The sequence below is a fragment of the Lissotriton vulgaris genome, chromosome 2_2, assembly GCF_964263255.1.
Source record: "Lissotriton vulgaris chromosome 2_2, aLisVul1.2, whole genome shotgun sequence".
Classification (NCBI taxonomy): domain Eukaryota; kingdom Metazoa; phylum Chordata; class Amphibia; order Caudata; family Salamandridae; genus Lissotriton; species Lissotriton vulgaris.
Genome location: NC_141688.1, coordinates 288,601,272 through 288,889,629, shown reverse-complemented (window position 1 = coordinate 288,889,629; position 288,358 = coordinate 288,601,272). Strand labels below are relative to the sequence as shown.

The window sequence follows — 288,358 nt, the reverse complement described above, 5'->3', positions numbered from 1 at the left end:
GTGGTAAAGCGCCCAGAGTCCTAAAGCCAGCAAAAAAGGTCAGACAAAATAGGAGGAAGAAGGCAAAATGTTTAGGGATACCCTGCAAAAAAGGTTCAACAGTAGTGTAAGCATCCATCTCACACACGTTTATTTTTCTAACCTGCACCTGAAAATCAACAGGTACCTCTAACAACCTACCTTATCTTTTAGGGGCTCAGCGGGGCTGGCTGGCAGCTGATAACACTCCAGGCGCCTAGCGGTAGTGGCCGCCATCTTGGATCGGGCTGGCTCACCCAACCCCACCCACGCCACTCCCCCCACGCTGCTCCTCTACTTAGGAGTGATTCCTAGTCTCCCCAGCGATTGCGAGCAGCCCGGTGGCAGTGGGCTTGCTGGCAGGAGCTGAGGGCTGCGACTGAGTATTCTATTTTTAGCGCGTTGTCCCCCTGACCAAAAGCGGCGACACGCATTGATTTTTAAATTAAATTGCGTTTATTTTTCTAACCTGCACCTGAAAATCAACAGGTACCTCTAACAACCTACCTTATCTTCTAGGGGCTCAGCGGGGCTGGCTGGCAGCTGATAACACTCCAGGCGCCTAGCGGTAGTGGCCGCCATCTTGGATCGGGCTGGCTCGCCCAACCCCACCCACGCCACTCCCCCCACGCTGCTCCTCTACTTAAACGTCCCCCATGTGTCAGCGCAGCGGACGAGCGCAGCGGGCGCGCCGTAGGCTCGCCGGAGTCGCGCCAGAGTCCAGCCCGTCTGCGCCCGTCCGCGGCAGGCCGGGGCAAGGGGCACTCCCTTATGCCCATTCGTTGACCTACTCTACCCTTGAACTCCTATCCCACTGGACTCCAGGTACCATCAGCCCACACTTATCATGCCTGTTGCAAAACTTAAACCTTCTCTCCTCCCCTCCATCTATTGCTCCCACTGCCATTTTAAGCCCCACTCCTCCGCGCCGTACCACTTTCCCTGCTCTTCCCCCTCCTTCTGTCCCTCACAAACCGATTTTCAACACCACTGCAGCGCTTCTCAACACCAGATCAGCTGTCAGTCACCAGTACGAGCTATATGATTACCTTGACACCCACAACCCAGATCTTCTGTTTCTAACAGAGACCTGGCTCAAGGCTGACTCCCTATCTAACGTCTTAGCCGCACTCCCTCCCTCATATTCCATCGTTCGAGCAGATCGACCGGAGGGCAGAAGAGGCGGTGGGGTGGCCCTAATAGCTCACACTGATTTCCACTTTAAGACTCTTCCCTGCCCCCTCATTCCCGAAGTCGACTGTCTGATAGTTCGCGCTACCTCCCACGCGACCCCCCTAACTGTCGTTCTTGTTTACCGTCCCCCTCACCCCACACCCACTTTTGTTTCTGATTTTCAAGACATCCTCGCAACCCTGGTCGTTAATAACTCATCAGTGTTGGTCCTGGGCGACCTCAACTTCTGGCCTAACGATCCCGCTGAAAGTTCCCAATCTAAAGAGTTCACGGATCTCATGACCAGCCTCAATTTCACCCCCCATGTTCACAGCTCTACCCACGTGCACGGCCACTCACTTGACCAGGTCTGGACCCTGAACATCCCTACCTCCTCCCCTACCATTTCCCCTTGCCCTTGGTCGGACCACTTTCTAATTTCCTTTTCCCTTGCCTTAGCCCCAGTGGCCAAACTTCCCCTTCCCAAGAACACCTGGGTTAGAAAATGGGGTAAGGCAGATATGCCATCTTTCCACTCATCCCTAGCTAACTCCTGCCCTGATCTCTCTGGCCTCGCCGCCTCGGACCAGTTGGCCACTATCGATGGGTGGTTGACCCAGGCTGGCGAAGACTTCGCCCCCTTGAGGCGGATCACGGTTAAGCGAGCTCATGCCGCTAACCGCTGGTTCACTCCTGACCTCAAGGTAATGAAACTGGCTGCCCGTAGAGCAGAGCGTGCATGGAGAAGAGAATATTGCCCCTTAAAAAAAACTACTTATCTCTCCGTGCTCAAGACATACAAGCAAGGTATTCTTGATGCTAAGACCCTGTTCTACTCAAACAGGATAATGGCAGCGGATTCCCAAACTAAGGAGATCTTCGCCACAGTACATGAGCTTGCTTCGTCCAATAGAGCCGCGGCTTCAATTCCCCCTTCCAACCGCTTTGCGACTCACTCAACGATTTTTTCATTGACAAGGTCGCAAAGATCAAAGCTAATATTCCTCTTCCCTCCCCCACATTTTCCAACCCTCTCCCGCCTGCTGTCACGTCCAAACTTACTTCCATCCCTCCCTTAACTAAGGCCACGCTCTTCCCTCTGCTCCAAAAGGTAAAGTCAGGTTCTCCCCTTGACTTTGCCCCTGCCCACATCTTAAGAGATATCTTCCTAAACTGCCCTACTCCCTCCCTCACACTCTTGAACGACTCGCTCAGTAATGGAGCGGTCCCTGCTGCTCACAAATTTGCGGCTATCATTCCCATTCTCAAAAAACCCGGTGCTGACCCTTCCTCCCCTTCCAATTACCGTCCCATCTCCCTCCTGCCTTACCTGGGCAAGGTTCTGGAAACCCACGTGACCAGTACCTTGAGCACCTATGTGGAGACCAACCACTGCCTCTCTTCCAGGCAGGCCGGCTTCCGCCCTCTCCACTCCACTGAGAGGGTGGTGTCCTCAGTGATGGACAGCCTACGCGAGGGCATTGACACTAATTGTCCACAGGCCCTCATTCTTTTAGATCTGTCCGCCGCTTTTGACACGGTGGACCATTCCATCCTTCTCACCCGTGTCAAGGCGGCGGGCATCGAGGGCCTGGCCCTCGCCTGGCTTGAGTCCTTTCTGAGCGACAGGGCTCAGGCGGTTCATCTAGCTGGCTTCACCGCTGCCCCTCGTAAGGTTGTATGTGGAGTCCCCCAAGGTTCCTCACTTTCCCCACTTCTTTTTAATTTATACATCTACCCTCTCATTTTTATGTTACAGCAGCTCGAGGTCACGGTGTTTAATTACGCCGATGACCTCCAGCTAATTTTCAACCTTTCCCATTCCTCTTCCTCCTCCCAGAACGTCCAGTCCGTCATGCTGTTCATCCAGGACTGGATGAACTGCAACCACCTCAAACTCAATCCAGACAAGACTGAGTTAGTCTTGACTGGAGGTGGTTGCAGCCCCTGGTCCCCTTCCCACTAGCCCTCCTCACTTGGTGCTCCCCCGCTCCCAGTTCCCAAGGTCAAAACCCTTGGTATTTTTCTCCATTCCTCACTTTCTGTTCATTCACAGATCTCCTCGGTTGTTTCGTCCTGTTTCTTTTCCCTGAGAACCATCAGGAAGATTTCTCGTTTCTTCTCTCTGCCTGCATTAAAAATTATAGTGATGGCCATGGTGCTCTCGCGCCTTGACTATGGCAACATCATTTACAATGGCGCTCCAGCCTACGCTATTCACCGTTTGCAGCTAGTGCAGAATCAGGCAGCCCGCCTGATCCACGGCCTGCCCAAATTCCATTGGGTTACCCCCTTAATGCAGGCATTACACTGGCTGCCGGTGAAAGAGCGAGCCTTGTTTAAACTTGGCTGTACCACCTTCCAGGCCAAAATGGGCAATGCCCCGGAGTTTATTTACTCCGCCATCAAACCTTACATACCCGGCAGAGAGCTTCGATCCACCAACTTGGCCCTGCTAACTACCCCCCGTTTCCGAAAGAAAAAGGCCGGAGGAACGAAATTTGCAGTTCTCGCTCCTGCTTTCTGGAACTCCCTCCCGTCGGAACTCCGGATGACATCCTCCTACACTGAGTTCCGGAAGGGCCTCAAAACTCTGCTCTTTTCCCAAGCCTACAAGGTCTGATCCCCCCTGCTCCTGTCACTCCTCGCAGTCCAAAAGCGCCAAGAAACCGCTTGGTAGTAGAGCGCTATATAAACATTTTTAAATTCAAATTCAAATTCAATTTTTTTTTAAATTCAAATACACACAGACAGGTATGACAAACATCAGTAGTGAAAAATTCCATCTCACACATGGACCGGAATGACATGGGCATCAGAAGTGGAAGCTTCCATCTCACACACAGACATGTAGCACATGGGCATCGGTAGTGCAAGCTTCCATCTCACACACAGACGGGTGGGTCCAGCGCATGGGCATTAGTAGTGCAAGCTTCCATTGTATACATGAAAAAAGGACATCAGCTGAGTAAGCTTCTATCTCAGACAGACTGGTAGAACATGGGCATCAGAAGTGCACGGTTATCTCATTTATATAGACATGGACATTAGCAAAGTAAGCTCCATCACGTCTTCGGACAGGTAGGACATGGATATCTGTAGTGTAAGCTTTCCTTGTTATGTTATGTTAATTTCAATTTATATAGCGCCAAATCACCGACAGGTCTCTTAGCGCTTGCTTTGGGAACCCGTCCTGGCTTTCCCTGGGAGACAACCCCTACTGGGCATCCCCAAGGAGAAGACCAGGTATCCCATCGCGGTGGAGCCATAGTGGAGATTAAGCAAGCTATTGCCAAGAGTTGCAGAGTGTGAACCCGTGATTCGAGTAGTCACCGAGGCGAGAATTATCGAGTCCGTGGACATTTTGAGCTCGAAACCCTGCCGCGTCGGGAATTGAACCCTGGTCCCGGGTCTGACCTCTGCATCAGGGTCTGCCTCCTCTAACCAGTGAGCCACACTTCTCCACTGCTTCCTTCACAAAGCAGCAAGATAGGAGATGAGCATCATTCGTCTCCCTAGCACATAGGGCGCGCACTGGCATCTGCTGTACTAAAGCCCCTTGCACACACAGGGAGGGAGATCATGGACATCAGAAGTGCAAGCTTCCCTCACAAACAGGCAAGTACCATAGGGGCATCACTGATAAAAAAACCCTTGCCAAACGCAGACACGCATGGGCTATCATGAATTCGTACGGGCGTTTAGCTCCCGCAACCTACCTGTCATGCACCTACTCCCTGCATCTAAAACTTAGTTTTATGGCCATTAGACTCGGTGACTGGCAATTTTTAAAAGATCTGCCAGGCTGGCGTTGCACGTCAGATGTATTATGGTGCAGAGGGTGCGGCAGGACGGCTGAAACTATGGAGCACGTGGTCTGTCTTTGCCCAGCACTTATGTCACAGCGTAGACGCATATTGAAAGCGGAGTGGAACAGGGTGGGAATCCGGTCCTGCAGACAGGCAATCATCGCGGCTCTAAGCCCAGAAAATACAGCTTTAAATATAGGCCTCACAACCTACATACGCCTTGCATATCGCAATTTTTCACATGCAACCCCCCTGTCGGCAACAGCCTAAATTAAATTGCACCATTTTTAAGCTGCTAAAAAGTTCTCTTTTAATTTCTGTATTTTCCTATAATTCGCTGCTATTGAACTGTTGCTGCTATTTCTATCTGACCCCACTTTTAATTATTCATCAACGGTTGGTTAGTTTACAAGTCCAATACTGCTAATCATTGGTATAACGACCTCCTTACCTTTTAAAGTTAGTTTAATGCCATGTGGACTGTTTATAATGGGGAGTTGCAGAATGCCATGTGGAAAACTTGTACCTACCCACCGTTGGTTATTTGATGTCAGTTTTTAGCTTTCACAATGTGTACTGTTGCTGGTGCTCCTTTTAAGGATGTTATTTTATATTCAAATAAAGACGTGTTAATTGTCCCAAAAAAAAATAAGGGCATCAGTAGTGAAAGGCTCTCCAGCGATATAAAAAAAAAATACCACCTGAATATCCACGGAGAGTTAACTTATAGGCATGAGCAGGGCAAGTTTGCCCTTAGCAAGAGAACCAATCAATCAATCAGGGATTTATAGAGCACACTACTCAACTATGAGGGTCTCAAGACGCTGGGGGGAGGGGGTTCGGGCAGCTCTGCGGTCATCCGAAGAGCCAGGTCTTGAGGACTTTCTGACGATTTGCAGTGTAAGGCTACGTCTGATGCTTAGGGGGAGTTTGTTCCAGGTCTTGGCCTTGATTAACCCTGGGCGGTGAACTACGCTCTGCTCGCGGAGTCTGCGGAGTTTCCCGTACTCCGCGTCACGGGGAGCTCGTGGAGTTCCGTAAAAGTCTGCTTCGCTTTTTTCCCCGCTTGCACTCACCAACGTCAAGTTGGCACAGTCGCGAGCAAGGAAAATCCACCTCCCAGCGAGATTTCTCAACGCAGGTGGGTCAGGTTTCTCCTTGTGAGTAGTCGTGTATGCTCGTGACTGCTCGAGTTGAGAAACTGCCCTTTCGCATTGAGAAAGCTGCAGCTCGAGTAAAAATCTACTTGTGCGGCAGAAAAGGTATGCTTGCGCGCTGTGCATGGTGCTGTTCGCAATGAGTGCACTGTGAGGACAAGCATCCGGCACTGTGCAAACACCGCAAATGGCATTTTTCTACCGTACTCTGCTTCTTGCGGAGCTTCATGTAGTGCAACAGTGTTTTTTTTGCAACACGCGTAGTACAACTCCACGAACTCCGCCAAGGGTTAGCCTTGATGTAAGATAAGCGTGTGCCCCCCCCTCTTTCTGGCTCTGTGGGTGCGGAGGACCTCTGCAAGAGCTATGTCAGCGGAGCTGACTATTCTCTTGGGGGCGTGGATGGAGATTCTTACATTGAGATGTTGGGTTCCGGTGTTATGGAGGGCTTTGTAGGCATTTGTTAGCAGTTTGAAAGTTACTCTCTTTTTGACGGGGATCCAGTGGAGGTTGCGGAGGTGCTGGGTGATGTGGTCATGTCGTGGGATGCTCGAGACCTTTTTCTTGCCGCGGCGTTCGGCACGGTCTGGAGTTTGCGAAGGAGTGTTTTGTTGATTTCGGCATAAAGTGCGTTTCCGTAGTCCAGCCTGCTGGTGATGAGTGCGTGGGTGATGATCTTCCTGGAGTCAGGGGGGATCCCTATGTAGGTCTTGCGGAGTATACGCAGTGTGTTGAAGCATGTGGAGGACACAGTGTTGATCTGGCAATTCATGGAGAGTGTGAAGTCGAGTATGATGCCGAGGTTGCGGGCGTGGTCCGTGGTGGTGGGTGGGTTTCCAAGGATGAGGGTCCATCAAGTATCGCCCCCTGCAGAGGGGGTGGATCTGAGGATGAGGACTTCTGTTTTCTCCGAGTTGTGCTGCAGGCAGCTGCTGGGCATCCAGGATGCAACGTCCTTCATTCCTTCATGAAATCTGTGCCTGGAAGAGAACAGCTTCAGCAAGGACTCAGCTTTGCTTTATTAAAGAAAAGAAAAGTTAAATGTAGGTCTAAATGCAGGACTCCTGTGTTCATCATGTCTGTGTATTATTAGATGTTGCTCACCTACCAAGAAAGACATGGACATGCTAGATAGAAATAGCACTCACGTTACGCAGTTTTAAAAATTAGCCATCCCGCACTATAAGGTGTTATATAGAATTTGAATATTAAAGGTGAATGACTACTAATAACTCTTCCACCCGTCGTTCCGTCCAGTGTCACAATGTCAAATGATGACCCCCATACACACCCTCCCTAGAAGGTAATGAGGTGTCCGGACACTCTCCTATGTCACAGATATTCTTTGTCCCAAGTGTGAGTGGTTCCATCACTTTCAGAGTGTTTATGAACAGGGAACCCTTAAGTTAAGGGCCCTCGGTCAGCATCCATGATCTCTTGGGAGTTTTTAAATGTTCATGAAAGTGTGTATACCCCCAAAAAGAAGATACATTCAAATGCTGTTCACTGCATCACAGGTTCATAGCCACGGGGGGAACTTAAGGGCGAGACCAGCTCTTATTAAACTTTGGCCCTCCTATATGATCCAGACAACACAACATTCACTGATAAATTAGTTTATCTAAGCAAACTGAATTAACCATTAAATGCATAAACACTATCAAAAAACAAAAAAATGCCATCAAATTCATCACTTGTTAAAACTATGCAGATAATTTTATTTTATTTATATATTTATAAAGCGTGCGATTGCCCGGAGGCGTCTTTGCACCCAAATCATTTTACAACTGGATGGTCTGGAAGACCTCTATAATTTAAAACTAGATGACTACTTTCAGGCTATAAAAACAAGGATGATGAATAACCATCTAAAGCTCAATACCGCAAAGAAAGAGATTAAGACCTGTGGACAACGACATGAACACCAGCCTACACCATATGAACTAAGCGACATGAGGCCCCTCCAACAATTTCAAGAGAAGTTAGAAACCTTCCGGTAATTATGGATTCAGACAAATACTTGTTATCACATTTTCATAACATCATGCAGAGTACTTCTACACATTGAAAACACTATGTTGCGTAATCCCATACCTTGGATGCCAACAGCAACTCCAAGCCATGACCACACTCATTTTCTCCAAACTTAACTATGAAAACAGCACACACATTGCCACACTTGCAGTCATCATGTGCAAAATACAACTTAACCAAAATGCTGCCACAAGGCTTTTTTTCTGCCTTCAGCCAAAAGAACATATGACTCTAGTCTTGCGGTCACTCCACTGGCTACTGATAGCTAGAAGGGCGATGCTCAAGGCACTCTGCCTTGTTCACAGAGGCTCCCAGGGAAAAGGACTGCTATACCTACAAGTTGTAATCAAGCAACAGAAACACAACATAACATAGTGTACCAGGCTTGCCCCACTTATCACTATACCAACATACGATACGATAAGAATACCATAGGGGTGACTGCTTTTTTAGTACACACTCTGAACCTTACTACCGCCAGTCAACGCTAGAAGCTCCCAGGGGCATATGCACTTCTGAAGACAGTTAAAAATATGGCTATTTCCTAGATGACTGCATCACCCGCACACCAGCAACAGAGCCCAGAAACACTTGCACCCTCAAATACAAGCCTCAGCTTGCAACGCACAAGTTGGAAATGACCAGCAAGAAGGACTGGCCCATGGTTCGCTGTGGTGTTATAAAGTTATGTACTTGCATATAAACCGCTAGGGCCCACAATAATGCTAAGACCATAACATGCAGCAGTCAACAGCTGATTGTATCTTACGCCTCTTACATTCACATAAGACATCTCAACTGCAAGTGTTGTCCATCACCATTCCTGTCCTGTCCTTTTCTAGCACAGGTGTACTTTTTGCTGACTACCTCCGAGGCAGGTACCACTGCTTCGTGGTGCAAGTGTGCCTGCATTGTAGGCAGGATTTTTTTTTTTTTTTTTGCCAGGAAGCAACACCTTCCTACACAAAAACAATCCTCAGAGGCATTTTTCTCTTTCTACATGTGCTGCAGAATGCAGAAGACGTAGAAAGAGGAAATAATGAGGAGGAATAAAGATATTTCTACTCGTTACACCTTCCTTGGGGAGGAGTAGCATTTTGACACATTCCCGGGTCTACCAGTAATGGTGAATCTGGAAATGCGCCAAAATCCATGGGTGGATGCGTGAGTACACCCACACTCCACCCATCTAGCGCCTCCATGGGGCAGAGTAACGCAGGGCAGCGATTTGCAAAGCCTTGCGTTAATCTAGAATTATCAAGCCATTCAAGGACACATAAGGTGGCTGTGCGCGGCTTGGTACATCTCTTAGGTTTTACGTCACCCTTGCACTCTCTTTCGTGGCTTAAGAGCGATTCCTCTCCTAAAACCACATATTGTGGAAACCATAATCAGGGCATCTGACCATGAAAGTGAATGTATCATAATTGACCTCTCTAGACATCTCTGCACAACATCAACAAACTTTTTCTAATTTTTATGTATTGTAATCACAGCTCCATGGAGTATGAATCTGCTTTTTGAAAGTTATAGACTCTTTTTGAAATTCTGCTCTATATTTATTTAATGTATGGTCATATCGAATTAATTGATGTTATGGGAACCTGTGTCATTAATGTACTAAGGGCCAGTTGTACAAAGCATTTTTACCGTCGCAAATGACCTGATTTGTTACTGAATCACAATTTGCATTTGTTATTTGGAAGGGGCGTGTTTTGGGCCCCCCTACACAATAGTGTGGTATGTATTACTGTTTTGCAACCAAATTCCGATCGCAAAACAGTAATACTTTACCACCAATTTTTAAGTGGGGGTAACTCATTTGCAAATGGGAAGGTCTACATTTGGGCCCCTTCCCTTTCACAGCTAAATAATCCATGCAGCCTGATTTCCTGTCTAACAGGATGGCCACATTGTATTAACTTCTTTGTCACATAGTCATAAGGGACAACTCTAGCTCCAGAAGGCTCCTAGCAAGGTAAAAAAAACACAGTGGCAAAAGAAAGGTGTCAGCTGCTGCTCATAGCCAGGCGCAGGCAAGAGAATGGTTCAGTTGCCATACATGGTCTCTGGATAAGAGAGAATCAGAGAGCCTGAAAACTATTGAGAAGTACAAAGAAGATGGAGGGAAGAGGTTCTGGAGAAGGAGAGTAAGAAATGAGAGTAAATAGAAAAAGTAGGAGAGAAAGGAAGGGGCAGGTCGAACGATGCAGCGGCAGACAGAAAGGGGTAGCGACTAGCGGGAAAAGTATGAGAGAGGCAGCGGCAACAGAGATTAGGAGATGAGAAGAGAGAAAGTAAAATAGAGCCTGAGGGAGCAAAATGAGCTCTAGATACCCCTGGAGAAAAGGCAACTGGAGATTTAAAGCAGAATTTACAGCTGGTCAAAGATGACTTCAATGTACACTTTTACTCTTGTTTTCTAAAAAAGTATCCTAGTGTTGGATCAGAGGCCACTCTGCGAGGTAACTTTTTAAAGTCCTCTCAAGGTCTAACAATTGTTACTCAAGCCACATTACTTTTTACAAACTGGTTAATAATAATGGCATCTCATTATTTGTAAATTGAATAACAATGGCACCCCCTTGTTATTTATTTCAACACTATCATGGTGAGAAGTTCTGACACCTTCCGTTTTAGTGCAGATCACCCATGGCTAAATCCCCTGGTATAGCTGCGGAAATGTACAGCCTACTTGCTGAGAAGTCCAAGTTCTATTATGGTGATATGGTTTTCTAGTGTACATATGAACATGTCAGTCTCTTAACTATTACTTCACTCAAAGCTTGAATTTTATCTGCACCTGTCGTAATGTTGAACAATCCCTCTGCAAGTAAATATTTTCTATTTCTAGTGCACGTGGCAGGCTTCCATGCTTTCTACATTCACCACTCAGAAGAGTGCATGCTCATTCAAGCAATGCAGGCCGAACAGAGGGTGCCACCTTGAGGGTCCTATGCAAGGAGTCTATTGTATGTGAAAGAGTAGAGAATGGCCATGATTCCAGAAGTGGAGAGCTCGGTAGCATCAGAAGTGGAGGTAGCGTGCAAGCAGCATCAAAAGGAGATACTATCACAGAGCAGGAGTGTAGATGCAAATCGAGAACCCCCTCCCCCCACTCAAAGCCTTAGAGGCCGTGCTCCTGCCAGCCCATCGACAGCTCCTCTAACTGGAGATGGGACTACGGGTCTCGGCCGGGCCACGACCCTCACATGAACCCATCACCTATCCTTTACCATGCCTGCCTGTCTTGCTGGTCGATGTCTAACAAAGGTTTACTTTTAGACAGCACCTTTTGCAGAACCTGCCTGAACTGAGAGGACTGTTTACCAATGTCAGAGTCTGCTTCAAATCCATGCAGTTTTCACTGGTGCTTTTGATCAAATGTAATTAAAAGTATCCATATTTTTTCACAATCTCTTATTGTGAAATTCATTCTGGTACCTTCCCAAATTCCCCTGCAAAATACAATTTAAATTCTGTTCAGTTTTTCCCATTGTTGCAGCCCTCAAATGTTAACAAGCATTGGCAATGCCAGTAGGTCTCGCCTATGCAGCATCTGGTGGCATGCCAATGTGTTTTAGCCATGTTGTACACCAGCGTGGCTGCTGTTCAGCATGGCTAAAAGCTAGTGCTGTAGAGGAGAGTGGCGTGGAGTCTCGCGGTGGAATGGCAAAGAGTATAGTGAGTGGCACACAATGGTGTTGTGCAGCATGGTGCATAGTGGAGTGGTGTAGGGTTGAGTGCACTGGTGTATAGCGCTTTGGCTTAGAGTGTTGCAGAGTGCAGTGGCGTAGAGTACAGCAGCACAGAATTCAGTAGTGTGCAATGCAGGGTCGTAGAATGCAGTAGCATAGATTAGAGTATGACATAGTAGAGTGCAGTGGTGCAAAGTAGAGTGGCATAGAGTGAAGTGGTATAGAGTGGTGCAGAGCAGAATAGTGTAGAGTGGTACAAAGTAGAGTATGTGTGTGACAGATTAAAGTAGCATAGAGTTGACTGCTGGAGAGTAGAGTGGTGCTGAGTGCATTGCAAAGCATGCAGAGTTCAGTGACGTAGGGTGAAGTGTTGCAGAGTAGAGTGGTGTTTAGTGGTGTAGAGTGGCATAAAGTGCAATAGCGTAGAGTGGTGTAAAGTAGAGATCTGTAGAGTGGTGCAGTGTTGTAGAGTGGAATAGAGTCAAGTGACATGGCATAGAGTGGGTTACAGTGGAGTGGAGTGGAGTGGAGTGGACTGGGGTAGGGTGCACTAGCGTAGAGTGTTGCAGAGTATAGAGGCATAGAATTGAGCGGCGTAAAATGCAGCATTGTAGAATGCAGTGGGATAGATTAGAGTAGGGTATAGGAGAGTGCAGTGGCATAGAGTGCAGTGGTGCAGAGAAGAGTGGTGCAGTGTAGAGTAGCAAAGAATACAGTGACAGAGTGCAGTGTTGCAGAGTATAGTGTTGTAGAGTGCAGTGTGGCGTGAAGTGCAGCGTTGTGTAATATAGAGTGGTGCAGAGTGGAGTACGGGGTCAGAGTAGAGTGGCAGAGTAGAGTGGCAAAGTAGAGTGGTGTGGACTAGAGTGGAATGGCAGAGTGTGTTAGAGTGGTGTGGAGCAGAGTAGAGTAGACTGGTGTGGAGTGCATTGGCACAGAGTGTTACAGAGTGTAGAGGCGTAGAGTGCAGCAGCGGCATAGAATTCAGTGGCATACAATGCAGCATCATAGAATTCCGTGGCATAGATTAGTGTGGTATATAGTAGAGTGCAGTGGCATAGCGTGCAGTGATGCAGAGTAGAGTGGCAAATAATGCAGTGACAGTGGGCAGCAGGGTAGAGTAGAGTGTTGTAAAGGGGTGCAGTGTCACAGTAAAGTGACATAGTAGAGTGGGATGAGTACAATGGCATAGAGTGTGTGAGAGTCAGATGGCGCTGGGTAGTATGGGCTGGTGTAGAGTTCATTGCCGCAGCGTGTTACAGAGTACAGAGGCGAAATGTGCAGAAGTGGCATAGAATTCAGTAGCAAACAATGCAGCATCAGAGAATGCAGTGGCATAAATGAGAGTGGTGTATAGTAGTGGCATAGAGCATGGTGATGCAGAATAGAGTAGTGCAGAGTATAGGGGCAGATAATACAGTGACAGAGTGCAGTAGGGCAGAGTAGAGTGGCGCAGAGTAGCGTATAGTGGCATACATTGGAATAGCAAAGAGTACAGTGGCATTAAGTGGAGAGTCGCAAAGTGCACTGTTGTAGAGTGCAGTATTGCAGAGTAGAGCGGTGAAGAGTTCAGTGGTGGAGAGTGCACTGCTGGCAAGTAGAGTGTCATAAAAAATTTATGCAAAGAGTGCAGCGGCATAGAATTCAGCAGTGTACATTGCAGCGTCGTACAATGCAGTGGCAGAGATTAGAGTGGTGTACAGTAGAGTGCAGTGGCATAGATTGCAGAGGTGTGGAGTGAAGCAGAATGGAGAGCTGCAGTGTAGAGTGGCATAGAGTGCAGTAGTGTCGAATACAGTGACGTAGAGTGCAGAATAGAGTGGTGCAGAGCGGAGTGTCATAGAATGCAGTGGTGTAGAGTGCAATGATGTACATTGGTGCAAAGTAGAGTGACTTGCAGTTTAGTGTCCTAGAGTGGTGCAGAGCGGAGTATAGTGGCATACATTGGAATAGCAAAGAGTACAGTTGCATTAAGTGGAGAGTCGCAAAGTGCACTGTTGTAGAGTGCAGTATTGCAGAGTAGAGCGGTTAAGAGTTCAGTGGTGGGGAGTGCACTGCTGGCAAGTAGAGTGTCATAGAAAAATGTATACAAAGAGTACAGCGGCATAGAATTCAGCAGTGTACATTGCAGCGTCGTACAATGCAGTGGCATAGATTAGAGTGGTGTACACTAGAGTGCAGTGGCGTAGAGTGCAGAGGCGTGGAGTGAAGCAGAATGGAGAGCTGCAGTGTAGAGTGGCATAGAGTGCAGTAGTGTCGAATACAGTGACGGAGAGTGCAGAGTAGAGTGGTGTAGAGTGGAGTGGCATAGAGTGCAGTGGTGTAGAGTGCGATGATGTACATTGGTGCAGAGTAGAGTGACTTGCAGGTCAGTGTCCTAGAGTGGTGCAGAGCGGAGTATAGTGGCATAGAGTGCAGTGGCAATGAGTGGAGTGCTGCGAAGGGCAGTGGCATAGAGAGCAATAGAGTGGTATGAGTTCAGTGGCAGAGAGTGCTATGTTGGCGAGTAGAGTGGCGTAGAAAAATTTATAAAAGATGTTTCTCTAACAACTATGTATTTATTCTGGTTGTTTTCTGCCACCGAAAAAAGAACATCATTCGAATGCCCTATATTTAAGAAACCAGAACACAGACATTAGGTATTCGTTAAGTGGCGAGAACATTCGACCAACCAAATCTAGTATTTTTTTCTGGACATAACATAAGAAATCAGTGTACAGGAACGCATTGCAGGACAATACAAGCATTGTATGGGGGAGCCTGATATAATTTGAAAGGGGTCTATAGAAGTATGTAGTGTATACATTTTCCTTACATTAAGGTTTACTCTTTTGAACAGCTTGCTTCTGCAGAAATATACAGGTTATATTTTCCACTTAAGTCCTGCATATATTACGAAACTCTCAACTTGTGAAACTCGGACGCTATTTCTGGAACGTTGCTGCCACCTAATGGAAACTATGTGCAAGTTCTCTACCTGTAATACTTATCACCCTGGAGTTGTAGATAATTTTAAACTATTGTGCTGCAGCCAGTTTGAATACAATGATGATTTATTTAAATTAATTTTATTTCAAAATTGCAGTAAAATGCATTAATTTATTATGCCTCGACTGTTTGTATACGTTATTTTGTTATCTGTAATTAGCAATGAAATGCATCATCATCATTCGTGATACGCACGTGCCTAGAAATAAGACACTAAGGTAGCTCTCTATAAAAAACAAAATACAGAAACACAAAAACGAATAAACGCTAATAACTGAAAGGAACAAGAATAACTGGTGGGCGAAGATAGACGAACAAACAAAACATGAATCAAAGTGGAATTCGCGGAGGGAAGGGACACTAATTAAAACACATTAGGGAGAGGATGCAGCCTTCGGACTAGAGCGGTCACCGCGAAGCTGCGGAATTGGGTAAGAGTCTCGGCAACGACGCTCAACATCCTGTGATTCTGGGCTAATCACTTAAACGCCCTCTGCCTAACAAAAATGATTTTGTCCGACTGTAATGAAACTGGTGCTCATGTAAGGTGCTCCAGTACCCGATTTCTTGGGCCTAGTTCGATCTACAGAAAACTCTAAAAGAAAAAAAATCTGTCTGTGGTTAGTCCATGCACCCCCGATGACACCAGAATTGTTGTCTAGGCACATACTGGCCAAGTAGGAGACAGTGAAGAAGAGTGACACATGGACCAATGAATGCTAATCCCTGGGCTGAAGGCGAGCCCCTTACTGAACACAACAGCTTCCTGCATTCACTGGTGCATGCTGCTCACGCAGGCTCCACCCTAAAAACACACTGCTCGCCACTAATTCCCTAAAATGTCCCTGAGGGATATGCCCAAAGCTGTGTGAACACTATTTTAAATTGGTGGCAAGTTAAATTAAAAAATCACAAACAATTTGGGCAGTATTAGGAAAACTCCACTCTTTATGAGGCATATGACGTTTCTTAATTTTTCCTGAGGTGAGGTTTATCCCTTAGGGACTTCCGGATGTAATGATTTTCTGATGAAGAATGGGCCAGGTAGAACATCTTCCTGCAAACAGTGTGTGGGCTGGAAATCGACCACCTCAGGTAAGACGTGTGGGAGGGAGGGCTCGCAGCTGAGACAAGCTTCTATTTTTAAATAAAAACAATCAAACTTTGCACTTCACCGAGCTTGAACAGTTTACAAAAAATAAACAAAGTTGTGAGTCAGCTGATTTTACACTCCTTTACTTTAAATCCCAACAAATGAATTAGGTAGAGGGTTGGATTGTGAAAAATGTATTAAGTTTGCTGTAAAATGTACTTTAAAAAAATCATGTATTCCTTCACATGGAATCCTATGGTGTGCACCTGAATATCGAAATCAGAACATTGAAGGCACAGAATATTGAGGACAGAATATCGAATTCAAAATATCGGCAGGTAGGTATAGATTTTTTATATCGTACTCAAAAAATATGTACTTAGGCAATGTATATACCTTAACCTGTGAAGTGAAGAATAGAAAATCTAGACTTTCCTATATGCGCTTGTGATATTCTGTCTTCAATATTATATCACAATTTTCTGGGAATTGATAATTGATTGTACAAACAATCACACAAAAATTTTTAATACATAAAAGCATTGTGTGCTCTTATAACTTGCATACTTGTACATTTTCCCTATAAGTATCATTCTTTATAAGTATGTTTGATCATAGCAGAAGGCACATTCTTAGTGATTATAATATCACACTACTACTGAGTTCCTGAAGGCACTGACAGACACAGTGTGACAAGAATAGCGCCAATCAAAAGTTCTCAATATTTCAATATTTCAAGATACGTTTGTACAAAGAGTGCACAGAGATAACATATTGTGTACTTGGGTATGACGCCCTGGCACATGCACTTTGAACGGAAGGGCACATGATGGACAAGCCTGTGACCCTGCTGCGTGGCCTTTAGATTGTATTATCGGTTTACTATCTACGCCTTACTTAGCTTGGAAGGAGTACAGAAAAAGTGAAAACACATTTAGGACATATTTACAAGCCCCTTTGCAATGATCTTACACCACACAATGTAGTGCAGGAGCGACAGAAATTAAAATTATATTTATGAAGCCGTGCCTTACATGGCACTGAGCAGCTTCATAAATCTCACAATCTGCAATGCCGCACAAATCACTGGATTTCATTGCTCTGTCAGGCAGGCATTCCCATGAGGGGGGGTTCCCACGCAATAGCCATGGATTTTGACACATTCCCAGATCTACCATGAGTGGTAGACCCGTGAATCCAACCAAAAATGTACGCCTACCCAGGTAAGGCATAACGAGGAGAAATATTTTTTTTTATCTTCGTTTTTTCATCTTTTTATGTTTGCTACATATTGAAGGACACATAGAAAAAGGAAAAAGTCTCAGGGGGGTTTTGTTGTGCAGGAAGGTGCCCCTTCTTGCAGAAAAACAGTCCTGCTTATAATGCAGGCATCCTTGCACTCTGATGCAAGGGTGCGTGCTTTGACGCTGTGTTCTTTGTGTGATCTCTCCAAGGTAGAGTTGGATTGCTCGAACACCTTTATTACATCGGTTAAAGGGGGTGGGGCGATGAGGAGAATATGTTGATAAATATCCTGCCAAGTGTTGGCGTCCGAGGAGGCCATGCCTGAGCGACAGGTGGTAGAAGGGTGGGCTCTGTGAAAGATATCAGTCATTCCTTCTTGTACAGATCTAATTTAAAGCATTCCATGAAATGAAACTGAGAGGAGCAACCATTAATAGAGCTCTAACCCAACAAGACCCAAACTAGTTAAGGTATCAATTATAAAGACAATGTAATCAATAAAACCACACTGAATAAGTCAGTACCGACATTAGCACACCTTGAAGTCAGTCTCGCTATTGAAGCCTCTTCACTTTTGATGGATCCGTTAAAGACCACTCAAGAACAAGGTGCCCGTATTTCTGGTTGCAAAAAACTTTACTCTTCTGAACGTCGCCTCATGTGTTAGCACCCGAATTTAGTAAACCACAAACACCTCCTAGAAATACCGTCATTTTGAAAAATTAATGAATTACATACTTAATTACCTGTATGGTTGATGATTAGAAGCAATTATTACCCCAATCAATAATGAGAAGGAACCTTCAGAGAAGATTAGGATCATCAGAACCTAGATTCCTATATGTTGTGTTTATACAATGTTCTTCGAGCTGTGATTTAGTTGATGTTAAAACAGATAACTACTGAGAATATCTAAGAAATGCAAACTAAAGGATTAAACAGAATGTCTGATATGTAAAGAAATTTGATAAAGTGTGTCTAGCTATTGTTCCATTCAGTTTTAAAAACTATTAAAAATGTAATATATGTGAAATACAAACTATACAAACACAGTGAGTGATGTTGAAAAATACCTAAACCAATCCTTTGTGATGAAAGTTTGAGATTAGAGAGATAAAGTATGAATTAGAAGGATAAAGGTGTCAGCATTGTGAATGAAAACTGGGAATCAGAACATTTACAAAGAATATATACCATTAACGATGATCAAGTGTGTCCCAAAAAGAGTAAGAAGAACGACTTGCAAGTCGCAAAAACACACTCTATCCAGTTTGGCTCATTTTTTAGGCTTTTTTCTGTATCCTGGCGCTAGAGTCCTTTTGAAGGAATCCCGAGTATTCTATACTAAATATTTGGGTGCACACATCACTAATTCTACTCTGGCTGGGGTTCCTGTATCCACCCTATTTCCAAAGTCTAGGAGTTTCTTGTAAGATAGCAAGTGGCTTCCTCCAGTGTTGCTCCATTTCTCTCTATCCGATCCCACAAATCCCCAGAGGCACATCTTGGCTGGTTTATCCTTCAGGGTAAGAGTAGAGCTTCGAGGAATTTTACGATGAACATTTAATGTGTCTGCAGATTTTTAGGGCATGACTAATCCAAGATCAAACAAGGTTTATGACTTTCTCAATGATAAGGTGAGGATGTAGCCATTCCATGATATGGGACTCCTATAAGGCAGTGATTTGAGGGACCTGTATTTCGCAGTCTGCCGGGTTGAAGATGATTCACAAAGGGGTTTTCTAGGACTGTTTAACGAACACAGGAAACCCAAAATACCAGGTCAGGATACTTGACAGGAGGAGTCAGAGCTTAAAAGAGGAGAACATGCCTCTGCCAAAAATTATATTTCAAAGGGGGAAACAAGACAAATAAAGGCAGGAAAACTCAGGTTGCAAGATCAGGGGTGAAAGCAGTGTCGGATTCCAGGAGGAACGAGATGCGTTAGAGCCCCTCCATACACACTCAGTGGATGTATCCCAGGGATAAAGTAAACGTTTATGAGGTGAGAGAGTACATTAGAAGAGCAGGACTTGCCTCATTTACACAGATTGTTAAAAACAGGGGAAACCCAATAAACCCTTGTAGGCTTGGGCAATATGCGATTTAAGTCAGAAAATGCTACAAGGGATTTATTTCTGAACTCTTCTATTTAAATTGTGAGTTGTACCGCAGTGACAAACTCTGAAGTATCCACAGGATAACAATCTTAAATTGATTAGTGGAAGGAAACACAGAGCAAAGAGAAATATATTTTGAACAAAGTTTTTCACTTGAAAAACAAATTACGGGAGATAGATACAAACAAATCAATTATAGCATAGAGTCATAACCAAAGATAGGCCAAAATCATTCTATAGTTCATGACACAAAACATCAACTCCTAATTAATGAAGAAAAACAACCCAAATTAGTTAATAAAAAGTGGTTGTAGATTCGTGTTTGCAAAACAACATTAAAGGAGATGATGAACTGTCGACGTTTCGGTCTTGGTTGCAGGCGTCAAAAAGACCATCATCAGGACGATGTTTATTCAGATGCTGAAAAAAGACTCCCTATATAAAACAATAGATTCATATTATAAACAAAATATAATACTAAAATTGTTACATACAAATAAAAGCTCTGTGATTGGTTGAAAACACATCCAATATTTAATGGGCCATACCCCTTCCTGGTATTGCCCAATAAGAGATTTAAAAAAAACACCAATCAGTCAATATGACTTAATTCTATTTCAATGGGTATTGTGCATATTAGTAGCACAATACCAAAAGAAATACTGTTTAAAAAGTAAAAACAAATTTTATCTTATGAGAAACATTGTAAAAAACGAAATTCAATCATTTGTCAATGTATGATGACTTATCTGAATAAGCCCTTGGATCACAGAGAATAAAGAATGTATCTATTGTTACATTTAGTTTGCTGTAAGACTATTTAGCAAAAAAAAAACAAATTTCAAAAAAACAATCTCATATAATGACAATAGTTCTATGACATACGTTTTAAATAAAAGGAAAAGCCCAAATACATAACACTTAGTATGGTCGATTTATCATCATGAATAACCATTGGGAAAACCAAAGGGTATAGAACATTCAAGATGGCCCGGTGTTAAATGCCACCTATGAGCGACTGATGTATCTGCTTTTATCTATTCGTTAAACTTTGGGAGCTTAAACCACTGACAAAAGAATTCCTACCTTAGAGTATAAGAATATAGGCCAACTCCATAAGTCTGTAAGAGTTTGGTTGATAGCAATTGAAATACTATGGAAAAGAAACAGAGGGGGCACATTACTTGCAATGAATTTGGATACGATCTGTAACAGTGTCTCTCTGAGAGTTGTGCCTACCTTATTCAAGAAGAGCAAACTTCAGTTGGTCATAGTAGGGAAAAACAACTGTATGCTTGAATCGAGGGTGTAGAACGATTATTCTGTAAAAAAGTGATAAATTGCTTAGAATAACCGATGATTCAAAATTCAGCATTGTTTAGTGAAGAAGTCATCTTGTTACAGATTTATGATTTGCTTAACAGGGACTAATGGTGAAAGAATTACATTATACGAACAGTGAGGACGGCTAACGGCTCAACGTTATAATTAGCTTACTAAATTTGCATGGCTTTCAATATAAATGAGAATGACCCATTAGATTGACTGCGTCTTAATATCCCATAGTGGCATGAAGAACTAACGCCGCTTAGAATTGAAAGTTGAAATTAAATTAGCTTTGGTCCCTCGCTAGAGTAACTATATAGGTGAAAGTGCTAAAGGACATAGATCTTAAAGGCGGCTAGAAAATGAAGATGAATGCTGACTCGCCATATATATGAAGGTAACCTGGTGTATTTGGTTACATTTAAATACCATTAGGAACACGATAAGCAAAGGCGGCTTAGAGCTAAAAGTTGATATTAACATCAGTTACGTTGCTCTGGGACGTGAGTATTAAAGGCGGCTTGGAAATGATCGATTTGTCATCTGATTCTAGCCGCCTTTAACATCTATGTCCTTTAGCACTTTCACCTATATAGTTACTCTAGCGAGGGACCAAAGCTAATTTAATTTCAACTTTCAATTCTAAGCAGCGTTAGTTCTTCATGCCCCTATGGGATATTAAGACGCAGTCAATCTAATGGGTCATTCTGGAGACACCGACCTTCTCCCACGGACACGGATGTGTGCTGTACAATGCAGCACACATAGAAACAGCAAAAACAAGGAGAAAGAAAGCATTTCTCCTCGTTTTGCCTGTTTAAGACCTGGTTTTACCTAGTCTTCATTTTGGCGATGCCTCCTATTTACGCCACCATTGTAAATAGGGAGCAGTGTCAAAATCAATGAGTGCTGCAGCGAAAAACCCACCGCAACACCCATTTACTACCCCTTTCAAGCTAAGTATAGTGTGAAAGGGTGTCTTATTCACAAGGCGGTGTTAAAAAGCAGCCTTGTGAATAAGATGAAGCCCCTATCGCCACAGAAAAGTCGACAAGCGTGCCGTACTTGTGGTGATAGGGCCTTGTAAATATGCCCCTATATTTTTTTATTACCCATTTTCTGCTAATTCAAGCTTCTGGATACCAAATAATAAAGAATGATTTGTCTAAGGGTGAAAGAGAGAAATGGTTTTGAGAAATTTTTCCTAGGAGCCCTTTAGAAGGTAGGGCCCGTGAGCAAAACCCACTCCGCCCATGCCTTAAAACATATCTGTTTGCCACTGATATCTTGGTCTCCTTGTCAGAACCGACCTTAGCTTGATGAGCGCCGGCCTCATCTTGTTGACCGCCAGAGGTTCTCCTCTGTATCCGGCTTTAGGTTTCACACACATAAGTATGTAGCCTGAATATCTACATACATAGGTTTTGCCAATCAGCCAGTCAGGGTTGATCAGATATACTTAGCTGACCTGCAGCAGATTTGGCCGGCTTTTCTAGAGGAAGGGAAGAGACGGAGGGTAACAGCCAGACCTGGATACCAACCAGTTAAAAAGGCAAGATTGGGCACTGTCAATTTTACTTGGCACTACCAATCAGAACACCTCCTACATTTCCTTGAATCGACAAAAGCATAGATATAATGACATTGTTGTTTTATAAACCTCTCGGCAGGAGAAGGCCCTTGTTTGCGATCCCCTGGCTTTCCATGAATGGTCGACCTGACCTCTTAATATGACCAGATCTCATGCACATGGGCTCCGCAGAGAGTTTGGGACCAGGTACGAGTGAAACATCGATTGTCGATTTTGCATTTATGTTCTTCCTCCCATCCTATTGTAAAGCACTTGGATATCCCTCTGGATCTTGTTCGCGCTATACAAAACGTTATAAATAAATAAATGGATTTGCAAACTTCTCTCCACCCTATAATGCGCAGTTGAGCATTTGTGAACTTGGACGAGGCTCGTTTCGGAGCCCTTTACAAGCTGGCAGGAAGGGTGAGGTATGTGGCTAGCAGACCTCTTTGTGAAAAGATGAAGAGGTCTTTTGAACACCTCAGTTCAGACTATGGTTTCAGGGACCTGAAGGATAGGGACTTGCAAAAGAAAGACACGGGGCCACGACTTAAGAGTAGCAGAGGCCCGTCGACGGACTCTGTGTGAGATAAAGCCTTCAGAGATATCTAGCGAGAGACTCTTCCGATCCAGAATTGATAGAATATCACTCCAAGGTGGGCGGTATGAGGGGGAGTGTTTTGGGGAGAGTGGGTCTGGCACATCTGCAGGGACTTTTAGGGGCAGATGGCATGCCCTTTTTGGAAAATTAGTGGATATGGGGTTTTGTAATGTATATACGGGCATCACTAATGGCCAAGGGCTAGCGATGGCGAGCAACATTCGAAAGAAGAGGTTATCCACGTGCACTCTCAAAATGGCAACATTACCTTGACTCACTTTAAATCTGCTCTATTTCCTGAATCTTATTCCTCAGAAATATAGACAGCATTTTTAAGAAGATTGAACTTTCTACCCAATGTAAAGATAATAAATCACATGCCTTTCAAAAACTAAATAATGAGAATATTTCTAATAATTTAGGGCTACTTAAACATCAAATACCTATCTGAAAAATTGAGAATGCAATTATGTCAAGTCAAGTCAGAAAATTTATATAGCGCGCTACATACCCAGAGGGTCTCAAGGCGCTTGAAGAGGGGTGGGGAATTACTGGTCAAATATCCACGTTTTAAGTTCCTTTCTGAATGCTAGGTGGTTCTGAGTAAGGCGAAGGTGAGTGGGAAGTGAGTTCCAGGTTTTAGCTGCCAGGTAGGAAAAGGATCTACCTCCCATGGTGGTTTTGTTGATGCGAGGTACAGTGGCCAGGGCTTGGTTGGATGATCGTAGCTGGCGTGAGGGGGTGTAGAAGGACAGTCGTGTGTTGAGGCATTCTGGTCCGATTTCGTAGAGTGCTTTGTGTGCGTGGGTTAGGAGCCGGAAAGTGATCCTCTTATTGACGGGGAGCCAGTGGAGGTTTTTCAGGTGACCAGAGATGTGTTCTTTGCGCGGGATGTCTAATATGAGCCTGGCTGAAGCGTTCTGGATTCGTTGGAGTTTTTTCTGGAGTTTAGCGGTAGTACCGGCGTAGAGGGTGTTTCCGTAGTCCAGTCAGCTCGTGACCAGAGCGTGGGTGACCGTTTTCCTAGTTTCGGTGGGGATCCAACGGAATGTTTTTTTGAGCATGCGAAGAATGTTGAAGCAGGATGAAGAGACGGCGTTGACTTGTCTATTCATTGAAAGTGAGGGAATCCAGGATGACGCCCAGGTTCCGTGCGTGGTCCGTCGGGATGGGTGCTTTTCCAAGGGCTTCTGGCCACCAAGAGTCGTCCCAGGCAGAGGGGGAGGTGCCTAAGATAAGGACTTCTGTTTTATCTGAGTTCAGTTTCAGACGGCTGTGTTTCATCCATTGTTTAGTGTCATCCGCGTAGGAGATGATGTTGAGGTTGTGTTGGCGTGCGATGGCCGCGAGGGGGCTCATGTATACGTTGAAGAGGGTGGGACTGAGTGAGGATCCTTGGGGTACGCCGCAGATGACTTCAGTGGCCTCTGAGATGAATGGTGGGAGGCGGACTCTCTGGGTTCTTCCGGTGAGGAATGAGGTGATCCATTCCAATGCTTTTCCTTGTATTCCGATGTTTTTGAGGCGCTGTAGAAGGGTGCTATGGCAGACTGTGTCGAAGGCTGCGGAGAGGTCAAGGAGGATGAGGGCGACTGTGTCTCCATTGTCCAGGAGAGTACGGATGTCGTCTGTTGCTGCGATGAGGGCGGTTTCAGTGCTGTGTTTGGCTCGGAAGCCGGATTGTGAGGAGTCGAGGGATTTGTTAGTTTCAAGGAAGGCGGCGAGCTGGTTGTTGACCGCTTTCTCGATGACTTTGGCCGGGAATGGAAGGAGCGAGATGGGGCGGTAGTTTTTGAGTTCGGTGGGGTCAGCTGTGGGTTTCTTCAGGAGGGCGCTGAGTTCGGCATGTTTCCAGCTTTCCGGGAAGGTGGCGGAGTTGAAGGAGCAGTTGATGACATCTCGGAGGTGTGGTGCTATGATGGAGTTTGCTTTGTTGAAGATGTGGTGAGGGTATGGGTCAGTTGGGGATCCTGAGCGGATGGAGTTCATCAGGCGGATGGTGTCCTCAGTGGAGATTGGGTTCCAGTCGTTGAGGGTGTTCAAGGGAGGTGGGGGTCCTGCTAGGGGTTGGGTGGGTTGGTCTTCGGGTTGGTTGTCGAAGCTGTTGTGGATGTCTGCGATTTTGTTGTGGAAGAATGAGGCTAGGGAGTCGCAGAGGGCTTGGGAGGGGGTGATGTCGTTGGAGTTGGCCGTGGGATTGGTGAATTCCTTGACGATATTGAATAGTTCTTTGCTGTTGTGGGCGTTATCTAGTCGGTCCTTGAAAGCGGCTTTCTTGGCCTTTCGGATCAGTTGGTGGTGTAAGCGGGTGGCGTTTTTGAAGGCTTCCTTGGTGCTGGTGGTTGGATCTTTTTTCCAGGCCTTCTCAAGGGAGCGGCAGAGTTTCTTGGATTTCTTAAGATCATCGTTGAACCAGGAGGCCTTGTTGCTGCCGAGTTTGTTTTGTCGTTTTTTCAGTGGTGCTAGGATGTTGGCGCTGTTGGATAGCCATAGGGTGAGGTTGGTGGCGGCTTGGTCGGGATTTGAGGAGTGGGCTGGGGGGTTTAGAAGAAGCGATGAGGAGATCTAGTCGATGGTGATTTTGTTCCAGTTTCTTTGCAGAGTTGATTGGGCGTGGTTGTTGGGTTTGGGCTTGTTGTAGGTGAAGTGAACGCAGCTGTGGTCAGTCCAAAGGAGAGCCGTGGTGTGGCTGAAGGAGACATGATTGCTGGAGGTGAAGATAGGGTCGAGTGTGTGACCTGCGATGTGGGTAGGGGAAGTGACCAGTTGTTTAAGTCCGAGGTTGGCGAGGTTGTCCAAAAGGGTGGTGGAGTTGCGGTTGTTGTTCTTTTCAAGGTGAAAGTTGAGGTCTCCCAGAAGGATGTAATCTTTGGAGGGGAGCGCGTGTGGAGTGATGAAGTCCGTGATGTCTTCACTAAATTGTGCGCGGGGTCCTGGAGGTCTGTAAAGGAGGGTGCCTCTGAGTGTGGTCTTGGGGTCGATGTGGATCTGGAAGTGAAGGTGTTCAGAGTTGGCGAGATTGACGTCTGAGCTGGTTGAGATGCGGATGGATTTCTTATGGACGATAGCGATACCTCCTCCTGTGTGGCCGGTACGGTCCTTGCGTATGATCTTGTAGTCTTCTGAGATGGCAATGGTGATGTCTGGGGCAGAAGAGGCGTTCATCCATGTTTCTGTTAGGAAGGCGACGTCCGGAGAGATGGTGTCTAGTAGATTCCAGAGGTCAATGGCGTGCCTGTGGACCGATCGGGTGTTGAGAAGGATGCATTGTAGGTGGTTGGTGTCAGATATCTGGTTGGTGTTAGTGGATGAGGAGTTGTTCTTGGTGCCGTCGAACTTGCAGGAGTTGCAGGAAAAGGGTCCATGGGTGTGTCCAGGGGCGGCTTGGACGCAGTTGGGGGAACGGCCGGGGTTAAGGGCTAGGAGGGTGGAGGCATCGTAGGTAATGCGGGAGGGGTGGACAATACGAGAACCAGGGGCTCTGGCGCTGGGCGCGGTCCAGGCGCGGACGCACCTTCGGCGAGGACGTAGCGCGTGGACGCTGCGCGTGGGACCATCTGGCTTAAATGGATGGTGGAGGGGGCGGAGCGTGGGAGGGTCAGCTGGGAGGCGGGATCAGAGAGGCGGGTCAGGGGAGAGGAAAACACAAAATGTAGGGCAAAAATGAAAGTAAAAGCAGGACACAGCACAATGCTCGTCAACAGGCAGCCCAAGGCTCTCAACTCCTGCAGAATACCTCTACCAAAGCGCCACTAACAAAAGTACTAACGTTGCACACTACAGCAATGAAGTGCAACTAATAAATACACAGAGCGCCAATCAAAATTTTACAATCAGGTTTCAGAAAGCGCCAAGCGATAATCAGCTTCAAAGCGCTAATGCAGAAGCTGTGATAAACGCGGTTAGCTTCGCTGACAGTGAGGTACAAAGCGTGAAGCAGGCAATTCAGAGTGCAACAAGCACAAAACAATTAAGTGAAATAACGTTCTCACAGCGCAGCGCGAGCAAGAGCTTAAAAGCGCGATTAATCTTTCTATGTCAACGATACCAGGCGCGGTCAGGAATGGTCGGGTGCAAGGGCTTCAGCTGCGATGCAGGTGTAGTCAATCAGTGAATGTAGCAGGAGAGCGTGGGGGGAGCGACCGTTCAGGATGGGATATGCATTAGATACACATGGGATATGCATTAGATACACAGTTAAATCATTACGGATTTATGACTGCCGTAAATGTAACAAATAATCAGACTTTGATGATTATGGGATTAAAAAGTTGACAGTGGCATATACTTTATAACATGAATCATATGTTTTCAAGTGACAGAATTAGTTCATTGTGCCAAGTATATTTTTCATTTCTAGTGTTCACTAATTGAGGAAGTTATTTGCATATTTTCCATTTTACCTGATGAACTACAAATAGTATTGAACTATGAGTGCTTCCTGCAGATGTTTTTTTTGTTACCGTATTTATGTGCCCTTGAGACAGCTTTAAACGTCTAACCCGTCTCATGTTTTCATGAATTTTTCTAATAAAATACATATGTGCATATGATAAATAACGGGTAATATGCTCCAATATTACCATTGATTTGTTCCCGCAAAGTGGTTAATAAATGTTAACGGCACCACTGAGATGGCAGAGTAGGACCATATTATATGCTACCCCATTATGTATTAATTGTATTATAGGTTTATTTGAGGTTGTTAACTGCTTTCTTTAAAGTGCAATCAGCAACGGGCACTGATTGGGATTAGGATGTTTAAGGTTAGCTGTTTTCTTCATAGTACAATCAACAACGGGCACTGATTGGGATTAATATATTTAGGGTTAGCAGTTTTCTACAAAGTACAATCAACAACGGGCACTGATTGGGATTAGGATGTTTAGGGTTAGCTGTTTTCTTCAAAGTACAATCAACAACGGGCACTGATTGGGATTAATATGTTTAGGGTAAACTGTTTCCTACAAAGTACAATCAACAACGGGCACTGATTGGAATTAGGAAGTTTAGGGTTAGCAGTTTTCTTCAAAGTACAACCAACAAAGGGCACTGATTGGGATTTATATCTTTAGGGTTAGCTGTTTTCTTCACAGTACAATCAACAACGGGCACTGATTGGGATTAATATGTTTAGGGTTAGCAGTTTTCTTCAAAGTACAATCAACAACGGTCACTGATTGGGATTAATATGTTTAGGGTTAGCAGTTTTCTTCAAAGTACAACCAAAAAAGGGCACGGATTGGGATTAATATGTTTAGGGTTAGCAGTTTTCTTCAAAGTACAATCAACAACGGGCACTGATTGGAATTAGGATGTTTAGAGTTAGCAGTTTTCTTCAAAGTAAAACCAACAACGGGCACAGATTTGAATTCAGATGTTTAGGGTTAGCTGTTTTCTTCAAAGTACAATCAACAACGGGCACTGATTGGGATTAGGATGTTTAGGGTTAGATGTTTTCTTCAAAGTACAATCAACAACGGCCACTGATTGGGATTAATATGTTTAGGGTTAGCAGTTTTCTTCAAAGTACAATCAACAATGGGCACAGATTTGAATTCAGATGTTTAGGGTTAGCTGTTTTCTTCAAAGTACAATCAACAACGGGCACTGATTGGGATTAATATGTTTAGGGTTAGCAGTTTTTTTTCAAAGTACAATCAACAACGGGCAATCAAACAACGGGCACTGATTGGGATTAATATGTTTAGGGTTAGCTGTTTTCTTCAAAGTACAATCAACAACGGGCACTGATTGGGATTAATATGTTTAGGGTTAGCTGTTTTCTTCAAAGTACAATCAACAACGGCCACTGATTGGGATTAATATGTTTAGGGTTAGCAGTTTTCTTCAAAGTACAATCAACAACAGGTACTGATTTGGGCAACAAAATCTCCAAGGATAGCATGGAAGAAGTTGAGGAGAGGATTAAAATTAGGCGGCTTGGCTCTTCCAGATTTATTTTTCTACTGTTATGCCTTCCAGTTTAAAAAATTTCAGGCTTTTAGCCAATAAATTGGACTTTTCTTCTAATAGTTTACTCTTTCAGGCTATGTTGCAGGACCTTCCATATGATGCAGACTTTTTCCTTTTTAAGTTTGGAGATCAACATTTTTTTAAAAAGGTTAGACTGAAGGTTTTGAAGGCTGCTCTACATTACTGGCTACAGATTTGTAAGCTGCTACGTATTCATTATTATCACCAATATGCCCCGATTTGGGACTCCCCTGGTACCCCTGATTGTTTGATGGATCAACTAGCTCTCCCGTTAAAGAGAGCTGGTCTCTCTAGATAGGGGGACTTTTGTGATGCATCGAAAGTATTAAAATGGGAATTTTTGGTTGGTTTAACCGGGGGTACTCTTACGAGATTTAAGTTTTACCAACTGTCGGCTTGGTGGGGAAGCCAAACTTGGGATATAGAGGACGAGAACCCCCTGTTGGACTTAATCAGTAATTATAGAGGAAGGAAAGGGGAGACTGCTCAATGGTATAAAATACTATTAGACAATAAGGATAATCTGGAATCAGAGATCATTAAATTGTGGGATCCCTCTACGGTCCAGATTTCAGATAATTTAGTGAAACTGTGTACAGATTCTTTCTCTATGTCTCAAAAAATAATTAAACCTTCTAATTTAAGAAGAAATCATTTACATACTATGTACAGAGCTTATTGTACTCCTGGGAAGCTCTACAAAATGTCTGCAGTTCAATATTCCTGCCCCAGATGTAAGTTTCAGGATGCAAATGATATTCACATGTTTTTTGAATGTCCTAATATATGTAACTTCTGGGGACAAGTGTGTAAGTTTTTGGAGGATGTACTTGCACTTTCAATTATATGTACCCCCAGATTGGTTTTTTTTTGGTCTCCCATCTAATTATGTTCTTGATAGCAATTCATCACAGTTTATCTTCTATGTAATAGTGATCGCTAGAAGAGAGATCTGTAAAGTGTGGAAGTCGGTACTCCCTCCGACATTTGCAGACTGCCTTAAAAACATCATGGCGGTGAGTAAACTTGATAATTTATGTGGGGGAGAGAGGTCTGTTCATATATGGTCAGCCTTGAATGCCTGGAGTGAAAAATAAACTAATAGTCCAATGATTATGCCAGAGGTCTTGTGGTCCTGTCCTTCCTGTGTAGCAAGTACCATCACGAGAGGAAGTTGGACGGGTAACAACCCTACCTCTGGGCAATCTTCATTGGCTATCCACAAACACGAGGGTTGGAAATGAAGGTTTGTGTCTGTGGCCTGAAGAGGGCCTATTCAGAGTAATTACTTACTGGTGGCATATATGAGGACAAAAAAAAATTATAAAAAAAACAACAGGCACTGATTGGAATTCAGATGTTTAGGGTTAGCTGTTTTCTTCTACGTACAATCAACAACGGGCACTGATTGGGAGTAAGATGTTTAGTGTTAGCTGTTTTTCTATTCAATTAGCAGCCAACAATGGGCACTGATTGGAATATAAATGTTTCGGTGTTGTTTACTTTTCATGAATAAACTATTGATAAAACAATCAAATGCTGAAGGCCATTGGGTTTATGTGCTTCTGCGGCTGAAGCATTTAACACATTATTATAATTTACCGCGAATGCCACACAATTAGTAGAATTTGCACATTTCACAAACAAATCTTTCCATCTCAAATGGATGTCAATAATATTGTCAGAGACTACGGTGCGCAAGATGCATTTTTTCTCTATAATTTAGATAAACTTGTCACATAATTTGGTTCTGCAAGCTGCAAAGACGAGTTGTACTGGCTGTGATACAAAGCTATGCGGGGTGGGCTGAGGCTGTCAATATGAAGAGGACTTCCATATTTCAAATCGACACATGAAATAGTTTTCATATTAGTGACATTACATGCTTCGCTGTGACATATGAGATTTCTATTAATACTACTGCATTTGTGTTCAATAAAAGGAGTTAATAATTCAAACCATAAAACAATCAAATTCACCTGTTAGAGTTAGCTCCACAACCCATAACTAGCCCAGCAGCCTTGCAAACTGAAGCTCACTCCAAATGCAAACCCTAGAACCTCACAAAATGTATATCAAAAAGTAACACCTACATGAACAACATAATTAAACAATTCATAGTCAAACCTATAAAAACTAGATTTCTGATCGCTTCTTTGATAGTGTTGACGGAACTTTGCTATACAAACTTACCAGTAATGTTGCATATTTATGTCATTTTTAGTGACATCTGCCACATTGAGGATGAGGTCATGCGCTTTACATTTGATGTTTAAGTTCTGGTTTACTGGCTGCTGTGTGATTTATGGTTTGCAGAGCTGCCCATCACTGGGGAATTAAATGTTTCTTAATTCATACGCATACCTGCACTTTAATTATGTTTTCAAATGAATTTCGAAGGTTTCTTTCAAACATATTTTAAGGTTTTATAACGAAAACTAATCAGAACTTCAGTTTAACTGTTATTTCAGCAGTTATATATTATTTCATTCAGTATAACATGTCAAAAGTGATATCGCTACAGACATTGCATACTACCTTAACATCAACAATATTAATCACTCAATAATGGATTGTGTGTGCTGAAATTTAAATATTAGGTGTCAAGTCCTGCTTTTCGTTGAAAATTGGGTCCAGTCATATGCATTGTATTAAGTGTGTGAGCTATGGTTTGCATGGCAGCTGTGGTACCAAACCAGTTAGCAAATCACTTGCTAACAACCTGCAAACATGTCATACAGAACCATTACACAGAACCAACGTTATTAGCAAATAAACACTTTTGGTCCTTACCTCTCCGGATTCATATCAAACTCATAATATCCATGTCTCCTAACTCCGCGACCTGAAACAAAACTTTGTGCAGATGTATCAAATGGCGACAAAGATCTAAAGAGGACAACAGTGACCGCTTCAATGGAAGCCTAGTTTTAACAATACATCTTTGCCGTCTCCGGTATACTACACACACCGGACATTTGTGCATCCTTATTCATCCTTTGATCTATTCATGTGTCTTTATTATTCCCATTTTTCTTCTGCCAACCACAGCTCACAGTACAGAGCCGTGGATCAGACAACTTCTGTCATTGGCTCGTTTTAGAGTGAGTGACTCTGGGTTCTTGTGCACATCCGCATAAAAATAAATCCTCTACATTGCAACCGACGGTGGCATGGTTTATGATTTAATTTCCGTTTTCAGTCCATTATTATTAATTTTTATGTTCAATTATTTAAAAAAAAAAAAAACTTTGTACAATCAAATGCATACCAGCATTGCGTGGTGACATTTTTAGTATATGGTAGTAAAACAGAATTTTTAAAAGACCTTCTGGCTTTGGGAAAGTTAATTGATTTTTTTCCTTTTTTTGAGAAATTCAGTGCATTTCAGAGCTAAATCAATAAATTGCGGCATTTTCCATAGTTGTTTGTTCAATAAAACTCTGACCTACAGTGCATATCAGAGACATCAGTCCGCAGGCACAAGGGTTTTTTTTTGTTTTACTGTCAATCCACAATAAACTGAGGGTTTGTGACTTTGATTAAAGTCAGACCACACACAGACCCCAGCATACAATGCATGTTACCAAAACATACCACAGCTGACATAGGTCTTGTTAATCTGCCAGTCAGGGTTGATCAGAATTACTTAGCTGACCTGCAGCAGACTTGGCTGGCTTTTCTAGAAGAAGGGAAGACTCTGAGGGATACCAACCAGTTAAGAATGGAAGATTCAGCACTGCCAATTTTACTTAGGGTTAGCTGTTTCTTCAAAGTACTATCAACAACGGGCACTGATTGGGATTAAGGTGATTAGGGTTAGCTGTTTCTTGTAAGTGCAATCAACAACGGGCACTGATTGGGATTAGGATATTTAGGGTTAGCTGTTTCTTCAAAGTGCAATCAACAACGGGCACTGATTGGGATTAGGATGTTTAGGGTTAGCGGTTTCTTCAAAGTGAAATCAACAACGGGCACGGATTGGAATTAGGATGTTTAGGGTTAGCTGTTTCTTCAAAGTGCAATCAACAATGGGCACTGATTGGGATTAGGATGTTAGGGGTTAGCTATTTTCTTCAAAGTGCAACCCATAATGGTTACTAATTGGGATTAGGATGTTTAGGGTTAGCTGTTTCTTCAAAGTGCAATCAACAACGGGCACTGATTGGGATTAGGATGTTTAGGGTTAGCTGTTTCTTCAAAGTGCAATCAACAATGGGCACGGATTGGGATTAGGATGTTTAGGGTTAGCTGTTTCTTCAAAGTGCAATCAACAACGGGCAGTGATTGGGATTAGTATGTTTAGGGTTAGCGGTTTCTTCAAAGTGCAATCACCAACGGGCACGGATTGGAATTAGGATGTTTAGGGTTAGCTGTTTCTTCAAAGTGCAATCAACAACGGGCACTGATTGGGATTAGGATGTTAGGGGTTAGCTATTTTCTTCAAAGTGCAACCCATAATGGTTACTAATTGGGATTAGGATGTTTAGGGTTAGCTGTTTCTTCAAAGTGCAATCAACAACGGGTACTGATTGGGATTAGTATGTTTAGGGTTAGCTGTTTCTTCAAAGTGCAATCAACTTCGGGCACTGATTGGGATTAAGGTGTGTAGGGTTAGCTGTTTCTTCAAAGTGCAATCAACAACGGGCACTGATTGGGATAAGGATGTTTAGGGTTAACTGTTACTTCAAAGTGCAATCAACAACGGGCACTGATTGAGATTAAGATGTTTAGGGTTAGCTGTTTCTTCAAAGTGCAATCAACAACGGGCACTGATTGGGAATAGGATGTTTAGGGTTAGCTGTTTCTTCAAAGTGCAATCAACAACGGCCACTGATTGGGATTAGGATGTTTAGGGTTAGCTGTTTCTTCAAAGTGCAATCAACAACGGCCACTGATTGGGATTAGGATGTTTAGGGTTAGCTGTTTCTTCAAAGTGCAATCAACAACGGCCAATGATTGGGATTAGGATGCTTAGGGTTAGCTGTTTCTTCAAAGTGCAATCAACAACGGGCACTGATTGGGATTAGGGTGTTTAGGGTTAGCTGTTTCTTCAAAGTGCAATCAACAACGGGCACTGATTGGGATTAGGGTGTTTAGGGTTAGCTGTTTCTTCAAAGTGGAATCAACAACGGGCACCTTTTTGGGATTAGGGTGTTTAGGGTTAGCTGTTTCTTCAAAGTGCAATCAACAACGGGCACTGATTGGGATTAGGGTGTTTCGGGTTAGCTGTTTCTTCAAAGTGCAATCAACAACGGGCACTGATTGGGATAAGGATGTTTAGGGTTAACTGTTTCTTCAAAGTGCAATCAACAACGGGCACTGATTGGGATTCGTATGTATATGGTCAGCTGTTTCTTCAAAGTGCAATCAACAACGGGCACTGATTAGGATTAGGATGTTTAGGGTTAGCTGTTTCTTCAACGTGCAATCAACAATGGGCACTGATTAGGATTAGGGTATTTAGGGTTAGCTGTTTCTTCAAAGTGCAATCAACAATGGGCACTGATTGGGATTAGGGTGTTTAGGGTTAGCTGTTTCTTCAAAGTGCAATCAACAACGGGCACTGACTGGGATTAGGATGTTTAGGGTTAGCTGTTTCTTCAACGTGTAATCAAAAACGGGCACTGATTGGGATTAGGGTGTTTAGGGTTAGCTGTTTCTTCAAAGTGCAATCAACAACGGGCACTGATTGGGATTAGGATGTTTAGGGTTAGCTGTTTCTTGAAAGTGCAATCAACAACGGGCACTGATTGGGATTAGGATGTTTAGGGTTAGCTGTTTCTTCAAAGTGCAATCAACAACGGGCACTGATTGGGATTAGGATGTTTAGGGTTTGCTGTTTCTTCAATGTGCAAACAACAAAGGGCAATGATTGGGCTTAGGATGTTTAGGGTAAGCTGTTTCTTCAAAGTGCAATCAACAACGGGCACTGATTGGGATTAGCATGTTAAGAGTTAGCTGTTTCTTCAAAGTGCAATCAACAACGGGCACTGATTGGGATTAGGATGTTTAGGGTTAGTTGTTTCTTCAACGTGCAATCAACAACGGGCACTGATTGAGATTAAGGTGTTTAGGGTTTGCTGTTTCTTCAAAGTGAAATCAACAACTGGCACTGATTGGGATTAGGATTAGGATGTTAGGGGTTAGCTATTTTCTTCAAAGTGCAACCCACAACGGTTACTAATTGGGATTAGGATGTTTAGGGTTAGCTATTTCTTCAAAGTGCAATCAACAACGGGCACTGATTGGGATTAGCATGTTAAGAGTTAGCTGTTTCTTCAAAGTGCAATCAACAACGGGCACTGATTGGGATTAGGATGTTTAGGGTTAGTTGTTTCTTCAACGTGCAATCAACAACGGGCACTGATTGAGATTAAGGTGTTTAGGGTTAGCTGTTTCTTCAAAGTGCAATCAACAACGGGCACTGATTGGGATTAGGATGTTTAGGGTTAACTGTTTCTTCAAAGTGCAATCAACAACGGGCACTGATTGACATTAGGGTGTTTAGGGTTAGCTGTTTCTTCAAAGTGCAATCAACAACGGGCACTGATTGGGATTAGGATGTTTAGGGTTAGCTGTTTCTCAAAGTGCAATCAACAACGGGCACCGATTGTGATTAGGGTGTTTAGGGTTAGCTGTTTCTTCAAAGTGCAATCAACAACGGGCACTGATTGGGATTAGAGTGTTAAGGGTTAACTGTTTCTTCAAAGGTCAATTAATAACGGGCACTGATTGAGATCAGGATGTTTAGGGTTCGCTGTTTCTTCAAAGTGCAATCAGCAATGGGCACTGATTGAGATTAGGATGTTTAGGGTTTGCTGTTTCTTCAAAGTGCAATCAACAACTGGCACTGATTGGGATTAGGATTAGGATGTTAGGGGTTAGCTATTTTCTTCAAAGTGCAACCCACAACGGTTACTAATTGGGATTAGGATGTTTAGGGTTAGCTATTTCTTCAAAGTGCAATCAACAACGGGCACTGATTGGGATTAGCATGTTAAGAGTTAGCTGTTTCTTCAAAGTGCAATCAACAACGGGCACTGATTGGGATTAGGATGTTTAGGGTTAGTTGTTTCTTCAACGTGCAATCAACAACGGGCACTGATTGAGATTAAGGTGTTTAGGGTTAGCTGTTTCTTCAAAGTGCAATCAACAACGGGCACTGATTGGGATTAGGATGTTTAGGGTTAACTGTTTCTTCAAAGTGCAATCAACAACGGGCACTGATTGACATTAGGGTGTTTAGGGTTAGCTGTTTCTTCAAAGTGCAATCAACAACGGGCACTGATTGGGATTAGGATGTTTAGGGTTAGCTGTTTCTCAAAGTGCAATCAACAACGGGCACCGATTGTGATTAGGGTGTTTAGGGTTAGCTGTTTCTTCAAAGTGCAATCAACAACGGGCACTGATTGGGATTAGAGTGTTAAGGGTTAACTGTTTCTTCAAAGGTCAATTAATAACGGGCACTGATTGAGATCAGGATGTTTAGGGTTCGCTGTTTCTTCAAAGTGCAATCAGCAATGGGCACTGATTGAGATTAGGATGTTTAGGGTTAGCTGTTTCTTCAAAGTGCAATCAACAACGGGCACTGATTGGGATTAGGATGTTTAGGGTTAGCTGTTTTCTTCTAAGTACAATCAACAACGGGTACTGATTGGGATTAATATGTTTAGGGTTAGCTGTTTTCTTCTAGGTACAACAACAACGGGCACTGATTGGGATTAAGATGTTTAGGGTTAGCTGTTTTCTTCTAGGTACAACAACAACGGGCACTGATTGGGATTAAGATGTTTAGGGTTAGCTGTTTTCTTCAAAGTGCAATCAACAACGGGCTCTGATTGGGATTAAGATGTTTAGGGTTAGCTGTTTTCTTCTATGTACAATCAACAACGGGTACTGATTGGGATTAAGATGTTTAGGGTTAGCTGTTTTCTTCAAAGTGCAATCAACAACGGGCTCTGATTGGGATTAAGATGTTTAGGGTTAGCTGTTTTCTTCTATGTACAATCAACAACGGGTACTGATTGGGATTAATATGTTTAGGGTTAGCTGTTTTCTTCTATGTACAATCAACAACGGGTACTGATTGGGATTAATATGTTTAGGGTTAGCTGTTTTCTTCTAAGTACAATCAACAACGGGTACTGATTGGGATTAATATGTTTAGGGTTAGCTGTTTTCTTCTAGGTACAACAACAACGGGCACTGATTGGGATTAAGATGTTTAGGGTTAGCTGTTTTCTTCTAAGTACAATCAACAACGGGTACTGATTGGGATTAATATGTTTAGGGTTAGCTGTTTTCTTCTAGGTACAACAACAACGGGCACTGATTAGGATTAAGATGTTTAGGGTTAGCTGTTTTCTTCTAGGTACAACAACAACGGGCACTGATTGGGATTAAGATGTTTAGGGTTAGCTGTTTTCTTCAAAGTGCAATCAACAACGGGCTCTGATTGGGATTAAGATGTTTAGGGTTAGCTGTTTTCTTCTATGTACAATCAACAACGGGTACTGATTGGGATTAATATGTTTAGGGTTAGCTGTTTTCTTCTATGTACAATCAACAACGGGTACTGATTGGGATTAATATGTTTAGGGTTAGCTGTTTTCTTCTATGTACAATCAACAACAGGCACTGATTGGGATTAATATGTTTAGGGTTAGCTGTTTTCTTCTATGTACAATCAACAACGGGTACTGATTGGGATTAATATGTTTAGGGTTAGCTGTTTTCTTCTATGTACAATCAACAACGGGTACTGATTGGGATTAATATGTTTAGGGTTAGCTGTTTTCTTCTATGTACAATCAACAACGGGTACTGATTGGGATTAATATGTTTAGGGTTAGCTGTTTTCTTCTATGTACAATCAACAACGGGTACTGATTGGGATTAATATGTTTAGGGTTAGCTGTTTTCTTCTATGTACAATCAACAACGGGCTCTGATTGAGATTAAGATGTTTATTGTTAGCTGCTTTTCTTTTCAAATGGCAGCCAACGATGGGCACTGATTGGAATATAAATGTTTCGGTTTTGTTGACTTTTCATGAATAAACTATTGATAAAACAATCAATTGCTGAGGGCCAGTGGGTTTATGTGCTTCTGCGTCTGTAGCATTTAACACAGTATTATAATTTACCGCGGATGCCACACAATTAGTAGAAATTGCACATTTCACAAACAAATCTTTCCATCTCAAATGGATGTCAATAATATTGGCAGAGACTACGGTGCGAAAGATGCATTTTTTCTCTATAATTTAGATAAACTTGCCACATAATTTGGTTCTGCAAGCTGCAAAGACGAGTAGTCCTGGCTGTGATACAAAGCTATGCGGGGCGGGCTGGGGCTGTCAATATGAAGAGGACATCCATATTTCACAAAGAACCATGAAATAGTTTTCATATTAGTGATATTACATGCCTCGCTGTGAAATATGAGATTTCTATTAATACTACTGCATTTGTGTTCAATAAAAGGAGTTAATAATTCAAACCATAAAACAATCAAATTCACCTGTTAGAGTTAGCTCCACAACCCATAACTAGCCCAGCAGCCTTGCAAACTGAAGCTCATTCCAAATGCAAACCCTAGAACCTCACAAAATGTATATCAAAAAGTAACACCTACATGAACAACATAATTAAACAATTCATAGTCAAACCTATAAAAACTAGATTTCTGATAGCTTCTTTGATAGTGTTGACGGAACTTTGATATACAAACTTACCAGTAATATTGCACATTTATGTCATTTTTAGTGACATCTGCCACATTGAGGATGAGGTCATGCGCTTTACATTTGATGTTTAAGTTCTGGTTTAGTGGCTGCTGTGTGATTTATGGTTTGCAGATCTGCCCATCACTGGGGAATTACATTTTATTTTAATTCATACGCATACCTGTACTTTAATTATGTATTTAAGTGAATTTCGGAGGTTTCTTTCAAACATATGTTAAGGTTTTATAACCAAAGCTAACCAGACCTTCAGTTTAACTTATTTCAACAGTTATATATTATTTCATTCAGTATAACATGTCAAAAGGTATATGACTATGGACATAACATACTATCTTACAATTAACAATATTAATCACTCAACAATTTATTATGACTGATCTTGTGTGTGTGCTGAAATTTAAATATTAGGTGTGAAGTCCTGCTTTTTGTTAAAAATTGGGTCCAGTCATTAGCATTGTATTAAGTGTGTGAGCAATGGTTTCCATGGCAGCTGTGGTACCAAACCAGTTAGCAAATCAAAGATTTTTCATCCCCACATTATGTTTGTCACCCCTTTAAGGGATCTGATGGATGTTTAAAATGGCTGCACTGGGCAACTTTCTAAAAACCTGCAACCATGTCATACAGAACCAATCATTATACTGCACCAATGTTATTAGCTAATAAACACTTTTGGCCCTTACCTCTCCGGATGTATATCAAACTCATAATATCTAGGTCTCCCACCTCCGCGACCTGAAACAAAACTTTGTGCAGATGTATCAAATGGCGACAAAGAACTAAAGAGGACAACAGTGACCGCTTCAATGGAAACCTAGATTTAACAATCTTTGCCGTCTCCGGTATACAACACACACCGGGCATTTGTGTATCCTTATTCATCTTTTGATCTATTCATGTGTCTTTATTATTCCCAATTTTCTTCTGCCAACCACAGCTCATAGTACAGAGCAGTTGATCAGACAACTACTGCCATTGGCTCTTTTTAGAGTGAGTGACTCTGGGTTCTTGTGCACATCCGCATAAAAATGAGTCCTCTACATTGCAACGGACGGTGGCATGGTTTATGATTTAATTTCCATTTTCAGTCCATTATTATTCATTTTTATGATCAATAATTAAAAAAAACGTTATTCAATCGAAGGCATACCAGCATTGCGTGGTGACATTTTTTGTATATGTTAGTAAAACAGAATTTTTAAACATGTATGCTTCTCAAGGCCAGACCTGCTGGTTTTGGGAAAGTTTATTCAATTTTTTCCTTTTTTTGTGAAATTCAGTGCATTTCAGAGATAAATCAATAAATTGCGGCGTTTTTCACAGACGTTTATTTAATAAAACTCCGACCTACAGTGCATATCAGAGAAATCAGTCCGCAGGCACAAGGGCTTTTTTTGTTTTTTACTGTCAATCCACAAGAAACTGAGGGTTTGTGACTTTGATTAAAGAAATAATCAGACCACACACAGACCACAGCATAAAATGCATGCTAGCAAAAAATACCACGGGGGACACAGACTTAAGAAATGCGCATCACAAAATAAAACATTAAAATCTTACCTGTAATCGTCGGATTGCAGCCTGTTTGTCTTGGAGATTCTCATCCTGTGCCTTCTGCTGCCATCTAGTGTTGGGTACGGATTTTGCTTCTTGAGGGCTTCAGGCAGCACTTGAATGATGCATTCATATGTCTCTCTGAGGCCACCAGTGTAGTACAACACAAACTCCAACCTAGATCATTGTGTCCACATTGTACTGGACATGTATATTAGTAAGGTGTTATCACTGCCAGCGACAGGCCATCTGTCCGACCGGCGGATTAGGATGTCTTTTTCCGACTGTCTTTACATGGTGGTCCCACGCCACGGAAAGCAGCTGGAAAAGGACTTCAGGGGCCCCAAGCAGGGCTCCTATCCCCCGTGGGCCACTGCTAAGTAGCCAAGGGGGTACATGTGGTGTACCCCCACACATCCGTGCACTGTGTGACACTCACCCAATAATGCCTGGCACATGGTTCATGGATGTTTGTAAAGTGCCTTCTTCTACTGTGCCTTGGGCAGCGGTCCTTTTCTGGGCCATAGTAGAAAAAGTCATTTTACAGCCACTTGCCTTCAGTTGTATCGTAATAGGGTGGTCGGAACTGCTGACACATTGTCGGACGGTCACCTGCCCGCGATCCGCCATAGGAATGAGGCGCTTTGTGTGGCACTTCCCTGCAAGTATGGCTTATCTCCAGCCAACAACAATAGTTCACCGGATCTCCTGAATGAAATGATGGCAAACATGGATACTCTCTGTGGCTTCATGGTCCTGCATCCTGTTCATGAGTTTAGGTAACCATGACGGCTGGTGCCATATCACCGAGTTGGGATTGTGGTGTGGAAGGTGGTACCCGCCATTCATCCTGGGAAGGTTCTACAGTAGATGTAGCTTTCCTTATCCTTCCACTAACATCTCCATGAGATGAAAGAGCCGTGGTTGTCACATTCATGGCCATTGATATACCTTGCTCACTGAATACATTAAATGGTGAAATGCACAGTGCATCCCCCTGAGATTTGGCTGCGAGTACATGGAGGTGTATCTTTCCCTTGTTCCAAGGAGATCTATGCAGGAGTAAACAATGGTTTCACGTAAATCTATAGGAGTTCCTTGTTCATCCACATGTTTCTTTGGGATCACCACTTTTTCTACCTATGAAGTAGTTTTCGCTTTTTTGATGCATGTTCAGACCGGGGAGGTTTAAGATTACCAGATGTGAATCCTACTTTCTCAAGAGAGTGTTGCCCCCTTATTTTTGCAAGCACTGCATCTTTGTTCTCTGTTCAAGACTATTTTGAATATGAGGTATTTCAAGAATGCTGTGAGCATTAACTCCATTACCTATAATTCCCAGAAACTGATACCAAAACAAGGATAACACACTTCCACCTTAAACACCCTACACAGTGTAGCATGCTACCATATAGGCAAGAGCGTTAATGCCTTTATGGAGCAGTAGGCAAGAGCTACAGCGCCTTACAAGGGCAGTTAGCACTACATACAGATTGTAATACAGTACAATGTGCGAGTGGGCCTCGACTGAGGTCTATCTACGCTACAGTGAGATTGTTCCTTCAAGCGCCACACCCTGCCAAGGATGCATCCCTTGTAAGGGTCACCCGCAGGCAATGGTCATGAGCGCCGCATCTTTCAAGATACTGTACGAGTTCCACCACTCGTCTTTGTTCGCGACCTGTAGTGAAGTACATTTTAGCACAGTAGCACGTCATGGCATTCCTCGTCCACCTCTCATGGAATGTTGATGCTTAATCACCTAAGAATGTTCCAGAAAGTTTGATGCTGGTGCTGACTGGGCTTGCAGTGAGTAAATCCTGGTCATCATTTGACGTGAAGAGTCAACACTACACGCGCTTGCTGTTACCATCACTGGACCCTCGCTGGACTCACTCCTGTGCCTGCGAGCAGGGCCTGACATTAGTGACCAATAGAGTTATTGTCAAGCATGGTACCTACATCAGCTGTCCAGGGGTTTACTAAATACATATAGGGTGACTGCCCTGGACGTGACCGTGTTCTAGACGTTTTCTTCTCCCGACTTTAACATTTTTTTGAGCTTGGGCAGAAATTGATTGATCCACTGCGTGCAAGCCCTCTTCTGCCTCCTGGCTTCCATGGCCACATCATGGTGGTATCCACTTTACAAGGAGAGCTGTGGTCCAGTGGAGATGACACAAAGGGGTAAGAACACAAACTTTCTCGACTAGCAAAACTCACAAATACTGCATCTACATCATCATCCTCTCCCACATCTGACCAGCTGCCTGAGGGTCATCCCAAGTTTGAGAACAATGCCCGCGGGAGCATAGGAAGAACTGTGAATGATGGGGAGACTGGCATTGTGGGTACCTGGTCTGTTGTCTGTTTTAGTTCTGCTCGAAATGCTCGAAGCTCTAGTGAACTCGCTTATTCAAAGAACTGTTCGAAACCTAGGTCAGATTTCGGTTGTTGGAGCTAAATTGGAACTGCAGAATTGTAGCCTATGTTGGCATTTATGTGGGTGCTACAATGTATCACAACAAGTTGAGCCTAGCTTCATATAGGTTTAAAAACACAAGACAACGTATAGTAAAATACCTTTTACTTAGAAAATGTATAGTTTACATACCGTCAATTTTTTCAGTACATTTAAATATTAATATTCTTTATTGTACTGTAGGGTCATTAATCCTTAATTTAACTTCGTTGCTTTGCTTTCTCTCTAGAACAGTGTTTCCCAATCTGTGGCTCGCGGTCCGATTTTTGGTGAGTCAGAAAAGTCTGACCAATACATAAAGATGACGTCCAATTCTGCGTTTATCTTGTCACATTTGCTGCGCTACAACAACAGAGCAAATGTTAGGTTGTGTCTGCTGACAAGTTGCTGTTATTCTTTTAATCTGGGATTGGTGTTTACTATTCTTTCACTGACTGCAAAGTGAAGAGAAGGTCTTGAGGTGAATCATGTAACACTTCCAGGATGTACATTTTTTTAAACAAAAAAAAGTAAATACATTTTTTTAAACAAAAAAATGTAAATACATGCATTCACTGGTTATGAAAGAAAAAACAAGCAATTAAAACAAGCATTGGCATAGCCAATAGGTCTCGCTTTTGGGATCTTATGAGTATTTAGTTAAGCAGCACAATATCCTTGGTGCAACAACATCAACTGTTGCATGGCTAAACACTTATAAGGTCCCAAAGGCAAGACCTATTGGCTATGCCAATGCTTGTGGTAATGGGCTTTTACTAGTGTTTTTTTCATGGAGTCCGGGACATTGCTTCTTTAGCTGTTATTACCAATGTGGAGGCATTCCCACATTGGACCAAGGCTCTGGAATTCTCTACCTCTCGAGGTGAGATCACTCACCAGCCATCTGACTTTCCGAAAGATCTTAAAAACACACCTATTTTCCAGCAACTGATCTTTCCCTGATAAATTGCACCATCCTCTCTGACTAGGGACCATGTGGAGTTATGTTCTTACTGGCAAAGCGCGGAGATACCCCTTCGGGGGTCTATTCAGGCGCTATATAAGAATATAAAATAAATAAAATAAAATTCCACAGTGACAAAGACTTTTTTTTGTATTACATTGATGCTGGTATCGGTGCCTGATGCATTGCAGTGATGGCTGATGGACACTAATGTAATCTTGTCTGATATGCCACTATTCCAACTCTAATAATAGTAGCTTAGAATGATTTTAATTGAACACAAGTAGCTAGAGCTACCTACCGCAAGGGTCGGACACCCCTGCTCTAGAGACCATTTTCAAGGATCAGCCACATTAAAGTTACTGACTCAGATTGTTTTTGTCTACCTTGTAAATACAACTGAAACAAAGTTTGTTTGCGAAGTGTATTTTGCCGGGGCCAGTTAGTGAGAATGGTCTTGTTTACCGCGCCTTTACATGACATACCTTAATTCCCAGCACTACAAGTAAATGTAAGAAGTATTTTACCCTCATCTGTGGCTGTCATGTGTGCCAACATTGCAAAGTATCGCCAAAACTGCGGTTATCTCGTACAAAATAGGTGTTGATGAGACTTTTGTGCTTTCAAAATCCTGTGTTTAATTTTTTTTCTGAGCCTGTGGCACAAGCTGCACATTTTTATTTACATCTGTTGTGATTCTCATTTTTACTGTTTATCCAGGTTTATAAAATATAATTTAGTAAGCATTCAGACCACACACCATCTTTTTATACATCAATAGGCCTGATGTTCCGTGGGTGCTGTTCAAGACCTTTTGGGATGAATTGCAGTAGCCATTTGGGCTCCTCTTGGAGAGGTCTCTTGTATTCCTCTACCATCGTGTCCCATACGAGCCACCTATTTAGTAGATAGACCGGACTTCCAACTGTTCACGTCTGCGAGTGGACTTGCGGTAAAAGTTGAGTGAGTAAGTGACTTCCTTTCTGTGGCTAGAAGACACTGTTTTTCCACCTTCCTATTTATAACCTTGAAACTAATGCGGTCTCGTCTTCGGGACGGCACGATGGACGGTCTGCCGTCTGCGCATGCACAAGCTTGCCCTGCCCGCATGTCTGGGATGTGTCAGTCGTAAGCACTGCAGTCATGCCACAGGGCAGCTCTAGGCTGCCAACGGGCTTTCTGCACTTGCTCAGTTCATTTTCAGCGACATTCGTTCATTGTCTAAAAGGCCCTGCTGCGCTTGTTTATAGCTGCCTGTTGCGATAAAGAACAGGACAGGGTGTTATAGGTTGGTATGTGCACCTCTTGTGTTTGGTAAATAATAGTTAGCGATTTAAATTAAGCACAGATTATGAATAGTACAAAATGTTTGCGGAGGCAGCGGTTTCCCAAGAGCTTAGGTATGCGCGGAGTCTATTTTTAAGACGCTCTTTTGCAAGAAGCATATTTTCCTACGTAAGGACGGCGTGCTGACTGGCGGGGTTGTCCATGTGAACCATCCTTGGTGAGCCTGTGGTTGGCAACTGTGGGTACCTATGACTACGCTTTAGTTGCAGATGGCCAGCAGTAGCTTGGCACTGCTACGAGCAACGGTGGACTATATGCCACCACATCCTTATGGATTTACGGTCATTTCACCACGGGAGAAACGCGGACACACTCTAGACGCTGGTGCGTGCCACGCGGTGATTGCCGACAACTGCAGCGCGGCAGTGAGTGGGACTAAAATAAGCGCTTAAAGACAAGCGGGCCCCCACAGGAGCATGTACAGCATTTACCTTGCGGGAGCGAGCAACGGCAGGCACTATAATTTCAAACAAATGGCGCCGCTTCTCGCTCCCGCAAGGTAAATGCTGTACATGTACGAGGACTGATTGGAAACAGGGCAGAACAAGCCCGAGTTTCAACAAAAGCCCAGAGAGATTGCAAGAGGTCACTCCAAACAGTGCTGGTGCGCTGCGTTGGCGAGGCCTAAAAAATAATAATTCGGAGTTGTGCGGGAAACAGAGGTAAAATTGTCTCAAAACAAAGGCACTTTAATTGGTGAAGCACAAATGATAAATATTCACAGCAAGCCCATTTCTGCAGATAGTCATTTGAGAGCTGCATGCTACATAGTTTTATTATAAAACCTGTATGTCTGGGCACAGCTAGCGGCCATTTCAGTTAAAGATACGCTGTCTATAAATGGCAATGAGCTACAACACGATGCTGTAGTTACATTCAAATATCACCACTCCTCATGTCCATTAAAGGCAGGGGGCTCACAAACGTTTGATGTATTAAAAAGCGGGTCATGGTTCTAACAAGTTTGGAAACCACTGCTTTAGAGGGGGAATGGCCTGAACAAGGTGGGCGGAGTCACGCATGCCGTTCTCAGGTAAACGCTTGTCTTAACCACACATATGTGCGGTTAGGCATTTGCGAGGGCTAGATGCGAAGATGGGCAGACCCAGGATCAGGAGAGGATGCAGTGAGGTAAGTGTGGGTCGGGGTAGTTTTTAATGTTTGGGGGTAATTTTTAGGGTTCAACATTAAAGTTGGGGTTAATTTCAGGGCTGGGGCGGAGTTGTTTTTAGGGCCGGGGGACGGGCTTTTTGGTTGCTTTTAGGGCTTAGGGTCTGTGGTACCTTTTAGGTTTTGGGGGGTCAGGGTTTTACTTAGAACTCAGGGTGGGGTTGGGGTACTTTTTAGGGCTCAGGGGGTCGAGGTAGTTGTTAGGGCTTAGGTGGGGTCAGGGTAGTTTTTAGGGCTCGGTGTTGGAGAAGTTTTTAGGGCTCGGCAGTTGGTTGTGTTTGTTATTAGGGCTCAGAGTGGGATCTGGGTCCTTCTTAGGACTCAGGGGGTTGGGTTATTTAGGGATAGGGGAAAGTTGCATTGGCTGTGATCCTTGCTACACCTCCCTATACCAATCTTGCCTTTACCACAAAAATGTGTGGTAAAGGCATGCGTGGTAAATGAATGCGTGGGTCAGATGCATTCGCAGTTTGGGCTATGATGTGTACGCATGCATGGTTTAGCCTTTCGTGGCTCTATCATACAGCCCTTTAGAGACAAATCTGTTACCCGACCCTAAACTTCAATCCTAAACTTAGGCTACAAAATAATTCTCATCCAACATTTAGATATTTATTCTATTTATTTGCAGATTCATATAGAGCTTACTAGACTTATGGCTATTTGTGCACTTTACCAAACATTGTTAGGAGGATTTTTAATTATTCATGTGCACGTTGAGTGCTTAGTAGCTAGTATATCACGCCTCTACTACAACAAGAAGGAGGCAAATCAGACTATTTAAAAACCAGGGAATAAGAAGTGTATTTGCTAGCATTTCTCGATCAGTAAGAGATCCATGTTTTTTAGAGCATCACACTAGGGGTTTTGCACATCTTGGAGGGACCATATTCTGGTTGCAGGTACAGAGAAGGATCAAGAGATTTTTTTTTTTTTTTTATCTGTTTGGTTTTAGAAGTACAAATTCCGCACTACAAGGTAAATGATTATCCCAGATACAGGGAGTTTTTGAGCCAGGGTTTTTGGGAAAAGCACAGTCCAAGGGCCTGTGTGTGATGCATTTAACTTTGTATACGCCAGCAGAGCATGATAAGCACCGGAGTGAAGTGATGACGTATTTTTGCACCCTTTTGTAAAGCGCTCTGATATCCTTCGGGATCTAGTACGCACTATATAAAACTTTATAAATAAATAAATCTCACTCTGGAGATCAAACTCCCTGTAGCACGGACTTTTGTCTTCATCGGAGCCAGGTGTATTTCAGCGAGTCGCCCATGACCATAGTCAATTACAGAGACAGCAAGGGGTTGGACCAAAGTTTTTAAAATCCGATTCTAAAATAAAGGGTTTCATATTTCTGAGAAATCAGAGTTGGCGGTGCACACGACTTGTGGCATTGATGCGTCCTTGAAGATTCAGACTCCAGAGACTTCCATGATCTTTCTCAGACTGTTTTTCAAGCCATAATCCAAGCTCATACCTTCACAGTCACTTTGACAACCCCCTAACCTTACCCAGAAGCAAAATAACTCACCTGCTCCAAAACCATTATCTTCGCCTACTTACGACACCTTACTCCAAGCCTAGCATAGCCCATGACCTATTCCTTACCATAACCTTACTTGAAGGACTTTTCTTAGTTGTAATCCAAATTCTGACCCCAAAATGTATCCTTTGTTACTTAAGGCTGATCCTTTACTTTGTCTTTCTCAAACTATTCTTTTCCTATCATTGTTTTCTGGCATACTTTTCACCTGAGATGAATCACCTACCACATACCTTCTGGTCAGATCCTTCGACTCTGGATCAATTTTTGGTGCAATGACGGACAACTACGAGGCCAGACTTCTGATCGAAAGGGTTTGTAAGGCTCTCGAGAATGATAGCCTGAAATACGTAGTTGCTTCCAGTCCAAGGATGCTGTAGGACCTTTAGGTTTTAACCCCTTCACTGCGGCGGCTATTCCGCCGTAGTGCTAAGGGGGGAGGGCGGCCGAGGTGCGGGCGCATGCTGGTGACGGAACCGCTCCGTCACCAGCGTCGGTTGCTCTGTGCTCATGACGGAGCAGTTCCATCACGGCCTGCCCGCTCAATAGAACGCTCAGCGCAGGCGCGGATCACGCGCCGCACAGGCGTGCCGAGCGTGCCGTGATGGAACTGCTCCGTCATCAGCACAGCGCGACCGTGGCGGATGACGGAGCGGTTCCGTCATCAGCATCGGGAGGGGTTAATTGTATATGTGGCACCTACAGAGAGGGATTGTGTCTTTAGCCTGAGATGTTGTTCCAGTGTCCCACAGAGTAACCAAGTCATATCCAAGCCAGCATGCTGACCAACCGCAAGCCACCAGACGGCACGACTCCCAAAATACCAGCATTGACACCACAAAAAATAAAGCAACTTTAAATACATACATAAAAGATAATGCATGCTGTGTGATATAACACCCAACATAAAGATGTACTTTTAATCAGCCAGTGAACAACAAGAAAAGAGTATGGTTCAAAAGTTCATCCAGACACTAGATACGTCTCACTGTGAAAGAAAAATAGAAACTTTTTTTTTTAGAAAATCTTTTTTATTCGAAGATATTTTCACCAATACAATTTACAGAACTTATCTTTTCTATCAGTGTACACACAGTTCAGAAAAAAAGCTTGCTCATAACAGCACAAAAATAAAACTAACCACAAAAATAAAAATACATTTAAGTAGTATAGCTATGCTAAATGAGAAAAAATTAAAGACATTCTCACAGATAACATAGCAATTAATCGGATAGGAGCACAACTTACAAATGGCATCATTTAATTGAAAGAGATGCATACACAAATCTATACAACCTGTGAGGACGCTGTAAAAACACAATTACACATAAAATGTAAAAATGTATTCCCCTGTGTACTATTGTGGTGGGAAAAGAAAACAGGCACTTTGTGGGATACCCACTGACAGAAAAAATGGGGCATTAAGCGAAAATTAATTTACAAAGTTGGTTAAAATTCACACGAAAATTGAGAGTACCCCAGTAATGTGAAACCTAGTTTATGAATTCAGCATAATTTCATTTCTTTTTTTACTCTGTACGTGGTCACAAATTCATGTTCTTAGAACATTTAGTGATACAATTTTACATCCCATTTTTCGAGAACGTAAAATCAACTAAGACAATATTTAGATAAGCTTAAAAATTAAAAAAATATATATATATTTCTAATCGATGTGTAATCTCTGTGTACTGGTGAAATTCTAAACAATGCGGACACTAAAATTATGGGGCAAAAGTAACCGTTAGAAGGGGAGAGACCACAAGCAATTTTCTTAACATTGGATCTAGGAATCTTATAGCAGGATCACAACTTCTCATCTCCTGAATATATCCCACTGGTATCACATATCTTCTGATCCACTCAGCTTTCTCACCACCTCTCGCCTACTGATCTGAGAATGTCTCTTACAACCTTTCAACAGTCTCACATATCTTCTGATCCGCTCGGCTGTCTCACCATCTCTCGCCTACTGATTTGGGAATGTCTCTCACAGCCTTTCCCTACTGATCAGGGAATGACTCCACAACCTTCCAACTGTCTCACCACTTCGAACCTTCTGACTCGACTGTCTCCCTGGCTCTCCTCCCCTTACCTGGTGATGCCCCAACAGTCATGCTACCTGGGTCCATGCTGCTACCGCCGTCTCAAAGCGGATCACCTCCTGAAGAGTCAATATACGGAAGCGCTCACAGTCGGGCACTTTGTGACTCTAGGATTACACATCATTCTTAAAACTAAATAATCTAAGATAATTGTGGTCTCACAGACAATTACCTACAAATCTGTGATTACCGACAGGTCTCGTGATCAATTCCACATTCCCATCCCCAAACACCCTCTTCGTCCCTTCTGCCTCCCCAGGGGAAGCAGAATGGGCAGACAGTGTACCTTGACGTCTAGGAATGCAATACCTACAGGTCCAGGAAAGGAATTAATTCAAATATATCTATATATGTTCAGATCATGTCATGTCATAGGGTAGTAAGGGCTCTAGCACTAAGCGTGGTACCCTGCATTCACAGACTAGTATTCCCTATTCCCCACTCCCTGCAGCTATGTGATGGAAATAAGGCACCTGGGGCAATAGTACAGAATCTTTGCCCGGTGTCCAAAAAGGCTCATTCTTGCGCTCCTATGTTGCTGCTTGTGTAGGACACCAGGGCAAAACATGGAGCAAAGTGACCCCACACTATTTTTGATAAATTGACCTGCATTTTAGTCCACATATAAAATATATGAAAGACAGATGAAGTTTGAAGAAAAAAATCTATTCCTTTATGACATATGTAGCAATCAAACCCTACACATGTAGTGTTTAATCAGCTTCTTACATGTTTTAGACTATGCACTGCCTAGGATGTGTTAATATCACTATTGTACATATATAAATGATTTTTCAGTAATGAAAGTGATCTATGTGCACGCGTCTAGTGAAATATGGTCTGCGGTCACCAGTGTGGATTGTGGATGCGGAGAAGAGCTGGTGCGTGGAGTACGTTGGACGCCCCTTCCCAGACTCAATAGTAATATATTGCGATTTCTCAGAGGGTTTATGCCATGCAGTATGTTCAGGTGCAGTAGGTGTAAATAAAGGAATTTTAATGGCAGCAGAACGGAAACTGTTGATTCTGTAGAGTGAGAACAAATCTCATTAAATTACGAACAGCTCGGCTGTGTAAAAGGGAACCATTGAGGTTGTAAAAGTTTGTTCCTCAAGTTCGACTATGCGCATAGCACTGAGTTTTACCTTTGCGCTGTAGTACTGAATCCCTGCTCTAGCGGACCTCATTAATTTCTCCAGAAGGGACCCCACAATCTCCTTCCTACATTTCTGCCATTATATGGACTGGAAGGAAATCTTTTACTGCATTTGTCTTAACGCCGGCAGCAAAACAAAGCAAAATGGATTTACCACTTTATGCACCAGTGCAAGATTGTATGTCCGATGCCCTGCTGAGTTTTGGGTTGGGGTGGGGGAAGAGGGTGAATGAATTTGGGGTGGAAGGGAAGATCACATGAGCATATTTTCATCTGGCTCTATACCCCCACTGCCTTTGAGTGGAGTAGGTCTACCAGAAAATACACACATCTCTCCCCCTCCTGATTTCTTATCTCTTTCACAACTCTATAGGCCGCATAGTGGTATCAAAATGTTGGGTAAAACACCCAATTTTTCTTTAGGACTGTTCGCCTCAAAGTTCTGCTCCAGGTTTCATCATTTTCATTTGCTTTTCTGATTTTCTTTTAAGGGTTGTCTCTCTCTGACACAGTTTTGTTGCCCTGCTGGCCAAAAAAACAATCACTACAGCTGACCGTCACATCGGGTTTGATCTTTTCAACAGCTTGGCGTTCTCTTCTGCCACACCCACCTTTGACTTGCACTAGGGTAGCAAACCCAATGGTACCTCCTCCTACCTCTCCGAGTAGCTCATTTCAGCAGTGTGTCCGCTCCACAACACAACAGACGTATTTGCATATGAAAGCGGCCCTGCTACCCTCCCGCCCTGGAATCAATAAGAAAGGCTTAGCTCCCTGGTACCATCCATAGCAGTCCACAGTTCACTCCTCCCCACCCCAGAGAGTGGTCACCTGTATATTTTTGTGCAGGGTAAACCCACCACATGCTCTCAGGATCCCACCCTCTTCCTAGCCGACTCTAGTATAGGTACTTAGCAGTCTAGGAAGTCCCTACACTTGGGCAAGGCATTACTGCTAGCCGACATCTGCGGCAAGCTTTGGGCTCCTCCTGGACATGTTTTGTACACTTCCTGTGTCGACTGGAGCAGCAGGTTGTCCTGTAGACCTCTCTCTGCCTTCTTTCCCTGGATCAGAAGCACCTTTGGGCACAATGCAGAACTGCACCCTGAATGGGTGTCTCCGGTGGGGCATTATGGGCCACTCTGTGTGAAGAACCAGGTCCTCTTGGTGCAGCCCACCTCAGGGGACAAGATACACAGAGAGAAAGGCTGCTGAGATCCTTCCTCTGAGGTTTAGAGTCCAGGTCTCGGAGTGCATGACATGGAATTGAGCACAATCCATCAAAGATCACCCCCTTCAAACATGGTGGGACCCGTTATTTACATTAAATAAAATATTGGAAATAAAGTTGAACAATGCCAAGTCATTGCACAAACGTGAAGCAAGCTCCAGATTGTAGGGGTGACCAAGCACCTAGGGGTCATTAATCTGAGGCAGCAGACAAGGGGCGCCTGGGTTCGAAACAGGTCCGCTCGTGAGCCTCAGATCAATGATCCGTGATTGGATGTCCACAGAACCTTGTGTCCAATGGCAGGACAGTCCCATCATAAGTCATTGCAGACTAGCGAATCCAGTGTTGGTGGTGGTGCCACCAAGCCTGGTGAACCAGCTGTAGGTTAATCTAGTGTAAAGTGATAGAGGTCACACTCTGGGTTCCCTCAAAGGCTGTATGAATCTAGTCTCCGCGGTTAGCGATAGCGCAAGACATGCACGCAGTTGAACACTCAGCATATGATGTGGTTTACTACGACTGTCCCAGGGTGCAAACTCTACACAAACACAACAAAATATTTTGGGTAGCGTTAGCCTGTGAAGAAAGGCTTTGAATGAACAGCACATGTGCACGCACTCAGAGAACTGTGTGCCAGCGCGACATCGAGCCTTTGAAAAGGTACCTGTTTCATGGCCTTGACATGGTCATGATAATGAAAGTCAAAAGTTTATGAGGAACCCCTGCAAACAGGGGTCAGTTCTTATGCAGGAGGAAGCAGGACACAGCCCCATTAACGTTCCTTGCAAAAGCTCTATAAATCATATACAAAAAAAGACAAAGCACCCACATTAGTACAATCCATAAATTCAAGATCAATTGCCAGCAGGAATCATTAACAACGCGTGGTTCTTTTTACACATTCTATCCAAAAGGTGCAAATACAGGCTGTACGCGATTCACTCGCTTTGAGTGGGACGCATATTTTCAGGGGGAAGAGTAAGCTCACCCTCCCAGTCTATCATATGGGTCCAGTACCCTCATCCAGCTGGAATCGTGCCTGGTAGGCTGGCATGAGGTGTGCATGCTTGGCTGATTGGAATGCACACATTCAGTTAACAGTTCCGGGTTCGGGTGGGTGGCGTACGAAGTGTTGCCAATATACGTCAGTCACTGTCCATCACTCACAGTCGCTTGCTGATGTTCCTTTCGATGCAGAGTCCTGTCGGCGGTCATCTTTTCTCAGTATTTGGGGACCTTCGTGTAGTCTTCGTTGTGGACACTTCGGCACAGGCAGATGGAGAGAACCATGCCCATCAGCTGAAACGAGAGGGGGGTACACGGGTCGTGAGGCATGGGAATGTACAAGAGGAGGAGTTTTGAAAAAGTGAGGGAAGGTTTAGCGGGGACAAGACAGAGAGAAGGAACATATTGATAGTCCAGGAGAGGCACAGTATAAACACACATCTCTGGCCTTACCTGGCCTGGGGCTAGTAAGACATCACAGTCTCAATTTCCCACAGTGTAGAAATCTCTACTATAATCACAGTACACACTGAATACAAAAAGGTGCCTAGCCAATCCAAGGGCCTACTCTGCTCTATTAAAATATGGCTCACACTGCTAGTCTTTGCACGAGTATATAATCATTAATTCCATTTACATAAGGCAGCACTGGTGTTTCCAATCATAACACTGGGGATGGGTTGATGCAGAACTGTGTTGCTTTGGTCGGACTGGGCATTGTCATGGCCGGGCATTTTCCAAGCGGGTTGCTTTTAGAGGAGGCTGGGAAGCCGTGACCCAATCAATAAGGTTTGTTTCTCTCCATTCTGCTAGCAGCCTTCTGTAGGGTGGGCTAGTTTAATAATGTTGCCAAGTCACGTGTATTCGATTCATATGACTGCTCGGAATAATGTCTTCAGAACAATGTCTGTACGCGATAAGGGTTGATTGATTCTTTGAAGTGGTCTATTAGTAACTATTTAAACTGAATCTTCTGACCAGATTGATAAAGGATAATTTTGCAACTATTTAATCCATTTAATTTTCAATCTACAAATAATGTTATTTAATGTGAGAAGAACATGTAATCAGCTTCTGACCATTGGCATATTTTATGTAAACACTGTGAACAGCTTTAATCTTGGTGAACGAGAACCAAATAAACATTAAATTACATTGGCCTCCTTTGGTAAGAAAATCAAACAGCGGGGGGTTAGTACATACCCTTGTTAGGTTCAATGTTGGGATATGTAACAACACTAATTTACGTAGCTGAACATTGAGTCTTATCCATTCATACCTACGCGCTACTGGACCTCTGGCAAAATGGGAATATTTGACATATTAACAGTAATGTATCGGTTATATCACACGGCTGTGAAAGCAATTCCTATTATTCAAACTGGGACATATTTATTGCAAAAACAAAGGAATCTACTAGACTGAAATATTTGATTGTCTGTAGTAAAAAGAAGAGCAAAGTAAATATGTAGCTAAGAAGTTATTGGTTGAGATAGAACAGGGTTTACTCTGTAAGAAAGAACATTCTGTAGAGAGAATTTTGTAAAGCTTTGGCCAGCAAGGCAGAGCGAGCCCCAAACCTCATTACAATTACAATGTCTCGGTCTCGCTTAACTTTCATGAAGAGGTAGGTAATGAAACAATGGGCAGCACTGAATATGTCTGCATTGGTTTAGAGCGATCATTATCACAATACACTGTCATGCTTACTGAGACTAACTAGCCAAAGGGAAGAAAAGAAACCTGAATTTAAGCCTCCCATTGGATGAAATGTAATGCTAAAAGATCAAATCAAATCAATAGCACTTGTAAAGCGCACAGCTACTCTATACTACAACCACTGCTTACTTCCAGAGGAGCAGGTTAGAAGGCACAGTTAAATATCCAGGTCTGTAAACTGCGCTTCAAAGAACCACTTCCTCAGTGGCACGAAGATGCAAGAGCAGTGCATGCCAGACTGCAGCAGCCAGCGCAGAGAAGGATGCTCCGCGCCATCTCTTGCACCTGGTCTTAGGCCCCACCGCCAGCGCGTCATCAGCAGCACAAAAACTACCTGCTGGAGAATAGTGAGAGTCTCTTAGTAAAGTAGCTAGCACCGAGGACACAAGGATCCTGTTGGTACATGTTGTGTGGAAGCTTGGTCCGCAAACGCAAAGACGTAAGCGACTCCATAGGTCACGTGAACGCATTGCTCTAGCACTAATATCGATCAAGCTACAGCAACAAATAATTCAGATTGTTTTACAGAGCTCCGCTCCGGATGGCCTGGAAAGACTAGTGGGTGAGCTAGGAGGACCTCATTCTGGTATGGTCAAGAGCTTCTCAAAGGTTCATCTCCGGTGGGAAGAGCGCGCTGTTTAACGAATGTTATCAATGTACCAGGAAGCAGCTGTTACACGTATACTGAGTGCACATCTGTCTGTCTTGCCTGAGCACTGAAGGCTTCATTTCCATTGCTGTCTGAGGGTACAACTACTTGTGCTTAGAAGTCATTCAGCTGGATAGAGTTCACTCTCTAAGAACGGTCCTAATTATGAATTATATTTAAAGTCGCACTCTATAAATATTCATTAGGGTCGCATTTCACATGTAACCAGCATCTCCATGTGAAATAGTTTTTTTTATACAACTGCACCTCATGCAATAAAGGGAGCAGGCAGTATGTGTGCACGCGGACGCCCTGCAAATCAAGGACATTTTATTGATGGAAAATCCTTTATGAATCATTGCCTCACCTAATGTTGGATTACAGAAAAGCCTGTGACACTGGGTTGGTGCGTGTATAGGTTTTAAAGCAGCTCCAGAAATAACCCGGTGCTGCTGCGGACAATCCCGCTCAACCAACTTCTCCCTCACGCGGAATCCTGGTTTAGAGCTTTGTCATATTCGCAGAGCGAACAGTGTGTAGAAATTCAGAACTGTAATACCTTAAATCTTGATAGGCCAAGGAGCTAGGTAGGATTCTGAGCTCTAATGAGTTTCTAAGTATAATCAATAGAACAAGAGGATTAACTGGTTAGATCTGAAATGAGATGTGTGACTAGTCCCGCACCGGATTCGTACATTCTTGTACATAGTTTTAAGGTTTGTGGTTGTTGGTCTGCTCCATCCTCAAGCATTTAGAGTCCTTTTCAAGTATGGGTGGTTAGTTGTCTAGGTCCAGCCATGCCCAGCTCATGTCATGAGGCATACCATGTTACTGCAAAGGATTTAACTCCTAAATCAAATTTTTGGACAGTTCTTGTATTTGTAATGAACAGGTTGCATATGTGTTGTTGAACATCCGATAATTCACAACATTCGTGTCCAGTGGGGAGGCCAATTATTTTGCTCAGAGCTTTTTTAAACGCAGGTATTTTCTTAGAAGAAAGGAGATGTGGGAGCCTTGCAAACACCAGATCACCATGTACTGAAATCCCTGGGGGTAAGTAGAAAAGCTGGACCACCTGAGTCCAGCACAAAGGAAGCGTTGCCCATCATTAATCACCCCTCCCTTTGAAAAAGAAACACACACATGGAAGAGCCCATCTTCCTCTGCTCACGAGCCGACCAATATCAATCAAACGCCTACTTTTGAGGGGGGAAGAGGAATCTAGGAATGAAAATCCATAATCTGGTGATGCTGAAAAGCCTCCATTCTATCAGCACAGAAGGCACCACAAGCTTTGCCGTAGCACCTAGAACCCAAGTCAGTATCCAGGCTCTCAACGGAGCAGTACCCCAAGGAACCATGTACTCTCCAGAGTACCCCAAGTCTCTATACTGCTATTATACCTAGAACCCAAGTCAGTATCCAGGCTCTCAACGGAGCAGTACCCCAAGGCACCATCCACTCTGCACAGTATCGCATTAACGAACCATCTCTCAGAGTACCACAAAACTCTATCCTCCCATCCTGTAGAGTACCCAAAGGCACTAGCTTACCATTTCACACAGTAGCTCAAGGCGCTAGCTGAGCCCACAGAGTACCCCTACTGCTCAATCTCACCATCTTGCAGAGTACCCCAAGACTCTTTATTACCAGCCCGCATGGTAATCGCAGGCACTAGCACACCGCCTCTCAGACAACCACAAAGCTTTATCCTACCATCCAGCAGAGTACCCAAAGACACCATACTACTGTCCTGCAGAGTACGCCAAGGTGCTAGTCAACTTTTTCCACCCAGTACCCCAAAGCTCTATACTACAGCCTCACTTTGTACCCCAAAGCTCCATTCTACAGCCCCACTGTGAACCCCAAAGCTCCATCCTACAGCACCACTGTGAACCCCAAAGCTCTATCCTATCACCCCACTACAAACCTCAAAGCTCTATTCTACCGCCCCACTGCAAACCCCAAAGCTCTGTTCTACCATCCTACTGAGGACCCCAATGTGCCAGCCTGCCTTCCTGCAGAGTAACCTAAGTGCCAACCAGCCATCCAGCAGAGTACCCAAAGATGCCAGCCTGCAATCCCAGTGAATATCCTAAGGTGCCAGTGTACCATCCGGCTAAGTACCCTAGGGAAATGGCTTACCATCGCACAGAGGACCAAAGGCTCTACCCTACCATACTATGGGTACTTGGTACTATCCTAGCATCTTGTGGAGTATTCCAAGGCATGAGCCTACCAACGTACAGAGGTCACTTCTTCCCATCCTGCAGAGTACCCTAAGGCGCTGGTCTGCCATCTCTCAACGCATGCTGAAGCGCTAGCTTACCATCCTATAGAGTCCCTCGAGGCTCTACCCTACTACCTGTAGAGTATCACATGCCTCTATTTTACCATCCTGCAGAGTATCCCAAGGCTCGGTCTCATCTCCCAAAGAGCACAGCATCGCTGTGCCCTTTCCTACATTCACAGAGTATACGTTCGGACACGCAGCTCATCTCAATAATTGCCACTCCGATTCCTACTAGCAGGGCAGTGCCAGGGACCGCCGACACTACTCACCTCGATGACTGCCACTCCTACGCACACTCCCAAAATGATGCCAATGTTGTCCTGCAGCCAATTCTGCACCTGCTGCATGCAGCCCTGTACAGAGACAAGACACAGAGTAAGCATGAATTACAACACGTGGTACCACAGCAGCAAACCTTACATCCCAACACTCTTACCCTAAAGGAGGGGAAGGGAATGAACAGAAATGTCATCCTATGTACTGGGTCTACTTGACCTCAGAAGCAAGGATGGTCCAAGGTCATGTTCTATATGCTTTGTTGTCACCGGTAATGAGGTCTTCAATACCAAGCCCACCACACACACAAAATGGGTGAGAAGGCATCTTCTGAAGCAGTCAATCCAGGCTGTCTTTCATCCCACTCTTAGGCTGTCTCACTTGCCCTCTTATTTGTCACTGCATTTTACTCCGGTTCTGCCAAGAGGGCCATACGCCATATTATTTGTAGATGTACCTTGGCACGTACTGACTAAGTGTGGTTGTGCTAGAGCAGATAACCCTGCAATGCCCACCACACAGGACTCTCATGGTGGAATGGATTTGCTAGAGTGGTTCTCTTCGAGAAGATTCAAATGCTCCATCACAAAACTCTCACACTGGGGTGGACCAGCTTACTAGTGTCCCATGAGCCGAGCCCCACTACTTGTTCACAAGGCCCCCAAAACAGTGCAGACTTACATGGGTGTACACGGGCCAGGTACCATTGGTGCCAGCATTGCAGAATCCATGCTCTTCTACAATGTCAACAGAACTGCAGGAGCACGGGTACTTGGTCCCACTCGAGTTGGCAATCACATGGTTCTCCGTCCAGTTCTGAGAGCCCGTCCAGCCGCAGCATTTCAGCTGAAAGAGAAAGGGAACATTTAGACCTCTCACTGCATGTCTCTGTGCCCACCTGGTACCTTTTCATTGGAGAATCATTTGGTGGACATTATGATGGGTTCAAGGGGGCAAGCGTAATGTCCGGGGGTCCTCCAGATTCAACCTCTGGGTTTGAAGAGGGTTCGAACGGAGGGCAGTTAGAACTTTCAAGTGACTTTTACTACGGGGCAGGGTTCAAGTAATGGTTAGCGTCTGTGGAGACATGTAGCTCATTTAGCAAGAGGCCACAAGAGGAAGAGATGAAAAGATGTCTTTAAAAGCCAGATTTATGACAAACATCTGACAGCTTCCTGTGATGTCACTATGTAACGCCTAAGCTAACTAGTCCATCATCTTAAACATTTTGTACTTATGTCATGCTATAAAATCTCACTTTGGGAATAAAGCCCTTCATAACACAATTCTGACATTTCTGCTGTAAACAGCAAGAGTTGCTATTGCCTGGTTTAACCATAATACTTCATTCGCATTCACAGTGCCCTTAGAAGCGTGCAGACATTATTTTCCAATGATACGAACTAGTCCTCAGCACACAGGACCAGATTATAACACAAGACGGAGGGTGAATACCTGAAGCTGACAGACAGAAGGATGAGCTGCTGAGGTGCGTAGGTTCCTAGGGATAGTCTAAAATATTTAAGGTAACACTTATATAGTACTATTGGTCAGAGAGCTGAGGTCTTGAGTGTAGCTAAGAAAATTGGTAATTACTCTCTGAGCATCTGTTTGTAATGTGTAGTGCTGTAGATTTGCATGCCTTGTATACCACTGCCATCTAGTAATGGATACGCATGGGTAGTGACTCCAACCGTGAATTTTATTTTTGCACAGTAGGTGTAAGGTGAGTGGGCAGAAGAGAAAGTATATGTGCTCTGTGCATTGTAGGTAGAGAAATAAGGTATGCGGATTATAAAAAAATACATTGTGGAATCTCTGCCAGCTTCTGAGCAGGGAGAGGGTATGTGAATCTACAGCACTATACGCTAGGAACACCTGCTTACAGGGTAAGTAATATTTTCCATTCACAGTATGTGTGACTGCAGAGACACGAGCTCTGCATCAACTTTAAAGCAGTTTCCCTTCAGGTGTGGCTAGCGCACCTTATAGACATCAGTTAAGGGTATGTAGGCTAAGAATGCACGGAGGGCGTCTTTTTACGTGTAGAGTGTGCCCTAGGTGGTTTGGAGAGCACCATCTTAGCCTTAGAGTAACATTTTACAATCCACCTTGCAAATCCTACTTTGAAGATTGGCGACCCTTGTATGATTTTGCATAACAGAGTTGAGTAGTCTTACTGATAGGCTTTGTCTGATCGGTATAATACGTGAGTGCAAGTTTAGCATCTAATGTGTGCACGGCTCTCTCTGAACAGAATCAGCACTTGGGAAGAAAACTGGCAGCTCAATAGACTGATTCAAATGGAAAAGAGAGACTTTTGTATGCAAGAACCTGGGATTATTATGAATGATTACCCAATCCTTATGTACTTGAATGAATGAGTATTAAAGTGTGAGTGCCTGTAATGCACTATTACACCCTAGAGAAGTTACAACTACAAGACAAGTCACCTTCCATGAAAGGAACTGGAATAACGATAAATGGAGAGGTTCACAAGGTGGTTCCATCTCCCTGGAGATAACCACTTTCAAGTTTGAAACAGCTGCTGGTGGTGGTGCTCTAGGTTTGTGAACCTTTTCAGACCCTAAATTAAAGCTTTAACTGCAGGAATTTTAAAAAGAGCTGAGAAGTCCCTGTTTTCATATATATAGCTAGAGCTGGTAAGTGAAGACTTAAAAACGATATTCTAGCCCTGCCTTCTGCGGACATCAGAGGTAGGAGCAGATATGCTGCACATTCACATTAAAGGAATCCAACGATTTGGACAAAATGCTTTCACTTAGCAATGTAGCATGCTTGTGTGGTAGGTCCACAAGCTTCTCTCAATATAATCATACACTGCTATGGGAGGTTCAAGTATTCGTATTCTAGGACCTCAGATTGCTAGATTTAGCTGCCTGGAGTCGGGGTGTCTGATTATGCCCTGCTGTTGAGTGAGTAGGTTTTGCCCGATTGGGAACTTCATTTTCTAGCTGTGGCCTGGATTTGGGCCCCATTAGGTGCTATTAGAAGACCCCTCACACACCAACCTGGTTGGTGTCATGCTTCATCATCAGGGTCCCAACAAGGCGGTAGAGTGCCACATGGTTGTGCTACGACGCCCGATTACAGCGGAGCGGGTGTTGGTGCAACAGTGTGATATGAGTGAAATACATAAAAAAAATGTGTCCGTAAGTACGCCAACACTTTTTCCTTTTTTCTTTACCACACACCTTAGTGAGTGTGTAGGGAAAACACTGTTTTTTTCATGTGGCAACTATCACCCTGCACCACTCACTCTCCATCTCTTGGTCCTGTAGAAAGCCCCGTTAAACACTCAGAGGGGGCTGAAACATGTAGACCGCCACACATAAGCTAACTCTTATGAAAATTATTCCTTCAGTAGTTGCTCTACACATATTTTTAATCAATACCCTGGGCCGGCAACATTAAAATAGAAAGGTAAGCATCCCCAGAGGTATTTTTTACTGTATATCACTCACATCACACTGTTGCACCAACACCCGCTCCGCTGTAATCAGGCCGGTGGTAAGCTGCTTCTGTTTCCCCTTTTAAAATCGTTGAATTGGAATACTCGTAATTGGCATAGTTAACTTACCAATAATTCTCTAGTATATGGTAGAAAAATGTGCTCAAGGGCATGGAAGTTTAGTGCTACTAGTGCTTTTTTTTGTGCCATCCACTATAGTGGCAGTGCAAACATTACTTCAGGCCTACCAATGTTGTCTGACTATAACAGTACAAAAGTTGCACTAAACCCTTTTTTGATAGGTAAAACTTTCCTTTTAAAAATCAATAAGCCATCCTTAAGTAGGCGTTGTAACCCAGGAGGCAGGATGCATGGTATTTAAAAGAAAGACATGTAGAAATGTAATGTATTTACAGATACCCAAAAGTTATTTTTACTGTTGAAGGCCCAGATGCCCTACGTAGGAAGCTAGACTACAGATTCAAATACTAATACTCTATCTGAGAATGTGATGAAACCATTATTTTAATCGTTATTGAAAAAAAACCTCAATGGTGTAGTAGCATTTTAATAAATATCAAGGAAAGGTAACTTTTGTAGATAATACCTGAACTTGTCTGAACTTTAAAAATACTAATTAGCACAATCCTCTGCCAGTTTTCAGCCTGCTCTCAGTCTTAAATAGGTGTGAAATGCCTCCCAGGAGCAAACGGGCTGTTCTGAAAGGGCAGAGATGCGTCCTCTGAACTCCACAGAATATGCAGGGTGGGGTCTGTGGGACTCCTTTTGACAGCAGAAGTCTGTTGAGCTATATGTAATGCTGGGGGTACACTTTAAATGGAAAGAACAGGATGCTAACATTATTCAAGAGGATCCCCGGTCTGGTTGCTGCAGGTTCCTGCTTTTGTCCTACCAGACTTCTGTCTCTGGGTTACATACAACATTTGGAGGCACTTGAAAGGCAGAGAACCGGATGCCAAGACTATTACTGCGTATCCACTGTCTAGTTGCTGGAGGACACTGCTTTCATCTTACCAGACTTCTGTCTCTGGGTTTATAGTGGCTATAGTGCCTGCCTCAAACTAACTACATTTCAGTGTTCGATGTGGAAGCATACTAGGATTACTATAGTACATTGACTACACCCTAAGACGCCCCAGTTTAGTGCAACAGAAGATTTTTACCATCCTGACATGACATTTGTCATGACACATGGCGTCTGTCATGACACATGGCGTCTGTCATGACACATGGCATCTTGGACCTGTTTGCAGTAAGGCAAACAGGAACTACCGCAAATGTGGATAGGGTTTGCTACAATAACTTTTACCCCATTGGTTAGGGAGTGCCCAGAAGTCAACTCTATCCCCTAGCTAGTTTCAGGACATGAATATGGCACATCCAAGCACCCACTTCAGAACACTATGCAGATCTGCGGACACTCAGAAAAGGACTGGACCTGCTGTCTGTGACCTGCGATGAGTCCTAAAGGACTGTACCTGCTCCCTCTTATACTCAGGACAAAGACGTAGACACCAAGAGGCACGTGACTACCCTTCTGTGTGGGTCCAGGGAGACAACAAGATGCAGGAGGCTTTTTCCTGAAAGCATCCAGCTGACCAGTGGCAACTGTACCTTGACTGGACACTGCTGTTGGCATCTGGTAGATACCCTGTGAATCTCTAAGAGCTTCCCCTAACGTCCTGAGGGACTATAGAAGAGTACTCCTGTGGTAGATTGGGATTTAAAAGACTAAGTCAAAAGGTAATATCTATGACCCGGAGAAAACTAGTTGGTGTATCCGTACCTCGCTCCATCACGATCAACCTCAAATTGTTCCTAGGCCCCGGTCTACTGTAACTATTGACTATCATTTATGCTTTGTGGCACCATTTGTACTTCAAAACTTAAAGATTCATTTCTCTGGTTCCTCTTATTGGATTTTTGTAATTTTGTTGTCATTGTTTGTTTATTAAATGTTACTCTATTTTTTTTTTATTCAAATGGGGAATTTTATGGTTTTGCATTTTGACTTTATACAGTACCCACAACAGCAACCCTACCAATTGCCAAGCATTGCGGACTAAACTTGCGCATTTTAATGCCTATTCCTGCATCACCGCACTGGCATGTAATGTCACGCATTAGTTATGCCCTTAATTGGTCAAAGCGTTGCAACTCTTGTGCCCCAGCAGCGTTAGAGACCAACTCAATAGCTCTGGTGTGTGCGTCACAGGCAGCCGGAGCGTGAGCCAGGCCCAGTGTGGAAGAGAGGACTGTGGTTGTCTTGGATTTACCATAAATCCAGCTGGGCCCAGCTTGTTTATCTTGTTTGGCTCATAGCTTTCGCACAGGTCATATGGCGCATGACCCATTTTGCTGTAGTTAGACGGCACAGCGCAGTGTTTTTAATGCCTCTACAATTCCCTTCCTGTGGTGCCTAGAATAGGAGGTGGCGCCTGCTGGTTAAAATATGGACACGTGCCAAGATGCCCGGGTGCTTCCAGCTGCACTATTCCACCGCTGTCCTGTACTGTGAGATTTTTCGTTGTTTTTACTTCTTTTTCCATTCATTCCCATAGGTTGGCCTTTTTTTTTTGTTTTTTGTTTTTCACATGATTTGGGAGGAATGTTGTGTCCTGTTGGACACAGTTGAATGCTTTGCTGCCCACTCTCTTGAGGGCTGGCCCACACACTCACCTACACCAATACAACACAGGTGCTACCAATTAGGTGCCCCGCTTATAGAGGAGCCAGAGTGCAAGTACTTGTGGACATTAGCAGTAACTACGATTACGGTGTTGGTGTCTGTTCATTTCCTCAGCATGTGGGCCTAGAGCCCACGGATATCACAGCGCTGCTGGTCCCCATGCGGCTTCCAGGACAGGCACCAATTGCACGATACGACTGTCAGCCACATGAACCGGCATGGTCATGGGGATCGCGGAGATTCAGCTCTGCCTGGTTAAATGAGCTGTTATTCGTACAGGCGGGCGAGCCACTGTCAAATAAACATGGCGTCTGTCAGGGCTTTAAGTGGGATGAAAAAACTGTGGGGTCTCTCAAAGGGGCGTGGCCAGTGTAATTATGGGCGTGGCTTTAAATCACTTATGCTAAAAATCTGTGTTTAGCATAGTGTGCAGCCCCACTTGTATGTTGCTGTTTCTGTCATTACATCCATTCCAGATATGTGATACAACAAGTAACATCATACCTACAAGAAGTCAGGAATATTGGCTTTGTCAATGGTTATTAGTTGCATAAGATAAATAAGCTGCAACTATGGCTTGTTGCATAAAATATTGAAAAAGCTTCCAATTAAAGCCCTGGTGACCCTACCACAATGTTGCTGCTCTTGCGTTTCGGAAAGGGAAGGGAAATCCAGAGAGAAAATGACTCTTTAAAGGATTTCCCTTCCCACACAACGCTCACCTGGCATGATGTCCACTAGTGAGAAGTGAGTAGTGTGGGCAGCGCACATCGATGTGCCTGCTGTCACGAAACTGGTCTCAATCGGGCTGTTTTGCACCCTGGCACTTTTTTTTCCGGACTGCAGCGACAGCAAACTGGTGTCACTGCAGTCCGGAAAAAAAGGACCGCCTGTGCCAGGGCTCCAAACAGAGCCCGATAGAGACCCGTTTCGAGGCCCCTTTAAAAAAACTGCCGGTGCTCAGACTCCTTTAGACCCGGCCCACTTAAAGCCCTGGCGTCTGTATTAGTTATGAAGCGCTGTTTTTACCATAGGCAAGGTTCCGCTATTTAAACTGCGTAAAACGTACAAGGGTAATGTAGTCTGTGGCAGCGATGAAGCACCCTTTTATCCCAAGCTTTGCACTATAAAACTTCCAAACAGTGTGGATTCTTCCCATCACTTATGCACTAATTTAATTTCAAACGTCAATGATATTAAAGTGAAAGCTTTAAACTTTGATGTGAAATGATGTGAGAAGAGAAACTTTGATGTGAGATGCCCAGAGCGAAACAAGAAAACCTGGGATCATTCCCTGCTTTCCTGCTTGACCAAATTGTCTTATTTAACTAAGCCTCTGTTTTTTGTTCATTATCACGTATGAGAGCACCTTCAACTATGTGATTTTAGATGCATGCTGTGCAACATCCTCTCGTGTTTCATTTTATTTTATTTATTTACATCATTTATAAAGTGCCTGAATCACCCCGAATGGGGTATCTCTGCGCTGAGGACAGCTGTTGGGATGGGTAACAAAATTAAAAGAGTAGCGTTTTGAGTTTCTTTCTAAAGCCTAAGTAATTAGTAGTGAGACTAATCTCCACAGTTTGGGAGCTAGGTGCTGGAAGGATTTTCCTCCCAACCTGGCTTGCATTATGCGCAGGGCCACGAGCAGGGCCTTTCCTTCAGAACGTAGGGGGCGAGGTGGTATGTATTTCGTTAGTTTATCTGCCAGATAGGCAGGAGCCATCTGGTTTATGCATTTAAAAACAATTCAACAGATTTTAAAATGTATTCTTTTGCAAACAGGCAGCCAGTGAAGCATGCGCAGTAGGGGAAGTGACGGGGCCCGGTAGGGAGCACTAGTTACCAGCCGTGCGGCTGTATTCTGAACCACCTGAAGACATTGCAATGCGGATTCCTTGGCGGCGATCAGCAGAGCGTTGCTGAAGTCCAGGCGGCTGAGCACCAGAGCATGAACTAAGGTTTTGCGTGTGGGTGCAGGTAGGAAATAAAAAACCTTGCGAAGGAGGCTAAGTACATAGAAGCAGGCTCTTTTTGTTGCAGCTATGTTTTCATCCATGTTAAGATCTTTGTCAATTATCACCCCTAAGTTTTTGACAACTGTATTTGGCAGAGGCGATGGCCTTAAAAAAATCATGGAAATGTCACGCAAACATTCTGAAAATTAGACGGCTATGCAACAGTAATACATTATTTTATATTGCTCTATTTTAAACTGTCTGTTCTGTGCATAGCAAGCAGGCGGTCGAGGGCTCACGCTGACAAGGGTTGTGATTATTACATTAATTGGTCAGTCACCGGTCCCAAACAGTAATCCCATTTCTTACACGTGACTGGAAGCTCCTTTGAATGAAAACAACTTGTAATTTTCAAGCCCAACACCAGATGGCAGGAGTATGCAACACATGTATATTTACAGCCACATTTGCTAACACAATGTCATGGTGAAAGTAGGACAGGACCCATCAGATTTCTGAATTGCAGGTTGCATTCAGATGTCAGAGTGGTGGGTCACATGTGCATGTAAACACTGCAGTATTTATACAGTCCTCACTACCCCACGTGGGGCACTGAAGCACTTGCCTACATGGGTAGCGTGCTACACATTATAGGGTATGTGGTTGGAAATGTGTTTTAGATTTTTGATGCTAAGCAGGAAGTGTCTCCCTGTTGTGTGTGAAGACCCCCAAGGTAAGGTTATCGTTCTCTGGGACGTAGCACCTAGCGCTGTGCTGACAGAATGGTGTGAGATAAAAGTGCAACTGATGGTTTTAAGTAAGCTGGCTAATGTAAGCAGCTTTGCAGGCCCATTTACAATATTTTTAAGATCCTTGTCCACATAGCTGGTTACTGCACTTGGTTGTCCAACTTCATATTTTGTTTACATCTTTGGTCCACGTCAGCCGTAGTTGAAGAGAGAATCTTAAGATGATCCACTGAATTGTTTTTATATTGTAAAAGTCCCTTTGTATGTTTTAACCCAGATGATGTTTTTATGTAATGTTTTAATTGATTAACTCTGTGAGATGCTGCTTTGTGCTTTTATGGATACTTTATATCCAAATAAAGATTATTGATTGATTGATTGAAGAGAGAAGTGGCGGGGAGGTCTACTGGGACAGGCTTTGTTACTATCATTCAATATTTATTTATTATTTGGATTTTGAAGAACGCGCGGCCACTCAATGGGTGAACTAGCACGAAGGTCCAATGTCCACAGGTCACGTAAACGGATTATAGAAAAGCCAGATGAACAGCCACATGTTTAGGCTCCCTTTCAAAGCACTCATCTCTGGTGACTCGTAGTTCGAGAGGGAGGGCGTGTCAGCTCGAGGCTGGGAGGACTGAGAAGGAACAGCCACCACATTTCTTGCTCCTGGTTCTTGGCACTACAGCCAGCATCACATCAGAGGAGCGCAGCGTGCTTGTTGGTAGACAGTGCGTGAATCTGTTGGCCAGATAACGGGGACCTGCCTGGTAGAAGGCTCGGTGAGCCAAAAGCAACCCCTTGATGTGCGCTCGTTCACAAATGATCATTGTGAGATGTAGACAAGCTCGTGTGTAGCTAGGTGGTACCTGCAGTGGTGGACAGGATCAGAGTGCTCTGATTGGCCAGCAGTAAGTGGCCGATCACTGTAGTTACTTCATGCCTCGCAGAAGTTGTGCCTTATGTGAGTGTAAGAGGACCAAGCTACAATTGGCTGCCTACCATTGAGGGTGATCACATTCGTATGGGTCTGAAGGATTATATATGAATTAACATTACTACGTAATGATCAGGCTAGTCATAGGTCAGCCCTTCTCATCTTACCTGTATATATTGGGGCAAAGTCCTCTTAAGTACTTCATAGCACTTCCGTCAAGACCTATACAAGCACTTTAAGGCCTCCATCTATGCTTTAGGAGCGACTTGCGAGATGTTAGACACAATTAAAAATATGCGTCCCCTCACACAATAACTCATAAGAGTAGACATATCAACTACTTGGAGTTACTAGCCATTTACCGAGCACTTCAAGCTTATTTTTCACTCGTCTGTGGCAAGGCAGTCCCAACAAAACCGATGAGAATATGACCCCACATTTGGCTTTGGAACAGAGACTATTGTTTCAGTTTTTCGCACCCTATCTCGCTTGTTACCGAGTCAGGTTCCCTGTTTATATGCAACTCTAGGGATCCATACACAGCATGTGGTGTGAAGAGCACTTGACATCAGTGATGTTTAAAACCCATATTCAATTAACAGAATATTCGCACATGCAGACAGGCAGTGATAAGTGGGTTGGGAGGCTCCTCTGTCATTCTGGCCTGCCGGGGAGTAAAATTCATGGAAGAGGTAAGAAAATTCTTATGGCAAGCCGAGCAGGAGGAAAACAAAGGGGAATGTCCCCCCAGGCCTGGTCCCCATGGGCCAACTAAGCCACACGCGGACTGTATGTAAAACTGATTAAGAGCTCACTCAGGCGGCAGGACCACACAAGCTGGCCTAGATCCAAATTTAACTGTTTTATATATAATATTTTATATGGTAGACCTTTACATGGACCTAAGTTAAAAAACTAATGGGTAGTTTTAATGTTGCTTGGTATTAATTGTCTTTGTACAGTTATTTTTTATTTTTATGGGAAGATTGTAAAGATTTTAATTAATCATACAATAAACCTTTTGACATATGACACCAGTGATGTAAGCAGTCACTGTAGTAGAACAGGCGGGAGCAGACTGCCTCACATCCCAGCAGTCACTTTGCCCCAATGCATCATGGTAAATGCAGTGCATGATAACACTTACTTCAGCAGTAGTATTTAGTTTTTCACCTTTGTTGGTGCAGCCTGTGCACTGTAATTCTAGACACGAGTTTCTGGATTAATTATTTTATCAGTAGACGGTTAAAAGTCCTTTGAAGGTGCTGGAAATGCTGCCCAAAGTCTTCTCAGGTCTCTGTACCACTCACTGTGTGCAGGTACATCAACACAAGCCCATCAGCTCCATAGCTCAATCGAGCCCATTCATACAGAATTAAGTGCAATCATGCACTGCATTTACCATGAGGCATTGGGCCAAATTGAGTGCTGGGATGTGAGGCAGTGTGCGCTCGCCTGCCTTTGGTTTTCCTCCTGTTTGAAAAGGCTCCCTTGAGCTACTGAGCTGACGAGCTTGTGTTGATGCACCTCCGCTCAATGAGTGCTACACAGATCGCAGAAAACTTTGGGCAGCATTTTCCGCATCCCTAAATTAACCTGTTACTCTCTACGAAGGAATACATTCAGAAATACATGTATAGAGTTACATAGCACAAGCTGCAACAACAAGGGTGAAAATGTAAACACTACCACTAAAGTAAGTGTTTTCCTACACTGCATTTTCCAGGATGCATTGGGTCAAATTGAGTGCCGAGATGTGAGGCAGTATTCTCCCACCCTCCCGCTGCAGTAGTACAGCTCGTGGTGTGAACAGCACTGGACCTTGGGGTGAACGCGTTTCAATTTCTGTAATCGAGCAGCTGGGGGAAGGGGAGCGCGCAGCTCACGGTGTGAAGAGCACTGAACACTAGTGAGGTGCTTTAGTCTCAGTAACCACACAGCTGGAGGAACGGGATTGCACAGCATATGGTGTGCAGAGCTCTGGACACTAGTGATGGGTTTCAGTCCCTGGAGTTGGGGGAGAGCACCGCTCATGAGAAGAAGAGCCCTGAACATAAGTGAGCAGATCAGGTTCCATCAGTACAACAACAGTGGGTTCTTGATCCACACTCACGTGTACTTGGACCCCCACACTCACGTGCACTGGGACCCTCACACTCACCTGTTCCTTGGACCCCCACACTCGCATGCACTTGGACCCCCTCACTCGCGTGCACTTGGACCCCCACCCTCGCGTGCACTTGGACCCCCACACTCGCGTGCAACTTGACCCCACACTCGCGTGCAACTTGACCCCACACTCGCGTGAAACTTGACCCCACACTCGCGTGAAACTTGACCCCACACTCGCGTGAAACTTGACCCCACACTCGCGTGCAACTTGACCCCACACTCACGTGCACTTGGACCCCCACACTCGCGTGCACTTGGACCCCCACACTCGCGTGCAACTTGACCCCACACTCGCGTGCAACTTGACCCCACCCTCGCGTGCACTTGACCCAACACTTACGTTTCTTTGTATGTAGTCCCAGGCCTCTTCGGTGGCCGTGTTCTGCGCATCCTCATAGTTGTATGTGATAATCAGTTTGTTGATGACTCCGGACAGCTCCGTTTTCAGCTGTGGACACAAAAAAAACACGTTTGCCAAACAAGAAGAAAGACTCATACTAGAAGTCATCACCTAGGTGCAAAAGGTCAGAGGGCAGCCCACTTCTCATCCCAATAGTCTCTAGCTGTAGGACTGATGCATTCTATTTCGAGCCTTTTCTATTTCCCAAAGAGGTTACCAACCAAACACTGACTTTTTTTAATTACCTACACAACCATGGCTTTTTCAAAATCTACTGATTTCTTGTCCCACAGAAAACACTCGAAATAGTACCATTTTTGACTTCACTGGTGACATCACCTTCACCAGAATAGTCCTCACCACAATTTAAAATCCTGCAATTGAGCTGTACCGAAGTCTTCGGAAAATGCACACAGATACCACTCTCCACAACAAACGTGCTTGAGGGTTTATATGGAGAGGAATGGCTGGGGAGCCCCACTCACAAGTAATCCACGGGCATAGAGGCATTAAATACAGATGGAAGTCTGCAGTACCACTTTGAGGTGCTAGATGTCCTCGCAGAGTAATATCGCGAAGAAAACCTACTGCAGCTACAGTTGGAAGCAATCTATGGGAACTGAGGCATTAAATACAGATGGAAGTCTGCAGTACCACTGTGAGCCGCTAGATGTCCCCAGAGAGAAATATACATAAGAACAGTTACTGCAGTACCACTCACATGCTGTAGAAGTTACTGCTGAATAGTTATTTACAATTGTGGAGTATCTATGGGGTTTGTGCTCGTACCATAACTAAAACAACTCAATTGAGAATATTTCTGAGTATTTTTAACAGATTTTTTAGAACATTACCTGACCTTGGAAGACAGCCATAACATTCCTAAACATAAATATTTCCCAATTATTGTATTTGTATTTTAGCAATAACATACTGTATAAACTGCATAGAATTGTGCTACAGTCCTGCCCAGTGGGCACGGAGCCTGGGCTCTGGCAAAGTCCTTGGCCTAGAGCTGTGGCCTCTGTACAGCTGTTCAAGGCGTGCCACTCTGAGAGGCCGCACTGGGCACAAGGCATGGCCTTTATTTACATCCTGTGTACAGCACTCCAATCTCAAATCCCCTTCGGGCACTCTGGCCTCGGTCTTTGAATTCATACTCGAAGGCCAGGTCCCATGGTTGGTGGGTCCAGGGTGCGACTTTTGGTCACGCCCTTCCACCAATATTGCTATATCAACTGTAGACTGGACGACAACATTTTCCAGGCAATATTCTAATATGTCCACTCCCCATGAGATCAGTCAAAACACTGAATTATTGAAATTAAATTTTGGACACGTTTACTTTTCCAGTGCTTTCGTACAAACCATTAAACATGGGTTTATTTATCTTCAATAATCTAGTACAAGCAATTTTTCACATGTGTTTAAAGCCCTACTGTAAATCCTGGGAATCAAAATGCAGTTTTAAGTAGGAACAAGAAAACCAGCAGTTTTGGAACGGTTGACATGAATTTAGTATTTTCCAATTAAAACTGGCTAAAAACCTTTTGAAAACTTGAAATCAATTGAAGAGTGTTTGCATAATTTAGAAAAGTATAAATGGCTGTTAGAAAAATTCTAAATATTCTATATGATAATTTGATATTAGTAAAGAAGAATGGCAGTTAAGAGGTTTTGAAATGTAAATTAAATTTATAAAAAATTTTTAAGACATTACATTTTTTTAAGTTGGCATTTAATAAACGCATTGGTAATGTTGCATTTTTACATTGGAACTGTTGTTTAAAGAATTCTAAATTTGAGATTAGCAATAACTTCCAAAAGTATATTGTTCGTTTAAAGCATTAAAATGATTCCTGCAGTTAGGGGCTGATAGTGATTGTCTGTGGGGGAGACAGCAACCGCTTTCATTCCTCGGGCAGAGGCTAGAGAAGACTTCCTGAAGCATAAAGAAGTTATTCCTCTCCAACTCATACATTCATAGTGGGCATGGTGAAAGAGTAGTCTCTGACCTGCAAGGCTGGCAATTTGGATTTATAAACCTCTTTACACAGGTTTTAATCTACTGCCCAGCGTACAAAGCCAGTAGGATAGCTCAGTGGGGAATACAACCGCTGTACACATGTTTTTAGGTTTTGCCTACTAGACTGGGCATTTGCTGTCTGCTGCGAGACATTACAATGCAAGTTTTTTCTGTTTTTTCCTTCAATTGAGGAAAAGGGCTGTATTTCAAAAAAACAAAAAATTGCTTTATTGAAAAGCAAACACAGACATGGTGGTCTGCTGTAGCCCCCAGGTCACAGTCCCAGTTAATTTTGCGATACTAAATGTATCACAAACCGAGACCTACCTCATGAATATTAATAAGGTAGTTCCATTTGCGATCGACTGGGAATTGCAGAATGTGTCAAAGACACATTTGTACATGGGGTTTGCGTTTGCAAAAATGTGCTATTTGGTAATCGCAAATGATTACCTACATACATTCGAACGCATGTTTCTCTCTGTCATCCATTTGCTTCTCCCTGCCCTCCACAATGTTGCGCTCACCCTCGTGTATTTTATTAATTTATTTTATTTCGACGGTTTTATATAGCGCGAACAAGACCCTTGCGGGTATCAGAGCGCTTTACAGGGAAAATATAGGTGACAGAAATACACATAAACGTAATCTAGGTTAGACTAATACAAAAGTAGTAACTATCACAGACTAGCAAATATATACATGGTTGTATAAATAGTTCAAGTGAATTTGGCCAAAAGAATAAATTTCACTTCTTTTTAAAAAAAATGCTGTGGACGGGTTCTGGCTCGTTTCTGGGAGCAAGGCATTCCAAATCCTGGGAGCCATTCCTGAGAAGGTCCGGTTGTATGTTTTCTTCTTGGTAAATCGTTGTGGTTTTAATAGGAGATTATAGGAGCTCCTAGCGGTTCTGTTACCACCCGATAGTACCAATTTCTCAGCTAGGTATCTCAGGGTTTTGTGATGTAATGCCTTGTGCATCATACAGGCGATTGTCAAGTAGATTCTATCATCAAAAGATAGCCAGTTGAGGGCATGAAGGTCAAGGGAGATGTGACAGTTTCTTTTGGAGCCTGTGCTGAGTCTAGCAGCTGCGTTGATTGATGCTCTTACAGGGGCCGTCGTCGATTTAGGAAGGCCGCCAAGAGCGATACTCCCATACTCCACTCTGGGGATTACTAGAGCTTGAACTGTTTGTTTGAGGTCATTTGCGGGCAGGAAGGGTTTCAGTCTTCTCAGGGTGTTCATCTTAAAATGAGCTCCTTGAATCGAAGTGCTGATGTGTTTCTGCATATTTAGCTTATTGTCCAGTTATTCCCAGCGTTTTCGCAGAGTCGATACTGAGAGGTTGACCGTTGAGTGCTGTTAGGTGCTTCACCCACTCAAGGATGATGGTTGATTGGCTAGGGGGAGCGATTAGGAGGAATTCTGTTTTGAGGGTGTTAAGTTTATAGTGGTTTTTGGCCAGCCAGGTCTGCGTTTTTTGGAGCCTTGCATTGAGAGATTTGAGGTCCTCAAGTGAATGGATCTCTATGCAAACTTGTGTGTCGTCTGCGGAGCGGATAAGATCGGTGAGTGGTTCCATAAATAGGTTGAAAACTGTAGGGGAGAGGGATGATCTCTGTGGCAATCCTAAAGTGACTAGGGTGGGCTTAGATAAGGATGAATTGACCTTGAATCTTAGTTTTCAAATTTGGAGAAAGGAGGTGAACCAGTTTATGACCGATCCAGAGGTGTACCTCCTCCATTGCTTTCTAGCCAGTGTACTTCTCCTCCGCCCATTCAATGTTGCTTCAGCCCATTACTACTCCTTCTTGCCCTTTTCTCTCAATCATTACTTCTTCTCCCCAGCCCATACACCGTGCATGCTCACCGGTGTGCATCTCCCCTGATCACTCCATGTGGCTCGATCTGTTCTTTCTCCCCTCACATGCATCCTCCATGTTCCTTACAACCTGCAGACCCCTGTGTTGCTCCAACTCCCTTGTTGCTTTCCTGCCACTGACTCTCCATATAAAAAAATACATTTAACAAAACAGCTTTCGCACATTTTTAATAATTTAGTTACCAATAAACTAAGATTCGTAACAAAAGAGAGAAAAAAATGTGTCGGCATTATTTTATAGGTGAATGCCGTTATGAAATTATATCTGCAACCGCATCAAGGATGCTATGCAGCATGGCTGAAATCTATTGGCAAACCCAAAATGTACCAAAGGCGAGACCTATTGGCTTTACCAAACTTTAATATTCGAACCACCCACCCTAGGAAGCCAGCAAAGGCTGTTCAGTGGAATACACCAACCCCCTTACACAGGTTCCTTTGAATAAAAGTTAAGTGGGAAACACTCACCTCTTTACACAGGTTTTAATCTACCGCCATCCAAACAAAGGCACTACAGATGGTTGTGTAACATACACTGACCCCTTTACACAGGTTTTTTATCTACTGCCCTCCATATGAAGCCAGCAAAGACAGTTCACAGTTCTGAGAGATACACCAACCCCTTTACACAGGTTTTTAATCTACCGCCCTCCAGACAAAGCCAGGTCAGACGGTTCTGTGGGATATACCGACCTCTTTACACAGGTTTTTAATCTACCGCCCTCCAGACAAAGCCACGTCAGACGGTTCTGTGGGATACACCGACCCCTTTACACAGGTTTTTAATCTACCGCCCTCCAGACAAAGCCAGGTCAGACGGTTCTGTGGGATATACCGACCTCTTTACACAGGTTTTTAATCTACTGCCCTCCAGACAAAGCCATGTCAGACGGTTCTGTGGGATACACCGACCCCTTTACACAGGTTTTTAATCTACCGCCCTCCAGACAAAGCCATGTCAGACGGTTCTGTGGGATACACCAACCCCTTTACACAGGTTTTTAATGTACCGCCCTCACAATAAAACCACGTCAGACGGTTCTGTGGGATACACCGACCCCTTTACACAGGTTTTTAATCTACCACCCTCCAGACAAAGCCACATCAGACGGTTCTGTGGGATACACCGACCCCTTTACACAGGTTTTTAATCTACCGCCCTCCAGACAAAGCCACGTCAGACGGTTCTGTGGGATACACCGACCCCTTTACACAGGTTTTTAATCTACAGCCCGCCATACGAAGCCACAACACACAGTTCTGTGGGATACACCGGCCCCTTTACACAGGTTTTTAATCTCCCGCCCTGCATATGAAATCACTACAGACGATTTTGTGGGATACACAGACCCCTGATTCTGTGGGATACATCGACCCCTGTACACAGGTTTTCCATCTCCCGCCCTCCATACGAAACTAGCAAAGAGGGTTCTTGTTGGACCTTTGTTCCTGTTTTTAAGAGCAGAGCAGGGCCAATTAACATGAAGTTCCCTCGCTCTTTCTTGCTTTACATAAACATTTCAGTGGCTGATTAAACAAACTCGGGGTTGTGAGGTCATTGTCTGTTTGCATAATCCAGAGGCGCTCTGCCCTAGTGCCAACGTTTCCTGCAGCTGGGGACAGCCAAAAAAGGCCCAGAGCAGAGTAAAGAGCCGGGCATCCCCGGAGCTGGGCAGAACCAGGGCGGAACGGGCGTGCTGCACGGGCACTACCCAGGACAATGCTCAGCACGTGCACTACAGACAGTACGAGCCACCAAACAGAGGAAAAACACAACACTTGCTTTACAGACACCACATGGGGGAACCGAATACATGCTTTACAAACCTCACCCAGGGGGGAAACATAGCGCAGGCTTTACAGGCAACATCCAGGGGAAAACCTAACGCATGGACGACAGACACTACGTCACCACCAAGGGGAAAAAACACAACCCGTGCTTTACAGACACCACCTGATTCAGAGACAACCCGGGGGGCAATCCAACATGTGCTTAATAGACAAAACCAGGGTGCATTAGACACACAACAAAGGGGGCAATCCAACATGTGCTTAATAGACACAACCAGGGTGCATTAGACACACAACAAAGGGGGCAATCCAACATGTACTTAACAGACACAACCAGGGTGCATTAGACACACAACAAAGGGGGCAATCCAACATGTGCTTAATAGACACAGCCATGGTGCATTAGACAGGCTTTAGACACACAACAAAGGGGGCAATCCAGCATGTGCTTAATAGACACAACCAGGGTGCATTAAACATGCTTTAGACACACAACAAAGGGGGCAATCCAACATGTGCTTAATAGACACAACCAGGGTACATTAGACAGGCTTTAGACACAACAAAGGGGGCAAGCCAACATGTGCTTAATAGACACAACCAGGGTACATTAGACAGGCATTAGAAACACAACAAAGGGGGTAATCCAACATGTGCTTAATAGACACAACCAGGGTACATTAGACAGGCATTAGACACACAACAAAGGGGGCAATCCAACATGTGCTTAATAGACACAACCAGGAAGCATTAGACACACAACAAAGGGGGCAATCCAACATGTGCTTAACAGACACAACCAGGGTGCATTAGACACACAACAAAGGGGGCAATCCAACATGTGCTTAATAGACACAACCAGGAAGCATTAGACAGGCTTTAGACACACAACAAAGGGGGCAATCCAGCATGTGCTTAATAGACACAACCAGGTTGCATTTATCATGCTTTAGGCACACAACAAAGGGGGCAATCCAGCATGTGCTTAATAGACAAAACCAGGGGGCATTAGACACACAACAAAGGGGGCAATCCAACATCTGCTTAATAGACACATCCAGGGGGCATTAGACACACAACAAAGGGGGCAATCCAACATGTGCTTAATAGACACAACCAGGGGGTATTAGACACACAACAAAGGGGGCAATCCAACATGTGCTTAACAGACACAACCAGGGTGCATTAGACACACAACAAAGGGGGCAATCCAACATGTGCTTAATAGACACAACCAGGAAGCATTAGACACACAACAAAGGGGGCAATCCAACATGTGCTTAACAGACACAACCAGGGTGCATTAGACACACAACAAAGGGGGCAATCCAACATGTGCTTAATAGACACAACCAGGAAGCATTAGACAGGCTTTAGACACACAACAAAGGGGGCAAACCAACATGTGCTTAATAGACACAGCCATGGTGCATTAGACAGGCTTTAGACACACAACAAAGGGGGCAATCCAACATGTGCTTAACAGACACAACCAGGGTGCATTAGACACACAACAAAGGGGGCAATCCAACATGTGCTTAATAGACACAACCAGGAAGCATTAGACACACAACAAAGGGGGCAATCCAACATGTGCTTAACAGACACAACCAGGGTGCATTAGACACACAACAAAGGGGGCAATCCAACATGTGCTTAATAGACACAACCAGGAAGCATTAGACAGGCTTTAGACACACAACAAAGGGGGCAATCCAACATGTGCTTAATAGACACAGCCATGGTGCATTAGACAGGCTTTAGACACACAACAAAGGGGGCAATCCAACATGTGCTTAATAGACACAACCAGGGTGCATTAAACATGCTTTAGACACACAACAAAGGGGGCAATCCAACATGTGCTTAATAGACACAACCAGGGTACATTAGACAGGCATTAGAAACACAACAAAGGGGGTAATACAACATGTGCTTAATAGACACAACCAGGGGGCATTCGACAGGCTTTAGACACAACAAAGGGGGCAATCCAACATGTGCTTAATAGACACAACCAGGGTACATTAGACATGCTTTAGGCACACAACAAAGGGGGCAATCCAGCATGTGCTTAATAGACAAAACCAGGGGGCATTAGACACACAACAAAGGGGGCAATCCAACATCTGCTTAATAGACACATCCAGGGGGCATTAGACACACAACAAAGGGGGCAATCCAACATGTGCTTAATAGACACAACCAGGGGGTATTAGACACACAACAAAGGGGGCAATCCAACATGTGCTTAACAGACACAACCAGGGTGCATTAGACACACAACAAAGGGGGCAATCCAACATGTGCTTAACAGACACAACCAGGGTGCATTAGACACACATAAAAAAGGGGGCAATCCAACATGTGCTTAATAGACACAACCAGGAAGCATTAGACAGGCTTTAGACACACAACAAAGGGGGCAATCCAACATGTGCTTAATAGACACAACCAGGAAGCATTAGACAGGCTTTAGACCCACAACAAAGGGGGCAATCCAACATGTGCTTAATAGACACAACCAGGGTACATTAGACAGGCATTAGAAACACAACAAAGGGGGCAATCCAACATGTGCTTAATAGACACAACCAGGGGGCATTAGACAGGCTTTAGACACAACAAAGGGGGCAATCCAACATGTGCTTAATAGACACAACCATGGTGCATTAGACATGCTTTAGGCACACAACAAAGGGGGCAATCCAACATGTGCTTAATAGACACAACCATGGTGCATTAGACATGCTTTAGACACACAACAAAGGGGACAATCCATCATGTGCTTAATAGACACAACCAGGGGGCATTAGACATGCTTTAGACACACAACAAAGGGGGCAATCCAACATGTGCTTAATAGACGCAACCAGGGGGTATTAGACACGCTGTAGACACACCACAAAGAGGGCAATCCAACATGTGCTTAATAGACGCAACCAGGGAGCATTAGACATGCTTTAGACACACAACAAAGGGGGCAATCCAACATGTGCTTAATAGACGCAACCAGGGGGTATTAGACACGCTGTAGACACACCACAAAGAGGGCAATCCAGCATATATTTTTGGACAAAACCAGGGTGCCTTATACATGCTCTAGAGACACAACCTAGGGGTCAATCCAACATGTGTTTCTGGACACCACTGCCTTATACATGCTCTAGAGACACAACCTAGGGGTCAATCCAACATGTGTTTCTGGACACCACTTAGAGGCCATTGGACATGCTTTACAGAAAGCATCCGGGGGCTCAACCCAACATGTGGTTCATGACCACCCCCCAGGGGTCATTAGGCAGGGACCACCCAGGGAAGCAGCATTGAACTGCTCTAAAGGCATCACTGAGGAGAAACCTAGACCCATACTTCAAAAACATGTAAAAGGGATGAAAGAAATACAGGAGAATCATGAGATACAATCTTCAGGGTGCCCACCCGCCCTACCTTGGCAAAACGAGCAATCCGCTGCCTCACAGGGCGCTCACGTGGCACCTGGAGTGTAGCGGGCCATGGCAGAGCATGGTCAGATACACCTGGCCTCCATACATTCATCGTGTCCCCCGGTTCAGTAACATAGAAGAATGATGGGAGACCCATTAATACACGTCTCATTGCACTGATACCCACTACCCTACCCCCACAGCTGGGCACATGCTTACAGCCAGGGCTGTCCTGAGCCACTTTTAGATCATCACAAGCCAGAAATCCCTGTGCCACACTAGAAGAGGTGGACTGGCATGAATGGAGCTGGGGTGGGAACCCGAGCTAGACATGCCCCAGCCATACTGGCCTTTCTGTTCGTTTATGGGGCTTTGTATAGAACATGTCTCACTCGGGGGGAGGGGAGGGGGGTATCCTAGCACTGAAGCAGCAGCTGTATGGAGCGAGCCAGGCTCTGTGAAGAAAGAGGCATGTTGTTTCTTGCAGAATTCAAGAACTGAGAAGGCGGCTCTGATGTGCAGGGGTAAGTTGTTCCAGGCTTTAGAAGTGAGGTAGGAGAATGCACAACCCCGGTACTGATTCTGCTTATGCATGGGGTGTGACAGTAGGAGTTTATACATTTGTTGTGGTACGTGGGGCCAAAGATTCGTATTTGTGCGTGAGGAGCTTGAAGAGGACTGGTTTGTGGACTGGGAGCCAGTGGAGGTCTCTGAGGCGCTGGGAGATGCCAGTGTGGGGTGAGAGGTGAAGGAGAGCCTGGCTGCCGAGGTTCCTGGCTCTCACAAACCCCCCTGGACTCCCAATAGGTCGGTCCACCTCTGTATACAAAAGGTAACAACCTGGTCTATTTTTCTAGGAAATGAATTCAACGCCGGAGGGTGCTGCAAAACAATTTCGAACGGACTTAAAATGACCTCAGCTGCGTGGAATCTGGACTTGTAAATATTGTGAAGGACAGGTCACGAGCCAGACAGGAAAAGGCACTGAAGTTCTTGTTTATGGTCTGTTTCATGTCTCAAGAGTCAAAGAAAGTGCACTGTGGATCCAGGCTAACTTTAACCCTCTCATTGTTTATGGTCAGAGGCGCATCACAGGTTGATGGTGTCTCTAAAGTTACACAAAGTAATATTCTAGCACTTGCTTCAATTATGGGAATCGGACCCCCATTCCCCACACCGGGGCATGAGTGTGGGAGGAGGTGGGAGGGGGGGGGGGGGGGTAAGTCTCCTAGAAGCACCCTGCCTACCTCCATGCAACCCATCCTCCAATCCATGCACCACCTGAGGCGGCCATAATTAAGAGTTTTAAACCCCTTGTGATTACCCCATGACAATGCATACTTTAGAACTGGAGTTGGTGATAAAGCCACATCCACCTTCACTTCACCGTATGGCTAAGCATGGGCGAATTTTGTGAATTCGCAATCCGCAAATTTGTGATTTCGCAACCCGCAAAATTCGCAAATTTGCGCGAATTTGCGGATATTTTTATTTTTGCGAGTGTTCGCGGGAAACTTTGCATGTTCGCGGGTGTTCGCGAGGCGCTTTGCGTTTTTTGCAGGTTTTTTTTTGCCTGGTTAATCACTGCCACCCTCTCGTTTTTTATGCCAATCTGCCCTCTGTACCACTCGTTTCTGTGCCCTTCTGCCATCTGTCCCACTCATTTTTTGTCCCCTCTGCCCTCTGTCCCACTTTTGTGCCCTTCTGCCCTCAGCCCCACTTAGAATGGCGCCGGCAAGGTGCCAGCGCCATTCTAAAATAGCTGCAAATAGCTTCAACAGGAAGCACTAATAGATAAAGTAAAGCCGGTGCTCGAGTTGAAGGTCAAATTAAGTTATACAATCATTAATCACCCCAAGTTTAGCGTGATTAATGATTGTGTAACTGAATTTGAGCAGCACTTGCTTTACTTTATCTATTAGAGCTTCCTGTTGAAGCTGACTTTTGTAACTATTTTAGAATGGCTCTGGCAGCTTGCCCGCGCCATTCTAAAAGAGTTACACAAGTCAGCTTGAACTTTTGACCCAATCCGTTCCGCTGGCGGATTTTGCGGGAAATTCGTGAATCTCGCGGATTGCAAATTTACAGAAAATCCGCAAAATCCGCGAGCTTCTCCGCCCATGCTTACGTATGGTCTGTAGAGCGCCTGGTCGCTGCCATCCAGCCTCATGGCACTAGTCCTCTTGGATGTACAACTCAGGAACTGGCGGGAACTGTACATCTTTGGTACTCTACTTCTGTGATGTAGAAATGGACTATGTACTGTGGTCGGTTACAAGTATTGGTGATGGACTGCATCAGACAGGAGGTCTGCACCGCAAGGGGTCTGTGTGGGAGAACCTGACCAGCAGTTGTCACCTCCCCAAGGGTCCGAAGCACGGTTCCTGTCTCCCAAAGACACCCCACAACTCTTCCATATACTATTACATCATGTTCTTAGATATTACACAATTGCAACCCGCTTTCTCCATCGAGGTTTCCTCTTTTCTCAATCATTGCAAAGCCTGTTACAGTATACCTTTTATTGCACCAACGCTGCAGGCGTGGTGTGGGTTCTCACTACTGGAGGCGGAGAGGACAGAAACACCAGGATAAAAAACTGATTTTTGATGCCCCAACTTCACAAGGTGGAAAGATCTCTGCAGCTGCCATTCAAATAACTGCTGGTCTGGAAGCCAGACCCTTCCTCCTCCCCCCCCCCAAGCCCACATAGGCAATTAAGCGAGCCTTGATTAAGCAGGAGTCTTTCTACACAACAGCCCAACCAAACCGCATGAGGTCTTGTACCTCCAAAAGACAGGTGAAGACAGACAGGTAAACTTACGGTGTCACGCTGGAGGTAGATGAGGACTCCGGCAGCCACCTGGGCGATGAGGATCAGCAGGAGACCAGTGAAGTACTGCAAAGAAAGGAGACCGACACAATCAGATTAGTGCCAACGCGCGGCACACCAGGCTACTGCCAACGCGCGGCACACCAGGCTACTGCCAACGCGCGGCACACCAGGCTACTGCCAACGCGCGGCACACCAGGCTACTGCCAACGCGCGGCACACCAGGCTAGTGCTAACGCGTGGCACACCAGGCAAGTGCCAACGCGTGGCACACCAGGCAAGTGCCAACGCGCGGCACACCAGGCTACTGCCAACGCGCGGCACACCAGGCTAGTGCTAATGCGCAGCACTAGTGCGAACGCGCAGCACTAGTGCTAACGCGCAGCACACCAGGCTAGTGCTAACGCGTGGCACACCAGGCAAGTGCCAACGCGTGGCACACCAGGCAAGTGCCAACGCGTGGCACACCAGGCAAGTGCCAACGCGTGGCACACCAGGCAAGTGCCAACGCGTGGCACACCAGGCTAGTGCCAACGCGCGGCACACCAGGCTAGTGCCAACGCGCGGCACACCAGGCTAGTGCCAACGCGCGGCACACCAGGCTAGTGCCAACGCGCGGCACACCAGGCTAGTGCCAACGCGCGGCACACCAGGCTAGTGCCAACGCGCGGCACACCAGGCTAGTGCCAACGCGCGGCACACCAGGCTAGTGCCAACGCGCGGCACACCAGGCTAGTGCCAACGCGCGGCACACCAGGCTAGTGCTAACGCGCGGCACACCAGGCTAGTGCTAACGTGCGGCACACCAGGCTAGTGCTAACGTGCGGCACACCAGGCTAGTGCTAACGTGCGGCACACCAGGCTAGTGCTAACGTGCGGCACACCAGGCTAGTGCTAACGCGCGGCACACCAGGATAGTGCCAACATGCAGCAGACCAGGCAGTGCCAACACGCGGCAGACCAGGCTAGTGCCAACACACGGCAGACCAGGCTAGTGCCAACACACCGCAGACCAGGCTAGTGCCAACACACGGCAGACCAGGCTAGTGCCAACACAGCAGAGCAGCTAGTGCCAACATGCAGCAGACCAGGTCAGTGCCAACAGGCGGTAGACCAGTCTTGTGCCAACAGGCGCCAAACCAGGTCAGTGGCAGGGCCATCTGGTCACCCTCTGTTAAACAAAGCATGAAATCAAATCACACCCTCGCCTCGCCAGAAAGGAATGGAACACTCCAGCTCACCCATAAACCCTCAGGAGGAGAGATGGTGGGGGCTCACTTGTTTCTAGAGTACTCCATTCGAGTGGGAGGGGTGAAGGTAGAAGGTGGGCATGCTCACCATATGGGAGGTCGCTGCTGTTGCAACAAGAAGCTAACCAGCAACTATCTTGATGCTTAGTTAACCGGTCCGCACTGCATGAGGCAAAGTGTTTTGGGGGTGAAATCTGCTCAATTTTCTCTGAACCACAAAGGGCATCCTTGATTGGCTCACGATGTTCCGGCTCTGGAGTTCAACACCAAGCCTCATGTAAATTGTGTAAAGCACCACCATAGCTGTGTAGAACTGGTGAGATTATTCACAGATATCCCAGAGGTGACAAGTATTCCAAACCTCCATAAAATATAGAGAAGGACCTTAAACCTTTCAGGTATGAACGATCCAATGGAAGCCGTGTCGGCCAGTACTCACCATTCCCAGTAGGCAGCGGATTTCATTCACGGCCCCAATACAGCCGAGGAAGCCCATCACCATGGTCACAGAACCAACGGTGATGAGGATGTAGGAGCCGGTCTTCAGCGACTCCGACGACTCCTCTGTAAGGACAAAGCGTAGAGTTAATGTCAGACCTCACAAAGTGACACCAAATTGTCACAAACATGACTGTCTCCACCCTCCCCCCTCAAAATATTGTATTCCAACCTCCAGTCAAGGGTAATGTTCATCAACTAAACAGATTACCTCCTCTTGTGAAATTAACCCGCTTTCACAGGAGTGTTTTAGATGGGGAACATCCTTTACAACGCGGATGTTACCCCGCAGTGCTGTTACGACGCGTCTTTTACAACGCAAGCCGTTACTACGATTTGCTCTGGATGGCGCTGTGGGATCAGGAATCTTGTAATTTTATATTCCAACACCTACCCTACTGTTACGGGGACTGGTGTTGGAATATAAAATTATAAGATTCTGAAATCCGCACCCTCCAACGCAAGTCGTTGTAACGACTTGCGTTGTAAAATCTGCGTTGTAAAGTACCACGTTGAAAACAACCGTGTTGTACTGACATACATCAGTTTTAGAAAGAAGGCCAGAAATCTGGAAAGAGTGGAGAGTTTCAGAACCAAGGGTCTCCTTTTAGAAGAGATCAAGCCGATACCAAGAGAGATCAGAACCAGTCGACTCGTTTGGGAACTTATGGTAACATTCAATGATTGCCTGGAAAGACTTTCATCCCTAAGGCCAAATCCTGTGCACCGATCACTGGATCCGGTGCTTAATTTGTTTTTTTTAAAAAAAGAAAGTGCCATGGCTCTCGTGAGGAGGCCACTGCAGTTTGTACCACCCATTGCTTCTGCCATGTTGCCAATGACGGAGTGAGCTAAAGAATGATGATGGATTAAACCCAGATCCGTTGACTGGGGGTGAGTGCTTGCAATGTTCAACACTCCGTCCATGATCCCCATTGCTTCCGCCATGTTGCCAATGACAGCACCAGCACAAATACTGACCATCACACTCCTACCACTGTGACTATTCGGACTATTTCAGGCCTCCAAAGCTTTAATGATAGCAAGGGCGGCAGGTAATTGTTCTTTGTTTGGTATATTGAATTAATAATTAACTGGTGTTGTGTTCATCTCTAAATTAAACTGTCATAAGCGCCAGTGATGACAATTAAGTGCTTAGCACCAGAAACCACCGGCTCAAATTAAGCACTGACTTGATCCAAGTCCTCTGTGAGACTACTCTCTCAAAGGCTGGGAGTGTGAATATTACTTTTGAGCAGAAGACAATCTCTTGAGAATCTTGGCTCAGAAGAGCACAGCTTGCATGTCACTACATGGTAATACTTAACTGTTTCTACTCTCTCTTCAGCTGGCAGAGGGCAATTGCATGATTTATTTTATTTATGCGTAGAGAGCTATTTCCTCTGCTTAGGCTCTTCACAGAAGTTTATGCAGATGTTTTTGTTGTGTCAACTAAATGTTTTACCACTTTTGGTAGCAACTAATTGACTTTCTTTTCTGAAAGAGGTTTGGATGAAACTTTGGCACCACTAAAAAGGACAGTAGACTAGGACTGGGAACAAATTCTGAGAAGTACTGGTGACAACCAGAAGTGATTTGAAGCCGGTCCGGGCTTCAAGAACTGTCTAAAAATTGCACTGAAAGGGCAAGGGATGATAAAGGAGGACAGGACCACACCCTACACGCACCTCAGACTCCTGGTGTGAATTTAGGGAGTCTGAAAACTCCCTATGTACAGAGTCATAAGACATTCAATCAATCAATCAGTATGGGGAATTCTAAGCAAGCTACTCACCCATGAGAGACTCAAGGCACTTGGGGAGGTTGGGAGGGGGGGGTGGGGGTAAGCAGCTCCGTTCGGTCAAAAAGCCAAGTCTTGAGCGTCCTCCTGAAGATGCTCAGGGAGGTGGCGTGTCTGATGTCGATAGGGAGCTCGTTCCAGGTCTTGGCTGCGATGTAGGAGAAGGTTCTTTCTGGCTCTGCGAATGCGCAGGGTTTTGGCGAGGACATCGGATTGGAGGTTTCTTTTGGGTATGTGGAAGGAGATTCTCTCGTTGAGGAATTGGGGTATGGTGGTGTGGAAGCATTTGTAGGAGTGGGTGAGTATCGTGAAAGTGACAATCTTCTCAACGGGGAGCCAGTGGAGGTTCGGTAGGTGTTGGGTGGTGTGTTTGTATCAAGGAATGTCGAGGACAAGTCTGGCTGCGGTGTTCTGAATGGTCTGGAGCTTGCGGAGCAGAGACTTGTTACTCCCAGCTTAGAGAGTGTTTCCGTAGTCCAGTATGATGGTTATGAGCACGTAGATGACGGCCTATCTTTGTTTGGGGGGTTCTACTTGAAGGTTTCTCGGAAGATTAGGAGGGTGTTGAAAGAGCTGGAGGTGACGGCGTTGACCTGTCAGGTCATGGAGAGGGAGGACTCTAGTACGATGCCAAGGTTTCGGGTGTGGTACGTTGCTGTGGGGGGCTGCAGAGGGCGTTAAGAACAACTAAAGCTTCAAGGGTGAACAGAAATCGCCTCTGCTTAAGTTTAAGTTTCTTTCGTGGGTAAGATTAGACCCGGGCTGCAAATTTCATTCCTCTCAGAAATTTGGCAGAATTTCGGTGACTCTGCATTACTCTTATAATGCGGAGTTCCAGCAAAATTCTGAACATCGCTGCGTAGTGGAATCTTTTTGCCCACCAGGCTCCTGAAATGTGAGCTGGCAAACACAAATTGGTATCCCATAGCATGATTTCTAGTCGCTAAGACTTCTGGTGAGATTTTCTAACTTGGGCGGTCGCGGTCAGAATCAACTAGAATGCGCGATGTACATACTTTCTCTCATTAGAGGAACTCCAAATAATTTCACAGTTATTATGTAACACAGAATACTGTATAGTGAAATTCTGTGAGTTCCGCCCACACCTACGTAAGATTCATTAAACTAGGTGGTTGCCCATGCACCACGCTAAGTGGGGAGACACATTTGAGGAATAAAATTTAAACTAAAAGCAAATAATAAAAAATAAAAATAAAATAAATAAATACATTTAAAAAAAAAAAAAAATGCTGCTTGGTTTGCCTAGCACCTGGTTTGTGGTAGCTAGTTTAGAGATGCCTTGCTCACTACTCTTAGTCACTTTAGGAGTTTCTATAGATTCTGGGGTGGGATTATCTTCTATTACAATATGTTTCTCCTCAGGCATGTGCATGTCGCGATATCAGACTATACTTGAATGTAAGGTCATCGACAGGCTCGTGTGGTCAGCATACACACGTGTCCTAGTTCCATTTAGGGCAACTGTTGCCTTCAGTGGGCATCTGTTTTTACGACCCGTAGACCCCACTACTGCTGCCAGAGTAGGACCCACTGGGGATTACGCACACACAATGGCTCTCTTGTGAAGCAATGCAGACAGCTGCACAAGGCACCTCCGAACACATGTATCTGTGAACCCTGCACTACAGGAAAGAGAACAGAGCACCCAAGATGAAGGGGACACTCACAGGAATGCCTCTCTATGAACAGTCACTGTGTCAACAGACATGTCAGCCACATGCATATAGAGAACTACATTGATGCCTACAGAATGTGGGTGCACAACTGCAGTAAGCAAGAAACTTTGGGGCGCGCAACTGAAAACAATGTGGCCATAGCAGTGGAGAAAGATTGGAAGTGAGCCAGTAGGTGAAGATTGGCTTCACTGTGAGGGAGAGGCTTGACTTCACTCCTGTGGGTAACAGCGTGGCGACCCACCGCACAGACTACAGGAGGCGGGAGGCGGGAGTGACTGATGTCGCTCTCCAATGGTTTCGGTCCTTTCTGGCTGACCGTACTTTTAAAGTGGCTATACCACCTGGCCAATCCACCACTTACCCCCTGAAGATGGGGATTCCACAGGGATCTTCGTTGAGCCCTACAATATTTAACCTCTATGTGAAACCGTTGGCTGGTGTCGTCAAACAGTGGGGTCTTACGATGGCCTCATATGCGGACGACACACAGCTAGCGGTGACACTTAGCGGAGACCCCGAGGTAGCAGCTCCGAGATTCCGTGCGGGTCTCTTGGCAGTAGCCAGCTGGCTTCGCACCAACTGCCTCCAGTTGAATGCCACCAAAACGGAGGTATTGGTTCTAGGGAAGCACGCTGAGCTATGGGGTAACCAGTGGTGGCCGTCAGAGCTTGGTGTCACTCCTATTCCAGTGGCTGGAGTGAGAAATCTAGGAGTCTGGGTGGATTCTGCGCTCACCTTCAGGGACCACACCAAGAAGGTGGCTGCCACGTGCTACGGAATATTGCGTGGTATTAGGCCAGTCTTGAAGTACTTTGATCCCCCTACCAGACAGCTTGTAGTTCAGGCCTCAATACTATCTAGGCTGGACTACGGCAGTTCACTGTTGTTAGGGGTGAATCAAGCGGAGGCCTCTAGGCTCCAAAGAGTACAAAACGCCGCGGCACGAGCCATTGTGGGCCTTCCCAGACGCTGTTCAGTGTCTGGTACCATCACGGCCTTGCATTGGCTCCCGGTCAGACAGCGAATCATGTTCAAGGCGCTGTGTCTGGCCTTCAAAATTTTGAAAACTTCTTCGCCACCGGCACTTGTCACTCTACTCACGCCCTATGTGCCGTCGAGATCTTTAAGATCTGAGGGGCTTCATCTGGCTGTCTGTCCACGCTTTAGGTTGAGCAGGATGGGTGGCCGTTCTTTCAGGGTGCTAGCGGCAGGCCTATGGAACTCGCTCCCAGTTCACATTCGAGCTCTTGAGGATATGTTCGCCTTCAGGCAGGCGATTAAAACTTTCCTCTTTCCAGTTTCTAGCTAATTTCTTTTGTGTGTTATGTTACAGCATCTGTCAAAGCGCCAGGACGCCCCTTTGCTGGGGCAGCTGTGCGCTATAGAAATTTTAATAACATAACATAACATAACATAACATAACTACAGCGTGCCATCCCACCGCACAGACTACAGCCTGCCGTCCCACCGCACACACTACAGCCTGCCGTCCCACCGCACACACTACAGCCTGCCGTCCCACCGCACACACTACAGCCTGGCGTCCCACCGCACACACTACAGCGTGGCGTCCCACCGCACACACTACAGCGTGGCGTCCCACCGCACACACTACAGCGTGGCGTCCCACCGCACACACTACAGCGTGGCGTCCCACCGCACACACTACAGCGTGGCGTGCCACCGCACAGACTACTGTATGCTACATAAAAACTGCCAATGCTGCCCGTACAAATCAAAGTCTCTATTTATGTCACCATATGTCTTATGGTTCGAAATTTCGAACCATAAGAAAAACAAAATGATACCTGTATTAGAATGATTTATTTCACAAATTATATTCTATGGTTCTTGTAGAAATTGTATATAAAGTGTACATAAAAAATATTTTTGCTACTAGAATATTAGAGTGTGAATGTGTGTAGTGTGAGAGTTAAAGATCTTTAGAGATAGTGTGTATGAATGATACAAAGGGGTATAATATTGATTAGGTACATGTATGTTGAATCTATGTTTGTTTGAAATGTTCTCCTTCTTTTGAAATGTGTAAAATCCGCTAAAACAAATAAAAAAATGACAACCTAAATGAAAAATCAAATCAAAAAGATGGACTCATGAAAAGTAGATCTTGCCCTCATAGTGTTTAATTCGTATGGTGGTGACATAAATAGAGACTTTGATTTGTACTGGCAGCATTGGCAGTTTTTTTGTCGCATACATTAGGCAGGGTTTGGCCTTGCTGCTTGGGAGCCCATACCCAGTGACGTGTAATCACCGCACAGACGACAGCGTGCCGTCCCACCGCACAGACTACAGCGTGCCGTCCCACCGTACAGACTACAGCGTGCCGTCCCACCGCACAGACTACAGCGTGCCGTCCCACCGCACAGACTACAGCGTGCCGTCCCACCGCACAGACTACAGCGTGCCGTCCCACCGCACAGACTACAGCGTGCCGTTGTTAGAATTAAAATAACAAGCATGAACATTACCGGCGCCATCTTGCTTAACGTAGGCCTCTGCAAGCGCGTAAGCGGCAACCATTTTAGTCATCGTGGCCATTTCATATACTGCTGGTCACCTGTGTGTCGCCTTGACCCCACCATCATCCCCGGCACTCTGACTAAGCCTGAACACACGTACTAGGGTCGTAAAACCTTGTCAGCATGACAGTGCCCCGGAGTCACTTCCCGCGCCAAACCCACTTGTCCTGTCATCCTCCATGCACAGGCAAGCCCCCTTTCATAACCTCCTTCCCTGCACCTGGCCCCTGTGGACATTGTTTATTGCCTACACATGGCAGGGCTTGTTTCACCAACAAAGGAGCCTGACTTAATCAATGACCCAAACCCTTAGATCTGACTGATCCCACTGACTTTTAGATCCTGTTGGAATGTCCAGCTGCGAGATAGCGATCATCTGTTAGATCTGGGTGGAGGGACGATTGATGTTGGGATTGTGTGGGAACTAGCTGAACATGGGAATTCCAAGGATGTTTGAATATGTAATAAACTGGTGCCAGGAATATTTAACCAAGTAATAAACCAACGTAACAGGGTATAAGAAGCGCTGCCACAGAGAGGCAGTTAGAGCAACACCTGACGATAGCCCCGGTGTCAGATGTGATGTGTTCTCCTCCGGAGAAATAAACTTGTTCTTCGCCTTCCAATTCCCAGCACCTGCCTCGTTATTTTGATCACTATTCTTATGTGAATTAGAGGTGGTTTGTACCAAGCGGCATCGAAAGTCTAGGGAATTAAAGCTGCTTTTTCACACCGTCACACCGATGGAATACAGCGTGCCGTCACACCGATGGAATACAGCGTGCCGTCACACCGATGGAATACAGCGTGCCGTCACACCGATGGAATACAGCGTTCCGTCACACCGATGGAATACAGCGTGCCGTCACACCGATGGAATACAGCGTGCCGTCACACCGATGGAATACAGCGTGGCGTCACACCGATGGACAACAGCGTGGCGTCACACCGATGGACAACAGCGTGGCGTCACACCGATGGACAACAGCGTGGCGTCACACCGATGGACAACAGCGTGGCGTCACACTGATGGACAACAGCGTGGCGTCATACCGATGGACAACAACGTGGTGTCACACCGTTGGACAACAGCATGGCAGTGTGCTGTGCACAATAGCGTGTCACCATGCCATATATAACCATTTGATGCCACTCTGGTAAGAAATATCTTTAATTCTTACCAATACGACAATTGTAGCCATAAACTTTTCGGTGCAGACCAACTTGCAGTCACTTGAAGAAAGAATGTCATGCCACACCAGATGTTGGCTAATAATGTGATAAAACAGCAGTGGAGTGTAACTGCAGTACACAGATGAAGAATGCCATGCCAAACCAGTGGTTAATAATGTTACGTCACAAATGGAGTACAGCCTCCCTACACAGAAGAGGAATGCCAAACAACACCAGTGGTTAATAATGGGGTGCCCCAGCAATGGACTATCTCTTCCCTACACAAATGAGGAATACCATGCCACACCACTGGTTAATTATGTGATTCCACCGCTGTGAAGTATAGTCTCCTTACACAGATGAGGAATGCCATGCCACACCAGTGATTATTACATTTTTTAGGACTTGTGCCCTGCCTAACAATATGCTGGAAACCTGTTCTCTGCAGGGGTTTTCAGTTCACTGTGTGCACACCGTGTGATACCAACAAAACAGACAATGGTTCTCTGGGAGCAAGCTTCTAAGCCTGGGCTTCCTCCGCAAAAGAAACTGCACTCACTTGAAAACAAGGTAAACAAATATTTTGTACAGTGGAATTGTGTACAGCGCTCCGATACCCAAAAGGCTCACGTTCGTGCTATAGAAAACACTATAAATAAATAAATTATACGATTTAAAATTAATCACTGATCAAAAATAAGACATTAATCCTCCAAATGCTGGTGTAGTGAGTGCGATTGGTGACAAAAGTGAACAATGAACACTACTTTTTAAGACAACAGACATCAAATGTTGGCTAATTGGTCTTTCAGTGTAAGAAGCACAGACTGAAGTCAGCAGTTCAGATGTATGGGCCGAGCTTCCTCCGCATGAAACATTTTTAGGTTCGGTAATATTGTGTACCCAGGTCCCCAGGAATATAGGGTGGCCCTATATTTTGTACCGTTTCACCGGGGGATGCCGGCTCTTCATCAGGGGACCATGTGAATGGAACAGACGTCATGTGAGACACGGTGGCTCCACGGTGACACCAAGGTTTGCTCTGTTCATTCCACCCCCACATACCTGCGAGGGTCTGACCCCAAATGGTTTCATAATTTTCAAGACTATGGCTTTTTTGGTTATGGGGTAAACATAGTCGTGTAGAGCCGTGGCAGGTCGAAGGGACAGCAGCCCAGCACAGGTTAGTTCTGGTGCCTTTAAGTAAAACCCTGTTTTCTTTTTAATGAAAGGATGCAAACTTCACTCCTCTGTGGCTCCTAAAGATTTGGACATAAAAAAAGGACAATAACTCTATTAGTGAGGAGGGTGTGAAACAGATGCAACCGGTCTTCAGAGAGCTACGTGGACAGCCGCAACAGAACGTGCCAATGGGCGCCCCTGCAACAGCTGCCAGACGGACTCTGAAAAGATGCACGAGGTACGGGGGGCACTGCCCCCTCGGGGGGGGGGGGGCAGCTGTGCAGTGTGTCAGGATGTGGGAGGCAGGTTAAGGGTGAGAAACAAAAGAGAAGCTAAATAAAGGGTCGGGTGCAGAAGAGGCTGTAGGTAAAGAATAAGGTGCAGAAATGGGTAGGTGCATGAGGGAGCTAGATGTAGTGTGAGGTTCACGAGGCACTAGCTTGAGGGCGTGGTGCGCAAGAGGGCTAGATAGAGAGAGAGAGGGTTTGGTGCAGAAGACACTATATTAATGGTGAGATGCACAAGAGAGGCTAGATAAAGGGTTTGCTGCAGAAGAGGCGGATAACGCTTGAGGTGCACACGAGAGGATAAATAAAGGGTGAGGTGCACAGGGAGCTAGCTATAGCATGAGATGAATGAGGTGGTAGATTAAGTGTGAGATGCACAATAGGCTGGATAAAAGGGGGAGGGTGAGATGCCCAAGAGAGGCTAGGGAAAGGGGGAGGTGCATGACGGGCTAGACAAAGGGTGAGTATAAGATAGGATAAGGTGCACGAAGCAGAAGATTACGGGTGAGGTGCACGAGGGAGCTAGTTAAAGGGTGAGGTTTGTTTATTTATTTTGTTCAGAGAGTTTTATAAAGCGTGAACAATTCTCAAGGGTCTCAGAGCGCTGTACATAAAGTTGACTGAATAGACAAATGTGAAATAAAATAAATAGACAAGTACAACAAAGTGAAGGACACAATGATCTGTTATCAAAATTAACTTCCGCCATTCCGTTATTAGGCACTGATCTAGATTCTTCACGGTGGGTAGTCTGCAGCTGCACTGAGCACATTCAGTACGAGGTACCCAGGGGAGCAACATTTGAGAGGGGTTCGCCCTGGGGAGAGGCTCCCCGAAAGTCTATGAGAAGAATCTATTCATTAGGATCTTTTTCACATCTATTTTTAAAAAGTGGGTCGATGGGTTTGAACGCACCTCAGGTGGTAAGGAGTTCAAGATCCTTGGTGCCGATCCGGAGAAGGAGCGAGTGTAGGTTTTGCATTTTCTGAATCTAGGGGGTTCAAGCCTGAGAGAGTTAGCACTTCTTAGGTAGCGGCTGCCACCTGAGATTCAAATCTTTTCTGCCAGGTAACTTGGCTCGCTAAAATGTAACGCTTTGTGTGAGAGGCAAGCAATTTTCAGTTGGGTTCTTGGCATGAAGGGAATCCACTCTAGATACCTAAGTGATGGGGTGATGTGGTCAAAGCGTCTAGTGCATGTTACCAGTCTCAATGCAGCATTAAGAGTCATTTTGAGGTGACCTGTACTCGCTTTGGGCAGACCTGACGGGGACGCCAATTAGTGTTCTAGTCTGTAGACCACTGATGATAAACTACTTGTTTGAAGTCTCAAGGTGGCAGAAATTGGGAACAATGTCTTCAGTAATCTGAGTTGGAAGGACGCACTGTGTGTGGTAGCACGGATCGAGCTAACATGTTTAGATTCTCATCTAGTGTTTTTCCAATGGATTTCATGGAGTGAATAATAGTACGTTTGCAGTGGAGGGCGTCTAGGTGTTTGAGCCAATCTTGGATGAGTGTGGGGCGGTTTTGAGGGAAGAAAAGAAGGAATTCTGTTTTCAGAGAGTTCAGCTTGAGGTTATTTTGAGATATCTGGAACTGAGTTTTGAGAAGAGTGTTATTCAGTTGAATGACATAATCTAGGGAGAATATCTTTAAGTATAGTTGTGTGTCCTCTACGTACATGTGGTATGCAATGTTAGATTGTTGGAAGATTTCCGTTAGTGGCTCCGTACCTAGGTTAAAGAGTGTGGAGGAGATGGTCGACCCTTGAAGGACTCTGCACCTCACTGGTGAGGAGTCAGAGAATCAGTTGCCTAGTGCGATCCGTTGTGAGCGATCCTGCAGGATGGATGCGAACCATGAGAGCTCTTTCCCAGAAGCGATCCTGCAGGATGGATGCGAACCATGAGAGCTCTTTCCCAGAAGCGATCCTGCAGGATGGATGCGAACCATGAGAGCTCTTTCCCAGAAGCGATCCTGCAGGATGGATGCGAACCATGAGAGCTCTTTCCCAGAAGCGATCCTGCAGGATGGATGCGAACCATGAGAGCTCTTTCCCAGAAGCGATCCTGCAGGATGGATGCGAACCATGAGAGCTCTTTCCCCGACAACCCATTCTGTTTCCTAGTACTTTTAGTAGGATGTTGTGGCTGATTGTGTCAAACGCCGATGAGAGTTCTAGGAGGATGAGTAGTATCTTAAGGGTGCCGTCCATTATGTGGACAATGACTGATTCAGTGCTGTGTCCTGTTCTAAACCATGACTACAATTTGTTGAGTAGGTTGAGTTGGTCAATGTGCTTGCACAGTTGGTTGTGCACACATTTTTCAGCAATTTTGCTAGAAAAAGGATGTTTGACACTGGATGAAAATTGTTCAGGATTGTAGGGTCAGCACCAACTTTTTTCAAGAGGGTCGACACTTGCCTAATCTTCGGGGAATTTGGGAAATGGCCTTGATTTAATGATTAGTTTACTATCTTCGTTAGTATAAGTGAGAAAAGGGGACCGAGTTCCTTTAGTGTTGTGGAGGGGAGGGTTTGTTTCATAGATAGTACAATCTTGTAGACCTCTGCCTCAGTTAGTGCTTTGAACTCTCTCCAGACAGCTCGATATTTTGTTTTGGAAGGTTGGTTCATCATTGGGTCGAACAATTGAAATGAAGGGTCAATGACGGAATGGTCATCATGGAATACAGTGGCTTGTGAACTATGTTTGCCAGTTATAATTTCCTTTTCAATTTCTAGGCTCTTTTCATTGAAAAATAAAGAGAACGCTTCACATTTTTCCACTGTGTTATTACTGTGCATGGTTACATTGTTTGCCCCAGTTTCTTGGTTCACAATTGCAAACAGTCGTCTTGGCTTATTCCTTTAATTGTCTAGTTTGGTTCTGAATTGCTATGCTTTGGCTTCCCAGATGTGTTTTTTGTAGCCATTTTGTTGTTTACATAGTTTGATTAGAAACAATGTTGAGAGTTCCTGTTGTCACCTTAGCTACGTGTGTCGAAGACTTCTCTTCTCCTCGTTTAGGCTTTGATTATACCAAGGTTGGGAGGGTTTGATTCTAAGCCTGGGCGGAGTTCGTGAAGTTCCGCTACGTGGAACTCGGCGAAGCGACCAAAAAACTCTGCTGCGCTACTTGGAGTTCTGTAAGTGGCTGAATGCGCTCTGTAATGAGTGTTCGCATTGATTTTCAGCGTCTGGTGTTTCTCCTGTACTGGAAAATAAACACAAACAGCATCATGAGCAGCTCAGGAGGACGCTGCTTATTTTCTGATGCTTGAGTAGATTTTCTACCAGAGCGGCAACTTTCTCGACGCAAACATAATGTTTCTCAATGCGAGCGGTTGCCGGGACTGGTAAACAGTGTGTATGATCCTCACTGTGCAGTGTTTACAATGTGTTTGTGTGTGTGTGTGTGTGTGTGTGAGGCTGGGTGTACAACATATATGATACAAATTATGCAGTCTTTACAGCGTGTGTGTCTCTGAGGCGGGTGCACAGCATGAATGATGCTCATGGTGCAGTGTTTACAGAGTGTGTGTCTGTGGGGATGTGTGTGCAGCAAGTATGATACACAGGGTGCAGTGTTTACAGTGTGTGTGACTGGATGTACAGTGTATATGATCCACACGGTGCGGCGTTTACAGTGTGTGACTAGATGCAGTGTGTATGATACTCACCGTGCAGTGTTTACAGCATGTGACAGGATGCACAGTGTGTACGATACATATGGTGTGGTGTTTACAATTTGTGTGGCTGGATGTACAATATTTATTATCCATACAGTGCAGTGTTTACAGCATGTGGCTCAATGCACACTGTGTATGATACATGGTGCAGTTTACAGTGTGTGTGCCTGGATAAGCACACAGCATACATGAATCACACAGTGCAGTGTTTACAGTTTGTGTGACTGGATGGACAGCATGTAAGATTGAAATGGTGTTGTGTTTATTACAATTCTGCATTTTGTAAACGCCAGCTACCATCTAATTTAGGGCCACTCGCTAACAAGAGTGAATCAGGTGGTCGCCTAAGACACGAAGGGTGCAAATTTAATGTGGCGTCTTTTATGAAAGACAAGCTACACGTATTATGGTAAAGATTAGAGAGACAAGAAGGGCTCGCCCGTCTACAAAACCCGCTGTACACACTTCCAAAAACCTGGAAGTTACACCCCCCACTGCACCCAACATCCACTTCCAGAATAATGCACTAGTAAAGTGTTTAAATTGTAAAAAGATAAGTGCCAGGGACCTCGTCAGGAGATCACTGCAGCTTTTACCACCCACTGCTCCTGCCAGCGCTGCAAATAAACACCGCTAGCCATCAATCACACTCTTACAAGTTTGACAATTCAGACTATTCTAAGCCCTCAAAGCTAAAAGCATATCTTGGGTGGCAGACACAAGTCATTTTAATGTATATTGAATTAATAAACAACTATTGTTGTGTTCATCGCTAAATTAGATAGACAGCACCACCATGTGGCAGACTGTCATAAGCGCTGGTGGTAAAAATTGAGTGCCAAGCAGCGGAAACAACTGGCTCAAATTAGGCACTGTACTAATAATCAAGGTTCCTTAGTGCATAGGAAAAGCAGGTATGTTAACTTCACAATCAAAGTGGGCATTAATGTTTTAATGTTCTAATAGATACTGGGAAAGAAGAAAATAAGTTGCACTGGGGAGGAGGGAAAACCATCATATCGCTCAACTTTTTATTTTTGTCCGCAATTAAAGAAGTAGAGAGCGGCATTTGTCAGACCCTAGATAATAGCGGTGGCATAAGAACAAATGTGTTCATATTCTAAAGTAGACGCTGCAACACTGGTAACAAACGGGGTCTGACTGAGACCACAAATGGGTCCAAGCACTAAAATAAAAGCAGCGCCAATTAGTGCAGTATGTAGCTAAAAAACAAAAGGTAATATCAGGACAAATCAACAGTAAAAACAGGCCAACAGCTGCTAAAAATCAGGCCCACACCCTGATCTGTCCGAGCAGCCCATTGGGCACTGCGCGACCGTCCTATGAGCCAGTCCCACCATGGTGACAAAACAAATGAATATTCTAACAGTGGAAGCATAACTGGGAAGAATAAGTAATGATAGACCTCAAATTATGCATGCTAAAAACAACCCATATGGTAGACCCTTTATTAATTCCAAATACCTCGTCATTTCCCGGATGTTGGTCAGCAGAACACTGCCCCCCAAGCTTCCAGAAAACCACCTTGTAAGCTGCAACCACAGACACTTCAACCCATTTGCATTAGACAGGTTTGCATGGAATTTGCTTAGCACCCATGGAGGACAGTAGGTGGGTGATGTTTTGAAAGTAAGAGAAAGGCTACAACGCAAGACAAAAGCTAAAAAGAAAAAATATATACAAGCGCTGGAAGGATGGCAGCAGTGAATAAAAGTGAAAACTAGAGAACAAGAGTTGAGAGGAAGAGGAAGGAAGGCAAACAGGAGGAAGAACTGGCTGCAGGGATTTTCCAAATAAGTGTATAACAATCCACCATCTGAATACAGCTTTTTTTTCTTCTAATCAGAGTGTCCAAAAGCACCGTTTAACTTACGCAAAACAGCAATAAAGCTGGTCTTGTCCACCAATATCCATATTCCGAAGCCTAGAATCACCGCTCCAAGGATCTAAACAAGAAAACAAATGTATTAATAAAGAACAAGCAGATCCTGTTCATAACTAACATAATTCTGCAAATAAAAATGTTAATGTTGAAATAAAACCTTATTACAACCACATATACTGTGATAAAGGTAGTATGGACCCTTGCTGTACTGTGAATAGCAGCCGCTAATATTGCCCCAAAGAACAGAGGCCATTGTGTGATCCTTGTAAGGATGAAAAGCTCATCGGTACACCTGGGCTCTGAGCATGGAGAACGCATCGCTGCAGCTACTACATTAACCTACTCCGTTATCTTACCTAAAGTTTAGGGTCCGATAAGGCAATAGTTTTTCTGTAAAACAAATGTACTCTAGTAGGATTGAGGAGAGCATGGAGACTTAAATGCATCTAGTGCCTAATTTGTGCTGCTGTTTTCTAGTGCTCAGTGCCAGCAGGTATTCGTTATCAGCACATCAACATTACAGTCCGCCACATGGTGGCGCCATGTGCCTTATATTTAACACAGCATATCAGCAAAGTTTTTAACAGTGTTTAAGCACACTTAAAAAAAAAAGAATAATAATACCAGAGTGCCCAGATGCACGTTACAACTTTGCGTGACCCGCAATAGTCCAAAATGTCACATATGTAAGCGAACGGGGTTTAACGGGTAGTGTAGGCAGAGGCTTTCAGGAGCGCTTTCAGATAGTGGGTGGTGAAGCTGCGGTGGCATCTTCAGAATTATATTAGGCCCAGGAACTATTTTTTTTAAACCAATCAGTCACTAATGACAGCAGAAGCTCGGAAATCAGAAACTTCTTGTGAGCAACCAGTGACCGCTTCAGGAACGAGAAGCCAGCATTGGGCAGGACCGTCTGGTCTAGTCCGTCTGCTTACACCCTGGGCATCCTTCGAGAAGAGCCGCTTATTTCATCCACCGGCTCAGATCAGGCACTGTACAGAGCCATACATACGATGGCCTCTTCAATATAACAATCATCCTTTAAAAACAATCTTAATACAAGTAGAAACATTTCCTGAGATTTTCCATGCACAAATTCGTCAGTATGACTTCTGTTCAAGCCACAATGCACCGAATTCGACAGTGAAGCAAGATTTACGAAGAATACGAACAATTAAAGTACCTCATTCTATGCACTGTTTTTTACTTGAAGACTTGTGTTTCCTTTTTGTCTGTGCTCTGTGCAACAAAGCGCCTTGAGACCCTCACAGGTGAGTAGTGTGCTTACAATTCACTGATTGATTAATTGATAAGCAGTTAGTAGAAGCTTAAATCTTTTTTTAAATGCTTTTGTGAAAAATGTTTCAGGAAAGGATTCTGCCGGAATCTGAACAATACTAAAACATCAGGTCTTCTTCATTAAGGCCCGAAGTACAGCACGAATCTGCCGCCTGTTTTGCTCTGCCTGCAGGGCACAGACACTGCCAGGTGGAAATATCAAACACCCCTTAAAATGAATGAAAAGTTGAAAACTAAAGGGACCATGACAAACAAAAAACAGTGCAGGGATGCTGGCGAACTTGTAAAGATAGCATTTTACCTCTGAAGCACTCCCCATCCACTAACAAAAAGGTGATGGTAACATTGCACCATCTAGTTGTTGACGCCTTGAAGCTCCTTCCATCTCTCATCTTGTGGCATCACCGGACTGGGTACGGCAACCCCCAGGTGCTGATACACTTGGTCTAAAGCGGCCCCACCACGAGAAGACGATTCTCCTTGCATGCCACAAGCTACAAAGAGAAACTGGAGAGTGAAAACACCCATTCTTGAGCCGTACGGGTGCAAAACAGCTGTTGTGAATGAACAGTGGGCGTAATTACTCCGCATCACTTACAAATGGTTCGCTTTATTGTCCATCTAATTTGCCTGCTTCTTATTTGATGGCTTCTCTTCCTGCTCTTGTGCTTGTCCCTCTTCTGGAGCGTGGCCTCTCTATGATCCTTTTGATTGGCTGACTTGTATCCTCCCACTGCTACGGCGGAAGAACAGACTTTAAGGGTTGGTTTTGTTGTATCTCCTGCTTTTCACATATTGCTTGAAAAAACAAGCATTGCCTCACAAATCCATTTACGGCTCTTTGGAAAGGGCGGTCTACTACACTCCCTCAGTATGCACCACATGAGTCAGTGCCCGGGTGGCGCAATGGGCATGTGCTTCAGGATGTTGCAGCACAGAAGTCACCAGACGCTTGTGCGGCTCTTTCTGTAATACTGACAGCGCCAGTGCCCATATAGCGCTGGTGCGCTCTTAGGAGAGTGTTACCTGATTTGCATGGGGATGGGAATCTATGCAAATGAGGGAAACACCTTGCCTCTGCCCAGTGCCACACTATAGATGCATGCAAAAACAACAGTTGATGGACAGAATGCAGAACAATGTCATACATTCACCCCAGTACAGAGATCTGAGCCTAAATCGATTATTTTTTGTGCACCAAGCCATTCCAGTTTGAACCCAGCCATATGCAAATCAGTCTTGACCCTGTGCCCCATGGGAACAGTCCAGCCTGACCTGCCAGGCCAGGTCCTCCCTGGACTGGAAACAAGCATCCTAGGAACGGTTTCAGGCTTTTAGCCCTAACCAGCCAGGATAGCTTGATTCCAGTGGCATGGAGAGCACGGGACTCACGTCTGAGCATACCCATCCCACTCGGGGTGACAAATGCAAAAACAACAGTTGATGGACAGAATGCAGAACAATGTCATACATTCACCCCAAGTACAGGAATCTGGCCCCAAATCCATAATTTTTTTGCTCACCATGCCATTCCAGTTTAAACCCAGCCAAGGCAAATCAGTATTGACCTTGTGCCCCATGGGAGGAGTCCAGCCCGAACTGCCAAGCCAGGTACTCCCTGGACTGGAAACAAGCACCCTAGGACCGGTTTCGGGCTTTCAGCCCTCATCAGCCAGGATAGCTTAATTCTGGGGTGGTGGAGTGAGCTAAAGAATGTTGATGGATTGAACCCAGATCAATTGACTGGGGCTGAGTGTTTGATTTGCTCAAGCGCTCAGTCCATCATCCCCTTTGGTATTGCTTTGTTCACCCAAAGTTGGCAGGGTATGCCCAGACGTGGGTCCCTTGCTCACTTTACCACTGGATTCAAGCTAACCTGACTGATGATGGCTGATTAGCCAGAAACCGGTCCCAGGATGCTTGTTCCCGGTTCAGGGAAGACATGGCTTGGCAGTTCGGGCTGGACTGTTCCAATAAGGCACAGGGTCAGACTTATTTCCATATGGCCATGTCTGAACTGGGGTGGTGGAGTGAGTTAAAGAGTTATATTGGATTAAACTTAGATCAATTGACTGGGGGTGATGTTTGATATGCTCAAGCGCTCTGTCCATCATCCCTTTGGTATCGCTCTGTTTACACTATAGATGCAGGCGCACATGAAGAAAGGCCATCAGGAAGTGGAGCATTGACTGAGAAATCTTGGGGTCTGCCCACTGGTGTTGGGGAGGGAAGTATCCATTCAGAATGGTTCAGGGGTACAGTTCCCACCTGCATAGTGCCTCTATAGGCAGTTTATAGTAGTAGCTGTACCCCTGGCTTCACAGACAGTTGAGGCCAAAGGAAGTGACTGAGCATGAAGAGAGAAATGGGGCCTGGCTGCCTCCCTGTGTTTGATGGTCAAGCAGGTGAGCTTGTAATGTCAAACAACTATTCCGAGACCGAAAGGTAGAGTCCGAGACCGAAAGGTAGAGTCCGAGACCGAAAGGTAGAGTCCGAGACCGAAAGGTAGAGTCCGAGACCGTATGGAAGAGTCCGAGACCGTATGGAAGAGTCCGAGACCGTATGGAAGAGTCCGAGACCGTATGGAAGAGTCCGAGACCGTATGGAAGAGTCCGAGACCGTATGGAAGAGTTCGAGACCGTATGGAAGAGTCCGAGACAGCGAGGGAGAGTCCGAGACAGCGAGGGAGAGTCAGAGACAGCGAGGGAGAGTCCGAGACAGCGAGGGAGAGTCCGAGACAGCGAGGGAGAGTCCGAGACAGCGAGGGAGAGTCAGAGACAGCGAGGGAGAGTCAGAGACAGCGAGGGAGAGTCAGAGACAGCGAGGGAGAGTCAGAGACAGCGAGGGAGAGTCAGAGACAGCGAGGGAGAGTCAGAGACAGCGAGGGAGGGTCAGAGACAGCGAGGGAGGGTCAGAGACAGCGAGGGAGGGTCAGAGACAGCGAGGAAGGGTCAGAGACAGCGAGGAAGGGTCAGAGACAGCGAGGAAGGGTCAGAGACAGCGAGGAAGGGTCAGAGACAGCGAGGAAGGGTCAGAGACAGCGTGGAAGGGTCAGAGACAGCTAGGAAGAGTCAGAGAAAGCAAGGAAGAGTCCGAGACAGTAAGGAAGATTCAGGAAGCCAGAAGTCTTTCACACCTCACGAAGGAGGTGTGGTACACACTCCTCATTGGACACAGTTTCCGCGTGACCCAATGGAGTGACTGGGCTTCCACCAGGCGCCCTTTTGCACAGGAGGGCACACAACACCCTGAGAGTCTCATAAACGGCTGGACGCCCAAAAGGAAGATGTCAGCGCTGCTGCCGAGTCAAAGAGTCTGAGGACTCTTGCAAGAAGCTCAAGAAAGACTGCTCCATCTCCTCTCTATTGAAGGGCGGGCTCGGAGATGGTCACTCACATGGCGACCTGTCCCATTTTACTGCCTGACTGGTAGGGTGGGGCCCACCGGTTTCGAAACTCACTCAACGAGCCACTTTAGAGAGTCCAGTGTCTCATTGCTTCATCATTATCTGTGCAGGAGCTGGAAACCAGCCAGAGCGGAGTCAGAGGCTCTGCTTTTCCAATCTTTAAATATGTTGCATGGAAGGTTTGTTTACCATTCGGTTTTTAACTTACGGACGTGCTTCTTGTCTTCACCCATACGAACTTTGCCACCTCAGCTGCCTCGCTGTCTGAACCCTCATCTCAGGAAGAGCTCACTGGAGGGCACACGTGTGGATGACAACACAATAGAAACCCTGGTGATTAGTACTGCTCTCCCGGGGCTGTGGGTAGGCAGTGGACAGCATTGGGTGTGGAGGCCAGGACAAGCCTCTTCTGAAGGAAGGGTCTGGCAAGGACAGCCTTTCTGAGGCAACCGTTAAATCTGTCAGACTGGCCTTCGGAGAGACAAGACGTGTGGACACAGATATTCTTACAACCTCTACCTGGTATTTCTAAATGGGGATAACTTGTCTCTAGGCAACATCTAGAATGTAGCAGCAGTACGGCGCAGGCAGGTACGCCTGCATATGCAGCAATGACATCAGTGCCTGCCCTTGAGCCACTATGACATGGCTGCCTGAAGTTCAGACTTAGCCTAGCCGTCTTTTAGGCGCTGAGTGAGTACAGCTGACTTTAGGGATCTAAAAAGAGCCCTGATTTTTGTCCAGGTGTCATTTATAAAAGGTAGAGACGTTGGTGCTCTGGATTTTGGAGTCTATGTTTTCACACAAACCCATTGCACCTAGACGTCAGAGCTGGGAGTGTGACACTGCTTGAGAGACAACCACTAGCTGAAGGTTAGATTGTCCAGCATCTTCAGTACAAAGGCGGCAGCTGCTGGACTTTGGTCGGCGGGGTCTACCTTCTGCATGATGAAGGGAGTCCTGCACGGCCAGGAGTAAGACACAGTCTCACTGATGGCAGACTGGCCACACTGTGAGGGTTTAAAGTAAGACTGCGAGTGTGAGTGTGGGTGTTCCAGTTAGCATACTATGTAGTTCTGTAGCTGTATTTGGATGTTATTTGAGTCTCTCCTGAGCTGTGGGTGTCTGTACTTTTGTATTTTCTGGAACACACAATAATTAAGAAGCTTCAGGTATCAGTGCACCGCACAAATGATTCAAGGAAAGGAAACCTTCAGTACTCGAGGTAAGATGCCAAGCATATTGGCACTCCAGAATAACTAAGCAGCTGCTGAGAGGTGAGACACTGAGATATCCTCCGCTCCTCCCTGATGGAGACAGTTGTACCCGATACTGGTCTAGCATCTGGTAGGCACCATAGAGGTTCAACCCTGGAAACCAGTAGGCCCCCTGGAGGTCTGCCAGTATGCAATCCCTTGTTGAAGTGGGGGCTTTCTCACCACTGCCACGCAGGGGAGGCCCATAACGATACTGGTGAGAACTCCAATCAGCCAGATTGTTTTACTATCTTGGCTTCAATGAACTGAAATCCCCCAGTGAGAGGAACACCGTACCATCTCATTGACCCTAGAATTCCACGGTGTCTTCAACGCCCTTTAAAACCCCGGTGAGAGGAAGACTGCACCATCTCATTCATCTTACATACTACGGTGCCTTCATCTCAACTTAAAATCCCAATTAGATGAGCTCTGTACCATTTTATTGACCTCAGCAACCTCCTATGGTGCCTTTATCTCCACTTACAACCCCAGTGTGAGGGACACTGTACCATCTCATTGACCTCAGCATTCCACAGTATCTTCCTCTGCCTTTAAAACCCCGGTGAGAGGAACACTGCACCGTCTCATTCATCTTACATACTACAGTACCTTCATCTCCACTTAAAACCCAATTAGAAGTGCGCTGTACCGTCTTATTGACCTCAGCATCCTGTGGTGCTCTCATTTCAACTTTTTTTTTTTTACGGAGTTTTATATAGCGCAAACTTGACCCGAATAGGGTATCAGAGCGCTTTACATAGCACCAGTTACGTTACATGTGGACATATTCATTTTTTTCAGGTACGGGGAGATTAAGTGATTTACCCAGAATCACAGGATGTTCAGCGTCATTGCCGAGACTCGAACCTGGTTCCCCAGATTAGAGGACAACCGCCCTAGCCGTTAGGCCAGCTCCCCTCCCCCCGCTTAAAACCCCAGTGAAAAGGACCGTGTATTGTCTCCTTAACTACAGCATCCTCCTGTGCCATAGTCTTCATGTGCAACTGCAGTGGGACAGACGGTGTTCAGTCTCCGTGACCTCAGCATCCTACGGCGTCATCATCTCGTTTCCAGTTGCTGGTTTAGTGGGAAGAAATTAGTTGGAGGCAGGGGGGTTACCAGAGAACAGGGGTGTCTGTTCACACAGGGTATATCAAACACACAAAATACTATCGCTCTTTGTGTGTTTGATGTACCGCTCTAAGTGGCCAGGGTATGCCCAGACGAGGGTTCTGTGCTCACTGTGCCACTGGAACCAAGCTCGACACGACTGAAGAGCCCCAACCAGGGCAAAGCTGCACTCGGGATGCTATTGTTCTGTGTAGAGAGGACCTGGCCTGGCAGCTAGATCTGGACTGTTCCTATTGGAGCAGGGTCAAGACTGATTTGCAAAGGGCTTGGACTAATCTGAGGTGGTATGGGGGGGGGGGGGGGTGAGGCAAAAGAATGAGGAGATGGATTGCTACCCCGAACGATTGGCAGTGGTTAGACTTATTTCAAACAACCTTCCATTACCTTTTGTGTGTTTGAGCTCCTGTAGCAGGCTTCACCCTGTGTCAGTTAGTGTTCCTGCTAAATCACCATGGCTGTTGATGTAGTTTCCATGGGGACACCCATCACCTGTAACTGGGCCTCTTCACTCCAACAGATCCTTGGGAAGGAACTGTAAAACTTCCTGTTCCAGGGGCACGTGATGCGGGCATGGACTCCAGCTGTAGCTCCTTTCCCCTACCTGCATCCTCTTCCTGATCTCCCTCCCCTTTACCCTCACCTTTGCAGTAAGGTTGGCACAATGTAAATTCCGTATAGACATTTATCTTTCGTGGTACTGCGCGTGACTAAGTTTAACTGGTGGCTATTTATGGGAGAGGATGTAGCCTTCCGGCGAGTGGTCAACTTCGGACCTGGGGAACTGGGTTCGAGTCTCGGCAACTATGCTCAACATCCTGTGAATCTGGGCAAATCACTTAATCTCCCTGTGCCTAACAAAAATTAATGTGTTCATCTGTAACGAAACTGGTGCTCATATAAAGCGCTCTGATATCGGGTCTAGTTTGCGCTATATAAAACTAAAAAAAGTGGGCCTGAACTTCACACCAGTAGCAAACTGGATTCTTGGTGCTGCTCTGCGTTAATGCAGGGAGCAGATTTCATGATGCCATGAGGGCATCACCGCGCCACGTTATTCGGTCCTAGCTGCCAAGAGTCAGGAGGAGGGACAGATCAGCTGGCATCGCCCTGGCGCCAGCGTCAGTCACCACTTCCACTCCACGCCCAAAATCAGCATTTTCAACTTGTAATGCAAGCTTCTTACTTTGCCTTTTTCTAAACTTCGTAAATTTACTGAGAGTCTGACAAGACATGCAAGAGACAACACCCACTGGCATGCCACCTGGATAACAGTTAAGGTCGAGGGAGAGGAGCAGAAAGGGTCCTTGTGTGCGCCTGCCCCGCTGGCCTCCCTCCATCAGCATTTACACATCTCATATCCTGAGTGGAAACCGGCCGAGCTGGTCTCTGCAGCACAGAGCGCCTGCCAAAGCCCTGCCTGGCTTTTAAATCAGGAAGATAACAGGAGTGTCTCCCTCTGTTGCAACACTCTCCAAAGCGTGTTCATGTCTCTCCACTTTTTTGGCTGCCTCTCTTCTTCGCGTAGTGTGGTTGGGGGCCGGGCGCTACTCTGGGTGCTTCGGGGGCAATGGAGGGGGCAGTGAAACCTTCTGACAGGTACACCTTGGGAATAGTTTTTTTCCTGGTATCTTAAGCACTGAGCACCATGTGTCCCCCTACCCCTTCTCCCCGATGCCTGGCTTTGGAGTCAGTCATATGACGACGCCCGGCTACGCAGGCAGCCGTACGGCGAAGCCCGGCTTTGCAGGCAGCCGTACAGCAAAGCCCGGCTTTCCAGGCAGCCGTACGGCAAAGCCCGGCTTTGCAGGCAGCCGTACGGCAAAGCCCGGCTTTGCAGGCAGCCGTACGGCAAAGCCCGGCTTTGCAGGCAGCCGTACGGCAAAGCCCGGCTTTGCAGGCAGCCGTACGGCAAAGCCCGGCTTTGCAGGCAGCCGTACGGCAAAGCCCGGCTTTGCAGGCAGCCGTACGGCAAAGCCCGGCATTGCAGGCAGTCGTATGGCAAAGCCAGGCTTTGCAGGCAGCCGTACGGCAAAGCCAGGCTACGCAGGCAGGGGTACGGAGAAGCAAGGCTACGCAGGCAGGCGTACGACGAAGCCCGGTTTCACAGCAGGGCCGGCCCTAGGCATGTGCAAAATGTGCACTTGCACAGGGCCGCCAAACCCCGGGGGCCGCCACGACGAGGATCGGAAGGATCGTAATGACTATGAGTTCCCCTAGACGCAGGATGAGAGACCGGGCGCACAGGGGCGTAACACAGGCCCCCGCATTGCGGGGGGGCCTCAGAGCTCTAGGGGCCCCCTTGGCAATACCTGGATTCACTGACAGCAGGGTTCGTTTGAAACGTACTTTCAAAGTAACACCCGCCGCAGCGCCTCATTAATTAAATGGTTGCGTACGTGATGCAATTTTGCACGCCCGGCACGCAGCCGAGTGGTTTTCAGCCTCAGGGTTGTGGGGGCAGGGCCGGGCCAGTATTGTCATGCGCAGTGACATCACGGGAGGCGGCGCCGCCGGATTGTCCCATGCACAAAGACGGCAAAACCATAATTCAACAAATTGCTGGCCTTGGTCTTCTGAAGCCCGCCCATGCCAATCATCGAAGCTGCAGGCCTCAGGTACATCGGAGACAACGAGAAACACTAAAGTGGCAAAGAGAAAGATAAGCGAGTGCAAAACTTCCACAACAACCTCCTAATTATGGGGCACGGTTTTGTCACCTGTGACTCGAGTGGAGTGCGATCGATGAGGCCCGGTCATGATGTCGTGTAAAGGTCTGGTGGCGTACATAACACTCAAGGTCGGTTAATTTACTGGGTGCTCGCATTGCCGTTTTTAGCCGTTCAGTCACAGAGTAAATGAAGCTGGTAAATTGCTCCAGATTTCCAATGTATGCCTAGAAGTCTACGTTGTTTGTCTTGTAAGTAGCCTGGAAACTTTGTTGAATGTACCTTTTGACTCAAGGATAGAAACCAGCGGATTGGATTGACTTTGCCCGGTTCATTGATGAGGAAGTGTGTTGAGAGTAGTGGATTTAATTTGTAGGTTCATCAGGGAGGTAAGTAAACCCAGCACAGGAGCAGGGGGAGTGCGAGTGGGGTGCCGATGGAGGGACAGTGCTACTGTGTCGAGCACATGACAGGGGTGGGAGCCAAATATGCCCCAGATCTTCCTCTCACAATATATTGATGTGCCCAAAAATCGCCTTGCATTGATATAACTGTGTGTCCTGTTCGAATTTTCACCATGTGCTTGTTGTGTAGGATTCTTTACAGCCTGCAGCATACAGGGGGGGGTTTCAGGGGACATACGAACACGCCGATTACAATAGGGGTAGGTAGAGAGACTACCGGCGCCTACTTAAACTACAGCCCCCAGAGCAAACACTCTGATGGAAAACACGCATGGGTAAGCCCTTGGTAGACAGGGGCGGGCTGGGTATAAAGACACAAGAATCATCCTCTGCAGAGGGAACAAATTGGTGCAACGCTGCAGCAAAAATGCACAACTGCTTGTTTATTCCTAGTCATCTACGACCTAAATGAAAGTTGTAGAATGTGTGCAAGAAAGTGTGTCCTTATCCTGCATTGTGAAAGTATTTGCAATGTGCGGTTGTCTCAGAGGTGGTTGTTCTTTACCACCGCTCCCTGCCCCGCCCCCTCTTTGCGAGGATTCACCCCGGATGGCATGTGCCTTAAATATTGTTCAGAATCACTTATTTATTTCATTAGTGGAGCTGCATTTATCGAGCGCCGTGCCCTTCCTGTGAGTGCACCCCTGTTTACATTTATTAGCGAGTGTGGTATATCTTAAGCCCCAACCCTGGCTTCTGCTTTGAACATTCGTAAGTTTTGTTGTGGAGGGAAAATTCATGTGCACCAGGTCTGCCACAGTTTTGCCCTGTACAAAAAATACGTTGTGCATGTGAGAGCCATATCCTGCCATCCATCCAAATGCTTTGTCAGTTTTGCATGTTTACTTCAATTATCTGTAAAGTTATCCAAGGCGATCAACCTAGCTTGAGCTTAATTATTGTCCTGTTCATACATACAATGTGCCAAATTAGTGTTAGCTCCGTTCCAGATTTCTTATGTTGTGTGCATCAACAACGTATCTCTGGCATCTACTTAAAAAAAAATCTCAGTAGCATATTGGGTGAGGTGGGCATTTACTATGGTTGATTCCGAGACCACACCCAGTTCCTGAAATTGTTTTTTAAGTATTTGTATACTGCTCTCCTACACATTGTGAGGCCCAAGCACTCTGAGTGGTTTAGGAAGGTAGCTATGCAGTTTGTATCATCTACAGGTGTCTCGAACGAGTGCCTCCTGAGATGCTAGTAGCTCTCTATCTCCCTGTGAGTAGCTCTTCTGTGCTTCCTTCCCAGCCTACTAATATTATAGCTTTTGCTTGCTTGAATTATTATATGTATACCAACATTTAAAAGCCCATATTTAAGGAAGAAATGTCTGAATTTTCAGAACTCTAAAGGTGATGTTTGGAGAAAAATGGTTGCATTTTCAAAATGCATTTAAACTAATATTTAAGTTGGAGATACCTACTACTCACTTTATTATCTTGGTGCCAGTAGGGCTACAGCTGTGGTGGAGTAGCGTGCTAACTCGCCAAAACAAAAGCGCTTCAGCACCCCATCAGGGGTAACAAGCGCTATATAAATGCAAACCTTTTCCCTCCTCTTTCCCTCCGCTATCCTTCTCAATCTAATTGACTGAATAATATCCACCATTCAAATTACTTTCATATTTCACTATACTAATTACCCACTATGCGTTATGGGTTCCAGAGAAGCGTGTCAAAAAGTGCTTCAACACCCCATTAGGGGTAAAAAGCGCTATATAAACGCTAAGCTTTTTTCCTTCTTCTATCCTTCTCAATCCGAATAACTAATATCCACCACTCAAATTACTTTCATATTCCACTATACTAATTCACCAATAATCCTTTATGAGTTCCGGAGTAGCGTGCTACTTACCGAAAAATCGCTTCAACGCCTTGTAAGGGGTAGTAAGCGCAATATAAATGCAATTACAATACAATACATTGATGTGAAAAGAAGTTGATTTTTATTTATTTTTTCTTATTAACTTTGGTGGTGAATACACTTTCTGGCGACTGGTGAGATCTGTGTGCAGTCTAGTTACAGGCCGGCCTCAGTCACTCATACAAAGTATAAAGAGACAGACAGTTAAATGTGATGCCCAAGCTGCAAAGTGAAGCATGCACCATGCAGGTCACAGATGCGCCCAGTCCCTCATGTCTTGTGCCACAATGCCCTCCTCCTCCTAAATTGTATCGTTCTGAGACGAATTCGGAAGGGTAGGAGCAGCCGCAGGTACTGGTCAATCATCGAACGACTTTTCTGGACGTATTATTAAAACACCTTCCTGAGCTCCGCCCCGTCTGGACCCCCTCTTCCGGGGCCCACACCTACGCTCCCTGCACAGGGCCACCATGAGCCTAGAGCCGGCCCTGTTCACAGGCAGGGGTATGACTAAGCCGGGCTTCACAGGCAGGGGTACGACGAAGCCGGGCTTCACAGGCATGGGTACGACGAAGCCGGGCTTCACAGGCAGGGGTACGACGAAGCCGGGCTTCACAGGCAGGGGTACGACGAAGCCCGGCTTCATAGGCAGGGGTACGACGAAGCCCGGCTTCATAGGCAGGGGTACGACGAAGCCCGGCTTCACAGGCAGGGGTACGACGAAGCCCGGCTTCACAGGCAGGGGTACGACGAAGCCCGGCTTCACAGGCAGGGGTACGGTGACCCTGGCTTCTCAGGCAGCGTTTATTATTTTTAAATCACAGTGCACACAGCTACCCAATGGGGTTTCCCAGTACATGCAAGACAGGGGAGATGCAGAGAGCTATGTGGGTTAGAAGAGCCAGGTATTTAAGCCCCTGCAAAAGGCAGTGAGAGACATGCAGTACCTCAATAAAGCTGTAAGGAGTTCTAAAGTTGATGGGCTAGCTAGGCGAAAAAACTGCCTTTCATACAGGACAGACAAAAACTCGGTACACTAAACCGGGTCTGTTGCGAGGATCTCTGAGGACAGGATGGGTGATATGCATGAATCAAATCCAAAATGTATTTAGGACCAACCCTGGAATTTGCCTTGAAAATGTAGTATAGAGCTTTAAACTTAGTGCAATTCGAGACAGTAAGCCAGTGCAGCTCACGGAGAAGGTATGAAACTGAGGCAAATGTGGGTAACCGATCGAGATGCCTAGCGGCAGCATTGTGCACAACCTCCAATTGGTGGATAGTGGATTTATCGCCTCCAAGGTGTTACACATTGCCATAATCCAGACTACAGATAAGGAAAGCTCGAATCATTGCACTCTGTGCAGAAAAGGGGCTCAGCCAGAGGAACTCTTTTAGCCATTTAAGTACCGCAAAGCCGGTGGTCGTCACCTTAGCCACTTGTGATTTCATGGATTATGATTCATCCACAGTGAAGCCCAGGTTCTTAAGCTTGTCTGAAGGTGCAGGTGGAACACACAAAGCGACAGGTCAGTGACGTGTTCCCCTAAGAACTGGCTTCATGCCCAGAATCGTGACCTCCGTTTTATCCCCGTTGAGTTTGAGTAGAAGAAACATTACTCAAGCCCAAGCTTAGATCAGAAGGCCCCTGCCCCTGAGCAGATGACAAAGAAGATAATCTGGGTGTCATCAGCATAGGAAAAGAGACAGCCCGTAGCTTACTACCATATCTGCTGACAGGCGGATATCAATGTTAAATAATCTCCGACTCCGTACCGAGCACTGCGACACTCCAAACGAAAGGGCTTGGGAACTAGACCTAGTGGATGAGGAAAAAACGCGAAAGGATCGGTCCTTAGAAAGGAACAGAACCACTCCAGGGCCACACCATCAAGAATTAGTGCCATCAGCCCATCCAATAGGATGGGCTGTGACACAGTGTCAAAGGCAGCGCTGAGATCTAATAGGATGAGTCTCCTCCTAGCGCTGCCTTAACAGCTTAGTTACCCCGAGAAGGGTGGATTCTGTCGAGTCCCCTGCCCTAAAGCCGGACTGAGCTGAATGAAGGAAGTTCTGGGCTTCCACAAGAGACAGCTGGCCATTAACATGTTTCTCTAAGATTTCAGCAAAGAAATAGGGCAGAAATTGAACAAATAAATGTGGTCTAAATTAGCTTTTTTTTTTAAGATAGTGGACCTTCGCATCTTTCTCTGCTGGGGACCACCCCATCTTTCAGAGGGCCATTAAGAAGGTCCATATTCATGGACAGTAAGCTAGGGTCCAGCTGACAATACACATGGGAGGATGGAGGGGAGGGTGGAGGAGAGGATCTAGAGGGGAGACCGATTTAATGGACTGGAGAGTATCATTAAAACATGCAACGTCCAGATGTTTAGATGATTGATGTGGGGATGTCTGGCTTTGCAGGTAGTGGTATGGTTATGCTTGGCTTCGCAGGCAGCGATATTGTAATATCTGGCGTTGTAGGCAGTGTTTTGGTGGTCTGGCTTTGCAGGCGATTCCTAGCTTTGTTGGCAGCGGTATGGTAGGGTCTGGCTTTGCAGGCAGTGGTATGGCGATGCCTGGCTACTGAGCAAGTGGTATGGGGATGTTTGGATCCGCTGATAGGGATATGTCGCTGGAACGGATATGTTGACGCCTGGCTTCGCAGGCAGTGGTATGGGATGCCCATCTTTACAGGCAGTTGTACGGTGGTTCCCGACTTTACAGGCAGGGGTACTGCAATGACCGGCTTTGCAGGCAGTGATATGGCAATCCTTGGCTTTGTTGGCGCTGATATGGTGATGCCTGGTTTTGCAGGCAGCGGTACGGTGACGCCTGGCTTTGCAGGCAGCGGTACGGTGACGCCTGGCTTTGCAGGCAGCGGTACGGTGACGCCTGGCTTTGCAGGCAGCGGTACGGTGACGCCTGGCTTTGCAGGCAGCGGTACGGTGACGCCTGGCTTCGCAGGCAGCGGTACGGCGACGCCTGCTTCGCAGGCAGCGGTACAGCGACGCCTGGCTGCGCAGGCAGCGGTACAGCGACGCCTGGCTGCGCAGGCAGCGGTACGGCGACGCCTGGCTTCGTAGAGAGCGCTACGGTGATGTCTAACTTTGCAGGGAGCAGTACGGTGATGTCTGGCTTCACAGGCCGCGGTATGGTGATGCCTGGCTACACAGGCAGCGGTATAGTGATGTCTAGCTTTGCAGGCAGTGACATTCTGATAAAACACCCTATAGTAGTGCACCGTCAGCCACTCAGGGGCCGCTCCTGAATAATGGCGGCTGCAGATTGAGTCCTGTGTGGCCAACACATACCCTGTCGTCTAAGTCTGGTGCAGAACGACACCTAGTGGCCAAGCTGAGAATGACAACATTGGAGATCCATAGAACTGATGGAACAGTGCATGACACACGTGACGTTGGTAGCCACTACAGAGGATTACATGTGTTTAGCGAGCTTTGTAACTTGGGTCTGCCATTGGTTCATTTATTTGTTCTGACTGATGGTCTCACTGAGAGGCCTTCTGCAGCAGCGCCACTCAGTGGCCAGAGCACACCCTGCAGTGAGGTCTAAGTGTGGTAAATCTCACGCAGTGGTGAGGCAGAGAATAGCACTGGTGATGATCAGAGTGCGGCCAACAAAGCTCATGCAGCAGAGACCCCTCGTGGTCATGCATGGAACTGCACTGGGAGAAGTCATTGAATGAGCTAGACCAAGCACACGCAGCTGCGACCACCACTGGGCAGGCAGAGGATTGCTCTGGCCAAAGGCTTCAACACAGATCGGGGTTTTATCCGGGGACACCAGACTCTGCAAGGCTGAGCAGGAGGACACTGCAGGAGAAACACTTCTCTGGAGAGATAATCCATCTGTAAACCATCTGCTTTACAGAGGAACTAGCCCTGCCAGCTGGCGCTGGACAGGACAGCGGAGTCTGGGATCAAACAGCGCCTTGACAATGTATTCAGCAGCAGAGTCCGGCTGATTGCGAGGCAAACAAGAGCCAGGAACGTCAGAGAGAGAAGCAAGAGGCAGGCTCCTCGCAAAGAGAGCCTGGAGGAAGGCTCTCGCAAAGAGCCCCGGGAGACAGGCTCCTCGCAAAGAGAGCCGGGAGACAGGCTCCTCGCAAAGAGAGCCGGGAGAAAGGCTCCTCGCAAAGAGAGCCGGGAGACAGGCTCCTTGCAAAGAGAGCCGGGAGACAGGCTCCTTGCAAAGAGAGCCGGGAGACAGGCTCCTTGCAAAGAGAGCCGGGAGACAGGCTCCTCGCAAACAGAGCCGGGAGACAGGCTCCACACAAAGAGAACCGGGAGACAGGCTCCACACAAAGAGAACCGGGAGACAGGCTCCACACAAAGAGAACCGGGAGACAGGCTCCACACAAAGAGAACCGGGAGACAGGCTCCTCGCAAAGAGAGCCGGGAGACAGGCTCCTCGCAAAGAGAGCCGGGAGACTGGCTCCTCGCAAAGAGAGCCGGGAGACAGGCTCTTCGCAAAGAGAGCCGGGAGACAGGCTCCTCGCAAAGAGAGCCGGGAGACAGGCTCCTCGCAAAGAGAGCCGGGAGACAGGCTCCTCGCAAATAGAGCTGGGAGGCAGGCCCCTCACACAGAACTAGGAGGCAGGCTCCTCACAGAGTATGTGCATGAATGTGCTCTATAACTGCCCCTTGCACCCAGATGCGCTCCTCAACTGCACCAGCATAGAGGGAAGCCCACAGCTGTGATCCTCTTCTTTACATCCGCAAAGCTGTGAATCTCTTTGGCCTCTGCGCATGGATGTTTTGTTTGACAGACTGCCACGTGCACAGGGATGTGCGATTTGATACACTGCCCCTTGCACAGAGATGTGCGGTTTGACAGACTGCCCCGTGCACAGGGATGTGTTGTTTGATAGACTGCCACGTGCACATGGATGTACGATTTGAAAGACTGCCCCGTGCACAAGGACATTCACACACCACTATGTGTGCGGCTAAAGTTACCATCGAGGGACCTAGGAGATCGGCTGTAGGTGCAGAGGCTGGAGCACTCCCCATTCACACCCTTGACCAAAGGGGTCTCCCCTCATTACTCTCCTATGTGGCTAGTAGTTAGGGCGTTAAACTTTAGCAGCACACACGGTGGTGTGTGAAAGTGTTCACCGCACCTAGTGGAACCCTCCCCAGCTTAGCACGGTAAGGGCGAAGCCCGTTTTTGCAGTATAGGTCCTGATGAATGCCATGGACCCCTAGGGGCCAGCAGGCAGAAACATGTTGACCACTTATAGCATGGTGGGGGGACAATAGAATCCCCAACACACCCACCATTTATTTTAAACACCATACAGATGTTTATGTTTATTAAAACTTTTATAGCGCGCTCTATTACCACGGGGTATCCTGGCGCGGTGAGTAATTAGACAACAGGAGTGCTGGATCAAAACCAAAACGAGCTGTTAAAGGGGGGCATTGAACAGATGAGTTTTGAGTTCCTTCTTAAAAACAGTGATGCCAGTTACATTAAAATAAGTAAGACATCTGTAATGGCCTTTTAACCTCACTTTTTGTAAGGGCCCCCACTTCACTTTAGCAGTGCATCCCTGTCTTCTGGTGTATGCCCGCCCTCTATCAAACCAAGGTTTTAGAGGGCGAGGACTGGTCAGTGATGAAGCATGACACCAGGTGGTGTGTGAGACCAGTCCTTCACTTTTTGTGAGATGCCTGCACTCACAAAGTAACACTATTACACCTTAGCACTTAGGTCATCATACTAGTGCGGCTCTTTTGTGTTAAACAGTATTCTTTGGAGGCTGCCTACTCCGAGCACCCAGTGCCTCTGGTTCCCTTCCTCAGGTCTCCCCTGAGGTTTCGTGGTTAAACAGGTGTTTGATAGACTACTCCTTGCACACGGATTTGTTGTTTGATAGACTGCCACGTGCACAAGGATGTGTTTGATAGGCTGCCACGGGCACAGGGATGTGTTTGATAGACTGCCACGTGCACAAGGATGTGTTTGATAGGCTGCCACGGGCACAAGGATGTGTTTGATAGGCTGCCACGGGCACAAGGATGTGTTTGATAGGCTACCACGTGCACAGGGATGTGTTTGATAGGCTGCTACGTGCACGGGGATGTGTTTGATAGACTGCGCGTGCACGGGGATGTGTTTGATAGACTGCCACGTGCACAGGTAAGTGTTTGATAGGCTGCTACGTGCACAGGGATGTGTTTGATAGACTGTGCGTGCACGGGATGTGTTTGATAGACTGCCCGTGCACGGGGATGTGTTTGATAGACTGCCACGTGCACAGGTAAGTGTTTGATAGGCTGCTACGTGCACGGGGATGTGTTTGATAGACTGCGCGTGCACGGGGGAGTGTTTGATAGACTGCCACGTGCACAGGGAAGTGTTTGATAGGCTGCTACGTGCACGGGGATGTGTTTGATAGGCTGCTACCTGCACGGGGATGTGTTTGATAGACTGCACGTGCACGGGGATGTGTTTGATAGACTGCCACGTGCACAGGTAAGTGTTTGATAGGCTGCTACGTGCACGGGGATGTGTTTGATAGACTGCGCATGCACGGGGATGTGTTTGATAGGCTGCCACGTGCACCAGCGTAAATAAACTCACTGAGGAGCTCTCAGGCCAAAGTTCTGTTCTGAGGGGACCGCCTGGAGCCCCACCTCCCCCTCCCCCGCACTGCGGGGACCTTTATTACGCCAGTGGGGATGTCCTGTTCGAGAGACTGCCCCTTGCAAGCAGAGGTGCTTCGCAGCTAGTGTGGCCAGGCCGCCACTGTTTTCAGAGGACTGTCCAGGTGTCCGACGCTTTTCAAAAATGTAATTTCATGCCCCGCTTTTAGGGACAAAGGTCAAGTCATCGCGCAAAGAAGAATCATAATGTATTTTCTACAGGGCCCCTCTAAAGTCTGAAGATATGTATCGGTTCCTTTAATGCAGTACAGGCGGTCGGCTGCCTGCTCCCAGCAGATGGGAGACCGAGTGAGGGGGGCAGGTGGCCTCAGGGAGGATGCGCTGGCATCATTAAGGTCCGTAATCGTAGCCTTGTTAATAGGTGCTTGTAAATAAATAAACACACACCTACAAGGGTGCGGATGAACTGGGACAGGCCAGACATAGAGGTCGGGTTTTAGTCCTACTTGTATGTCTGGGCTGTTCAGGTTTTTTTTCCCTTTATCTGGTGGCCCCGTTCTCGCCCATGCGCGCGCCCCGCAGTGTGCCCATGCGCACCTGCGCTCCTCCGCGCAGGGATGCGCTCTCCCCTCTCCCTGCACACAGATGCGCCTCAGCTGCCCTTGTGCACAGCTGGCTGGCTTCTGCTTCTCCAGCCCGAACCCTCCAGAGGCAGACTCCAGACAGGAATGCGGGGAATTCACTTTTCCATGAAAGTTCCCCTGAGATCGCCTTCCCTCTGCCCTCAATGTGGGAAAGTACTTTCCACGTCTTCCCCGGTTCTCTTCCCGCACAGCGCGTCCCCGAGGGCGGGTGGAGGGGTCTGCGGCTCCACAGGGAGGGTCCCCAGGACCCGTCCTGCATGCAGGCGGTGCCCACTGCATTCTCTGCCGGCCCATGTGTAGAAAACGGCTCATCTCCTGAATGGAACCAGCCGTGAAAGAATTGGAGGTTTGCAAGTGTATTAAATATAACAACTTCTCCCTGAGCCATCCCAGCCTCCGTCTTTCAAAACATGACATTCTGTCCCAGAACAATGATGGCGGATGACGTAAAACCCATTCAAATGACGTACAGTACTTCCAAAAGAGAGGCTACCACTACATGCTAGTCTCAGAACCAGAGCGTCCTGGCAGCCAGAAGTATCTGCTGCAGCTCAGTAACGCAAGGCATCCTTAGCAGAGGGTATGGTGCCCAGGGCTGGCTGCCTTAGAAGCAGTGCACCTTTGACAGCAGTGCCACCCTTGACTCACCAGGAGTAAACACATTTCAGGCAGAAGAAGTACCTCTGCCAGCCCTGATCATAGAATATATATATATATATATATATATATATATATATATATATATATATATACACACAAACACACACATGATGTTACTTTCCCAGTAAGCATCTGTTTGTGGCATGTAGTGCTGTAGATTCACATGCTTAGCATAAGTCTGCCATCCACTGTTGGGCTTGGAAGTGCGCAAGTTGTTGTTCTTGGAAGAAGTTCTTCGAGTCATGAGTTATAGTGACTCCTTTTCTTGCTTGCATTGCCCAGGGTCATTGACTCCATTTTCAGACTGTTTTCCATTTGGATAGTGAGGATGGAGTGAAAGGATAGCGTATGCTATAGAGATGACCATGTAGTGAATGTATGATTTATCTATATAAAGGCAAAGAGCACAAGTCACCGGGGAGGGGAGTGGGCGCATGTGAATCTACTCTATATTTAACAACAGTGGTCCTATGCATGCATTGTTACGACGTAATGAATATAGACACAATGGAACTATATTTGTTGTAGCGATTTGTCCAGCCGGACAGTGATCACTTAAGAGTTTTTACTGATTTTAAAATTAAAGAAAAAGTTATCTTACATTCACGAAGAGTGAGACACAACCTGTGCCTTCACGCTTACAAATTGGCAAAGTAGAGGGATAGAGAGAGGCAAAGAGAAAGGTAGGTTTAGGCAAGGAGTGAGCGATTTCTGAGCAATGGAAAAGTAGCAGAAATTCAGTTACACCATTATTCACAACTCTTAATAAGTATACATTTGCATATATGGTGTAAGAAGTCGACGACGTTTCGATTCCATAACATTAATACAAGGAATCATCATCAGGACAAAAGTTTTGTGCCTAAAGTTTGCATAACACAATAGCCTAAGGAAAAGAAGAAATTGGGGTATATCAATATAGGAAAGTATTACATCGTGTATTCGTGACACTTGTGAATAGGGTGAGTGAAGTCCCATAAGGGGACTTACAATGGTGGCACACGTGATGAACCGTTTAAAAAAATTCCGGCGAGTGATTAGGAGAGTGAGATATCGTGTACGTGAGGTGGTGTGCCAGTATGGGTCACTGTGCGCTTTCATCGATGATAGGATTGCGGTTTGTGAGTGGCACGTGGTCATGCGTGTATTTGATACCATCGCAATTGGAGAGGACCATGCATCGGCGTAGGTGGTATAGCCTCGGAGGTGGGAGCAGACTTACCAGCAGGATAAGCTTGCGAACGAAAATAGTTCATGCGTTCTCAAGGTGCTTGCAGGCTTGTAATTAGGTGAAGCCTAATGGGGGAGAGGTGGGGATTAAGTTAGCAGGTGCTTGGGGCTAATGAATGCACCCAGTCTCTAAGAGCATAACTTACCAATAGCCAGTTTAAATGTACACCGGCATGTATGTAGCCCTCTTAAAATAACGGGCTGCGAGGGTGGATCCAGCGTCAAGATAGAGGCGCGGAGTGATGAGTCTGTGAGGACGTAAATTAGGCGTTAGGGGTGTGCTATGGCAGAAGGGAGCGCGAGGGAAATGGCAGGGTTGTACACTTACTCTTGGTGTAAGAGTTCGGGCGGTCCTTAGGGATATGGCCAGTGCAGTCGCTCGGTCGCGGTAATGCAACGCCAATAATAGGGCGTGGAGGTTCGAGCCTGTGAAAATCTACAGCACTACATGCCACAAACAGCAATAAGAAAACAGTTTCCATGATAGAAACTACAATTGGCATGTGCACAAAAGTTGAAATGGTGTACCCATTAACATGCTTTATACAATATTTAAATTCCACATAGATGTAGGTACAGAACTACGTGGGATAACTCTTTTTAGTCCTCATAGAAAAGCTTTAATTACAGAAATTCTAAAGAGAGAAGTTTGTTCTATAATCTGAAGATATGCAGCTAGTGCTCTAAGATGTATTTTAATAGAGGTAAAATCCAAACCTGCATTTTGTAAATGAAGCTTGTAACCTATAACATTTTGAGGTGATGCTAGTATAGGATTAATGTCTTTTTAATGGCAGTAATAAGCAAAACATTTCCACTTTCCTGCATAGGATGCTCTTGTTGTGGGTCTTATTGCTTCTTTTAGGATGTCCATCCATTTTTTGGTTAGTTTAGGTATGCAAAAGACTTAAGGAGCCAAATCGCAAGATTGTGAGATCTGGGATTTTGGTGCAGTATTGCTACTTTGTTCTGCGTAAGACGATCTCGTCGGTTGGGTAACATTTAATGTGGTACTATCAACATCTCCTTCAGTGTTGTGTACCATGGTTGTCTGGCTCATGTTGAAGCAATAAGGATCAGTGTGAAGGATGTCTGTTTTAGGTTGCGACTAACAAGTGGAAGCAGGTGGAGAGGTGGAAAAGCGTAAGCAAATATCCCTGCCCAATTGATCCATAGTGCATTGTCCTTGGATTGCGGATGGAGGCAATGTTTTGACATTTAGCGTGCTGAGGTGTTGCAAATAGAACTATGTCTGGTTGTCCCCACTTCTGGAACAAGCATTTGCAATGCAATAGGTCTCGCATTAGGAAAGTTTGAGATATCGGTCTTGTAATTGACTTTTTTTAATTAATGTGTTGGTTTTGTAAATTGCTAAATTAATAGCTTTGTCATTTACAATGCCAATAGTTATAACTTTCGCAAATGTGACACCTATAGCATTTGTAATGCAACATGTTTTTTATTTATTGACTTGGATGTATTGATATTACAAATAACAATGGCTATTAATACTTAAGTAAAAGTGATTGTAATTTATAATGGCAATAGCTTAATGGCACTACCTGTAATCGTTCTGAACAGTTAGCACCATGATGCCACCATTGGTAGATGCACACTACACAAATGCTAGGCTACATGACATAACTTGACAAGCGTCACTTGAGTCCTATACACAGAAAGATAGAACAGAACACATACACTTTATGTCAAGGCACAGTTGGGGGAAATCTACATGTCCTCTATCTATGTTGACAATTTGGCCCACTACAGGTTTGCTGCTTTTGAGTGCCATCTACTTTTTATAGGCCTCTGCTGAACAATAGTACTTCTATTAGCAAGGTAATTTACTATCCACTTAATGTGCTTTTGGTAAGGAACGCTCTCAGAGAGAAACACTATCCATTTGTACATGTATTTCAACTGTAACATCAAAAAGGCATTGCAATTTGGGGGGGTCGGGAGGAGAGGCAACAATGAAATAAAATTACAATGAAGATATTTTATTACACAGACATAAATGTTGTAAAAGCAATACACTGCTAAATGAATATATTGCACTATTTACCACAAATCATGTATCAGGCCTAATTGTCCTTTCACAGAAAACTGATAACCAGTTTGTAGTTTATTGGCCATAGTCGTTATTCCACAACAGATTATTTACCCAATTATTGGTTAGTGCTCTTATGAGTCATAATTAATCTAATAACATTAGAGAAGAAAAGAACAGGCTACTTAACTAATGAAAAAGCAACCTACATGTGTTTCGCGTGGTTTGATGCACTGACACTTCATGGCTATTTTTTCTATTCAGAAAGACTCAAAATGTTTGCCATCTTCATTTAAAATGTATCAATATTATAGAAATAGCCATCTTTTCCATCGAGTTGCCAAGGGATCCCAAGACATGCTAAGTGCTCCTCTTACCCAATGTACAGGTACCTTTCTATTTCCAAATGCGACAGTATTCAATGTAAAGGATTAGAGGGTGCGTTACCTTGTCAGAGAGGTGAGAGGAGGACAGGGTAGAAAGTGAGAAAAGGGTCTCTAACGTCACCCTCTTCAAAATACAGAGCTTAAGACAATCTAAGAAGAAAGCTCTATAATATGTTCCAGGGCAGAAGACCTCGATGGAGAGGAGAGATGCTGGCAAAAATAGTATGCAGGTGAACCACAAACAGTTACAGGTAGTTAATTTGCAGATTTATATAGCGCGGCTTATCACCCACGATGGCTGTCCATGGACACGGGGAGATTAAGTAGTTTGCCCGGAATCACAGGATGTTGCGCCGACGCCAAGAATCTAACCTGGATCGCCAGATCCAGAGTGGAGTTAAACAGTTTTATTGAGTAAATTTACAAAGCTGCATCTGGGTCCAGGTGTAATGATTTACCTGCTGAGTGAACCCCGCCCTCCCTAGGCGGGGATTTAACACCGCAATCTCACAGGCAGCCTTGAGGGGCACAGATACAGCCTCTAATCTCAGCAACACGTTCAAAGTGCAACGCCTCAGATCCAGCAATCCGGGTTGGGTTTAAGAGATTAACATGGGGCTGCAGCAATGCGTGGCGTCACCCCTGAGGACACTGTGCATGGGGCTGCTGGGTAGTGTTCACGGGTGCTGCTGGCAGGCTGTGCTTCCGGTATACAAAGCACAGGGGATACTGGGTGGAAAGCATTACATAGCTGCTTCCGGGACACTATACTAAGGTGCTACTGGGATTTTATACGCGTGTGCTGCTGAGACATTATGCACAGGTGCTACTGGGGCTTTATACACGGGTGCAGATGAGAGGTTCACATGGGAGCCAGTACAACATGTACGATGGGTTACTGTGAAGCATTACACAGGTGCTTCCAGGACACTATACACAATTGCTACTGGGACATTATGCACAAATGCTACTGGGGTACTATATATGGGCACTGCTAGGCGGCGTTAGACATTTGCTGCCACCACATTATACATGCAAAACCAACAGTTGATGGACAGAATGCAGAACAATGTCATACATTCACCCCAGTACAGAGATCTGGGCCTAAATCCATCGTTTTTTTTGCACTCCACACCACTCCAGTTCAGACATGGCCATATGCAAATCAGCCTTTACCCTGTGCCTCATGGGAACAGTCCAGCCCGAACTGCCAAGCCATGTCTTCCCTGGACCGGAATCAAGCATCCAAGGACCAGTTTCTGGCTATCAGCCGTCTTCAGCCAGGATAGCTTGACTCCAGTGGTGTGGAGAGCATGGGACTCACGTCTGAGCATACCCATCCCACTCGGGGTGACAAATGCAAAAACCAACAGTTGATGGACAGAATGCAGAACAATGTCATACATTCACCACATTACAGAGATCTGGGCCTAAATCCATCGTTTTTTGCACTCCACACCTCCCCAGTTCAGACATGGCCATATGAAAATCAGCCTTGACCCTGTGCCTCATGGGAACAGTCCAGCCCGAACTGCCAAGCCATGACTTCCCTGGACCGGAATCAAGCATCCAAGGACCAGTTTCTGGCTATCAGCCGTCTTCAGCCAGGATAGCTTGACTCCAGTGGTCCATCAGGGTCATGGCTGATTTGCATATGGCCATGTCTGAACTGGGGTGGTGTGGAGTGCAAAAAAACGATTGATTTAGGCCCAGATCTCTGTACTGGGGTGAATGTATGATATTGTACTGCATTCTGTCCATCAATTGTTGGTTTTGCATTTGTCACCCCGAGTGGAATGGGTATGCTCTGACGTGAGTTACATGCTCTCCACACCACTGGAATCAAGCTAGCCTGGCTGATGAGGGGTGTTATACCGAAACCGGTCCTAGGATGCTTGATTCCGGTCCAGGGAAGACATGGCTTGGTAGTTCGGGCTGATTGTTCAAATGAGGCACTGGGTCAAGGCTGATTTGCATATGGCCATGTCTGAACTGGGGTGGCGTGGAGTGCAAAAAAACGATGGATTTCGGCCCAGATCTCTGTACTGGGGTGATGTATGACATTGTTCTGCATTCTGTCCATCAATTGTAGGTTTTACCACATTATACATGGCAGCTGCTGGGAAATTATACCCGGGCGCTGCCGGTACACAATGCACAGAGGCTACTGGGAAGAGTTGCGTTTGTACTACCTGGACAGTATACACTGGTGCTGTTGGAACTCTATGTATAGGTGCTGCTGGGACACTATTCATGGGTGCTGCTGGAAAGTGTTGCATAGCTGATGCTAGGACAATATACACAGCTGCTGCTGGGACATCAAGCACAGGTGCAGCAGTGCACTTATGGGCGCTGTTGCCATGGGCATTCTACAAGGGTGCTGCTGGGACATTATGCATAGGTGCTGCTAGGACATCAGGCACGGGTGCAGCCGTACACTTACATGGGTGCTGCTTGGACACTATTCATGGGTGCTGCTGGAAAGTGTTGCATAGCTGATGCTAGGACAATATACACAGCTGCTGCTGGGACATCAGGCACAGGTGCAGCAGTGCACTTATGGGCGCTGCTGCCATGGGCATTATACACGGGTGCTGCTGGGACATTATGCATGGGTGCTACTGGGAAGCGTTGCATAGGTGCTTCCAGGGCACTATACACAGGTTCTGCTGGGACATTATGCATGGGTGCTGCTGAGAGGCGTTACATAGGTGCTGCCAGGACATTACACTGGGCTTCTGCTGGGACATTATGCACAGGTGCTGCTGGGACATCATGCACAGGTGCTGCAAGGACATCAGGCACGGGTGCAGCCGTACGCTTACATGGGTGCTGCTTGGACACTATGCGCTGGCGCTGCTCTGACGCTCTACGCAACAAGGACACTGTACACCGATATTGCTAGGAGAGTGCAGACACTACACTGCTTCACTATTTTCCAGCACCAGGATTACGTACACATGACTCAGCACACTACACACTCGTGCGCTGTGCTTTCCCAGCCAGCACAGGTCACATGCTACAGACCCACGGGCACTAGAAACTTAAATCTAGAAAAGTTGGCTGAACGGCCATCACACCTCGGACTGTGTGCAGGGACAGTCAGGGCCCTAAGATCCTATGTTTCCTCCTGTCGCGTCATATCTGTAAGACAGAAGCCAGGTCACACGCATGCTTGGCACACACCCTCACTCCTCCTGGCACCCTCAGTGGACCCACTGATCTTACAGAGTTATCACATTTCTGTGGAAATTATCATTTCAGAGTTAAAAGCCTCAGATCTCCACTGCATGCTCTACGTCATGGAAAGTTCCGCTGCAATCCCCCGCCCGCCCCCATGATCAGTTACACGGATCATACAGAGATGAAGACAGGCAGATCACAAGGGTGAAACAGCTACTTACAAAGAACAGGAGGTTGAACAGGAAGAGGAAGTATTTCGTCACTTTCATGCAGCCTTTCGCCATCTTGTCCCACTAACTGCGACCTGCAAAGAAGAAGAAGCACATTTGAGGGGCGCAAGAGAGGACAGAGAGGTCTCAACTTCTGAAACAATGAATAAGAAAAAGCACAATTAAGTTGCTTTTAATGCCACAACAAATTACAAAAATTAGAATTCGGACATCCCCATTTCCTAAATCACAGTTTCTCTGAACTTCGTTTTACTCGTCTGCAAGCAAAAATAGGCCTGGGCGTGGATTCCACTCTGCACGCCGCGATTTCGGCACTCCACGCAGCGCATAGAGTTCCAGAAGAGCTCCACTCTGCGAGTGTTTTCTTCGCACGCGATTGCCAATGTTAAGTTGGCGAGTGTGGAAAATCTTACTCCAGACCACCTCCAGGTGAGATTTTTCAACGCGGGCGGTCACGTATGGCCGCTACCGTTCGCACAGAGGAAGATACAGTTCGAGTAGAACATCTACTCGAGTGGAAGAAAGAAGCAGCGCCCTCTTGCGCTGCACATGGTGCTGTTCACATTGATTTTCCAACGCGGGACAAACACCCAGTGCTAAAAATCAGCCCTAACTACGCGACGTAACGCAAACGGACGTACTACGCAGTATAGCGCGGTGAAGTATTCGGTCACCACTGCGCCCAGGCCTAAATCAAATATTGCGGGATTTAGGACACAGGCTGACCCCACAAGTGCAAGGTACACACAGGGATATTTACACAATAACATGGTTTTTCCACCCCATCCTTCCACCAAAAGCCGGTTGGCCAGTCTGTAGCACCGATTGCGCTGAAAAACGAGTAACATGTTACTTTATTATTGCTATAGTTCACATTTTCAGTTTCTATTACAATCTCCCTCCCTGGCCTCTAGCTCAGGCTGCTTGGCAGCCCACTGCTGAAATTTTATCCACCTCTCCCACCCACGCACATCGACAGGTCATATATTCTCCGCGGCTGCCATCTTCAGTTTATAAACACGCAGCAAATATGATTTTTTTGGGGATTTTTTTTAATTCCACAATCTCAGTGGCCACCTCTTCTAAACTGGGTCACGTCTTATTTAGAACCTTTAGCCACCAGCCACTTAATAAAATGGAATAATACAGTCAAAACAGACTCCATTCACGCGAGATGCCGCTTCAAAAATGTTTTACAGAGAAGAGTAAACAGGCACAAGTAAAGAGCATATATAAAACACCCAAGCACTGACTCCATACGAGCTAGGGGGGTTGTCCAGTTCCATTATGGAGGGGGGGGGCGGAAGGTAGACTGGTTCCATGGGCATAAAGAAAGCAAGTTGGTCAAATCTCTTGATCTCCACCCAGTGCTAAAAAAAGGTTGCATTGCAGTTACTACGGAGCGCTAGAATTGGAAGGAATATAAGAGAAACTTCAGTTCAGGAACTTCAAGCCAGTGGAATGGATCAGAGATTCTCTTGGAAGCAAATCAAAGGCGTGGTCTGGCTGATCGGTGACCCTGTGGGTGACCCTGAAGACGGATCGGGATATTTTGCATTTTAAAGATGCTTCGCAGTGCACAGGTCAGACAGCTAATTGCAGGTGGAAAGCATAGAGTAATGTGACAGGTCTTTAAGCGGGGAAAAAAGACAAAAAATATATATTATACATACATATATATATACACATATATATATATATATATATATATATATATATATATATATATATATATATATATATATATATATATATATAGCTTAGTACATTATAGAGAGAAATAAAGCTGTCGCAACTAGACTAAAAAGTGGGGGACAAAAACCCGGAGCAAGTTGTCCGCCATGGCAACAGGTTTAGGGAGAGAGAGGACGGGTTGGACCGGGTGTTTTGAGGTCGGAGACGAATTGGGTTGTGAGTAAGGGGTGGGGGTGTTGAGACATTACAGGAGGGGGCCGATCAGATTCCCATTCAGGCCTGAACTCGATAGCCAGGACGCGCACACGGAGAGGCAGGCAGGGCAGCAGCTGAGCGGGAACAGAGGCGGCCATTGTGCGTCTCCAGAGCCCGGCCGAGGGGGGCCGAGGGGGGCCCGCCGGCCCTTTGTTCCCCCAGCGGCCATGAAAGGAGTTTTGGAAACAGGAGCTCAGCCCTTGTTGCCTCACACATGCTGCACAATAAAGGAGGGGGGAGGGGAAGAATAAAAAAAAAGTACAAAAGGCCCCACCCCCAGCACAGCCTTTATGTAAAGCGACACTGTGGGAAAGTGGCAGGCCTGGCACGGGCAGAGCTTAGGAGCAGCCAGAACTCCCCTAAAGTAGTCCCAGGCCTGGCACAGGCAGATCTTCAGTACTGCCAGGGCTCCCAAAAGTAGTACAGACCTGGCACGGGCAGAATTTAGGAACAGCCAGGACTCCTCCCCAAACAGTTCAGGCCTGGCACGGGCATGGTTTTGATACAGCCAGGGCTCCCTCAAAGTAGTGCCAGGCATGGCACGGGCAGAGTTTCAGAACAGAGAGGGCTATTCCCAAGTAGTGCCAGACCTGGCACGGGCAGAGCTTTGCAGCAGCCAGGGCTCCCTGAAGTTGTGCCAGGCCTGGCACAGGCAGAGCTTTGGAACAGCCAGCACGGGCAGAGCTCTAGAGCAGCCAGGGTTCTTCCTTAGTAGTGTCAGGCCTGGCACAGGCAGAGCTTTGGAACAGCTAGGGCTGGCATGGGCAAAGCTTCAGAGCAGCCAGGGCTTTTCCTAAGTAGTACAGGCCTGGCACGAGCAGAGCTACGGAGCAGCCACGGCTCTACCTAAGGCCTGGCACAGACAGAGCTGTGGAACAGCCAGGGCTCTTCCTAAGTTGTGCCAGGCCTGACACGGGCAGAGCTGCGGAACAGCCAGGGCTCTTCCAAAGTAGTAAAACACACAAGGTGATGGACGGAATGTTGCACAATGGCAAAACATTCACCCCCAGTCACAGATCTGGGTTTAATCCATCGTTATTTTGCTCACCATGCCACCCCCAGTTCAGACATGGCCATATGCAAATCAGTCTAAGGCTAAGCCATGTCTTTCCTGGACCGGAATCAAGCATCCTAGGACCGGTTTCTGCAGGGCACAAGTCCTAAATAAAGAAGTGGGGGGACGCTCACAGACAGGAAGTGACGTCACGACCGGAAGTGACGTCACGAAAGGAAAAAACCTAGAAGTGGGGGGACGCTCAAATACGTAATAGCGCTCACATATTCCATTAACGCAGCAGCGCCGATAAGTTATTAGGACAGGGGGCTGGGATGCTTGTCTGGCAGTCTTGGCTCCTTCGCGCGTCTAACGGAGACAAGCGCAGGGCTCGAGTCGGGAATAACGCTATAATTTAAAGCCCAGCTTTTGCGCAGGGGGGACGGCGTCCACCCGGTAAGACCCCTTAAAATAAGTGGGTGGACGCCGTCCACCCGCGTGGTACCCCGACTCGAGCCCTGGGTTTCTGGCTATCAGCCGTCATCAGCCAAGATAGCTGGACTCCAGTGGCTTAGTGAGCACGGGACCCACGTCAGCAAAACACACATGGTGATGAACGGAATGTTGCACATTGGTAAAACAGTCACCCCCGGTCACAGATCACCTTGTGTGCTTTGGTGTTCACCTTATGTGGGAAGGGTATGCCCAGACGTGGGTCTCGTGCTCACTGGAGTCAAGCTATCCTGGTTGAAGACGGCTGATAGCCAGAAACCGGTCCTCGGATTCTTGATTCCGGTCCAGGAAAGACATGGCTTGGCAGTTCAGGCTGGACTGTTACCCTGAGGCACAGGGTCAAGGCTGATTTGCATATTGCCATGTCTGAACTTGGGTGGCGTGGTGAGCAAAATAAGGATGGATTAAACCCAGATCTTTGACTGGGGGGTGAATGTTTTGCCAATGTGCAACATTCCGTCCATCACCCTGTGTGTTTGGCTCTTCCTAAATAGTTCGAGGCCTGACACGGGCAGAGCTTCAGAACAGCCAAGGTTCACCCAAAGTTGCGCCCAACTGGCACGAACCGAGTTTAAGAACAGTCAGGGCTCTCCCAGATCAGTATAAGCGAGAAGTATGTGGCGTTAGGCCGGAGCTGCTGACTTATGACCAGGGAATGTACGAGTCTCGGTGTCTGCTCAAAATCCTGTGATTCTGGGAAAATCACTTCTTCTCCCTACACCTAAAAAAATCCTTATGTAATGTAACTAGTGGTAATGTGCAGCGCTCCAACAACTGTCGAATTGGCGCTATATTAAAAAAAACTGTATACAAACAAGCGTGGCACACGCAGATCTTTCTCACAGCCAGACCGCAGCATTACCTCACAGCCTTTTGACCCTCTGGAGAAACTCCCCTCACAGAAAAAAAACAATCTCATGACACCGCAAACATAATGAGAGATTGTCCGCGGCTGGGACCGAGTCCAACGGAAGCATTGCACAGTGCACTGGGAGACACACCTTGGGAGACACACCTTCCAGCACTCAGTGTGCGCAGGCTCAAGCCAAGAATGTGCAATCCGGCACCCCTCGCGCTGCGCCTCCAAACTTTGGAAAACTCTTCCCCGAGCTTAAGAAAATAACTTGACTGCTCCCCTCCAGGAAAGGGCTGAAAACTTGACTTTTTAACTAACAGGTCGCGTTATCGTTTCAATTTCTTTTAATTGTTTTAGCCTTTCTGCTTACAGTCTAGTTAGCGCCTAGACGCCTCCAGGCAGGAACGCGCTTTATCAATTCACATTTAATTTCACTGTGGTGAAAACATCAGCACAAGTAAACCTTCACCAGATAGACTGAAGCAGACACGGTTCGACAGGTCCGACCGCGAGCCGAGAGAGGACAGAGCTTGCAACAGCGTGTCTCGGGAGAAGCAGCGCGTGAGAGGCATCTTCTTCTGACAGGCCCCGCCCACAGTCTGAGTGACTTCCCCCCATCACGCAGCGAGGAATAGGAAGTAAACACCAAAGCGGAAAAAATGTCACTTCATATAGAAAAACTGCCAGAAACGGAACAAGAGGCACCATAGGGCGTCTGCGAGGTCACCAAAGACAGGCAAAGACAGAACCTATTTGGAAATAAAAGAACTGCTGATGCGGGTACTCGGATATTGAATGATGATATAGCGTCCAGCCACCCACATGGGGTTTCTCGGCTCTATAGCAAGCCACAGGTAGGGTCTAACCAGGCCATGCGGACTCAAAACATCCAGGCCTTCGGCTGTTTTAGATAAATAGCCAGCGAGGTGCACCTTCAAGAGGTCCAGGCGGGCATTCCTGGCTTGGGGCCCGGGTATCCAAAGCACCGGCCCCCATGCGTGTGCGCTGGACGCTGGTAACAGTGCACAGGTGTGATCTGTGTTTGTCAAACACGCCTCCGATTTCTTATGCCAGTAAAGTGTCTTGCATGGTATTTCACAGGCAGCGCTTTGGCCCGGCCATGCCTCTCCTGAAAGTGCCAAGCGTGGTACAGGAAACGTTTGGGCACAGTCAGTGGGGCCTCTCCTGAGAGTTCAAAGGCTGGCACACGGGACTCATGCTGGCCTAGCCAAGCCTCAACCCAAACCAAATAGACATTTACTTGGTTCCCTCTGTCCCCGGTGCCACCTGTATATTATCCCCTCCATGGAAACACTTCTCATCTATGCCTAGTACAGGCTTTTGATGCTGTGGCCTGTAGAGTTCTGGTTAAGGCCTCTGGTCATCCCAAAGAGACACATTTCAATGCACAACACGCGTTTCTATTTTCCAGGATTTATGTAGTGCCTGGCGACTCAACGGGCCTCCCAGCGCTGGCAAAGACCTACTCTCTGGATAAGGATATCGACGAGCCACTGGAATAGATGGGTTTTCAGGAGCTTCCTAAAGGCGCTTTCCAATATCTCCTGTCTAATGTGGGAAGGGAGCTGGTTCCGGAGCTTAGCAGCTAGAAATCTAAAGGCGTCTCCGCTCCCCTTACTTTCCTAATCATAAGAACCAGAAGAAACTTCGTTTGGAGACGTAGGGAGAGGTTAGACGTTGAATTGGCAGGGGTCCTTCTCTGTGTAAGCTCCATGGACCAGACAGAGGGACTTGAACGGTGTTCTTTTTTGGACTGGCAGCCAGTGAAGAGATGCCAGGGCGGGGGCAGCTGGGGCGCATTTGGGGATCCTGAAAGGGCATGTTGTTGCTGCATTTTGCATAATCTGCAGTTGGTGGGTAAGATAATTAGGGCTGCCTAAGTAAAGGGAGTTCCGTAGTCCAAGCGCAAGTTACTGAGGCCCTGAACCACTCTTCTGCGCAGGTTGATCGGAAGCCAGCTCAAGAACTTACTTAAGGCACAAAGAAGTCCGTTGCCGCATGCTGCCTACTTTTTAGCCTGAATTTCCATACAGAGCGTTTCATCGATCCAGAAACCTAAACTCTTTACTGATGGAGCAGGTGCCGGGAGCAACCCTAGCTCATTCGGCCAGCTAAGTGGACTCCAAAGGGAGGGGTTCTTTCCTACCACCAACACCTCTGTTTTGTCTCCATTCAGTTTTAGATGACATCTAACATCGAGACACTCTTTAGCTGCTGCGAGGTGATCTTAATGTTTGTAGAGAGAGGGACGACAATCTGAGTGTCGTCTGCATACGAGACAAGCGCAAACTCATGATTGCACAATTTCTGCCAAGGGACGTACATAAAGGTTAAAAATGGTGGGACTCAGCGAGGACCCCTGGGGTACCCCACAGGTTAATGCAAAGATTGCAGAGAAGGAGGAGTTCACCTGGACTTTGAAGCTTCTCAGCGTTAGGAAAATTGGTTATCAATTAGAGGGCATTTCCATGTATTCCTGCCGCCTTCCTTCTCGGAATGGGGACGGGGTGGGATAGTAGATCGAAGGCGGCACGCAGGTCCAGCAAGATCATTCCTGCTGAGCCGCCCTGATCTAGGATTGATCTTAGTTCTACAGATGCCACTAAAAGGGTTGATTCAGGACTATTACCTGCTCGGATGCCTGTACAGGTAGGGTGCAGACTCAGATGAGTTTCCAGGTGGGTTTTCACATATTTCTTAAGAACCCTACTCACCTCAGGGAGGAGTGAGTAGTTTTCCACCAGGGACTGGTGGTCGGCTTTTTCAAGTGAGGATTACTCCGCCGCTCTCTAGTGAGTAGCTGAGGAGATTTGTCAGTTCAACTAATATGAAGTTCCCTCCTTTCCTCAGGCTGTCTTGAAGCAGCGTCCAGGGGAGATGCGGATTTGATTGCGTTGAGGATCTTGTTAGTTGTCTCAGTGTGTAGTTTGGGAAAGGCTGTACAGCTGCTAGAGAGAAATGGAATTATTCATTCACGACAAGCTTGAGGCTCTGTTTAGTTTGTAGGGCTGGGACAGAGTCAGGCAACTTGCAGATTTTGCGTTGGTTGAAGATGGTTTGTCCCGGAATCGTTCGATTTAGTTTTTTGGGCCTGAAACAGGGTCCGTCTTGCCCCAGCCCCAATAGCTTCTCTTGAAATGCTTCACATCCAGTATCAGGCAGCCTGTTTCAGCATAGATGGCGCAGACATAGATTTTTGCCAGTAAACATCCCTGCGCAGACACCAAGGCCAAGTCCCATCCCTGCCAACCAAACCCAGGAGCCCAGGCGGTGGTCCCCGAGCAGGGCCTGCTGGGGCCTAGGCTGGCATCACCGGCTGCCAGGGAGGAGCTGCACTGCTGGGCATGAGAGAGACAAGTGCACTTAACAAGCTTGTTTGCTTTGCAGCTAGGTTTGCGGCATAAAAACACCTACATAAGAGAAGTAGTTGGGAGCGGGCCAGCATCGCTGCTTGTACGTTCGAGGAGAGGTAAAGAAGAGAGCCTGCAGTGTCCATAGGTGGAAGAAGTCCACTTAAATCTCCACTACAGATTGTGGAAAAGAGACAAGAGGCAAGTACAAAACCTCCAATCAGACATCTGTAAAACCACGCAGAATCTACTTAGGCAAACATCAGAGAAGAATCCCCCTTGGGGAAGGTCAACAAGCTGACTTTACCAAGAATGGGCCAACAAGCCGTCCTTCCAGAAGCCTATGACATGGGTGTCCCCAAGAATGGGCCAACAAGCTGTCTTTCCAGAAGCCTATGACATGGGTGACCCCAAAAATGGACCAACAAGCTGACCTTATAGGAGTCTACGGGCTGGGTGACCCCAAGAATGGGCCAACAAGCTGTCTTTCCAGAAGCCTATGACATGGGTGACCCAAGGATGGACCAATAAGCCGTCCTTCCAGAAGACTATGACATGGGTGACCCCAAGAATGGACCAACAAGCTGTCTTTCCAGAAGCCTATGACATGGGTGACCCAAGGATGGACCAATAAGCCGTCCTTCCAGAAGACTATGACATGGGTGACCCCAAGAATGGACCAACAAGCTGACCTTGCAGGAGTGTACGGCCTGGGTGACCCCAAGATTGGGCCAACTAGCCATCCTTCCAGAATCCTATGGCATGGGTGTCACCAAGAATGGTTTGGGGTGTCAGGTTCAGCCTAGAATGGATCAATCTTTATTTCTGTGTTGGAGCCAGCAAAGAAAAATTCAATTTTCAATGCCACTCAGGCAAGGTTTTCAAGAAATACGTCCACTTGGACTGAGAACATGGATCGGACGTCTAACTAGATACTGTCATTCAACAAGATCAGCCCCTCCAAATAATCAGACCCTCGTCAACAACACAGGACTAATGGGCCCTGGGCAAACCTCATCTCGAGATTAAGAAAAGATTCAACATAATAATGCAAACTGCAGCAATTGCAGTAGACCAGGCAGAGAACTCAACATCCTCCTGTAATTACATGAAACGCCCAGGCGCAATCCTACATCAATCCTGTATCCGCCCAAAACCCCACCTTGCCCCACCCCCCTTCATGTCCCACTGACACAATGCCTTCAAGGTAATTTGACTCGTGTGCCAGGCAAACAAATAAATGACTGTGCATATGTTAATTATCTATAAAGATTCATGCATGACCAAGTAGAAACAAAGCATGTCAACACTGCAAACAATGTTTATGTTTATGTTTATTAAAGCTTTTGTAGCGCGCTCTGTTACCACGGGGTATCCTGGCGCGGTGAGAGAATTTTGAGAGCAGAAGAACTGAAAACATGGTCTGGGGGACTGCTAGTAAGGGGCATTTCTTTTGAATTATGAGAGCACAGATTTGTGCTGTGGTCGATGAATGGTCAAATCTTTTTTATCCATATGTGATGGTCACAAAAAAAGAAGTATGTACAGAAGCTGGCTGAGCCTCCAGGTGAAGGGAGCGCTCGATGGAGCTTGTCGCGATGGACTCTGGGAGCGCAGAGATTGGGCTGAAGATGGAGGACAGATATCCCAACGGCTAGCAGTTGTCCACTCAATATTAGGAGCTGTACGATTCTAAAATTAAGCATGGGCGGAAAATCTGTTTCGCTCGCGGATTTTGCGGATTTTCGGTAAATTCGCAATCCGCGAGATTCGCGAATCTCCTGCAAAATCCGCAAATCCGCGAGCAGCGGATTTTGCTCGCACTGTTCGCGTGAGTTCGCGGCTTCCCAGTACAACTTCGCGCCCCGCGAGTAAGTGCAAAATTGCAGAAATACGAACTTAGCAAAACTGAAACTACTTACCAGGTTCAAAAGTTCAGGCTCATCATTAGTAGCCATTTCCTGTAGTGCTTCCTGAGGGGCCCCTCCAGAGTTCAGTTGCCAGTTGCAACTATTATGTGACCCTGCTCTGAACCTCAGAATAGTTACACATATGCCACAAAGGTCCTGAATTACAGCTAAGGGAGACAAGCAGGAGCCAGGCTGGAAGTTCAAATCCATTAATCAGCCCCTAATTCATTATTGTCAGTTGGGGCAGGGCAGGTGTTGTAACTAATTTTGCAACAATGAAAGCACTTAGCAAGTGCAAAAGATCACTAATCAGGAAGCACTAAGGAAGCAGGTGCCAGCTAAAAAAATATTCTGTGACACATTAATCAGCCCCAAATTAATTCAGGTCACTTGAGGCAGGGAAGGTGTGCTTGCGTTGCCACAATAATGTACACTGACTGGACAACCAGAGGGTGCTGTGATGAAACAGAGGGTGGCATGGGTGGGCCAGAGGGTGGCATGAGTAGTCAGAGAGTGGCAGTGGTGACAGAGAGTGGCAGTGATGAAGAAGAGTGTCCCAAACAGGGTGGACACGTAGAAACAACAAGTGTCGCGAAACTTGCGACCCGACAGGTAAGTTCGCAATTTGCGAAAGTGTACAAAACCCTCGCGAACTGGCAGAAACCCGCGCAAACACACAAAAAAAAAATCCGCAAATTCGCGGATTTTGCGGATTGCGAGTTCGCAAATCCGCAAAATTCGCGAACGCGAGATTCGCAAAATTCGCCCATGCTTATCTAAAATTCAACCCGGATCTAACGTGAGCTCCCTTTTCAGAAGCATCACTCCAAGGTTCTTTCAGTGTGGGGCAGATTTGGGCATTGAGGCTCCTGGTCAGATGATACAGGAGATGCAGAAGGAAGTAGGACAGTTTGCTTTGCATGGCAGTATCATTTATTTTGTATGGCTAATTTTACAAATTTCCTTCCACTTGAAATAAATAATATGTTTGACAGCTTATCCTGCGCTAGTTTACACCTAGATCTGCATATCAAATTCTGTAAAGGTAGCCAGGAGCCGACATTCTCAAGCCATGCCTGCCAATCTGGCTAGCAGAGAGTCCACCAGGCCGTAAAAGCCTAAGAACATACTCTGCTCTGAAAGATTTCTTAGCAAATGTGGAAGGGATTTTATTGGAATTTAAGGAAATTAGTTCAGTTCAATAACCAAAGTGGCCCGTGACTAGATCAGGCAGATGGAAATAGAGGATCTACTGGAAGAGATCCACTAGCTGTAAGTATCAGATTTTTGTGCATTGTGTATTGATCTACTAACCCGTCACTGGAATTTAAAACTTTTTACGCATCCTTCGAAAAGCACAATTTGCTTTTTACATTTTCTAAAAAGGCCACCGGTGCATCCAAATTGTAATTACAGCCTCCCCACTATACCTGCTGTATCATCCTGGGTGAATCTTTATGCCGGTTCCTTTTTTGCACAAAAAAATGGGAACTTGTTGTTTTTTTATGATCAGGTTAACAATTAAACCCCTAGTGAGAAGCACCTAAAACTCTACTCGTGGTTTTGGGGGATTTCCTTTGATGCAAGTCTGCTTCTCATCCAGCTTTTTATTTACATTACGTCAACATGTTTGGACAAGAAGCATGTTAGAGCAGGGTGATGAGGCAAGAGCTTCAAGAGCTGGGGAAAGCACCAGCACCCCCAAAAGGGAGGAACAGGAACCAGAGAGAGCCATCCCGGTCTGAGGGGGTGTAAGCGGTGTGGGGGAGGGGGAGGTGGTAGGTCTCTTGGGCTGGGCTGGTGAGGGAGCAAGGCTGGGCAGTGTGAGTGAGTTGATGGTGGCTGGATAGAGGTCAGGTTCAGTACAGATAGTTCTGCTCATGTGAGGAACATTCTTTCTGGCACTCACTTCCCCAGAGAGCGTGGAGAGATCCTAGAACAGAACCTAACAAGACCGTAAATAAACCCTTGTGCTTTAGGACTTTGCATGGCAGGGTGGGGATCACACACCAAGCATTCTTGGCAGCAGAAGATGGAGAAAGGGTTCTGCCTCAGATCCACTTAAGCAGAATATGGGAATTCCGGCTCACCTGCATGAGACAGGGTGATCCGAGCTTCCTCATCCATTGAATGGTTAAGCGCTTAGAAGAGACGCGTCTCCAGTTTCCTTCTAGAGAGTGGGGGCCATTCAAATGCTGACGGGTATTTTTCCAGAATGCGAACTGCACTGTGGTCTTTTCCTTCTTCAGTTTATGCCTCCCACGTCTGGTCCTGGCCTGGCTCCTGGTTTGCGCGCTCTGCGAGGTGTGGTCATTTTGTCAGCCAGGTGTGCAGAGCTGGACTTTCTGGAGGCCTCCTAGGGGACGCAGATGGTCTAGAAGAGGCAGTGAAACTCCCTAAAGTTGGGATAAGGTGGTAGATCCTCAACAGGCCTCGGATGAGGAGGTGCAGTGTGTGAGGCAGGGGCCTTCAACCTGCTCTGTTATGAGCGATACTTATGATGAATCATCCGGAGATAATAATATGACGGGTGCTGACATAGTGCTCACAAACAAGATTACTTTAGGGGGCACCGTATATAAATGTACCCCCAGCGCTCACCTCTAAATCTGGCAGGATTGCCAGCAGCAATGGATAAAGGCTTTGTCGGTTTGGAATGTCTTTACGTCAGTAATATTTAACAGCCACAACACAAATGCTCTTAGTAACGCCACCAATACACCTCCCCATTGACACATGATGGATCACTCAAATATCAGATTTGAGTATATTTTGGAAATCCCACCAACAGCTTATCAGTTCTGAAAACACCCACATATTCGTTACACATTTTTCAATTTTGATATTCACATATTAATTCAGCTAAGCAAAAGCTTCGAATTTTGTAGGCTGGACTGGACACAGGACACCCACTCCAGGTCACCAGAGAGCTCCCAGTAGCTCACGAGCTCCGCGTCGGAGACGCCTGGTGTAGGGTGTCTCTGTGGGGTGCCGAAGTGGCAGATGATGACAGCTCTGCATTCAGTCGGACGAGAGGGGGCCAAGGCCTTCACCGGAGTCCTGACATTAATTTTGGGTGGGCAGGCTTCACATTTCCAAGTGTGGGAGCTGACACCACCCCTCTTGGCTCTGCTGGCGATGTATTCCTTGAAAGAGCGGGCAGTGTTCTGGCGGTTACAAGTGGCTTTGCATTGCCAGTAAACTGGGGGTACATGGTGGAGAAGTGTTTGATGCTGTTGGGGATTTTTAAGGATTCAGCCATGGTTGGTTTCAGGTTTAGGCAGGAGTTGGACGCATACTTTGGGGATACCTCGTGGCAGGTTTTGAGATGACGATAGCTGTGACCAGAGTATAAATTGCGTCAGAGTTGTGTATTTTATTGCATTGACCACTCTTGACATGGTTGTTGGCGGGTACAGATCGAAAGAGCTGCATGTATAGATTGGAGATAGTTGGGCAGAAGATGGATCCTCGGCGGATTCCGCAGGCGATGGGTATTTACTGAGGACTTGTTAATGTTAGTATGTTAATGTTAGTATGTATTTGTTAAGCGCTCGTACGCCCGGGGGCTTCATGGCGCTATAGGGAGGAGCGAAGTGCATAGGTCACAGTAGAAAGTAAGCAGCTCAGCAATGCACCTGAGAGAAGAGCCAGGTTTTCAGGGAGTGTCTAAAACTGAGAATGTTGTCATTCAGTTTCAGATGAAGGGGGAGAGAGATTGTAGATCCCAGCTGGAAAGATTGACAGTTTCTTCACAGCACCCTACGATAGATACAGTTTAGGGACATACTGTGTGACCGTGCTCACGACTCCGTTAAATCCCTGGGCTTCACCCTAGACCCCAAACTAACCCCAACAAACCACATTAAGAATTCGGCGAAAAGCACATTTTTCAACCTCAGACTTCTGAACAAAATCAAACCTTACATTCCTAACAAGGACCTCACACTAGCCACGCAATCTCTAGTTCTTTCAAGACTGGACTATGGGAACTCAATCCTAACAGGCATCCCCAAATCGCACCTGGCCCCACTAAAAACAACACTTCATGCGGCAGCGAGAATGATCACAGACTGCAAAAAATCTAACCACATCTCCCCGGCACTCAAAGAACTCGTATGGCTCTCTGCGGAAATGCGGAGTACCTTCAGAACGGCCTGCCTAACCCACAAGGCCCTCCACACCGGCAAACCAGAATACTTGGCAAACAAGCTCAAAAAAGCAGGCCAAGCCAGAAATTTGAGAAGCTCTAACTCCCTGCAGCTCATCCTAGAAAAAAACCAGAAAGAAGAGAACTGCGGACTGCTCTTTCTCAGGAAATGCCCCCAAAATATGGAACGCCATCCCCCGCACATCAGAACTATACCGTCCTATGCAGAATTCAAGAGCCAACTCAAATCCTTGTGCCTTATCCGCTCCCTTGGTTGTGGGTAACTTGGATCAGCAAGTCAAGTCAAGTCAAGTCAAAGAATTTATATAGCGCGCTACATACCCAGAGGGTCTCAAGGCGCTTGAGGAGGGGTGGGGAATTACTTGTCAAATATCCACGTTTTAAGTTGCTAGGTGGTTCTGGGTAAGGCGAAGGTCCCCAGAATCCATGCGGTAACGCTGAATCCTGTTACCAAGAAGTCCTGGTGTCCGAACTTTTCCTCATTCCAAATTGTCGCTCGCTGATCGCTTTTATTGAGTTTGTGTCATGTTGTTCTCTTTTTCATTCCCTCTACTGTAAAGCGCTCCGCTACCTTCGGGTCTTGTTAGCGCTATAGAAAACTTCTAAATAAATACATTTCCGCACAGACAACATTCTGATGATCGCTTCCAGTCCAAACTCTGTAAAAGTGGAAAGTTGCTGCCTTCGTGGATAGATTAATGTGCTGTATGTTCACATAAGTGTTGTGGAATGTCTGGAGGCATGCGGTGGCAAACCAGGGCATTAGAGTAATCACTTCAGATACACCCTGAAGGTTGTCCACGAAATATACCAATGGCTGTAGCCTGTAAGGAGAGGAAAGTCTAGACTCGCTCACTCTTCCCTAGTGTCCCACCCTGAAGCGCCATCTTATTCTCGCCATGTCTCAATCCCCTCATAACCTTTGATGAAGCCTTGCGTTAACATGAGGTCCAAAACTCTTCAGTGTTGCCCCTTGTTGACGCTTGGTCTGCTAGATCCTCACCAGAGGGCTGGACAGAAGGTCACAACCTGTGTGATACCAGAGTCATGGCCCAGAGTCCCACTGTTCGCCCGTGCCAGTCAATGTGGGCTACCCCGACAGACAGTCCACCCATTGTCAGCACTAAGACTCCTATTGCATTTAGAGCGCAAAGAACAGGCTGCTCTACAGCCGCTCCGTGATTGTGTTCAATGGAAGAATTGCCATTTTGTGCTGGTCTGGTGGGTGGGGGTTGTTTTATTGTCACAGAAAAATGTCAGGCCAAGCGAGGGCCCTGGCCTGTCTCCATAAAGTTTGTTTTACTATTAAAAAAAATTTTAAGACAGAAAGAACAAGCATTAGAAATGCAATAGGTCTTGCATTTTTTTTGAGGTAGAATAGCTCAACAGCTACCTGATCGAAATTGCCATTTTGCAGGTGCCGAAAGTAGCACAGCTCCGTGAAACAGGGTAAATACCTAAAATGCTGTTGATAGCCTACAAAATAAAAAGGAAAATCAGGATGACCAGGAGGAACAGTGGATGTGTTAAGATGGCCAACGCAAGCAAACAATGAGAAATCGCTTGGGCCGGACCCATGCACGTAACAGGCGTGAGACCCGACCCATTGCATAAATAAAAACCCAGTATTTCTAAAAGGCACAACAACAGACAATTGGCAATTCATGGGCATGCGAAAAGCTGAGAGAGGAGATAACAACAGGTCTTGCAGACAGCGCATGCGCACTGCCTAGGCTCGATCTAAAAAGGACGCCCAAATATGTTGTGTGTTGTAGGTGGGAGGAGTTTCTTTAGACATTTCCATCGATAGACGGCCTGGCTTATGGGGCAAAGACCACAGTAAGACCAAGAGGTGGCCTGGCCTATGTGGAAATACTAGATGTGGGCTGGCCTACAGGTAAAGACTAGAGAGAGACCAGAGGTGGCCTGGCTTACAGAGAAAAACTAGTGGTGCGTGATACCAGATGGATAAAGCTAGTCTTATGTCTGGCAGTCGAGTTACATACAAGTGACCTTTCTGTAGCCCACTTCCTTTTCATAAACTACTGATCTCTTGTGTTCAAATTGGGTATCCAGCCCTAAAAAGGACGCACATGGCTGTTTTAAGCCACAATACCAATTCCAGTGGCGGAGTGCAGCTGCCATAGGCTCTGAGGCGAGGAAGGACAAGAGACTCCTCTTCCTCATTCGCTGCAATGGGCCCTCCAACTCTTGAGGCTCTAGGGGCCCAGGATCTACTCCACTTGCGATACCAACACCCTGGCCCATTCAGGTCCTACAGAGAAGGTCTACATGTGGCATTCTAACAGAGAAATAAAAGATGGCATATTTTACCCCCTCCACCCCAGAATGTCACAACTGCCTTCCTCTACCAATAATGCAAGTTAAACATACACAGACTGGATACTCCTGTTGATGACATAAGCACAATATAAAAGAGACCCGCTTCTTGAACCCTTTAGCTGCCCTAAGGCGCTTTAAAAAGTGTTTCCATGGATAAAACAAGCATTTGCAATGCAACAGGTCTCGCATTTACGTGAATTTGAGCTATTGGCATTGCAAATGACAATGCCTATTATTTTTGTTTGGTTTCAAAACATAAATAAAAGGCATTGCCATGTAAAATGCCAATAGCTTACACTTGCGCAAATGTGAGACCTATTGCATTGCAAATGGTTGTTTAAGTTTAAAATGGAGCGCGATGCTGCTTCATGGACATCACGCTCGTTTCTTCTTTTTCTTTCTTTTTTTAAAAATGTAACCTTAAGCGCGTTGTCCTTGTAGCAGGCGCTGCGCTCCTATGTCAAGTTAAAAAAAAGAGAGCGCGGTGTTCCTGAAGCAGGCACTCTACTCACTATGAAAGTTAAAAAAAAAATGAACAGAGCTCGCTGCCCCAGAAGTGGACGCCGCGCTCAACATGAAAGTTAAATAAAACCAAAATTTAAAATAATCGCAGTGTCCCTAAAACTGGCGCTGCACTAATTATTCAAATATTTAAGAACGCAGCCGACATTGTACCCATCAGTGCCAATAAAAAAAATAGCACTCACCCCCTTGATAAAGCAGCCCATGTCAAGAGCCATGTAAAATGTCCAGTCGTTATGAGCGGTAACAACTGGAGACAAGGCAGCACCGAGGCAGAACTAACAACCCCATTTACGAATAAGAAGCCAACATTTAAGAAGGACAATGACACAAAGACAATTACAACTACGTCGGAGAGTGGGCAGGGATGCTAGTGCATACCCTAATACAGCATGCCTCCCAGAGCAAGCAGTGCATGCGTGCTGCCGCTAAGCTCGACCTAAAAAGAGCACAGCAGTCAATGACAGACAGAACTGCGAAACGTGGACAGCAGGGGTGAGGCGGCAGGCCTTTTCTGATTGGCGAGGTAGATGAGGCAGACCTTCTCTGATTGGCGAGGGTGAGGAAGCAGGCATTCCACTCTGGGGGGAGAGGAGGCAGGCCTTCACTGATTGGCGAAGGTGATGGAGCAGGCCATCTGTGATGGCGAGGGTGATGAGGCAGGCCTGAGAAAAGAAGGTGAGGAAGCAGGCCTGAGAGGCGAGGAGGCAGGCCTGAGGGTGAGGAGGGACCAGTGCTTAATTTGTAAAAAATAAATTTAAAAAAAAAGTGCAGGTGCTGCACATTTTGCCAAGGAGGCCACGGCTCACTTCTGCCTCCGGTGAGCCCCACTTTCAACACTCTCACTGCCTCAGTCTCTATCTTCTAACCTTGATCTGTTGTCGGTCCGGTACATCTTTGCTTTAAGAGTCTATCCTCTCCCTCTCTGATGGTTTTCTATCATCTTTGACACCTGTGTGTGATACCTTATTCCTGTATTTCTAATTTGCCCTCTATTCGTTCTAGCCCTGCCCTTTTTCCTCTTCACTTTTATCCATGCTCTGCTCTCTCTCCCATCGATCTTGGCTCTTTATTATCACTCTTCTAGCAGTGATTAGCTGTGACTCTGTTTTATCATTTGTCTGCTTTTTTTCCTCTGTCCTGTCCTCTACATCCCTTCATTCTATCTCCTCTCTTCTTAATGCTCTCTGATTCACATCATGGCTGCTTTCTCTTTGTATCGGATTTGCTCTCCTTTTCTTCTACTTAGCTCCATCTTATCTCTTTTCTCCTGTTATGTATTTCTCCTCTTTGCTCCTGCTCTCTCTCTCATCTATAACACTGCTGCTGCCTGTGACCCCTGTCATCAGCCTGTACATGTCCCTGCTATTTTGAACTCTGCGTTTTCCTGTTGTCATTCCAAACGAAGTGAAAGATGTGTTTTACTGTCTTACCTACACCGAGTGCAAAAACAAAATGTACACCAAATGAAAAAGCTTTTTTTGCAAATATTAATCAGTGCGGTATTACTGGGTTTATTGTGGAACAGACGTCTGCTCGAGCACAGCAGGTGGTGTCACTGCTAGTGCTGCCTGTAATTAGTAGCAGGGCCGGCTCTAGGCTCATGGTGGCCCTGGGCAGGGAGCGTAGGTAGGGGGCCCGGAAGAGGGGGTCCAGGCGGGGCGGAGCGCGCAGGCCAGTAAAGAGGGGAGGGGGTCAGGGAGTTTAGAAGTGGAACAGAGAGGAGGCCGGAGGCCGCCAAATCCCTGCCAGGGGCCAGCCCGCAAATATGTATCCATCATCAGAGGATTAATATATTAAGGATATATATTGGCGTGGTGCCCCCTAGGGTTTGGTGGCCCTGTGCAGGTGCACAGCTTGCACATGCCTAGAGCCGGCCCTGTTAGTAGCTCAAGGGATGGCAACGGCATGTGCACCCACTGCTCAGCTTGCTGTGACCCTGCCTGCTACAGCACAGGCATTGTCCCCAGCCGTAATGCTTCCAATGCCGGTAAGTATGGCTGTGGTGCCTACTGGACTCGCGCACGCTCAGCATTTACCATGCTGTGGTGCAGTGCACAGATTCTACAGGTGACGCCATGGTGCACAAAAGTTGTGTTGGGCCACAGCCGCATCGAACACGTTGAGGATAGCAGCAATGCAGGGCTGCAGGATATGCTACTCTGGCTACACAGCAAGTGGAAAGTCCACACTTAATGAAGTGCTGGTGCTGAGCACCTGCTCAAATTAAGCACTGGGAGGGACAGACTTTCTCCATTTAGGGGTGAGGAGGGACAGGCCCCCTTCTCTGCGAAATGTACTCCCAACCCTGATACACTGGAGTTGCCATTTATCTTGAAAAGCAGAAGAGTAGGTTGAGCGCCTGCTGCCCGACGAGTAACATGGACCACGTGATCGAGTTGGACCTTGTCCGAGTGTTGACAAAGGGGGCGCTATGGAGTTGAGACCCGTCTATATTACATGCAGACGAGGGCCCAATCCACGGTACTGCTGAGGGGGACATGAGCGCTCTGAACGATGACGATAGAGGACTCCCCCCCCCCTCACCATCACCCCCACCTCATCCCTCGCCCCCGGGGACCCCCACCTCTCACACTGTCTGGTCTTTACATGACCAGACGCATTGTGACCCCTCTGAACACTCAGCGGGGGGGGCAGCTCCGTCCTCTCCCGGGGTGGGGGCTCTACCTCCAGCCCCCTTTGTCCAGCGCTATTCTCGGCGTGTCACGTCCCTTGACAAGCATTGTCCCCTGTAAGCAGAGCCCCCGCTCCCAGAGCCCTCCAAAGCCCCGCCTCGCGTTCCCACAGCCGGGCGAGGAGAAGCGGAGGGAGGATCCGTGCAGCCTGCCCCGACTGTGGACAGGGGTCGGGGCGGCACTGCACCAGCGGGCACTGCTCTGCACCAGCGGGCACTGCTCTGCACCAGCGAACACTGCTCTGCACCAGCGAACACTGCTCTGCACCAGCGGGCAGGCACTGCTCTGCACCAGTGGGCACTGCTCTGCACCAGCAGGCATTGCTGTACCAGCAGGCAGGCACTGCTCTGCACCAGCGGACACTGCACCAGCAGGCACTATTTCGGGTCGGGTGCTAGCTGGTATGTCCGTTTTTGAATTGGTTTTCTGCAACAATCACCGTAAATCATACTAACAACCGGTTTTGCTTTATTTATTATTGAAAATCGTGAACTACAAACTGCAGGTACCCCGCGGGAGAGACGATTTGCGCGCCAAAGGGAAGGGCTTCTTTTGGGGAGGGGGCTTTACGGAGCGCTGTGACACCGAGGAAGTTCATTAAGTGAGCTGGGGCTCACAGATATGAAAGCGCCCAGAGGGCCCATGGTCCAGGCACACTGAAGTGCGCGAGCTTGGGTATGATTTCAGCAGCTCATGCTGGCCCAATGTGGGGCCACCTGACCCCTGGACTACTTGCAAGAAGGGGTTGCTCTAGGATTTTGGGTGGGCCTAGCACAAAGGGTAGGTGCGAGCCCCCCTAATTTGCATACACGGGTACACATCCAGGGCTGATCGCATCTCAATCCGATCCTGCTCCTGAAGTGGCTTTATCAAGAACCCCCCTGAGCTGCATCCCCTCCCCCAGCCTCCTTCAAGCACCCCCTCACAGCTCTTAGAGGGCTGGATGTGTGGGAGCTGCTTGTAGGCAGAGAGGGTTAACACTGCGTGCAATGGGCGCCCTGCTGTGCCTCTGTGGGCAGCATGGCAGAAGGCCCGACTGCAGGACAAACCTGTGAAATGGGTCTCCTTGATACTGGGCCCATAGCAGGGGGCGCCCTCCCCTAGTCCATAAGGCGCTACACCATGGCTGCTCCTGGGCACAACTGGAATGTCTCTTTTTTGGATTGCATGGGTCAGGACCGGTGCGCAGAGAACTGACTGACGCACTGGTGCGGGGCCCCATTTTGTTGGACTGAGTGCGGGGCCCTGGGCAGCTGCCCACACTGACTATGCCTGTGTGTGAGCCCAATCCTGGGCACTGCCAAACTAGCTGGTCTGTATACCGTTGACAGCAGTGAGCCTACGCACTTCCACTTCAGGAGTTTCTGTGCACTTGGTAACACTAGAACTGAGCAGTGCGGGATGCCACTAGGTGCCCACAGCTGGGGACGAGTCCCGGTACACAGCTGCAAAGAGGCTACACGCCCTGCATGCCTCCTTCAGCACTTCCACACTTCTTCGCCAAGGCCGGTGGGTTGGAGCCCATATTTGCAATGCTTAAGGAGGAACTACAGGTATGAGAATGCAGTATGATTTTGGCTAAAAAGCCAGATTGAATGGAGCTGTATCACAGGTGACATGGAAACTCTTGCAGCGGTGCACAGACCGAGCGGGCGGCGTAGATGGGCCGTTCCCATCATTTCATGGAGTGAGAAATGGGTGCAGCAAAGTTATGGAACGAATCTCTGCGTGTTGACCCCACAGTGTGTGCCAGAGAGTGTGGAAAAAGTGTGCGGGCCAAAGAGTGAGCGAACGGGCCAAAGAGTGAGCGAGCGGGCCAAAGAGTGAGCGAGCGGGCCAAAAAGTGAGCGAACGGGCCAAAAAGTGAGCGAACGGGCCAAAAAGTGAGCGAACGGGCCAAAGAGTGAGCGAGCCGGCCAAAGAGTGAGCGAGCCGGCCAAAGAGTGAGCGAGCCGGCCAAAGAGTGAGCGAGCCGGCCAAAGAGTGAGCGAGCGGGCCAAAGAGTGAGCGAGCGGGCCAAAGAGTGAGCGAGCGGGCCAAAGAGTGAGCGAGCGGGCCAAAGAGTGAGCAAGCGGGCCAAAGAGTGAGCGAGCGGGCCAAAGAGTGAGCGCGCGGGGCAAAGAGTGAGCGCGCGGGGCAAAGAGTGAGCGCGCGGGGCAAAGAGTGAGCGCGCGGGGCAAAGAGTGAGCGCGCGGGGCAAAGAGTGCGCGGGGCAAAGAGTGCGCGGGGCAAAGAGCCTAAGGCCCCCACATGTCTCTAACAGATTAGAACTGCTCTGTTGCCCTTACAAGTGACAGATCCATGGTGGATTGGGTCTAAAAGTATCCCTTGATCATGTGTTCATACCATCTTCGCATTGTTCCCGTTGTGTGGAGCGAGTGCATTGAAGGTCTCTAGGAGGATGAGGGAAATGGTTTACGAGTTTACAGCAAAATTACGTGTTTCCTAAGGTCTGTTTGTTGGGGCAGACTGGGAAGTAAGCCTTAGCGGAGTTTTTAAGAGTAAGTGCAAAAAAACTATGCCGCGCTGCGCGGAGGTCCGCAAGCGGCAGAGTCCGTTCGATAAATGCAGTTTGCTGTGATTTTCAGTGCCAAGTGTTTATATGCACTCTCCAATGATCCCAAATGGCTCCATGCACAGCGCAAGTGGGCGCGGTTTCCTTTCTGTCGCTAGAGTAGATTTTTTACTTGAGCTGCAGCTTTCTTAACACAAACTGGCGGTTTCTCAACGTGAGCAGTTGCGATCATACGCGACCACTCGCAATGAGAAAATCGAACGCCCGCGTTGAAAAATGTCGCCGGGAGGTGGATTTTCCTTGCTTGCGATTGCCAACTTGACGTTGAAGAGTGCAAGCGATAGCGGAGCAGAGTTGTCAGAACTCTGCGAACTCCGTGTAATGAAGAGAGCAGAAAACTCCCAAAACTCCGCAAGCGGAGTTCACCACCCAAGCTAACTCGGAAGAGCACTCTGTTCGCCCAACACTAAAATCACTCCACCTTGACCTCAGTTTCCTGGAGTTATTCCTGGTGTCCTATATGGCTAGCCCATCTCTGACAGATTTCCTGAGCCACTGCGTAGTCTAATACTATGCAGAGGGCGCTATGCCAGTGTCTGCCTACTCACAGAGCGATCTTCGACACTTAGAGACTCTACTGCACAGTAGTAGTCCCGGGGCTCTAGTTATCAGTAAGTAACAGCACTGTTCAGCTCAATTGGTTCTTCTGCAGCACACAGACCCACAGCAGATCTATATAATGCAGCACACAGCCCCACCATAGAACGAAGTGTAGCTGCAACCCACATCCCCACCAGAAAACCAAGCGAGGCTGCAACCCACCGCTCCACCATACAACCAAGTGACTCTGCAACCCACAGCCCAGCCATAGAACCAAGTGACTCTGCAACCCACACCCCAACTATAGAAACGAGTGACGCTGCAACCCACAGCCCCACCATAAAACCAAGTGACTCTGAAACCCACAGCCCCACCATAGAACCAAGTGAGGCTGCAACCCACAGCCCCACCATAGAACCAAGTGAGGCTGCAACCCACAGCCCCACCATAGAACCAAGTGAGGCTGCAACCCACAGCCCCACCATAGAACCAAGTGAGGCTGCAACCCACAGCCCCACCATAGAACCAAGTGAGGCTGCAACTCACAGCCCCACCATAGAACCAAGTGAGGCTGCAACCCACAGCCCCACCATAGAACCAAGTGAGGCTGCAACCCACAGCCCCACCATAGAACCAAGTGAGGCTGCAACTCACAGCCCCACCATAGAACCAAGTGAGGCTGCAACCCACAGCCCCACCATAGAACCAAGTGAGGCTGCAACCCACAGCCCCACCACAGAACCAAGTGACTCTGCAGTCTGCAACCACAGCCCCACCATAAAACCAAGATAGGCTGCAACCCACAACCCCACCATAGAACCAAGTGAGGCTACAACTCACAGCCCCACCATAGAACCAAGTGAGGCTGCAACCCATAACCCCACCACAGAACCAAGTGAGGCTACAACTCACAGCCCCACCATAGAACCAAGTGAGGCTACAACTCACAGCCCCACCTTAGAACCAAGTGACTCTGCAACCCATAACCCCACCACAGAACCAAGTGAGGCTGCAACCCACAGCCCCACCATAGAACCAAGTGAGGCTACAACCCACAGCTCCACCATAGAACCAAGTGAGGCTACAACTCACAGCCCCACCTTAGAACCAAGTGACTCTGCAACCCATAACCCCACCACAGAACCAAGTGAGGCTGCAACCCACAGCCCCACCACAGAACCAAGTGAGGCTGCAACCCACAGCCCCACCATAGAACCAAGTGAGGCTACAACTCACAGCCCCACCATAGAACCAAGTGAGGCTGCAACCCACATCCCCACCATAGAACCAAGTGAGGCTGCAACCCACAGCCCCACCACAGAACCAAGTGAGGCTGCAACCCACAGCCCCACCATAGAACTAAGTGACTCTGCAGTCTGCAACCACAGCCCCACCATAAAACCAAGAGAGGCTGCAACCGACAGCTCCACCATAGAACCAAGTGACTCTGAAACCCACAGCCCCACCATAGAACCAAGTGAGGCTGCAACCCACAGCCCCACCATAGAACCAAGTGAGGCTACAACTCACAGCCCCACCATAGAACCAAGTGAGGCTGCAACCCACAGCCCCACCATAGAACCAAGTGAGGCTACAACTCACAGCCCCACCATAGAACCAAGTGAGGCTGCAACCCACAGCCCCACCACAGAACCAAGTGAGGCTGCAACCCACAGCCCCACCACAGAACCAAGTGAGGCTGCAACCCACAGCCCCACCATAGAACCAAGTGAGGCTGCAACCCACAGCCCCACCATAGAACCAAGTGAGGCTACAACTCACAGCCCCACCATAGAACCAAGTGAGGCTGCAACTCACAGCCCCACCATAGAACCAAGTGAGGCTGCAACTCACAGCCCCACCACAGAACCAAGTGAGGCTGCAACCCACAGCCCCACCATAGAACCAAGTGAGGCTACAACTCACAGCCCCACCATAGAACCAAGTGAGGCTGCAACCCACAGCCCCACCACAGAACCAAGTGAGGCTGCAACCCACAGCCCCACCATAGAACTAAGTGACTCTGCAGTCTGCAACCACAGCCCCACCATAAAACCAAGATAGGCTGCAACCCACAACCCCACCACAGAACCAAGTGAGGCTACAACTCACAGCCCCACCATAGAACCAAGTGAGGCTACAACTCACAGCCCCACCATAGAACCAAGTGACTCTGCAACCACAGCCCCACCATAGAACCAGGACAGGCTGCTACCCACGGCCTCTCCAGACCAAACACTTTTGAAATATACTGCCAACTAGTATGGATGATGTGTGACTTCTACACCATCTAATCCTCATTGTCACATATAACAATATTTCGTATGAACGATTTACACACATAGGATACATTGCCCCTGAATTATGTTTGTGATGTAAAGTGTACTGACACCTTACACTGGTAGGAGCGCAGTAAAACAAAAAACATGTATGTGACTGAGGGCCTATGGAAAGATGGGAGGCACTGTTGGAGGGTTGGAGGGTGGTAGTGAGGGAATCCCCGGAGTAGGAGGTCGTTAAGGGGCACCAACATAGATCAACACACCTTACATCACCAGTGCTAAAGCTAACCCCGCCTAGTCTGCTTTGCCCAAGAGTAGGGGCCAGTGCTGGCTCATAAGTGGGTAGCCTTGAAGGGATACTGCTTGCCATGGCTGCTTTTTGTGCAGACTAGCACACAGGGCGCAGGGTTTGCAGCCTAGCACGCCCGGTTTGCAGCCTAGCGCGTCGGATGTGCAGCCTAGCATGCCGGACGCAGGGTTTGCAGCCGTGCGTGCCGGGCGCAGGGTTTGCAGCCCAGCACGCCAGACGCTGAGTATGCAGCCCAGCACGTCGGGCTCAGAGTTTGCAGCCCAGCACGTCGGGCTCAGAGTTTGCAGCCCAGCACGTCGGGCTCAGAGTTTGCAGCCCAGCACGTCGGGCTCAGAGTTTGCAGCCTAGCACGTCGGGCTCAGAGTTTGCAGCCTAGCACGTCGGGCTCAGAGTTTGCATCCTAGCACGTCGGGCTCAGAGTTTGCAGCCTAGCACGTCGGGCTCAGAGTTTGCAGTCTAGCACGTCGGGCTCAGAGTTTGCAGTCTAGCACGCCAGGGTCAGAGTTTGCAGTCTAGCACGCCAGGGTCAGAGTTTGCAGTCTAGCAAGCCAGGGTCAGAGTTTGCAGTCTAGCACGCCAGGGTCAGAGTTTGCAGTCTAGCACGCCAGGGTCAGAGTTTGCAGTCTAGCACGCCAGGGTCAGAGTTTGCAGTCTAGCACGCCAGGGTCAGAGTTTGCAGTCTAGCATGTCAGGGTCAGAGTTTGCAGTCTAGCACGCCAGGGTCAGAGTTTGCAGTCTAGCACGCCAGGGTCAGAGTTTGCAGTCTAGCACGCCGGGCTCAGAGTTTGCAGTCTAGCACGCCGGGCTCAGAGTTTGCAGTCTAGCACGCCAGGGTCAGAGTTTGCAGTCTAGCACTTCGGGCTCAGAGTTTGCAGTCTAGCACGCCAGGGTCAGAGTTTGCAGTCTAGCAAGCCAGGGTCAGAGTTTGCAGTCTAGCACGCCAGGGTCAGAGTTTGCAGTCTAGCACGCCAGGGTCAGAGTTTGCAGCAAAACAAAGCTCCACCATCTAACCAAGATGACACGGCAGCACGCATTGTACCATTGAGCCCAGGTAACAGCAGCACACACCTCTGAACCCGAGCCCAGGTGGCATGGGGTGCAGTGCCACAGTCCTTCTGCCGCTTCACACAGCCGGCAGCAGCAGCAGGTGAAGTTCTGAACTCTCATTATTGCATCAAACAGTTGCTTTCCTAAAAGGGGGCTTTTTGTGAAGTTGACGTGGGTGCACTGGCGACAGTTTTCAGCATGGAAACCACAATGGCTTTAAGTAATGACATGGGTATGACCAGGCCCCACCAATCACCGGAGCTCTGCCAGGCTACACTTGTAACTTCGCAACCAGAAGGCGGCCATTTACCGACTATAAAAAGACCGCATGGGCCTGCTCTACAAACATGCTGCTGGTAAACACAGACATTCCTGGCACACTCGTGGAGGCCTGGATCAGCAAGAGCCATGTTATCTTCTGCAACTGCGTATTTCCCAATCCCAGCTGCAGATCCCAAGATGTCCAATGAATCACCCTCCCATCAAGTCAGTGCTAGCCCTTGAACCCTCAACCTCTTTGGAAAATCGACCCTTAGACAGCAGAGCTATCGCTCGGCTTACACGTCTCACAGGCACAGGGCTCGCCCTGCTGAGCCTCACGGCACGTGCGATTGTGTATGTTGCAGCCTCTGACAGCTGATAATTTTTCAGACATGGTCCCACCCCACGGGCTATTGTTCGCCTGCCTCCGGTGCTTAATTTGTGAAAAAGTAAGTGTCAGGGTCCTCGTCAGGAGGCCACTGCAGCTCACACCATCCATGGCCCCCAGCAGCGCTGCCATGACACTACCTCTCACCATCACGCTATTGAAGTGTTAATGTATATTGAATTAATAAACAGCTGTTATAGTCATATTCAAAATAGTCAAACAGCACCACAATGGGGCACGCTATCATAAACCCCGGAGCTGACAGTTAACTGCAGGTGTTGAATACCGGAAACCACCGTCTCAAATTAAGCTCCGCCTGCCTTTTTGTAGTTGGAAGAGGTAGGTCTGGTCGTGCATGGTTTATGTTGGTCTTTGGTGTTCTGTTGTGTGTTGTGGTATCTGATGTTTCCCGGCCAGCGCTTTAAATGGAAATATAGAAGACAGATACTCACTACTCAAAGTGCCAGTACTCCTCCATGAAAGTATCTGAGAAGTGCAGATAGTCTTCCTTTCAAATCAAAGAAGTAGAGGTAGTCGGTACCGGACAGTACCCGCTCATTTCAAACACTGCTCCTGGCCCAGTGCTGCTCAGTTTTGAGAGGCAGGTCCCACTCACCTGACAGCAGGTCTTTCAATCCTATACTTCAGTTTATTTTTACTACCTGATATGCCCTCCGTGTCCAAAGGCAGCTACAAGGAACTTTAGGGGTAAAAGAAGCAGAAAGACCTGGGTGTGAAAAAGGAAATCATTGAAGCATTCTCAACTCAGCAGGAATTCAGACTACTTAGTCCTTCCTTTCTTTCTGGTCTCTCGCTGCACTCTGGGCCTTGTAAACAACAGTTGTGGCTGGCAGTGTTAGGAGTGCCCGAGTATTCAGTGGTTTGTTTACATGCGATGGTTCACCGAAGGCGCCATGGAAACCCTAATTCAGCAATGCTTTTATCTTTACTCGAGCTAATAAAGCGCTATTATGGTGCCTCTAGGAGCGGCCTTGGCCTGGGTACAGGAGTGGGTGGGGAAGCGCGAGGAGTTAAAGTCTCATGGGAGAGGCCGAGACCCAGCCCAGTCTGCCGACTCCAGGCGCTAGAAAGCATTAGTGCCCAATGAGTGCAGCCTACAGAATCAGGAGACAGAAGTCTCGTGAACTAGGGGTTCAATGTCTCAGGGACCAGGCACTACAAAGGGCTGCAGTGCCACAGTGAAATGGTGTCGGTCTTGCGAGTGGGGCTTTTGTGGTTAAGTTTTTTTTATTTTTTTAAGTAAAAACGAGAATCTCCAGAGTCCAATACATTTTGAAAGTGATCCCTGTAGCTTGCAACACCAACCTCCCCTGCCAGGGCATTCCTATGCCCGGTCGAGCGCCTTAGAACTAACCCTCAAACTCCTGCACATGTGACATGTTGGACTATTTCGGGTCACCCAAATCTGTAAGTATGGCCCGGACTTTGATATAATTTTGTTATTGCATTTTAAACTGTTAAACACTCTGTTGATGTGCTCTGTGGGGACAAGGCCACCATGTGGTGTGGTGACTTGTAAAATGATGTGCCAGTGTTAAGAGATAATAGCTGTGCCGAGACCTGGCAAACACAGGCACAAATTAAGCAGTGGGGGATCCATACTCTTGCGAGGCAGAGCTTCAGGGTCACTGGAGGTTTTTCGATTACAGTTATGGGTGAGCGGTACCCGGAGTTACAGAAAAACTCCACGAGATTCCACGAAATTCTGCCAACGGGTGGGAAAAAAGCAGGTTAAGCTGCAATTTAGAGCCGTTAGCTCAAGCGGGACTAAAAATCAGCGCAAACGACGCCACGCATTGTGCAACGCGCACAGACATTCAATAGGATTTTGCTGCTACTAGCAGCCCTCCCACTGCTCGCAAACGCCCGGCCTAGCCGCCCAGGAAAAAAAAATGTAACTACGCGGCGATTGGCGAAAGCCGCCCTAAAGAGTAACGCGGAGTGGCCACATTTCCACTAATTCCTCGGGTGAAACGGACCATTCCATCCACCCCTGGTTCCAGTGCCTCCTAAGACGAAGTCTGCAGGGAACACGGACATAGGATTCCACAGTCGCACAAGAGGCGAAGCTCCACTTGCCTCGTGAAATGTTTTTCTAGTAATTGATGTTAAACTTCTTGGTGTCCGCAGTGTGGCAATTTGATAACCGAGCTGCAATGGTCCCAAGGATCCACACTTTGGAAAGAGCCTGGTCGAGGCTCTCGATTGACACCTGGTCAGCACATCTGGAAGCAACGCGGCCCCCTCCTGGTCTTAACCCGTTAGTCGCGGAAGCGAATGTTCACACTTGGCTTACGGACTCGTTAGATATCCTTCTTCCCAAAAAGAAACAACTTATGAAGGGGAAGAGAGTGGGTTCGGCGCTGTGGTATATGCCCGAATTGAGATCCCTAAGGAAGGGATGTAAGAGGCTAGAGCGGTCCTGGAGGAAGGACTGGTGTGAAACGAAGCGGAAGGAGTATCGGGAGGCCTTGAGTATATACAAATCCGCCATTCGTGCGGCAAAATCTGGATTCTTTGAAGAGAGAATAGGCTCTGCGGCCAACTCTTCTAAAGAATCATTCAGAGTTATCAAGGAATTACTGAACATCCCCGAACCCCAGATCATCCATGAGGACCCACGCAAAAAATGCACAGAACTGGCGTCCTTTTTTAGAACAAAAATTGATAATATACTGGCTTCCCTTCCCCGCCCAGGTGAGGTATTTTCCCCGGGTGATATCCCTGGTCCACAGGGTAGGATGCGATCAGTGGAGCTGACCTCCTTTGGTACTGTTACCATGGAGGAAGTTCTCGTGATTTTGAGGACCATGAAGAGTGGCTCCCCGAAAGATCCGGTACCTGTTAAATATCTAAAACAGGTGGCATCTACCATTGGTGGCCCAGTGACGGACCTTATAAACTTGTCCCTCACTCTAGGGGTGGTACCCCCCCAGTTGGAAAGGGGCGGTCGTGAAGGCCCTTTTAAAAAAGCCTAATCTGGACCCCGCCGACCTCGCCAACTTCAGGCCTATCTCCCTGCTGCCGGGTCTCAGTAAGGTGGCTGAGAAGCTGGTCAACAGCCGCCTGTCGGACTTCTTGGAGACCAATTCCCTCTTAGGTGACTCCCAAACCGGTTTCCGTCCCGGTCAGGGGACTGACACCGCCCTGCTAGCGGTTGTGGAGAACGCTAGGAGCATTTTGGATTCAGGGGGATCAGTGGCAGTGATCCTCCTGGACCTCAGTGCTGCTTTTGACACTGTGGACCATCAGGTGCTTCTCCAACGGCTGTCGGGGGTGGGGGTCACTGGCTTGGCCCTCAAGTGGTTTGCTTCCTTCTTGGAAGGTCGCACATTCGAGGTATGGGAAGGCCCTGAAAAATCATCTTCAATCCCTCTCCAGTGTGGTGTGCCACAGGGCTCTTCATTGAGCCCTATGTTATTCAACGTCTATATGGCCCCCTTGGAGAGTGTGGTACTGCCGCTGGGTATTAAAATCATCAGTTATGCTGATGATACTCAGTTGGTGGTAGGCCTTTCCCAGTCGGCTCACCATCCTGACCGGCTGCACTCGTGTCTGGAGAAGATCTACACATGGATGTGCAGCTCAGCTTTAAAGCTCAACGGCTCCAAGACGGAGCTGATGCTGCTGGGAAACTCCTCTCCATCTCTGTCTCCCAGCAGCTGGCCCGACTGCCTTGGACCTGTACCCACCCCCAAGCAGGAGATTAAGAGCCTCGGGGTCTGGCTTGAGCAGGACCTGTCGTTTAAAACCCATGCCAAAAAGACTGCTGGCGTGTGCTTTGGCCTGCTCCGCTCGGCTCGGAAGATTCTACCGCTGCTCCCAGCGGCCACTAGGAGACTTCTCATCCAGGGGCTTATCATCTCGCGGCTGGATTTCAGCAACGCGTTGTTCCTGGGTGCTCCAGAATCTACCATGAATAAACTGCAGCAAGTGCAGAACGCGGCCGCCAGGATTCTGACGGGTATCCCCAGACATCAATCTGCTCGCCCTGCGCTCAAGGCACTGCATTGGCTCCCTGTGAGGGACAGGGTGAAGTTCAAGTCACTCTGCATCGCTCATAAAGTCCTGCATGGGGCAGGTCCACCTATTCTGGGGAAGATGGTTCAGCCCTACAAAGCCCTCCGCTCTCTCCGGTCTGACCACCAACATCTTCTGCAGGTGGGGAGAGTGAAGAAAGTAAGGACTGGTGGCAGAAGGTTCTCTATAAACGTAGCCACTCTGTGGAATTCTCTTCCCCTACAACTTCGTGCGGAAGCCAGTTTGCTTCGGTTCCGCAAGCTTTTAAAAACTTTTCTGTTTTCTGCGTAATCCCCCGCATTACTCTGTAGTTTCATTCCCTGGTGAGCGCTGGGATGCCTCTTTTGGTAACCAGGCGCTATATAAAACTCAGAATAATAATAATAATAACTTAATTATGTAATTTTCTAACTTTGTGGAACCTTATGTAAAGCGCTCTGATACCTCCGGGTCTAGCCAGCGCTATATAAAACTCAAATAAATAAATCAAAATTACGAGGTGGTATTCCAGGAACTTGTGAGGGGAGTTCATGCACTCAGTCTCACAGACCACTGGAATGCAATTCCCAGAACATTGCTTAACAGGGATCTGTAGCCCACACCACGAGACTGTAGGACATTCCCCTCCGCCGAGCAAATGACCAGAGTGCCAATGTATTAGGACGGCGCTGCACTGAGTGTATTGTTGGGTTACTGTAATGTTTCCTGACCAATGGTTCCACAAGTCACCATTGGCCAGGATGCCGCAGTTACCAGAGCAGCATGGGGGTTCAAGGGTAGGCTGGGGTTCCAGAGTGAAGCCGAGTCTTCGTCGGTAGGTGGATATGTTCCTTAGGGAAGTGGGGAAATCCAGGGTGGAGTTTCAGGCTTTCTAAGCTAAAAGTGTACTTTAATGTGGCCTTTTCTGAGATGAACCACCACTCAAAGTGCTTCTGTGCACTTCCGGGTTTCTAAAGCCATGCAGAGGTGAGAAGAGAGCTCTGCACTTGTCGAGTAGCCTCAGTCGGCCATCGCAGCCCCGATGGCCTCACCCTCCTCATCCCGCCTCGAGGACCCAGTGGTGGTTCAACCCAACGAGCGATGCAGCGAGTTCTGTAGGTAAACACAGAGGATAAGAAAATGGCCATTACCAATTTGTTATTCTGTGTCCTGCAGTGCCAGCTTCCGCAGACTTGCATGTGGGTGGGGGGCTGGGATAGCAGCAGGATGCCTGCTGCCAGTGCGCATGTCGGATAGGCCTGCTGCCTACAGCCATATTATCCGACATGCGCACTGGAGACCCAGCAATCCCAGAGCTGTGCAGCAGCCGGGCATTGCTGGCACAGGCCCGCAATCTCAAAATGAGCGCTGTGTTAGCCTGCTCCAACAAATCCTGGAGCTGCACTCCTGGTGTAAACAGCATTACAGCAGCTCCAGGATTGGTTGTCGGCCTGACAGGAAGTCGTGAACCACCTTCCGGTTTGTCGCCCAGGACTTGGAGGAGGAGAGACACGCAGCACGGGTGAGTCCTTTCAGCATTGCGCCACGTGCGCCCCCTGGCACGGAGGGCGTTCAAACTCTTTGTGCCGAAGAAGAGCAAGCGCTACTTACCACTCGCATGCAACAAACGATACCGCAGACGGGCATTTCGTATTTGCATTGCCACTTCAGAAATGTAGGGCAGAAGCGCTTACTCAAGGCACCTGGGCGCTACAGAACCCACCGACACAGCCTCTGACTTTAGCGTCTTATTCATGGCCAAGGGTCACTCTGTGGCCCATGAGGCCTTTAACACACAATGGCAAGGAAACTAGCAACAACCCAGAGGAAATGTGCACGCCAAGTGCACGTGAGAGGAATGGGAACATCACACCCCCAGGCTGCATCTCTCCAGGGCGATCTTGCTCAGAACCCCCGCCCCTTGCACTGCACACGGCTATAAGTGTCAGGTGGGCACAGGAACCACACTTCCGTGCCAGGTGAGCGGTCAAGGCCCTCGGATGGGCCTCCTTGGAGCCCACGCTTCCAGCAATTGTAAAGTGAGAGATTCACTCGCGGGGAGGAGGAGGGGAAGTTGGGGGGGGGGGGCACAGTCCAGTGGGCCAAGGGCCTTTCCCTCCTCTCTGAACTACTGACGCTTCAATTTCTTATCATTCCTTCGTAAGATAGCGCAGCATGTTGAGTGCTCGCTGTATGCAGCCAAGTCTACGCAGGCCTTAATCCTTTCCAAGCCGATAACATATCTACCATTGCTTTCCTCAAAAGTAGCGCCAAGACAGAACTCTAGCTACCAACATAGTCGTATCAAATATAAGTGTGTGTACACTTCCTGTAGGTCGCCTTTGGACTGCTTCACAGCTGTCCATCCGCCGTCGTGTTCATGTAGATGTCTTTTTAAAAGAGCAGTACCTTTTACACCCAAACTGTCCGTAGAAAAGCTCTCTCTGAGGTCTGACATGTCCGGCATTCTGCCCTAGTCCCTTATGGAAGTACAAAGTCTTTAGGGGTCAGGTACATTTTTCAAAGGTAGTTGAACTGCATCAGGCAAATCTTGTTTGAGATGGAGGCTGCACGTGGAGCCATAAGCCCGAACATCTACGCCAAGTCACCAAGAGCGATTCAGAAAAGGGGGTGGTGATGAACAGAGTGTCTGAATTAAGCAGACCACTCTTACCCAGTCCAAAGATCAGGGCTGAATCCATCACCTTTATTTATCTCACTGCACCATCCCAGCTCAGAACCTGGCTATATGCAAATCAGTCTGTCCCTGGCCCAGTGCATTATGGGAACAGGGCAGACTAAACTACCAAGCCAATTCTTCACCAGAAAGGAGACAAGCTACCGGGGACCGGTTTCTGGCATTTCAGCCGTCGTCGGCCCGGCTTGCTTGAATCCTGATGGTGCAGTGAGAAAGGGACTCATGTCGGAGTATACCCTGCCACACCTATAGTGGCCAAAAACGATTCAGAAAAGGGGGTGGTGATGAACAGAGTGTCTGAATTAAGCAGACCACTCTTACCCAGTCCAAAGATCAGGGCTTGATCCATCACCGTTATTTATCTCACTGCACCATCCCAGCTCAGAACCTGGCTATATGCAAATCAGTCTGTCCCTGGCCCAGTGCATCATGGGAACAGGGCAGACTAAACTACCAAGCCAATTCTTCACCAGAAAGGAGACAAGCTACCGGGGACCGGTTTCTGGCATTTCAGCAGTCTTCGGCCCGGCTTGCTTGAATCCTGATGGTGCAGTGAGAAAGGGACTCATGCAAGCCGGGCCGAAGACGGCTGAAATGCCAGAAACCGGTCCCCGGAAGCTTGTTTCCTTCCCAGTGAAAGAATTGGCTTGGTAGTTTGGTTTGCCCTGTTCCCATGATGCACTGGGCCAGGGACAGACTAATTTGCATACAGCCAGGTTCTGAGCTGGGATGGTGCAGTGAGCTAAAAAACGGTGTTGGATTAAGCCCTGATCTCTTGACTGGGTGAGAGAATTCTGCTTAATTCAGAAACTCTGTCCATCACCACCCCCTGTTGTTTAATAATTTTGTCCACCATAAGCGTGGAAGGGTATACTCAGATGTGAGTCCCTTGCTCATTGCACCATCAGGATTCAAGCAAGCCGGGCCGAAGACGGCTGAAATGCCAGAAACCAGTCCCCGGAAGCTCGTTTCCTTCCCAGTGAAAGAATTGGCTTGGTAGTTTGGTTTGCCCTGTTCCCATGATGCACTGGGCCAGGGACAGACTAATTTGCAAATAGCCAGGTTCTGAGCTGGGATGGTGCAGTGAGCTAAAAAACGGTGTTGGATTAAGCCCTGATCTCTTGACTGGGTGAGAGTATTCTGCTTAATTCAGAAACTCTGTCCATCACCACCCCCTGTTGTTTAATAAGTCACCAAGAGAGCCGATACCCACCTCCCATGATACCATTGGTTTGTTAAACTGGGCAAGTGAATTGGTCACTAGGATTTTATATATGTAAGTGGCCTTCTCCGTTTGGAGGAGGGGAAACATCACCAGTTCCAACTCAAGGGAACTCCACTCCGGGACCTCCTAAAGATTAGATATATGAGGCATAACACATGCCGGAGCTTGAGAGAGCGGTAAAACTTGGGCTGTAGTGACCCATGATCTACTCTGACTTCTGCAAAGGGCTTCATTACACCTCCACTGGTCATGTTCCTTGGACTACAGATGCAAAGGCCATTCCAACCACCAAACCCCTTCATGGCAGACTGCAAGCCCCACCATTATAGTTGTTTCGGGTCTTCCTTCTCTCCAATAACGTTCTGGACTCGGGGGAATTTCTGAAGCGGGTTTTCCACGATACCAAAACTGGATCAGGGACCTCGCCTCTAGGAACCACAGCTCTATAGCATCGACTGGATCCTGTGCCTGTGGAATGTATCCAGCTGTTTGCTACTAACTGGTGAGCGGACCAGCAATGAGACCAGGGTCCATCATAGCTTAACCGCCGCCGTACGTGGATTTGCCATTTTTGGGGAATGCAATCCAAGGGTGTTGTTTGCTCCATAGCAATGGTAAGCATACAAGATGTTGGGGAGGTGGTCATTTTCAGCATGGTGATTCTACCCACCATTGACAGGGGGGACATCTAGGCTTGCCCGTCTCTCCAGAAACCCTCAAGAAAAGAGATTTTACAGTCAGTGTCTCAAGGTGAGCCCCCAGAGATCGCATGCTCTGGGTAGTAACCTGAATCCCACTTTAAGCTACCCATGCCCCAGAGCTATCCACAGCAGAAAGTGGATCCAACTTTGTTTTCGTCCCACTAACCAGCAGACCTGTCTATTGGCCGTAGACCTCCATCAACCGCATCACTGTTGGCCCAGAGGATGCTGGGTTACTTAAACAAATTAGTAGGTTATCTGCACAGAGCTATTTTATACCTTCCAGCTTCTCCGATTTCCTTAATCCAGTGACCAGTCCAGACTTCTAGATCCGGCGGGCTAGAGGTTAGTTTGAGACAGCAAACAATAAAGGGGAAGGGAGACATCCCTGCCTCACCCTGCTCTCAAGCCAAATGGGGCCGACAAGGAGTTTCCAACCATAACCCGAGCACCTGGTCGCCGTATATAGCCTACGGGTAGAAGCTACAATGCATGGTCCCACGCGCTTTAGCGGCTTAAAGAGCTAATCCCATGACATGCTATCAAAAGCCTTCTCTAGATCTATAAATAGTAAAGCTCCATTGACCAGCGACACACAGCAAGCGCGTTGGTTGCACGACGGATATTCGGTCTAATCGCTCGGTGTGACGCAAAGCCACTAGGGTCAGAGTGGTTCAAGTCAGTTATTACGGTAGCAAGTCTCTGCGCCAACCTATTGGCCAAGATGTTGCCTCGATATTAATTGGAGGGAGAAAAAAGGCAAGCTTTTGACAGCTAGAACAGGAGGCGTTGTATCATTTCAGTACTAAATTCTTATTTGAAATACTTGCACAAACATAGGAGTAGTCAACAGATCTGGCTGCGCTATGCTAATGCATGCAAACAGCAAATCTGCATTTATTTGCTTTTTTTACAGAGTTTTATATAGCGTGAACTTGACCCGAATCGGGTGTCAGAGCGCTTTACATAGCACCAGTTGCATTACATGAGGACACATTTTTTTGTTCTTTTTGTTTTAGGCACATGCCTGTGTTGGTGTGTTTAAGCCAGAACGGTCTACTTTGCCAGTGCTTCTTCCCAGGGTCTTGTAAAGAATGAGTAAATACTTAATTTGTCTGATTTATTTTTATTTATTTTAGTGTTTTATAGAGCGCAAACATGGTCCACCACGTGGAAACTCCATGATGCCCATTATTGAACATAAGGTGTACTCATGGAAATGGGTGGCTTCCATATATAGTGCTTAATTTGTGAATAAAATGTAAAAAATGGGCCAGCGCCCTTGTCAGGAGTCCACTGCAGCTTGCACCACTGATGGCCCCTGCCAACGATGGCAACAACACAACTACTAACCATCACACTCCAACAAGTGTGGCAAGTCGGACTAATTCAAGCTCCAAAGCTATAAGAATGGCTTGGGCGGTCGGTTATAGTCATTTTTAATATATTTTGAATTAATAATGGTCTGCTGTTTTGATCATCTATTTAAATTAGCCAGACAGCGCTGCCTTGTGGCAGACTGTGACAAGTGCTGGTGTTGACAATTAAGTGGCGGTGCCGAGCACCGGAAACCACTGGCTCAAATTAAGGACTGGTTTAAAAGAGTGCTTCTGCATGGCCTATAAATCTTTATAAAGTGTCTCTGAACCTGCCCAGGCAGGAGTGCTTGGCAGTGCATTGTAAAGGAAAAAATAAAATTAAAGAAAGAACCAGAGAAGGAATGAAGAGGGAACCAGCAGCTATTATTGAGCCGGATCCGAGCTCCTTCCTCCTGGCCGAAGTTGAACATGCTGAATTGGTTCCGCATAATTCTCCAACACTGGACACGATTCAGCAGCGCCCGCACGTGGTCTGCTGTCTCTTAGGAGCGGCTTCAAGCTATGTATTATCTATTCCGACTGGGCCCAAAACAAAGGTACCATCAGCGCTGCTGGCTGGGCGCCGTCCGTAGCCCAACGCCCAGATACCAAAGCAATGTGTGGAAGGAAGGCGCGCTGCTGGCTATCACTCTCACAAGTACCGAAGAGAAAGTACGAGTTGTGCAGCTCCACTATGCAGGAGATACGAGTGCACTGTAGGAATGTCAGATGCATCAGCGGCTACAAGTATTTCACGAATGACCATTCAAACAGCAGCTACTCATTTTGTTTTTAATATTTTATAGCACTTCTCGTCCCAATGTAGGGTATCAGAGCGCTTCGCATCACACACACACATTATAAATTCTCCTACTCTTATTTTTTAATGTACTGTATAAACTGTATACTTCTATGATGAATTTTCCATCGAATAAAGTAAATACAAAAAAAACAAAAAAAAAACACGTCTGTGAATCACACAGGATGATACAAAAGACATTGAGGGTGTAATGGTCACACGTTTTCTTTACTGATTATATGTTAACATTGCATATCTGGGGGGAAAAAAACCAAAGAATTTAAAACATAACTCTGTGCTTGGGGTTGACAGTAGTAATACAATTATATTACTATCCAAAGAACCCCTTTTTAGCAGCCTTATAGTAACAGATTCAGAAAAACAATATGGTTCTAGACCCATGTCTTGCAGTTTGCGAGCATGGCTCATAGCTCACTGAGCTACATTAGAAGGATTGAGAGTTATGAAGTGCAAGTAATAATAGATCTGTGTCACGGGTAGTAAACGTACCCTAGATACATCACATAATAATCGGTCATCTGCAGGGTACACGGTGTGCACTACAGGACCTATTAATCCTCTCTGCTACTTTAGGACTTAAATCGGTGACTGAACTAAACAAAGATCTCTCCAGCCACAAGTGCTTTAACCCCATAAATTGAGTTAAAATGTAGCCTTTGCAACCAATTAAGTCAGAACAAACGTTTTCCCCATTTTCTCCTTTTGGACAATTCTTTGGGACAGAGTTTTTAGATCTTGTAAATGTAAAATAATAAAAAAACATTTAAAATAAAAAAATAAATGACCCTCAAGGTCTGTCTGCTTTTTATGAGTTTACTCTTTTGTTGCCCTCAATCACCTGCCCCCTCCCCCCCCCCCCCCGCCAATTTTATGGGTTGTAAAGTTCTCCCAACTCCACCACTGCAAAGAAAAGGAAAAATAACATTCACAAACAAATCCATCCTATAAAGAGAAAATTAGAAAACAAATGGAAACTGAAAGGAAGTGACAGCAAACATGAAAGAAACAGAATGAACTAAACAAACGGCGCAAAAAGAAAGACTTTTGTGGAGTTAAAAGAAAAGTTAAGGGGTTAAAAAGAATTGAAACTAAATAATGTTGAAATCACCAGCTGACAAAGTTGGTTTGAAATGTTAACGACAGCTTGCGTGTGAACATTCAGCTCTCGTGAATCTGGAAGGCAGCCCCGCTGGCCGCCATCCAGAGCTAAACCGGAGCCGGTGAACACCCGACGCCGAGCGCCGAGAGGCAGGCTGCCGGCTGTCTAGCGCTGCCTGCGTCTGGAGCACGCAGAGGGGCACGGATCCCCCGTCCCTCATGGCGCAGGCAGCATCTCTGAGCGGGCAGGCTGCTGGGCAAGGCCTCGGGGAAGGATTTCACTTTCAATCTGAGTTTCAGAAGGTTCATCAGTCGGAAACTGAGAGAAAGGGACTTTCCCGGGTGGTCTCCCAGTCTCAATTGGCCACGTCAGACGACCCTAACACTTAAGTGAGGAGTATACACTAGCATAGAAACTGGTCTCCTCAATACACGCTCTCCTTCTAAGCAAGCTCATACTTTATACAAACAGAATAATCCATGACCTTGGCGAGGAAGAATCTCCATTGGCTTCCTATTCCCTCAAGGATTATGTTCAAACTTCTCTGTTTAACATACAAGGCTTTAACTGCAGGACCGGCTGATGCCCTTGGATCCCTACTCACTAGGTATGTCCCTAACAGATGCCTACGCTCCAGTGAGCTTAACCAACTGGTAATCCCCCGGCCCAAGAAGGCCAGTTGGGGGAGTAAAGCCTTTTCCATTCTGGCACCCCAGATGTGGAACACACTCCCCCTTGAGATCAAGTCATTGCCTTCACTTGACCTCTTTAGGAAATCACTGAAAACCTGGCTTTTCATTAAAGCATACCAGTAAGCTCTGTTTCTGACTACTGACAGCTAGTTATTTGAGTTAGGCGCCTTGACGCCCATTGGGCATAGTTGCGCATTACAAATGCCATTTCATTCATTCATTCATTCATTCACTCATAATCCAACACAACAAACTTGTTTATAGCGCTTCATTTTGCACCTCTGACGCATCTAAGCACTGCAAAAACGTGTTACATTACTAGGGTTATATGGTATTCAACGTAACAATATCAGGGGTTTGGAATACAGAGCTGATCTCGTAAAATACGGGTGATGTGGGTGTCCCGTCACTCACACATCCCACTAGCAAACACCCCCCAAGTACGTGGTCACTACACGTATTCCGCCTTTACCACCACCCCTGGCATTTCTCCTATCCGCCCTACGTCCATGACACGCCCTCGACAACAGGACCTCTAGAACAGGGGTCTCCAACCTTTTGTGTAGTCAGAGCTACTTCTGGCCAGTAAAAATCGTCGTGAGCTACTGAACCCGAAGCAACTCGCACATTTTTCCGAGAGACCCCCCACCCCCATTTTCATTGACTTTAAGCCTAATTTCATCAGAGCCCATACTGTGCATTTCTGCCCTCCGTTTCACTCGTTTTTTGTGCCTTTCTGCCCTCTGTTTCACTCGTTTTCCCCTTGTTTTTTGTGCCCTTCTACCCCGTTGCACTCTTATCTTGTGTCCTTTGCCCTGTTTCACTTGTTTTTTGTGCCCTTCTGCCCTGTTTCACTCGTTTTCCACTTGTTTTTCGTGCCCTCCTGCCCTGTTTCCCTAGTTTTTCGTGCCCTTCTGCCCTCTGTTTCACTTCTTTTTCGTGCCCTTCTGCCCTCGTTTTCCACTTACTTTTCGTGCCCTTCTGCCCTCTGTTTCCCTCGTTTTTTGTGGCCTTCTGCCCCGTTTCACTCGTTTTCCACTTGTTTTTCGTGCCCTTCTGCCCTCTGTTTACCTTGTTTTTCGTGCCGTTCTGCCCTCGATGACGTCACAGGAGTAAGACTCTCACGAGAAGAGTCTGCAGCTCCAGGAGAGGAGTGTCATACTCTTCACCCGCCCCCACCTTCAGCTAAGCTCCAATCCGAGCAGCTGGTTTGGGTGAGGGCGGGAAAAAGCAGCCGGAAAAGTAAATAGCCCATGAAGGGCTACATGAGCTACTCCCGGGGTCTCTGCGAGCTACTGGTAGCTCGCGATCGACTGGTTGGAGACCCCGGCTCTAGACGCTGTGTAGGGCACTCCGACCCCACAGACTGTCGTCACTCTTATGATCTTTCCACTAGTACAGAACACTGTTGTAGCGCCTCATTTCTCCCTCCACCTCGGACTTCAAACAAGCGCTAGAAGCTTTTCTACGAATTAGAAAGGCGTGCTCCTCACCACTGCAGAAATACAAATCTCACTGCTGCAGAAACCGTCACCTTCCCAATAATGCTAATATTTCATTTTCTGTTCGTGAGTGGCAATAAATATTTTTGGAAATTGAGGGGGGTCCCCGGCTTCCAGTAGTGGTTCAGTGTGTGAGACTCTCCCTCACACTCTCACTCTCACAAACACTCTCACTCTCTGTCTCTCACAAAGCAAAGAGAAGTTCTGATGGAGCAGAACACCCTAGACTGGCCTGCTGTCTGTCAGAGAAAGGACCCAAGCATGCCAGGGTCAGTCCAGTTATGGGCCAGCCTGATGATGCTCACCGAGGCCGAAACATGTTTACAACCTTAGAGGAGTTCATTCAGGCTTGAATATATGTTTGGGAGTTTGCCCATGAGAGATGTGTGTTTGGGTTGATCTATGTAATGATCACAGAGGAAACAAACAATAGAATTAAATGTACCCTGAGTAACTGCAAGTAGTTAAAGTGGATTGCCTTAGTGGAAAAATGACCCTTCGCCCCAACAACACTTAGTACTAGAATCTTTTACCAAGCAGCATATAGTTGTAGCCAATCCAAGTCAGCAGAACATGGATGGAACTAGCCAGAAGGCAGGTAGCACATCTCTGTAAGCCTGCGTTCCTTCAGCTAAGGTCTCCAACTAGCACCTCACAAGCATTTGCAATGCAATCGGTCTCGCATTTACGAGAGTTTGAGGTATTTGCTTTGTAAATCACCATGCTTTTTATTTATGAGTTGTTTTTAAAACAGATAAATAAAAGGCATTGTTATTTACAATGCCAACAGCATAAACTCTTGCAAATGGGAGATCTATTGCTTTGGAAATGCTATAAAGAAAACATAAGTGTTAGAAGAAAGCTTGTCCTGTTGACAAAGCTGTTTGAAAAAAATAGTGCTCAGCGGCTGTAATTAAAGCCTACAGAGTGACAACACACAAAACAGGGGGTTTCCTCCTGGAAGGTTACAAAATAAGAGAAGGCGCTACTAAGAAGAGACCTCAATTTTTGTATGGATTATGTTATGCAGTATGTATTCATGAAACTTGCAGACCATCGTTGGCCTAGCCCTCGTAGCAGCAACACGAGGGCTATGAAAGATCTAGAGCTCGCTCTGGGAAGACCCAGAAAGGAAGGGGTGCAAATCAGGGCACAAGTCGTAAAAAAAGAAGTGGGGGGACGCTGTCACCAGAAATGACGTCACAACAGGAAGTGAAGTCACGAAAGGTGCCAAGCTCCTCGTCACAGAGAGGCCAGAGTGAAGTCCAGCTGTTTGGCAGGGGGGACTGCGTCCCCCCGGGAAAATAAGTCGGGGGACACCGTCCACCCACGTGGTACCCCGACTCGAGCCCTGGTGCTAATGATTCAGTTGGTCATCACTGGCATGCTCCGAGCCAAATGTGGAGTTTTCTGCTTGTTACAGCGGTGTGCGTGTTATTCGGCCTAGGAGTTTTTGTAATTGTGCTGTAGTGATTTTGGTAATTCCCTGTTACTCCTTAATACATAATTACTAATAATAATGCAAGTACGCCCACTCTGGTTAGTCTGAGTAATTTGGAGAAAAACAATCCTACCATGAGAGCAGGTTGAGCAAGCACGAGCGATTGCTAGCTCTGCTGTCAAGTTCTGTTTCACTTAGCAAACACAACAAGATGATAGACAACGTGCTGAAACTTTTCAACCACTCACCCCTAGCCAAGAGAGCTACGTTTAATCAATCGTTCATATGCTCACTATGCCACCCCAGTTCGGACCCAGCCATATGCAAATCAGACTTGACCCAGTGACTCATGGGAACAGTCCAGCCTGAACTGCGAGGCCAGGCCCTCCCTGGACTAGAAACAAGCCTCCCGGGACCGGTTTTGGGGTATCAGCCCTCATCAGCCAGCCTGTGTGGTGCATGCGGCTCCCTCGGTCTCTAATGCCACAAAACCTCTTTGCAGTGTGTGAGCGTTTTATTAAGGGCAGGATTAGCTCACAGCTTCAAGGGCAGCAAGTCTGAAGACCCCAGTCAACGTGGAGCCTTTTCGATCTCCCGACTCTTGGCCCAGAGGAAAGAGCACCCCTGAACTGCTCTGCAGTAAAAAGGCACTCGCTGTGTTATACCTGCACTGAAAGCCCTCACCCCCAGGGAGAGTAATCCCAGCCACTGACCTCTTCATAGCTGCTTTCAGGATGGGGAATATCTTAAAGAATGGAAATGTCATGTTTTTTTTACCTGTAACTCGATAAAGAGACGCAATTTTAAAATGGATATATGAAGCCAGTATTTCGTTGCCTACACCATATTTTATTGTGAAAAATAATGGAAATCTGACAACATCCAAAAGTGGAATTAAAAGGTAACTATATAACAATAAAAAATGATCGCTATAAAAAAGTCCAATTTGGTAATCAAAAACATGGAATGCAGGTCATATTCCCTGGTCTTTAAATCTACCAAATATAAACAGCAACTTTAAAAGCCAATTAATATCAAGCTAAATACAACTAGATGTTTTCTGTTAAATTTGTTAATAAGAGGAATAATTAACAGGAGTGAAATGTAATAGTCCCCGTTTTTCTAGAGGTCTATAAAAGTGAGAGAAAAAAAGATTCCTCCTCACAAGCCAATCGAGGCCTTTGAAAATGATAGGTAAAGGGAAATTAGCGGACTAGTCAGTTCTCAGAAACACAGAAATGTATAAATCTAAAACGAATGTTGTAGCATATTATAAAATGTATTGTGATTGTTTGTAAAGGAAGTTGGTTTTCAGGCTATATCGGATTGTTTTTAGATTGCCACATGTAACAACAAACAGAAATGTACGATCAACTGTAATGTAGTAGGAAGGCTTTCACTTATGTAATTAGTTTTGTATTGTTATCCTTTTAACTGTAGTAAATTATAACAATTCTAACAATCTGGAATTATGATGTATTCACTCTAATTCATTGTGTATCTATGCTTTATGGAGATTATATTGACCCCTGTACTACGACAGATATCAATTGTAGTCTTGACAAGGGTGGATAGAATTGTGAGAAACCACCGAAACGCGTCGACGCACTCTTCAGTATAATTCTCGACTCGGATATCCTTGTTGATTCACTGTATTGTTGTGTACATAACATTGGTGTCAGAAATAGAGTTTGAATATACGCTTAGTATTGCACGAGTTTAAGGTCTTACTGTATCAATTTTGCTGGTCAATATTGAATGTCAGGTTTTTTATTGTTCTTTTATGGTTTTCCTTGTTTTAAAAAATCTGTGTTTAGTGGTCTTTTAACCGTCCACTTTTTTAATTACAGTATGATCAATAAATTGTGGTCTTTTTTCATATACGTGAATCTTGTAATTGTTTTCGTCCATAAAGTTTTATAATTCTGTTCAAAGGAATCTCTCCTTTTTACATCATGGTTTTTTGAGCCATGTATGTGTATGGTAAAGACTAGGGGTGGGCGGTAAACTCTGCGACTCTGGCGGAGTTCGCAGAGTTTTGCCCTCTTCGCTTGGAGCACAGAGTTTCGGAAGCACTCCGCCAACTGGCGTGTGGTGGAGTTCTCTCGCACACGGCTCGCCAACTTTGCGCAGCTGAGTGAGAAAATCAAGCACTAGAACGCCATCCGGTGAGATTACTAAACACGGCCGGTCGCGGCAGGTCGCTACCACTAGCATCGAGAAAGGTGCGGCTTGAGTAGAAAATCTACACAAGCTGCAGAAAGAAGCAGCGCCCTCTGGCACGACGCATTTTACGCAGAACAAGCTCCCAGCGCTAAGAATAAGAGTGAACAGTGAAACATAAAACTCCACCACTCACAGAACTCTGCGGAATCAGGCAAAGGTTTCAGGTAACTCTGTGGAATTCTGCGGAGTAAAACTCGGCTAGTTCCACCCAGGCTTAGTAAAGACAGCCAGGAGTTGTGTTCAATAGGTATCCATACAGAGGGGCTCGCCACAGCTGGTGTCATGGTAACCTGGAATCATGTGGATATAATGCAGGGTGTAAATGTGACATGGCCTCCGGAGCTCCACACTTGCATGACGTTATAACGTTTGCACAATCCTGAATCTTGTGTTTGTTGGGGCGGGGCTTATGCCAGGAAAGTAAGTGCAACAGATGTATGTGCTCCAGGCCCATCTGTGCCAGTACAGCTGATGCCTACTGGGCCAGGCGCGCAACACCCATTGGGCTCACGGGGCTACAGGCCCCCGCCCACCCCCGTTGTGTGTGTCAGCCCGGAGGGGGGAGTGGGGGTTGGGGGAAGACAGCTTTGTGGGCTGGCAAGCATCAAATTGCAGCTGCACCCGAGTACTTAACAGGTCTTTAAAATACCATTTATTTGTAAATGAGGCTTTTGTTGCGTGTTTACCCCTTCTTACAGCCACTCTGACCTTGGTGGAAGAATTAGCCCCTCCCCCCCAAAATATTTTCCAGCCCCCGGGAAATTTGGCTCTAGTTGCCCGCCTGTAGTGGGCCGTGTTGGCATGCAACTATTCACTTCTTAGGGCCCCCTCGCCGGCACCCCAGGCCCTGCCTCCCTTTTAATGGATGGCTCCTTGCAGGGCAGATACCAAACGCCATCCATGTCTGTCAGTGCCACACGAGCCTCCAGCCTCCTAGACGAGGGGGGAGGGGCTCTATCCTGGCAATGAGGAAAACAGTCACAAGGAAACTAGGCAAACCGGTTCTGACCAGCCTCTCGCCCTGCTTTAAGCATGGGCCACAATGACTGGGTCACCTTTTCAAGCAGGAATTACCACTCACCGGCTTAAAGGGAACGTTCCCACAAAACGTCTTTGGACTCGGAAGAAGCCACAATACAAAACGAGTCTAGTCACTTTATTTCAGTGGCGTCACTAGGGTTGGTGTCACCCGGTGCGGGTAACTCATGGTGTCACCCCCTCAGTCCAGACCGTGAGATAGCTCAGTCTCTTGCCCTATGCACCTGCTGCAGCGGTGTATCAGTCATTTCTGCGGTCAAATGCATTTCCTCAAGACCGAGGCATTTCTACCTCTTACTCAAGCCTTCCTGTGAGGATGTGGGAAGTGATATCTGTACTGGAGGGGTGGGGGGGGGCAGGAGGGGTAGTCATCAGTGTAAGACCAGAGGCAGCGGGGGAGGGGGTCAGTGCAAGACCAGGGGTCAGATTCACAAATGTAAATTTAGACCAAAAGTTTAAGGGCCCCATTAGGATGGCGGGCGGATTGCCCGCCATCCTAATTGCGCCCTATGTTTAGACCCCAAGGCTAACTTTACTCCTAGTAAAATAAGACTTTTGATCTAAGTTTCCCTTTGTGAATGAGTCCGAGGAGCGCTGAGAGTCACACGGTGAGACCTCTCACTTTGCAGATGTGCTTGATGGGGGAGGGTCATTTGTCTCTGGCAGAGGGTTGAAGAGGCATATGCAGGCATTGGGGTTGAATGTATGCGTCCAGGTGCCTCGTTCCTAAATCTGCCTTCTAGTTCAGGTCAGATTCCCACGAGCCAATAGCCTCCTTTTCTCGTATTACAAACTCATGAAAGTAGATTACACAGTCAAAGTGCTTTACACACACACTGGTGTCTGTGCGAGTTACTCCTCTCCTGTGGGAGAGAAGTGGTAGGTCCCGGGTGGAAGTGCCCTGGACTCCTGGACACACTCACAAACCTACTCATTTGCGGATATACAAAAGCTATTTTCCCGCCCCTTCTGACCCTAAAAATCGTAATAAACCCTTTTTAGGGTGGGAAGGAAAGGGGACGCCACACACAATTGGTGCTAGGAAGGAATTTTCACACAGGGGGGTGTTAGCCAGTGCCCGGGCCGGGGTTGTCACATGGCATGGAGTACATTTATTTCATTCTCTAAGTCACAAGACTCTTCCTTATTAGGCTGGCAGTATCATCCCAGGAGTAAACCTCGAACCCTTTTGTGAACTCTATTTGTGCATGTCAAAATGTTGTTTTGGCTTTTACCCAGAGACACTTTATATTGCTCCCAAACCAGTGCTTAATTTGTTTTAAAAAAAGACACCCACATTGCCCCTGCCATGCTGCCAATTACAGTCCCTATGCAAACACTCACCATCATGCTCTTGCAAGTGTGACCCTTCAGTCTATCCAGGCCTCCAAAGCTGTAAGATAGACGCCGATTATACCAGGACCCCCTTGATTCGAGGCACATACATGTTTTACACGACTCTATGTGACTTAATTTTGAATATTGAAGATTATGAGAAGAAATGGTACCTAGTGGATATCCTCCTATGAAGCCCTGACGAAGTCCATTAACTATATTTAGTTAGGACGAAACACGTGTTGGCAAAGGAAAAGAAAAGAAAAAGTACTGAGTGTCTGGAAAAGAAGAAAAATAAAGAAGAAGTTTTTGAAATACATTGGATTGATTTCTTCCGACTTGTTTTGATATTTATTGGTTGCTCTTTGTGAATTGATCTCAAGATATTGCTTGAGTAATTGCTCAGGAGGAGAATTCTTTTAAACTCCAAAGCTGTAAGATAGGTTTGGGCGCCGGGTGCACTCTGCACTAGAGTCTAGACCTGCCCGTCGAAGAGGGCCGTGTTTTCGTTTGTGCGAATGCAGTAAAAAAGTATTGTACTGAATCTGATTATTTTCATTTGCACTGCCACATTTTTAACTTAGTTCATCATGATTCAAATTAAATTATAGTATTTCATTCTCGCTCACCGTCCGGTCCGACTGCTGCCTCCCTCGCCAGTGGCGTCACTAGGGGGGTGCGGGGGGTGCGGACCGCACCGGGTGTCACCCCATCTGGGGTGACACCAATCTAGTTAGTTAGCTGGCCACTAGTCATAGTAGTGCTGCTTTAGTTTAATGCAAGCGTGGCGCGCATGCCACCACCACGGTGTGCTGTGCGCAGTTGCGCACCTTCAGACCTTCTTACAAAAATATTTAAATACTGTCGGCTACACAGTGCACACTGCGCAGTGTGTGTGCACTCGCACTGCAGCAGCACGTCGGTCGCCACGCACAAGACTGTGCTGGTCACTGGTGCGATGAGGATCATGCGCAGTTTGTTGGTCCCAGGGCCGTCAATCTTTAGCGCTACCAATGACGGCCCTGGGACATCCCCCGCGCGCTGTGCGAGTGTGCGCCGCCGCTGCTGCTCTGACGCGTCACGGCGGTCACGCGCCCGCCGGGAATAAATAATTATTACCGACGACATCAGTTAGAGCGCCGTCGTGGTCTCCTCTCCCCTTCAAATACTTCTTGCTGGTGGGTCCGGACTCGGAGCGAGGGAGGCAGCAGTCGGACCGGACGGTGAGCGAGAATGAAATACTATAATTTAATTTGAATCATGATGAACTAAGTTAAAAATGTGGCAGTGCAAATGAAAATAATCAGATTCAGTACAATACTTTTTTACTGCATTCGCACAAACGAAAACACGGCCCTCTTCGACGGGCAGGTCTAGACTCTAGTGCAGAGTGCACCCGGCGCCCAAACCTATCTTACAGCTTTGGAGGCCTGGATAGACTGAAGGGTCACACTTGCAAGAGCATGATGGTGAGTGTTTGCATAGGGACTGTAATTGGCAGCATGGCAGGGGCAATGTGGGTGTCTTTTTTTAAAACAAATTAAGCACTGGTTTGGGAGCAATATAAAGTGTCTCTGGGTAAAAGCCAAAACAACATTTTGACATGCACAAATAGAGTTCACAAAAGGGTTCGAGGTTTACTCCTGGGATGATACTGCCAGCCTAATAAGGAAGAGTCTTGTGACTTAGAGAATGAAATAAATGTACTCCATGCCAGGTGACAACCCCGGCCCGGGCACTGGCTAACACCCCCCTGTGTGAAAATTCCTTCCTAGCACCAATTGTGTGTGGCGTCCCCTTTCCTTCCCACCCTAAAAAGGGTTTATTACGATTTTTAGGGTCGGAAGGGGCGGGAAAATAGCTTTTGTATATCCGCAAATGAGTAGGTTTGTGAGTGTGTCCAGGAGTCCAGGGCACTTCCACCCGGGACCTACCACTTCTCTCCCACAGGAGAGGAGTAACTCGCACAGACACCAGTGTGTGTGTAAAGCACTTTGACTGTGTAATCTACTTTCATGAGTTTGTAATACGAGAAAAGGAGGCTATTGGCTCGTGGGAATCTGACCTGAACTAGAAGGCAGATTTAGGAACGAGGCACCTGGACGCATACATTCAACCCCAATGCCTGCATATGCCTCTTCAACCCTCTGCCAGAGACAAATGACCCTCCCCCATCAAGCACATCTGCAAAGTGAGAGGTCTCACCGTGTGACTCTCAGCGCTCCTCGGACTCATTCACAAAGGGAAACTTAGATCAAAAGTCTTATTTTACTAGGAGTAAAGTTAGCCTTGGGGTCTAAACATAGGGCGCAATTAGGATGGCGGGCAATCCGCCCGCCATCCTAATGGGGCCCTTAAACTTTTGGTCTAAATTTACATTTGTGAATCTGACCCCTGGTCTTGCACTGACCCCCTCCCCCGCTGCCTCTGGTCTTACACTGATGACTACCCCTCCTGCCCCCCCCACCCCTCCAGTACAGATATCACTTCCCACATCCTCACAGGAAGGCTTGAGTAAGAGGTAGAAATGCCTCGGTCTTGAGGAAATGCATTTGACCGCAGAAATGACTGATACACCGCTGCAGCAGGTGCATAGGGCAAGAGACTGAGCTATCTCACGGTCTGGACTGAGGGGGTGACACCATGAGTTACCCGCACCGGGTGACACCAACCCTAGTGACGCCACTGTCCCTCGCTCCGAGTCCGGACCCACCAGCAAGAAGAATTTGAAGGGGAGAGGAGACCACGACGGCGCTCTAACTGATGTCGTCGGTAATAATTATTTATTCCCGGCGGGCGCGTGACCGCCGTGACGCGTCAGAGCAGCAGCGGCGGCGCACACTCGCACAGCGCGCGGGGGATGTCCCAGGGCCGTCATTGGTAGCGCTAAAGATTGACGGCCCTGGGACCAACAAACTGCGCATGATCCTCATCGCACCAGTGACCAGCACAGTCTTGTGCGTGGCGACCGACGTGCTGCTGCAGTGCGAGTGCACACACACTGCGCAGTGTGCACTGTGTAGCCGACAGTATTTAAATATTTTTGTAAGAAGGTCTGAAGGTGCGCAACTGCGCACAGCACACCGTGGTGGTGGCATGCGCGCCACGCTTGCATTAAACTAAAGCAGCACTACTATGACTAGTGGCCAGCTAACTAACTAGATTGGTGTCACCCCAGATGGGGTGACACCCGGTGCGGTCCGCACCCCCCGCACCCCCCTAGTGACGCCACTGCTTTATTTATCCCCAACATCTTGTCACTTTTATTTCATAATTTTAACCTCTGAGAGTGAACAGTTCGCAGACCCCCCTTTTCTCCTGGATCATTTGAATTTCAAGTTGGGGGGTGAGAGGGGGGGGGGGGGGTTGTTTATTTTACTCGGGGTAACACTCACTTCGAAATAAGCAAACACGTGCACGTGTGCAGCTTCCCCTTTAAGCAGAGTACGGCATGATACATACAGCGATGCCTCCTTGTCCAGACCACAGGTGCAGTATACACAGAGCACTTTAATTATGCGGTAGGGGAGCACCAAACTATGCAGTATGCGGCAAGAACAGTCAAATAATGTGGAGTGACGTAGCACATTTTCTGACAGCGCTACTTCATCATTTTCCATTGTTTACAGTACACATGGTAACACTTCTAGGAAAAGATGACACCGTATTAATAAGAGTTTAACACCCGATTGCAGCAAGACACAACTGAAAGAAGACCGACGGATTAACGTCTGTGGATGGCTTTCCATGGTGTAGGAAATATACTTTTAGCAACTTTTGATCTGTTTCAGATAGAAACATTTATGTTTGTTGAAACCTGCGATCGATTCGTGTAGATGATGAATTATGTGGCAAATTCACCAACATCCATAATTATGTGGAAAGCACTACAGCTTCGCATAATTTCAGTGGTCCCGAGTATGTATAATTTCTCTTTCGCACAGGGACAGTGAGGCCGTTGAATGGAGCATTTTTACACATTCGGCGAGGTCCCATAACCCTCTACTAGCTGTGTGTGCCAGGCAAGGTGTTTATTCACCGGGAACGGTCTGAAGCTGACCAGAGCCGGGCACATGGCTGGTCCTTTGAGGCAACTCTGTAGCTGGGAGGGGCAACACTGCCCGAGTGAGACGGCAGCTGGGAGGGCTAGTCTGTTCTAATAGGAGTTTGGCCCCCTGAAATGATGGTTATATTTAGGTCTCGCCTATGCCCGCACATGCGCTGCATAGGAGGGCCTTAAGCCATCAATCTGTTCATTTTCAAGCACACACTCGTGCTTGTGGCGGCACCCACTTTGCGGGAGCAAGCAGCAGCGTGCCACAAGCACGAGTGCAGTGCTTGAAAAGTGAAGTCTGCGCGCCCGCACGCACCACTCCCGAGATGGGCAGCTTGCTCCTCATTGGCTGCAAAACATCGCTGTAGTTCTCCTAGCGGTAGTTCTCGCTCTCCTACACTGTCCCTGATCCAGTCTCTCCAGCTCCTTTCACTCTCTAGTCTGTCTACCTTCCTGTCTATCTGTCTAATCCCCTCTGTCGTTTTCTCTCTATCACTGTCTATCGACCTCCTTCCTTCTCACTATATTACCTTCCATTTTGCACATTCTCTCTATCAGCTCCTGTCTGTTCTAATCCCTTTCCCCCTTCTCTCAACACGTCTTTCTCTGTCTTTTTGTTTGTTTTGTTTGTTTGCCACCTCTTTTTACCTCTCTCTTTCCCAAAGTATCTTTCCTCAGTTCCTTTTAGTCTCTCTTTCCGTATCATTTTATATCACTCCCTATCTCTTTCACTCAGATGTTTCTCCCTCAATCACCATTTTACCGGTGTATATTGGTCTCGCTCACTCCCTCCTCTTTTCCTGTTTAATATCAAGCCACTGAAATTCATAAAACGGAGCTGGCACTCTGTCGGTATGCCCCATTCTGCCTCCTTGTTCGAGAGGCTGGAGCTGAGCCACAGCTCTGCTCCAGCTCCTGGTTGCGTACCTACCGCAGCCAGGGTCCCCGCCTACTCGGGTGCCTCGGGAGCTTGAGATAACGCAAGGCTCCTTCATCTCCTACCCTCACTTGTTTGTGATGTCACTCCTTGGATTGGGCGATCAGGGTCTGATTTGTTGTTTCGTGACAGGCTATCTTCCTTTCAAACTATTCGTGAAGGGAGACTTAGTTCACCCCCCCCGCAAATTAATGACTATAGGCCATATGTATCATCAAGCTGATTTGCGATTCTCAAATAGCGATTTTTAAGAAATCGCTATTTGAGAATCGCAAATAGGTATGTATGTACAAAATCACATTTTTTTTGCGATTTCTTAAAATTCCTTAATTGAGATTAGCAAATTGCGAATCGCAATTAAGGAATACTTTCCCATTCATTTCTATAAGCCCGGAGGCCCATAGGAATGAATGAGAAGTTATTCTCAATTTGCGATTTGCAATTTGCTAATCGCAAATGAAGAATAATTTCAAGAGTGCAGGGGTGTCCAAAGGACACCCTGTTGCACGCCTGAAATATGCATGGGTGCACTTGTGGCGCACACACATGCCATGTGCCTCACATTGCACTTTGAAAAATGCAAAAATTTGCATTTTTCCAAGGAATTCGCATCTTACCACCAACTAGAAGTTGGTGGTAATTTGCGATTCCTTAAGGACATTTTACACATTTTTTTTGCTTCATACATTGCATTTAAGGATTCGCAAAATTTGCGATTCCTTAAAAGCAATTGCAAACTAAGGAATCACAAATTTTGCGATTCCTTGTTTTGCACCAGATTTTGCTTTATACATACCATTTGGCAAATTCAGCCTTTGTGAATGCGAATTTGCTTGATACATCCAGTCCTTGAAGTGGAAACATAGTAGTAAGGTACTCTGTAACAGGGATCCTGCTTGTTTCTGAGAAGTGGCGGTACTCTCCAATTAAAAATATCACTTCACTCCTGATAAGAGCTGGTACTTTCCCTCTCGAAATAAAATAGTTCCAGATTCAATGACCGCTTATTAAACATTTTAATACTTAACTTCTCTATAGCATAGCTTACAAACATTGGCAAAGCCAATAGATCTACCTAAACACCTATAAAGGTGCCAAGAGCGAGACCTATTGGCTATGCCAATGCTCGTTAGATTGGCGAGTAGAAACGCTCCCTTTCAACAAACTAACAAATATTTACACCTAGTCGCACTCTAAGTAGGGACGGAGACCTAGTAGTGAGCATACATTACACACAGGCATTCTGGGTAAGACTGATTCTGCATAAGGGCAGATTTGTGGATGAAGCACACTCTGTGAAAGCCTTCTGCCCACATCATCTCTCATGATTACACTGTAGCCGCCTGTAGGTCTTTAGAGCTTTGTGGGCGAGCTGAAGGCGTTCAGAGATAATTACAGACACAAATATCACTAGTCCCGCTGCAAGAGGAGGTATACTTTGGGGCGCGTCTCTCTATTTTTGGGTGGGCACAATAGCAGCACATCTGGATTGGCTCAGATGGCCCCACCCAGAGTCAGACGGAAGGAGACACCTAGCCAGCGGGTCCCAGCTCTAACCTGGCAATGTTTTCCAGGACTAGAAGTCTGCTTTCCAAACGGGAAAACATGACATTAACCTGAAGATCTAAAATTACATTTTGGAAAAAAATATTATTTCCATGGAAATTTTCGATCCAAAGTGAGAACGTGGAATTTTTTTGTAAACTTGAACCTTCGAACTATTTGGTATTCATGCTTTTTCAAACCACACCCTCCCTTAAACAAAATAATTTATCAGGTCTACCCTCACTGAAATATTTATTATATACGATATTAAATAGCTAACAAATTAAGAGCACACCCTGAAACAAATAAAAACAAAAGTGGTACAGGAAGACTTGTTCAATTCATCTCAAATATAGTACATTTTGTAAGTCAGGTCAGAGGTGGGGGATTTAAAAAAAATAGTAAAATCAACGTTGTGTTACACCTTTCTCCTAGTAAATACCATATGAGACATTAAAATATATTGTAAGCAAAAGAAAACTTACTGCATGAGGGACTTCTAAGTTCAAGCACATTTGACAAGACATTATTTATTTATTCATGCTTTTAGGCAGTCCTGGCTTTTTATTTACTCAGAAGCAGGTTACAGACAGTGGTTTTTGTACCCATACACACAAAGTGAAACTACAAGTTTCAGACTGCAAGATTCTACTTGCTTAAATTTGGGGTGGGCAGAATGTTACATTGCGCCTGTGGAATTGGCAGAATATTGGCTACTTTTTAACACGGGTGGGCGGAGCTTGGGTAGTGCCTCTACACATAGCACCATGGAGTTTGAAAAAAACTCAGTAGAGCTACGCTCCACTCTCCTCCCCCTCCCAAATTCATAAAAAAGGATAAGAGACGGCCCTTACCTGAGTGTCTTTCGCCTCCCTTGCCTGGCCTCTCATCTTAGTGCTCCTCGCATCCTCCTTCATTGAAAAAAAACCCATTAAGTTGTACATCTTGCGCATGTGCAAGACGTACAACGTAGTGTTTTTTTCAATAAAGTACGCGAGAGGAGCAGGAAGGAGAGCGGCCAAGCAGGGGAGGCGGCAGACATGCAGGTAAGTGCTTTCTTTTTTAATTTTTAAAGAATTTGGGTAGGGGCTCACTTCGCTCCACTACGGAGGAGGAGTTTTGCCTACCTCCAAGTTTGCAATGAAGCGCGTAGTAGGCAAATCTCCACAAACCCCGCTGGCGGAGTGGAGTTACCCGCCCAGTGTTACTTTTTAATGCAGAGTACTGGCCAAATTGCGCCAATCGCCGCATGGTGGATATTTTCACCTGCGAGGCTCCAGACTATGCGAGCTGGTGAGTAAGAGCGAGATTTGGCATCTCTTAGCATGATTTTCAAATGTGAGCGGACGCCGGAATACGCATGTGGTCCTGTTCAGAGGGCCGCCATTCAAGTAGATTTGCAGGCGCTCAAGTAGAGTTTCTACTTGAGCAAAAGCAAAACCAACTAGAATTGCCACACTCTAATGGTGCCATTTGTGCTAATTCTTAACCTTGCTCATGCTACCAGCACTAAATTCTAGCGAGAGCAGCTCGAGCTGCATATTTTTCTGCCGGTTAGCGGAATTCTAAGGAATCTCGCAGTTTTTATTGTAACTCTGAAGAATTCCATGGAGTAAAACTATGCAAGCTCCATCCAACCCTAGCTAAAATACTAGGATTTGCTTAAGGTGCTGCACCGGAAAAGAGGTCACTTGGGTGCTATGAACATTTAACATTTCAAACACAAGGAGATGATGGACGGAGTGCTGAAACTTTTCAAACACTCACCCCCAGTCACAGATCTAAGTTGAGTCCATCATCATTCTTTAGCTCACTTCGCCACCCCAGTTCAGACACAGCTATATGCAAATCATTCTTGACCCTGTGCATCATGGGAACAGGCCAGGCCGAACTGCCAAGCCAGGTCTTCCCTGATCCGGAAACAAGCATCCTGGGACTGATTCCGGGGTAACACCCCTCATCAGCCAGGGTAGCTTGAATCCAGTGGCAAAGTGAGCAAGGGACCCACCATTGGGCATACCCTGCCAACTTAGGGTGAACAAAGCAAACACAAGGAGATGATGGACGGAGCGCGGAAGTTTACCAGACACTCACCCCCAGTCACAGATCTGGGTTGAATCTATCATCATTCTTTAGCTTACTCCGCCTACCCAGTACAGAAACAGCTATATGCAAATCAGTCTTAACCCTGTGTCTCACGGGAAAAGTCCAGCCCGAACTGCCAAGCCATGTCTTCCCTGGACTGGAAACAAGAATCCTGGGACCGGTTTCGGGCTTTCACCCCTCTTCAGCCAGTATAGCTTGAATCCAGTGGCAAAGTGAGCTAGGGACCCACCACTGGGCATACCCTGCCAACTTAGGACGAACAAAGCAAACACAAGGAGATGATGGATGGAGCACTGAAACTTTTCAGACACTAAACCCCAGTCACAGAACTGGGTTGAATCCATCATCAATTTTTAGCTCACTTCGCCACCCTAGTTCAGACACAGCTATATGCAAATCAGTCTTGACCCTGTGAATTACAGGAACAGTCCAGCTTGAACTGCCAAACCAGGACTTCCCTGGACAGTAAACAAGCATCCTGGGACCAGTATCTGGCTAACACCCCTCATCAGCCAGGTTAGCTTGAATCCAGTGGCAAAGTAAGCAAGGGGCCCATGTCCAGGCATACCCAGCCAACTTAGGAGGAACAAAGCAAACACAAGGAGATGATGGACGAAGCACAAACTTATCAAATACTCACCCCCATTTCAGCCATTGTAGCAGTATCCTTTATAACAATATTCACATGCATAGTCACCTGCCTGCCACCCTAAAATGATCAGTTATCAGATTCGAAGTAGCGAGGAGTGTACATTATTCGAGGTCCGCCTCAACAACTACTTCCAGCCATGACTTGACTTACAAAAGAGGCAACTGATGGCGCACTGGAGACGGGTTCAGGAGCTCCAAGTTCCTCGACTAGAACCCAGCATGTCCCGCTGGGAAGATGGTCTGGATTCTCCCAAGGTGAGAAATTTCTATGTGGCCAGAGCTTGAGGAGTCCCCCAGCACTTCTTCATATCCTCCTGGCCACCAGGCTGCCTCCCATAGTGTTTAGCCAAGAAACGAGGTACCTGCTTTAGGATTTACAAAAACACCACTAGGCTAAAATTGTTGTAGGAAGATTAAATATTTTGCCGTTATTTGCAGTTTATGCAGGTTTTAGAAACGTGAATTTGTATTTAAAAAGTGCACTAAAATTGTAATGAAAGTAGGCAGAAGCCACACGTTTCCAGCCCCTACACCTGAGTGGGCGCTGAGAGTCTGTACATGTAGTTCCACAAGACGCTACTTCCCCAGTTTCCTATATGGTAAATGTTGATGCACGGCCCTTGCTTTCAAACACAGGCCTCCCCACATGTGCAGGGCTCACACATCTGTGCCACCACCCTGGAAAGGAAGTGGACTTGCTCACACAGTGCGGGGTATGTGTGCATGACGCGTGGCCAGGAACATACCAACACGTGACTTCAGGACCTCTCACAGGAAAGCCACCAGGGCCGCAGAGGGCGGTTCGAAGGTGCCAGCCACGTAACGACGACGGTAACACGCTTCCTGCGTGGGTTCCGCCATCCGGGACTTTAATAACCATTTGCGAGCTTCTACAGTGAAAAGTGGCCCAGTCTTGAAAAATGCTTGCCAATACGCTAGAATTATTAGAGAATGGAATGAGCAAAGGAAAGTATTTTCCATATGACAAGGAGGGTCTTAACACTTCACCAGATTAGATTTTGGTATGAAGTTCATATTTTCGTTTTATTAAAAATTTAACTCCTAAGCCAGTCGGTCTCACCATTTTGACCTATCAGCTGTGCCAATGTTTTTAGAGAGGCTGTGCAGCATAGGTAAATAAAAAGAAGCATGATGGTGCAATGCACGTAAAAATGTGTATATGAAATGACGCTTCCGGCAGGCGCCTACTCAAGGATACAGGTGCCATTTTCTTCAATTGTAGAGCGTTCCAATAAGGTAGATTACACTTTCATGCTGTGTAAAAACTGTATTTTAAAGGCACAGTGGCCAGTTGTAAAAGAAACAGGGAGGACTGCTAGGGGGTTGCAGGTGGGAAACAATGGCTGATTTTGAGGCCAGGGATAGATTAATACAAAAAATATTAAAAAGTCAATGAGGGGGAAGCAATGAACAGGGTGACAAAGAGGGGGCGACATAAAACATATGTGTAGTGGGGGGGGAGATATGAACGAAAAGCATCACACAAGGGAGAGAGCAACTGGGGGAGCGGAGCGAGCTGCAGGGAGCACTTGGGCGGCGCGGGTACAAGAGAGTGAAAGCAAAGACTTCTGCTCTCACGAGCGCTCAAATAGTAGTTCCTTAAAATAGATCAATGGAGGAATACAACTTAACCAACTATAGGGATGGTATAGTAGGTAGGCTCCAGGAAATGAAAAAACACAAGAAGGCGGCAAGCCGTAGAACAAGTAGTAAGCGCATGAGAGGGACAATAAAAGCAACCAATAGTAAGAAGTGGGTGGGCTTTAATCCCACTACGTTTCCGGTGTCTTCCAAAAGAGGTCTTTCACAAATAGATAAAAAGCTATCTGAGACACAGCATAAAAATTAACCTATTACCAGCATTTCAAGTTTTCAGCGCAGTGGTCCCTGAATAGAGGAGTTTCTCTTAAAGACTTAAGGGAAACTTGTGCCCACAGAACGTTGCCACAGCACCCTAATCTATATGCACATCAAAGTCATGCCTGGTTTGTTTACATCCCGTTCACATATTGTGTTGTCAAGCACACCGTTGAGTCAGAGCTTTAGAGGAAGCCAGTAGTTCTCTATGACCTCATGACCAAGAACGTAAAAACAAACACACCACAAGCTTTTAAAAGGGACGGCTCTGAAATATTTTTTTTATTGTTCTTGGCTCCCATAGCCAAGTTCTCTACAAAGTATGCTGGCGTGAGGAAGAAATACATTTGCTACACTCTGCCAAGTTTTTTTATTCCTCTCTTCGTTTCGTGGAAAGTAACAAGTTTGATCAAATATTTCTAATTTCCCAAACTTTAGGTGATAAGTACAAAAAGTGTGGAAAGGATGCGCTAAGTAGTCATAGGTTTTTACTATCTGCACAAGCGTGAAATGAAAAGAAGATTCACTGAAGGCGCACAGACTGCCGTAGAAATCAGATTTTAAGTTAAGATGCTATGCAAGTAAGGTAAAGTTGAAGACGCTGGTTATAGTAACACCAAAGTCACTGTTTACGGACTCCAAGATCCAACCGTTCCGCACACAAGCCCCTCCACTGAAACTGCTTCCACCCAGACATTCCGGTCACTTGCGCTCCATGAGAATTAGAAACTGCACAGAAAAGTCACTTTTGCAACCTAAGTTAATGCACAAGTCATAGCAATGCTGGTCCCCTCCCCTCTTGCTATCCCATTTCAAATCCCTCACCCCCTTAAATGGTGTTTTTTACTCAAAAGGTAAACAACTTCAGTTAAATTTGTATCTGCTTCAACTTTAGATGCAGACCCCCCATAATTGTCCCATACAACCATTATTTTGTCCGAACTATGTTAACGATCCCATCGATTTCTCCATATAGCATCATGTCCTGCTAGCAAATGGGCAAATCCTTGTTAAGCGCCCCCTACTCGGGAACAGTTAGAGACATATTATCCTATCCTCCATCCCATTTGATTGCGGATGATACATTTGTATGTGCTAAACCGATATTGCATTTTCAAAGTTGTGTACTCTTGGCAGGCAATGCAGAATTTTTGTACCTTGTAAAGGAATTCGATATTTTACACTTAAGCATAAAAAATGTACAATGAAAATGAGTCATCCAGGAAAAAAAAGAAATGCCCATCTCTACCGATTAAAGTTTTGACCCAAGTTAGGGTCAACCACCTTGAGACTATGTATATACTAGTAAAGGTCCCTAAAACAGTATTGTTGTGTAGGACTTCTGTTGGAAATATTTACCATGCGTAAGCAAATTCTAAACCTGGTAATTCACGCTAGGACATAAAAACAGTGGGTAACCACAGATGTTCCCCACTTTTGCTATTTCATACAGGAATTCCGCCTGCTCTGACAGGCTTTGTGAGCACCTGTCAGGGAGACCTAGAGTGTTTTGCAGGGTGGTTTTATTCTTTATACTGCAGTAGTTGAAGTTTTGTTTTTTGACATTTTAATTAAAGGGATTACACAATCAAGAGTGAAAAATAATGATTAAGCATTTATAAAGGCAATAGGTCTCATATTGCCCCAACTCTCTACAGCATCCAGGCCTTTGTAAAGACTTCATCCTGGAGATGTGGTGCGAGGATTGGCTAAGCACGTACCCTACAGTACAGTACACCTTCCATACGTCCACAAACACAGGCTCCTCCCTTTCTTGAGTATGTTTGAACTTTATTGTATTCAAACTGATTACAGCTGCCCCTTGGCATCAACCCCTAAACATGCCCACTGCATCCTACAAATCCACTGTTGAACCATGGCCAACTCTATTGTGCCAGGCATACCCACAATATGCCATGAATTGCCACCATAAGGCAGGGTCTGGCATTCGACCGGGAGTGGGTACCACTGACCCACTGATGCTCATGATGGCCATGGTACTACGAGGACTGCCATTGTGCTGCGCATGGCCACACTAAACCCTGAATTACCACAACTGTCCAAGTAGTATTGGTAGATAGGTTTCTGATTCTTTTGTAGGGGCCAGCGCTTTTGGGGTGCATTTGGAATATCTGCAGGCATTTCACGGGCATTGTGGGGGACTCTGAGAAGTGCCATTAGCAAATCTATTGAGGATCCTGTAAACTTCACCACAGTAAGTAAATTATGCAACCTAGAAAAATGCTAATCAAACCATTTATCATCTTCATGCCCGCTGCTAGAGTAAAACATGGTTTGCATAGAACACTGCAGGCTGACATGTCCAAAGCTCGAAAGCAAAAGCCATTCCTTGCCGCACTGTCAAAACATGCAGCACTGATTCTTCTTACACCCAAAATGAACATAGCTACCAAGAGCCCCTGTGTCATGTGCGACCCCTTCAGTGCATTCTGGTCTTTCAGTCAACGGCACGTTGCAGGCTTGGGTTTTTGGGTCAATACCAGCGCCACTGGAATTATGCAGCAGGGGGGAGAACTAATGATGTGGCAATAAAAGGCAAATTATGCAGTCCAATGCTGAAACCTCTGTGATAGTACAACTTTCTTTTGTTGCTACTTTTGCACAATAACACGGTCCTGGAAAATGTTTCACCTCATTGAACCAGGTTAACATCCAAATAGGGCAATGAGCAACTGAAAGGTGACCAGTCGACCTTTGTGAACGGCCAACCCCTAAGCTGCAACGCGTTTATCGTAGCTTTTGATTCTTTTGAGGTAGAAACTATTATTTTGTGTATAAATCTGCAGATAATTCTGAATTATGATTAAAAAAAAGTTGAAACGCCATATTTATACAGCAAACATCACGGCCAACAAACATACACAATTATAGCGTCTCTTGGGGGATTCTTATGGTGCTGAAATGGAAGCTGCACTCCCCAGGAAGAAATGAAGTTGGATAAAGTGGAAGGGCTTCCGGAATACCATTCGGCAGCAAGAAGCATACTCAAACTGCTCTGCTAACAAAAATACACCCACAAAAAGACTTCTCAACTTCAGAAAATCCATGAAAAGTCAATCGGCACCCACGAACATGCAGGGTTACCATGGAAACCGTCACAGCGCCATGCCAGCAGAGAAATGAAAGAAAGACTCAGCTCTGGAAGTTTCAAAGTGTGAGGGATTCTGGTTGGAGCACACTGGTTTGCCCAGGATAAATAGTGCAAGGCTGCTTTATTTTATTTATTTACAAAGTTTTATGTAGCGCGAACAAGATCCCGTAGGATATCAGAGCGCTCTACAATACGATGGGAGGCTGCTTTGAAGAGCGTCTTCACTATGGGTGTCAGCGGTGGGCAGTGGCGGTTTTACCGTGGGAGCGTTTGGGCGCCGCCCCCCCTGTTTTCTCGCCGTGCGAGAAGAAGGCAGAAACAAAATGGTAGTTATTTATTTATAACTACCATTTGTTTCTGCCTGCCCTTCTCGCACGGCGAGAAATCACTCAGCAAACTTCCTCGAGCTCGAGCCTCAGGGCAGGGGGGAGTGGCTTGCCCACTGTTGTGAATACGGACTGTTTGGACAGCCTGAGAGGCTGTCCAAACAGACAGTATTAGCAACAGTGGGCAAGCCGCTCCCCCAAGCCTCCTCCCACTCTCCGTTCTGCAGCATGCAGACCAAGAGGAATGACGTGTTTAGGGCAGCCGGCCGAACCAATCAGCGCCGGCTGCCATGGAGGGGAGGGAGGCTGCCTGCAGCCTTCAGTGACGAGGCATTCAAAAAAATCCAGGATGGCGCGCGGGAGTCTGCAGTCTCGGCCCTCGGGACTGGACTCGAGTCGAGAGCCAGAGCGGGAAGCCAAGGTAAGTTTTTTTTTACATTTATTTTATTATTTTATTATTATGAGGCTGTCTGTTATTATTGTCCAGCCACCGCCAATTTTACGCCCCGCCTATTTCAAATGTCACCAGCCGCGACTGGCGGTGGGAGTGGACCACGCAAGGGTGAGGGGGTGTGTAACGCAACGGATCAGGGATATTTTATTTGTGGTGGACTTTGCTACATGGGCAGACAAAAGTGGATTCTTGTCAGAAATGTCAAATATCAGAGGCGGCTGGTGGTTGGCTGGGGCAGCTGAGGGCATGCCCCAAGGATGTAATGCAACCCCCTGTGGTACAGGACGGCCACGCACTCATTCTACTGCCGGGTCTGGTGGCTCAGTGGACTACTGCGTTCACTTCAGGGGTCTGTCTTTGATCTCATGGTCACAGGTTCAAATCCAGTCGGGACCACTCAGCCTTTTATCCATCTGAGGTTGATAAAATGAGTACCATTGAGTTGGGTAACAATAAACATATGTTATTCAGCACCAAGATACCTCCGGGTGAACGTGCACCCCCAGGGCTTTAAGTGTGCCGGGTCTCCACGGGTCTGAGCACCGGCAGTTTTTTTCAGGGGGCCTCGAAACGGGTCTCTATCGGGCTCTGTTTTGAGCCCTGACACAGGCAGCCCGTTTTTTTCCCGGACTGCAATGACCGCTGGTTGCTGTCACTGCAGTCTAGAAAAAAGTGCTATGGCTCAAAACAAAGCCTGATAGAGACCCGTTTCGAGACCGCACCAGGCACATGGACGTGCGCTGCTCACACTGCTCACTTCTCAGTAGTAGAGAAGTTACAGCATGACGTCATGCCAGGGGAGCGTTGTGGGGGGGGAAAGGAAATCCTTTAAGAGTCATTTTCTTTCTGGATTTCCCTTCTCTTTCTGAAACCGAGGAGCAGCAACATTGTGGTAGGGTCACCAAGGATTTAATTGGAAGCGTTGTCAATATTATATACAAGGTATAGTTGCAGCTTATTTATCTTCTGCAAATAATAACCATTGACAAAGCCAATATTACTTACTTATTGTAGGTATGATGTTACTTGGATCAAATATCTGGATGCAATGACGGAAACAGCAAAATACAAGTCGGGCGGCACACTATGCTAAGCACAGATTTTTTGCATGAGTGATTTAAAGCCACGCCCCAAATTACACTGGCCACGCCCCTTTGAGAGACCCCCCAGTTTTTTCATCCCACTTAAAGCCCTGTGCACCCCCCTCTTTCTGTGTTATGCCCCTCGTGTGCACAGCAGTGGATAGGAGCATAGGCAGAAGGGCAAGCACCCTCCTGCCTGCATTTGGACCCACTGCCACCTCCTGCCACACCGGACCGCTCCCATTTTGATCCCCGGCCTCCCAAATCCAATGAATGAATCAAGCTTGATGCGTCATCCCTCAGTCTGGTTATGAAGGCTTTGGTGTACAGCATGACAACATGTAGCAAAGTTGGTTCCATTCTTAGAGTAGTTTGGTGTTCCATTTAAACGAATTGTAGAGCTGTGCGCGTGCTCAGCCGTAAAGCTACAGCTACAACACCTGCTCAGCTCGGTCAGGTTTCCCAGGTCCATGTGTGAAGAGCTGCTCGACTCCAGCAGTGCTCTCTGAATTCTGGGACTTGTAGTCCTTTTTAATAATGTACTAAATAGGACTACAAGTCCCAGATTCAAGAAAGAGAACTTGGACTAAACATTGCATGGATCTGGGAAACTTTGCAACTATGCCTGGTGCCACAAATCGTCTTCATCAGCAGTGGCCCCAAATTGGATTGACAGCGCCCCTGGGCGGAAAGAAATGCTTGTATTTGTTGTGGAGGTGGTGGGGGAGGGGCAATGCAGTGTAATGGGAGGAGGCGTGAGGTAGATGGGGGGACTGGAGGACAGGGGGTTGATGGGCGTTGACGATTATGCTGCAGTACATTACGGGCTGATTACAAACTCTGTAACGGACCACATTGAGTCCAAGTGGGACGGAGCAGCTGCTGTTTCCTGACAGTAAATCAGGCAGCTCCCTGCTGCCCCCTCGGAATATTGAGCTCGAGCACGCCCTGGGTCAGCCTTGTCTGCAGAAAAAGTCACGTGTCAATAACTGAAGGATCGAGGGTGATGCAAGCGGCATAGAGCACCCACCAGCTTCGCACGCCCATTGGCTGCCACGGGGGCAGAGGTCAGGCCAGGCGCGCGGCCTTGCACTACCGTGCACCCGCCTCCCTTGAAGTTTACTTATTAACAGCACAGCGCAGGTCTGGTGACCGAGCCGAGGCCTCTCTTGTTGCCCATGCACCACCGGGTGAGAGTCAAGCGGCTGATTCTGGGCGTCTAGGGGTCGGACTGGCGCTCAACGGGGGTCCTGCACTTGCAGCTCTCCACACCAGCGGAGCAGCTACTTGGGGGTGTCCGGTTACAAAACGGTTTGAGGGTTTTCTCGTCTCTTCCTTCTAATCTACGCCCTGGCACCAAAGCCAGAGTTAAACTACAGAAGCAAAAATATACAGCTACCTGCTCACGGGGTGCCGCTACCTGCTCTTCACGGGGTGCCGCTACCTGCACACGGGGGTGCCGCTACCTGCACACGGGGCTGCCGCTACCTGCACACGGGGCTGCCGCTACCTGCTCACGGGGCTGCCGCTACCTGCTCACGGGGCTGCCGCTACCTGCTCACGGGGCTGCCGCTACCTGCTCACGGGGCTGCCGCTACCTGCTCACGGGGCTGCCGCTACCTGCTCTTCACGGGGTGCCGCTACCTGCACACGGGGGTGCCGCTACCTGCACACGGGGCTGCCGCTACCTGCACACGGGGCTGCCGCTACCTGCTCACGGGGCTGCCGCTACCTGCTCACGGGGCTGCCGCTACCTGCTCACGGGGCTGCCGCTACCTGCTCACGGGGTGCCCCTACCTGCTCACGGGGTGCCGCTACCTGCACACGGGGTGCTGCTACCTGCACACGGGCTGAAGCTACCAACTAGGAGCAGGAATAAATGAATCGCTCACTAGCTAGGTATTTTTAGCATCACCATCACCACTCCCCCAAACACTGCACTACACATTTTTTTTGCAAAAAGTGCTCCTACGTAATTCCGCAAGTTGCCGCACGCCCCAGACAGTAGTTGTCTGGGATGGCCCCAATGATGAAGCATGTCACCTGGGGGCACCCCTTGGTGAGTGAGGGAACTGAAGAAGAGAATTTTCTCTTCTTAGATTCGGGGCGGTTCACACATTTGGCGGAAGCCTCTTTTCAGATAGTGGTATCTTCCTCTCCGTGAGCGGTACCCTGCTCTCGGGCAGTGTACCCTCCTTTCGGGTAGAGGTACCCTGCTGTTGGGTAGCGGACCCTCCTTTCGGGTAAAGGTACCCTGCTGTCGGGCAGCGGACCCTCTTTTCGGGTAGAGGTACCCTGCTGTCAGGGAGTGGTGCCTGTTATTTTAATTTTTAGCGAGCATGAATCACCCCTGGAGGGGTATTTAGGCGCAGCCATGAAACAGGCAAAAAGCGCCAACTAAATTCAAACAGAGTTGTCTTAAGTGCTTTCCTAAAGAGAAAGTAGCTTGAACAAGGTTGAATATAATGGGGCAGCTTATTCCAATAGACAAGGGCTAGATAATAGAAAGTCCTTAGCCTCCCCCCTCTTTGCGTGATTGGGTATTTTTGACTCGAAAAACAGTTATTGAGCTTTTTCCATAAACCGGAGTAGTCTGGGTGGGCAATCGTGACTGAACTTTGAAACTAAATCACAAGGGCCTTATCCGGTCAGAGCTAGGTGTGTGCACTGCGGCCAAAATACGTGACTTGCAAAAGCCATGGAAATGGCTAATGTGAAATAAAATGTGATGCTTATACATCGCGCAAACTGCTACTCCCAACGGAGTCTCCTGGCGCTGTAAATAACAGAGCAGCTCTATTAGTGTAGGATCTAATTTAATGCCAAGCTACTGGCAAAGATCCATGTCTTTAGAGCCCTTCTGAACTGCCCTTCCTATTCCTTTGCTCCAAGTACCTTTGGCATGCAATTCCAGGCCTTTGACCCTAGTACCATTGCCGATTTTCCTCCTCTAGTTGACAATTTGAAGCCGGACGGCTTGAGCAGGCTAGCAGTACTAGATCGAAGTGTCTTCACTGTAGTATATGGTGTGAATCTTGTTGAAAGATAAACAGGACCCAACCAGCGGATTTCCCTAAAGATTGTCAACAGTAGCTTAAACAAGATTCTTTTATGGACTGGGAGCCAGTGAAGGGTCTCCAGTGGGGGGGATCATGTCCGAATGACCAGACGCACATATAATGGAATTCTACTGCCACAGCATATCCACGTGGCTCCCTCTGGGGCAGCGCCAATGGCAGGCTCTAGCACCATGAATGGTGCAAGTCCTGTGCTTCTGGCTTCCGCACACGGCCCACGAGCTGTATGCTGCCAACCTCCCGATGTTATCTGCCCTCTGAAAATGCCAGATTACAATCTGTTGAAAGTCACCAGCTGCAATGTTCGCAGGGTGAAAGGATCTGTTGGTATCCTCCAGGGAATCGTGAATCTGTTCCCTTCTCACATTCTCCACCATCTTCAACGCAAAGGAGAACCCCAAATCTACACAGCACAGTGGGATCACCTCAACTTTTATAATTTGTGTTTATTTTGAGAATTTGTATATAGGTGGACATGCCCCAAAGGTAGTTGGATACAAGAACCACAGAGGGTTCCAGTTACAGTAAATAAACTCAAATGCTGACATGGGTAGATGTGTGCAGGTGTTACCACAAGAGAAAAAAAAAAAGCCGCAAGCATTTTGGAGATTGGTGGCATCAAAGGAATCCGTTTTTTTCATTGGATCCGTTAGCCCGTGCTGCAACATGTACACCGTTGCCTTGACTTGCACGTTGGTAGTTAAATCTTTCGATTTAAAGAAATTAAAAGCATTGTTATTTGTAATATCAATACATCTAAGTCATGTAAATACAAAACATGTTGCATTACAAATGCTATTGGTGTCACATTTGCGAAAGTTATAACTATTGGCATTGTAAATGACAAAGCTATTAATTTAACTATTTGAAAAAATAACACATAAATAAAAAACCAAATCATTTATATAACCAATAGCTCAAACTTTCCTAATGCGAGCCCTATTGCATTTCCAATGCTTGTTTTCATTGGATCCGTTAGCCCGTGCTGCAACATGTACACCGTTGCCTTGACTTGCACGTTGGTAGTTAAATCTTTCGAATGATTTAAACCATACCGGGATGATTATAAATCCACTCGCTTTACCTCCAAGAATACCGAAGTTCGATATGTACTGAAAGCGCCCTTTGTTGGGTTGATGCAATACCGCTTTCTAGAGCTCATACATATGCAGGTATAAGTGTAATTTCTTGCCCAAAGTCCTGAAGAAGCCTAAATAGTTTAAAGGCTGATACACGTCGACTGTTATTGTAATCTGACACCAAGAAAAGGTGGAAATATAATTTCAAATATTGCTTTTGATGAGAGCTTTGAAAATAGAAGCATAAAGTGATTTCAGCTTCCTCAGCTTCAATATTGAACGTGGTGATCTAGATGAAGGAATTAAGGTCATATTAAAAAGTACCATAGGTTTCCTTGTTTAAATTGTTGGGCATTTGAACCATAAAAGGGGTTCAAGAGAAAATTTTGTGGCTTTTTATGTTTGTCTATATATTGTAAATATTGTGTAAATATACATACTAAATGTGACAAATATGTAGATATATGTATAAAAGGTAAAAAGTAAAATACGAGAAAGTAAAAAATATGTTTTTTTGAGAAAAAAAGATTTGGTTTACTTAAAATGTTTTTGTAAAATCACTTGTCTTGTTTGTGTCGAATCATTTAAGTGTTTAGATAGCTACTAGATGAATAAAGAAAAAATAAAAATGGAGATTTAGTCAAGAAGTAATACAAAAAAACAGAGGATAGACAATTTATGGTATCTGTCCGGAACTAAGAAGTTTATAGAAATAATACCATAGGCATCATTGTATTTATTTTTAGGTGTTACCACAATAGACAGCTGCAGCAGTTGGTCAGAGGAAGTACACAGTCAAAGCATCGATTCAGATGGAGTCGATTAACAAAGGTAGTTCAGATCGCGGTGGAGAGAGTACTTGTGTCTTTACCAGGGTAATTCACCAAGATGCTGTCATATAGGAGGAGCTTGAGGTCCTTTTTGAAGAGAACTAGGCAGGTGGTTAGACGAGGGAAGGAGGCAGAGGGTTCTGGATTCTTGTGGCACTACCAGAGGTAGATTGGCTCATGTATCATTCTCGACCGAAGGTGGGGGGTTCCCGAAGCAAGGATTGGGCATTTCTGGAACCCCGATGCTTCAGGGACTTTCAGTTTGTTGCTTGTCATGCTCCATTTTGGATAAAATGAGTAGGGCCGGGCTGGGCGTTACGGCATGCAGATTCTACTTCCGGGCACACACCACCAGAAACAGATTTCCAGCAGTTGTACGTGTTTTAGAGAACAGTGGTCCCTATTTTGGAAGGAAAAATGGACAACCACAATAATCATACGCTTAAATAGATCGTATGTCTTTCGTCCAGCCGGACAAGAATTTATTTTTATATATAAGTTTAGTTGATTGTGATTCAAAACATTAAATGACAAGTGGGCACAGCCGTGACCCACAGAACACAAGACAAACCAACGAAAAATAGAATGGCCGAAGGCAGGGTATAAGATGTGTCTGTTTGTTTGTAATCACTATGACAGACTTAAATATCCATTTTCACACCATTGATCATTACAATATTATAAAATCATATTGCATATGGTGCTTTTAGAGTCGACGACTTTTCGATGCTATTCACAACAATATAAAGCATCATCTTCAGGACAAAGGATAGTTCATTGTTGTCTTAAGCTTATTCACATATTTTGCCTCTATCGCATTAGTTTGAAGGATGAACAAGGTTCAGCGGTAATGACACGCTTGTAATACGGCCCAGTAGATCCGTAACGAGGGCTGACAGCTACTAAATCGTCAATAGGCTATGGGCCTTCCTTGTATGGTTTGATTCCTGATATCAATATATGTCAGTGCCGGATCGCACTTGAGGCTTTTGGTTAAGTAACAATTCCGCTAGGTGCCAGGTTGCACCTCTTGAATAACGGCGGAAAGTCAGGGCACGGGGGCTCCTGCTGGCGCTGGATAGCGTGTGAAGTCTTGTGTTCTGTGGGTCACGGCTGTGCCCACTTGTCATTTAATGTTTTGAATCACAATCAACTGAACTTATATATAAAAAATAAATTCTTGTCCGGCTGGACGAAAGACATACGATCTATTTAAGCGTATGATTATTGTGGTTGTCCATTTTTCCTTCCAAAGTAGGGACCACGGTTCTCTAAAACATGTTACTGCCCAAGGTCCCTATGGCATACCTTCTGGGTTTCCCTTGTTTTGTATAATAGTATATTCCAGCAGTTGTACAGCGCATTCTTCCGAGAGGGGACCAGGCCCAGTAGAGTCCGGTGGGATGGGTAGCATTGGGCCGGAGCTGCGGGTTTACCGACTGCTGCTCAAAGGACCAACACAGTCTTGGTGGTCTGCCTCGGGTTGCACTCGCTCAGGGTTGCCCTTCCTCAGGCCTGCACTCCCTCAGGCCTGCACATCCTCCGGTGTTTGGGAAGCGACACAGTTGGGTGGACGAGGAACCTGTAGATTAAAGGTACAGGCAGTACAGATGAATTGCTCCTGGAAGAGAAAGCCCTAGATGTGGTAGGGTGCACAGAAGGATCTTCAGGTTATCAAAGGGAACACAGGTGCTAGGGTGCCTGGTGCACAACGGCCACAGACATCTAGCACCAGATTGTGGCGGCAGGTGGTTCAGATACAAAGATGGCAGGTGTGACAGGAAGCACAGGCAAGAAAACAAATCCCATGGTTGTGGCAGGAGGCACAGACACACAGGTGCCTGGAACAGAAAGCACCATGTTGTGCCAGGCACAGGCATAGAGCGCCAGGTGGGGGAAGCAGGCAGCACGGACTGACAGCCTCCAGCAAGAGAAAACTTCCATTGTGGCAGACCACAGGGACATAGCTCCCTGAAAAAGGAAGTTCCATGTTGTGCCAGGCCACAGACAGAGTGCCAGGTGGGTGAAGCAGGCAGTAGGGATTGAGAAAACGTCCATTGTGGCAGACCACAGGGACATAGCTGCCTGAAAAAGATAGTTCCATGTTGTGCCAAGCCAGAGGAATCGAGCGCCAGGTGGGGGAAGCAGGCAGTACGGATTGACAGCCTCCTGCAAGAGAAAAATTATTTTGTGGCATAGCTGCCTGAAACAGGAAGGTCCATTTTGTGCCAGCCCACAGACATTCCCACCAGGGTGTGGCAGAAGGCAGTATGGATTAATAGCTAGTTTTGGCAGGAAGCACACGGAAATGGCTGTTCAGAAGGTAAACTTCCAGGTTGTGGCAGGCAGCCCAGATGCAAGTGTCTGGAACAGGAGGTTCCATGTTGTGCCAGGCAACAGACATAGCCACCAAGGTGTGGCAGAAGGACGTACAGATTTAGAGCTACGTGAAAGAGAAAGCGCCTAGTTGTGGCAGGAGGCACGCGTAAATGACTGTCTGGAAGTTAACCTTGCAGGTTGTAGCAGGGAGCAGACACGCATGTAAGCCCGGAAAGGAGGCTCCACGTGGTGCCAGGCTACAGACAGTCCCGGCGATGAGAAAATACGAGGGAGTGGGAGCAGGCAGTACAGATCAAGAGTGACCTGCAAGGGAAAGCGCCTAGTTGATACAGGATATCCGTAGGTGAAATATATCAATTGTAACAAGACGCACAGATACATAGGAGCAGGGATTTAAGTGGGCTCTACAAAGCAGGTGCCGGACCGGGTCTCTATCGGGCTCTCCATTTTTGCCCTTACCCTCAGGGTGGAAAAAAAATCTTACCTCTGCAGGAGTACCACCCTTTACTGCTTTGAGAGACTTGCTATAGGACTTTCACAGTCTCATTTCAGAACTGAAGCATTTTTAATATTCTATACAGGCAGGACATGAGTCGGGGGTACACGGGTGGACGGCGTCCACCCACTTTTTTCAGAGGGTGATCGCCGTCCACCCTGCCAAGAAGCGGAGCCCCACTGAAAACTGTGCTGACCAGGTCCTGGCGCAGTTTCCAAACACCGGGACACTTGTAGCAGCGCCTGCACGTGGCCTGCTTTCCATCTGCAACCAGCAACAAGGTGGAGGCGGGGACGGGGCTTTCTTAGTTCAGACTCCTGCTGGGCCAGTAACAAAAGCCGAATTTGAGGGGTCATCAGGCCTCCTTTACCCCCCTCCCCCAGTCTCTTGGCTGGGAGCAGTCAGGAGCCGCTCAACTAGAAGCAAATGAAGCAGAGCGGAAACAAAGTCTCACACCTTGTTAGTACTTCACACATACCAGAGAGGCAGCTTTTCATTTTGTTCAGTCCCTGTTTAGGAGATATGCATGCACTTTAAGAATGTCAGATGTGTTGGTCTTTCCCAGTAGTTACACAAAGCAAATTGCAGTTATATAAAGCTTACTTCCCTTGAGAAGGCTTTGAAATAATTTTAGTACCGCTATTTTTTTTGTATAGCCCTACTCATTCCAATACAGGGTGTCAGAGCGCTTTACATCAACACGTGCATATTACATGTAAATGTAAATGTGGGATTCTTGTAAAGCGCACTGTTACTCTACCCGAGCGTCCTGGCGCTGTAGACCGCTGGGGAACCCGTCCTGGCTTTCCCTGTGAGATGGTCCCTTTCTGGGTATCTCCAAGGTGAAACTAGGCATCCCCGGCGTTGATGGGGCCGTTGTAGAGATGAGGCAAGCTAATGCCCAGAGTTGCCGAGTGTGTTCCCTGGTTAGAGTAGGCACCGAGGCGAGAATTATCGAGTCCGCTGACCCTGGTCCACGACCCTGCCGCGTCAGGAATTGAACCCTGGTTCTGGGCCGTTCTCTGCTTACAGGTTTGCCGCCTCTAACCAGTGAGCCACACCTCTCCACACAATACATTATATAAGTTTGTAAATAAATGTACAGGATGTGTTATATAAAACTGGGGGATTGCAAGGTGTAGAAGTCCCATATCATCTTCCATTGCTCACTGTGCTGTTATCCATGCAATGCGCTCAGACGTACACACGATAGACATGCTCAACATATATGTGAGGGATTTAGATCTAATGCCACTTCTTGGTATGTCACTTCCTGTAAAGTCATGGCTTGTGATACCACTTTCTATGATGTCAATTCCTGCGATGCCATGTGTGATGTTGTGCGCCGTACGTCATAGGCTGTGATGTTACGCGCTGTGATGATGCGCGCCATGATGTCACTTGCATACTGCCAAACTAGGTCAGTCACCCCACTTCTTTATTTAGGAATTGCGCCCTCTATACAACGAAGCCATAGTTGTTGCTGATTTACCTTACACAAACAACAACCACTGGCAAAGCCAACAACCCTGGCTTGTTGGAGATGTACTGTTACTTATTGCATCAGTATTCTATATCTGGATGAATGGACAGAGGCAGCAAAATACCAGTCAGGTGGCACACTATGCTAAGCACAGATTTCTTGCTTGTGTATATTTAAGCCACGCCCTTAATTACATCGGCGGGCCCACCCCCCGAGTTTTTCATTCAACTTGCACCCCTGCAAAAGAGCCTAGAACAGAAAGGTCCATGTTGTGGCAGGCCAGCAGCAGACGGTGGTGCCATGAAGAGATGGGAACGGCAGTGGCAGCGGGCAGCACAGATGCAGGTCTGCCTGGGGGAAGCGTTCATGTTGGGGCAGACCACAGCCGTGGCAGCCGGAGCAGAACCAGCCAAGCTGCGGCCGCACACACCTGTCAGAAGGGAAAGTTTCCAGCAGAGCAGAAACTCGCACCCATCGGCAGCCCCAGTGCGTCATATCCACTCCACTTCATGTTCACGCAGCACCTTCTTAATTCAATTTTATTTTCTACCTTATCAGTCAACGTCAACAGAGTTTAAATTAAAAGATTCATTAAAGGAAAGAGGTCAGTTTCTGCGTTTCCTCTCATTCTTTTGTCAGTGCGGGCGCAATGACTGATGGTGCGGGTCATAATTCACGCAAGGCCCCTCGGCCTCTCCTATACGTCACTGTGTGCAGTCATGCACACCAAGCATTCACGGGCTGCTCTGTTAGACACCCGAGGTCATAATGCTCACGTTTCCTCTACCCCTCCCACCCCCCACATCACTTAGTGATGTATTTATTTATTGATTTGATTTACTGCAGTTTTATATAGCGCAGGCTACACCCAAATGTGTCAGAGCGCTTTACAATATAAGGAGATTTACACACCAACAATTTCCAAATCCAATCAGGATAATAATCATGAATTAAAAACATGTAATAACGCAGCAGGGCCACGTTGTATCAGCTCCGCATCACTGTGTGAGGTCACAATGTACAAGGCCCCCTCTGCCCACGCATTTCACTTTGTGATGTCATAATGCAAGCACAGCTTGTCGCCGCTGGACGTCACGTGTGATGTCATAATGCACAGGAATATCTACCGCCCTTCTACGGAGAGGGCGTTTCGCGGTGTGGTGTATAATTCCGACAAGGCTCCTGACTGTTAAAATAGGATTCGCAGTGTGATGTCATAGTGCACTCAAGTCTACGCTGAAGACACAATGTGTCGTTGTGTGATCGTGTCACTCACACAGGATGCGCCTCTCACTGCCCCCAATGCCAGCTTGTCACACTCCTAGTGCCTCACAATGCCCACCAGTGCCAGCTTGCCACACTACCCGCCCCTCCCACTGCCCACCAGAGGCAGCTCCTCATTCTTCACAGCATTTTGTCAAACTCCTAGTGCCTTACTCCATATTCCCGAACTAGCTTGTCACACTCCTAACGGCTCACACTGCCCACCAATGCCAGCTAGTCACACTCCTAGTGCCTCACACTGCTCACCAGAGCCTGCTTGTCACACTCCTAGAGCCTCACACTGCCCACCAGTGCCAGCTAGTCACACTCCTAGTGCCTCACACTGCTCACCAGAGCCTGCTAGTCACACTCCTAGTGCCTCACACTGCTCACCAGAGCCTGCTTGTCACACTCCTAGAGCCTCACACTGCCCACCAGTGCCAGCTAGTCACACTCCTAGTGCCTCACACTGCTCACCTGAGCCTGCTTGTCACACTCCTAGAGCCTCACACTGCCCACCAGTGCCAGCTAGTCACACTCCTAGTGCATCACACTGCCCACCAGTGCCAGCACCTGAAACATCCCAACAGTGTCAGCTTCTCACACTTTAAGCGCCTTACTCTAAGCGGCAGCACTAGTGTGTCACACTACTAGCCCCTCCCACTGCCCACCAGTGCTAGCTTGTCAAACTCCGAACTTCACACTGCCCACCAGTGCCAGCACCTGAAACATCCCACCAGTGCCAGCTAGTCACACTCATAGTGCCTCACACTGCCCACCAGTGACAGCTGACTGGGTGTGAGTGTTTGATTGATTCAGATGCTCCGTCCATCACCACCCCCTTTTGTACCGCTTTTGGCCGCCATTAGTGTGGCAGGGTATGCTCAGACGTGAGTCCCTTGCTCACTTTGCCACTGGATTCAAGCAAGCCGGGCTGAAGACGGCTGGAATGCCAGAAACCGGTCCTCGGAAGCTTGTTTCCGGTCCAGGGAAGACATGGCTTGGCAGTTCGGGCTGGACTGTTCCCATGAGGCACAGGGTCAGACTGATTTGCATATAGCCATGTCTGAACTGGGGTGGCAGAGTGGGCTAAAGAACCGTGATGGATTAAACCCAGATCTTTTGACTGGGTGTGAGTGTTTGATTGATTCAGATGCTCCAGCCATCACCACCCCCTTTTGTACCACCAGTGACAGCTTGTCACACTTCTAGTGCCTCACACTGCTCACCTGAGCCTGCTTGTCACACTCCTAGAGCCTCACACTGCCCACCAGTGCCAGCTAGTCACACTCCTAGTGCACACTGCCCACCAGTGCCAGCACCTGAAACATCCCAACAGTGTCAGCTTCTCACACTTTAAGCGCCTTACTCTTAGCGCCAGCACTAGCGTGTCACACTACTAGCCCCTCCCACTGCCCACCAGTGCTAGCTTGTCAAACTCCGAACTTCACACTGCCCACCAGTGCCAGCACCTGAAACATTCCACCAGTGCCAGCTTGTCACACTCCTAGTGTCTCACACTGCCCACAAGTGCCAGCTTGTCACACTACCCGCCCCTCCCACTGCCCACCAGAGGCAGCTCCTCATACTTCACAGCAGTGTCAGTTTGTCAAACTCCTAGCGCCTTACTCCATATTCCAGAACTAGCTTGTCACACTTCTAGAGTCTCACACTACTCACCAGAGCAAGCTCGCCACACTGCCCACCAATGCCAGCTAGTCACACTCCTAGTGCCTCACACTGCCCACATGAGCTAGTGTGTCACATTCCTAGCGCCTCACACTGCCCACCGGAGCCTGCTCGCGCACTGCCCATCAGCGCACCTTGAACTCCACCCGCTAGTAGGAGCCACTCGGCGTTAAAGAGTCAAGTTCCCTGCCCATCCAATGGTACGAGGGCTGCCCACACCCGAGCACGCCACGACGCCCCGAGTGCAAAGGTCGCATGTCAGCTAAAGTCCCCCATAGGAGGGGGTCCACCCTTGGAGATGAAACCACGGGGGTGACCTGGCAGCGTGCATTCTGGGACGTTTCGGGCCGGCTTGACGTTTCTCAATGCAGGATTGCAACACCCGCTGCCTGGCCTCCGTGGGCGAGGATCACACTCGACTCGCCCATGACTCAAACACCGCAGCCAGGATCTGCACACCTCTTCATTCATTCGAGTCGGAACCCAGTGAACCATTCATGCTCCGGGGCCTAGAAGTCACAAGGAGCACCACGAGGCGCTGACCAGCAGCGCTAGGGATGACGTCACTGCGCCCTCGAGAGGTCACGTGAACCCCCCCCCCCCCCCCCTCCCAAGTTTCCTTTCATTAGAAATACCAGTTGCCACCCATACATATGGCATGTTCTCCGTCAGGGCTCCGCTTTCATTGGTCTGCGAGTGTTTAAAATGAATTATGTTTCCTCTCGAAAGAGGACGTCGGAATGAAACAGATTTTCCAAGCTCAAGCAACAATTATGTGGTGTCATGGGCGCACACCAGCCGAGGTTTGCCTAAGGCAGCTCTCTCTACCTAGTGGTTGAGGCGTCTGCCGCGCACGCGCAGCTCTCCCCAACTCTATGCACTTGAATTAAAAGTCGTATCTACTGCAAGAGAACGCGGTGGAAGTGTCATCAGTTTTATTCAAAGTTGTCATTTTGTGGTCCCCCATCCTACGAGCCTGGCATACCCAAGATGTTTATGTGTTTGTTTTCTTCTCTGCTCACGCTTTCCGTTCAGAACTTGTTTGCTCATAATTCGTACATGCTGTGAAGCGCTCTGATACCTTCGGGTCCAGCTAGCGCTATACAAAACTTCAATAAATAAATACAGAAATAAATTTGCGACGCATATTCAAAAGTCAAACAGTTGAGGACACCAACCTGATCAATATTGAAATACGGGAACTCCCCAAAGAGTCAATATTAGAATATGGGGAATCCCACTGAGTCACACGGATATCAGGGTAACCCCCCTGAGTCATTAAAGGAACCCCTTTGGATGATTTGAAATGCAAAACAACGCACGCAAAAAATCCTGGTACAAGAAACCAGCAAACCTACCCAAATGATGTCATAATTTATTTCATCAAGCACATATGGAGAAAAAAAACATCCAACAAATAATAGAAAGGTCTGGACGTTTCTAAATGTAATTGAGGCGCTGATCCTGTATTCTGTTTGACGCACCTGATCTGCTCCCGTGAACCAATCTGAGGTCATTCATTTAGGGCCTGCTTTGGAGGTATTTAAAGTTCGGCAAACACGGCGTACCCTGTGCACTGCATTACAAGTGCATTATATCCAGTGGTTCCTAGTACTTGCAAATGAGGTCACAGCGTGCGTTGTAAACCTGCGTTTCTGCTCTTCCTTACAGCTCAGCACTTCAGATATAAGAAATGTTAGGCCATGGGAACATTTGTTTACACCGGCAATAATTTGCATGATGTGTAGGTGACGCAGGCTAAATACCCTTCACTAGGTCATAGTGGCGTAGTTAAGATGTTGTGAAGTTAAAAATGCTATCGCAGGAAGAAGGGAACAATGCGAGTAAAGAGAGCGCGACCAGCTCTTTTCAGATCATGTCATTTTACACTGACAGGGGCCTCCCCCCTGGAGGGCAGGACTTGAGGACAGAGCCCCCCCCCCCCCCTCCCCCTTACTGTTGGCCAGGACCAGAGGCCAGGGGCCGCCCGAAGGGCCAAGACAACATTTAAAAGACTCTATTCTTTCTGCAAGAACTTTTATTTTTGCTGCAACTTCTCTCTATTCAATAAATGAAATGCAGATAAATAGTAACGGAGGTACTTAAACAGCTTCTTTTTTTTGCAACTTCAAACTTAATAAGATTGTGAGTAAAAAACACCAACTTATTCCAAGTAGCAAGAACTTCCCTCAAGCAGAGACTGTACATTTACACCATCCATCAACTGCTTCAGCACATGAAGAACTATTTTTCTATGCATCTTTAATCTATATCAATTAGAGCGATAGGCCTATAGTATTTAGCCCTTATAAACGGACACAATAGCACTGTTTTTTCAATTATTTGGGTGAATTGTATAAATAATAAAAACATTTTTGAAAGAGGTGTCGACCAAGACTGTAAAACGAGGGGAACCTCTATATAGATCATGTTGGGTCTTCAGGCTTTCCCGGCGCAAGTTCCCGTAGTGTCACAGACAATATTATCTGATCTTTCATGTCTGGACCCAATTCAACCTTTACCCAGGATGCACCATCCCGGGTAATATTCAGATTTTAGACAGACCGCGGCTGAATTTAATAGTTAGACCATCTCTATATCTTTACATTCCCGTCACTTCTAATAATGATCCTTCCCCTTCTCTACATTTTGGATTCAAGAGCTTCCTCCTCAGATAGCGATCTCTTTTGGTTCCCCCTTACTACTTATTTAGATCACATAGTTTTGAAAAATAATTCTCCTCTAGATTCTGAACATTTCAAACCCCCTTGAATGATACCCTCTCTGTTCTCCCTTTTCCTCACCCATGTTGATTTACTATATGGAATTAATTGAACAATAGTTCCCTCACATTCCTATGCAATATGCAATCTTTTTTATGTCAAAGTGTTAGAATTTTCCCCTTCCCTGCCCTCGCTCTCCCTCCCGTTCCTTCTCCCTACCCTACTTCATATGCAATCTTAAAAATAGCTTTTATTCTTTTCCCCAATGTACTAGCCAACTCTTCTGTTATACTACTACTTTGATATTTTGATTTTGTATTGCTGGTATTTTTATTTTGATTGACTGTCAATAAAGCTTTTCAAAACATAAAAATATAAAAAAAGGAGCTCTCTCCTCAAAGTGAAAATGAGGACCACATATGAAACCTTACAAATTCTGTGCTAGTAGGCAGCCCGGAGTTAGAACCTCACAATTTGTGAGCACAGAAATGATACACGTATCTAGAGCTCCATTAGAAACTCTCCGGGGAGGAGATACATTTTGTGGCCGGAGCCTTCAGAGTTCAAAGGAAACTGTTGCTATGCACAAGATATCTATCAAACATGTATTTATAAAAAGACTACAGAGTTTCCAGTGTCTGTCTTATTGGATTGGATTCTAGGACGGTTAGGCAAGGAGAAACGCTCCAGAAAGCCAGGGCACTTCTCCAGCTGGGACAGTCTTAGAGGCACGAGGGATTCAGACACGTGTGCAGTGTCGCCAGATTGGGCTAGTTCATGCACAATTGGGCTATACTTTTCCCAGTTGTGCAATAACATTTTGGTTTGTGTTAGTTGCCATATTATAAATATATATACAGCGCTCCAGCAAAGTAGTATGTTAAAGCGCTTTATTAGACAAATATTTACTTGGCAGTCTACTGCAACATCAATTCAAAGCGTTCACCGCCTGCTCGACGCTGCCCCTGCCCCTCCTTCCTTAAAGTAGCAATATTGGGCTACTTTTTGGTTGGCTTTGGGCTAGAAAATGCTTTAAAAATCTGACAACACTGCACGTGCGTGTGATGCTAGGCACACACCCTGGTGGGTAACAGCTGGGTGTATGACATGAACCCAAGCCTGCTGTCTAGGCCACATCTAGAAATGTACAGACAGCCTTCTAAAGCAAGGGGTGTGCCTGTACAAATAATACACACCATCGACCCGACAAGGACACTTGTAACCGTCGTCGCACCTCGTGGGGTGGAAGCGTAGAAAGGGGTTCAAACAAGACTAGCTGCCCCACAGGGCAGGTGCCAGGATGCTGTACGTGCACGTGCCTAAGAGGGGCTGGGGGGAGGGACCGCAGAGATTTAAAGCAACGAAATCCGGATGCTTTTCCTCCTCTCTGTGCACCACACTTACAATGCATTATTCCACATCATGAGACTGCAACAACACCGCACCTGCCGCAGGCGACAACCATGATCCCTTCTACCACATCCTCAGATTGTGACACCGCACAGAACCTGCTCCTATGCAACTCTCATCACCCTTCTTCCTTTGGTGACCTCGCAGCCAAGAGCTGGAAGACTCTGCCGGAGGCACTAAGATCTGAACCTCGCGAAAGCACTTTCCGCAAGGGAATAAAGACCTGGCTGTTTCCGTCCAACAACCGACCTCTAGATGATAGAGGACCCCCGTTGGGCCAGAGCACCCACAGCTGGAAGATTCTTGCCGGCTCCACTGAGTAGCCTGCTTTAGCGCGGGGACACACCGGCGGTGTAACCATGCGCTTTATACATTTATAAATAAATAAAATAAATATGCCACGTCCTCAGATTGCACACTACCTCAAAAACCTTCCCCCATTATGTTCCTAAAACCCTGCATGAACAGTGGCCTTTAAATCTGCTGATTGTGCCTTCTGCGTGCCTTACTGTTGGAGTGTCGCCTGCTGTACGTTGCACACCTGTCAAGTCGCTATTATATTCTAGCCAACTGTCCATCCAACTCCACAAACACAAATTCTCCAACTTTGTAACCATTGCTGGCAATCTATCAACATCCAACCTTCCCTGGCCGCTCTACTCACCCAACCTGCCCTCTGCACGAACTCATATGAATGATCACACTCATCTCCTATTAACTTAATGCACTACAAACAAACAGAATGTACACAGGTAAAAGCTTCCCAGGAGCACGTGACTAATGCCATAGCCAACAGGAATTAATAATCAATGCAATAACAACTAACTCTGGATATGGTGCAGCTGCTACCCACTGAAAAGTGCCTAAATGCCCGGCCAGAAGTAGTTGGCACTGTATGAATGCAATTAACATACAATAAAATGCAAAAGACCCATTGCATTTTAATCTGAAATCAGTCTTCTGCATCATCCAGTGTGAGAGATTCCCTGATCAAGGCAACGCCTGGGCGGAGTTCGCAAAGTGACCAGAAAACTCTGCTGCGTTGCTTGGATTTCCGCAAGCGGCTGAGGGCATTTGGTTGCATTGTTCACGATGATTTGTAGCGCCTAGTCTTTATCCCACACTGGAAATATCAGTGCGAATAGCAGCATGCACAGCTCAAGTGGGCGCCACTTCTTTCTGCCGCCCGAGTTGATGTTCTACCAGAGCAGCAGCTTCCTCTACGCGAACAGTAACAGCCATCCGCGACCACCCGGGTTGAGAAATCTCGCCTGGAGGTGGTGTGGAGTAAGATTATTCTCACAAGCGCGGAAAAAACTCCATGTAAACTCAGCAAGCTTTGTGAGTGGAGCAGAATGTCACACCCTGGCCTAATGAAGGCACTGATGCAGAGTGGCGAAGAATGATGGTCCATTTGGGAGTACCTCTCCAAGCCTTTTTCTTTTAGCATTCTGGGACTTGTAGTCCCGTTTATTACCCTGTAAAAATAGAGACGGCTGGTTCCAGAAGGCAAAGAAAAACCAGCACTGGCGTTGCCAATAGGTTTCGCATTTGGAAAGTTGGAGCTATTGGTTTTGTAAATGACATTTTATATTTCAATTCAATAACTTTTATTCAGTCAGTCAGTCATAAGCTTTTATTCGATATGCAAGATATCTTATAAGCACAAGTACAATACAGCCATTTACAAATGTACAAAACCATTACATAAGAAGTCAATATTAAATCTCATTTAAAAAAGATAAAAGGACATGAAATGCCCAGAATAATTTAGCTAAAAAGAGAATTAAACCGCTACTGACAGTCTCTTGCAACGAATAAGCCAAAACTGCTTTAAAAATTTTGCTATTCCACATACAATATAACTTTTATTCGATTGCCACTTGTGTAATCATAAAAAGTACATAGTTATTAAAAGCAAAACAAAAACAATTCACCATTAACACAATAAAAAGATTAAAAAATACATAAGAGAATTCATGATTTAAGGAAAACTCATGATTTTTAAAGGTTCTATTCAGTTTGTAATTTTTGGCATATTTTGATGGTGGCTTTCAGAAAAGTCGCTATAGATTTTGCTACATGTGGCGAATCCAGACACTGCAGAAAAAAGAATGCAGAATAACACTGTCTATGACCACTAGATCGAAGGAGTGGGAGAATCCAAGATTTACGTGGTGTTTTATAGTATTTGCAGAAAAAGATAATGTGAATCGTTGTTTGTGAAGATATTCCATCGCACGGACAGTTCGTGAACATGCGGGACCAATTGTGAATTTCAGGAAATGAGACTAAACGAAAAAAGGTGTTGAAGCGAAATCTTGTTAATAAGTATTTCTCCTGATTTTATAAAAAATAAGACAGGTACGGTTGAATACCTTTGACAGGTTGTATTGCACAAATTTGGCTGTTCGATAATTTTGTAATCTCTGTCTGGTTTCGCAGCTCTCTCAGGTGAGTCAAGCACATCATCTTTAGCTGTTTTCTGGATATATCTTCAATACTGGGTGGATCATCAAAATAGGTCATGAATCCGAGGTCATTAAAAAAGTTCCGTACATAGACCAACCATGGGATCTTATGCCAGCTAGTTAAAGTTAGACAGTCCGTGATCAAAGATCGTGTTAAGTGGCACTCAGGTTTGGACCATATACGTTGCCACAGTAAGATTGGTTGTGAACGAATAGTGTCTATGATATAATCCATGCCGAGCTCGCTGTGGGAAGCGAAGATCGGGGCGCTCTGTGGGAGGGCCAGCACATATTTGATGAAGCTGTTCTCTATTACCTGTAGGTGATCTATATGGCCGTGCCCCCAAACGCCTGCACCGTAAGTTGCCACACTGTGGTATTTAGCATAGTAGACTTTCAGGAGTTCGGGTGCCGCTGGTTTTCCCAATTTCCTCGAAAAATAAGTCAAGGCCGATGTTGCACGTCGGAAAAGGAGGTTTCTGGTGGCCGTGGCTTGATGCCAGTTCAGCGCGTCATCCACAAGGATTCCTAGATATGGATAGACAGACGTTTTTTCCAACTTTGTATTATCCACCAGTATTGGTTTAGGGTTTTTGACCCTGGGGCCGATGTGCATGGTAAAAGTCTTTTTTATGTTAATTTTCAGGCCAAGTGAGTCCATGAAGTTGCTATATTTATTGATTTGTTTTTGAAGTTGATTTAGTGTGCAAGCCAGGATGACCGAGTCATCTGCGTAAAGCAGTGTCGGTATTCGGCGGTGGTTTATCTGGGGTAAGTCCTGGCTCCCTTCCAGCATTGCCTGCTCTAGGCCGTTGGTGTAAAGATTAAACAGGAAGGGAGCCAGTACGCACCCCTGCCTTACTCCTTTAGTTATTGGGAAGGAGCGAGACAGCTCACCATTTGTGCCGAATCTGACTCGCCCTGAAGCATTGGAATAAAGTTCACGGAGGAAGACTATTAAAGGAGGGTCCACTCCGAGGTCACTGAGCATTTTCCAGAGTTTTTCATGCTCGACGCAGTCAAATGCCGCACCGAGGTCGACATAGACGAGGAAGATGTTACCTCCTTTGGCGCCAACGTATTTCCCAGTCAAGAGGACAAGGTGCAGGGCCTGCTCCACGGTCCCAATCCCCTTCTGGAAACCGTATTGCAGGTCGGTCATGATGTTATTTTCCTGGGCCCAAGATTGTAGACGGTCCAGGAGCACTCGGCCTGCAATTTTGCCCATGGAGTCCAGAAGGGAGATTGGCCTGTAGCAGGCTGGGTCATTACGGTCGCCTTTTTTAAAGATGGGAAGCAGGATTGACGTTGACCATGATTGAAAAAGCCCAGCCGATGTTACTGCTGCAAGGATCTGGGTAATTATCGGTGACCATAATTCTATATTGTGGAGGAAGATGTCCATTGGCACTCCGTCAGGGCCCGGAGCCTTGCCTGATTTCGATGTCTTGATTGCTTTAATGACTTCACTATGATGGAAATGGATATTTATTGGATAGATGTTATTTTTTATAGCATGGACCTCGCTTTGTTCTATTCCTGTAGCTGCAGCCATTTGTGAGGATGGGCCAAAGATTTTAGAGAAGTGCATAACCCAGTCATCCTCCGTGACTGCTACGTCTAGATGCTGACCTTGTGCATTATCGACCAAAAATGGGGATCTTATAACTTGCCAGAATTGTGAACTATCCTTTCTTTGGCAGCTGTCGTGGAGTTGTGCCCATAGATCTTTCTTGATTTCTTTTTTGCGATCTCGTCTGGCTAGGTTATAGAGTTTTCTTAAGTTGGAGATTTCCAACTGGTTTCTCATGGGTCTATGTAAGGCTTCTTTTAGGCTTGAGAGGGCTTTCCGGCAAGCTACGTCGAACCATCTTGTAGTAGAGGGCTTAGTGTTCTTTAACTTAACAAAGAGTTCATTCCCAATTGTTTTCAAGATGTTCTGAAAGCTATTAACAATTGACCGTGGTGTGGTATCGGATGATAGACAATCAAGTATCCAGGGCTTAGTTTTTTCAAGAATCTTCTCTGTTGTTTCCACCGGGTCAATCTTGGCCCATTTGACTGTGTATCCATTCAATCTGTTCATAGTTAATGAGTTTTGTTTTAGGAGACTCATTTTCGTGGGATGTGCATTGGCCATTTTTGGAGAGATTCTTACACTGATTGGGTAATGGTCACTCATAGCATTTGTCCCAGTTGCAAAGTTGGTTAATTGTCCCTTAAGCGTTTGAGAGGACAGTATGTAGTCTATAGTGGTTAAGAAACCTCTTCCATGAAAAGTTGGAGAAAAGTCCTTCTGTGGGTCTACTAATTTGTTTGCAAAGTCCAGGTCTAAAGAAAATAGGATCTCGTTTAACTTATTTCCACAGATCGAGTGGGCATAATGGGGCATGGGACTATCATGTTCATTTTGTAGTCCACAGTTTCCATTTTTGTGGTTGGGGCATAGTAGGAGATTAAAATCGTCACCCTATATTAGATGTATTGTGGTTTGGCTAAGATCGTTTTGACGAGATATTAAGAAAGTGGCAATTTCTACTAGGATTGTCAAGCAGTCCAATGTAGTTGAATTATTATAATAGTTAATAAAAATATAAGTGGAATCATTTGTAAAATTTATTTGCATGATTTGGTATGTCAAGGATTCTTTTAACATTTTGATGGATAGAGAGGGGAGAGTGTTAGCAACATAGATCACAAGACCCCCCTTAGGCCTACCCAGAGCTCCCTGCACTGCTGAGGTGAAAAAGGTTTTGTATCCCGCTAGATGATTAGCTGTAGTAGACCATGTTTCCTGGAAACAGAGTACCTGGTGAGCCCTTACTGTTTCAGACCATGATTCAAGTGATAATTTGGAGGACAGGCCTGCGACATTCCAGTACATTACGGAGAGGTTTCGTTTGTTGGAATCAATGGATGGATGTTGGGCAGGGGGTTCAGAAGGAAAATTCTCTACGGGGAGCGAGGGGGGGATAGTAGTATATCTCGAATCATTTAATAGATTAAGGTTTCGGTCTATACTATCCATAGGGGTATTCGAAACTTTGGTCACCGTTTCGTTTAGAATGGCGTTGTTGGTATCTACAGGATTTATGGTGATAAGCGAAGTATGCTTTAATTGACTTCCGGGTTTAAACGGGCGTGGACATGACTGGGATCTAGAGTTAGGTGGAGAAGTCGTGGTATAAGTGTTCTTACTCTTAATTTTTAGATGCCTTGACGGTCAATCCACCATCTCTAGACCGTCATAGCGGTTTCTTGTTGGAAGGCCTTGCCAGCCCTCCAGTGGATGATATGGTATATTTTATATATTGTTATTGACAATGCCAAAAACGATATATAAATATAAAATGTCATTTACAAAACCAATAGCTCCAACTTTCCAATTGCGAAACCTATTGGCAACGCCAGTGCTTGTTTTTCTCACATTTATATACCGCGAACTCTATCCGTAGGTATTGGAGCACTTTACATGAGCACCAGTTACTTTACACGATGGTTCGAAGTTTATTTTAAACAACATACATCGTAGTAAGGAGTCGACATCAGCGTGGCATACAACTGAGGTAAGTATCCCCAACTGCCAGCCAATCATACTTTTATAAGCAACTAGTACATTTAAACATAAACATGCATCTGTGCGCGCATGCTGCTCAAAAGAATACATTCTACAGCATTATTCGAATACCGCTTGTTGTATATGGCTTGTGGTTAAAAGTACAAACCTACAGTCCTGCACTTGCCTCTGCCTCCAATGCTGTGAAACCATAGTTCTAATGGGTTCCATACGAACGTTGGTGGGGAGAGTTCTGTGTTGGACAGTTGAACACTGGCCAGCGCAGGAGGAGCTGCTTACGATTGTTCATCGTAATAAATCCACTTACCTCCTTCCACCTGGAGTGAAGAGTCTTATTTCCTTTACAACTATTTTGGCGACAATTATCTAGTGTGAACCTCCAGCAGAGAGACTGAAGCAAAGAGGAGTGGTAGTGCGTGACAACAAAGTCAGAGAAGCAGCAAAAGAAATAGTGGTTGCTGTCCTACTGGTGAACTTCGTGTAGCCAAGAAGTAAGTCGCATGAGCCGGAGCAACGTGATATTCAAGACTGTAACATGATATTGCGCATCTCTGTTACGGTAGCCGTGTTGCGTGTATAGCCTGCGCAGTCTACACTGCTAGAGCATGGTTGCCATCTTGAGCGAAGAGTGTCGAGAGTGAAAGATCCGTCGTTCTGGTCTAGTTGTTGAACGACGGATGATGCAGCGTGGACGTGCGTACCAAGACTCGCATGAACAAAAGAATGCGATACAAACCCACACAAGACTGCAAAATACTATGATGGAGTCATAGAGACAGACGGATATATGTTCAGAAATTGGAGAAAGAGAGGATAGCGAGGATAATATAATAATGGGGCGGGAGAGCCTGGTGGGGGGGGGGGGGGGGCGGGAATGCGAGCGCGGGGAGGAGAAGTGTGGCAGGGAGATGCGCGTGCTTGTGTGGTCACGTGACCCGCTCTTGTGGTCACGTGACTCACATGCACTGTGAGAAAACCGCAGTGGTTTGACGAGTCGATCAAGCCCTTGAATTTTCGCCTATTACATTTGCAAGCGAATGATAATAGGCGAAACCTAAAAACCTAGATTGTACGAGCTGCTCTGGCACGATCTTGGGACAGGTGAGAACTTTGCCGGAGTCATGCATGCCACTAGTGGAGTCCTGTGTGCTCAGAGGGAGATTCAAGCCCCCACAGATGGTGCAGACGCACCCCCTCATCAGTGCAACCGTCGGGCCCTGCAGGAGCCTGTGTGAATATCTGCTATGAAATGCCCTGCTCAGCAGAGGGAACCTGCAGAACAGCTGACTATATATATCCTGGGCTCTGAATCACCACAATTAACGCAGGCGGAGGCTCATTAACTAGGTATGAGGTTTGTAGGGCGAATGGTTACACCTGAGCTAATTAATGACTTATTAACAGACTGGTGGACAGGTGGAGGTGTAATTAACTATATAGAACTATCGGATTTTTCCATTTGGAAGTGGTGGCTAGTACAAGTGGATAAAGGAAAACAACAATTTAATGTATTTTAATGCAGCTCACAGCTAAGGCAGCAAAAGTGTTACAAGCTGTGTTGACGTACTAAAAGCAGACAATCCAGAGTGTAATTCAAAACATGTATGCATGCTTTGGGGTGTACGGGTGCTTTCCTACAGCGCTAGGGCTGTGCCTCAAAATACTTTAACGTAAACGCTGGGGTGACTACAAGAGCTGCAGAGCCAGTGGTCGAAGTGGGCGGGATCGGAAGGGCTTTTTGCACCTAATTTTGTGATTTAAGGAAAAAGTTCCCCTACTAGTTGTTAAAAGATAACGGTCCTGGGATGGTCCATTCCAAGAGTTGAAATGCTTCCGCTGCAGTGTAAGGCAGGGGGACTCCTGTGCTGTGGCATCGAAGGGGGAAGGCAGCTAAACAAGCCTTCCTGTCAGGGTGCCTGCTTGTCTGACAGAAATGCAAGTGCTCTCGATTGGCCACTCTGCAAATGTAAAGGCTCATCCTGGGAAGTAGGCCAGATTCGGGTAAATAAGAAGTAGCTAGATTTCACTGGTCTGGTCGCCTTGTCTGATAACATAGGACCCCGCCTTCAATTGGCGTGTATATACCCTATACTGGTCCGTCAGGTTGGGATATCATAGACTAGGTTTTGTAGGCAGACAGCCTCCATGCACCCCCTCCGTATACATTAGGCTATCTGGATCAGCGAGTGCACAGGATCACTTGAATCTCCGTCTAGTTCCTAGCATCCCCGGAACAGGACAGGCCTGACCCCCAAGAGAATGGAACCTATACACTACCTTTCTCTCAGTCACTCGTGCTCACTTAGTTTGTCTCAGGAATACACAGGATAAAACGGGCTGTCCGTTTCCATAGAAATGTATAGAACAGTTTCCCTGGCGTGCAGCAGGAGTGGGACAGGCCTGGGGTTGTACTTGTAGTATGTTGACTGTCTGTATCAGTACCAAAGCAAGCCGTTTGGAGTAGCGTTAGCGGGACTGGGACTGAGCGAGTTGGGATACCCGGCCCTCTCGGGCAGGATAGGTAGGGCAACGCTAACTGCAGAGGCAGGCTTACCAGACAGCACAATGGAATAGGTCGGGCGCTGGTCGTCCAACGGTTGCATGAGACCTATTTGGCCAGAATGGTTGTGTTGGAAATGCTAATGATTTGCCAATGACCATACTTGACTTTTCTATTTCTCTCCTGTTCAGTAGTGTGCCCGAGAAGGTGGTGTGGGCACGGGGCACTCGTTCATGCGACAAGCTGCGAGGCGACTATGGCAGTGGCGAGTGGTATGGCTGGTAGGCCTGAATGGAACAGGGTTCCTGTGTCGGGGCGGGCGGCCCCGGGAAGAAGTCGAGAGCCTGGAATGTCTCGGTGAGGCGGCTCAAGAAGGAATTGCCCAAGTCCTGCTCAGTGTAGGGCCGCTTGTGTAGCATTCCACCCGAATGGTCTCCAGTCTCCGGTGAGGTGAGGTATCACAAGGTTGGAGGTGACCAGGTTGGGCTCAGTGAAGGGCCGCTGGTGTCACGTTCCCCACCGAATGGATTTTCCGGTGAGGTGATGTATCGCAATGATGGAGTGCAGTTATCGGGCATCGGTACATAGAGCTGGGTTAGAGGATTAGGGTCTTTCATACAGAGCGCAGGTGGGGAAGGTGACGGACCTGTGGGCCCGGATCACCTTTGTGGCGGTAGAAAGACCTAGGAACAGTACAATTGACCGACGGAATGGACGGGAGTCTGCCTTGCGTACTCCCTAGGCCAGCACTGAGGGGGGAGACGGTAAACTCTCCGCTGTGAAATAGGGCCCCGGCTGGGGAGGCTAGGGCGACAGGTTACGAGCCTCCTGGGTTCCTGTCAGCCTGGTGGTCGGAGGGTGGGCCCTGGAGAAGGCGGACAAGGATCAGAGGTTGGGAGCCCACTCCTCATGGGGCGCAGGTGGGTTCCACCTCGCGTGGATGCACGTCATGGAAGAGGGGAGCCGGAAGCCCCCTTAGTGCTGGAGGATTAGAATCTTAATCTGGCGGAAGAAGATCAGGAAGTCAAGAATAAAATGGTGTTGATAACTGTATGTAATGATTTTTGAAATGCCTTGTCATGTTTATGAAATGTCAAAATATTAAACATGGCCGTTTTACACCCACACAAATCTCTGTTGTTGATTCTCATGTGGGTTGTCAGGTTATAAGGAGGGAGCGGGGAGCATGCTGGGGGATCCGGGTCCCATGTTGTGGAGGGATATTGCAAGGGAGCTTCCAGCTGAAGGGTGTACTTTAACGGATAGTTATTTAAAAAAATGCCCAATGTACAATCTGGGTAGGACTAAAAATGTATATCTTGAAAAGCACTTTTTTTATCTTAAAACTTGACGCATTTTGTATCAGTCTATTTTTTTACTGTGTGTATGCAAGCTTGAAATGATGAGGTGAACAGTCATAGTGCTTTCTGTTACAGAATGGGACCTCGTAGCACTATACATAACACAAACTCCACCACCCAGGATGGTTCTTTGGTTACACACACTCACCCCTTCAGTGCATTAACTCAGAGGTTTCATGATGTTCAATATCGCGTTTCCCACGGATTGACTTAAGTTGTTTTTATTTTTCATTTAAGCTGCGTCTAATTTTATATGCGGTTACTTGAAGGTGATACATCAAAAAAGGTTAAAGAATATTTTGGGTTTTTAATGTAGCTACGCCTTTGAACCTGCCCCCAGGCTCACTCCCCCATCCCCACAGCATTACAGTTCCCAAACTTGTTTAATGCACTTCGACCCCTCCATAGAGCACACGTGGTGTGCGCAATGTCCTGAAAGTGGTTACGTGTTAAAGACAGGAGAAGGACGCCATAAGCTTTAGAAGCACAAGCCTGCAGCACTACACACACAACCACTGTGTGTGTGGAAACTCCCAAGTAAGCGCGTCTCGGAGTGTGAGACGTCTTACATAACGCACACGTCACAGCAGGTGTGGTACGTGGAGGCCTCTTGTACGCAAGAAAACGCAGCCAGTAAACACCCTGGCGCTCAGAGGCAGGCCTTACGCAGCTTAAGAGTGCGCACACACACACACAGTGACACAGTGTGTGCAGCAGTGTTCAGAGTTCAGCTCTGGGACACAGCCCCTCCCACAGCGAGCCCAGCAAGTGGAGGCCTGTGCAACACCCCGGGGACGCTCATTAGCATCTGCAAACATGCAGCCAGGGCTCACACACAGCAGCGGACAGAGACACACACATACCGAGGCTCTCAAGACCGGGCTCTTCGACTAAACCCAGCGCCGGGATACCCTCAGGGATATAATTGGCGCTTTACAAGAACCGATTGATTGAAACAGGCAAAAACACATTTACACACAGACAAACAGAAACCGACACAGTCAGAACAACACAGAGGCACATGTACAGAAACAGGCACACACGCTGACAAGCAAACATGCAAAAAACACACAAAAAATACACACTTCACTTACGTTTAGTGACACACAGGCCGACAAACAGATAATGCCACAAAGACGAACAACATTCAGAAACAGGCAAACTTCCAAAAGACACCTAACAAACATGCCTACATACTCGCACATAGGCCTACATTTAGAGAGACACACAGGCCGACAGAAACAGACAGATCCAAACACATTTGTGACAAACACACGTTAACAGACACAGAGCCATGCCAAGATTCACGCAGAGAAACACGCCCACAAGTCCACGCAGAGGCAACCAGAACCCAAACAAAAGGATGACGAGAAGCAACACACAGAATCTGCAAATTACAGTGTACATTAAAGCAAAGTTCAATCTGCAGACGTAAATTTTTGTTGCCAGTCTTTTATTTTCAAAAGTCCCTTGTATGCATGTGGAAAACAGCCAATGTGTTTCACCCTTCACAAGGGCTTCTTCAGGGCAATGCAAGGAGGCTAGAATTGTATATCAACATATATTAACTCCAGAAAAGAGTCAAGTCGCAAAGCGTGCCAGTTGGCCGATGTTGACCCTACAAATGAGGCCTTAGGCCAATGATGAGTGGCCTTATGACCTCAGTCCAATTTAGGAACGTTCATTGCCTTCAACCGGCAGAGAAAAACTTTTAAGGCATTGGTAAGCCTCCAGTGTATTCAGTTGTAGCTGTCGGACACAGGTTTCTTGAGAACACTAAGCAAGGATGGCTACAGTACTGTTACTGATTAGGCTCGATCGCAGGTAGAGGTCAGATCGAGGTATCACCACGCCCCGGCAGGAGTCACCTAGCTGGGCCCTAAATAGCCAAGCAAGGGCCCCGACTGCGAAAGAGTCTATTTCGGATAACCCAGGGAGCAGCGCTCTGTAATTAACACACACACATCCTCACGCCATGTGTGGCCCTGGGAATCCAGCTAAGACTCCGTATGAATATGGACTCATCTCTGCTCGGGCACTTACTCGCCACACCCACAGCCACTCAAGACACACAGAGAATGATGGGTGCGAGGCAGGCCTGCGGCCCCAGGCCTCCTTGAGCACGAGGAGCGCCTGTTGGCATCAGGTGTCTTGTGTCAACCACAAGGCCTGTCTATGCACTGAGGGTCGCATGGGTATCACGCTGTACCAGGGTACGCAACAGAGCCCGATAGAGACCCGTTTCTAGGTCCCCTTTAAAAAACTCTGGGCCGGGCTAAAGTCCTAAAAAAACAAGGGGGTGGGGGGCGGGGACTGACCAAGTCAGGCAGTATGCAACTGACATCATAACACGTGCTATCAAAGCACATGACGTCACGACGCGTGACATTCCACGTGGCATCACAGGAAGTGATGCTCTGATATGTATATGTTATAACACTTGCCAACTAAAAAAGGTAATCAAATGTGTTTTGTTTTTTTAAGTTGTCTCCAGCAAAGCAAATCATGCTACATGCAGATCACAGATTTTATTGTATGTAGATAGGTAAATAGATTACTGCTTTGAACACAGAGATTCTTTTGTTACCTGCAGTTAATACATTGTAATCCTTGTAATATAGCACAGTAAGCTATGAAGGACATGTGATTCTTACACCTTGTAACTCTGGCTGTCTCATGTAACATCTGTACATTGATTTACACACTTACATGATTTATTTGGAATGGATAATGTGTATGTTACGTAAAGCGCTCTTAAACTCTGCATTGGGATTAGTAGCACTATAAAATAGTGCTATAAATTGGTATTTTTGTAAATACTGAGACAGATCAACCCATCTGACATTCTTACTGTGCTTGCACCTTTATATAACAAAGTAAAAGGCAAGCATCTTTTAGTATCTGTGAAGAGAAAAGCTGTGTGCTTTTATTTTCTCGCCCATGCATTTGTGATGTTCCAGGGTGCCTCCCGCCACATACTGGATCAAAAGGAGGCCTGATGGCCCCTCAACTTCGGCCCAGTTGGAGGTTGGATTAAAAGCCTCCACGTTGCCTCTGGGAACCGAGAGCAGACAACCTGCAGGAGCTGATGAACGTGTCCTTGTGTTTCAAAATGACACTGGGACAAGTACAACATATCTGTGGGGTCCAACTTCTTAGCAGGGGGACGGCTTCCACCCTGTGAAAAGAGTGGGTGGACGTTGTGGAACACGTGTATCCCCGACTCGTGCCCTGGACCTAGCCCACTTAAAGCCCTGGTTAACACACTGCCTGAGAAATCTGTGTTTTATCTAGCCACAGTTTTGACTCAAAGTATAGAAGTAATGGGCCTCCTCTGCACAACTCATGTTAGACATGCAGCTCTTTATTTTACGAAGGCAGATAAGTGGGTTACTGCTTTTGACACAGATCCTTTCATTACTTGTCTACATAAATTCCAATCCTGTAAATATAGCACAGTGAGCTATGAGCCGGCATCAAGGCACTGCTTGCAAAATGCAAGACCTGGGTTTAGAACCTTAGTTTTTCTCAAATTCTTTTTATTTTAAGGCTGCTAAAAAGGTTTCTTTAGGTCATAATTAAGTCCTATTAGTACAAACAACCTTAAGCACTGCGTCATGTTTTAAATCCTGACTGTTTATTCCGGCCACGCGCTCTAACAGGTAACCCTACCTGTAAAGAGGAAGCGCGACTCCTACACCTTGAAACCCTCACTGTCTTATGGTATATACATTGAAACACACACTTTTATGACTTAATGTATAAGGTGCGCGTGTGATGTAAAGAGCTCGCACACCTGGATGAGTAGCGCTACAAAATAAATAGATCCAAAATTATAGTTGGTGCTCAAATTGTTATTTTTGTGAATGCTCGTACAGACAACACATCTGACATTCTTGCAGTGCACAATTGACTAACGCGTAAAGCTTACCTCCCCCAAATCTCGGCTTGTCATAATACAAGCTGTGCGCCTTTGTTACCCTGTATCGGATTGGCTTCTAGGTGCGAGGCTCCAGACAGCTCCCAGCCAGGAAGCCACTGGAAGCTCCGCAGCTTACCCGCTAGGCCCAGGATGCCTGTAGGGTTACAGCACGCTTTATAAATGCTGATACAATACAATACAACAAAAGGAGGGCTGATGGACCTTTAAATCAGGCCGTTGTTTTGGGTCCAGCTGGTAGTGAAAATATTAAAACCCTTTTGCCACCGACAAGCAGCTGCTGCTGACCAGAAATGAAAGACAGACAACATGCGGGCGATGCTGGACGCGCCCGGTGTCTGCGAATCACACCAGAACACTCAGCAGATTCCACAGGGCCCGGTTAGAACCCTGATCTGGCTCCAGAATAGCGGAGGGATCCAGCTGGATCCCCCCTGCATTCCGGCACTCGCACCGAGGATTACCCAACGTGCCTCAGCTCCTAGGTTTATGTGTAAACAAGGCTCCTTAAGGTGTCACATGACCTGCCCGTGACCCTCGACTGACAGTGGATGGAGGTGGCAGCTCCAACCTACCTTCAATCAACCAGCATTTATAAAGCGCTACACTGTCACCACTAAGGGTATCTGGGCGCTGACCTAACACACCCCTAGATCTGATGAGAAAAAGAGACAGCTCCCCGCATCCGACAGCATCACCAGGACCGCCGCGCTCTGCAGCGCCCCTCGGAGGATGGCCTATGCGGTCTGGTGGGCGGCCTTATGCGCACTGGTCAGGACTACGGCTGGCTTCAGCTCCTGGTGTGCCGTGCAATCCCCGAGAGGGGAGGTGTGAGAGGTCTGTGGATCCCAGGGGAATCAGAACCCTGGATGGGTCCCTAGGATATAAGAGAAAGAGAGAAAGAGAGAAAGAGAGAAAGAGAGAAAGAGAGAAGAGAGAAAGAGAGAAAGAGAGAAAGAGAGAAAGAGAAAGAGAGAAAGAGAGAAAGAGAGAAAGAGAGAAAGAGAGAAAGAGAGAAAGAGAGAAAGAGAGATAAGTCTTTCCTGGGCCCAGTGCTTTAAATGGGCCGGTACCCCCAGGTGCTCAGGACCGGCACTTCTCATTTTTACCGAGAAGAGTACCAGCATGAAATGTTTGCTCATTGCTGCTGAGCTCCAGGCAGTTAAAGTGGTGCAGATCTGTAGGGCACTCTGACTTCCAAAGCGCCTCTAGCCCTTAGCTGAGCCACCCTGAACCCTTCAGCAGCGGCTCATTTGCATTATGCACCGGATGTTGGGAGTTTCACCGTCCTGCTGTGTCTGACAGAGCAGGCCCCATCCAGGCCCTGCCCTGTCAATCACATTTGCACTGTCGCTGGCGCTGCCAAGTAACTAAGGAATTCTCCGAAGTGAACCTTTTGTGCATTTGTCTGCTTATGTGTCCGTGTTTGCCCGATATTGTGCATGTTTGAGAGAGAAATGAGATCAGAGAGGAAGAGAATCGGGACAGTCAGGGGACATTTGAAAACAAATGTCAGTCATTAAAACTTTATTTTGTTTGTTACAACCATAAAAGTATACACTATACAGTTATAAAACTTTATAAAAACACATAATATGGTACTTTTGTTTCTGTGTGTATGTGTGCGCACTCTACAAGATACAAGGATTGCACTTGAGGCAGGCAAGTAGGAAGAGTATGACGTCAGGAAGCTGCAAATATGACATTTTATACATATGATATCAGCCCAGAATACCGGCGATGCCCACTACTGATGGAGGCATTCCAAAGAACATCCCAAGAGTAAACACATCTTCGCCCCGCCCACCCATCCCCATCATAGGGGACTTTACACGTCACTCATCTCTCAAAGGCCTGAAACAATCAGAGACACGCGCAGCTCAGTGTGGAGCTGGTCGGCGTCGTATAAGACTAGTAGGAGGACGGCCCTGGGTTGGAGTAACAAGTGTCAGGTGTGGAGGCATGCATGGGCCCTGTGTGTCTGCACACGGCACCTCTGGACACAGGGATGTCACGACTGGCGCCAGCTGTTCACAGGTCACTCCCTCCTGCCTCTAGCTGACCAGGGAGAGCAAACTGCAGCACGTCCCACACGAGGGCGTGTCACACTGCTAGGGTGGCCAGGTGACTCCGGGTTCCCAGGCCACCACGGTCCAGTCCTGGACTCTGCTCTTACATTCCATTGTTATCATGTGTATTGGTCCAATTGCAGTTAATCAAGACTACACCTCCCAGAATGCACTGCACCGATGTCTTACGTTAAAGCTCCAAACTTTAAAAGGTGTGATCCACTCTACGCCACCCATACAGGCCTCCCCACCAACCTCGCCTCGGGTCCGAGCCTATTGGCGCAGGTCAGGTGTACATCTGGAGACCATATGGAATCTGGGACACAACTTAAGTCAGCAGAGATACCAGCATACTTAATATAGCGTTGCCAAGCAGCAGGAAGAAGACATGTAGGCGCTATTAAAGCCACGCTCGCCGAAGTAAATGATTTAATTCCTCGTGCCCAACTCATCATACAGGCAACAAAGAACCGGAACGGGCAACTTCTCAGGAAGCGTACGTGTTACAGCACAGGCTCAGCACTCGATCCTGTGTGCCACCCTGTGAACACACATCTAAACACCACCGAGAGCCACACACACACCCCGTTGTGAGAAAGCGCAAGAGAGAACCTGGTTGCATCATAAACCGGGCACGGGGTGCCCCGCGCTCCCCGACTAAATAACTGCCATGTTTTTAAGAGAGACTGAAACAGAAAATCACACCACGCATCTAGGACACCGCATCTGATCGGGCGGCAGCCGGGGAAGCAGAGACTACTTCCGTCCCCAAACTCTCTCGAAAGTTTTGAAGTTTATTGTAAAGTTCTCACGAAGGAGTCTGTGCGCTTCCCTCCACCCCGGGGCACCCGGCGAGTCTCATAGACCCGCAGCGCCCGTGGAAAAACACAGCCACCGGGGTGAACCCCGCACACTCACCTTGAACCACCCGCAGAGGCCGGGCATGTGCCAAGCCCCCCTCCCGGTGCCATCCTGGGCGAGACTGCCCTCGGCGCCCGGACTCCCCAGCGCACAAGGGCCCCTTTGTGCGCAGGCAGATAGCGCTTTGCAAACTTCCTAGCGCCCCCGAGCCCGGGTCGCACCCACCCCCGCCCTGGCAGAGTCTGGGGGTCACTCACCTGCACACGTACCCCGGCTCCTAGACCCCGAGAGCAGCAGAGATCCGATCGGGAGATGTGAGTGCCTGGGCCGCCTTCAGCTGTAGTGGCGCTCTCGGTGCACTCTCTCCCCTCCCTCCTTCCTTCCTTCTCTGCCTCCTTCCCTCCCTCGCACGCCGCACCTCCCCCTGGTGGCTGCTCTGGGGAGCACCGGGTTAACCCTTCCGCATCAGGAGGCTGCTAAAACCTCTCTGCTTGTGCACCAGGTGCTCGCAGGGAAGAGGGCGCCTTTTACACCCTCGTTTATTTATTTTTTAAACAGACTTTACTTGTAAACGCTGTTGGTTAAAACAAGGCGAACATTACGTTTTTTTTTTTTGCAACATTAGATATTGATATTGATCCAAAGGCATTGGAGCGCTTTATCCGAGCACCAGATAACTTTACATAAGGACACATGGTTTGTAAGGCACAGGTGGAGTACGTGGTTAGCCCGGGATCACAGGATGTCGATCCGACGCCGGGACTCAGCAGAGGGGCCATGAGGTCCCATGCCCCCCCTGAGAGTTTTACATTCTGCAGACGTATTTTGGAAACTATGAGAAACACAAGGGAACACTTCTACACCCAACCAATACAGTGCAGAACCCAATTGATAGAATATATGCACCACCCACAGATGCCAAGTACAGCCACGTTGTGTCAGTCCAACGGCACAATGCATTCTGGATCTTGTAGTTTAACTTTATAGCAGTACAGTTATGACTCAACATCCTAAATGTAGTATCCCAAATGCTGTTGGCTAACACAGACCTTGCTGAGTCACGCATCACAACAGCTTCTTGGGAGCTTTGTACAAACCCAGCAGGAAGTTCTCATTAGTAATAATGGTTTTTATTTTGGTGTAGCGCCGAATACTCGAGCTCTGCCGTCTCTAAGAGCTACATATAAAACAGTCACTATACCCCAGTTTAACGGTACCACATTACTATCGACCGCTGCAGGGTGATTCTGGGCAAATCACTTAATCTTCCTGTGCCTAAAAAATATGAATGTATCCTCATGTAATGCAACTGGTGCTATGTAACGCGCTCTGATACCCGATACTGGGTCATGTTCGCGCTATATAAAACTCTGTAAAAAATAATAAAAGGGTGAAAGGCTGAACTGGGCTCGTCATGAATCATTCTCGTGACTTGGAAGTCACAGCTGATGTCAGTAGAGAGCGCCTCTCTGAGTCATCTTTCCTGCGTTCCTTTACATCCTATGTGAAGTTTCTGGGTATTTCTTGGTTCAATCGGCTCGTGACTTCCAAGCCCAGCGAGGAAAACCCCATTAAGCGAGGAATGTCAAAGCAATTGGAAAATGTCAGTTACTCCTTTATACAAGATGAGTTTATTTTTTAATTTTTTTTATTTAATGCGATTTGATATAGCGCGAACATTACCCGAAGGTGTCAGAACGCTTTACAAAAGAACCAGTTGCGATACATTAGGATTTAGGATTAAATGAGTTACATAAAAGATACAAACAGAAAAAAATGGAAATGTACAAGTTGTAAAGTCACTCAAGGAAGAGACACAAATGGATAAACTCTAAGAATCACATAGGAAAGGTAATGAGTAAAAGTGTCTACTACATATACTAGTGGTTAGAGTTATCTCTATATACATATATATACATATACAAATAGTAGATTTGCTCAGGATTACATTTTACTAGCGATTAGGCTGGACAAGTATATGTGACATATTTACAGAGTTAACAGGGAAATAAAAAAATCAAAAGGGTTAGAGAGCGGTAGGTGGGGGAGAAGAGTCGGAGGCTGAGATTGGTGAGAGGAGAGAGGGGGACCTGAGGGGGAGAAAGAGATAAGGCAGTGCAGCAAAAGAGAAATGACTGGAGGTCGGAAGAATGGATTTCAATGGACCAAAGGAAAGGACAAGAATTCACAAAATGGAGGACCCGGGTCATGGGCATCGATGGAAACCATCTCAAGATGGCAAGATGCACTTAGGTCAGGACCCAAAAACCATGAGAGCAGAGTTCCATTAAGTGGGGTCGGGGGGGACGCAGTCACAGCACCAAGGGTGGGCAGAAGAATGGCTGCTGTTTGTGTGCACAGGCACAGCCCCACAAGGGCATCAGGCTGACGACCCGTGCAACAAGGAGAGCCGAGAACTGGAGCGAGCCACAGAATAGGTAGGGACCACAGAGACCGAAATAGAAGAGTGTCCCACACGTTGCCTGCCCCGCTGGGAACAGTGACAAATTCAGGCCAAAATCCATGAACGAGAGGGAAGTCAGAGCCACCGTTAAACAGCAAGCGCTGCAGAGGAGCACTCCGCCATCTTGTGCTCAGCAAGCGCGCATCTGACTGGGAGAGTTTAAGGCCGGTGGGGGGACAGGTCATCGGAGCCCCAGACCGTCAATACCAGGACATCTGATGGAACACCAGGGTGATTAGCAGTGCTCCCGCTCACCGTCTACCATCCGGCGGTGCGTGACAGGAGATAGTGGAGAGACCCAATGCATCCAGCGCTGCGCTCACCCCTTAAGAAGCACATCACCAGCCGCTAACTCCGCTCCAATCTCCCACACCGCAAGTTGCTAGGCGAGGCTCGCTGAAGTGCTGGGCGTCTCCGAGAGCACCCGCACTCACCGTGTGTAGTGTGCGGAGGTGCCGGCAGCCGCAGGCAGTGGATCGGCCTCGTCAGCAGTGTTGGCGGGTGGCGTAGGTCCGCCGATGCCATCTGCAGTTCCTCTTAATTACCGGCGGGGACAGCAGCCAGGTGGCACTGGGGGATCACAGTGCTCCACCCATCCAATCCCTGGGTGTGTTGGAATTGAGATGGGCCACTTTCAGAGATATTTCGCTGAAAAGGCGATCCCTGGCCCGGCCCGAGCTCCCTACTCATTAGCCATCAGTGGAAGGAACACTGGAAAACAACCCTAGGCCCCCCCCCCTCCCTGTGTCCCCCACCTCACTATAGGGGGAACTGGTAAATGGGATTCATGTCCGCAGCTGAATTAGCCACCACAAGGGACATCATGTTTTCGAAACACAAGCAGGGGTAGGGTAGGGGGGCTACCATGTAATTAAAGCTTGCACCAGTCCCCCCTACTCTATGTATGTATATTTTATTTGTATAGCGCAAACCTAACCAAAAAGTAACAGAGGTCAAATATGTTCTTAGAGGAAAATATAATATTTCAGAGGGGTCATGTGAGGCATCAAAAGAAAGCTTCCATTTAATTCCAATATGTGTGTGAGAGGACTGATTTCAGGGCCTTGATGGTCAAAATCATTATAAAAGGAGAGTGCCCGTCAATCATGGGCGAGTTCTCCTATTATAGGGTCAATTGAGCTCTTTGTGTTCAGGTCTTTTTTAGGTCTTAGCTGGATAGGGCATGCGCAGTCTCGAAGAGACATGTGTTTCATTGGTGGGCTTCAACCTGCACACAGGGTTCCCATTTGCTCGCTCCATCATCTGTCTCATATTCTTTGTCGCCAATAGTCCCTGGCATGCATGGTCATACCTCTTGTGTTTATTCCTCCCCCTCAGAGCCTGGACCAAGCACTTGTAAACATCCACTGGTACCGTTTTAATGACCATTTTAGAGCCGACACTTTACTTTCTTTTTACCAGCTATGTCTCTAACTTGACCTTCTGCCCCTTCCACAGATCACCCCCCTCCCGTTGCTGCTTTCAATTTCTCCTCCCTCCTCCCTCCAGTCTCTGCTTGTCCCCGCACACTTTACAGTACTTGTCCCGCCCACAAATCACTCCTAAACCCCGTCACTGCTTTAAACCCCAATTGTAGTCTGTTCATTCTAGTGAGTGGTGGTGTTCTGCCTTTTAACCCCTTCACCGCAGGGTAATTCCCCCGCGGTACAGGGGGGGAGGGTCTTGACTCCACCCACTCCCATAGAACGACCGCACAGGCGTGGAATTCGCTACGCGGGGAGTGGCGAGGCTGTTATGACGAGCCCTGTTCGTCATGAGTACCGCTCCACTGTGCCTCATGACGAGCTGGGCTCGTTATAAGCACACACGGGGTTAACATTCTGTTAGTGTATAGCTGACGTGCTGATTGGAGCTACTATTACTTGGCACACGTGTAGTCTCTATTTATTTTTCACGCATGTAGGTACTAGGTGGCTGTGCGTGTTTATACCACATGTGGTAGTTCACGCAATGGGGTTTATAACTGGAAAATCAGACCTCAAGTGAATCAGGTATAGGTTATCACAGGGAATTTCAGACCTTCTACAGTACCTGTGTCTTCTGCCGTAATCACATAGCCAAGTTTCTCCTGTGCAAAATAATTGTACTGGCCATGTCTCTCTTTGTTGCTTTTCATTTCATAGGGTGGGACTCTATTTCTTCAAATTTCTCCAGTTAGGACACTTTTTTACTTTTTCCGCGTTCACTGGGAACGTGTTTCCGTGCGCCATTGTTGCTTAAGTTGAACTCTCTTCAGAAGAGCCTGGCTGGGTCTTGACGTCATCAAGGTCTGCCTGCCCCTCCGTATCCATGGCAAAAGTAGTCCCTTTAATGTGGTTGCCGATGCAATGTATTTCCTCATGTTCACTTCTGTAAACCAGCCTAACACTGTTATTCTTTCTGTTTTGTGTGTGCAGTTGTATATAGCAGCAACATCACCCGAGCATATTGGAGTGCTTTACATTGGCACCAGTTACTTTTATTGTGCAGTTTTATATAGCGCCAACACCGAAGCTATTGGCGCTCTTTAGAGCAGCACCAGTTCCTTCACACAAGAACACATTCATTTTTGTAGGCACTGGGAGATGTACTGTTTTCATCAGAATCAAGGATGCTAAACCTACGCCAACACTTGAACCCTGTTTCCCAGTTCCATAGTCGGCAGCTGTGGCCCTTACACCACATCCTCTCCCAAGAGGATTCCACATCATCTCCCTAGCTTCGTCCTCAGTTCCACAGTTTGTGATTACAGGCAAATCTCTTTATCTCCCCATGGCAGCCTGCATTTGCTGTTGGCTGCCCGTCCACCTCCTGCCAGTCATTGCTTGCTCAGGCTAAACTGTCTGGCACAGATCCCCTCCTTCCCTGGCTCTGCTTTTCACCTTGGTGCAGTTTCATGAAGAGCCAACACCACCCTAAAGTATTGGGGCACTTTACATTAACACCAGTCACCTTTCACGAGGACACCGTAAATGTTGGAAAATCACGTAATCTCCCCATGGTAGCCAGCATTTACAGTCTGTTGCCCGTCAACCTCCCGTCCGTCGCTGCTTGCCCACGCTGAGCTCCCATTGCAAACAATGTTATGTTATGTTATGTTAGTATAGTCTTTTATAGCGCACGGCTACTCCATAGATTGTCCCGGCGCTTTTATTGACAACCTGTAGCAGAAAAAAAACACAACACAGTAAAATAAAACGGACCCAGCAGAAAGAAAGAAGAGCGAACCAAAGGGCAAAAAGCCAAGTTTTAAGGCCCTTCCTAAAAGTCAGCAAATTAGAGGTGCTGCGTAATGCCAGAGGCAGAGTATTCCAAAGCAGTGGCGCCAACAGCTTTAAAGAGCGACCTCCAATGCGAGCCCTTTTTACTCGTGGGACCACAGCAAGGAACAATGATTCAGACCTCAGAGATCGGGCCGGATGGTAAAAGGCAAGCCTCCTTTGGAGATATTTTGCTCCCGAGGCGTGGAGAGCCTTGTGGGCCAAGGTCAAGGCCTTAAAAACTATCCGCTTCCGGATAGGCAGCCAGTGGAGTGACTGCAAAAGACTGGAGACTCTGGCTCGCCTATCCAGGCCAAAAATGAGTTCTGGACCACCTGCAACCGTTGCAGGAAATATTCCGGCAGGCCAAGATATAGGACGTTGGAGTAGTCCAATCTTGAACCAATTAAGGCCTGCACCGTCGTCTTCCTATGATCTTCTGAGAGCAGAGGAAGGAACTTACGGAGCATCCTGAGGAGGCCAAAACATGTTCCCGTAAGACCAAGGATCTGAGATCTTAACGTCAGACCATTATCAATCTTGATCCCCAAATTCTTTGCTAGCTGGGATGAGCGCGCTGGAGGGAACATATTAACAGGACACCATTCCTGCCCGTCTGGGTCAGATGGACAGCCGAAGAAGAGTACCTCAGATTTATCTGAGTTGCACTTGAGGCTGTTAAGCTGGAACCATTTAAAAACAGCCCCAAGGCACTCACGGATACTCTCTCCATCAAAATCTTCTCCTTTCCTGCACGTAAAGAGGAGCTGGGTATCGTTGGCATAGGATATGATCTGGGCCCCAAAAGACTCCGCCAGTGCTGCCAGAGGGGTCATAAAGATGTTGAAAAGAGTCGGGCTCAACACAGAGCCCTGCGGGACTCCGACTCCCAAAGGCGGCATCACGGCAGAGCTAGGTGGGACCCAGACCGTTTGTCGACGGCCAGCCAAGAATGATTTAAAACAGCTGAACACCGTCCCTCTCAGACCGATCTCATGGAGTCTGGCGAGGAGACCCTCATGGGGGACGGTGTCAAAAGCCGCCGACAAGTCTAGCATTACAAGCATGGCTTTGCCCCCCGAATCCAGTGCCTCTTTGATGGCTTCAGACACCTCCAAAAGCGCCGTCTTGATGTTTAGATTGGGGCGGAAGCCAGATTGAGTGGGGTGCAGCAGATTGTGAGATTCCAGAAAGATGGAGAGCACGGTGTGCACATGCTTCTCCAAGATCTTAACCAGCGCAGGGAGAAGAGAGATAGGCCTGTAGTTGGCCAAAGCCTCAGGGTCTAGGCCAGGCTTCTTGAGAAGGGGAATAACCATCGCCTGCTTCCAAGCCTGCGGGACCACCCCCCGACTCAAGGAGAGATTCAAAAGTGGATTCGCCAACGGATTTACAACTTCGGCCATTTTCGCCAGAAATTTTGCCGGACATGGGTCGAGAGGCGACCCAGATTTAAGGTTGGCCATAAGTGCCAATGACGAGACAACTGAAATTGGCGGAAAATCTGCCAGGACTGGACCCATAGGGGCCAACGGAACTGATCTGTCCTCGAAACTGGGAAGTACTTCAACCACCCTCAAGGGAAGAGAGTCCTGGATCAGTTTAATCTTGGTGGTAAAATAGTTGGCAAGGGCAGAAACCCACGACTCAGAAGGAGCGGCCTGGGTCGAATTAGATCGTGGGGCCGTGAATTCCCTAACGATCGTGAAAATCTCCTTGCAGGAATTAGAGGCAGCCTCTATCCTCCTTGCCAAATAGCCTTTTTTTTCCAAGGAGGATATCCTGATGGTATGCTTTAACCGCTATCCTGTAGACAAGCCTGGCCGCGGGATCATACTGTGACCGCCAGGCCCTTTCAGCCACCTTGCGCTGCCGTCGAGAAGCCAACAGTGCTTCAGTGAACCAGGGGGCCGAGACCCACTTAGATATTAATCGGGGGGCCATCTCAGGGGCTAGATCATTCAGCCTATCCGTTAACCACGCTTGCAGGGACTCTAAATCCCTCTCCAAGTCTCCCGTCAAAGGGCAGGGATGATCAAGAGATGCCTGAGCCAACATTTCAGGAGTCACCCGATGATACGCCCTAGGGGCTCGTCCCTGCTGCCTAGGAGCAGTGCTCGATGGTTTCTTTGTGCCCAGTACATAACATTTAGCCAACCCTTCTTCCCCCAGATCCCCTCCTCCCCTGACTGCTTTTCACATTTTTTTTGTGTGCAGTTTTATTTTGCCCCAACACCACCCAAAGGTATTGGCGCATTTTACATAAGCACCAGTTACTTTTTGTGGTCAATTGTATATAGAGCCAACACCACCCAAAGGTATTGGCACATTTTAAGTATAGGTAACAGAGAGAGACCCCTTGTTTAAACCAAGGGAATAAAGGGGCATATTATCAAGAGAGGGCCTAACATTATCGCCGCTTTTATCGGCAGGAAACTGCTGATAAAGCGGCGATAATGGGCTTGATAATATGCTTTATGAATTCCAATCGAAGCCCATGTTAGATATAAAGATAAGTAACATGGGCTTCGATTGGAATTCCATAGAGCATATTATAAAGCCCATTATCGCCGCTTTATCGGCAGTTTCCTGCCGATAAAAGCGGCGATAATGTAACGCTCTTTCTTGATAATCTGCCCCCTGGTACTCTGCAGCGGTCAACCGAAAACACGTCCTCAGAAGAGGACGTCTTTTCGGTTGACGGCTGCAGCCCAAGAGCACAACGTGAAAGAGGAGGACGTCACAGCCCCTCAAGTTTAGGAGAACATTCGACCTGGAAGTGTTGCTCACAACGAGTATACAAACAATAGGGTGCATAGTTAACAAGATTGATTACAGAGAAAATTATAACCACTGTCTTGATAAAAATGGAATAAGAATTAAAACCATCCATTCGCGTCAAGGCAAATGTCTTTACATAATCCTAGGTGGAACCCGGTTCTGTAATTGCAAAACAAAGAGTGCATCCAGGCCAAGTCCTTGTATTTGTTTTATAGGATATGTTCTCTAAATGACAAATCACAGTGTCTAAAGTTTTTTTTTCTCTTTCATGTGGGGGTGTGGTGTGATTTATGTCCTGTGTAATGTTGTGATGTGTGTATGAATTGATTCCATAATTGTTGAGATTTTAATTGTTTAATGAGGAATTATTTTTTATTCTGTGCAATAGGATTTTAATACAAACATTTTTGTAATTTCACGATTATATGAGTTAATAATTGATTTTATATGTGTCTAGTTTGAGCTGACAAGCAGCACAAGTGTGGATAATGATAAGAAATAGATTATTTTTAATCTAGCAATTGTCCAGGTGGATATATTTTCTTCATGAGGGAAACATTTGTGGTTTTGCATTTTACATAAGTAATAGTTACTTTTCCTAGTCAATTTTATACAGCACCAACACCACCCAAAGGTATTAGAGTGCGTTACATTAGCACCAGTTACTTTATTTGTGCAGATTCACATGTCAATAATACCACCCCGAGGTAATGGAGCACTTTACATTAGAACCAGTTACTTTAAACAACGAGATATTCATTTTTGTAGGAACTGCAAGATTATGTGATTTGCCTAAAATAAACGATGTTAAGCAGATGCCGAAACTCCAACCAGGTTTACCAGGTTCATAGTCTGCAACTCTGGCCTTTATGCCACATCCTCTCCCGAAAGGACGCCATATCATCTCCCTAGCCTTGACCTCAGTTGCACATTTTGTGATTATGGATAAATCACTTTATCTCCCTCTTTCTAAACACAACAGGCATTGGCATCGCCAGTAGGTTTCGCTTGTGAGAAATATGTTGTTTTTTGACCTCCGCTAGACCGTGCACGCGCTGCTCAACTAAACACCACATGCGCTGTCTCAAAGAGACGGGTTGTGTTCTCTCTGTGGGCTTACCAGCGGCAGCTCCTCCGCCACGTTGGAGGAGCAGCGCCCCTCCAAAACGTCAGGAAAGGAAAAATAAAACAACATACTTTTTATTTCTCCTTTCCTACTGAGTCTTGAGGGTGGGACCTTGGGGGTGACACCACTGGGGGAATGGCAGTGCATTCCTTTCACTACGCATTATGGTTTGTCCGGCCGTCTCAGGCTGGCCAAACCTTCATCAGCAGGATAGTTCTCGCCAACCCCATCTGCATTGCTGGGGTTGGAGAGATGAGGCACCGTCTGCCAGTTCCTCCTCTTGGAGAACTAATCAAAGATGCTCCGGCCAATACTGTATCTGCTCTTATACTTGAGAGCAGCTTCAGGATTGGCCTCAGAGCAGGATTGGAGCCTGCGCTTGTAGAAGAGGCGCAGAGGAGCGCGACGTGAGGCACTGCCGGCTAAATACGATTTTTTAATTATTTAATTCTATTGTGGCCCCTCCTTCTGTGACCCCTATGCTCCCTCTAATTCCCCCCTCCACCCATCCGGCCGTCCACTACTCGTCGCAAACACTGGCTGCTTCTGGGGTAAGCACAGCCTGCCACACACATTCCATGGTGACTGGCATCAAAGAAAATTAGTGTGACGCGGAAGTTTACTAATGGTAGGAGATGGGCTGGGTCATACCCTCTCCTTCTGTTTGGCCCTCCCACAGCGCATGGGCCGAGTACATGTCTTCTTACACTGCTATCCATTTGTGCAGCTATTTTTTCTTTCTTTTTAAGCTCTCCATGTAAGTACTTGTGTTTTCAGGCCATCTCCCTTGTACACATACACACACACCACTAAAATGCATGCACATGTACATAAACAAATGCATTTCTTAAAAAGTTTTTAAATATGAACAGCACTTTTTTTTCTGTTTCGACACGATGCAATGGTATTGGAGTGTTCGCTCTGTCCTCCATCTTGCCATAGTGGGAACACAAGCCAATGGTATTGGAGTGCTTTAAGTGCTCACCAGTAACATTACACAATGAGACATTCACTGTCGTACACAGGGGGAAGCGTAAGTGATTTGCCCAGAATCACAAACTGTTCCGTCGACCCGAGATTTGAACCTGCTTTCCCAGTTCCTCAGTTGGCAGCTCTGGCCACTATGCAGCATCCCCACTTTGTTCAAAGCTCCCCAGCTAATTCTCACTATCACTTCCATCTTTGTTCAACAAGACACCGTTAACACCAAACAAGCACTGGCAAAGCCAAGAGATCTTAGAAATGCTCTACCTATTAGCCTTGTGAATTTTTGCCTAGCAGCACATCTGCTGTTCACCATGGCTGAACTTCACTGTAAAAAGCACTATATTGTGGCCAGCTCAGGCCAAGTCATAGAGTTATGTGTTAGGAGGGGCAGGACAATAAGCTCAACATGGGGGGACAAAGGGACTTGGCGTCGGCTCAGTATCCTGTGATTCTGGGCATCCAGTGACTTTCAGCCATGCTGAACAGCAGACGTGCTGCTAGACAGCATGCCTAAAAGACCTTCACATAGACAAGGCCAATACCTCAGGCATTGCTGAGACCTGTTGTCTTGCCAATGCTTGTTAGTGGTGGGTAGTCAAAATGTTTATTTGCGGCTCTGTCAGGGCTGCCAATAGGTCTGAATATTGCAGAGTGTGCAAACTGTTATCAAAGTGATAAAAAGACCATGATGGTGGTGTGTAGACAGGCTGTGGAGACCACATACGCTCCCAATCAGATGTGAATGTTTTTAACTGAAAACCAGCCACACTTCCTTCCACCAGTACTCTGCTGTGTGCCCAGAAAGGTTGATGGTTTAGAGATACCACAGTCAAAGTGTTGGCACGCGACGTCCCTCTGTGGCACGTACAGCATCTATTTAAGCCATGCATAATTTGTAAAATATTAAGTGCCCGGGCCCTGACCAGGAAACCACTGAAGTTTGATACCCCATTGCCCCATCATCACCGACAATGACGGTACCAAAACAACTACTGACCATCTCTCTCGCCTGCGTGTGCAAGAGTTCAGATTATTCCAGGTGCCCAAAGCTAAAGTAATGGCCGGGGAGGCAGGTATTAGCATTTTTTTAATGTAGATTGTATTCATAACTAACCATTTGTCAGCTCATCTCTAAATTAGATGTCCCAAGCTGCTACTTGCAGGGCCTTTTTCCTGTTAGAAAGGGCCTCTTTATATTTAACACGCAAGCTTTTAACGTTAGTATGATTGCGTGGTTTGAGAGAAAGGGCCTTTTTGAGTTCACGTAAGGACAGAGTGCAGGGTTTGTCAAACCATCCCAACCTGGCTGCACTAGTTTTTGGTTGCTTCTTCGTAAATGCATCTTCAATAGCTGTATTTATCCTAGTGTAACTTAGCAACAAAATTGCCAGATTTGTGTCTTCTCCTAGACAGTAGGAGATCTCTTTCCTACATTTTCCCACAATCTCCTTAAGTTTTTCCGCGGGATCGATTCCAGCCCATTTGATTCTAGGGCCATTCGGTCTCGTTGGTACTATATCAGTGGAACAAAATTCTTTATTAGTTGTCTTGGGTCCCCAGCCCAATAGGGTTAGGCAAATGCTATTGTGATCACTCAGGGATTCTTCCCTAACCCTCAGGTTGGTAAAATCACTGGTATTAGACAACAGGATATGATCAATATTAGTATTAGCCAGCCTGCCTGTAAAAGTAGGACAGGTGTTATTGAACTTATTTCTATTACAGCTAAGCAGGTCTAGGTCATATTTGGCAATCATGTTATTTAACAAACTGCCATAGTTACAATGTGGGAAATGGAGAGAATCCCCACTTTCAGACGCCCCGTTTTTGCCCAACTCTCCCTTAAAACCACATGGATTACCCATTGCTAAAGGGCATGGCTGAATGTTAAAATCGCCAGCCCACAAAATGTCTGCCACTCTGCGGGAGGAAGCCAATACACCTTTGAGTTCCGATTCCAGGGGAAATAAAATGTTTCCCCTAGAAGCATCAAAAGTGTTGTTATAAAAATTAACAAGAATTAGATCTCTAAACTTGTTGGCCACCAACCGTAACACCTGGCTATGGGGTTCAATAAAGGTATAACTAGTAGTTTTAAAATTAGTTAATTTATTAGTAATTAACATCAAAAGACCACCCTTAGCTCTACCTGATGGGGAGTTAGATGCATTGAGGCAGTAAGAAGAATAGCCTTCTACATAGATTGATTCTTGGCACCACGTTTCCTGGAGACAAATAATATCATGGCCAGCCCCTATCAAATCATTCCAAAAGGGGGTATTCAGTTTACCTGAAATGCCTGCTATATTCCAGGTGATAAAATTTAGCCCTGCCAGTACAACTGCTGTATGAGCAACACTATCTCGGTGTAGGGCGGGCAATATATCATAGGAAGATTGTTTATCACCCATAGACTCAGCTAATTGTTCCTTAAAAACCACCGTAGTGGCTACTTCAATGTCGGGGATCTTACATATGGTAAGGGTATCTACTATAATAGTAGTTGGGTTTGGGTCATTAGATATGGCTAGCTTAATACAGGTTGTCTGTGAAATGGCTGATATAATGCCTGGCATCACATCTGTCCCCTTGGCCCCTTTGGTTGGATTATCAATAGTTGTGTTGGCAGATGGTCAATCGACCGTTTCCAAACAATCAAATCTATTGCTAACAGGGATTCCCCGCCACCCTACCTCCATATGATGATCGCTATTGGTGCGCCACGGCCGCTGTCCCCGCTCACTGCTCCTATACTGTTGTGGGTACCAGGAACCTGTATAGTTCCACTTGCGCTCTGGTGGTTGTGTCCAGTTTAAAGTGGTCAGATGTTGACGCCCAGGTGGTTGCACCCAGTTGGGAGCTATCGGAGGCTGACGCTCAAAGGGTTGCACCCAATTTGGGGCTATCGGGTGCTGACGTTCTAGGGGTTGCCCCCAGTTTGGGGCTATCAAAGGCTGACGCTCAAAGGGTTGCACCCAGTTTGGTATTAACGGGTGCTGCAATTCTGGTGGTTGTACCCATTTTGGGACCATCGGAGGCAGTCGCTCAGGTGGTTGGACCCAATTTGCGACTATCGGGTGTTGGCGCTCAGAGGGAAAAGCCCAATTGGGGCCCATCTGGTTCTGGTGGCTGCGTTCAATGGGATAAGGGTAAAAGAAGGAGAGGCGATGGGTGTCAACCCCCCCCTTTTTAGCCAAATCGGGCCAGGAACAGATGGAGTCCACCATATCTGGGTCGTCACAAGTCACTATAATGCAATCGCCCTGAATATTTTTGGGTTCATCCCCAACCCACGGGACTCTACGTACTGCTGAAATTCGACTACTATGGGAAGATTGAAAATCCCTGTTAGTGGTAAGCCACTGTAAAACCTTATTCCATAGGGACCAGGGTGGTTCCTCTTTATTTGAAGATAACTCAGGGACCCCAGTGAGAATGATGGTATACGGGGAGGCTTCTGGTGGTAAATGAACTGGGCGTTTTGGCCTATATCCCTTCTTACCCTCATCAGATCGATTCAGGGGTGGGTGCTGGGGTAAAAGTGGAGTGATGGGCCTTTTATTTGATGGCTGGGACAGATCCTTTTTTGGGGCAGACTGGGTAGACTGTGTGGAAGTGGACTGAGAAGGGAGAGTGGCCGTATTTCCAGTCGTGCGCACACTCTTAGGGGGGGTTAAGGGGGATTTTTCAGGCTTTTTGGGCTTGGTTGGGTTAGGCTGGGTTTTTGCTAACACAGAGGACTTAACTCCGCTATCCTGTGTGGGCCCTGGGGCACCTGGTGCAGAGGGGATCGTTAGACCCACCCCAGGTTTTACTTGAGCCAAACTGAGCTGAGTCGACGGCTTCTGTGTAAGAATAGCAAGTTGTTTTTCTACCGACATAATGCTCTTTACTAGGGGTTTCAAAACATGATGTAATAATTCTTTAATATTCGCTAAAAGCTGTGGATTAGAATTACCGGAGGTACAAACATCCCCCTCATTGACCATAGACACTGGATTGGCTAAGGGTTCCAGTAAGTTGATAGATACAGAATTAAGTTAATTCGAGGCACCCTGCATTGAAGAAATGGTTGCCCCTTTCTTGTGAGTAATAGCTGGTTGGGGATGCGTGGAGATGCCTTTCTTTGGTGCTTTATCCTGTTTTGGCACAGCACCCTCCTTTACACCGCAGGGCTGAATCTCGGGGGCTTGATCTTGAGACACCAATAGCTGTAGGTCTGGGGAATTCTCTAGGTTCCCCGTGGAATCAAAGTCAGAAGTAATATTAGTAGCTGACAGGTCCACCGTTGTCGGGATGGAATGAACCTTGGCTGTGGCATTAGGTTGCAATAACACCGGGATGGGTGTAGTCGGTTGAATTGGCGATTGTACTGATGCCAAGGGGCCCAAGGAGGACCTCCTAGCAATAGCCAAGTCCTGTGACACCCTCCGCTCCAATAATGAGATGCTTAAATTAATTGCCTCATGAGTTCTGGTAATGAATTGATCGAGCGGCCAGTGAGCAGAGCAGTTTTCATAGCAGTCTTACTTCTAGACCCTCTAGTCATAGTGAGGGAACTGAATTACTTCTTTTCTGACAAAATAGGAATCAGAACAAATGTACCTTTCAGTGGGGACTTTGTGGTCCTGATCGTGGAGTCAAGAGGGATGGCCCGGCCCGGCCTCGCCCGGTCTAGAACGGGCTAAAACGGGCCCGCCCTTGGCCAGGGCTTCGCCCGGCGTCCCGCGACGCGGGGAAAGGGTTCAATTTAAAGCGCCTCCGGGCGCGGGAAATTGCGTGCGCGGCTGGTGCCGCTAAGCCCCCTGGGATTTGCAGTCCTCCTCTCGGTGGCCGCAATGCTGTTAGATGCGGCGGCGGGAGGACTGCGGTGATGGAACACAGGAGGCTGTCCAAGACGGCTGTCGGCAGTTTTTAGCAGGTCAGGAAATGCTGGCTTCGTTTAAGGAGACACCCGCTCCACCGGGAAAGGGTTCAATTTAAAGCGCCTCCGGGCGCGGGAAATTGCGTGCGCGGCTGGTGCCGCTAGGCCCCCTGGGATTTGCAGTCCTCCTCTCGGCGGCCGCAATGCTGTTAGATGCGGCGGCGGGAGGACTGCGGTGATGGAACACAGGAGGCTGTCCAAGACGGCTGTCGGCAGTTTTTAGCAGGTCAGGAAATGCTGGCTTTGTTTAGGGAGACACTCATAATGATGTAGAAGGGTACTCATAATGATGTAAGAGGACACTCATAATGAGTTTAGGGGCACTCATAATGATGTAGGAGGGTACTCATGATGTAAGAGAGCGCTCATAATGATGTAAGAAGATCATAATGATGTTAGAGGGCACTCATAATGATGTAAGAGGGCACTCATAATGATGTAAGAGGGCACTCATAATGATGTAAAAGGGCACTCATAATGATGTAAGAGGACACTCATAATGATGTAGGCGGGTACTCATAATGATGTAGAAGGGTACTCATGATGATGTAAGAGGACACCCATAAGGATGTAAGAGGGCACTCATAATGATGTAGGAGGGCACTCATAATGATGTAAGAGGGCACTCATAATGATGTAAGAGGACCCCCATAATGATGTAAGAGGGCACTCATAATGATGTAGGAGGGCACTCATAATGATGTAAGAGGGCACTCATAATGATGTAAGAAGACCCCCATAATGATGTAAGAGGGCACTCATAATGATGTAGGAGGACACCCATAAGGATGTAAGAGGGCACTCATAATGATGTAGGAGGGCACTCATAATGATGTAAGAGGGCACTCATAATGATGTAAGAAGACCCCCATAATGATGTAAGAGGGCACTCATAATGATGTAGGAGGGCACTCATAATGTTGGGCTAAGATGTCAGCAGAACAACGCCCCAGAGTGCTGTACACATAGGGTTCCTAAAAAGAGAGAGTTGCACTGGTAAAAAAAAGTGTCAAGTTTGCAGAGTATTTAAACCTTGGCTTTCGGACTGGCTTTTAGGCACAGCTGGGATGGCGCTGCCCACTCTGGAGGGGTCACTTCTGGGACTTTCCTGGTTAGAGGTCATTACCCCCCACCTTTCTACTGAACTACCCTATTGAGTCCCGCAAGGACACTCTCTCTCACCTCTTCAATTTATTGTTTAAATCTTTTTAATAATATTTCACACATACCCACCTACATCCATTGGCTGATGGGATGGTAACTTGCCATACCAAGTGTGATGTATAAAGGTTTTACAAATCAAATACCCCAGAAAGTTCCCTCCTCCCTCCTCTGTTTCTCGGCCACTGATTTAGTTTGTCATACATGTTATTAGATGCTCTACTTTGTCTGTATCGGTCTGAATTCACCTCTCTGGAATGACATAAGTCTGGGGGATTGTACTGTGTTTCTATAGGCCTGGGCGGTAAATACCGTTTTGCTCACGGAATTTGGATAATTTCGCGTTCCGTGGAGAATGCATAATTGGCAAAAATTTCACAATCCGCGTCTTCGCAGAATTTTTTGCTTGTTCACACTTTCAAAATGCGTGTTTGTGAGATATTTCCTCCGAGAACGCAAACAGCAAAAAAGAATTGTGAATGGGTAGTAAAAGCAATTCCGCATGTTTGCGGAACTCTGCATGCTCGCGGAGATTTTTTACCATTTTGTGGAGCTTTGCGTAGTGTGACTATGCAAATTCCGCCCACCCCTACATTTTCTGCAGAGTTGCGGAATGTTGTGTAACGTGTAGACCCAAAGTTCCCTGTATTCTTAGGACAGGAAGGCGATGCATAGTTACTATGTCTTCTCAAACTGGATCTCCTTTCTGTCCAAAGTGGATGATATCTTTTCCATAGGTGATAGTTCCTAAAGCGTCTTTAGCAAGGCTGCATAGCCTGTGCCATGTCTTTCACCCAAAGTGTATTGATCACCTGTCTGGAGGCGCACAACGTTAATGATCACCCTGCCTCTCAAGGGGTATAACAGGTAGATCTATCTTTTAGGACAGCCCAGTAGTGTGTAATATGGAGATTATGAAATGTTAGTGTTGAACATTGTGTTAATACTAGGAGGGGGAAGGAATGTTCTGTCTTACCTGTGGAATTGGTGGAAATTTGGCCACTCGTGTAACTCTTTAATACAGAGTTCTGGCAACATTCAGCCAATCGCCGCATAGTAGAATTTTTCTCCCATTTGGTGTCCCCCAGCACGATTTTCTTAAACTGACTGGCCCCAGCATTTGTGAGCTTTCGCGATGGCAGGACTGCCGCTCAAGTAGATTTGCAGCCGCTCGAGTAGATTTGCAGCCTCTCAAGTAGATTTTCTGCGCATTCTTGAGCAATGCACAGTGCTGTTTGCGCTGATTTACAGTGCTGCATGCACTACTGACACCAATTTGCAGCACGAGCAGCGCAAGCAGGATATTTTTCACCATTTGGCTTAATTGTGTGGACTCTCTTGGAGTTTTTCTGTAATTTCACGAAATTCCGTGGAGTGATACTGCTCGAGTTCCACCCACCCCTAGCTAAAATAGGTATTATTGTAAATTTGGCATCGCCACAACAGATGAGTTAGAGTTCCTACACCACAGCAGTTTCACATGGAGGACTTGCTTGGGAACGTGTTGTATAAGCGTGCTTGGGTATAGTGCTGATAAAGTGTAGTATTGATCAGTTCTGCTCACAGCAGAAGTGCAGCCCTGAACAATATATCTGCACATTCCCTGTTTATGAGAGCGCATTTCAGGCCCATCTCCCACCTCTTTTGTGCGTGGGATTTTCAGGGCTTGACATATTTCCAGAGGAATTTGTAAATATCTGACAGCAGGGGTTTATCATCCTGTTTCGTAAATATGCATTTCTCAAAGGGTGTAAAAGGGCAACTGGCTTTTTTCCTCCACAAATGAGCTTTTTTCTTTGAGCTTCTGCAGTTTGTCAATGGAGTCCTGGAGTGGCTGCAGCATTCTTGTCTCAATTGCATCTAATATCTTAGGGAGAAGTGTCATCTTGTTCGCTTCAATTAGCCAAGGCAGCCCATGCGACTGCCAGTTTAGAAGCTCTTTGCAGGTTATGTTTATGAGGGCCCTATATTTGCCGGCAACTGTCTTGCCTATGGTAGGGCAGAACTTAACTCCAAGATATTGCGTTCATATTCATTTTGAGCCCCGAGATTTGGCCAAATATTTCTAGTTCAATAAAAAGCTCAGAATGGGGCGTAGAGGATTAGCGACCATCACCAAAACATCATCAGCTTGAAGAACCTTTCTGTGTTCATGGCTCCCAGCCACATCTGTGTAACACGTAGGTTGGAGCTCAAGTTTTCTGCCAATGGCTCTATAATAGAGTGAGGTGGAGGGGGGCAAGGGAACACTGACACTGAGAGTGTGTGAACGTTATCCATTCAGATCCCCTGCAGGGCCAGTGTACTCAATTAAAAAACTTTTCTGCATTAATCAAAAGCTAAAAGGCCAATGGCTAGGTGCAGCAGTTTATAGAAAGTGCATTACAGATTTAGTGTTGTTCCCCTCTCAAGGTCCACTAGATCCCCGTGTCTAGGGTCCCAATGGTTGTGCTAATATGCCTGTAAAGACCGTAGCATCCATGTTGTGAGGGATATGGGTTTATATGAAGAACACTGCTCTGGGAACACTGCTCTGGGTCCACGCCTGACATGTGAATTGCTGTAATAGCCGCCTCGCTCATGGTGGGCGTGAGGGAGCCTGTATTAGCGAAACAGTAGTAAAGGCGGGTCAATGCCGCTGTCAAAAAGGGGCAAAAGGATTTATAGAAATATCACGGTGAAAGTGTCATGGCCCAGTGTCCTGCCTACGGGCAGTTCTGCTATCCCAGAATTGGCCATTCCAGCATATTGAACAGCTGTGGTGTGAGGGCAAAGGTCGGGACTGATTATAAGTAAGGTTCTATAGATCTTTCTGGTGTACGTTCCATAGTATAGAGGTCAGTGTAAAAGTGGCAGAAAGCTTTAGCGAGCTCTTCGTTTTCACAGACCTCTCTAATTTTCCAGTGACTATTTGTCCAATGGTCTATTTCTGGGTCTGAGCCCTTTATTTGCAGAAAAGCAGTTTGACCACTTTATTTCCTATCTTATAGTCACATTGGTGTAGACGCAGCAGGACGTATTTTGCCCTGTCTATGTCAAATGCTTTATTTTGTGACCTGTCTTAGTAGGCGCCATATTCTACAAGATCACAATTGTTTATGTGTGGCCTTCAGTTCTTTGACCATGTTCTCCAGTTTCACTTCTTTATCCCATCCAGTTTGCCGTGTGATCATCATAAACGAGTGGTCAGATAGAGCCGAGACTTCAATATCATTGTGTAGTGTTCTCGCAAGCATCTGTGCTGTGTCGAGTGTTGAATCTGGCCTAGGTCAATCAATCAATCAATCAAAGCATTTATATAGCGCACTACTCACCCGGAGGGTCTCAAGGCGCTAGGGGAGGGGGGGTCCGCTACTGCTCGAACAGCCAGGTCTTGAGCTGCTTCCTGAAGGCAAGGTGGTCCTGGGTCAGGCGGAGGTGGGTCGGGAGGGAGTTCCAAGTCTTGGCGGCCAGGTAGGAGAAGGACCTTCCTCCTGTGGTGGCTCTTCGGATGCGGGGGATGGCGGCGAGGGCGTGGCCGGTCGATCGAAGCTGGCGTGTGGGAGCGTAGAAGTTGAGGCGGCTGTTGAGGTATCCTGGGCCTTGGTTGTGTAGGGCTTTGTGTGCATGGGTGAGGAGACGGAAGGTGATTCTCTTGTTGACCGGGAGCCAGTGCAGATCTCTCAGGTGTCCGGAGATGTGGCTGCGACGGGGGATGTCCAGGATGAGTCGTGCTGAGGCGTTCTGAATCCGCTGAAGTCTCTTCTGGAGTTTGGCAGTGGTTCCGGCGTAGAGGGAGTTGCCGTAGTCCAGACGGCTGGTGACGAGGGCCTGGGTGACCGTCTTCCTGGTCTCGGTGGGGATCCACCGGAAGATCTTATGTAGCATGCGCAGGATGTTGAAGCACGACGAGGAGACGGCGTTGACTTGTCTGGTCATGGAGAGGGAGGAGTCCAGGATGAAGCCCAGGTTGCGTGCGTGGTCTGTTGGTTTGGGTGCGCTGCCCAGGGCGGGGGGCCACCAGGAGTCGTCCCAGGTGGAGGGTGAAGATCCCAGGTAAGCATGGGCGAATTTTGCGAATCTCGCGTTCGCGAATTTTGCGGATTTGCGAACTCGCAATTCGCAAAATCCGTGAATTCTCGCGAATTTGCGGATTTTTTTTTTTTGTGTGTTCGCGCGGGTTTCTGCCAGTTCGCGAGGGTTTTGTACAATTTCGCAAACGCGAACTTACCTGTCGGGTCGCAAGTTTCGCGAACTTGTTGTTTCTACGTGTCCAGCCTGTTTGGGACACTCTTCTTCATCACTGCCACTCTCTGTCACCACTGCCACTCTCTGACTACTCATGCCACCCTCTGGCCCACCCATGCCACCCTCTGTTTCATCACAGCACCCTCTGGTTGTCCAGTCAGTGTACATTATTGTGGCAAAGCAAGCACACCTTCCCTGCCTCAAGTGACCTGAATTAATTTGGGGCTGATTAATGTGTCACAGAATATTTTTTTAGCTGGCACCTGCTTCCTTAGTGCTTCCTGATTAGTGATCTTTTGCACTTGCTAAGTGCTTTCATTGTTGCAAAATTAGTTACAACACCTGCCCTGCCCCAACTGACAATAATGAATTAGGGGCTGATTAATGGATTTAAACTTCCAGCCTGGCTCCTGCTTGTCTCCCTTAGCTGTAATTCAGGACCTTTGTGGCATATGTGTAACTATTCTGAGGTTCAGAGCAGGGTCACATAATAGTTGCAACTGGCAACTGAACTCTGGAGGGGCCCCTCAGGAAGCACTACAGGAAATGGCTACTAATGATGAGCCTGATCTTTTGAACCTGGTAAGTAGTTTCAGTTTTGCTAAGATCGTATTTCTGCAATTTTGCGCTTATTCGCGGGGCGCGAAGTTGTACTGGGAAGCCGCGAACTCACGCGAACAGTGCGAGCAAGCCATAAAATCCGCTGCTCGCGGATTTGCGGATTTTGCGGGAGATTCGCGAATCTCGCGGATTGCGAATTTACCGAAAATCCGCAAAATCCGCGAGCGAAACGGATTTTCCGCCCATGCTTACTCCCAGGATGAGGACTTCCGTCTTGTCCGAGTTCAGTTTCAGGCGGCTGTTCATCATCCACTTGGCTACGTCTGTCATCCCTTCGTGTAGGTTGGCTCTGGTGGTGGCGGGGTCGTTGGTGAGGGAGAGGATCAGCTGGGTGTCGTCGGCGTAGGAGATGATGTTGAGGTTGTGTTGGCATGCGATGGCTGCGAGGGGGCTCATGTAGACGTTGAAGAGGGTTGGGCTGAGCGAGGAGCCTTGAGGAACGCCGCAGATGAATTCGGTGGCTTCTGATCTGAACGGGGGGAGGCGGACTCTCTGTGTCCTTCCGGCGAGGAACGAGATGATCCATTCCAGTGCCTACTCCTGGATTCCGACGTTGCTGAGGCGCTGCACTAGGGTGCGGTGGCAGACAGTGTCGAATGCCGCGGAGAGGTCTAGGAGGATGAGGGCCGCTGTTTCTCCGTTGTCGAGCAGGGCTCGGATGTCATCGGTGGCTGCGATCAGGGCGGTCTCGGTGCTGTGGAAAAGATACGGATCCGAATGTGTAATCCCTATTCATTGGCTTCAGTTACGCCAAATCCTTCTTCGAAAAATGATCATGTCTGGCCCACTCTTTGGTCATAAGTAGCACGATGGCCTCCCGAAGAAATTGCTCGATTTTGTTTGAGGGCATAATTGGAGTCCAAAAAGCGTGGCGATCCACAGAAATCTGTATCGGCAACAGATGCCCAGGTATGGCTGTGCGTGTATCTAGTACCGTTCTTTTAAATGTATTTGCCAGGAGGATGCCCACCCACCTCCCATGTAGGTTCCTGAGGAGAAGAGTTGTCTAGAGAGCCAGCAAAGATCTAAGGCTGCCACAATCCCGCTTGAGAAGATGGGTCTACTGTAGGAGGCATGTATCACAGATAAACTTATTTAACATCCTAAGTAGGCAGAGACTTTTGGCAGGGGTGTTATTGCCTCTGATATTAAAGTTCACAATTTTCATCATCTGGGATCCTGAGATAGTAGCTCTCTACCCGGCCAAGATCTCTGGGTGGCTATGTTAATCTATATATATAAAAACAAAAGTATGTCTGTGTGTCCTTTATGCATTGCTACACCATTATCCGATCGCCATGAAACTCTGTGAAGTTGTTGAGTACACTCCTGCAATGGTTTCTGACAATAAAAACACATTTGTTAAAAGTTGTTGAGTACACTCCCGCAAAGGTTTCTGGCAAAAAAAAATAAAAAATTGTTAATTATCGGCCCCCCGGACACCCAGTGCCCTCATAATCTTTCCAATACTGAACGTTTACAGTTTACGGTGCGACTCGCTTTTGCAAAGACCATCAACAAAGCACAAGGACAATCGCTGCAAGTATGTGGACTAGATTTGGAGAATCCGTGCTTCTCACATGGTCAACTGTATGTGACCTGCTCACGCGTCACAAAACTTCTGATTTATTCGTTTACGCACCAGATGAAAAAACAAAAAATACCGTGTATCCACAAGCACTCGAATAAATAAACAGAATTAAAACACAACTTTAAAACATTTTCCCATATTAAAATGAATAAGTTTCAATAAAAATGACACAACGTAAATTGAATGTTATCATAACAAGTTTCCTTAAACTTCCTTTCTTCTGAGATCGCAGCAACACGCGACGGGTAAGCTAGTCTACAATAAAGTGTGGTGCCAAGCGTGTGCTACATCTAAGGGTGCTGAGACTCGCTAGTTCAGATTTGCCCACAAATTAAATATGCAAAGGCTAACAGTCAAAAGAGCTCCATTCCAAAAGTAGTTCTCATCACCTGGGCAAGGACTATTGTACCAGTCAAAGGGTTCCATGAATGTATTCAGCGTTCCCATCAATACCCTTCAATTCTCCCTCCACTTCGACAAAAGTTCTGATAGATTCATATTTTATATTGTCGCTCCCTCACAAGGGACTGTTGCCGGATGAGATTGCTACTCTCATAATCATTTCTTTCTGTTTCTAGGGGTGCATGCGTCAGTATGTCTGGAGGGCGGTGCCAGAGGCCAACAGGACCTTAAACTCTGTGCGTTCTATCTTTTTGGATATCCACATTGGAGCGGTCGAGCAGTAGGTGTTAGCACAGACGTTAAACATACCTTTTCAGCATCTGAAGGTATACCTTGAATCCTTATGTTGGAATAACACGTTCTGTTTTTAAGGTTCTCAAGATGACCCTGAAGGTCAATGTTCTACCGGTGGGTGATAAATTCTGCTCCACCTGTGGAGAGGGCATATTTTTGGCCAGTCTTCATTACACATGTAACACGAAGTTCCGGCTAAATTGAGCCAACCGTGTGGCAGAGTTCTTTCTTGAGAACAGCTCACCAATGGTAATTTGGCAAGCACAAGTGAGAATTAACACCCCCTGGTGCAATTTTTAGACTCTAGGAGGGCACTCAGCAAGATTTTCCTAACATGGGAGGTCGCAACTGTTTGCGTTGAGAAGGCTGCTGATCGACTAGAAAATCTACTTGAGCGAACGCAAAACCAACTCAAGGTGCAGCGCACATGTGATGTGCTAATTTTTCAGTGTCAAACAAGCTCCCAGTGCTAAAACATCAGCACGAGTAGCGTGATGTACCAATGTATGCCCTTTCATTGAACTCCGCAGAATCTCATGGAGTTTTCATGAAAATCAGCAGAATTCCACGGATTGAAACTGGGCGAGTTCCACCCACCCTCACAATATTTTAGTGTTTGTGCTCCAAAACGTCTGTTCTGAAAGAATTAATTTCTTCCTCCATAACGTTGCCCACATTTTCCAATGTGGAGACCCTCTGTCGCAGTTCTTGAACGTCTTACCTCACCTCCTTCCGATCCTTGAAAACATCATTTTGCAGGGAAGCAATATCACTCCTCAATTTGCCTTAAAGTTCCTCAATGAAAGAACAGGTAAGGGGTTCTTCAGTAGAGCTTTTAGGAAGTCTGTGTTGGAGTAAGCTTCTCTGCTCACCCATCCTTTATTACCTATATCGTTCAGGCCATCTTGTCTCTTGTCTCCAACTTTGGTGAGTATATGTTTCAAGTTAGGGTCTTTCTTGTTTTTATGCAAAGTCAAGATGTCTCTGTGAGAGCTGTTTTCTTTTCACATTAAACAGTCATGTTTTCAATGTCCTCCATCTTACTTCAACGTCCCTTAGATTACGCATTGTTGTTGTTGTCATTCCTTTTTCTAAATAAAGAATTGCAAAACTCACACTCATGATCCAAAAATTTCTCCCAGCTCTCTCCTTGCTGCACACCAAGGAAGGCTCAACTGTCCCAGGCCAGTGCATACAATATATACATTGCACTGCTGAACTGTAGAATGTCTGCACATTCAATATAATGCTTCCATGAAAGAATCCTCGAATGTGTTCTGTAGTAAATTGTTTCTTATTGCTTTTCCCTCTATAGGTGCATATCATGTACTCTTGGAGAATGTCTGACTGTCTTTGTCTAAAGTCCTATAAAGGGATGTAGATTTCAAGAGACGCATCACTCTTAGAATGTGAATCTATCCCAGATTTCATGTGGAACTGTACTGCGTTCTTTGTACTTATCACTGCTTGCTTTGCCTTTTAATTTCCCTATTGATATTTGCAACCAGCCTAAAATTACCTATATATAAAACTTTGAATCTACTGCCCTTGCCTGTCACTCTTATTGTAATGCTTGTCATCTGCTACTGAACAAAGATGGTGATGGCTGCAGTTGGGGAGCACCAAAGCTAGACTGGTACTACACCGCTCCCGGTCCAAGTTATCGGCACACCCCATGAGTATCATTTAAGGCAAAGTAGCATGCAGAGAGAGCGATGAGAAATACCTTGGTGAGTAAGCCGAATCAGATTCTGTGAGACTGATATATAGCGTCACACGATCTTGGCACGTAGAGAAGGGAGATGTGTAGTTTTCTGCCAGGGCTCACCCTAGGGGTTCCACCACCCGTAAAAAGCTGCTGCTGCCTCTCCGCATCTTGCTTTGCTTTGTTATGTAGTTCTCTCATGTCCATGGCAACTACATCACAAGAGCGGTCCCATATGGCGAGTGTGGGTGAGCTAATACTGATGTTTGGAGAACCCTTGGATGCTAGGGGGCCACTCTCTGGTCACTCCAGCCCCTCATCTCGTATTGTACCCTCAGATTAGTTTGAATATTGGATGGAAGCCCACGGTGTGGTTGTAAGGGTACCCGTTGTGGTATACTCCATGCACCCCTTAATGCCCCTATATATGAGGCCAAGAGCTCCCACCCTAGAGGACCAGGCTGTGCATGTGTATGTGGAGGGGTAATTGCTCCTTGAGTTGATGTGATGGCTTGTTGCTGTCTGATGGGCCAAATCTGTTTATAAGGGCCGATGGTCGTCATTATAGCCCCAGGTCTTGACCGCGGAGAGTGCTTGAACTCACTGTTGTGGTCCGGAGCCATCAAACACTGGGCTTGCCACACCATCTGGTCCTTATTCTTGCTGTGGACTCCATAAGTAGGACCACAATGTGTGTGCCATGCCCCGCACTGGTTGCTCGTGCAACCGTTGTTTTGGTAAACAGGCCTACTGTAGGTCTGGCTTGGGACTCCTTTCTGATCTCTTAAGTCCTTCATGCCCTTGCAGGACCCCTGACACCCAAGTCCCTGCGGCTACTATAACTCACACATTTTAAAGGGGCCCACTGAGAGGACTAAGGTTTCTGGGTCCTTGGCCTTCCTTCAACCTTAGAATGCTGATAATCTGTATTCATTGTCTCTGAAAACCTTTATTGTTTTCAGAAACTTAAATGCACCTTAAGTTATCCCTCCTGCTTCTCACTCTTTGATCTTCTCTCTGTATACAATGCTTCAAGCACCACCATGCCCCCATTGCCACCACCAATGTCATCAGGGCCCTACTGGACAACAGCGAAACCGCAGCCCTCATCCTCCTGGACCTATCAGCTGCCTTCGACACTGTCTGCCACTGCACCCTAAGCACACACCTCCACAACACAGGGATCCAAGACAAGGCTCTAGAATGGACCACCTCCTTCCTCTCCGGCGAACCCAGAGCATCCACCTCCCCCCTTTCCGTTCCGAAGCATCCGAGATCATTCCTCAGCCCAACACTGTTTAACGTCTACATGGCACTGCTCGCCCACCCACGTCGCCCGACTGCACGACCTCAACCACATCTCCTATGCCAATGACACCCAGCTGAACCTTTCCCTCACCAAGGACCCCCTCACCGCCAAAACCAACCTCCAGGAAGGAATGAAAGCCGTCACCGAGTGGATGAAGAACAGCCGTCTATAGCTGAACTCGGACAAGACAGAGGTCCTCATCCTCGGCTCCACCCGCTCAGCCTGGGATGACTCCTGGTGGACGTCCACACTGGGAGCAGCATTAACACCCACCGACCACGCACGAAACCTGGGATTTATACTCGACTCATTAGTCTCCATGACCAAGCTAGTCAACACCATCTCATCTTCCTGTTTCAACACTCTCCGCATGCTCCGCTAGATCTACACGTGTATTCCCACCGAAACAAGAACGGTCACCCAGGCCCTCATCAGCAGCAAACTGGACTACGGTCTCGAGTTCCTGCGCCACGTCACACCACACCTGAGAGACCTGCTCTGGCTTCCCGTCAACAAGAGGATCACCTTCAAGCTCCTCACCCACGCACACAAGGCACTCCACAACACCGGACCAGCATACCTCAACAGACGACTCACCTTCTACACCCCAAACCGACAGCTCCGCTCCGCCGACCTAGCCACCGTCCCCCGCATCCAAAGACTGACCACCTGCAGCAGATCGTTCTCCCATCTCGCCGCCAAGACCTGGAATATCCTCCTCATCCTCCTACGACAGACCCAGGACCTACTAGCCTTCAGGAGGCTTCTCAAGACCTGGCTATCTGAGCAGTAGCAGCACCCCTCCCCCCCTTCCCAGCGCCTCGAGACCCTCACGGGTGAGTAGTGCTTTTTACAAATGTACTGTTTGATTGATTGATTGGCAATATCTGAGTTTTACAAGTAAATAAAGTAATAGGCAATCGTGGCTGACCTTCGGGTGTAGGGAATCGATGTGTGAAACTCTGGGAAAAGAGGGAATACCATCCTATTGTGAGCTGTGACTGAGCTATCACAAACTTTAAATCTTCTGAAGCTGAAAGGTGAGCTCTGCGAGGAATCTCCCATTCAGACTGTGGCTTGGCCCAGCAAGCAAGGCGTGTGGTACATATGAAGCAACTAACCAAACATCAGAAAGCAATACGACCCAACACACCTCAATGGCCCTGCAGACTCGGATGATGTGGGAATCAACAGTTATTCCAAACATTGGGAAAACAGCGCTAATTATCCACAGCAAACATATCTGATACTACCAGCAGCCCCTATACCCCCAGCGCCTTGAGACCCTCATGGGTGAGTGGCTGTGCTTTACGAGCCCCTGAATGATTGATTGATTGATCTCAAATCAGCCAGAGAGTCAAGAGAGCATGCACCATAGGCCCAGCAAAAGCAACAAGCGCCTCCCACCAACAGTCTGTTTGGAAGAGAGAAAGTGTTTTTAGGAAAGATGGATTTGAAAATGAAATCAACCTGCTCTTCTCAACCAATTTACTCCAATTCAAAGACAATATTTACCATCAAAATATCCTTGATAAAATGGTGCTCTTATCTTCCAGAGCGGCCCTTCACAAACTAGTCCACAGTTTCCACTTGCGTTGGGGGGGAAGGAGGAGGACCCCTACATCCTGTTCAGGTCCACAGTATAATATCCAACTAGGCTCAAGATTTCCTAGCACTAGCAACAACTTATTATGCCCAGAGGACAGTCTGCACTGTCCAGACAAACGTTACTGAATGAAATGTCGGCCATGTTTGCTGATTTGCGTTGGCTCTGCATCTGAACAAGGCTTTGCGTCCAGGCACATGATTAAACAGAGTGACACAAGTAAAGTAACTTTAGAAAAACATATTTATCCACTCCTGACTGTATTCGGAGCAGGCCTGGAAGTCCATCACTCGTGCCTCCAATGCATATACAGAGGATCTGCTCTGCAGGCCTGAACCCAGTACAAGGTTCATGCTGCTGCACTGTATCCCATGGATGTAGTCCTGGGAGACCCTCTGTAGTAGGTGTTTCACATTTTCTTGCTCCCTCCACTTCCCATCATTACACGCTTAGCCGCAGGGACATAGAACCGGATAAGAGCACCACTCTAGGCACTCACACCCAACACTAACACTCTTCCCACATGGGCGTCCATGCCCTTGTAGCACTCTAAGAAATACTCCCCCATGGTGCTTCCCACCTGCTAACTCACCATTGCAGTAGCAGTGAGTCCATAAAAATATCCATGCAAAAATAACAGACATCTGTAGAAGAGTTCTGAAGATGCATAACCTATCTGCAACACTAATAGGCCCTCATTCGATGGCGGTCAGACTTGCGTTCGACAGCCATCGTATTGGGATGGAGACCACCCGACGGATAGTTGGCAGATCTAGCCTCCTTATTACAATCCGACCGCCGTTAAGGTGGTCTGAAACATGCCTTTTTTAATTGTGGGTTGTGTTGCACCCCAGAAAAGGTCCGCAGCACAAGCCATATTTAAAAAAACAATTTTTTAAATCATCCATGCACCATGTGGTGCCTGACACACAGTGCATGGATGTGAGTTGGCGGTGTACAGTGGTCACAGGGGACGGGGGCCCTCCCCCATAGTCCTTTTGAGACAGCCTGTACATGACAGTTGGACCACCATGAACGGGCTGTCAGAAAAGGACATCTAAATTCCTATGGCATTAAGGATCACCCTCTTTGTAGGGAATAGGAATCACCCGACGCCCTGATGGGATTCTGACGGACACCGCGGTCTTTGCCACCGACAGCCAAGCCCAAACCGCCGGCGGACTGACCGATGGGCTAGATGCCCGCGGGACCGCCACTGATGGCCTGTCAGTGGCAATCTCACTGCCATCATTATCAGACTTTAAGGGCCTAATTCACAAAGTTACATTTATACTCTTGTGTAAGTTTACTATTTTTTTGTATTCACAAACTGTAAATTACATTTTGCTAATAGTAATGTAATGGCTACAGATACTCTACGCAGTTGGGGAGGAGAACTCTGCATATAAAACTATAGGAAAATAAATAAATAATATAAAAATAAATAAAATGATAGGCGTTTACTATCATTCTATATGTGCAGTACTCCTTCGTGACTGCGGAGTCTACATAATCATAAAATTATTATTAGTACAATTAAACTCGTAGTTTGTGATTACAAAAGAAATAATAAACTTACACAAAAGTGTTGTTAATATTGGTGAATGTTATGTCACAATTTGCTCCATATTATGTACATCTAACAATGTTAATACCGGTAAATACAATGTTGATGTTTGCCATGACAAATGTAGACATGATAATAATAATGTTGGTAAATGCGATCTCAATAACCGCCATGTTATATGTACATGTAATAACAAACTCATATCATTGCTGTCAAATCCACCCAAGATGACCTCCCCATTAACTCCAAGTCAGAGATACGTAGTCAGGCAGGTCCCGCGAACCAAACCCAAGCCTACCGATTGATAGGTCACAGGTGGGGGTCACACTTAGCCAAAAGACAAATGCTCGAACAGGGAAACCCCAAATCGATCCCACTGATAGGCAGCTACATCACACAAGGTCTGAGGAAATTGTCCCCAATAAAACACGTTTAGCCAGAGAGGCGCGCGTTCCCAAAATACCACAGAGTAAGATGATACATGTATTTAGGAACAATCAGCCCTTCATAAAACAGCCTGAACACTACACAAAGTGATCACACGCTCCCCATGCGGAACATCTAGACACATACACACTGGCCCACATTGAGTCTAAACAAAGTTGAGTGCCACCTGTGTCTCCAGATGGTTGAATTTATGGTTCATGACTAGGTCTGGATTTACATGCTCTACAAGAAGTGCAATCGATTTATTATACTTCAAGAACTATATATAATACTGGCCATAACCTATGAACATCGAGACAGTCTTCAGACACAACTCTGTTAGTGCTTTCCCTGCCACTGCAGTTAATTAAAACTACTTGTTCCTGTTTTGCTAAACGCCTCTTTCTTTTGACTTTTTCAGGTTAAATTCATATCCAAAAAACAATGGATGTTTATCTTTTTGTATCAGGTTCTAGAGTACACGAGAAAGTGCATCAGTGCAAAAATGCACATGATCTCAAGACCCTCTCAGCACCCCCTCTGCAGCAGTCTGCGTGAAGGTGGTATTATTGTGGAAAACGCCTGGTAGTTTTGAGGATGTCTTGACTCGATCATGATGTTCCTCATGCATCCTCTGGTACACCCTGTAATATCCCAATATGTGCCAGGCGCTAGGACCAGCACATATGGCTAGAAAATGGGAGGGGAGCCCAGGAAGGAAGAGGAGGAGTGAGGGGCCTGAGGAGGAAGAGGCAGTGCAGAGTAGGGAGGATAGAGTATAAAGCTCCGATAAACTACCTCAAGGTGTCCGCGTAGTTCTTGCCAGGGCAACCACATTACACACCCACACATTGATGCTGGTAGTAGAGTGCATGTGGATGGGTCCAAGCTGAAATGGCATGATCGGCAGAAAATCAATGGGTTGGGATGCTACTTCAAGAAGATGCCAGTGGTTAGATGTATCGCAAACATTCCTCCCATAGTGGTTACTCAAAGATGATGTCAGTAGGTTTTGATTACAAAAAAGTTGAGTCTTTAGACGTCAAAGCTTGAACCATCTAAGAGGATGTGCAGATGAACTTTCAACTGTACTATTTACTTTCAAACAACTGCACGTTTAGATAAAGTGGAAATGTAGTGGGTCTAAGATCTAATAAACATTTGTGGCGCGCTCTAGTGGCCTAAATGTGTGTGGAACCAAATCCAGACTCAATGCAAAATGAAACTTTCCAAACACTTATTTCGGTGCATTGTATTTGATGATCAACACTAACGACCTCGATATATGTCGGGGTCGTTAGTGTTGATCATCAAATACAATGCACCAAAATAAGTGTTTCGCAAGTTTCATTTTGCAATACAGAGATTACATATAATATTGACTTCCGAAATATAATAAAGTAAGTGTATATTTACAGTTAACACCTTCACCTTGCCTTTATTTCGGAAATTGAATATAACTGCCATCTCGAAATTTCGGTAGGTCTATATTTCAATGGCAATATTGTGGGACAACAACGCCTGTTGAACTATCAAGCTGCTCCCGGACGATGGAAAGGTTCTGTTCCCTAGCAGAGTAAGGCCAGCGACCTTACAAGATTTTTCTCAACATCACGCACTTCTTTCAGGAAAAGAGTGTGATATGACTATACAATAAAAATGAACTAGAAAACATAACCCAAGAACAAGGGAGGAGAGAACAAGTGACCGATGCAAGAGAAATAAAACAAGGTAGAGAAGAACGTGAGAGGTGGGGGACAAAGGGACATCGGACAACAAGCTCCTGGCATTGCTGTGGCGGTGGGGTGGGCGGGGAAGCGGCAGCCTTTGAAGTCTGATACGAGGCACAGACAAATGGTGGTGCGCGTTGTGTACGCGGGGAGCGGCAGCATTTGAAGTCTGATGCGAGGCACAGACAAATGGTGGTGTGACGTGGCTGGCGATGGCGTGCACGCGCATACTCACATGAACTGTACGGGATCTGCATTTTGGTAGAGTTTTTGAACTGCCTACTATATACTCGCCTATCTATCCCTGTGGGATATAATAGTCGAGACCTAAAAATAACTGGAGCACACAACTGGTGGAGAGAGTAAATTTGAAACCCCAAAAAAAACTGTGCAAGAAAAAAGGAAAACACTTATGGTTAGAGCAGCCAGAACACAACTTTTATGTACTGCTGGGGAAGAGGTCTGTCGTGGGACACTCGGCAATCACGACAGAGATGCTCTGTCATCACACGCACCATGAGGCCAGGTGTGTCTGCCGAGAAGTGGCCACCTCAAATGCATTGAAGTAAGTGCTGACTGGGTCATGAAAGCCCAAAAGACCCAGTATTGCACCCTCTGCCGTTTGTGGATAGCAAGAGTGAAACCTGTTGAGCAATCTTGTACTAGATTTGCCTGGCATCACACCACCCTGCGTTGTAGCAAAGCTGTACACCAGAAATCATCTGGCAGATCTAGCACATAGATAGTTACATAGTTTTAACCGGTCTCCCACTACCCACTTACACGTCAAGCGCTGGTTATGATTTTCAATGTGCTGCGCTGACTCAACCACCCGACGACTGTGAAAACCAAACCTATAACCCACCACAGTGACGCACACGAATAACATCCTACCGTGAGTGTCTACTGTCACTCAGCTATCATGGAAACCAAAAAAAGACTGCAGCACTTGTCTGGAGGTGCCATTCATATTGGATTGGGTGCGTGACGGGTAAGAGGGTAGCGGGAGAGCAGGTTCAGACTGTATATCTATGTGCTAGATTTGCCAAACAGTTTCCGGCATTCAGCTTTGCTGCATCGCAAGGCGGGGGAGCCGGTTAGTGGCATGCACTTGTGGTAAACTACGCTATGCGGCGTTGGTGGAATTTTTGCCAAACTCTGTCCTTCAAGCGGAGGGCAGAGTGACAAAAACTCCGTGAACTCCGCCAGCGGAGTAGAGTTTACTGCCCGCCCTTAATTACCATACATCTGTTACACACCCACTACACATAGATGCACTCAACGCAACCGGTCAGCTAGCATAAGGGTCTTGGGTTTACATAACAGCGGACCTCATGAGAGTGGTCATTGTGCTGCACTCTCCATTACAAAGAGAAAAAGATCAAGTCACATTCCTGTGTATCCTACCACCAGTACTTTAGGACTTACGAAAGACATGGACAGTAGTCCTTTGCCTGCTACAACTGAACACTTTGTGCCCCCTTCCCGGCCGCAGAACAGGTTCTGGAGCTCATAATACCAGGGACTGGCCTTGGACTCTGGCCACACAAAGTACAGAGCACTTTTGCTGCCAGAGGTATGATGCACAGAGCACTTTTCCTGACAGTGGCATGCTGTACTTTACCTCCGTCCGATGGCCCAAGGCACGCTGCACCTTCCCTTGTAGGGGGCATGAATTCGGCCGCAAAACCATCGCGCCGCTGTGGGGAGGACTTCAATAACCACAAGGCCTAGCGCCAGGAGGCGCCAGCATCAGCATCACACCTCTGCGCCTGGAGGTGCATAAAGCAGGACCAGGGCTCCCACGGTGGCGGAAGCGGGCGGCGTGCCCGGGCCGCGCCTGGGCCCAAGGCCAAGGCCAAGGCCAAGCCCAAGCCCAAGCCCAAGCCTAAGCCCAAGCCCAGGCCAAGGGCGGGCCCGTCCGAACTTGTAAGAGACTGAAAGAGTCCAGGCAGGGCCACGGTATTGATCGCTGATTCTGGATAATTCCTGGCTGTTCCTGTTAGCAAGATACTGTGTAATAAATCTACAATGGGTGTTTGGACTCTCTATAGCAGGCCTTGAGTATGAGTAGACCTAAGACTGTTGCAGGACAGGGAGTTGCAGGAACTCTAGATGCTTTTCTTTTGAGGGCTGAATCCGCTCTTACACATGAGATACAACTTACTGAGCGAAGACTATCTTTAGACCCTCAAAGTTCGCTAAATCGAAATGCTCCCTCTGCTACTCTGCAATAATGTAGAAACACCTTTACACCCTAACTCTCTGGCCTAGGGCTCTGAAGTTACAATGCTCCCTGAGATCCCTGAGAAATCACGCATGCCAACCGTCACCACCAGGGCCAGATGGCTACAACAGCCCATGGGCATACTACAGCACCGCCATCTAAAAAAAGGAACGGGCAGGGCACCTATAAACAAAAGCAGCCTATGCCAAAAAAACTCAGGTCATAAAATCCATTAATCTGATAATGAGTTCAATCAGGGGATGTTCCTGGGATCCGAGAGGGGGGGGGGGGGCGTCGTAGAAACATCACATACCCTGGCAAAAGATGACTTTTTGGGTAAATTAGAGCTAATGCTATCAGCCCTATTAGACCCAATAGTGCAAACATTAAGCCAAATTGAAACTAGGCTAGTTAATTTAGAAACATCTATGCTAAAAACCGCTATTCGACCCATGGACAATTGCCGGAATGGGTGCAAAGCTATCTCTACAAACAATCAACTGGAGAGTCTTCTAGTGAACAGGGGTCCGCCAAATCCCAACCCTGGCTTCCCCTCAAGGTCCTGTAACACTGCACACAAAACTAGTGATGTGGCTAAATATCACGTTGAGCCCCCATCTGTCTCGGGAGCCGTGAAGCAGGGACATGCTGTGTCTATGCAGGGTTCAAATGGGGTAACTGTTGGTAGGGATAAACATATTCAACCCGATAAAGGCCAACGTCTAACCGTCCTGAGGGGACAGTCTTGCGACCAAAGGGCTGACCTTAATCCAGCTACAAATTTACATCTACCTCCAGAAGCAACCCGGTACACCTTGGTGCTGGCGAATGCCCCCATTTTGTCACCTAGTAATAACGAGCATTGGTCATCACTGAGGAATAAAACTCTTCACTTCCTCAGTACAAGTCTGGGATTAATAGCAAGCTCCTGTTTATAGAATTAAGATGGCTCGAAGAATAGGCTGGGTTGGCCAGTCGAGAAAGTCGCTACCAGGAGACTGCGTTGTGTTCTCATTCAGAAACCCCAGGTCTGGTACAGGTAATATTAGACAGGGCCGGTGACAGGCCTGTCAGCTCACATGAGAGAGCCATACTACCTTTGGGGAATTTTTACCCACCATCTAGTTACCTAAGGTCAGGGCAAGACTGGCCGTTGCGGGCACCAGGCAATCCTCCGGTGGGCCGCAAGGGTGGGGGCAGTAATGGACCCCTGGGAGCTCCAAAATTAGCCCTGTAACAAAATCGGCCGAACACCGGCCCTGGCAAAGAGCTCGGTCGCACCCCCAACCCCCTGGGGGGCCGGCCAAACACTTTGCCAGGGCCGGTTTTGGTTCCCAGTCTGGCCCTGCCTAAAGTATACCACGGAGGAAGAGAGATTTACTCAGGGAATTAACTTAAAGAATGCAGTTCCAATAAGCAATCCTTTTGATATGCTGAACATACTGGAAGACATTGATTGACTGACCTCTCAGAGTCACTGCATAAGACCCCCAGAGAAGCAAGCTGGTTATTGGGGAGACAGGGTGCTAAGACAGGAACATAGATTTCACATTTTAACAGACCAGGAAATGTCCATGCCATCGTCTGCCTGTACTTGAAGAGGTAGACCAGGTCAATAGGATCAGACTGTTCCCTTGGATTTACTAACTCTCCAGCCCCCAGCAGAGGAAGCCCAGGATATGTGTTTTATTGGCCAAGATCAAGTCCCATTCCCAGAATCACTTAATACTTGTACTGTTGTCCAGCTGCAGCCCTGCCAGTAACTCTCAAGAACTGGTGGTAGCCAGTTTCCCCAACTTTAATGTGAGCCCTGGCTGTAGCATTGTATCCTGAAACATATCAGGATTACGCTCCAAGATCAGTAATCCCCAATGTCCTGAATTCGTATCAAAACATGTTCTTCTATATTTCCAGGAAACGTGGCTAACGGATCCAATACACATAAATGGCTTTAAAACATTTAATACCCACGCAAAAGGGGGCCTATACGGTAGAGCCAAAGGAGGGCTATGTACATTTAAATCCAACATGCTGAACTTTATTAGGATTGAGTCTTATCTTCAGTCTCCATACTATCAAATGCTCTTCTTGCACTTAAATACTTCCCATTTTATAGTATTGGTTAACTTTTATAATAATGTTCCATCACATAGTTTTTCTGCTGTGGATAAGAGCTTGTGCAATGAATTGAAAACTGTATGTAACGAAAATGTTGATGAGAAGATGCTTAAATTGCTTGGTGACTTTATTTGTGCTTTGTGTCCACATGAGGATGATACAGTTTGTGGTTTTAATGTGGAGGAAGGCATAAGTAATACTCACTTCTGCCACTCTAGTACAGGGGGGCTGTTTAACGAAGTGGTGTTTAACTTGGATCTAGGCTTCGCTAATGAATTATGCACTAGAGCAGCTCCCATGCCGTAGACCTTTCATGGGAGAGGCCTTTGCTCTACAATAGATTACATATTGTAATCAAATATATACGCCTTGGGACTGCTTTCTTTCTCAGATGACCCTAATCCCTTGAGGGATCATTTCCCACTGTGCATATCGGTACTACTATCCACTAACAGACAGGGTAGGGATGAACAGACTGTAGATCTTGCGATAGCCAATGTACAAATTTCTGGAATATGGTGGACCTCGCTGTGGTCATTAAACAGTTGATTACTGTTAAAGGATGATTGCCTGAGGCGTCTGATAGAAAACTGCCTTTATTCACTGCTCCGCCCTCCAGCAAAAATAATCACCTCACATGAACATTCTAAGGGGAGCTTCACAGGAAGCTAACAAGTGCACTATCACCTTGGGGGTGGATGGAACATGAAGGGGCCCCCACGCAGGAACTCGGAGTCACACGAGAAGGAGTGCCCAGGAATAGGAAACATATCTGAAGAAAGTTTGGTAGTCAACTTAAGCCAAAGAACTCTATCAGACATTGAGGAAATTGTACTGAACAAGGGTCTAGGGTTCGTGACGACAGATGAGGGTGACCCATTTGTACTTCAAATTGAACTAGTACAGTTCTTTCGCAAACTAAGGCTTCACTATTTCTTTAAGAACAAGAGTATTGAGGAATCAGAACAAGATGTAGATACAAACACAGGCTTGAGGACCAAATCCACTTTCTTACCTCCAGCACATGTCATACCACCTCAAATCCTCACTTTCGAATTGGCAGTCAAACATGACATAGAACAAATACAATACTGCTCCAGATCTGGCTATAACAATTTGACCTCAGCTGAGAGACAGGCTTTAAAAACATTGACCCAAGACGGGACGATAATTGTGAAGCCCGCTGACAAAGGGGGCTCCACCGTTGTCCAAGATGTGGAAACATATAGGACTGAGTGTCTCCGCCAGTTGAGCAACAATAATGCGTATCAACTCTTAACTACTGATCCCACTCCCAGATTGATGAGTGAAATCCAAGTCCTGGTTGAAGAGGCTCTAGCAGAGGGTTGGATAACCACTCTAGAGGCACAATTTTTGCAAGCTAAACATCCCACTATGCCCTATTTCTATACCCTACCGAAGGTGCACAAACCACAGAGACCTCCACCGGGCAGGCCTATAATATCTGGCCAGGGCTCACTTTTAGAACCACTCTCTGCGTTTGCGGACTACTTCCTCAAACCCTTGGTACACGCAATGCCTACTTACCTCAAGGACACCACTGATGTCCTGAGGGTAATCCCTGACATAGCCTTTGATCGAGAGACTGACTATTTAGTCACTCTCGATGTAGAGTCTCTATACACCTCTATTCCCCAGGATGCGACTCTAGATACCATCAGATCCATCCTGGAGGAAACAGAACTTGACTCAATCACCCCTGTGCCTTTCATCATGGCCCTGGCTACCATAGCCATGAAAGAAAATTTCTTCATGTACGAGGACCAGGTATATCATCAAATCTCCGGGACTAGTATGGGCAGTATTTTTGCCCCTTCCCTAGCGAACCTATATGTTCATAAGTTCGAGCAAACCATAGTACTGCACCCCACCAATCCTTTCTTTCCATCTATAATTTGGTGGAAAAGGTACATAGACGACATTCTTATGGTTTGGAGAGGGACCAGTGAATCGGCCCTTATGTTCCACCAATGGCTCAATAGTCAGAACAACTACCTCCGCTTCACTATAGAACTGAGCAAAGAAAGACTGCCTTTTTTGGACCTCTCGATCTATAGCACCGAGACAGGTTTAGAGAGTGAACTATACCGGAAGCCCATGGCGAGAAATTCCCTCCTTTTGTATGAAAGTCAACACCCTAAGTCTCTGAGGGATAATCTGCCCTTTGGACAGTTTCTCCGAGTACGCCGGAACTGTTCCACCCCAGAAACTTTCAAACGCCATGCAGGCGACCTCTCTAAGCAGTTGACCGCTAGACACTACCCCAAAAAACTTGTCCAGCGGTCATATAAACGAGCAGCGAATAACCACCGAGCTGCACTACTTGAACCTCGACCAGAGAAACCACCTTTGGATCGCTTGACATTAGTGAGTACCTTTAACCCGAAGTCAAACCGCGTTCAGCAAATTATCAAAAAACACTGGCGTATTCTGAACAGTGGCAAAGAGAAAATTGATTTTCCGCTCTTTGCCTTCAAACGCTCCAGAAACCTAAGGGACTGTCTGATACACACTCGCCCCCGAGTCACACCCAGGAGAGAGGTAGGCACTCTGTGGGACCTGCCTCCTGTGGTGGGTCACCATCCTTGCGGAGCATGTTCTGTTTGCCCTCTGACATCTAAAACCACCAGTGTGGATATTGGCACTGATCGGCCCTGGGAATTGCGACAGTTTTCTAACTGTAATAGTTCCAACCTGATCTACCTTATAACCTGTACGTGCAATGAACGTTACGTGGGAATGACCACGAGAAAGGTGCGCCTGAGGATGCAGGAACACAGAAGCACTTTTCGGTGTAAAAGAGACATTTCGAAACTCACAAAACATTTCATAACACACAACCATGCAGAAACTGATTTTAAGTGGCATGTCCTGAAAAAACCATTCATTCCACCACATGTTAGTGATGTGTCTAGGTTTCTGTTCCTGCGAGAACAAAAGTGGGTTTTTAAACTGGGCACGGATAGACAAGGACTGAACGATGACATACCCTGGTTCAATCTTTCTTAAACATATATGGAGATAGGTGTGAGTGTCATGATCTCTACTTGAGATGTACTGAACCTGCTGATTGAATGTGGTGATTGTACCTTTACACATTTTACATATTTTACTGAAAGCAGGGACAGTCACTTACGTTATTTTGTTTGTGTGCCCAACAGTTGTTTGGTGACTTATCCTAACCACACAACTCAGTTGGTGCGGAAACTATGTAGGCTCTTCGAGTTAAGCGTATTACTTCTTCACTCTCAAGCAGGGCTTGACAAGTGTATTACACACTAGCAGTATCCTCTGTATTGAAGTCTCTTTTCCACTATTGTACGTACTGGAGTTCTGGCTTGATGTGTGATTTATATTATTTTGCGAGGACACACAGGGAAACATCGACATGACTGTATCCCTTCAGAAACTACCGAGCATAATAATATTACGTTATTTGGTAGTTCTTTCTCACTAGCCCGCAATCTCGCCTCATAGTTGGTGGACTACACATCGCCCGGGTTTTGTGTAGTCCTTGACCCGTGATCGAATACCATCGCTACTCAGAGCGGAAGCTGTACCAGAAACTACAATAGCCCCTGATGTGACATCACTTTGTAGTTCGCCTCCTGGCAATACGGCGAGATCTCGCGCCAGATTCCTATGCAGGCATTACGAACAAACCGAATGCCGACTGAGGCATATACTTGACCCCTCTGTCATTAATGCAATCCCATACATCAGTTATGTGTAGTCCTTTACCCGTGAGCGAATATCATCGCTACCCAGAGCGGAAGTTGTACTAGAAACTACACAAGCCTCTGGTGTGACATCACTTTGTAGTCCACCTCCTGGCAATCACGCGAGACATCGCGCCAGAGCCCCACTCGGCATCACGAACTAACCGAATGCAGATTGAGGCACATACTTGACTCCCCCTGTCATTAATCAATCCCATACTTCAGTAAATTGAGGAGAGACAATGCGAAAGACAAGAATAGTCATCCCAACCCTTCGGTACAGCCCCTCCCCTGGAGGTCCCGATTGGTTGGATTTTCCAGACCAGACTAGTGATATGGAAGGGACGAAGGTAATTCCGTGCCTCCCCCTGACTCAGTCACAGTTGGAGACAACGACGGACAGGTAGGAATACTGCCCAACCTTCCCTAAAGCAATAATTTTGTATCCAGGCTGCTTTCCAGTCTGTCTACCACCTTTTAACTTTTGACTAAGCCACAAGAATGTAAGCACAGACTTAGTCCATAGCTAAGAATGGAAGGGATAGGAGGGTAAATAGGAACCTGCTGGTAGATGTTAGTTAACTCCATGCATAGAAGACCATGTGACTTCGTGTTTTATACATGGTCAGAGTAGATCAATGATTGATCCCTCTGTTCTCTGTATTTATGAAGTCGGTTTCTATTCTTGTAGAGCGGGGTCTCACATATCCTGAGCCAGGTCCAGGAAGAGGTGAGGTCCACTCCCCGGACACCCTGGGTGAGTAATGAAGCTGTATAGTTTTGAGAAACGATGTATCTCTTTTAACAGACCATGATAGCTGATTGTGATTTACTTGTACGTTTGTCCCCAACAGACATTATTAAGTCACCAGGTGCCGATGAGAGGAGTTGACACAGATGAAGGAATAATATATCCTTTACTGGTTCTTCACTTGTGTGTTTTTTTGTATAATATTTTCACACTTTATTCACTCATAAGCAGTAGCATATATATAGAACAGAGACCCTGACGAAAGCCTGGGGAATCTCCCGGTCTGGCTGAAACATGTTGGTTCTTTCTCAGCTATTTGTGTGGACTGCGATGATTATGTTACACTGTTCTTGTTTTTAATAGGAAAGGGGCTAACGTCTATTAAAACTGGTTTTTGTTAAGTTCCCTATCCTTTTTTAACCACCACATATATAATTTTTGCACTGCACATTCCCATCGTATCAACACCATGTGGTAGTACCTAGTGATTGTGGGTCGCTACCCCGAACTGATTATCAGGGTATGCTAGTGGTCTCAATGATCAAGAGACACAATACCCGATAAGGATTACCAAATGAGAATATTGATTCATACAAGACTTTTGATGGGAATCCTCAACTAGGGGTGACTTACGTTTACTGGTGCCTCACATTTTGGTGATATGGTCTGTTAGATCTACTTTGCTTGTTCCCATGTATATTCGACATGGAGACAAGACTATAGAATCACTATTTGGATTTCTAATTTAGACCCCTAAGTTTGTTGTTTATTAAGGTGGATGGAACATATCAAGGTGGACACGTTGTAAATAGGTGTATATAATAATACATCACGTTGTAAATAGGTGTATATATATAACATAAGATTGTAACAATTACCAAGTGTAGATCAGAGTTTGATACTTGCCTGAAAGACTCAGCATCACCTGAAAGCATCCTATCCTCTTTTCAAATAAAAGCAGGGGCGGTAAGGGATGTGCTATTCAAACAAGGTGGGAAAAAGTCTGGTCCCCATGGGTGGTTTGACTCGAAGTGCTCCCCAGCACACTCCTCCCTGAAACACGAGCTGCATAACAACCCAAGAAACATCATTAAAATCGGGAAGGCTAGAGACGATTATAAATCAGCCCTCACAGAGAGAGAAAAATGTTTTAAGAAATGTAGCCTGGGAGTCGCTCACTTTAGCAGCACAAATAAAAGATAGTGCTGCTTTCTGGAAGTGGTAAAGAGGCCATTCCTATCAGAGGGTGGGGGTCCAGCAATTGAAATAGTAATAAGTGAGGACCAATGGATTGAACACTTTTCTAAAATATACAATGGGCAAGTAATCTCAAATGTCCAAGATAGTGATATCTGTGAACCTCCTAATGATATCCGAGATTTACACTTTAGCATAGACGAAGTTAATAAAGCACTTTCATCAAGCACAGGTGGCAAAGCCTCTGGGCCGGATGGTATCCCTGTGGATCTGTATAAATCTAATCCTACTCTTTGGGTACCCATTATTACACAAATAATAAATGCTAGCTGTCAAGCTTCTTTCCCATCAACCTGGGTGGAATCCACTATTTTCCCTATATTCAAAAAGGGGGATCGGCAGGATCCAGCCTGTTACAGGCCCATTTCTTTTAATTGGATTCTCTGTCCAAAGTTGTTGGACGAATTATTTTGGACATCTGTAAGCATGGGCAGATGATAACCACATTTTATCAGATATCCATTATGGAGTCCGTGAAGGACTAGGGACTGTAGAGCAGAGCGTAAACCTAGTTATTTTTGTGGGGAAGTATATAAGGGCAAAAAAGGGCAGATTGTTTTTAGCTTTTGTTGACCTCACAGCAGCTTTTGATTGTGTGAGGCATGCTAAACTTTGAGAGATCTTAGAATCATTGGGGGTCGATAAAAATATTATTCACTTTATTAAGTGCCTGCCTATAGTGGAGCAAAGCATGTGTCCGCTTTGGCCTGGGAGGAGAGCGTACTGCCTCCTTGCCTATTAGGAGGGAGGTTAGACAAGGCAGTGTCCTAGCCCCTTTTCTTTTTAATGTTTATTTTAATGGGCTAGGACAAGCTCTTCTTAAGGATACTCAAGATTTCCCCCAGAATAGGCAACCGTCACATACCTGCTCTTCTATATGCCGACAACACTGTGATAATGTCTCATACGCAGATCGGTCTCCAGAAGGTTTTAAATATTTTTTTTATTTTTATGAAGGACCTTGGTCTTAGAATTAACACATTTTTCAGTCTTTTATAATGAGATGTGGACGTGGGAACCAGAAATGTAGGGATATGTATGTAGATAAACATATAACAGTCCCAACTAATAGTTTTTCATATTTAGGTATTCTGTTTAGCCAGAATGATACGTGGGCCCAAGCGGTCTCAGCAAAAAGCTGGCACTTAATAGAACTAAATTTGTGCTTGTCAGCTTTTCAAACAAGCATTGGAAATGCAATAGGTCTCGGATTTATTTGAGTTAGAGCTAATGGCATTGTAAATGGCAATGTCTTTTAGCCATGTGTTATGGAGTGTATGCATGTGGTGTGTAGTGGAATTATGTGGGTTGGATTGGAATTGTAGCAATTGTGGCATGCTGCGCTTTAGATGAATATGTTTAATAGTAAAGTGCACCATACTGCGATTGCTATAATAGTTAATTGTGGATGCGTTAACAATTGTTGTGTGCACTTATGGCTGGTGGTGTGTGTGCTTGGTGAAAGCGTGCACTGACGGCTGGTGGTGTGTGTGCCTGGTAAAACCGTGCACAGACGGCTGGTGGTGTGTGTGCCTGCTGAAAGCTTGCACTGACGGCTGGTGGTGTGTGCGCCTGGTGAAAGCATGCACTGATGGCTGGTGTTATGTGTGCCTGGTGAAAGTGTGCACTGATGGCTGGTGGTGTGTGTGTGTTTGGTGAAAGCGTGCACTGACGTCTGGTGTTGTGTGCCTGGTGGAAGTCTGCACTGACGGCTGGTGGTGTGTGTGCCAGCTGTAAGCGTGCACTGACGGCTGGTGGTGTGTGTGTGTGTGGTTGTGTGTGTGGTTTTGTGTGTGGTTGTGTGTGTGGTGGTGAGTGTGTGGTGGTGAGTGTGTGGTGGTGAGTGTGTGGTGGTGAGAGTGTGGTGGTGAGAGTGGTATGTGTGTGTGTGGTCTTATGTGTATGGTCTTATGTGTGTGGTTTTATGTGTGTGGTCTTATGTGTGTGTGTGTGTGGTGGACTTAGTTCGAGTGCTCGTACCCTGCACACTCACACACTGCCCCTACACACACACTGCTCACCCTACACACTCACACACTGTTCACCCTGCACACTCACACACTGTTAACCCTGCACACTCACACACTGTTCACCCTGCACACTCACACACTGTTCACCCTGCACACTCACACACTGTTAACCCTGCACACTCACACACTGCTCACCCTGTACACTCACACACTGCTCACCCTGCACACTCACACACTGTTCACCCTGCACACTCACACACTGTTCACCCTGCACACTCACACACTGCACTCACACTCTGCACTCACACTCTGCACTCACACTCTGCACCCACACTCTGCACCAACTCTGCACCCACACTCTGCACTCACGCTCTACACCCACACTCTGCACTCACACTCTGCACTCGCTCACACTCTGCACTCACTCACACTCTGCACTCACTCACACTCTGCACTCACTCACACTCTGCACTCACTCTGCACTCACACTGACTCTGGACTCACACTCTCACTCACTGCACTCTCACTCACTCTGCACTCTCACTCACTCTGCACTCACACTCGCTCTGCACTCACTCTCTGCACTCTCCTCTCACTATGAGATTGTTCTTCAAGTTGGCAGGTATGAAATGCATGTGTGAGAGGACTTCAACGGCACCTCCTTGAAGCCACAGGTGGCCTTACAGTGACCTCAGGGCTTTAAGTGGGATGAAAAAATTGGGGAGGTCTCTCAAAGGGGTGTGTCCATTCTAATTTAGAGCGTGACTTGAAACACGTAAGCTTAAAATCTGTGCTTACCATAGTGTGACGCCCAGCTGGCATTTTGCTGCTTCTGACTGCATCCAGATATATAATACAGCAGGTAACATTACCCCTACAACAAGCCAGGACTATTGGCTTTGTCAATGGTTGCTAGTTGCATAAGATAAATAAGCAAAAACTTTGGCTTTGTTGTATAGAACATTGAAAATGCGTCAGGTCTGAAATGATGAAACTGTGAACGAAATATAACTAGTCTTTTCGAAGTTACATCAAAGGCAGAGCTAAGATGTATTTTTACCCTGAGGGTAAAAATGGAGGGCCCAATCTCAGCACCTGCTTTCCGGCAGGACCCGGCTCACTTAAAGCCGTGAGTGGCCTCATTCACATACATACTACACTATGCTTTCTATGCTCTGAAAAACAAACCCCACACCTCAAGAGGAGGCGGGGATTCCAAGGAAATCGCAAAAGTCTTACTTCCTACAGGTCAGAGCGGTTATGTTTCCTGTTCCCTGTGAAGCTCTCCGGTAATTCTGGCTTTGTCCACAGTTTATAAATATCATTATCGCAATATTGAATATTCATCTCCATGCCTGTAATAGAAATTAAAATTAAAAATGCAGATCCACGCAATAAGCACAACAGATATATTTTAAAAGGCAGCCGCCTATTATTGGTAATTATCGTGTCATCTGCTATTTCTGAAGAATGCACGAGCCAGCGTTCCAGCACAGCTCCAATTTCCTCCCGCACGGAAGGCATTGCATGTCAGTGGGGGATTTAATTGAACAGTGGGCGCTGCTGGGTTCCATCTCCTGCAGGCACGGCCTCACTCACCTGCCACCCAGAGGGGGGGCAGTGATGGGCTGTTCCCTAATGTGCACGGAGGGTCATATTTCCACTTTTCACAGCCATAAATACCTGCCCGCCGGCTGCAGGAATTATAGCGCCTCTCGACCCCGCTGTCTGCGCAGTATTATAAATGTGTGCGTAATATGGAGTGTTGAAAGGGAGAGGCCATTTCTGCACAGAGGTCGGAAATTGAGTTTTCTTCCCAGATGAGCATTTATTTACATACCAGCCCTAAAGCACCTATCTGTGATTTTTTTTTCTGACACGTCGAGGTGTAGAATGCTGCGGCTCGTCGCCTGCCATCAACATCAAGTCTTTTCCCGTCGTGCCAGCCTTTAAATGCTAAAAAGAACCGGAGCCGCGTTTTTAAAATGTGTCATAGGACAACTTTTACTAATACATTTTTGGCTACTGTTTTCTCCTCACCTCACAAACTTTAGAAAGCAAAATTACCCATCCAGATCCATTGCTGGGTACAGCTCATCTTCTCCATACACTCCCCCAGGGCTTTAAGCAGGATGAAACAAGCTGATAAAGAGACCTACAAAAGAAGCTTGAGTGGTGCCAGGCACGCGCCACTACGACCGAAGAGCAGAGAGTAGCCTGGAGGCATCTGAAAAATGCACGGCGAAGAGCGGGACAGTTCGTGGAGGCACGTCTGCGCTGCGAGGGGGCCTGGCCACGAGAGCACACAGCAAAAAATGGTGCACGTGCGCCCCGCATCTATCTTCAATTACCTTGGGCCCTGACAGCTGGTAATTGAAGATATATGCCCTTCTGCTGCGCGTGTCGACACGGAATATGCAGTAGGCGGAGCAACTCTAACGCCTATGGCCTATTGCATGCTGGCTTGTAAAAACACACACATGCGAGGCCCAATTGCCATGCAGCTGCCAAAAATAACCAGCAAAAATCACGAGCCTTCTGGAATTCGGTAGGTAAGATTTTCGAAGCCCTCAGAAAAGGACTCTTAAGCCACGCCCACTTCGTGGGACGTAGGCCGAGCCCTAAAAAACTGGGTAGGACGCCCCCGAAAGAACGCGTGCAAATATATAAAGCGAAATGTGTTTCGACCGTCACATATGGAGCAGGGGTTTGGGGTTTTGCTGACACACACTCAATCCAACTAGTGGAGAACACATTTTAAGATATATTTTGTCTGCTTCCATGACTACCTCCACTCAGGACTCAATTCAGGAAGGGAGGGCCTTGAAGACATGGATATATATTACACCACAGATGCACACTGTCTAGCACTGATTTTGCATGTCTAAGATCTTTCACGTCTAGGACCCCCTCTCATCTCCGATTCACCAGCACCCGGATACTCTTTCCGGAGTGACAGTCTGCGCTTTACAAATTCCGACTTACATTACATTACATTACTTATGTCTGTCATGCTGAGCTGGGCCTCCCATACATATCCGACTTTATAAAATTTGAGCATATTCTCCTCTGGAATAGGATCTGGACAAGAGAGGAGAACAAATCAACCAGGGAGATTCTACCGGACAGCCTGATGCTGGAAGGGGCACAAAGGATTCCATGGGTCAAGTTTGTGAAAGAGTTTATGAAAGACTTGGGCCATCCGGAATATTTTACCAACTCGAACTCACTCATGCTGATTACTAGAAAAAGCCTAAGAAGGGAAATGCTCCAATTCTTGGATATGCTAAGATTATCAGGGGAAATTATGAAGCCAAGTGTCCAACAACACCAGAGGGTCCTTACTACTTTTAATTTACAGCCATACTTAATATTTGTACCTGGAATTTTTCGATAGACTCCTAATAACTTCGCTAGACTACTGCAACGGTCTGCTGCTCAATGCTCAGAGCAGAGTTACCAAAAAACTACAGACCGTGCAGAATGCTGCCGCTCGCGTTCTGTCAAAAAAACCTAAGTTTGCACCTATTTCGGACACGCTCAAAAGCTACCACTGGCTGTCCATCCACAACAGGGTAAAATTTAAATCTCTGTGCACAGTATACAAATCTCTACAGGATCAAGGACCTCGATTCCTCAAAAAGCAACTTATTCCCTACAACCCATCCAGAACTCTCAGATCCACTTCTCATAACCAACTAGTGGTTCAACGAAGCCGAACAGTTTCTTGGGGCGATTGCCGCTTCTCAATCGCGGCCCCTAGACTTTGGAACACTCTACCTAACCATATAAAAACAAGCCCCACACTTCTCCAGTTCAGAAAAAAACTGAAAACATGGTTATTCAATCAGTAATCCACTTCTCCGTACTTCCTGATCATGGTGAGACATCAATGCACTTTTTAGCGCCGAGACGCCCAAGGGTATTTGTACGCGCTCTACAAATGGCATTAATAAATAAATAAATAAATAATTAGATTTAGAATTCGGGCCATACACAGATTTGTTTCTTTCCCATCAGTGAATGATTGGGCAAGTGAATTACAATCATGGCCTTGTGATAACCAATCGGCCCTATCCTCATATCACCTAGTCTTATTTTGTAAATTTTATATTGAGTCAAGAAAGGCCTGGATAGTTCCACTTTTAAAAAACTGGGGACTGAGGCAATGTCGTCCGGCTTTTATCACGCTCCAGCTTGTAGAAAATGAACATGTAGCCTGGAGGAAGGCCATGTTTTAAAGCAAGTCCTTCATCAAAGGAAGAGTATAGTGATTTAAGGGGCTACCTTATTTAGATGTACTATTATTTGTAAATGTTCACTATCCTCATTAATACTATGAAATATATTTTAAGTCTAAAAGTCTTGTTTTTAATGGATACTTTTTTAAAATCTTAGTGTAACTTTTATTGAAATCTTTGCTTTTTACTTGTGCTTTTTATGATTGTAAAAAGGGAATCAAAATAAAGCTTTTCCTGAGTTATCTAGTGTGATACCAGTGCCAAACAAAAAATCAGAATACCAATTTCACATGCAGTGGGGTACTCAGGGCAGGAGTACATACACATTTACTATGCAGTGGACATCCCCGCACCAGCAGAATATATTTGAAAAAATATTTTACAAACACTTTCACACCAATTCTTGGTAGAAAATATATCTAAGTTCGCCCTAGAAAAGCTTAGTTACCCAGCATTGCTGGCTTGCTCAGTCAGTTGTTAACTCCAAGACATATGTGTAGTGTCAACAAAGGCCAGCTCCCCACTTCTAAAAGCTGTTCAAACACAACTTCTGCTACAGAAAATTAACCACAGTACTGTTTTCAAAGAAGGAAACAAAAGTGGCGGAGTAGAGGGGGAGCCAAGAGGTAGGCTGGGCAATACTACAACGGCCCAAATATCAGGGTACAAACTGGTGACAAACCACAGCCAGGGCCGGCTCTAGGATGGTGTGACTGGTGCCAACGCACCGTGTGCTGATTTTAGGGGCCTCCGTGTTTGCTAGTTTATTTTGGTTTTAAAAGCACCAGCTTTAGCAATTTTCAGGCAACATTACAATTGTCAATATAACTCCGAGAGATCGGAGTTTTGTCTAGTTGAGGTTTTTTGACTGATCATAAAATAGCACAGAGGGTCAATATGCCTGCTGCAAAGAACGTGAACGATTCAGATAACAAAGTGCATATAATGTACATAGTTCAGTGGGTTACTGCTTGTTTAAGAGACATCCTTTTGTTACGTGCAGATTGTAAGTTCAAGTCCTATTACAGGACAGTGAATTATTAACTGTCACCACCGAACTGCATGCACACTACAAATGATAGATTAGAGGATAGATTAATGTTGAGATAAGGGTTGGTTTGGGTAGAAATCGATTCTGATTATTAAAGAGAATCCCTGACTATGGTGTTCCGTTTTCAGTTGTGAGTTTGTGCTTCTCCAGATAAGGCCTCTTAAACTATACTGCCTACCAGGATGGATGACATGTCATGCATACACCGTGTGGTTCACTGGCTTCTGTAACATTTCCTATAAGCTGATTGACGCACATATGATTCTCTCTGTGTAATGTGTGTGTGATGCAAAGTGCTCGGACATCCTACACTGCTATGAGTGCCACTATATAACAAATTACAAGCATCTGGGAGAAAATGGTTTTGGAGACTTGAGGGGCACTGTTAACAGTAGGCCCACCAACACCAGCAGACCACGCCACAAATCTCGGCATCATACTCGACTCATCCCCCACCATGAACCGACTGGTCAATGCTGTCACCTCCAGCTGCTTCAACAACCTCCGCAAGACCTTCAAATGGATCCCCCGTGAATCAAGAAAAACAGTCACCCATGCACTCATCACCAGAAGACTGGACTGTGGAAACGCACTCTATGCTGGCATAAGCAAGTCCCTACTCCACAAACTCCAGACCATACAGAACACCACCGCCAGACTACCCCTCAGTATCCCCCGGCAGTAATACATCAGTAACACATCAGCCAACACCTTCAAAGTCTCCAGTGGCTCCTTGTAGAGAAAAGAATCACCTTGAAGATCTCCACCCACGCCTACAGATATCTACATAACACCGGACCCAAATACCTCAACGACAGAAACAACTTCCACGTTCCCAAAAGAAATCTCTGATCTTCCAACCACACACTGGCCAAAAAACCCCGCATCCACAGAGCCAGAGCAGGTGGAAGATCCTTCTCTCACATTGCGCCAAGACCTGGAACGAGCTCCCGGCAGACATCAGACGCAAACCCTCCCTAAACACATTCAGGAAGACCCATAAGAACTGTCTCTTCGGTTGAACAGAACTGCGGTCTCCCCCCTCAATGCCTTGAGACCCTCACGGGTGAGTAGCGCGTGTACAATTCCCTGATGATTAATTGGATGGGGGCGGCAACGAACATTGTCACACTGGGAGCCACCAGTACTAAAGCCGGCCATGACCACAGGCTCAACAATATAATATTCGCAAACTTCAAGGTAATGTTGGCAGCTTCTGTCTCGAACTCTTTTTGATGCCCCAAACTGCCGGAAGACCCACAGTGTTTGGACTTGACAGGTCAGAAACGTAAGTGGGGGGGCCTGCTGTCTGTTTACCGGGACATCTCAGCCCCCTTCTCTGGTCCACACCGGTGACCATATGATGCACAGGGATACTACCTTCTCCCCACCACAATTCCCGCAGCATCTACACCTAACTACCACACCTCTTGGCTGCACAGCAACATGCCGCTGACAGGACCTTCAGGGTGCATACAGATGCACACAGGTGCAATGGATGATTGAAAGGTGGGAAGAGGAGATTCTGCAACTCCGAACAGCCAAAGATGAGAGTGTGGTGATGAGCAAGGGTGGCAGCCTGAAGCTCTCACTATATGGAAGACACTTAGCACACTTCCGAACTGAAGCCGATGAGGGCTGTGGTGCTGGCACGCTGAAACTACTGCATCTTCAATGGACACTCAGGGGAACTGATCAACAAGCTGCAAAGAGCACAAAAACAAGCAGCCAGACTGCCAGAACTGCTGACAAGTCAGCCATATTTAACTATCCCCTAAAGCCTGACAGGGCTCCCACTGGATGCACTGAGGGCGCTGAGGGTTCTCTGCAGCGCACACAAGCTCACTGTGACGCAGGACAAGATTCTCCATTATGCACCAAGCCGGAGCCTGTGCTTTACAGCTGTACTCCTGTTCAACCAATGAACGTCAAGCATCTGAAATCCAGAGCTCCAGGCTGTGGACCGCCCTCAACTCGAGCACAGCAGCTGAACCCACATGATATGCCAAGGCTTGCATTCCTCTGAAATCTTCAAAGAATGAGATTTAAATCCGAATAAGATGGGATAGGACTGGAAATTTGAAAAATTTGAGTTATTTGCTTTTGCATAATTATGCGAAATTTCAGAAAAATATCTATAATTATCAAAATTCATCATTTAGTGTTATATTTTATCCCAAACTAAATCCATGTGTCGATTTTTGATGCAAGAGAGCATTTCGTTTAAAAAAAAAATGCACGAGCAAAGCCCCTCGCGTTCTGGTCATTCGCATTATCCAGCATACTCGCGGTTGGATTTTGTTGCAAATGACACGTAATAACGCACCATCGAGTGATAGTGTGTATTTCGGAAATTTTGCATAACTATGCTAGTCTAATTTAAATTATACCCGGGCATAGACAGGCCCGACACATATCTCGTTGACTCTGTGAAAACCCACAGTGCTTGTTGAAGTTAATTTTCCCAATTTCACAAAGCATCCTTTTGCCTTTAACCTAAAATAATTTACACCTTGTTATCTGTTAAATTTAATTCAACCTAAACTATATGGTGAATATTTGAACATGTTATATGCCTTTTCAATTAAATAAATGGGTTATGTGTCGGTCTCCTGAATCGTTCTCTGCACCTAATACCATGTTTTCTGTATCTTTAGCTGAGACCTTTTTCACACCGTCTTGTATTACATTTTTGATAATTTCAGACTTTCTTCTATTTGGTTTGGTTTAATAAAAAATGAATAACAGAGTACTCTGAGGAAAAGTGATACGTAGGGAATTTATTAAGGAGGGTCAACACAGTTTTACTTACATTTCACAAGCTTTAAGCAAAACTTTATTTGTGGACATCTGATACTTCTACAGATGAGCAGCCAAACACCATTGTTTTACAATCCTATTTTCTCTAAATTTTGGGTCTCAATTATTAAGGTGACAGCTACCTATATATGCAGATATCTTGATATAGTTCTTGCAGAGAAACCAAAAACTAAATTGGAATTACAATAGGAAATTGATTTTCAGTTGTATTTCTATCCAAATAAACACACTCAACTTCTTTTCGGATAGCAATACTCAAACATTATTCTTTTTTATAATAGATTATTCTTAACCCCCACTTCTCTTTTCAACTTTAAAGTATCTGCAGATAAAAAAGGCGGGTCTTTTGATAATGAAAGCAGTGATTCATTGCATATGTTCATTGATTTCCGAGGGTTAGTTTATTTTGGATACAAGTTTAGGATGAGATTACTGACATTGCAATATCGTTTGATAAAATACAAATGCTCGAGGTAGTACTTCAAGTATTTGGCAGAGTAGCGTAGTTGTTGGGGGATCTGTTAATCGATTTATTGCCATTGCATTATAAATAATGTCTCCCTGGAAGGACAGTACCAGTCAGGATATCTTTATTCGACTTATTCCAAGTCATACAAAGAAACAGAAACAATAAAAACATGACATAGGATACATGCATAACCTTACGTTTTCTTAAAAAGCATCAAACTACATATACGTTTATAAATACTATATACAAAATTAAGAAGGCGAAATTTGACCAGCAACTTTCACCCTAGCAGCAGCCACTAGGAAATTTGCAATGCAGAAGGTTGTACGGGGGTTTGTCAAAAGCTGTAAATAAAGCAGCGCCGGGCGTACCTGTGTAAAACCCGCTTCTTTCAGGATGGGGGGCAAATATTTTTTCCTCTGCTCATGATACAAGCTACAGAACATGACAAAGTGCATTGTGTCCTGCACCGAGAAATCATCACAACTGCAAGGTGGGGCTAGATCTGGCTTCTGCCATCGCTTAAAAGAACCTAAGTAAAAATGTAACAGGTTAAACCTAAACTTTGTCAGTAAAAACCTATGGTAAGGGTATGTAACGAAACTGAGATAAGGTGCAAGAGAGGGAGCACTAACCAAAAGGTTATGTGACCTAACTGTAGGCTTCAGTAGTTCGACATCCTCGCGTCGCGCTGCCTTCCTTTCCATGAATGCCTTTTTTATATGAGCTATGTCCAAGGCCCTGATTTTTTCTGGGCATGAAAAAAGTTCTGGGCGACCCAAGTCTGTGAATGATTTAATTAGATAGGCCAGCCATGGAATGCTCCTATGTTTGTCTAAAGAAAGAACATCTTTCAGTATTTTATGATTCAGTGGGAGGTCTTCATTCAACCACATTTTCAGCCATAGGGTCAGGGGCGCTAAGCTCAATGAATCCGACAAATAGGGTAAGCCCACCTCTTGATGAATCGAATAAGTTGGGGCTGACTGAGGTACAGAGAGGAGGGATCTAATGAATCTGTTTTCTGCTCTCTGGATAGGATCAAGATTTACATAGCCCCACAAGGGAGATCCATATAGTGCAATAGCCACAGGCTTACACTTATAGATCTTCAGAAGGGCTTCCATGGGCCTAGCTCCCAACTTACCCGCAAAGCCCAGGATCGCTGAGGAAGACCTAGTTACGGCCAACCTTTTTGCTCTTATCTGTGGCCCCCATGTACCCTTTTGGTCAAACAAAACGCCCAAGTAGGGGAATGTAGTTACCTTTGAAACAGGGACCCCTCTGCAAAAGAATGATTTATGACTTTTTTTGGTACACTCACGCCCCATTACCATCATATGTGATTTGGAAACGTTAACCTTCAGGTCCAAATTATCCATAAAAGATCCGAAGGCATCCAATAGGAGCTGAAGTCCAACACCAGTGCGGGCTATCAGCACAGCGTCGTCCGCATACAGGAGTGCCGGAATTTGTACATCTCCTGCATACGGGACGTCCGCGTCCTGGCCGCGCAGATGTGCCCCCAGGCCATTGATATAGATGGTAAAAAGCGTGGGGGCTAAGATGCAACCTTGCCGTACCCCCTTTAGAGATTTAAACAGTGGAGTACATCTACCGTTATTTGACACTCGTACGGCTGCAAAAAGCTCCTGATGCAAAGCGGCCATGAATATAACCAAAGCCTCATCGATGCCCATCTCCAACAGGATCGCCCACAGTTTTGACCTGTTAACAAGGTCGAACGCCGACGAAAGGTCCATAAATGCAAGAAACACCGAACCCTCCTTAGCCACCGTATACTTAGAGATGAGTAAGTGCAGGTTAATACATTGTTCAATGGTCCCTTTTCTCTCTCTGAAGCCGTATTGCAGTTCAGACAACCCGCCACAACCCTCAACGTTCTCCCTCAATCTGGATAAGAGGACTCTACCCAAGATTTTTACGGTTGAGTCCAAGAGGGATATGGGTCTATAAAATGCGGGGTCGTCCCGCCGTCCTTTGTTTTTAAAGATGGGGACGATGGTAGATATGGCCCATGAGGTGGGGGCTGGATTACCGGTAACTGCATTAAACACGTTTGACATGACCTCAGCCCACAGTTTAGGTGAAAACATGAAAAAGTCAGCGGGTACTCCGTCTGGACCAGGTGCCTTATGTTTAGTGGTTGCCAGCAGAGCTTTTTCCACTTCTTGCGGATTGAAGATAATAGGGTGAACATCTGTGTTATGGAGTATGCCTTTTTTAGTTCCTTCATCGTCGCCCCCATATACGTTTTCAAAAAAAGACAGCCAAGACTCGTCGGTAATCACGCAATCCATGGGAGCATTACTGTCATCAAGAAATAGGGGCTGTTTGATGATCTCCCAAAATCTCCTACTGTCCTTCAGTACTGCCGCTGAAAGGAGATTGTCCCATGATTCACGTTTAATAATGTCTTTACGGTTCTTTATGGCTGCTTTATAGGCTTTCCTTAATCTCGAAATGTCTTCTTTGACCCTAGGAACAGTTTTAAGTGCCGCCAGCAGTTCTCTGTGGGCTTTCGAGCATGCAGGGTCGAACCATCGCTTATGTCCATGGGCTCCCTGGATAGGTTTGGCAAGAAGATCCTTAGAGACCTGATCACATATTGCCTCATAAGCTGCTATTCTGATGTTCCCTTGGGTGCCCGGGTCTCTACAGAGCTCCACCTGAGCTTTGATTTTAGGGTAGCATTTTTCATAAAAATTTTCCGGAATTATTTTTGCCCACTTTACACGTCTATCTTGGTCAGAGGTCCTCAGGGGGTGTGCCGTTTTGGTAATTGCTGGTGGTGCCCCCATATGGGCTCCCCAAGCCACTTCGAGTAGAACTGGGTTGTGGTCACTATAGTGTGTAGAGACTGTGCAGTAGGCCATAGACCGATTTAAAATGCCTGATGAAACAAAAATATAGTCAATCACTGTTCCATATTGGGCGCCAGTAAACGTTGGATTTCTCAGGCCACAGTCAAGTTCGTACAGGTCAAAATTAGCCAATAGCTCTTCAAGCTCCTGCCCATCTGCAGAATGTTCGAAATGAGGTCCCCGTATGGCTGCGTCATCAGCCTCGTTAACATCTCTTCCCTTGCAGGCTAATTCACATGGATGAATATTAAAATCGCCTAATAAAATAAACTCAAAAGCTAAATTGATATCCTGTGATACTGTATTTAAAATATTATCCAAGTTGGCGATATTACAGCCGCTATATTCGCTGTTCCCTGAATTATAAAAGTTAACGTACAATGTCCTGCTTCCTTTGTTGATCACCCTCTCGACCATTAAGATGTTATCAGAGTCAACGCTGATCTGCCTATAGCTACCTTTTAGGGCTAATGAAAATAAGATCACCAAGCCCCCTTTGGCTCTGCCCGCTCTACTGGGGACTGCAGGTTTAGTGAAGCTGGTGAAGCCATCCCACCAGAGGTTGTTAGATGTGTCCCAGGTTTCTTGCAAAGCGATGATGTGGTATTTTGAGACAAAGCTCAGCCAAGCTTGATCCTGGCGTTTTGCATTTAAACCTGCTACGTTCCAACTTATGATCTTACATGAGTCAATGGGTAACCTTGATTCATTTACGCCCTCTGATTCTCCTTCAGCCGTTTGTTGCAATACCAGACCACCACTTGCTGATAATAGATCATTTGGCACCTCCCTTACTTGCTCGGCTCCTGGTTCAAGTCAATCGCAGGTATTTAAGTCAGATAGAGGGGCAAACCTATTGCCTGTACTAAAACCCCACTCAAACGGGGTAGCTACCTGACCCTGACCATATGGAACTGAGTTCCACATGGGTTGTGGAGTATTTGGGTATTGCAGGAACTGGTCATTTCTCAGCCAGTGTGTTGGCCTAAAGCCCCGGGCGTTACGATCGTCACCCAGGAAGCCAGAACCCCAAACATTACCTCTTGGCTCTTGTGCCAAGACAGGCCTGGTGTTTGACTCAATCGGGCGATGGAATCTTCCTGGCTCCTGATATGCTATAGGTTGTAACCAGCCATTAGGGTGTCGAAGTCTGGTGGCCCCTCTCCAGCTACTAGAATTGGTATGTCTATTATAACTGGGGAATTTAGGTAAGGTACAAAACTTAGTCTCGTCAAAAAAGAACTTGAGGGTGAGAGGAACAATGGAGCCACTGCGACGTTGGGGTGGAAAAACATTACTCAAAATGTCTGGAAGAACTTCCGCATTTGCGAAGTTTAGAATGACGCAATCCCCTTTAAATTTTTTAGGCTTGCTACCGATCCAAGATACCCTCCTAGACATGACAATGTCCCCTGCCAACTTGTCGAACCCCTGTTCTGACATATACATGTTGTTAGTGAGCCAATATAACGCTTTATCTTTTAGATCCTGATTGGACTCTACTTTACCTTGTGATAGAGCAGGGACATTTGCCAACACCAGAACTACCGGTGAGGCTTCCAGAATGAATTGGGCTGAAGCATCCTCTTGCTGTGTTCCCACTGTGGCAGCAGTTATAATAATACGGGGGTCTGCAGCATCTGCGTCCTGACCAAGTACAGGTAGTAATGGTGGTGGTAATGGAGGCGGAAGCAGCGACCCTTGCTGGATGGATTGCGGATTACTTTCAGTTGGAGTAACCTCCACATTTGTGGGTATTAAATTTGTGACGAGGCAGGATAAGTTTTCGACCTCAACGGCCAACTTGCTATGTACCACGCCCAACTTTTTGACCTCAGATGTTAGTTTATCCAATTTCCCGATCAGAGGTTTGATTATAGTCTTGATTTTGATGTCTATCATATCTTGGATCCTATTAAAAAGATCATCATCATTAGTGCTTCTTGGCTCACTATCAGTATCGAGTTCCGCATGTTTCCCTTGCCGTCTAGGGGGTGGGGTGGTGACCTTTTTCCTACCTAGATGTTTTCCCCCCCGTTTAGCTACGGATTTTCGGCAAGCTCTGACAGCCCGTGTGGTGGGCTGCAGGGATTGTGAGGCTGCGTCCGTAATGGATATCTGATGGTTTGAATCATTGATAGCATTGACTGATAAATCTATTGGATCTAGTCTATCTATTCGAGGGTCAGAGTCAACATCGACGTCATCCACAGTTCCATTAGCTGGATCTAGTGTAGGATTTTCTAGCGGTAGTTCAGATGTCACTGTGCTTAGTACGCTTGTCGAGGGGCTTTCTGAAGGCAAGATAGGTGATTGACTCAAACCTAGAGATTGCCTTCGTTTATTGTTAATATCGTTAACCACTTGTACCAGATATGAATCTAAAGTATTCACAGTCTCGGCCGGGGCAGGTGCCCGTTTTTTCACCATTATTAGAACTATGGCTATGGACAGGCTACAGAAGGCTCACCTTCAGATGGATTCGATAAAAGCCAATGGAATAATGTGATGTGGCTGACAGTCAGTGACAAAACGAAGGCGGGCCGATAACAGCAATACAGTTTGATGAACAAATTACAGACAGGACACAGTACCTTAGTAATCAGCCGGAAGATGAAAGGGGAATGGCCTAGCCTGGCCTTTTCGTGCCTCTGAGGGCCACAGAGGGCCCGCCCTTTGCCCGGGCTTAGCCCCGGGCGTCCCGCTCGCGTCCCGCGCAGCTGAGGGCTCTGTGTTTTTATCCGCCCCTCCTGGCGCCTTGGGCAGGCATCAGGGAACGCGCCTCCACCGCTAAGACTGCCGGGACCTGTAGTCCCGGGGCGGCGGTGGCGTGCCTGGTGCTCGCGGTCTCCGGTCCTCCAAGGTGGAATGTGGCGTGGAACAGGTAGGCTGTTTGCTCCTAGCGCTTTCGGCGCTCCGCTATCACTATGTCAGAGGTGCTCCCCCCGCTACACCGAGGGCTCTGTGTTTTTATCCGCCCCTCCTGGCGCCTTGGGCAGGCGTCAGGGAACGCGCCTCCACCGCTAAGACTACCGGGACCTGTAGTCCCGGGGCGGCGGTGGCGTGCCTGGTGCTCGCGGTCTCCGGTCCTCCAAGGTGGAATGTGGCGTGGAGCAGGTAGGCTGTTTGCTCCTAGCGCTTTCGGCGCTCCGCTATCACTATGTCAGAGGTGCTCCCCCCGCTACACCGAGGGCTCTGTGTTTTTATCCGCCCCTCCTGGCACCTTGGGCAGGCGTCAGGGAACGCGCCTCCACCGCTAAGACTGCCGGGACCTGTAGTCCCGGGGCGGCGGTGGCGTGCCTGGTGCTCGCGGTCTCCGGTCCTCCAAGGTGGAATGTGGCGTGGAACAGGTAGGCTGTTTGCTCCTAGCGCTTTCGGCGCTCCGCTATCACTATGTCAGAGGTGCTCCCCCCGCTACACCGAGGGCTCTGTGTTTTTATCCGCCCCTCCTGGCGCCTTGGGCAGGCGTCAGGGAACGCGCCTCCACCGCTAAGACTGCCGGGACCTGTAGTCCCGGGGCGGCGGTGGCGTGCCTGGTGCTCGCGGTCTCCAGTCCTCCAAGGTGGAATGTGGCGTGGAACAGGTAGGCTGTTTGCTCCTAGCGCTTTCGGCGCTCCGCTATCACTATGTCAGAGGTGGTTTTCTATCCAAATAAACACACTCAACTTCTTTTCGGATAGCAATACTCAAACATTATTCTTTTTTATAATAGATTATTCTTAACCCCCACTTCTCTTTTCAACTTTAAAGTATCTGCAGATAAAAAGGCGGGTCTTTTGATAATGAAAGCAGTGATTCATTGCATATGTTCATTGATTTCCGAGGGTTAGTTTATTTTGGATACAAGTTTAGGATGAGATTACTGACATTGCAATATCGTTTGATAAAATACAAATGCTCGAGGTAGCACCTCTAGTATTTGGCAGAGTAGCGTAGTTGTTGGGGGATCTGTTAATCGATTTATTGCCATTGCATTATAAATAATGTCTCCCTGGAAGGACAGTACCAATATCAGAGTTGACAGTTGTTGGAATATGTTATGCCAAAATCTTTTATTTTTACTGTTTTATATGCGCGTACTTGACCCGAAGGTATCACAGCGCTTTACATAGCATTACATGAGGACACATTAATTTTGTTGGGCACGGGGAGATTAAGCGATTTGCCCAGATTCACAGTATGTTCAGTGTCATTGCCGAGACTCGAACCCCGTTCCCCAGATTCTATGTCGACCGCCCTAGCTGCTAGACCAACTCCTCTCTTACACTTGACTCGTTAAAATAGATTTGTTATGCACTTTTCTCCTTCCTATCCAGACAACCTGCCGATTCCTCTCATGCAAATACAGTTTTTTTTACCTCCATGAATGTAACATTTGAATAGAAAGTTGCTAATTAATATGATTGAATCTGTCTTTGTTTAGTTCTATTTTCTCATTAAGGCTTTTCCTTTACTTTCTATTTTCTCCTCTTTCTTTCACATCTCAATTTCTCCAAACATTTATAAAATTCTACGCTTAATATTTAATGTTATGTGGAGTACTAAGCACTTTTCACATGTTTGAAATGTCTTGTGTTATATCCTGTGAATATTTCTAGATTTCCAATGTATTTTTGTATTCATTATGATGATTACAGGGTTGTTATATTTTGTCTCATCTGATTTGTCTTCAATAAAACATTTCCAAATTAAATAAAACCACAGTGCTCTGACATGATTAAAAGGTGAAAAGTAAACATTACTAACTTTTTATGAAAAGGGCAGAAATTCATGCCCCGCCTCCTTTCCAGTCCTGCGCTTTGTTTTGTTGAGTCGACCGCACGTTACATCGACTGTGTTACTGGAAAAGTTGCAAAGACTTTAATCAAATACATCTAGAAAGGAAAGAGCTCCCTGTGTGCTTTTCATCCTTAGTAGCACTGTGGTGTTATGCTACCTACAGCGCAGAAAGGCTCACATTTGGGTCCAGGAGTGGGTGTGAATGGAGGGCACTCAGACATTCAATCTGAGCCGCTGAGGCGTTGACTAACAGCACCACACACAGCCAACCTCCGCCCTGATTCTAAAATGCGCAAAAAATATCAAAGCGAGAAGTTTGCAAAACTTCCCTTTATGATTAAATACCAGTGAGTCGTTGACAGCCCCTGGTTACTGTGAGTTTGGTTTCATTCTGATGTTTTATAGTAAATTGAAATGAATGAGCAACTTGTCATCTCCTCAGTTATCACTCCCACCCTCTAAAACAGGTGAAGTACATAAGCAGAGGGTGTAACGCAGTCTTACCACTAGAGGGTGCTCTCCGCCTCTGTAGCAACATTACATTTCCTGTTGAACAAAATTCTCCAAGTATCCCTGAAAGGGTCTCTCAGTCTGATGTTCTTTGGAGAACCAACCAGAATGATGAAATAGGAAGACATTCTATTGTACCCCACAAATCAGCAGGGCCTGTGCTGGTGACCCAGGGGCATCCTGATCCCTGACCCTAAGAGAATAGAGAGGAGCAGGCTCAGATATTGGGATATTTTTAAACCCACAGTCCTTCGAAATCAGTCACTTGGGGCGCCTCTCAGACATGAACACATCTATACATCACACGAGGGCACCCTAAAAAAGTCAAATTCTATCCAATAAGTGACAGTGAACTGTCAGGTCTTGTGACTGCCAGGTAGCTTTTCATAATTGGATCCTGGATTTTTCTGGATCTTTAATTGGATTAATTTGATTGGATTAATTGGATCTGGATTCTTCTGTCTGGCATGCCTGTATGGTGGAATCCATTTGGGTAATGGCATCTGGAGTGGAGGCCAACGGTGTTCTCTGAGGCAGACCATAGTCTTCAGCGCTTTTTCAACTCTGGTTTGAATGAGGGAGGAAAGAATTTACTGGTGAGGACTAAACAGAAACTGGGGCTTTGGGATCAGTAAGTTGACCTCTGATAGGAAGAAGCTTGCACCCAGGAACGAAACGCTGCTAGTTTTCGAATATGGCACACCGGTGTGGCAGGTGCCACCAGGAGCAGTAAAGGACTCACCTGACACTCAGTAAGGGGCAGAACTAAGAAAGTTGTGGTATTTAAGGGCAGTGGCAAAGGAGGGAGATGGTACCAGACATCTCCACCATGTTAAGAGGCTTCCCTGTGTGCACATTTGTGAAGAGCAAGCTCAGAAGCAAAGATGTGAGGTGCGCTGGCTTCCTTATGTCCCCTACGTCTTCCATCAATGTGTAGAACATTTAGACGGACATCTCATAAAAGTGGGCCTCTCCATGGTCCTGTCAGGAAGCAGAGAAGTTATTAAAGAATTCTACATGGAGGGCCCGATTCACAGAACTAACTTACGGCAAAATCCTTAACTTATTATTTTTGGTATTCACAGAAGGCTTAAGACAAAATCCTAATTTGAGCCAAAATCCCAATTTAGGACAAAATCCTAATTTAAGACAAAATCCTAATTTAGGACAAAATCCTAATTTAAGACAAAATCCTAATTTAAGACAAAATCCTAATTTAGGACAAAATCCTAATTTAGGACAAAATCCTAATTTAGGACAAAATCCTAATTTAGGACAAAATCCTAATTTAAGACAAAATCCTAATTTAGGACAAAATCCTAACTTAAGACAAAATCCTAACTTAAGAGACTACTAAATGCCTTCTGTGAATACCAAAAGTAGTAAGTTTCAGATTTTGTCGTAAATTAGTCCTGTGTATCGGCCCGATGACAATAACCCAAGACCACTCTCTCCCATAAATCCACACGCGAATCAGTACAAATGTTTGTGTCTTACCGTCAGCAACTGAAGGTCTAGAGAAGATTTTGATTTCCTCAAGGCACCTCACAAGTCAGTACATGTAATGCCAGAACACGTAACCACTACAAGCCGTTACGGAGGAGATGCTTCGAAGACCAGCTTGTCTACCAACTCTTCTGGAGCTACACCCATGAACGCTATGTGCCTTGGGCACGGACCCCAGAGCCGTATCCACCATGATGAACATCAGCAGTGGATTAGCAAAGGATGCTATTGTCCATTGGATTTAACGTGTGGGAGGGGCTGTGGGGGCTGTGGGGGCTCTTTCACTGATTTAAAGATGTTCTTCTGTTTTCCAGAAAGATCCTAGTGCTCTGACAGAAGATCAAATCAACCAAACTGTGTTGGAAGACGATCATCAGCCTCCTGTTAGAAACAAGTTCGGTGACAGAAAAATTATGAAGACGGGTGAGAAGTATGCATTTTACTCACCTGCCTTGCCCTTCCATAGAAGAAAGCTCAAAAGGACATCCTGTACACATGTTGTAAGGACTAATATTTGGGAAGACATAAAAATGGTGCTGGTGAAAGGTGAAAATCCGCTACATCTGAACAAAGCACGAAAGTGAGGATCTGTCTGTACATGTTCAAGGAAGCTTAAAAGCACGGCTATGACTAGGCAGTGCTGCTCCTCTGATCTGGTGCTTTCCTAGTTATTTCCAGTAAAGGCCAGCATTGCGCAATGTTTACTATTGCATAACTGGAGGAATGCAATCCTCAGCAGCTTTTCAGGTGTAGTTTGAAAGTGATTTATGCACCTGATTACCTTGTGCAATATACACGTGTGGTATCAAAATATGTATCTATTTATCTCTCTCTCTCTCTTTCTCTTTCTCTGGGGGTGTGAGTAGGTGTGTGAGTGGTTCTGTGGAAGATGTCATCAGTTATGTCACTGACCATTGTGAGAAGTTGGCCCGATATGCAACGTTCGCTATTCTAACGACCGCTATGTATCGTTCCAACGACCCTTATGGTGTTTGGTTGTAAGTCAACCTATAGACCAGCTATCCTAGTAGCGTGGATACGAGCAGTCTAAGGCTAAAGACTCGAGAGGGCGTGTTAAGCCAGCTGTTTACCACACATGTACCCCTTGAACACCCAGTGAAAGGACACCACACAAGTGTTATGAAAATAAACAGTATATTTATTAAGAATCACAACAGCCCTGTACTCTTTATGAGGACAGGGTACTTAGCACAAACCAAATCTCTTTAGTAAATACTTCAAGTGCACAGTTTAAAACAAGTGTCCGGGGACACGGAAAGGTTAAGGCAAGTCGGAAGCGAGGGACTCGGGACCCTAGAGTAAGGAGGCTATGCAGGCACCGAAATGCCGAATTACCTAGCCACGAGGGCTGCGGCTGCACAAGTCTTACAGGCGTCGGGGTCTTCGCTGACGAGCCAGGAGCCGGAAGAAAAGGAGTTGCTGGCCGGCGACCAGTGCTGAATAGTTCGTAGGGATCCAAGCCTGGATCGGAGATTGATGAAACCTGAAAGCAGAGGGGACCAAGTTCGTACTACTAGCCAGTAGTCAGAGGGTACCAGGAAGGCACCGGTTGGCCGTCACCTCGACCAGGTGAGTGGGCGACGCTAGGCTCTGCAGTCTCTCGGACCAGGAGGCGTTGTCGGCGACCACGGTGGAGGTGCGAGCTGTCCCACGACGGATGTCGCTGTCGGCGTCTGGAGTGGACCAGGAGGGTCCGGGATGCTTCTCGAAAAGATGGAAGCAAGGGCCAGTCTGGAGCAACCAGACCGGCAGTGTTGATTCTCGGATGTCGTCACAGAAGGACACGAGCCAACGGCTAGTGACCAGACAACGTGCTGAGCAGCGAGCAGAAGGGCCCCACGCAGATCGTGGAGATGCTGGGAGACTGCACTTCGGTGCTGGAGCGGCTCAGGGTCGGGGCTTCTCGGACCCCAGAGCACTCACCAGAGAGTTACCTCGATGGTCGTGCTGGTTTTTAAGAGCGTGCAGGTTCTGATGATGGCCGGTCCCTCGAGGTCTCGTCGCACCCACAGATCACAGCTGAGCTGATGACGTGGGTAGAGGTCAGAGGTGCCAGGGAAGCCGGTTCTCGTCGAGCTGGGCCGTCGGATTCCTTGAGGAAGGACTTACAGCAAACCGCAGAGTTCTTAGATGGTGCCCGCTGATGCAGGGTGACTACTCCTTAGCCACAAGGGAGAAATCTTGAGAAGAGTCTTGAAGGTCCTTTCGTAGAAAGTAGTTCTTGATTCAAAGATGATCTAATTTGGAAGGGTCCCCGCTCCGGCCTTTATCCTAAAGAAAGGGGTGGGTACATGACTAGGTCCTGCCCTAAGGGTGGGACCAGGAAGGGGGGTAGTTACGCCCCTCTCCCCCTGCCGGGCTTTCCCCAGGCCAGGGCTGTCGCCCCTGGAACTGGTTCTAACCGGCAGATGCGTAGTGAGCACCGGGGTGCCACTCCGCAGTCACCTTCTCGCCAAAGCCCTACCTACCCAGAATACACAAACCCTGTCTGGGACGGTGCGAACACCGCCCTCGACAGGAAACCCTTTGTCCAAGCGCTCCTCGCTGGAAGGACTCCCAGCAGCAGGAGGTCAGACTCGTGTCTGTGGTGGCAGCATCCATTTTGTGGAGCTGAGGCTTCAGTTAACTTTAACCGGGGTTCACAGTTACGTGCATGTCGTGTCCCTCTAGAAGGGTGGAATGCTAACCTCATCGCCAGAGTTGGTGAGAGGGCAGCATCCCGATTCGTATGACACCTTACTCGACATGCCTTGATAACGCGACACCGGAGTTACCGATATGATACGCGTTATCATGGAACAGCCATTGGATCTTGATTCCGCAAGCTGCAACCGGGCTCGGCTCGGGCCGGAACCTAGCTCACACGAGCCCACGCACTCTGCCTTCAGGATTGTTAAGGCCTGCCATAGGAGTGACTGATAGGAACTCGGGTGTTCATCGTATGGTTAGATATAGAGCTACTATACCTAAAGCAAAGGGTGATTACACGACTTCGCCCCAGCTGTCATGCAGCCAGTTGTGTCAGATTTAGGAGGCCAGCCAGGGGTGGCATAATACGTGCTGCAGCCCCTGGCGGCCCTGGGTACACCTATGCCCTGGGTTACAGGGTCTGATAAGGTGGCCCAGTACCAATTGGTAAATGCACCTAGGGCACATCTCGTAATTTAGAGAGAGAACAGCCAGGCTGTGGGTCTGATTGGCAGGCCCACAGCCAGAGAAAGTCGTAAACCAGTGAAACAAAAGCAAAAAATCTGGGTGATCATAGGATTGCAGACCCTACTCTCCTACATGACCCCCCCCCAAACGTCGGAACAACTAGCTAACCTTGACCAGGTGAGTCTTCTTGTTCTAAGTGGAAATATCTGGAGAGCCCATCGGCATTGCCATGATCAGTACAAGGTCTGTGTTCCACTGTGAAGTCCATCCCCTGTAGGGAAATGGACCACCTAAGCAGTTTGGGGTTTTCACCCTTCATCTGATTTAGCCACAAGAGGGGCTTATGGTCGGTCTGAATCTTGAAGTGAGTGCCAAACAAGTATGGCCTCAGCTTCTTCAGGGCCCAAACCACAGCAAAGGCCTCCCTCTCAATAGCTGACCAATTTTTCTCTCTAGGGGTCAGCCGTCTGCTTATAAAAGCAATGGGCTGGTCTTGACCATCAAAATTCAGTTGAGAAAGAACAGCTCCCACACCCAACTCAGAAGCATCTGTTTGGACAATGAATGGTTTGGAGTAGTCCGGACTCTTGAGGATAGGCGCCGTGCACATGGCCTGCTTTAGGTCATCGAATGCTTTTTGACAGCTCGCTGTCCACTGAACCTTTTTTGGCATTTTCTTACTTGTCAGTTCATTTAATGGTGTCACGATGGAACCATAGTTCCTGACAAACTTCCTGTAGTAACCAGTCAGGCCCAAGAAAGCTCGAACCTGAGTCTGGGTGGTTGGAGGAGCCCAGTCCCTGATTGACTGTATCTTGCTCTCCAGTGGCTGAACCTGACCTCCACCTACAAGGTGGCCCAGGTATACAACCTGTGTCTGCCCTATCTGGC

At 46.7% G+C, this 288,358-nt stretch overlaps 1 protein-coding gene across 1 annotated transcript; it reads right to left on the bottom strand.

Annotated features, from left to right (window-relative positions):
* Positions 1 to 48,634: 48,634 nt before the first annotated feature.
* On the bottom strand, positions 48,635 to 222,274 carry CD82 (CD82 molecule). The gene is made up of 9 exons (XM_086959611.1): positions 222,043 to 222,274; positions 125,579 to 125,661; positions 98,464 to 98,536; positions 84,134 to 84,258; positions 82,436 to 82,510; positions 70,404 to 70,511; positions 58,744 to 58,908; positions 58,056 to 58,139; positions 48,635 to 53,416 (listed from the first exon to the last, which is right to left on the bottom strand). Exons 2-9 carry the CDS (start codon positions 125,639 to 125,641, stop codon positions 53,339 to 53,341), a joined length of 771 nt encoding a protein of 256 aa, XP_086815737.1. The 5' UTR covers positions 125,642 to 125,661; positions 222,043 to 222,274; the 3' UTR covers positions 48,635 to 53,338.
* Between the last annotated feature and the right edge of the window lie 66,084 nt (positions 222,275 to 288,358).

Excerpts from the sequence above, each read along its gene's own strand:
- CD82 (XM_086959611.1), bottom strand. The coding sequence starts at position 125,641 with ATGGCGAAAGGCTGCATGAAAGTGACGAAATACTTCCTCTTCCTGTTC. Across the intron at positions 82,511-84,133 it reads TCCGCTGCCTACTGGGAATG|TACTTCACTGGTCTCCTGCT; the intron begins GTGAGTACTGGC and ends CTTTCTTTGCAG. Across the intron at positions 58,140-58,743 it reads CCTGGCCCGTGTACACCCAT|GGCTGCATGCAGCAGGTGCA; the intron begins GTAAGTCTGCAC and ends GTCTCTGTACAG.